At 51.4% G+C, this 283,260-nt stretch overlaps 6 protein-coding genes, 1 long non-coding RNA gene and 1 other non-coding gene across 21 annotated transcripts; 3 read left to right on the forward strand and 5 right to left on the reverse strand.

Moving 5' to 3' along the window:
• The first annotated feature begins 9,609 nt into the window (after positions 1–9,609).
• On the forward strand, positions 9,610–24,599 carry DBH (dopamine beta-hydroxylase). Its single transcript, XM_075772759.1, is given in 13 exon segments — positions 9,610–9,678; positions 9,681–10,043; positions 12,353–12,499; positions 13,922–14,179; positions 15,897–16,073; positions 16,506–16,608; positions 18,140–18,306; positions 19,044–19,187; positions 19,299–19,337; positions 20,325–20,384; positions 20,999–21,126; positions 21,755–21,914; positions 24,458–24,599. Coding segments are annotated over 13 exon segments (1,950 nt in total). The 3' UTR covers positions 24,593–24,599.
• On the reverse strand, positions 20,726–24,720 carry LOC142604659 (uncharacterized). Its single transcript, XR_012838511.1, has 3 exons — positions 24,594–24,720; positions 24,106–24,292; positions 20,726–21,820 (listed from the first exon to the last, which is right to left on the reverse strand). It is a non-coding gene; the product is annotated as an uncharacterized LOC142604659 (long non-coding RNA).
• Positions 24,721–27,162: 2,442 nt separating this feature from the next.
• Positions 27,163–52,077, reverse strand: SARDH (sarcosine dehydrogenase). 2 transcript variants are annotated; one of them, XM_075772753.1, is made up of 22 exons: positions 51,424–52,077; positions 51,230–51,353; positions 50,133–50,454; positions 49,350–49,528; positions 48,619–48,798; positions 47,955–48,078; positions 47,650–47,750; positions 46,318–46,422; positions 45,731–45,860; positions 43,347–43,433; positions 43,129–43,219; positions 40,973–41,114; positions 39,263–39,346; positions 38,360–38,473; positions 37,691–37,829; positions 37,144–37,257; positions 35,530–35,677; positions 35,091–35,184; positions 30,679–30,841; positions 30,184–30,352; positions 29,583–29,718; positions 27,163–27,719 (listed from the first exon to the last, which is right to left on the reverse strand). In XM_075772753.1, exons 3-22 carry the CDS (start codon positions 50,446–50,448, stop codon positions 27,594–27,596), a joined length of 2,742 nt encoding a protein of 913 aa, XP_075628868.1. In that variant the 5' UTR covers positions 50,449–50,454; positions 51,230–51,353; positions 51,424–52,077; the 3' UTR covers positions 27,163–27,593. The 2 variants fall into 2 exon arrangements, with proteins under 2 accessions (XP_075628868.1, XP_075628867.1); XM_075772752.1 differs by having other exon boundaries at positions 51,230–52,077.
• A 2,749-nt stretch (positions 52,078–54,826) lies between these two features.
• VAV2 (vav guanine nucleotide exchange factor 2) lies at positions 54,827–201,871 on the reverse strand. 4 transcript variants are annotated; one of them, XM_075772758.1, is made up of 28 exons: positions 201,137–201,865; positions 169,746–169,862; positions 106,604–106,662; positions 92,779–92,847; positions 83,781–83,883; positions 81,308–81,406; positions 79,751–79,819; positions 79,026–79,126; positions 75,659–75,758; positions 74,229–74,324; positions 73,656–73,724; positions 70,909–70,995; positions 69,070–69,155; positions 68,700–68,832; positions 67,435–67,544; positions 66,740–66,841; positions 66,534–66,622; positions 65,756–65,772; positions 65,378–65,399; positions 64,032–64,159; positions 63,720–63,794; positions 63,065–63,117; positions 62,239–62,355; positions 62,045–62,132; positions 61,827–61,950; positions 60,740–60,826; positions 58,392–58,546; positions 54,827–57,720 (listed from the first exon to the last, which is right to left on the reverse strand). In XM_075772758.1, the coding sequence occupies exons 1-28, from the start codon at positions 201,338–201,340 to the stop codon at positions 57,673–57,675; spliced, it is 2,607 nt and encodes an 868-aa protein (XP_075628873.1). In that variant the 5' UTR covers positions 201,341–201,865; the 3' UTR covers positions 54,827–57,672. The 4 variants fall into 4 exon arrangements, with proteins under 4 accessions (XP_075628873.1, XP_075628872.1, XP_075628870.1 ...); XM_075772757.1 differs by lacking the exon at positions 60,740–60,826 and having other exon boundaries at positions 201,137–201,861; XM_075772754.1 differs by lacking the exons at positions 54,827–57,720; positions 58,392–58,546 and having other exon boundaries at positions 60,284–60,826; positions 201,137–201,868.
• Positions 201,872–207,236: 5,365 nt separating this feature from the next.
• Positions 207,237–210,904, forward strand: BRD3OS (BRD3 opposite strand). 2 transcript variants are annotated; one of them, XM_075772745.1, is made up of 2 exons: positions 207,237–207,262; positions 207,746–210,904. In XM_075772745.1, exon 2 carries the CDS (start codon positions 208,191–208,193, stop codon positions 208,458–208,460), a length of 270 nt encoding a protein of 89 aa, XP_075628860.1. In that variant the 5' UTR covers positions 207,237–207,262; positions 207,746–208,190; the 3' UTR covers positions 208,461–210,904. The 2 variants fall into 2 exon arrangements, with proteins under 2 accessions (XP_075628860.1, XP_075628861.1); XM_075772746.1 differs by having other exon boundaries at positions 207,766–210,904.
• A 1,355-nt stretch (positions 210,905–212,259) lies between these two features.
• BRD3 (bromodomain containing 3) lies at positions 212,260–262,980 on the reverse strand. 9 transcript variants are annotated; one of them, XR_012838508.1, is made up of 13 exons: positions 253,948–254,079; positions 236,168–236,484; positions 233,933–234,070; positions 232,804–232,951; positions 231,891–232,105; positions 229,842–230,213; positions 223,651–223,779; positions 223,044–223,235; positions 221,212–221,447; positions 220,392–220,684; positions 218,395–218,523; positions 217,474–217,640; positions 212,260–213,883 (listed from the first exon to the last, which is right to left on the reverse strand). XR_012838508.1 is itself a non-coding variant. In XM_075772740.1 (13 exons), exons 3-13 carry the CDS (start codon positions 236,366–236,368, stop codon positions 217,525–217,527), a joined length of 2,169 nt encoding a protein of 722 aa, XP_075628855.1. In that variant the 5' UTR covers positions 236,369–236,484; positions 260,505–260,657; positions 262,867–262,951; the 3' UTR covers positions 212,260–217,524. The 9 variants fall into 9 exon arrangements, 5 of the variants coding, with proteins under 5 accessions (XP_075628855.1, XP_075628853.1, XP_075628857.1 ...); XR_012838507.1 differs by having other exon boundaries at positions 212,260–213,568; positions 213,793–217,640; XM_075772740.1 differs by lacking the exon at positions 253,948–254,079 and adding exons at positions 260,505–260,657; positions 262,867–262,951 and having other exon boundaries at positions 212,260–217,640.
• Positions 262,707–277,161, forward strand: WDR5 (WD repeat domain 5). The gene is made up of 14 exons (XM_075772744.1): positions 262,707–262,857; positions 264,546–264,735; positions 265,590–265,698; positions 267,027–267,100; positions 268,035–268,124; positions 268,800–268,889; positions 270,102–270,185; positions 271,288–271,343; positions 271,503–271,549; positions 272,339–272,414; positions 273,768–273,801; positions 274,273–274,347; positions 274,962–275,049; positions 276,042–277,161. The coding sequence occupies exons 2-14, from the start codon at positions 264,655–264,657 to the stop codon at positions 276,140–276,142; spliced, it is 1,005 nt and encodes a 334-aa protein (XP_075628859.1). The 5' UTR covers positions 262,707–262,857; positions 264,546–264,654; the 3' UTR covers positions 276,143–277,161.
• A 1,403-nt stretch (positions 277,162–278,564) lies between these two features.
• On the reverse strand, positions 278,565–278,692 carry LOC142604681 (U6atac minor spliceosomal RNA). The gene has a single exon (XR_012838530.1). It is a non-coding gene; the product is annotated as a U6atac minor spliceosomal RNA (small nuclear RNA).
• Positions 278,693–283,260: the final 4,568 nt, after the last annotated feature.

A 283,260-nucleotide genomic window follows, 5' to 3' on the forward strand; every position in this document is an offset into this window, starting at 1 on the left:
CCAAAAATTCTTGGTTTCCTCCCACTTGACTCAGGACTTGGGATCAAACTGCCCAGGAATATTGTACGAGCTTCCCTTCGCTCAGCGGTGCCATCTCAAGATTGAAGCCTCCTTCAGCAACCGCAGTTTGGTGGACACAGCACACGCCAAGTGCGCGGCATCTCCGGGGTGGAACAGAACACGCGCACATCTGAAATAGGGCTGATTTGTAGCAGAGGGCACTTAATATCGCTGAAGGATCACGCTGCTTCTGCCAGCGCCTTGCTCCAGCAGGGAAACACGGCGTTAGAGCTCTGATAAACCACCCCGCGTGTTTCGCAGGCACACGCCACACGCCTGTCGCAGACCCTGGGAGAGGGTTTACGTGCAGTGGCCAGGTACAGTGACAACACGACCTTGTCATCACCCACCAAATGCTGTCTTTTGTCCATTCTTACGGGCAGGGCCCTTTCCTTTGCTGCTCACTGGCATTTGTTTTTGCCTTAAGCTCGCCAGCAGTACGCAGGACGCTGTGTGTGAGGAGGCTTACCTCCTCGTAGTGACCGCTGCTGCCTGGCCCGGATGGAAGCGCCCGGCCCTTCGCTCTGCCTCTTCCTCGCGGTTACGGAGGTGCCTTCTCTCGGACAGTGTCCAAGCTGATCCCAAATGTCCACGACGGCAGCCTCAGAGGTCTCCACTGCAAAATCCTCCTCTCACTGGGATGTGAGCACGTGCTGACAGCACCTCAGCCGCCTGCGTTCCATTTAAATGCAAACGTCTTGGTTAGGTGAGAACAGCAGCCTGATCCCCAGGCGTGTGCTCTTCCATAGCAGCCTTTCTCCCTGCTGCTCTAATCACCCACGATGTAGGAACCGTCTGGCTTATGAACACAGCCCTAACAACTGTCCGTACCTGGGACCTGGGCTGGTGTCCCTCTTGCACCTACTGCTACCTGCTGTGTGGCTCACCGCACCGGTTCAGCCAGGTCCGGACTCGAAGATGCCGTGGGGCCAGCCCTGCCACGTGGGACTCTGAGAGGTTTCTGTCCCTGAAGGCGACAGCTTCAGAGCACTGAGGAATGCATCTGCTTAAAAGAGTTAACAAAGCAACGACAGAGAGAAACTGCTTCTTAAAGAAGTGTTTTTACCCCAAACGGATGAGTTACCCAGTGCCCCAAGCCAGCTGTGTTAAACGTCCCCAGCCCACAACCAACGCTGTACGACACGGCTTGTGGGGTAACGTCAGTCTCAGCCAGAGCAACGTGGGTCGGGGGGCTCTGAGGGAGCGTGCGGTTAAAAGCCGCTCTGCGGCAGGGCTCGCCTGGCACATCGTGTCGCACCGCACCCGTCAGCTCATGCCTCTGCGCCCGATGTGATGTGCCAGACTTGCTGGAACGTCATCCTGCGCAGCCGCTGCTTCGGATGGAAGTGCCAACCAAAGGCAGGGTTAGGGAGGCGGGGGGTGAGTTTAAGGATGCTCGCCACGGATTCGCTCCCTCGTGCCCCTTTCCACAGAGCAGCCCTCACCCCAGAGGCATGAATATCAGGGGGGCTGCTGGCTTCAAGGGCCAGGTGAGGAGCTGGGGAATAATCCTTCCATGGGCGTCTGGGCCATGGTGGGAATAGTGCAGAGACTTCTGTCACAGCCTTGGAAAGCCAAAGAGACCATATCTCCTGGAAACACCCTCCCTTCAAGCTTATTCAAGGTTGTCAAGAGGTTCGTGGGGCAAGCACTCCCTGTACAGAAACTATGTTGAGTTTTCTGAAGGAAATCATATTTATTCACTATTTCTACCCTTTATTAGACCTTCTGCTAACTTGTCTGTTACAAACCTCAAGCGTGCAGGGCCTGCAGCCTTTGTCATTTCATGCGCCAACCATTTTGCTAAGCTGATAAAGCTCCATCTTCAGACTCCTCAGGCTCTTCTGGCCCCATGTCTTCGCCTGGATCGGCTCCTCTTGATGTTGATCCTGGCTTGCTGTGTAATCTTCAGGAAGCAGCTTAGCACCAGAAAGCAATGGCTAGAGGAAAAGCAACAAGAAAGGCAGGCATCAAAGAGGAGAGCCGCACGCAGAAGGGCTCAGCACCAACCCACCCCCCCGAAAACTCACATGGCAGACAGCCCTTCCCCTGGCCACATGCCCACAACAGGTTCCAGCTCCTTTTGCTGTTTTTTCCTACCAAATCAAAGAACTCTTCCCCACCACTCTGGAGATGCAAGAGGTCACTTCACGAAAATTAAGAAGGGTCCTGCAAAATCAGGGATGACAGGTAATGCAGGAGGGCAATGCAGGGTGCTGTACAGCTGAAGAGCAAAACCTGGATTTGGTGTGGTTTTAAATGATAAAGCAGATATTTCCTTACTGAGTTTGGTATTCTCCACCAGAAGTCAGAAAACGAAGCATGGAAAGATGCCTGCTTGGACTCACAGCAGGAGCGATAGGAGAGAAATCAAGTGGATGAATGATTGTCCCACGGCATCTGGAAGGCCACGAGGGATCTGAAGCAGCCATGGGCTGGGGACATCACCCACAGGTGGGCATGGAGGATGAGAAGAGACTGGAAGCTGGGGGTAGCACCTGCTGGGAAGAGAAAAGCCATCCCCATGATAGGACGGGAGGGAGCTTGGTGTGCCTCTTGCAGAAGAAGGCTAGAGCAGGGTTTATCCTGCTTGGAGCATCTTTTGCAGGGACACGTGAATCTGTGTTACAATGCGTGGAGATGGTTATTGCAAAGCCACTTTATTTATGGTGTTTTTATTGGCAGGGGAGTGGGAGTGCAATACAATTTTAGCCACTCTGATGTCTCCATCTCCCTTACATCCCACCTCCATTTCTAGAGCAGGTTTTTTTCTTTAAATTACATGATTCCTCAAACCGTACAAGGGACTTTCTGTACCTGAGATGGTACAAGATTAGCTGGATGGTCCTGCTGAGCAGGGTCAGGTGTGGGCAGTTCTGGGAGAGCTGGTGACTGTACATCTCCACCACCATCACCAGTCCTGGTCCCCACGAGCTGCAGGATCTCCTTGCATATGGCAGAAATCGGGTAGGGCCAAGGTCTGCGTGAAGCTCAGCTAGGACGAACTCGAGCATGAAGAACAATGCACTTCACACCACGATCTGCAGGGAGCCCAGCTCTCGGGCATGAGCAGGGTCAGTAAGCAGCCTAGCTCTGCGATCATTTTAGAAAGATTCTGTTGAAGATTGGAGGGAGTCTCCAGAGCTACCGAGTCCGAGACCACCGCTCGGTTATGCTCCACTTCTCAAAGCTAACACAAATCTCTCCCACCTTCCACTGGCACTATCCACCGGATCACACAACCCTTTATAAACAAACCCAGAGAATGCTTTTGTCTCTTCCTGTCCTTTTCAGATATTTTGGGTATTTGTGGCAATCTCTCCTGTTTATATAACAAAGCCACAGCCCAGTGTTTGTGGCACCATATCCATGGTAACCCTAATATAGCATGCACAGACGACTAGATTTCATTAGGTGGCTCAGCTGCAGCAGCACCGGGGAGGGAATTTCTCTGGGATGCTGAGCTGCGCGAGCAGCCTGGTGGGAAGGGGCCCGGCTGCCCACCCGGCCTCAAGCGCCTGGCAAGGCAGCACCTCCCAAAGAGCAAGCGATGCTCTCCTTTTGCTAACTTTGATCTTTCCCCTGCTCTCCCCTCACCAGCTCACCATTGCACAGTGCTGGGCACAGCCCATCCACGCTGGCGAAGAGCTGCAGGTGCGTGGCTGGACCGAGAGAAGAGGCAAAAGAGATGGGAGCCGCTCAGGCTCCTCCGTGCACGCCAGTCCTCGCTGGAGCAGGAGCAGTGGGACCGAGCTGTAAAGGGCAGCTGAGGTCCAATTCTGTGTCCAATTTGGGGAGACTCCTGTGGTGGCAGTGGGGAGGTCCGACTGCACAGTTGGGGCTGGGTCCCCTTCGGATGCGGTCCTCGTGGGGAACGAGGCAGGGGCCGTTACTTGGTGTAAGAGAGAGAAAATTTTGTCCTGGTGAAGGCAAAAAAGAGAAACAGGTTGGGAGAAAGCGAGAAGGTGGAACGAGCAGAGAATTAGCAAGGGTGATGTTACAGCATTTGTTGCTCACGTGCTGTAAGGCACGAACTCTCGCACAAGGAGGAGGGAATGGCTCTTCCCACCCACCGCTGCGGGTCACGGTCTCCTCCGAGTGTCCTGTCTCGATTGGCACCCAGCACGTCTGCGGGTTCAATAGCAACCGCTGCAGTCACATGCAGAGATTGCCATGCAGTTCCGTGCAAAACAATGCAGCTCAGAGATAGCCACCCCGAATCATTCGCACTGTGGCCCAGCAAGGCCCAGGTGATACAGAAACATTAAATACTCACTTGTGCCTCTGTTGGGCAAATGCAAATTCAGATTTGCAGCCCCATCACCCTCACAGTGCATGAAAAACCAACGAGCAGCCTGCAGATCCCTTCTGGGAATGTTATGGGAACAGGACTGAGCAAAGTGATCTTTTTGCAAGGATGAAAAGCAATTCTCCCACCTCCGGGATGTATATCAAACAGTTCCTGTGAGCCACAGGGCTGGTCCAGACTCTACAGCTCTGGTGTGAATGGTGAGAGGTGGATCTCGCCAGGGAAATTGCACGCAGCATCGATCAGGGTGGGGGTTCCTGGGACCCTGCACAATTGCCCGTCCACGTGAGCATCTCCCGTATGTGCCAGCCCTCTCTTCCCCCTTCTTGTACCGCATCGGGTCCAGCCTGAGTCAGACACTGCCTAACCTCATCAGCGCAGAGGCAAATTCGATCTTGGTGCTGGCTGGCCGCGGACAGGGGCTGCGAACGGCAGAGCCCCCGGGGCATAGAGAGCTGCACTGGCCGCACAGGAGCAGACAGCGAGCTTCCCTTCCCTCCCTGCCCTCGCCCAAATTGAATTTCCATTTATGTCAGCGAGGCAATGGATTATAGCTCGGAGGGGTGCTGTCTGCTTCAGTCCCTAATTTGGTGCATCAATTGTGTTTAAACCTACTTACCTGCAAGTCAGTCTTTGTGCCAGGCAGGCAGCCCTTGCCTCCTGCCGATGGAGGCAGCTGCTTCGAGGAGCTGACCGCCACAAATGTCAGGTACTGCTGCTTCCAGGGCTCTGGAACCACAGCTGATCTGCCTTTAGGACTGGCTTTGCAGCCGGGGTCGTCAGTGGCGATGAAAGGCCACGGTAATTTTAGCACGTCACCGGGAGGGTTTGGACGTGCGGCTCTGCAGAGGACGGGGCCAGCAACACCCAGCGAGGGATTAACGCTGCTGCCAGGGTTCGTACGGCATCCAGCACAGCCAAGCGGGGACCTGGGGGACATGTCTGAGCACTGCCCATTAAAAATAGCCCTTCTCCAGGGCTCACAGCACACTCCAGGTATTCCCTGTGCATTACTGCACCCTTGGCTCTTTTCTGCCGGGGGGGCTGGCAGGCTCTGCCTGGAGCGGGGCAGGGTGCTGTGCGGGGACACCGGAGTCTCGTCTCCGGCACAAGATGCTCCTGTGCTAGCACCAGCGCCATCGTGCCAGCATTAGCTCCGGCAAGAGTTCGCAGGTGGGCAGAAAGCTGCTGCCACTGCTGTGCCTTCGAGGAAAGGGGCTGACCCACGGCTCCCGTCCCACAGCCCTCCCGGTGCTCCTCCCGGCAGCCGGCCCACGGGAAGATGCTCTGGGTCAGCCCCGAGCGGTCAGAGCTTTGGAGTCAGGAAACTGGCATTTCTACATCTCACTGAAGTCTTAAAATAAACACCCGGAGCAATGAGTGAAAAGCTGGATCCTCACTCCTCGCCTGGATTTATGAGCAACGAGTGGGGAGAAACTGAAGCGGGGAGAGAGAGATGTACATAATTTTTTTCCCTTTAAATAAATTCTCACTGCTTATCTGCAAAGTTCAGCTGTTTTCAAGCTGACCTGCCTGTGTTACGCTGTTCCACCACAAATTCCTTCTGTACAGGAAAGCTCAGGAGCTCCACTTGCACACGTCAGCAGCCTGGGGTTTCATCTCTAATAGATAGCGGCAGAACTCGTTAGCTAAGGACCCCCTCCCGCCCCCCCAGTGAGGATCATTTGCCTTCCTGCCATGCTGGCAGCTCAGCTTCTTTCCCCTTACAATGAGGAAACAAAGCCAAGAGAGAAGCGGGTGAATCTTGGAGGAGGTTAGAAATGGGGCAAGGCAAAAATCTGTTCTCGGGGGCTTTTGTAACGCATCCAGACGTCTACCCAAGCAGCCTGGGCTGGAGGACGAGGGACATCCATCTGACGCTTTCAGACAAGGCTCTGGGTGCACAGTGCATGCAGGACCAAGCCCAGGAGCCTCAGGCAAAGAGGGGGATGCTGCCTCCTCCTTCTGGAAGATGAGCGGAGCTGCGGATCTGTTGAGCCGTGGAGGTGCAGACCCAGCCCGGAGCACCATAAGGGTTTGGTTCACACCTCCAGCGAGTGTGGGCCCAAGAGCTGCCAGGGTGGGAGCCTTCCCAGGCGGCTCTAATGACCTCCTGCACGTTAAGCAATCTGGACACGTGCTTCTAAAGCTGACACCAGCAGCAGTGGAGGGGCTGGTGTGGGGCCGGGCTGTGCACTGGGGTCACTGCTCCCACAGGACGTGGGATGGGGCCGAGGGATGCGCTCGTCTGGGAGAGCTCAGGTCTCCGGCTTTGGCTCTGCTTTGGTCTTTTGCCTGACAATGCTGAATGAGAGACCAAAACCTCTAACCAGCAGGTCACTCGACAAGGAGAGATGCTCCGGATCAATTGCCGCGTTCCTGGGTAATGGTTGTGTCTTAGGACAGTAAAACCTCCTTGAATTTAAGGTAGAGATGCACACATTGATGATTCATTAAAACACCCAGGCACTGAGCTGAATCTATTTCCTCGCATTACACAGGGCTGAGAAACGTGGATCTGCCCCCGTGACATTGCTGCAAGGACCACGAGTGAAACCCAAGACCCAGAGGGGACCGGAGGGGGCTCTGCTCAGAAGGCATCTGAGAGCATCGCTCGTCACGTGAGGCAGCATCAATAAAACAGGACCACAAACTCCGAGACTAAAGCAAGGCAGCGTGTGTATATCAAAGAGCTTGAGGCGGTTCATTATAATTCCAATTAACGTAGAAAAGTTAATAACCAAAAGAGAATAAATCAGACTTTAAACAACTGAGAAGGGAGGAGGGGGAGAGACAAAAGGTATCTTTAAACTGGAACCAAAGTCCCAGCTGCTACAAAAGCAAAGAAATAACAAATATTTAACATCTCCAAAGGTCCAGGCAGGCAGGACCTTTGATGGGAGCCAAAGCAGAGTGGGAGAGGAGCGAGGCTTTGCGTGGGGATCCTTATCTTTGCCTAGATGCTGTCCTGGGTTTGGACGGGCCAGAAATAAATCACACAAAGGTGAGGGAGAGGAGTGTTTAATTTCTGGCTGTTCGGGGGAAATCAGCATTTTCTCTGGCACTTAGCTTTGCAGGGAAAATATTTCCAACACTGTCAATATTACTTAATGTCTGTGAGCTCAGACAAGGCCCTGCTCATGATCAGGGCTCCGTTGTGCTGATTGCATCATTAGAAAGCAGAAGAGCAAATCTCAAAGCTGGCAGCATCTCCCATTTGACTTCCTGTTCCTGAGATACTCAATCTTATGGGATAATTATCTAAATAATCAGCGCAGGGCAGATATTCTCTCCTTGTCCCATCCCAGAGTAATCCCATCTGAAAGGAGAAGCACATCCCAGGTGCTACACTCTGTCCTGCACCAAAGAGAAACTCCCAGGAGGAAAACGCAAGCAGACAGGGACATTCACCCGCATTTGGGTCACCCCGTTGTCAGCGGCCGCAGGACGGAAGACCCAGGGCAGCACTGCTGGACCCTTTTTTCTCTCGGGTGCTCTCAGGGGTGAAATGTGTGCAATGCCAGCACTGCAGAGCCCCCAGGACCGCCGGGGTGAGGGGGCCATTCCCTGGCGCTGCTGGGTGGGGGGGAAGAGCAGCCTGGAGCTGCTGGGGCAGGAGGCTGAGAAGGGCTGAGTTCAGTTCCTGTGCCACTTAACAAAAAATGTAATTTTTTGTAGTAACGAGAGTCTGTAACTTACAGACGTGTAGTAACGAGAGTCCCTGAGGTGCCCTCCACAGGCCGTGCATCCCCCATGGGGTATTTTGGAAGAGGATAGGAGAAGTTTGTGCTCCCTGGCAGTAGGACACTTCCTCGCTGCATTCCCCATCAGCTGCCTCCTCCAGCTGACGCAGCTGAGTCCGTTCAGGCTCCCCGTGTCCTCCGAGGCACTCCGATGAACGATACGGCACGCTGCTGGTAACGTGCCGTTCATTCTAATTTTCCTCCCTGATTACTCTGAGCATTAACAAGCCGGGGTGACTCTGCTCTGGTTTGCACCCTTTCTGTCCCCGCCTGCTGGGAGCCCGTGGGGCTGTTTCCAGTGCTGGGGTGTGCAGGAAAGACCCCGTGAGATGCCAGGACCCCAGCTCAGCGCTGCCAGGCTGGCTCTACCCTGCTAAAATAAACTCTTGCAGCATTTTCCTGGAGGTGTGATCACGATTACATATAAAACTATTATTAACAGGTTAAAAAATGGATGGAAACTGAGATGGGAGGAGAACAGCCATCTCCCACACTGTCTCCAGCTGAGCTATCAGGCTGGCTTGCTGGAGCAGAAAGCACCATTGCCACCACCCAAAACACAGAAAGGACATGTCCCCTCCTGGGACCATCCCTCTGGACCTGCTCTGACACCCACAAGAGCTCCAGCAAACGACCCCACAGTCGGCTTGGAGAGGTTCATTTTGAACCCAGCAGCGGCTAAAGGACTGTGGGGCTCTGGGTCGCTCGACTCAGCTCAGCTTTCGGCAGCATCTCATGCAAACGTGCCCCCAGGGAGGCCAGCCTCCAAAAATAAACAAACATGGAAAGGTTTCCCCGGGATTTGTGCCATTGGCAGGGGCGCTGGCAGGGAACGTGCAGCCGGATGGGTCCCGCGGTGCAGCCCGGACCTTGGCACAGCCTGAGCATCACACCGCCACAGGGTCAGGGGAGCCGAGACGTGCCCCCAGTGCACTTTGGGCCAGCTTATCTGCAAGCTGCCAACGGTGTGGTTATTCAGAGGAGCAAAAAAAAAATGGGGGTGCACACAGTGATACCCTGACCTGCACCCAGCAGAGCGTAGGCAAGGAGTGGGACCAGGACTCTGCATCCGTCTGGCAGCTGACCCTGGGCTTTGATCCCCCCCAGTCTGGCCACGCTTTGGGTGAGAAGTGGTGATAAGTGATAAGCAATGCCAGGCTGAGGGACATGGGGATCTGTGACCGGGATTGCTCCTGGGGCTATCCCGGAGCTTTCGCCCCGCAGAGCGCAGGCAGGGCTGGCTGCAGAGCTGGGCGAGAGGCACCGCAAGGAGGGCAGTGTGTCCAGGCAGGGCTCAGCAAGAGCAGCTTGCGAGTAAACAGCCCTTGCCAGCCACTAAGGAAGATTTAAGAGCGAGTAACATCAGCCCAGTCAAATTCAATTGCTATTGATAATGTCCATATGCAATTAGAGCCAATTAAGGGGAGGCAGCAAATGGCAAGTATTTGGCTAGGAGGTGGGGGGGTCAATACAACAATCCAATTTCCCAACAACCAAATGCAATTAAAGAGTATCACTTACCCGGCTTGCCCAGGAGGGCCAGCGCATAAATGGGCAAAGCCAGGCGCGCGGGTGCCGTCCTCCCCAGCATGCAGACCTCCGGGAGCCAGCCCTGCCCCTGCCCCAGCTTCAAGCTGCGGGAAGTGGCATCCATGTACTTCACCATGATCGCGGTGTTCCTGGTCATCTTGGTGGTGGCCCTGCAGGGCTCGGTGCCCCGTGGGAGTGATTTGCCCTACAAGGTGCCCCTCGATCCCCAGGGGCTGCTCGAGCTCTCCTGGAATGTCAGCTATCCCGAGCAAGCCGTGCATTTCCAGCTCCTCATCAGGGACCTGCAATTCGGGCTCCTCTTCGGGATGTCGGACAGGGGCGAGTTTGAGAACGCAGACCTGGCCGTGCTCTGGAGCGATGGGCACAATTCCTATTTTGGGGTGAGTCGCTTGTGTGTTCGCATGGCTGCTTTCGGGGTTGCCTCCCCATGGGTGAATCTGGCTCGCGGTTTGAAAGAGTGGGGCTGGTCCGGGGCACGGTGCACGCAGGACTGCTCCCGCTGCTCAGGTGGAAGTGGCCCGAAAGAGCTTGGGGGTTTCTATCCCAGAGGGAGCCACAGATCAGGTCTACACTATGGGTTTGGCATAGGATCCTAAACCCAAAGAGAAAAGAATAAATACAGCGGCACATCAGCAAGGCTGAGTGGAACCAGAACCTGGATGTCTCTGCTGCGCTTAGCTGTAAAAAGCTCCAACAGGTTGTTGTGTGGACCAGCTCACGCTCACACACGCACGTGCGGGATGCATCGACACCCTGGTTCACTTGTGCGCTGCTGTCAGTCACGTTAAAAATTAGCCACGGCTCCTGTTAATGACTTTGAGACAGTGAAAAAGTTATCAGCCAGGAAGGCTGCTCCTGGCAGCACCAGTAACCCGGCTGCGAGTCGCCTTTGATGCTATGGCAGAGATCAGCAGCACACGGGGAAACACAACCTGACGGCTGCCTGCCAGGGCGCAGTGTTATCAGAAATTAAACATGCAAATGTATTTGGGTGGTATGTAACGCCCGGTGGTAGCAGATGTGGGGGGACGTAATTTCTAATTTTGCTGTTTGATATTGCTGCTGCAAATCATTGTCCTGTCCGACACAGTCTGTCTGTCCGGGTTCTCCTTCGGTTTGTCTTTCGGCCGGGGCTGCAGTTACAGTGACTACCCCGTGCTCTCCAGAGCCACCCACCCCCAGCCCACCACCTCGGGCATATTGCAGTTGCGCTTGGCTGCAGAAAGCAATTCACATTTTTTCCCCATGTGATGCTTTCCAGTAAGTTAAATTTTACCTCTCTTCTTACTTCAAATTAACCATAAAATACATTCTTTCACAATCAGCCGCGATGTGATCTGCAGCATAATGAAAGGATGAAAAGGAGGGCTTATTGTCTGTACTGTTTTCCTGCTAATTACCAGCCATTCAGGCTGTGTGGTGGCCCGAATGCTACAGTATTTCACAGCATCATGTTAAAAAACCGTAAAGGATCATTTCTAATCTGCCTTCATGAGCTCAGTGAAAGGCAAACAGCGCTGAATTAAACGCGAGGCAGCATTTGGGCTTTCTCTTTCCATTGGCGCTGAACAGCATCCTGCAAGGAGATTTCTATAAATCTCTCCAGTCCTGGTTTTCTCTCTCCCAGCAGCCTTTCTTCTGGATAAGTATGTCAGCTGTTAAAATGATCCAAATTTGCTTAACCCCCCATGTACTACGAGATTAATTCGCACACCATACTCCTATGAAAACAAATGTCATGCTAGCTTCATGCAGCTGATTTTACTCTCCCCCTCTAAGGACAATATGTTCTCGAAATATCACTCTATAGTTCTGGCTGAAATGATGCCAAGATGTTTTATATGTTATTCTTCTGTTTTTTCCCCCAAGATAAGAGAACCAATGCCACTTGTGTAGGTACACCGAGGTACTTCGTAGGTGCCTTTTCTCAGTAAACAAAAGATATCAACAGGAGTTGCAAAAGATCAAGACAGCAACACTGTTCGAATCCAAATTATTGCAGGATTTTATACTCCAAACTTTCAAATCCTTAAGCAGAGGAGTAACCTATTGCTTTGCTTCTCGGTGTGCCTTTGACACCATCGTCAACAGCGAGCAGTTTTTGGGAGGCCTTGCTGGGCTGCCAAAACAATCTGGCCACAAAAAATGAAGGATTTTGAAGAGGGGTGGTGATTTCTAGAGCTGACGTTACAGCCCAGCAAGGGTCTGATCTTCAGTTGCGAGCAGCTGGTTTGTGGTGAGGGTCTTGGAGAGCACATCAACCCCTGAGAATGTCCCCCAGCCAAATACACCCCAAACACAGCACAGACCGATGCAACACCTTCATGTGTCCCTGCGGACTTTCCTCCCCCCTCCTCCTTTCCCCTAGTCGCATCTCAACTTCTAAAGGTCTTTCTGCAGATCTTTAATGCTGGGTCACGTATTTCACAGGTCTGCCTGTGCCGAGCACCAAGGGTCTTGTGGCAGGGGTGATGCCAGCACAGTTCTGCCCGTGGGCTACTGGAGGGCGGCATGGGGCAACCAAAACACATGGTCCCTCCACCTCTGGGATGTGGAGGGTGAACAACCGGAGGAGGAACAGAAGGAGGGCTTCACGACTGGTACCAGTGGAGGTCACTGCCGTGGGCTCCTCGAGCTGAGCTGGTCCAGCGGAGCCTCCTGGCTTAGGGGGATGCTCTTCCTCCCGCAGGATGCCTGGAGTGATGCCAAGGGGCGGCTCCACATGGACTCGCAGCAGGACTACCAGCTCCTCGGGGCTCGGAAGGCTCCTGAGGGGCTCTACCTCCTCTTCAGAAGAGCCTTCAGCACCTGTGACCCCAAGGACTACCTTATAGAGGTACGGCATTGCCCTCACCCCCCTATAGCACCCCCCAGCCCCATCCCAGCCCTGGGGCACCAAGCTCGGCTCCAAACCTCAACCTGCATGGTCATACCTCACCGGTGTATTGTTTTGGGAACAGCATCAGGTGTTTGTGCTGTCTAGGGCAGAAAGGAAGCGTGCTACAGATGTCAGCCCTGGGACACGAGTAATGTTTGGCACGATCTATTTACAACCCCTTATAAACCTCTATAAAGTGTAGATTTTAGCTCGTTTGCATCATCCGCTCCTGTTAAGCATGTGTTAGGTCTATATAAATACCCTCCTGCATCACTCCAGTTTGCAGTCTGGAGCCAACTGTTTGGAGTGTTACAAAGAGGTGTTGGTGGTGTTCAACGGGAGGCAAAGAGGAAGGTTTTGGAAGAAGACGGAGCAAAGGGATGGCAAATACACCACTGCGGTGTGCACATGCGTGGTTCAGTGAAGCCTCTCTGGGTCTGCATTCACCACTCCCCCATGAGATGGGATTTGGGGGAAACCTTCCCAGTGGGGATGTCAAAGAGCTTCGGGGTGTCAGCCATGGACCCAGAGTGCGGGCAGGAATCGGCGTTAGGCTCATTTCAGATGAAAGCCTTTGGTAGGCAGGATATTTTAAAGCCAACGTGGGCACAGACCGTCCTTGAGTTTTTGTTGCTGGTTTCCAAAAGCTTGTCTTGTGGTGAGAAATGTCTACTGTCTGCCAAAACAGAGAGCCCTGGAGGAAAAAATTCTGTGTGTGAACTGGGAAAAGACTTGCAGGTCTTATTCTCTGATCCTTTAAGAAAAAAAATGTCTCTTTTTCCTTTCTTCCTTATCTCCTGTCCAGAGCTCACTGGGTTCAGCAGCACCTTCCTTGCTTGCAGTAGACTGTCAGCAGAGCTTCCCCCAACAGAAGATGCGAGATAGGGAGGATTTCAGGGAAAAGTTTTGTTTCTGCTGTTCCTCCCCAGGCCATTGGCCATGGCCATTGCCAGGACCAGGGTTCAGGGTGGGATGAGTCCTGAACTGACATGGCAGTCCCAGCCTGGAGGTCAGGAGGGATGAGGGGCTCTGAAGAAGCAGAGAGGAGACATTACCCTTATGGGTAGGGGAGAGGTGTGGGGGCAATAGTATTGACTACTTAAGTTTAAAATTGATGGCATCTCGGGAAAACTTTTCAGACTCTCCCAAATGGTAAGGCACCCTCTGTAATCACGTCAGCCAAAGAAATGCCCTGAAATCTACAGTCTTACCAGGACAGCCCAGCAAAGTGAGCTACTGGTGAAGTCAGGGTGGTTTCCAATCCGGGGATGAGTTAAAAGCCCCATTCCTGGATTCATCCCACCAATACTGGTGCTAATAGTCCATGCAGTTCATGTTCCCGCATGAAAAACTGCCTGATATACTTTGCTCTCGCTTCAGGATGGCACCGTGCACCTTATCTATGGGATCCTGGAGAAACCGGTCCGTTCCCTCCAAGCCATCAACATCTCTGCCATCCACAGGGGACTGCAGAGAGTGCAGCTGCTAAAGCCCAACATCACCGTCCCTGAACTGCCCAGCGACATGAAGACCATGGAGATAATGGCCCCTGACATTGTCATTCCCAGCCAGGAGACAACCTACTGGTGTTACATGGCAGAGCTCCCAGACGGCTTCCCCAAACATCACATTATCATGGTAAGAGGCAGGAGAAGAGGGTTGCTTTCCCTGGTGCAGATCAGCTATCACATTCAGTCTGCAAAGTCCACCTCTTCCCTGCCCTGTCACAGGGAGGCTTTCAGACCCATACGTCTTTTACCCAGCACGGTACCAAAACATCTCCCACAGCCATACCACCGGACAGTAGCATCCTCACATCTCCTAGAGAACCCAAAATCAGAGGCTTCTCAGCAGGAGGTGGCAGGTTGGTGACTTTCCACCTGGCACAACGAGCAAGTACCAGGGCAGGCTCAGAGCAGCTCCCTTGCAGAGCTGACCCCCTGCAGAAGGCAGAGCTGTAGCCATCAAGGACAGACCTGTGGCAGGATTATGACACACAACGAACCACGAGGAATATATAAACATGGGAAACAAAGGAACAGGGCTGGCGAGAACAGGGCAGAGCGAGCCAGGATGTGAACTGGCTTCTAAAAAATTAGGCATATTCCAAAAAAGAAAAAAAGGGTGGGGGGGTGTGTTACAGACATAAATGCAACTTGTGTGCATTGCCTAGACGTGTTGCACATGCTTGGGTCACCTCCTTTCAAAGGAGAGGCAGAAACCTGCAGGCACAGGTTAGTGCCGGGGAACGGCAGGCGTCAGGCCATCTGACCGGCCGTCACGAGCTGCTGGCAGAGCATCGCCCAGGCGGCGCGGAGGTGGCTCGGCAGATGACCTGGCACACCCAGAGTCAAAACCACACGACGGGGAGAGGGAAAACCTGACACACGAGCCGAAGTGAGTGCTTAGTGATTTATAGGGGAGAGACGATGCTGCAAAGGAAAACTCAGAAGGAGGATTTTCTCTTCAACAGATGGTGTGAAGTGAATCATCTGTGTGTAAGTAAAAAGCGCGTAAATCCTGATGCCTTCCCGCTGCTGCGGATCATTTCTACAGCTGGCACTTTTAGCCAGAGCTGTTCCTCAGGCTTGTTTGAAGTCAGTCTTTCTACCCCAAAACACCCTCCTCATGCCCTAAACAGCTGTTGGATAGAATTGAAATTCAATGTCTGCAGGCAGAGCCACCGCAACACGGCCAGGACTCCCTATAGCGAAAAGCAACGTCCCCAGGGTCACCTCAGCCCTGCAAACCTGACAAAGGACTCGGTCGTCACAAAGCAGACCAAGATCTTCTGCTGGTCAGGTGCATCTGTTGCTGGAGAAGGGGTGAGATGTTTCTCTAGTAGTGATAGGACAAGGGGTAATGGCTTTAAACTGAAAGAGGGTAGATTTAGACTGGATATAAGGAAGAAATTCTTCACTATGAGGGTAGTGAGGCACTAGAACAGGTTGCCCAGAGAAGCTGTGGCTGCCCCTGGCTCCCTGGCAGTGTTCAAGGCCAGGTTGGATGGGGCTTTGGGCAACCTGGGCTAGTGGAGGGTGTCCCTGCCCATGGCAGGGGGGGCTGAAACTAGGTGATCCTTAAGGTCCCTTCCAGCTCAAACCATTCTATGATTCTATGGCCTCCGGTGGACTCTGGGTTGGTCCCAAAGCCAACCAAGAGCTCTTGGACCTTGGTGCCTCATGCCCATAACAACCTCTCCTCCCCATCAGGCAGCAGAATCTGCCTCCCCTTCAGTAAAAGCAGACATACCTGCCTTGGGCTCCTTGTGCAGCCTGCACAGACAGCAGCCCCCGGGGATGGGCTCTCAGCAAACGTTCTCAATGTGTCCTCCTTCTTGGACGCTGCTTTGCAGTACGAGCCAGTGATCACGGCAGGCAATGAGGCCCTGGTCCACCACATGGAAGTCTTCCAGTGCGCTGCTGAATTCGACAGCTTCCCCTATTACAATGGGCCCTGCGACTCCAAGATGAAGCCAAACCGGCTCAACTACTGCAGGCACGTGCTTGCAGCATGGGCCATGGGAGCGCAGGTGGGTGCAAGATGGGACCCGCTGCCCTGGGTGAAAGCTTTGGTCCTGGGTGCTTTCCTGCTGCCTCTCAACCCTTCCTGATCCCATTTTGGGATTGTCCCATGCGGGCTGCCCCAACCCCAGTCTCTGCTGGGATTTGTGTCCAGCCCTGTCTGAGCTCCCCTGTGTCTGAGTTTCCACCTCACCCCCCAGCCCACCTCCTCAGTGCCATAAATCGGTGTGATGCCCCTTATGCCATTGCATGTGCATGCCGGCATGTGAAAAGTCTTTTGAAGCAAGACCGGTTCACCAAACACAACCAAGAGCACAAATCATGTCCCTCAACCCACAGTGGGGGTTAGGATTATGCCCAGACATTTCCCTTAGGCTTTTCAGCCTTGTCCCCAGGAAAGCCACCCCACCACTCCACTAACACCCTCCCTCTGCTTCCAGGCTTTTTACTACCCCGAAGAAGCGGGTCTTGCCTTCGGTGGCCCGGGCTCCTCCAGATATTTGCGCCTTGAGATTCATTACCACAATCCCCTGGTGTTCGAAGGTGAGTGGGTGTGTGGCGATGCCCAGTGCCTCCCCAGCGAGGCAGTGGCAGGAGAGACAGGTAAACACCAGGTACTGCCACCCTGCCAGGGAGGGCTTCCTACAGAACAAAATTTGGCCAAAATCATACCCCTATTTGCAACTTTCTGGAGACCTCATGGTCCAGATCTGCATGAGCAGGAGGAATATATTAAACCCCCACCATGCTGCTGCCTTTCTGGTCTCAGCGAAGTCATCCTCACCGGAGGCTGGACCCCATCCTCATGCATGCCCAGCAGCGAGGAGAGAGTCTTGGGGAAGGGGAACCAGGCTGAGCCCGCAGCCCCCCAGGCAGAAAACTGCCCCTACCCATCACTCCAGCAGGGCAATGGTCCAAGGCAACACCCGTGTTTAGCTGGGCTGTCACAGGGTGTACCCCAACTTCTGTGCAAGGAGGTGGTGGCGGGTATGAGCCCAGAGCCAAGAGCAACAGCGGTGCCGAAGTCACCAGAGAGACAGCACCAGCCTGGCTGGGGATGGGGGAACTTAGATGATGTTTTGCTGGTATTCCTGCTTCAATAACATTGTCAGGAGACACATTTTTTTTTAAAAAGGATTCCAAACAACCCAGTTTCTTCATTTACATAAAAACAAGTAGCTTCTTGACTACCCAAGTATATTTTTAGGAGACCAGAGCATATGTACTGTAGATCAATCATAGCACATTCGGCAACTCGAGAAGAAACACGTCTATAAATATGGAGCTCATGTCTTTCATAATTTATCTGCTTTTGCGTGTTAACCAATAGTGTCTCCCCCATTATTCTTATCCCTGGATGGGCTCCAGCCCAGAGACAGAGGGTTCAAAGCCAGCCTGAACCCCTCCTGACCTACTGAACGTGCCCTTTCCCTTTTTTCACAGAGCTGGGTGGCAAACGAGAGCCAGAGCTTGGCTTCGCGTCTCAGCAGAGCTCGCTGCTGCCTCTGCCTGCCCTGCGGTCAGCATCTGCCAGGGGCACACCATGGGCACAGGGTCTTCTCCAGCTCCCACCAGCTCCCTGGGGGAGGTTAAATGGGGTACTCTCAAATGCAAGAGAGACCAGAAGCTTTCCAAATGCAAAGAGTACTTGCTCCACAGGCATTTCTCCTCCTGCCAGGCCCCCAATAAGAGCATGTCCTTAGTTATTTGGATGTACCAGTTAAAGACGCAATGAGCCATATTTCTGAGAGAGTTCTCCAAAGCACCCCGTGATCTGTCCTCCTGCTTTGGGCTCTCCAAAGGCACTACTTACCTCTCTCAGGAGCAATTCAGCCTCAGGCTAGTGACCTCTCCAGGGGACCAGGCATGTCTTTGGGGCCGCTCAGTAAAGACTTGCATGAAAATATCTAGGATTTTAAAACAATGAGAACACATGAAGAAAGCTGCAAGCGAGAGGCCAGAGCACCTCTCCACACACCCACTGCAGCACAGCCTCATTTTTCACGCCTGACCTTGTCCCAGCAGCCGTCACTTCTCCCACGATGATTTGCAGCCTTGTCCTCTTGCCCACCAGGTCGCCGCGACTCCTCAGGGATCCGCCTCTACTACACGGCCACCCTGCGACCCTACGACGCCGGCATCATGGAGCTGGGCTTGGTCTACACGCCGGTGATGGCCATTCCCCCGGGCGAGGACGCTTTCATCCTCACGGGGTATTGCACTGACAAATGCACCCAGCTGGTGAGTGCCCTTCCTCTCTGACCTGGCTTCACCTCGGAGAAGAGAGATTGTAAATGGCTTTTCCCAGGTGCCAGGCACCAGTGATGCGGCACTGAGCTCCAGGCTCCCAATTCCCAGTTTTAAACTCCCTGAACCCCTTACCATGAGGTTGTGCTGGAAAGAAAATATCTGCTGTGTACAACAAACAGTGAGCAGCTGGTTGGGATGTGCTGAATCCCCCTCGAAGCAGCTCTCCTGGGGAGCCATCTGCTCCAGCTCCCCGGGGTACCATTCCCATAAAACTTCCTGCTGAGCTGGCTGTGCCTCAGCGGTGCTTTCCCCCACGGAGATGGGAAGATTAGTCTCTGCTTCCAAGGAGCTCACCAAGAGCTCTATCAAGTATGGTTTCAAAATGCCCACCTTGGTCTCAGGGAAGTTTTAGTGAATGTTTTTGTAGGGCCTACCCAAAAGGAACCGTTTGTGCCACCACTGATGAATGCAAGGACCAAGCAGCGTCCGGCTCAGCTGCTCCTGCTGACTTAGGGCACAGCAGCGCGTAAATTGGACTTGGCAGCAGACCGAGCGTCTGTCCCTCTGCAGGGAGCTCACTTCTGTGCTGCCCCAAGGGCACAGCAACCCCCAAACCCCCCGTGCGGGAGCCAGCGCAGGGACGGCCGGTCGCAAGCACACAGCCAGGGGATGCACGGGAGGGAGCGGGACGGGGTCGGGCACGGGGGCTTGAGCCGTCCTTCCCCCAGGCTCTGCCCGCTGCTGGCATCCGCATCTTCGCCTCCCAGCTCCACACTCACCTGGCAGGAAGAAAAGTGGTGACAGTGCTGTCCCGGGACGGGAGGGAGCAGCAGGTCGTGAATGCCGACGGTCACTACAGCCCTCACTTCCAGGTATGGGGTCTGCAGGGGCAGCGGGGGGTCCCGGCTGGACATCGCCCGGGGGCTACCCTGGGCACAGCACCACGGCGTTGCTCTGATGCGGCCCCTCTCCTTCCCTCCCAGGAGATCCGCATGCTGAAGGAGGTGGTTGCAGTTTTTCCAGTGAGTGGCTCCAAAAACCGTGGCGGCTTCCAAACCACACGAGACCTTCCCCCAACCCCACAGCCCTGAGACCCCTGACTCCTTTACACCACCTCATCCCCTCCACCACCCGCAGCGGTGTCCCGTGGGACTCACCGGCAGCCCCTGCCCACGCACGGGCGCTGCTGCCATCCGAGACCTCCGGGGGGGCTGCAGGACGACACGCTCCCGGTGGTCCCCAGGTCATATCTGCCACCCCCGCGCAGATGCCTTGGGGACGCCAGGGCTCGTCTAACATGGCACGAAACCAGCGTGTGGGCAACCAAACCGTGCCAGGAGCTAAATTAAGCACCTAGTTTAGCTGGGCTTCCTCTAGCAGAGGGAGGCTCCCAGGGGGGTGAGGGCAAACAGTGCATGTGCTGGAGGTGCTCCCTCCCTCCTCGCTGGATGGAAGGGGAGGAATAGATTCGGCAGCAAATGTGGGAGCGGGTGGTAAAACGGGCTGTACGGCTGGGGAAGGACCCGGCTGCAAAGCGGGGGGCACCTACGGGACCCGCCGTGCCCCAGGAGGCTGCTCAGAAGCCTCAGCACCTATTGAAACCGTCGGCAGGGCTGTGCGCCGGGGTGTCCCCACGGCACGGGCGGTGGAGGGGGAGGCAGTTGTGCCATCAAGTTGGGTACAGGTTTGGCAATTCAAAATGTTGCCTAAGTGCATTTTTTTTTTTTTAGGTGCCTCAGCCCTGCAGAAATTCTTTAAAAGTGGGGAAAGCAGGGAACGCCATCCCTGGGATACGGCCCCAGGGAATCTCCCCAGGGGATGCAAGTTTAGCAAGCGCTCCTGTGGCACTGCAGCCGGCGCTGGTGGGGAACAGGCTGCCTGCGGGCTGGGAGCGCTGCAGGGAGCAGAGATCCGCTACCTTACAAACTCCCTGATCCCCAAACGTGCTGCTCAGAGAGGGGAAACCCCGCACTCTCACACTTACACGTGTCTGTGTTCAAACCCTCCAGGGCGACGAACTCATCACGACCTGCACGTACAACACGGAGGACCGGAGCCGAGCCACCGTGGTGAGTGTGGGGACGAGCTCACCTGCCCACGTGGGGCTGGCGTGTGTTCGCACCCCAGGGCTGGGGGCACCCACAAAGCGGGCATCTGCATGAACCCCGGCTGAATCGCAGCCAGAAACCAGGGGGAGGGTGGTAGAGAAGCGAACCCACAAGGCTCTGCTGCCTTCAGCAGGGATGTTAGGGTGCTAATTGAGAAGTAGCATGTGTCACTAATTCCCATCACAAACTGTTCCACCAGGGATTAATTGTAATTAAAGAGAAGTGGCATTTTTTTGACAGTGCATGTTATTTTCTTACATAGGCAGCAAAAAAAGAGCCTGTCAGAGGTACCATCAACAGGGACAAAGCTAAATATAGTAGAAGGATTATAGGAAATCTGCATTTTAATGTAAACCACACGATCTAGCCTGAAAGTCTGTCCTTGCACATAGGGCGGGTGGGCAGCAGAGCAGAGTGCAGCCAAGCCCATGCATCTGAAGGGGTGCAATGTGCGTGTGCACGGGTGCACGTACCGGTGCGAGCTTTGTGCCTTTGCGGCCTCTCTGCCCTCCCCGCTGCCCGTGCAGCCCCGGTAGGGCAGAACCGGACCCAGCAGGGTTGTGTCTGTGCCGTAGGGCGGGTTTGGCATCCTGGAGGAGATGTGCGTGAACTACGTGCACTACTACCCCCAGACGCAGCTAGAGCTGTGCAAAAGCTCTGTGGATCCGGGCTACCTGCATCGATACTTCAACCTCGTGAACAGGTACAGAGCCCTGCACGGCGATGTTGAGGGGAGAGGGATGATTGCAGAGCCCTTTGCTAGTAGCACTGGGAAAAAAGTTTAAAAAGTGGGATTCAAGGCCCTGCTGTGCAGTAGGTGTGCGGGGACACTCAGGAGTGCGGGTTTCAGGAGCTGTGTTGGTTCCGGCTGCGTGCTGGAGCAGAGTCCTGCCCTCCCCTGTCCCCAGAGCTGGCAGCCAAACCCAGGGCTTTAAGGATGGCTGAGCAGTGAGAACCATCGGGAAGGGAGAGCATTCCTGGGGAGGGACTTCCCAGCAAGAGTCACCGCGTGGCCAAGTGCTTATGTGCAAAATATTTCTCATAACCCACGGCAGATGCCAAGCGTCCCTGCCAGAGAAGCAGGCTGCAGTTAATTCACCCATGATGAGAGGGGCGAGATGCTGACCTTGCACAGGGCATCCTGCTCACGGGCACTCCGGCTGGCCCCAAATCTTCCTCCGCAGGTGCCGGCTGCGCTAGGCTCTCCCTGCTCCCAGCACTAACCTCGGAGCCGTTCCAGGCTGAGCTTTAGGTGGATGGGAATTAGGCACATCCAGCGCTGAAAGGGGACAGCACCGCTGCATTTCAGTGTGGCATTTCTCCTGTCCCAGGTTCAATGATGAGGAGGTCTGCACGTGCCCGCAGGTCTCTGTCCCGCAGCAGTTTTTCTCCATCCCCTGGAACACATTCAACAGAGACGTGCTGAAATCCCTCTATGACTTTGCTCCGATCTCAATGCACTGCAACAAATCCTCAGCTATCCGGTTCCCGGTAGGTACAGCTTCACAACCAAAGCTTCACAGCAAAACACCCGGCCGTAGGAAAAAAAGCAGCTCGGCAGAGCTGTGCCGCAGGGTGACCCTGATGGGACAGCTCCGGTCTCCAGTGCTCAGGACACGGCTGCACCCCACGGGCTCAGGGCAGGGAGCTGGAGCTGCCTGGGGAACCCTGGTGCCAGCAGGACACTGAGCCCAGCCCAGCCCTGGCGTTTAAAACAATACGGCATGAGCCCGCTGTGGATGTGCTTGGCCAGTTTCAATTAGGAGGTGCATTTGCATAAAGCAATTTTGAGGCTGCTTTCATTGAGTGTTAAAGCAGGGCTAGCTCCAGAACTGAGGAGAAACATGAGGTGGTTTTTAGGATTTTGTCAAATCACATCAGGTCCCAGCAGAGCGAGCTCATTACGCGCAGCATCTGTGCAGCCTCCAAACGCGGCGATCCAGCAAAACGTGAAGGATAAAAAGGGCCCTGAGATCTCTAAAATAAAACCAGGCCCAGCAACAATGGTCATGACAATGATGGTGATGAAGAATTAAACCCACTAATGGTCCCTATCACCATCAGCTCCTGACCCCATTTATCGGTGTAATAAACTTACATGACATACGAGTTCTGGATGCAGTGCTATCCACCGCAGCACCGGAGGGTGCTGAGCTGATTGCAGGGAAGGCCATCAGCTCTCTGTCCCCGTAAAACCCCCGTAGCAAAGTCTGCTCTGCTGGGGACAGAAACCTTCCCAGTTCCCTGGAACTGGACACCCAGCACCTCTCGGCTATGGGACAGAAATGGTGCAGAAGTTTTGTGCAACAGCAGAATTATGAATTAAGCCTCTTAATTATGGCCCAGGCAACTCGCTTGATTTCGGAGAGGTCTGGGGAGCGGTTGAGAAGGGACTCGAGTAGAGCAGATCCGACACCAGCACAAAGTGGGTCACAAGATCGCAGTGAGGGCGAAGGAGCCGAGGTGCTCCTCCTGCTCTGCTGATGTTTTCAGAGCGAGCCTGATGTTAGGACATCTCATTTATTCCACACTGTTTCTGCCAAGAGAAAAGCACCGGCTTCTAATTAAGCTCGTGTTTTTGCAGTTCAGCGATCCCAAACTTGACGAGCTTTCTGGAAGGACTGAGTGCTGTTAATTATTGAGCAAAATCTCAAGGTAACACTTGTGAGCGACTGCGGGGATGTTGGTGTCCCCAAGTCCCCTGCACCTGCAAGAGTTCGCAGTAAACTCTCTATACTCTCTACGTTCAGATTTCCACTCAAAAGCACTGAAAACAACAACAATCGAGACACGCCAAATACCTCTGATCTACCCCAAAAGCAGGGTGCTGGCGAGGCGGCAGCACAGGGCTGGGGCCGTGTCGGCAGGGCAGGCTGCCGCAGCAGGTGGGCTCAGGGCTGAGCCCTGGAGCAGGCGCACCCGAAACGTGCTTAACTGCTCTCTTGAGCCGTAAGGTTACAGGAAAACAGTTGTTTCTCCAGCTGGTGCTTCCCGGCAATGCGGTCCCCTCTCCGGTCGCTCCCCGTGTGCTTTGGGAGGGTCCCTCCATCCCGCTCCATCCCCCTCCACATTTCCCCGGGGTTTTCCTGGTGCCGGTGCAGGCTCTGGCCCATTTCACTTGACATACTACAAGGAATTTCATTTGAAAACATAAATTCAACTTTCTTCTTCTTGCTGATGACTCACACCTCTACCTCTCCTCTCCAGACCTCCCTCCTCCGGCTCACGCTGCGGCTCAGCCTCTCACTGACGTTTCCGCATGAGCGTGCAGCCGGCAGCCAAACCGTAACATCACCGAAGCAGAGCTCAGCCCAGACCGAGCCCCCCCTTTGCCCCCGCAGCCCCTGTCTGCGCCTCACCCGGCCACTCACCCGGACCGACACATCACATCTGAGATAGACCCTGCCTGGCGGGCTCGGCCCTCGGCACTGCCTGAACCCGGCAGACTGCTCCTTGCAAGGAGCATCCTTGAGACAAGGTGCCCCCATGCACGCACGGAGCTGGGGGTTTTGTCCTGGCCGTGGTCACCTTGAGCCCCGACGGCAGTGACAGCCCGTCGCTGGCTCTGCCCTGCAGCTCCTCACCCAGGCTGCTCCATCCCTCCCCTTTTGCAGCAGCTGCACGTGAACATCCATGCTGGCACGCTGCAAATGTCGCTTCCAACCAACCTGCCTGCCAATACCTGGTAGAGATTGTTTTTCAGGGCTGGGCTGAGAGCAGGGTGGGTCGGTGGGACTCCATGGTTTGAGCTGCCGCCGTCTGATTTGGTGGGTAACACTTTTTGGGGTGGAAACTCCCTAATTGTGGTGGGTTTGTGCAACGCGGTGCACCGCAGACATCTGCGCTGCTAAGGGGAGGCGTAGGTGCTTCTGCAATACAAATAATTAGTAATGTCTCGTAAGAAAACATCCTGGTTCAGGTTAAAAACACTTCAAATATTAAAGATCATTTCATTTTTACAAGCAGGGGAAGACATGGAGTCTCCAAGTACCCGAAATGCTGACTTGGTCTCATGGTGCCGAACTCTCTTGCAGGGCGAGTGGGAGAAGCAGCCGCTTCCCACCATCACTGAGAGGCTGCGGGAGCCCGTCCCTCGCTGCCCGCCCGCCCCGGGGCCTCGGCCTGCCGCCCCCGTCCCCCTCAACCTGGGCGAGCTCAGGAGGGACTGACCCGATGCCTGCTCCTTCCATCACGCCGGGAAGAGCCTCCAGGCAGGAGCATCCACAGGGAACCTTGTCCCATCGCTCTCCCGGCATCCCTGCCCGCACTGCGATGCCGGCCGGTGCCCTGGCCCCTGTCTCTGGAGGGGGTTAGAGCTCACGAGCTAGAGTTCAGAAAGTACTCTGGAGATGGAAAGCGCTATATTTAGTGCGTTATTAGTAATCCTGGCTCTGAGTAATGCTGCTTTCCGCCCCCAGAATAATAATGTGGAGGTTTGCTATTGTGCCGAACCCAGTGCGGCCCCAGGGAGGGGGGAGAAGCCTGCTTTCCTGCAGGGAAACTGAGGCACAGAGCAAAGACCTGTGTGGGAGCAGCATACAAGCCTCTCCAGTGCCCCACAGTCCCGTCTAGCTCAGCTCCATGGGCACTCTCCCACACCGGCACCCGTGGCAGGGATGGAGGGAGGGATGCCACGATGCCCACCCCGTACTCGCCTCCCCGCTGCAGGGACTGAGCTCCCTGCTGCGCTCCTCCTCCCACTCCCCCGTGCTGGGGATTATTCGTCTTGACGCCACCAGATGCCAATGGCCGGGAACAAATGATACCTCTGCGATGGGTTTAGAAAGGGGGAGGGATGGGAGGGGGGAGACGGAGGGGGAAAGACAAACCTTTTGGCAGGAAAAATGTCTCCATTAAATATCTAAATGTTAAAAAAAAAAAGAAAAAAAAAGAAAAAAATTGCTTTTTGCTGTTGAGCTCCAAAGGGAAAATATTCGGGAGGAGCAGAGGAAAGGCCGGCGGTGCGGCAGGAGAGCCCGTCCATCCCAGCCGGGCGCCTGCCCCTCGCTGCCTTGGGGTGGGTGGGATCCGGGCAGGGCAGCAGCCGAAACGTGCCCCCCCGGCCACCTTGGCTTAAGAAAAAGAATCTCAAGTCAGAGCACCGTGGATCAGAAAGGCCTTTTTGAAGCAAAACATTATCTTTGCAGGCACACAGTGGATCCCTGGCTCGGCGGGGAGGCAGCGTGCTCGGTCCCTCGTTTATCCCCAGGACACACGGACAGGACCGCGGCCACCCCCTCCTCTGTCCTCCACCTGGGCAGAATCAGGGAGTGCAATCAGCTCTTATTCAGAGAAAAATTCACCCCAATCTTGGTTTCGAATGTTTCCAGTAAAACCAAAGCATTTGAGAGTTCATGCTTTTGCCCGTGGCGCTTGTTGCATGAGGCTAAGGAATTGAAATCAGCTCTAAAAAGGGTATAAACCAAAGAAACCTAGTCAAGGGTAATAAAGTGAAAAGCATGCAGCGTGATTATTTCTTCAGGCAGGTGAAAGCTTCAGCAGAGATCAGGCCCTTGCTGTGCCGGGGGAGATGGAGCCCAGCAAGGAAACCGGAGCAAGAGACCAACACAGGGACAGGCTGGGAGCAGCCACCCCTTCCCCTTAGCCGTGGGGGGTTCACGGGCTGCGTGCATACGATGAAAAACCTTCCCTGACACCTCCGAGACCGGCTCGGCGGCTGCGGGGCTGGCAGCACCAGCTCAGCCCCTGCGTGCATCCCCCTCTCCCGTGGGAGCTCAAAGGAGCCACCTCCAAGGTGACCTGCAGGGAGATGCCAGCAGAGCAGACGGGACCACGGAGGGCCAAGGGCAGCCCTGGTGTCGGTGCCCCGGTCAGTGGGCTTACGCCACAGCACTGAGCTGGTCCTGTCCGTACCGGGAGCAGCGCAGAGGACACGCAAACACAAACAAGTACTGGCAAAGCAGCCGTGGGCCAAAACACATTCATCAAACTCTTTTCCTTCTCCTATGAACCCAGACACCCCCCCCACACCCCCAGGACCCAGATTCCAGCGGCACTTGCCTTCCGGAGTTTCTTTCACTCCCTGGGGCACGGCACCAGAATCTCTCCCCAGTTCAGCATCGAGGGGCTGCACGGCCCCACCGTGTTTTCCTCATTTCAAACCCAGGGGCTGGCGCAGGCTGGCAGCCCTCCCTGGGCACCAACGCGCTCCCGGTGCCACGGCCAAAACCTGGGACGGGCCTTTACTCTCGCGAGGTCAAGGACAAGGTTATCGGTCAGGTCTGGGGAGGATCGACGCTCCTCACCTTCCGCACAGCCGTCACACAAGCCACGACAGCACTCGAGCACCATGGACAAACCGAAGCAGGCACTGAACACCCCAGGGCTGATTTTTTAAAGGGTCTTAGGTGCTCATTTCCACTGAAGACAACAGAAGTCGGTGTTTAAACTCCCTTCGGACTTTGGAGCCACAATAAGCGTTTTGCCAAAGCAGGACCTGAAGCTCTGGCTGTCACCAGAGTGAGATGGGATGGAGGGATGAACCTGTGCTGGCAGAGATGGGAAGAACACGCCTGGAAAGCCCCTGGGTAGAGCCAACAATTTCACAGCGCAGAAGAACCCTGCAGCGGGCAGAACATCCATGGTGTGAGCCTGGGCAATGGCCCTGGTCCCCTGCCCCTTCCCTCCATGGCCTCCACAAGCGCTCCCACCCCAGCACCCCAGGGCACAGCCAGGACGAGGTGACACCCACCGGAACAGGGACGCGAGAGACGGCAGGTTTGGAGGTTACAGCTGTATTAACAGCAGAGTTAGTTTAAAAAATTCATTTCCAGGCAGCGTGAAACTACATTTTGGGGGAGAGAGTTTCCAGCAAAGTCAAAAATTGAAACCATTTCATTTGCAGTCGAGCAAAACACTGTTTTCAGGCCAATTAACCCGTGGAAAAGAATTATTGCTGTACTGGTACTGCTGCGCTTAGAAAACACAGGAACAAAATCTTTAGACTCTTTGGAATCTCTTCCCCTCTAATTTGACCCAAATTTGCTCGATGAGTTCACTGCAGACATTTGCCCAGCTCTCCCAGCAGACCTGGGAGCCAGCTGGGGCACTCGGGGGCTGGGAACTCAGGCGGCAGTTCCCAATGGCATCTTCCCTCTCCCCGTCCCGGTGTCCGCAGGACCCGCTGGCCGGCCCCGTGCTGCCACACTCTCAGTAAAAGCCCTTCACTCGCTTGTTGTCCGGGTCGAACGGGGACTTGGTGTGTGCTCGGGCAGGGTAGGTCACTCCCATCCGCTCCAGCTGGTAGCTGCCGCTCTTCACGAAATCCAGCGAGACCTGCAAGGCAGAGCCACGGCAAAACCCCCGTTAGATGCTGCAAGGCACCGGTGGGGCATCGGCTCCCTGCCAGCATCCCAGCTCCATCACTGGGCAAGCTCCCACGCCAGCCCGCAGACGTGCTTTCCTCAGAAAACCTGGCTCTGCCGTCCCAGGAGGATGCACGGAGAAGAGGAAAATGGATTTTTAAAAGCACTCAGCTAAAAGAAAAATAAAATAAAATGAAGTGTTTAATTTTTTTTGGAGGATGAGTGGTCAGTGCCAGGCAGTGCCAGCAACTGAGACACCCTGGTGCAGGGAAGGGCTGGGGGGGGTCCCGATGCCAGTGTGTTTTTATCACCTGGAAATTGTCAGCAAATCAGCAACAAACAGAATTTTTGTTTCTCTCCTCTCTGCCTCACCCCCGTACCTCTTCTGCTCCTCTGACTCTCTAGCCCTGATGCTGCAGAGACATCCCCATCCTGGATCTCCCTTCCCAGAGCCGGGGAGCGTCACACCCGGTCGCCGAGGGGCCAGATCCATGGAAGGAAACACGGCAAAGCCCTGAGCAGCCGTGCTGGGCACCCCATGCCAGGGAGCTGCAAAGAGGGGGGCTCTGTGTGCCCTCCCAGGGCTTGGGGCTGGCGGGGGGTCTGGGTCCAGCACCAAGCCCCTGACGGGGATGGTAAGGGGCAGGCTCCGGGTGCAGGTCCCCCAGGCCACCCCCTCTCCCTGCACAGCAAAGCTTCCCCCTCCTTCTGCAATCACTGCCCCAACCGAGTGGGAGTTACCCCGTGGCGTGGGGAGACGCGGGCTGCACGTTAGCGTCCGCTGAACGGGCGTTGCTTCCCGGTGGCAGCCAGCCGGAGCGGCCACGCAAAGGACTTGGCAAGGGCTGGGGACCCCATGGCGCGACCACCCGTATGCGGTGCCTCTCCCCAGGGCTGCCATCGCAGCCCCTGCGAAGCCCAGCAGGCAGGTGCCTGCTGCCAGCCCCGCTGGGTGCTGCCGCCGCAGAGCTCTCCCGGGAGCGGGGGTGCGAGCGGGGAGCGCGGCAGGATGGATGCACCGTGGGGATGCACTCAGCGCCGCTCTGCCGCATCGGTGCCTCGCTGGAGGCAGGAGGGGACCGGCCCCCCCCACCCCATCCTGCTGCCTCTGTCACGCTGCCTGGGGCGGGCGGGGGCGGCCGGGAGAGCAAGATGTAAGGGGGGGGGGGGGAAGGGAAGTCTAGGGGGGAACATTCCCCGTGGGGAAAAAAGGAGGTCCCTGGGGGCTGAGGGGGCAACTGGAACACAAAACCACTTGACCTGGGAGCCTTGCACTGATGCAGGATTAAAAATCAAGGCAAGCACGAGGATGAAAGCACGAGCAGATGCACTGCTCTTGGCTGGCAACAGGGAGGGTCCCTGGGGGTGTCATCCACAGCCTCTGTCCCCACTCGGGTTCCCTGGCCTCTGCCTACAGCACGCTGCCTAATGAGGGCATCTGATTTACTATCCAGGAGTCTCCAGGGTTAATTAAGAGCCTGCTGTGCTCCTATTGGCTATTGCTCCCTATAACATAAGTTAATTCACTGTTGCAATTAAATACTCGGTTGCGATTAACATCCAAGGCAGCGCCTGAGCCAAAGAGCATTTGTGAGACCACGCAGAGCGACAGCCGGTGGGACCGACCTCGGCGCCGAGCCGTGGCATCCCTCACCCTCCGGCCTCCCGCGGGGGAACCAGGAGGGGGGCTGCCCCATCTCGCTCCCCAGACGACAGCAGGTTTGCACCAGGTTTGTGCATATGGCTTCAAAACCAAACAAGTGCTACGCTCCCCCCCGGCAAGCCCCCGCTGCGGGGAAGGAGGTGCAGCCATCGGCAGGGGGTCTGTACTCACCGGGCCCCCTGCGGGGTCACGGATGTAGCCGTAGGCGATGGTTTTGTCGATGGCAAATCCGAAGTCTGCCCGACGGATGTGGCCGACCACCTTGCCGTCCCGCCAGACCGCCTCCAGGCCAAACATCGGCACCTTCCTGCGAGGCGAAGGCAGAGCTGCTGTCAGCAAAGCCCCATGCCGGGACCCCACGAGGGAGAGGGGCTTGGGGAGACCGGACCCCAGCTCTGCCCCGGGCCAGCCCACGTGCCAGGGCTCCTGCTGCCCACAGGTTCATTAACCTCCCCACGCCGATCCCAGGCGCTGGCAAAGCCCCCCCAGCTCAATTTGCAAAACCTCCCGCTGTTCCGGGTGAAACAAGATAAACCCACTCCTTGTCACACCATTTCCAGCTCCCATTAAACATCCAGCAGGGAATTTGCAGTGGGATTTAAATTAGAGATGGAATTAGAGCATGGAAAACAGATGAGCTGGCTTGCAACTGAGCTCCATGTGCGTGCCTGGGCGCAGGGGTGGGTGGGGATGGCTGAAGGTGCTCGTCCCGGAGTGGCCACTGGCATTGGGTGCTGCCTGGCGTTGAGCAGAGCCCAGCAGTGGTACTCACTCCTCGGTGGTGAAGCAGACGAGGCGGCGGAAGATGCCCTTGGCTTTCTGAACCTCCACAGCCTCCCGGCCCAGGAAGGGGATGCCGGACTTGAGCTTGCAGGTGAAGGCTAAGCCTGCTTCTAGCGGGGTATCGTCAGGGCGCAGGTCTGCGTGCCAGTGCCTGTACCCTGCAGAGAGCAAGCATGGGTCACCCGGCCTCTCCCTGCCAGGGCAGCAAGCCCAGGGTGAGCAGCATCAGGGGACCACGATGTCACCCCTGCCTCTTGGACACCCCTGATGCCCTCTATTCACTTGACCCTGGACAAAGCACCCTCGAGAGGAGCCCGTACTGGGGAAGTCTCGGCAAGGAGTGCTGGGGCAGGTAGCACCTCTGGCAGGAGCTGCCAGACCTCCAGCCACACTAACCCACCCACAAAGCTGGGAAAAACTACTTTGCCCTGGTCCCCCGGACGGAGGCAAAGCAACGAGCGCTGCTGTAAGGAAAGCAAGAAACCTTTCTCGATGCTGAGGCTGTCGATGGCTCTGTAGCCAGCGTTGGTAATGCCGTGCCGGGCACCCGCCTGCATCACCGCCTGGTAAACCTTCACGCAATCCGCCTTGGGCACGTGCAGCTCCCAGCCCATCTCACCGACGAACGACAACCTCATGGCACGGACCTGCAAAATGCAAGAGGCCAAACACCCCTGGGGACGGAGCTGTGCCGTGCGGGAGAGGCCACGGAGCCGCCCGTCACCACGGTGGGGGGAAAGTCGGCTCAGCTGGGAACGTTGTGCGAATGCCCTGCTTTGGTGGAAGGCATTTCTTTGTGCAAAGTGCACAAAGTCAGAGTCGGACTGAATTTCTCATCTCTGGACAGCCTAAGCTTGGCACCTGAAACCCAGCTATTGTCAGGAGGGATGGAGGGGGCTGCGTTCAGCATCCTCCAGCCACCCATCCCAGGGCTGTCGCACCAGCTGGGCTGGGGTTAGACGTGATGCTCCGGCTCCAGCCGGGCTTTTGTCTCCCTCTGCTGATCCATCAACGCCAGAAGAAAGCCCACAGGCACCCCCAGCCCTGCGTCTCCCCAAATCAGCCCGTCAGATGGGGAAGCTGGTTCCCAGCAGGGCTGTCCTGCTTTGGGGCACTTCGCGGCTGCTGTCCCCTGGGGATGTCCCCCACTCAGGATGGTGCTCCCACGGCAGAGGCACCCAAAGTCTCTACAATGTCGGGCAGGGACTGAGCCCCGCGTCCCAACCCGTGCCCCGCTCACCCCAGGGGGATGCTCAGGTTTCCCCAGCGGAGGTTGTGCCCCAAAGCTTTACTCTCTGGTGCCAAATCAGCTCAACACTGAATGCACGAAGCCCCAAAGAGGACTGAGCAGATCAGCACAGGGGACTCGGTGCTTCTCAGGGGAAGCCTGGTCCCTGGAGATCTCCTTCCCTGCCTGCCCTCCTGGGGGCACAGACCTCCCAGCCATACTGGGATGCCCTGCCCGTGTCCCTCCTGCTTCTTGCCCGGGCAGGCTTGCCTGCATCCTCCCGGTGTCCCCACTGAGCCAGTCTGCATTCCCAAAGCTTTCCAGGCTGGTTGCAGCCACCCCGGCTTGGGCACCTTCCCTGGAGATACCCCTTGAGTCTGAGCTGCATTTCTTTCTGCTTCATCCCTTCGGATTTCTCCGCTTCCTCCCCCACAAACCCCCTCTGTTTCATCCCTTCGGATGCACATCAATTGCAAATGCACACCTCACCTTGGGAGGGAGATTTTTCACTCCACACAAAGGTGTCACCTAATTAGGGAACAGCCTGAGATCAAGCCGCCGCAGCCAGCTACCATCCTCATCGCGGCAGGAGATGCTCTGGGGCTTGACAGGCAACTTCCCGGCTCATTAGCCCTGCCTGAGACCCAGCAGTCAGCGCCACAGCTAAAGTGCACTCTACTTTCAGGAGCAAGTTACTCCTGGGAGAAACTTCCCGATAAACCACCACTGCTCCGGGGGAGCGAACATCCCATCAAGAGCGGTGAGGCAGAGCAGTGCACCATAGAAAACAAGTACCCTCAGGAAAAACGGGGTGCCAGTCATCAGCTTTGCACAGGCAGGGGTTGGGGGTTGCACCCACATGTGCGTACCCCAGGCAGGGGTGGGCACCCCACCACGGAAGCCAAGGGGGATGTCAGGGGCTGGGCTCAGCTGCTCCAGCCAGCTTTCTGCTAAATTCCCCTAGGATCAGGTTTTTCTGTTAGATTTCAGCTGGAGCTATGAAATAGCATCAATTCCTGGGTCTTTCAACAGCAATTCAAAAGCATTTTAAGTATGCTAGAAAATGAAAGCCTGAACTTTACCCTGCATCCAGCAGTGAAATTCAAAGGGAGACCTTTCTCTGCTGTTCAATACAATGAGAGATGCTATATATAAACTCACAAACCAATCGGTAATTTCCAGAGTCATTAACTCTGCTGGAACTCTCCTTTCACTCCAGCTGATTTTGTTCAACTACTGAGTTAATGCACGAAAATCTCAGCGATAACTTTTTAAAGATGTTGGGTTCAGTTTAATCCCCCTGGAAGACGATAATATCAGTGAAGGCTTCAGCCTGCTGTCCTGAGAAACCCTCCTACTCTAATTTCGGCGTGGGATGGAGCCCCCCCATCTCATCGTGCAGCGAGGACCTGAAGGAGATCTCCCGAAAGGTGACCCCAGCAGCAGGCAGGGAGTGCCCCCCCCCCAGCCCTGAGCCCTCGCACACCCAAGATTTTTCCTACAGTCAGGGCATTTACATCCAAAAGTAGCCACAAAATTTCTACCACCTATTTCTTCCTCGCAGGACCAGATTACTTTTTATAAACTTGAAGCGAAATGTAAATAAACTAGTCCTGCTCTTGAAGATGGGAACATTTACACACCTTTCCCAGGGGATAAGTAGATTATTACGAGACGTTATCAGCTTGCCACAGGCGTGACAGGGGAGGACGTGGGGAGGGTTATAACTCACCGGTGGAGATGAAAATACACCGTGTTGGACAGCCTGCAACAGTGGATTGGCCCTCGGGTCCCCCGTGCCACTGTGCCCCCCCAAGGGACACTGGACACACTGTGCGTTTTCGGCACCCGGAGCACAGGGCACACTGATATTGATGGTTTGGAGGATTAATCCAAGTTGGGCAAAATCTGTGGCTTACTTAAACTGCCCTAACCCTTGGCTAGGCTCTTGCTCACGAATCAAGTAGTCTTAATTTGATTTAGCAGCAATCCCTTCAGCAGCCAGCTGCATTCGAATTAAAGCCACTTTAATTCCAAATGAAAAGTGTCCACGTGCGGCTTAACCCAATTTCACTAATATCCAGTCTGCCTCCAACTCCCTGTTTTCCTGCTGCCTTTTATAAGATTTCCCGCTGCACCTTCACCCCCTCCCATCTCCCATCAGACACCGGCCCCAGAGCCAGAGCAAACGCTGGCTCCTCCGGGCAGGAGAGCGATGTCCTGGGACCGCTGCCTGCCCAGATTTCCCATGGAAAGCATGGGGGGTACAGCCTCTACCCCCTCTCCCAAAGGGCTGGGTTTGAAATGGAAGGAATATTTCATATGGGGTAAACATCAATAAGAAACTGAGGCAGAGCTTCTTGGGTAAACCTTGCAAATGATTTTCCCCAATACCGAAATTTGCCAGCAGCAGGTTTTCCCAGAACGTTTCTCTTTTGGCAAAACGACACTTTGTGGTCACCAACTCTTCACTTTAGGGTGTTTCAAGCAGGTTAAACCAGCAGCTTCACACATGACAAAACCCCCAAAAAAACTGCCACCACCCCCTTTCCCCAGGGATAACTTCAGACCACGTTGATCTCCGCTGGACAAAGCCGGGGAGAGGTTTAAGGAGCTTTTCTCACTGCCCTGCACCAGGCGAGCCGGAGGTGTCCAACCCAGCAGGCAGCGCTGAGAAACCTCACAGCAAACCCCAGGGACTGATCTGCCTCTTTGCAACGCAGCAAAGGACACCAAACTGCTTTAGGCTGAGCCTTCCTCCCTCGACACCTCCGAGCGATGCCACGCAATGTGTTAAACCCATCGCTGCGGGTCCCGGCAGAGGCTCCGGGCTGCTGGGCATGGCACATCTCCCGTGGCTTGCTGAGCACTGTCGCACTCAGGACAGCATGCACGTGCCTGCCCTGTGCTCTGCAGGCAAAACGACCTCACCTCCATCTGCAAAACAGCCAGCACCCCCCCACCCATGGCTCCGCACCAGGCACCCAAGCCGGGCAGCGGTGCTGGTTTCCACCATCACCCCAAAGGGCTTCTCGTCCCCTTGCTCTGACACCAAGGGGTTTAGCCCGAGGCGTCAGTGCGGAGCATTACCATTTCTGCGCTTTTCTTGCATAACCGCTGACGTGAGTCCTGAAGTCTGGGCAAATGCCGGATGATCTGCACTTGTACAGAAAGCTTAAGGTTGTCAGACTTCTCCTGTGATCAAATACACCGACTCCGCAGGCTGCCTAGCCCTTACTGCCGGTACTTGACACGCTTTACACTAAATAGTCTCTATTTTTTTTATGAGTAGGGGGAAAAGGAGGGGATCTAGAGTGTCAAATGAATCTCTTTATCACCAGTGTTCACCCCTAATCTATGGAAGGTGTCTCTTGTTCCTCCAACATTGCTGCAAAGCCACAAGTGACCATGTCCTTTGCCCAAGCTCAGTCCAGGCTACAACACTGTCGGGCAGGCTGGGAGAGCAGCCTGCAAGCAAACGGGGAGAAAAATATCCCAGTTTTTGGCCTTTTTCTACAAAATACCCCAACAAAACCTCCCAGCTGCCCACTGCAGCAGTGGGGAGGCAGACGGGATCCCTAGCAGAGGATGCTCGGGTGCGCAGGCTGGCGCACGGTCGCCCCAGTGAACAGACATCCCCGGGGAGCTGGAGGGCCACCCCATCCTACCGTGCATCCTGCAGCCGTGGCAAGTTTGTGCGTGGAGAAGGGGAAAGCTTCGTTGCTGAGGTCGGTGTCGAGCACTTCTTGGAGGACGACGCGGCTGTGGGGAAACAGCAAAGCGGCCGTGGTGAAAGGACGTAGCTTGCCAGCCTGCTCAGGCTACGGCTAAAACTTGCTTTCTCGTCTTGTTGGCAAGACAGACGTCTCCTTCTGAATGGGAGCTGATGTGAGTGATACGCCATGCTGTGAGAGCCTCGAAAGAAATGTCAATTCCCCAGCAAATGGAGCACTGCTCCAGCCAGACCATTGCCTGGTGCCGTGGGACTCACACCAGGACCTGGCATCCCTCCATCCCTCCCTCCCTCCCTGTATCCCTCCATCCATCTGCCCATGGGCCAGGCATCGGGGTGCAAGGAGGGGGCCGTGACGCTCTCCCTGCACTCACCTCAGGGGTCCCTGGATGCTCATCATGCCCAGCTCCTCCGAGCAGTCGAGGAGTTTGCACTGGAGCTTCATGTCCTGCAGCACGGTGGTGATGTGCGACCAGTTGTGCTGAGCCACGGCCCCGCCGATAGCCAGGTAGTAGCCGTCCCCTGGAAGACACCCCCCGGCAGCCTTTCAGGCTCGAGAGCGTTTGGCTGAGGGTGATGCCCAGCTCAGCTCAGGGCTGGTTTTGTTCTCCAGAGACTGAGCTGCAGCCCTGAGCCTCTTCAGCTTGCACAGCCCAGGGGGGACCACCAAAAAAGGGGAGGGTTAAATAGTGCTGGGGCAAGGGAGGGCTTTGGGGCTCTGCTAACATCCACGCTGCCTTTTACTTGGCTCATTAAAACCTGAAAGAAGAAAAGGTAAAAAAAGCTGGCTGAGCCCTGGAGGTGCCTGTGTGTGCGTGAGCATCATGGAAAGAGGAAAAACTCTTTGTGCCTTGAGACCAACAGCAAAAGCATCTGCTCTTTCGTCCCAGTACACAGCAGATGCCAAAGTGCGGAGGGAGCCGGGAACTACAGGTGGGAGGAGGGAAGGCTGCAGTGACCGGGCTGTGACCAGTGCAGGGGCTGCACCGTACACGAGGAGTTTCATCTTGTCAGTAATTCTGGGTGGGAAAATCCCCAAGGATGTGGTTTGGGAGCTGATTAATACATAATCAATCTTCCTTCTGTCTTTCCTGCCTCTACAAAATTGCTCTCTGATAGTCTGTCATAATGATAATAAGTGCAGCCACCTACCGTAATTGGAAAAATAGACTTCGCTGCGATTAAACTCCTCCATCACCCGACAAACCCTGCAGCTCTGCCATCCGCTTCCCGTCACCCTTCTGCCCCCGGCGAGCACCCCAGACGAGAGGGCTGCAGGATTCGCCCGTGGGGAGGGAAGAGCTCACCGGCACCCGACCGCGCCGGGGCAAAGACAAGATCTCCCCTGCAATACCCACCGCCCCGCTGCAGGGCTGGTCCCTTCCGAGCAGCCACTCCGAGGGTGACACTGCGTGGGGACGGGGCATCCCAGCACAAACCTCCCTTGGGCGCTGGGCAGCGCTGCCCGAGACCAGCTCAGTGCCCTCCTGTGCTGCTGCTGCTGCTGCTGCCTAATGCCATTTCTGCCCTCTGGGCTGACTGCTCTGCTTCCATTCAATTCCTCTTTACTGCAGCTGATAAGGACTTGGGGAAAGGTCAGAGCCGCCAGCCGGGGCTGGACAAACCCAATAAGGTGGATGAGCAGTGCAGGCCCCTGGGGACAAGGGGGATAATCGAGTTACAGGGACCGAGGGGTGGAGGTGGAAAAAGCCAGGTGGCTGCCATTAGGTAAATGCAATCACCCCCGCGCCTGCAGCCCCAAGCGTGGCAGGGATGGAGAAGATGCTGGCAGAACTCCGGGTGAAACTGCTGCCACGGCTGCTCGGGACTGGAAAAGTCTTTGCGTGCATCGATGCAGCTGAAAAAGGCAGCGGGAGAGGGTGGGAGCCGAACTGCGGGAGGGTAAACCCAGCCAGCGATCCGCCCCAGCCCCACGGCAGCTGCAGAAACGCGCCCGCCTCCAGCATCGCCGTGCTCAGGGCTTTTACCTTCGAAGGTGGGGGCCAGGGGGGAGGCCGGGTCCCCGGGGCTGATCCGGCTGACAGTCAGGTCGCTCTCCACGCCGCCCCGCTTGTTCAACATGCAGGTGTACACGGTCGAGCCTGGGGGAAGGAGACGGGCACCGCTGCCCATCAGCCAGCCCCAGCATACAGCCCCAGCCCCGGCAGAGAGAGGACGGTACCAGGAAAATTAGCCCTCATCCCTACCTCAGCTGCCACTGCCTGGGTATGCCCTGAGGGGATGTCCCAGCACCAGGAGGAAGACAGGAGCTGGGCTTTCCCCCCGAGATCCCTGTGAGGAGCTGAAGCTGCACCTTGGAAATGCCATAAGCTGCCTCCCAGCCCCAGAGAAGGGGGCGGCTTCTCCCCGGGCAAACCGTGGCTGCCCAGGGCTGTGCTTGATTTACCCCGGTACTCATCACATCTCCAGCTGTGAGGCACAGCTGGAGCCAGAGGGTTTTGGTGCAGGATGGGCTTTCCCAGGGCAGCGCTCAGCAGAGGCAGCGCAGCCGAAATCAGGGGGCTGAGCCGGTACCTGGTGCTTTGCTCACGTCGGCAGTAAACAGCCAGTTCGCTGCTTTGGTTGCTTCAGGACCAACCAGGTAGAATTTCCCAAAATAAGACATGTCGAAGAGCGCCAGGGCATTTCTGCACGTTAAGCATTCATTCTTGATCTACAATTAAAGGAAACACACCTCTGAATTTGAGCCATATTCTCACTCCACAAAGAGATACACACGTTAAAACCATTTCTGTAATGGGAAACAATACCAGGACACTTGCCTGGTGCCTTTAAAGGCTGTAAGGCTTCAAAACACTCCTGAAAAACCAGTTATTAAACAGAGCGAGTCTGACAGACCTTCCTGTCCCCAATCCTATTCTTTATGTCACAACACAGTGACAATTATCAATAATAACAGTTAGATTTTATGAAATTGGGTATTTCCCCCAAGCTGGCCTCAACTCTCATTTGGGAAAGCAGCAGTAAAATCCCTGTGGCCTCTCTGCCGAGGTTTTCGAGCATGGGCTATGCATTTCTCTTAATCTTTTTGGAACGTTTTCCCCAGTTTTGGGCAAAGCTCGCTGCTTCCCCTCCCTCTGAGCCTCACCAACTCCACCCAAAGCAGCGGTGTGTCAGGGGCTCTGCTGCTTCCAACCCCCCCGGCTCCAGATGTGCCCAGCGGTTTTAGCCCCCCCCACTCACGATATCATGGTGGGGGGGGAAGTCAAAGGTGTACTCGTCCCCCAGCAGCCGGTTGTAGGTGTAATCCCTGTGGCGCTCCTGGCCGTACGCGCCGTAGTAGTCGTAATCCAGGACCTGGCCGGGGGGGAAGCGGGAGGATGGGGGCAGTGAGGAAGACGGCATGAGGCTGAAGCCGAGGGGCTTCTCCCAGTCATGTTCACCCCATGCCGGGAGAGGAGCGAGTCTGTGCAGGACCTGGTTGTGGTGATGGGTCCCCACCCCGGCATCCCTGCCCACAGTGATGGGTCCCCACCCCGGCATCCCTGCCCGCAGTGATGGGTCCCCACCCCGGCATCCCTGCCCATGGTGATGGGTCCCCACCCCGGCATCCCTGCCCGCAGTGATGGGTCCCCACCCCGGCATCCCTGTCCATGGTGATGGGTCCCCACCCCGGCATCCCTGCCCGCAGTGATGGGTCCCCACCCCGGCATCCCTGCCCGCAGTGATGGGTCCCCACCCCGGCATCCCTGTCCATGGTGATGGGTCCCCACCCCGGCATCCCTGCCCGCAGTGATGGGTCCCCACCCCGGCATCCCTGCCCGCAGTGATGGGTCCCCACCCCGGCATCCCTGCCCGCTGCTCTCTTCCATACACAGAAGTGAGATCAGTGCCTGTTGTTTGGGAGCATTGCAGGCAGATGCTGCCTGTTGCAGAGGGACAGGCAGACACAACACACACACGGATCTCACTCTTACTGCTGTTATAGCGAATTAAAGCCCAACAGCTTTTATGGACCCATTTTGGGGACATGCAACTGCTTGCAGCCTATCGCACCCCCTGCACTCGCAGGATGCATCCTACACGCGCCAGGCGTGGCCGGTACCCTGCGGGCTGACCAGCCCCCAAAACGCGTGCTGTGCTTACAGGGGCTGCTCCCCCGGGGCTGAACCAGCCGGGCCTCTCCCAGCCATGCCGCTCCTGGAAAACACAGCCCTGTCGCAGCAGCTCCTATGCAAACAAAGCCAGAAAAATAGGAACAAATTGTTAAAAAAAAGCCTTTTCACTGCTTTTTGAGCAGTGCCCTGGCTGCCCTTCCTGAGCACGAGTTCAAGACCCGACTTGTGACCCCTTGGCTTTGGCTATCAGCAGCCAAAATCAGCTCTGTGGTTTGTCTTTTCAAACAGTGGCAAACCCCAGCTGCCTGCAAACTCGCTGATATTTCTGCCCCCCAAGAAAGGTATTTGCCTCGATGGCAGCCGACTGGCAGGAGTCCGGCACCCAGCTGTGCACCCCACCAAAACTTGCACTACGGTGCAGGAATTACTGACCGAGAGATGCTAAATCCAGAGAGCAAGATTCCCCCATGATGTTTACAAGAGTAATTATATAATAACATTTAAGATTTATATGGCAACCTTCTCATTCCTCCTCTGTGCTCTCAGGAAAAATCTCTCTGCACGCAATTAATTAGGGATCCATTAAGATATTTTTGTTTGGTGCCTCTGTTCGGAAAAGAATAGATTTTGTTGAACGTTTCAGAAATGATTCAGTGCCTATTTATAAAACACAGCACATGTTCTGGAGCTGCATGTATAAATACCAGGCTGTCAGTCAAATGGGCATCGCTTATTAGACATGCTATTAAAAAATAAATTGCATCCTCGGTGACAGAAAACAACTGAGCTGTCAACCAAACACCGGGGGCCGGCGGGGAGGGATGTCTGTTTTACTGCTTGAGCCTCTGCTCTCCATCAGAAGAGGAAGGGTGTGATAGGGATTAGAGACAAGCAGAAATGGGCGTGAGAAATGCGGCTGCTCCTTGCTGGGGCTGGGGCTGGCAGTGATGGGGTGGGATGAGGCACCGGCCCCGGGTGACCTCGAGCATCTCGGAAGAGCTGGGTGACTTTGGGGGCTCTGAGCTGCTGCAATGCTGCTGGTGCAGCAAACCGCTGGAAACTGGGGTTTTTTTCTCAAGTGCTGCATCTTGAAAGTGTTCGCCTATGGAGATTTGTGCAAGGAAGCAGCTGGTGAAGGCAGGAGCAGGGAGGAGCCCTGGCTGGTGGCCCCAAGGAGCAAAGCCAGCAGGGACTTAGGGGGTGCTGGCAAAAATCACCTCCATGGAGGCACAGCTGCTCCCCACTCTTCCTGCAGCCCTCCCCGTGACCTGGGCTTGCTCCACATTGCGAGACACCATTCTGGGGAGGAAAAGCTGCTGCCGAGCTGTGAGCGAGGCACGGCAGGACATCACCGTGGGCGTCCTGCACCCCACAGCCGAGCTGGGCTGGCAGTGAATGAAATAAGCCTCCGAGCCCCTCTCGCCACTTTTCCCTTGCCCAGCGACCATCACCAGGCTCTTAAGCCATATCTGCTAAGTTAAAGCTTAGGGGAATGCTTGCCATCTCTAGCATTAAACTGTCCCTGGCCCCAGCACCCTCACAGCACGCACCCGGCAAGCTTTGGGATTCAGCAGGGATCTTCCCAGGATGGATGGATGGGAGCACGGACACAGCACGCTGCTTTGGAGAGCGATACAGCCGCAGCTGCTCCTTGCCACCTCTCTTTTGCTGCAAGGATGCTTCGAGGGTCTCCCATCGCTCCTCGCACGACAGCCCGGGTCGGGGTGCGCGTCCTCACCTCGTGCAGGGGGTCCTTCCTCACGTTGCGCCCCGCCAGCGGCTCGTCGTGGGGGAAGACAACGGAGTAGTTCTTGGCGTAGGACTCGTGGCTCCGCTCCCGGATCCAGCGGTTGTTGTCGGTGAGGGAGTGGTGAAACCTCCTGGAAGGCAGGGAGAGGGCAGCGTCCGGATGAGCCCACCGGTTCATGGGATGCTTCCTCCCCCCGGCATGGCCCTCTTGGCCAGATCCAGATGTGGATGCAGCTGCTGTGGTGTAAAATTGCTACTCCTGCACCCGTTTCGTGGGTAGGAGAGCAAAGGAACCAAGCGGGGCTTGGTGCTGGCCATGCCGCAGCGCTGCCCACCACAGCCCCGCTAAGCTCCCCAGCCCTGCTCCAGGCACAGAGCGACTGGGAGCAGAATGTAGCCCTGCTGGGAGGGAAAAAAGTAAAAAAAGAGGAGAATTGAGGTTAATTCTGCTCCGCTTCAGCATGGAGCTGGCCTCTGAGCACGCCTCATGCACAGCCCAGGTTTAAACGCAGCCCTGATGAGGGAAGGAGCCCTGGACATTCCTTACATTTTTCATCCAATTCTCCCTAGGCTGAAATATAAATAAAACCTGAAGCATTTTAAATTTGTTTGACATATTTTCACCTTTCAAACAGAAAAGCTCCTTGAAGGAATGTGCCAGCTCAGCACGCGCTCAGGTCGTTATTACCAGAGACCTATAACTCACGGAGAGCAGCCCCAGGCGCCGGTGGCACCTTTCCCGTCCTCCGCCTTCGCAGGCAGGGGAGCGCGGCTCTCCGAATTACCACCGGCTCCTCTCCAGCCCAAAGCCCCCAGGTCTGGAAAAAGGAAGGCAGGCAGCAGGCAAGACAAAATGTCATTTACAGCATCTTTTAAAACAATACTTTCAGCTTCCCTCCCTGCTGCCTGGGTGCTGAGGAGAGGCAGGGCACCGGGGCTGAGCCCTGCAGCGGTGCAAGCAGTGCTCCCCAAAAGCAGTTGTGGGCTCGCTGTGAGGGCAGCTGCCTCTTCTGCCAGCGCGGAACAGGCAGCAGGTGACACACGGCGTGTCACCAGCACCCACCGCTGCCCCGCCAGCCCCAGCCCCTGCACCGACATGCTGAATTTTTGACAGCGGCAAGAGGAGCAACAGCTGCCAGATGAAATATTTACAAGTGAGTGTTTTGAGAGGATAAATATTTAAATGTGTGGAGAAGGGAGTTATTTAAAGAGGAGCTTAGTAACTGCCATCAAAAGAGAAAAAAAACGGGTCTGATGTCAGCTTGATGACGGGGCAGATGGGATACGGGGATGCTCAGGTAATGCAAGGGCTGGAAATGTCTGAGCAGGGCCGGGTTCCCACGGCGCAGGTCAGCCCACGACGGCTGCGGCCGTGCCAACCTGCCCGTCCGACGGTGCGGCAGTGCCAACCTGCCCGTCCGACGGTGCGGCAGTGCCAACCTGCCCGGGGATTTCTCCTTCCCGGGCTCGGCCCATTGCTGGCTGCGGGAGGCATCTCCCGCTGAGCTCTGCAGGCACCAGCACCGTCCTCTCTCCTCCCAGCCCGAGTCGATGGGGTGTTTACCAGCTTTGCCACTAAAGCAATATGATTTTAAAAGCTTTGTCCCTGACAAGGTGGTTGCTGTCGCTAGAAGCCCTATAAGAAAGCCCAAACTCAATCAAATATAATCAAACAAGTCAAAAGCAATTACAGAGCCAACATCTGCACAGTCAAAACTCCTGGCCCATGTCGTGCTGCAGATCGGGGGGAGGAAGCTAATCCTTCTGTTGAAATCGTCACCCTCGATTATTAACTTAGAGGATTAAGCACAGCACTAATTGAACAACAACAAAACCCAAACGTAATTACCCTGTCCTTTCCCATCACCGCAATCTCCTCATGTCTGATGGAAGCTGTTTGCGCAGAAGCGGAATGAGGCAAATGAGATAAACCTCATGTGTAAATTCATTAAAGCCATTGAGCGTAATTGATTCCAGCTCCTCGGAGGGACACAGGCTGTGGCACGGACACTGCCCAGACACCCACCCCCGATGCCAGCATCCAGCCCTGCCGTGAAACCCGTGCCCAAGGACCACCCAGGGATGAGGGGTATCAGCCAAGGACCCCCCAGCCCACAGGGACCTGGGGCAGCTGGGCTGACTTGCCTGATGTCATAGCCGTACATGTCCTTCTCCGGCCGCCCGTGGATGATCCAGTGGGCCAGCTCCCTCCCGCAGCCGCCTCCCAGCATCATCCCTGGGGGAAGAGGCGAGGATCCGGATGAGGCCAGGAGGCCAAGTGCGGCTGTGGGTGCTGGGCTCTGCCCAGGGTACGACGACCGCATTGGGACGCGTGAGGTGGGATCCCTTCAGGTGTCTCTTACCGGCGCTGTTGAAGCCACAGCCAAGGAAGAAGCCTCGGACCTCTGGAGCTTCCCCCATGAGTGGCTTGTGGTCAGCCGTGAACGACTCTGCAAGACAGAGAGGGGGATGTGCCAGCGAGGCCAGGACAGGCGTTTTGGGGACACATCACACACTTTAGGAGCGGGGTTCCTACAGCTTCCCATGCTGGCCTTTGTCTGCTCCTGCTCCCAGAGAGGTCGATGGGGCCAGAACTGGACCAACATTGAGCACTTCCCAGCATCTCAGCTCGGGCATCCCCCACCCGCACCTCTCCAACAACGCCCAGGCAGCAGAGGCCAAAGGGAAGGCTGCCCTGGTACTGGGATGCTCAACATCACGCAGGTGTCTTGTGCAGGCTCCTGAAGCAAATATACGTACATATATAGACATATATTTGTTTCAGACGCTTGCATGAGTATACATGCATGCACACACACACACACACACATACGCCCATCGCACTGTCGGTGGCAGAGGCAGGCGCTGGGGGCACGAGGCAGCTCCTCTGCAGCCCTGAGCGTTGGACAGTCTGTCCCTGCACCGACGAGACCCCGGCCTCGGGGTAACTGTGCCCTCCGCACCCCGGGGAGCTCGGCAGCACTCGCTGCACGCCAGCACTGCGAGGGGAGGAACCTCAGCGTTAGGGTTTGGACCGAACATTTGTGAAGCGGAATGACTCCCCAAGCAGAAGGTGCCCGAGGCACTGCCGTGGCTGCAGCAGCCTCTTTCTTCCTCTCAATCCCCCAGTCAAGGGGGTTGCACCGACCTCTTTGTTGCCTCTTCAACATCTGGGCCGTAATTCATTATGATGATTATATTTCACCTTCATTGATTTCTGCTGGGAAATTTCATGAATTTAAGCTACTTCATTCAGCTGAGGGATTGCTGCTGCTGTCGCCCAAGGCTCCTGCGCTAATGATGTCTCGTGCTGCCAGCTGCTGCTCCCCATAGGGTCCCTGTGCAAATCCCCGCTACGGAGGACAGAGCAAAACACCCTGACAGAGGTGTGCGATCCTCCTCCCTGTTTCATGGTGGTTCATCCACCCGTGTGAAAGGAGAGAGGGAAGACAGATTTCAGTCCGGTCCTTCCCCTGCCCAACAATGCCCAGCTTGTTTCCCGTGATCTCTGTGCTCAGGAGACGGCAAGAGCAGAGCCAGAATAATATTTCCACCTTCATCAAAGCAGTTTCTTCACATGCCAACATCCCCATACGGATACACCAGGCTACAAATTGGCTGAGTTAACGGAACACCACCCAGAGCACCGCCCCTTCACCAGCGGTGCACGCCAGCCCTGCTGCCTTTGCACTGGGACGGATGCTGAGTGCTCATACGGGACCTTGGCTTGCTCGGCGGCAGGGCTGGATCAGCAGTCTGAGCAGAAACAGCTTAAACCACCCCGATTCAGTCCGCTTTGGTCCCCTGCTGTTCTGGTCCCTGAAGCTGTTCTGGTGCTGAAATATTTACCGCGCAGCAGAAGGGACAAGTGTTTGCTATTTGCTTCAGCCCAGCGTGACTCAGCTGTCGCAAGCAAACCAGCTGCTGGTTTAAATCAAAAAGCAGAAAAGGAGGAGCGCTGACCCTTCGGAAATGACATTACTGTGCTACAGATACTAGGCATTTATCTACAAGAAGTCAGCTCCCCACCGGAGGCCACCAGCTCTGCTTACACCACAGTTTAACCCAGGGCCAAAGCCTCCACCTTGTACATGGCACGTTTTATCTGCTGCGGGGCAGGAGACGTGCCCCACATTCCCCTTGTACAGCAGCACTGCTCCCTCCCCGAGGGCGTCGAGGGTTTCCTTTCAAGTGCTTCAGCAAAAAAGGGAATATTTAATATTTTTCTTTTATAGCATGTGGTGGATTTCAAGGCCAAATGAAGTGTGCAGGGCTGGGGTTCGATGGCTGGCATCACCGCCAGCTGCCACCGCAGCGATGCTATGGCCTTTAGCTCCACACCAGACAGCCTGTGATGTAAATCTGGTTAAATCTAATGCCATCAGCCCAGAAGCAAGTAGTAAAAATAATAATATAACACTTGGTAAAACAATGGCCACTGCTTGAAAAAAACAATCTGCCCGTTAATTCCCTATTCCAGTGGCCACAACATCGGCTGTAAATCTGTGCTAGCCAGCCCCCCGTTTGGACCAAGGCAACAAGCTCCCCGGATATTCCTCCACCTAGGCTAAGCCTGGGATGCCACCCCTCGGAAGACGAGACCATTGCAGCCAGACAGACCACAGGCGCTCGCTTTCTCTGCATTCAGAGAATTTTTCTTCTCCCCAGGTTATGAAGTTTCCCCTTGCCCCCCAGCAAGATCCTTGGAGGAACGCAGCCGCCATGGTGCCACCGCTGCCAACATTACCTGGCCCGCAGACGGTGGATTTAATGCCTGTTTTCTCCAGCACCGGTACTCTGTTGATGGCACCTTCGATGTGTTGCATGAAAACATCCCAGTCCAGATCAAAGAGGCCAAAAGCAAACTTTTCCGATACCTGAAGGAGGGACACAAAGCAGAGTGCAGCTGAGGGTGTGAGAACTTCTCAGCTCTGGCAGCCTTGGAGACTGTGGAAAATCGAGGCTGCTTTGCAGACTCTGGTTTCTTTGGATTTTCACGAACAGCCCGGCCACACCAAAGGTCTGGGGCAGAGCCCAAGTTAAGACACCTGCACCTGGATAAAGGGAAGAAGCAGCAGGGCAGGGACTGCACGGTGGCCTCTCAATGCCCCCCAGCCCTGTCATCTCGTTCCTGTTGCCTCTGCACCTCTATATACCTACGCCACAGCCAGACCCAAAGGGCGGATGCTGTCCTGTGCTTTCCCCACCGGCTGCACGGAGGTTGGTACCCGCAGGAGCCAGGGGCTGAGGTGCCCACGCCTGCGCCCACCCCTGCAAGGTGGGTTCCCTGGAAACCTGCCTCGTTCCCCTGGAAAACCTCCCGGCACCGCTCACCTCCTCCCAGAAGATGGGGTTTGACTCATATCCACCCACGGAAAGGGCATCGCCTTGGAGACGGAGATACACCGAGGCGTCATGATCGCGAACGTTTGGCATGTTCTGAAAAACGGGGAGGAGGAGCGGAGGGGTGAGAGGGGGCTGAGAGCCGCAGGGAGACCCCAACACTGCCCTGGCTGCACCCCGGCGAGGCTGAGCGGGATGAGCTGGGGGTCTGGGGTGACCTGCCAAGGATGGGAGCAGTGGTGGCTCTGTGGATGTTCCCACAGCCCCGAAATCTGGGTGCCCGTGTTGCCCCAAGAGGATGGCACCCAGGTCAGCTCCAGCAAACCCGGCCAAACCAGGGGCAAAGCCGCATAGACAGGCAGCGATGCTGCGGGCAGCACACCCGCTCACCATGCCTGAGCCCAGGCACTCAAGCTGGAAGCCGAGTCTTGCACAAATCCTGCCTGATCAGCAGCTGACGAACCCCAGCGCTGCGGGCAGGAGCCATGCCGGGGGTGCATCTGCACAAGCACCAGGGCAGCAGCACCTCGGCTCTCCGGCTGCTCCTCTGCGGCACAGGCAGCACCGGGGATGCTCGGGGGAGCGGGAGCAGCCCCTGCGGTTGATCCCAGCATGGAATCATTCCTCTGCCACCCACCTCCGCAGGAGGATGCAACAGCACAACACGCGGGCAGCAGTGCGCAAAGAATGAGGGACTCGTTCTCGTGAATAATGGACAGAGAAACATTTAAATAGCATGGAAGGATCGGTGTAGGGTGTACTGCGATTCATGTTGACAAATGGAATTAAGTGGATTGAACAGGAGGCACCGGGGTCTGCAAACTGCAGCCTCTTTGAACAGTCTCTTTCTCACCGTGTTTGTACAGCACAGCAGAGTTATAAATGTAATCGTTGACACCAGCGCTTTTTAAAATGAGGCACCTCGGACTGAAAAGTCAGAGGCTTGTTCAGAAAGTGTTTGGCATCTTCACGAATGCTGCTATCAGACACCAAACACGTCAGAGACCTTACAGTAACTATACTGAGATGGGAAAAAAAAAAGACAATTATCCTGCTGTTCATAACATTGTTAAATATTAAATACGAGTCTATTAAAGGTAGCCTGATAGTCCTGCTAGGAGGAGAAGGTGCTGGGTGTGCACGTCCCCGGGTGCCTGCAGAGCCTGGCTCACGCCAAAGGCAGGAATGGGAGGGGATGGGGGGTCCCACGAGTCCAGGGTGCCAGGGGGGTCTGTCCCACCACACCCCGCCACGTGCAGGGGGGCAGGAACCCACGCTGCCCTCCAGAGCGGAGGAGCCAATCTGCAGCCGCGCGGGACTGACCTGAATGCCCTCGATGCGCTCAGTCACCACATAGGCGTGATGCATCCCCACCAGCGGCACGTGCACACCGGCCAGCCGGCCCAGCGCTCGCGCCCACACACCTGCGGAGAGAGCAGCCCCGCGCTGAGCACCTCCCCGACCTCCACACCCCGCCGGAGAGCTGCGGCAGTCTGGGGGTGACAGCCAGGTGGGGGGGCCAAGGACTGATGCAGACCCTCCCCAGCTCACGGGATGCAAAGCCACCCCCCGCCCTGCGGCCGCAGCCCCGGTCCCTCACCTTCCTTGCCGTGCTTTGCGCCCCGTACCTGCGCAGTTCACCACGCAGGGAGTCTGGATGGTCCCGTGGGCTGTCTCTACTGCATACACCCTCTTCACCCCAAAATCATCAGCTCTGACCTGGATGCCGGTGACGGGGCAGTTCTCGATGATCTGGTGGCAGAGGAAGGGCAGCAGTAATGGCAGGGTTGCAGGGCAGTGGGACAACCCGGCTCGCCTGCCATCTAGCCCCCAAATCTGGGAAAGGTGAATCTAAGCAGTGGTCTGGCACTGGCCGTCTCCCTTTCCCAACACCTATTACTGTTACCACTGGTAGTAACGTGCTTCTCCTTAACTACAGGCTCAAACCGCTGCTCTGTGTGCCAACAGCTGCAGAGGATGTTTATTTTTTACATGCGCAGGAGTGAAGCAACGCACCAAGGACAGGCTCATAGTCCCTGCCTCAAGGAATGAATCTGCCTTGTCTTGCTCCCAAAGGCCTTTTTTTTCATCCTGTATTTTCCCCGGATCTCGTGGTTCCTGCCAGCTTTGTTGCTGTCAAAGTCGAACAGGACAACATCTTTCTTGGGCAAAGACCTGTTGCTGCAGGAGCAGCTCTGCTCCAGTGGGAAAGGAGGAGCTGGGGAAGGCAGAGGATGGTACCTCCTCCCAGGGTAAACAGGTATTAATTAGTAATTACTAATTAGGAACTACCGTAGCGCCTCTGGCAGTTGCTGCTCTGGCAAGAGTCGAGCAGGTACCAGCTGGATCCATGGTGCCGTCCTTCGGGACGTACAGCGTGCCGTACAGGTCCTCGATGTTCATCAGCGGGTACAGGTCCTTGGTCTGCGATGGGGTGAGGACGTAGGACTCCACGCCGTACACCTTCCCCAGCTGCCAACCGCACAAGAAAACCGGGAGCTCAAGCAGGCAACAAAAGCTTTGCTCATTCCTTGCTGCTGGAGGAGGAGAAGACCCCAGGACCTGTTTATCTCCCAGTTGAGGCAACTGCTGCCCCGAGGCAAGCCCTAAATCCAGCATGGGGTGGGATGGTCTGCACAGATTTCAGGGAATATCATCCCATATTCCCATGCAAGCTGCCTGTGCAATTGGAAAAATGATGCTACCACTCCTGTACAACTGGAAAAATGATGCTACCACTGTCTGAAAGGGCAAGAATCCACGGCCGGATTTAATTTTGCCTACTTTGCCAGCATTCTGCCTGATTTCAGCAGCCTTACAGAAGCTAGGAGGCTGCCCTGGAAGCATAACGCAGGCCACTCGCCGTTCTCCGGGTGGGAAGGCAGGGAAGGCCGCGCTGTTCGGAGACCCCGGTGCTCCGCAGCCGTGGGACCCCAGCCCCGCTCCCGTGGGCAGGAGCTAAACACCACCTCCTGCAGCCCACCCGTCCGGCGGGGGACACACACCGAGGGGCTTCTCCCTACCGACATGAGCCTCTTGTACTCATCGAGGCGCTGCTTGTTGGAGGCGATGAAGAGCCCTCCGTTCTCCACCCAGCCGGCGTGCAGCCCCGTCTCCGCCGGCAGCTCCCGGCTGACCACGTCCCGCGTGTGCGCCAGCAGCTCCACTTCCACGTCGCTGGGACGCAGCTGCCACAGCAGACCTGGGAAACGCACACACAGAGCCCACGGGTGGGACAGGCGGCTCCGCCACCCCCCCCCCCCCACCAGTGCAGGATACAGAGGGGACCCCGCGGTCCCACGCGTGGCGTGTGTCATCCTGCCGGGGATCTTGCTCCATCTCGTGGTGACGTGGGAGCGCTACAGAAATCGTCGGTTTCTGTTTGCCTTGGGCATTAAATGAATGGGGAAAAAAGGGGCTCTGGAGCAGACTACCCCAAAAGAGACAAACTCAGAAAAAGTGTGTTGAATGAACCTCTTCTTGCTCCCCCCTTCCTGCCAAAGAAAATTGGCTTAAAGAAGAAAAAAAAGAGGTTTGGAAATAACCTGTTTTTTTTCTCCTGTGGTCACACAAAACTTTTTAAAAAAAGAAAATTTGGGGGATGTTTTCTTAACAAAAGGTTATGCCAAAAAGAAAAACAGAAACCCTGAAATTCTCCACATTTAAAGCCAAAGCTCTCTGGCATGCCCGGAGCCAGCCTGCGCAACGGATCCTCTCCATGCACATCGGCACATCCCAGACCGTGGGCATCTCCGCGCCCGCCGCCCGCACCCCAGGCAGCACCCGCGCCGTGCCCGCCGCCTCACCGGCCGTGTGCCAGGTGGTGCCCGAGGTCAGGCGGTCCCTCTCCAGCAGCACGACGCTGGTGACACCCTGCTTGGCCAGGTGGTAGGTGGTCTGGCAGCCCAGGCTGCCCCCCCCGACCACCACCACCTCGGCCGAGGGTGGCAGGGGCCGGCTGGGCTCCGCAGTCCCGGAGCCTTCCTCCTTCAGCGTCTTCTGGTATGGGACGCTCTTCTTCGTCGTGGGGCCCGTCGCGCTGCTGAAGGGCCGGGGGCTTCTCCAGGGGGCTGGCAGGCAGCGGGGGGCGGCCGCCCGCAAGGCGCAGGTCACGTAGGACATCTCCACCTGCAAATCCCAAAAACACCTTGCTGGCACGGGTAGGGGACCCTCGGCCAGCCCGACTGCTCGCCACCGTGTCGGTGGTAGCAGCATCTCTGGGTGCTGTGCAAGGGGCTGAGCAGCTCGCGGCGGCTGGAAGGAGCCCTGGGGCACGTCCCTGAGCGAGCTGCTGGGATCCCCTTCCAGCAGGGAAACAGGATCCCGGCCGCACGTGTGTGTGGCTCCCAAACACCCTTCGGAGGGGCCCCGCTTAAAAAAAGAGCTTGGAAATGCACAGGGCACGGCAATGCCTGTGCTCGCTCACGCCTGCAGAAACCATTTTCTTTTTTTCTGTTGTGTTCAGGAGCTGCTTGGCCACAGTGAAGGCACATGGTTTGCCCCTTATCAAAAGAGGGTGGTGCAATGGCTGCTGGTGGGGGACGGGGACAGATCCTGCCTGCAGACACCCCAGCCCCTGCACACAAGTCTCCTGGCCGGGGAAGTGTCTCGGGGTTTGCTCCGGGCGCGTGGTTTTGGGTGTGCAAACAGGGGTGCAGCGGGGGCTCGCAGCCGGCACCAGCCCCCTCCCACGCGAGCCACGGGCTGTGGCTGGGGGCTGCCCGGAGCTCACCCCACTGAGACCCCCCCGCTCGCTGCCACGCGGCCTCCAAAACACCCGCTGTCCCCCCGCAGCCCAGCAAAGCTGCAAACTCCCGCTCGGCAAATCCCGTGACGCCCGCAGGAGTTTCTCGGACAGCCCACGCCAGGTTCCCACCGCCGCGACTTGCCAGGCTCCACTCACCGGCCAGGCTCACTCGGGGCTGGCTTTCCCTACCGCGATGGCCGTGGGGCCCCTGCCTTCCTCCGATGCTCTCCTCCTCCTCCTCCTCCTCCTCTTCCGTGCACGGCCGTCCCTTCGGCCCCCGCTGCAAAAAAACATTAACCAGCGCCGGAGGCTAGCGGAGCCAGCCCAGGCAGCCGGGGACGAGCTCTTACCCCTTCTCTTAGCTCGGCTGCTTCTCAACAAAGAAAAAAAAAAGTCAGGCAGAGTGGAGAAACTCGAAACAGGGAGGAAAATGCTGCTTTTCTCCCCAGCTCGGTTCCCGGCAGAGAACAAACAGCCCAGCTGGGGCCAGTGGGGGCTCGCAGCCTCCGGAGCGCTCGGCGCTGGCTGGAGCCGTCAGCTGGATGCCAGAAAGCAAACACGGCGAGGAAAGGCACCATCTGACCCTCCTGCCAGCGTTCCCAGGAATTACATTTTTTAAGAGCAGAATTAAAATAAAATTACACGTTTCCTAAGGCAGACCCAAGAGCTCAAAGCAAAGGTGGGAACACCAAAAAAATTTAATTTAGAGGGGGTAGGAAAATAAACGTTTGATTTAGATCTCCCAACCCAAAGGTTTATTGTTTCTCCTGCCCAGGACTCGTCCCTGAAATTAAGGCCTGTTTGGGCAGGATACGCAGGTGACGCCAAGTTCTTTGAAGGTGGCTCTGAAGGGCTGGATTCGGATATCTTGGAGGAGCAGGGGTCAGGGCTGAGCCGGGGTTTGGCTGGCGGGGTCGGGGTCCGAGCAGCATCGTCGTCCCTGCAGCGTCCCCCGGGCAGCATCGCCCGCCCATGGCCCCACGGAGCCCCGAGCAGCCCAGGGACAGTGTTTGGGGGGGGTTGGCATTCACCAGCACCATGTCCCTGGGAAGTGCCCGCCCCCCCCGCTGCTCCGGCACGCTGAACACACCGTGGTGCCCAGTCTGCATCCAAATTCCCCCAGTTTGGGCAGGGGTTGAATAGAAGCGGAGGAGTTTGCTTGTTCCCGCATTAGTCCTGTCTCAGGAGCATTTCCCTCCTTCTCCCAAAGATAAAATCAGTTTCTATGTTTTAAAGAGAGAGCTCCAATTCCTCCAGACTTGTCCATGGATTAATTGCTCAAAACAACCGCAAACAAGTCTAAACTCCTGTTTGCAGTGGGGTGTTTCTGTTTGACAGGCCCAAACCATTTCATCAGCACGTACCCATTATAAACGCGACCTTGGGTTAGACCAGACCTAAACCCATGCAAGCCCAAGTACGCGTTCAGCACCCCGAGCCGTTCACCGTGCTCAGGACGGACAGCAGAGAAAGTGGCTGCGACTTCAGTCCCTCCGAGCGCAGGGCTCCGATGCAGCTCAGAGCAGGAACGAGGGTGGTTATTTTTATCGATGGTCAGTCCATCGCAGGGGGAGCCTAAGCCAGTACAATCTTTTCCCTGTAATTCTTAAATTAATTATAAAATAAAGGAGCACAGCGGTTTGGATGCGCCAGCTGGAGTTTTCTAGGTCACAGAAAACATTATGGCGAATGCAGGAATGAACTAGCCAGGCGTGCTGCCAATCTGGAGCTGAGCATGGCGTGCACCAGGCCGCAAGCATGTGCCATCGCCGGAGCCCGCGCGGGCACGCGTGCAAAGCTGGCTTTGCCCTCCTCTGCACCGCAGTCTGAATTTGGTCTTGAGAAAGCACAACCGGTGCCTGATCCCAAACCAAAAGCAGGCTCGATCCTGCACAGTCCGGCTGGGCAGAGCTCTTCTGAGCTCTGCTCTTGGCAACCCCCTGCCTCAGTTTCCCCCTCCCAATTGCACAGCGCTTTGGACCCTTGTTTTGTGGTCCACCGAGCTGGGCGGCGTGAGCGCTTGCACCCAGCTGACACACCTGCCCGTGGCACGGACCAGCCGAGGTGGCAGAGGGAGGTGGCCACACGCTGGCCGGCCACAGGCCACCGGGGCCGTGGGGCGTGCCCAAGGCCCAGCCACAGGGACACCGCGGGGCGGCTGTCAGACTCTGCGGCACAGAGCGGGAACCGCTGTTTGCAGAGGGCAGCCAGCAATCGCAACCACCCCCGGCACCGTGTTTGCTCAGAGCAGAGGCAGCGCCCTGGTGAGCCCAGCTAACGTGGGAGATTGTGTCAGCAGCTGCTATTGCCGGGGGGAAAGAAAGAATAAATAAATAAAACCTGTGTCTGGTGCATCCCCCCTTCCTGGGGCAGGCTGGGGTCTGCACAGGGCTGGAGCCAGCTGCGTTGGCCACGGCTGAAGATTTATTCTCCTGTTAATGCCCCTGGGAAGGCTGCTCCTGGTCTGGTTACAGCGCCTGGCCGTGCCTGCGCACGGTCAATAAATGCCCCATTTATCCCCGAGGCGTCAGCCCGCGTCAGTGCGTAGCCCAGGGGAGGTTCAGACGCGGAGCTGAGCACAGCCGGCTGTCGAGGCACCCGCCTGGCCGAGGCTACAACGCTGCCAGCTCCAGCCACCCTCCGAGGGTTAGATGTCACCAGATGCCACCGAGCAGCCAGCCCCAGGGGCGGCAGGGATATCTGCAGAGGCAGGACCCTGCACAGAAGAAGATTTTTGCATTTACCTGGTCTTGCAGCCATCGGCCGGTTCCAGGCTCCAGCGCGGCATTAGCCCAGCCGCACCACGGGCACCCGACGGCGACGCCTGACCCGCTCGGGGCTGAGCCGATGCTCATCGCGGGCAGGAGAGCACCCGGGTACCAAACCCCGGTATTGCATACACGGTGCCTGGCAGAGAGCTTCCCCTGGGCTGAACCACCATGACAGGGAAAGGGTTTATTCCAGGCAGGGGCTGTCACCTCGGCCAAGGCTAAATACCTGGCTGAGCAGCACCTTTCCAAATCGCCATCCAAACGCTAGTGCCCAGCTCACGTCCTGCTTCTCCAGGTAAAAGGTCTCTGCTCATTGCTACGGCCCCTTTCAGCTGACCCTGTGAAAGCTCAAGTGAGAAGGAGAAAGCACTGGGGACTCCAAGAACAGGAAATAATTAATGTTATTATTAATTAAATGACGTGGCAGCTCACAGTGGCATCTCATGTCCCCGCTCTGGGGTGAAACCTCCAGCAATACCTCGGGTATTTTATAAGCAATTTCTTCTACTGCTCTGGAAGACGCTGCTGCATGCAGGGCCGAGCGGGATTCGGGAATATGATACCTGGGAGTGACTAAAAGCCATGGAAAATCACGCTCCTTCTCTCACCCCACAGCAGCTCAGCTCCAGCAGGGAGAGCAGCCCCAGGAAAGCCACCCGGCAGGATCGCGGCACAACTGCACGAGAGCAGCTGCTCCAGAAACAAGAAGGATCGCGAGCGGCGAGCTTCAGCAACGCCTCACTGCAGAGAGCCACGGCTGGCACTGCAGGAAGGACTTACCTGGGGCTCAGCAGGGGTACGAACACTTAGGGTTCACGGCAGCGATCAGAAAGGATCTGTCCCCAAGAGCGCCCGTCTCCCCTGGACTGGCCGGGCCACCCCGCCGGCCCCAGCACAGCCCAGGGGGCTTCAGCGACCAGAAGCCTGACGCAAGGCTGAGCCTGAGCTGCAGGAAAAACCATGGCTGGAAAAAAAACCCCTATCAGCAAAATTACACTTTATTTTTTTGTTGTGGAATTTACTTTGATGTATTGTAACTTAAAAAGGTCTGGAAAAACCACATGCAAAAGGGTTTCTAAGTAGCAGCTAAAGTTTCTATTCCAGCATTACAAGCTATTGCAAATGATTTCCAAATCCCCAGCTATAAACTATTCCATAAACAAACAGTTTTATCTTTAAACCCCCTCCGCCCTACCCCAGTTAGTGCAGTGCAAAGGAAAAACCCAAGGAATTTACATATTATTTTCCAACGTATCCCATTGCAATTTTGAATGATCTGCGATGAACTAAAATATATATACAATTTTCTCGCCATCGTAAAAAAACATTTCCCTTTCTTATTCACAGATATATATTGTGGCAAATGGCTGAATAATTACAAACAAACCAATCTTTTTTAACAAGTTTCTTACAACAGTAAACACAAGAGGGAGAGCTCTCCGGAGGGAAGGGCGATTTGGCAGGGCTGGAGGGGAGCGCGGGCAGCGGCGGAGGTCGGGGATCCCTTTGGGGCGTAAGGGAGAGACGGTGCCGTGGTCCCCGGGCCAGGGACGTGCTCTTCCAGCGGGGATGCCCTCGCCGCCTGACGGCATCGGCGATGTTAAACAGGAGGGTCGCGTAAGGCTTTAGGATCTGGGGCATAACACGAGCCTTCGTGAGGTTGTCTCGGGGTGGGGGGGTGTGTGTGCACCTCGTTCACCTTACACACGCCCTGAGCTCCAGCGCAGCCGCAGGAATGGGAGCGCGGCCCTTTGCTTTGCACAGGAGGAGCGGGGCATTGCCAGCTCCCCGCTGGCTGCACCCGCAAGCCTCCCCTTCAAAGGGGACCCCTCGAGCGTACCCCGAGCCGAGCAGCGAGGGGCCGGCCAGGAGAGGTTAGCACCAAACAGTACCTTGGGAAAGCCCGGAGCCCCCCCTGCGTCCCCGGCACCTCACAGAGCAAGAGCCCCCGTGGGCACCCACCCCGCTCCCCCCGCGGCACCAAGAGCGGGGGCACTCACGGGGCTCCAGGAGCAACAGGCAGCAAAGGGGGGTGGCCCTGGGCTTGTCACTGAGCAATAACGTGGAATTTCCAAGTTAATATCTGTTCCTCGAGAGCCCCAAACTCTCCCATTTAACACCCCAGGCAGGGCACCGTGCTCCATTTGCAGCGAGGCTTCAGGCGCAGCCACGTACCCCCGTGCCAGGGACCGAGGGCACCACAGCACCGCTCACCCACCCAACCCTGGCGTCTGCCAGACCCGCGCCAGCGCGATGCCGAGCCCACGCCGGGAACATGGTGCCCCGCGGCAGGACCCCCGCAAGTCCCAGGGGAACAACGTCAGGGCGCAGAAGCACCAGCTCGGAATGCCACTGATTCAGAGAGGCTGGAGAGCATCTCCTGGGGCTCAGCAATCGGAGAGAGGAAAGTTCTTCCCTGTCACACACCCGCACACGATTTGTTCGTATTTGCACTCTGCAAGGAACCTCTGGAGCTGGAGAGCAAAGCCGGCGCTTGGCAGAAGACGTTGGCCTGGATTTCCACCCGGCAGCTCTGCCCACCAACCAGAGGGGCTGCGCTTCGGAAAGAACAGACTCAGACGGACGGTGCTCAGGACAAAGCGGCAACGCCAAGACAGACGGACCTTTACTTGACAGCAGCAGCAGTAACAGCCAGTGGGAGGAAGAGTGGGGACAACGCTCACAGCCCCCAAAAGTGCACACAGCTGGGGAAAGGGAGATGCTTCCACAACTTAGTGAGAGAACTCAGGAGTTGATACCGTAGCCCTTACTCAGGTGGGTTTGCCCCTCCGAGCTCAGTGAGGTGGGACGTGTCATCGCTGCCTGGCTTGGGGAGCGAGGGCAGGACAGACCCACGGACACGCGCTCCCGGCCATTCCTCTGCAGGTACCTGGTGCCGTAGCGGCCTCCAAAACCCTTGCACGGCACAGTGCATCTCCAGCCCTGCACTGCACCGAGACCTCCTGCTCACCAGTGGGCCCAGGCGGCCCCCCGGGCTGCCCCCTCCGCCTGCAGCAAGGCTGGGGCGACCAACGGTGGTTGTACAGCAAACAGGCTTGGGATGCCAAAGCGGCCCTTTTCCCCTCCTGTCTGACCTGGAGGTCCACTTCCAGCCTACGTCTGATGGTCAAAACGCGCTCCTGGTTGCACAGCTGGCATCCTTCAGAGATGAGCAACAGCCCTCCTCCTCCTCCTGGGCCGGGTGTCCCCGCTCTGCCCCCTCGTCCCAGCCGCAGCGTGGTGCTGCTGGGTTCTGCCGCACAGCTGCCAGGGAGATTGCGGAAATCCTGACCCAGGGAGCCCACCCGAGCGGTGTGGCAGGGGTCCGCATCGGCTCCTCGGGGCTGAGTCGCTCCCTCTCCTTAGAAACCCCCAAATTCCCACCTTGGCACACCCGGGCACCAGCCCAGGCGCGAACCTTCAGCCTCACCCTCCCACCGCCATCACCACGGTGGCTTTTAAAACACCTTTAGGACAAGAGGTTTGGAGGACCCCCCTCCTCTGGTGGGCACCGCCCAGAGTCTCTCAGCTCTGTCCATGCAGGGGAGCGCGGCTTTCCCGGGACTCTTCCGCAGCTGCTACACGAACGTTATCTGACAGACCATCAATCTTCTATACACGTAACAGGAGCGAGGCCGGCGGCGGCCCCGACGCACGCGCGCACACACACACTGTACAGAGGAACGGATTGCTAAAGAGTCTGCGAGAGCAGTCCTGGGAGGCGTCCGGCCGCGTCTCACGGGGAGCCGCGGGCGTCGGGACAAGTGTGCACGGTCTGCAGCGGCTCGCTCTGGGCGCTCGATGACTTTCCGTCAGACGTCCTCGCAGTCATTGCACCCCCTCCTCTTCCACGTACGTCGAGGGAAACCAGCCGACCTGTCGGGGAAGCGAAGCGGTGAGCTGGACACCGGGGAGCAGAAGGGACCTCCCGTCCCCTCACTGGGACTGTTCCCCTGCCACCACGCGCTGCTCCCGGTGAGCCTTTCGTACGGCGCTGGGTTCACCCGCACCCCGATCCGCGGTGCTGACAGGGAGGCGGTGCCGCTGTGACCCCGATTTAGGACGGAGCTAGCAGCTATACACTGCCTTGGCCACACGGGTGGTCCCCGATACATAAAGGATCAGGGCACGAAGAACCTGTCCCCAGTGCTAGAAACTCTGTGGGACAGCGGGTGAAGCCATCAGCCCGCTGCTTTTTTCCCCGAGATGCCGAGCCTTTCTCCTGCAGAACCACTCCTGCATCACTCCCCCACGTGCGGGTTTGAGGAAGGGCAGATCCGAACAGCGCCCGCCTGCACCCCCACCGCACGCTCCCATCTGCCCGCACGCACGGGGCACCGCGTGTCACCGTCACGCACTGGCACCACAGCGGTGGCTCTCGTGAGACGACAGCCCAGCCACGAGCCGGAGCAGAGCAAGAGGGAGCGGGACGTGTCCCCCCGCCCTTTGCTGTCCTGACAGCGGGCTGTGCTCCGGCTGGGCAGGTCGAGAGCGGGGAGGACCGTGCGCTGCAGAAACGGGACGGGACGTTACCCAGCTGCACTTACTCTTCCGTTGGTTTCCCCCTTCCACCATCCCTGGTCCCCGCCAATCCTGCTGTAGATCTTCACCACATCGCCCTCTCGCAGCGAGAGCTCCCGCATGTCCCGCGCCGCGAAGTTGTATCGCGCCACCGCCGTCCCTATGACCCGTGGGGTGAATACTGCGAGGGGACAAAGCAGAGGGAGTCAGGAGCTGCCCCGCTGCGTGGGACCGGCCGAAGCCTGGGGAAAGCTTGGTGAGGTTCAACCTGGGTTCTCCACCGCGGCGCTGGCTCCCATTGCAACGCCACGACCTGGAGCAGCTCTGATGGTGGGGCTGGCCTCGTCCGAACCGCTCAGCCCCACACGGACTGGGGCGGGTGGGGTTAAACTGGATTTCTGCTGGGCTTTCAACAGCTCTGTGGGCTTGGGAAGCCCTTCTCTGCTGACCAGGAGGGTCCAGGAGGGGCTGGGACCCCTCGGTTAGGATCGCTGGGGTGAGGGGCACTTTGGTGAGCAGGGAAGGAGGTGGCAAAAGATGTCATAGGAACACATGATCATTAACAACGAAATCATGGAAAAATCCTGTTCCACCATTAACGTCAGGTCTAGCTGCCACACAGCTCCCAGCACCCGATGGGCCCATCTTGTGAAAAGGAGATTTGGCAAACAGCTGGTATTCAGAAAACTGAGTTACTGGGACTGGATTCTCCTAGAGATGCTGAGCAAAACCCGTACGTTTTGCCATGAGGAGGAACAAGCTGCAAACCCGCTGTCCTCCCTGCTCCTGTCCCCGCCAGGGAGCAGCCAGGGGCCTTGCGAGCTTGGACCCGTAACAGACCGAAAGGTGTAAAAGCACCCTGGAAACCCGAACGCTGACCAACAGCTTGCAATAAGCAGCGTGGCCCCCAGGCCATCCCGGGACCCGACCTCCGCCAGCACCGGCACGGCCCCAGCACCGTGGATCTCCATCGCTTCAGGCAGGGGATGCTCGGGGGAGGCGTGAGGGGAGCGGCGGAGCACTTTGCACAGAGGAGTAGCGGTGAGGAGGGAGGAAAGGCAGGGGCAGCGCTCGGCTTCCCTGCTCCGGTGTCTGGGCAGGGGGGAAAGAGGGCTGGAGAGCAATGGTGGGAGGGATGGGATGGGCAAAGGAAGAAAAAAAATGCACCTTCTCGGAAGTTTGCAGAAAAAAAAAAAAAGAAGAAAATTAAAAAAAAAGAGGAAAATAAAAACCCACCACCCTGAAGGGACGTCGTGTTTCGGTGAAGCTGCCCTTTTTGTCCCAGAAGTTTTGAGGATTAATTTGAATTTCAAAAGTTTGCAAACCAAGGTTGAACTAAGTTTAAGGAAAAGCTTTGCCCAGGTTTTCAGCTCTCGGGATGGAAGGAGATGAGGATGGCGATGGAGACGGTCCAGACACACAACGTGCAATCACTGAAGGGCTCGTCCGTCCTCACCAGGCAGCCGGGCTGCGGAACGGAGCGAGAATCACGGCAGCTTTGAACTCTGTCATCAGGAGCTTGCTCAGAGCCCACTGCTGCACAAATTAATTTCTGCAATACTTTGTATGCAGTTAAAAGATCCCAAATGCCCAGAGTTATGTTCTAAACCCCTGGAAAGTTAAGTGTTCTTCCCAAATGTGGCAGCAAGGAAAGCACATGTGGCTCTGCTGATGATTTTTCCCTGTGCCGCCTAAAGAAAATACTGAAAGGTAAAAACTGAAACAGGAAGAAATGAACTGGCACGATTTTGCTCTGATCCCCGCCAAACAGGGAGCGAGACACCAGTCTGTAACGCGTTTGATCAATGGGGTTCAAAGGGCAGAGCACCACCGCACTGTCTGCAGGGAGTCTGAGCCACAGAACACATCTGCCAGCGCAGGTTCCCCCTGCCGCCCCAGCAACAGGGTCCTGAGCAGCCTCAGATACCAAGAGCTCAAAAACTGCCGGACATTGAGATGTTCTCCTTGAACAGCAAGGAGAACTGGTCTGGAAGATGGGGTGATGCCAATGCTCGTTCGGTGAAACACACGGGATAAGCGGGTCGAGCTTGAAGCACATCATGAGATCCCAATGCGCTAGATTCACTTTTTTTTGGTAATTTTAGCCCCCTTTCTCAAATAGCAACAACTCCGTCTTCTCCCTGCCTTGATTTTGGGGAGAGGGGGGAGTGCGTTCTGCTTCCAGCCAAGCCCTGGTTAATTAACTTATTTCCAGGCTGCGCCCCAGAGCAGCACTGGGGACCCCCTGAACTGCCTGCGGGTGATGGAGGGACAGCGGGGACCCCGCAGGTCCCGCTGGTGATGGCTTTCAAGCTGGGGATGCTGCAGCCGGGGAGAGGCGGCAGGTCTCTCCGGCGGGGAGAGGCACTGGTACCTGACCAGAAGGGACTGGAGGAGCTCTGAGAAGAAAAGTTGAGGCCCTGAGGACTGAGAAAAGAAAAGTTGTAGGAAGCGCAGGAGGCTGCAAAGAGGTTAGAGAGAAACAGAAAGAGGCAGAACACGCATTAAAAAGGAAATTAAAAAAAAAAATTATTATCATGCACAATGCTTTAAAAGCCGACGGAGAAATACAGGGCAAAGCATGCAGAAGGTCTTGCGCAGGGGCTCGGAGCTGGGACAGCCGGTGGCAGGTCCGGCCACAGCCCCACAGCCAGTGTGGGGGCTACAAAGTCATCCTAGGGTTGTATTTTAGTGAAAAAGGTATTTAATCAACTTGTAAAAACTATCTTCCTTTGGTAATCTTTTTTAAATATACCACGGAAAAAGTTTTTTAGAAAATGCATTTTTCCCCACAAAGTAGTTATTTCTGCACTCAGGCTTTTAGACAAAATGGAGCATTTTGCACTAATGCACATTTTTCTTTCCATTCGTTTTGATTTATTTTTATTTTAGGCACGGACCTACCATTTCTCCCATCACCTCCATTAAAGGAGTCCCACTGGGATCCAAACCGTCACAAGTGACACTGGGACCGGATCCATTAAAACGCAGGCACAAAAGCTCACGTGGGCAGGGAAGACACGATCTGTCCCGCCAACAGAGCATCACACCTCCACGCGCTGCCCGCAGGCGGACGGGCTGCCCCGTGGCCGCGGCTCCTCTCCCGGCAGGACCAGGGGCTGGCAAAGCACCGCCGGGCACAGCGCGCGCAGCCGCAGGAGGGAAACCAGCCTCCCCCAGCAAAAGCTCTCCCCGGGCAGGCTGCAGCCGCTCCGTGAGCTCGGGGAGCAGCGCCAGGCAGCCCCAGCTCGGCCGGAGCCCCCCCCGCCACCTCCTGTGAGACCCGTCCTGAAAATGGCACCGGGCGAGCAGGAGACTGAGCTGCAAAGGAGGGGGCTGTGGCCCTGCAGCAAAGCTCTAAACCCCTTTGTCCAGACGGTGCTCCCACGCCTTGCTGAAAGGGTGCGACTTTCCATCAGGGCTTTAACGGCGCCTGCTCGCACGGCTGAGCTGGGTTTTACCTGGAGAGCGGGTGAAGGTCCTGGAGGTAGAGCGCTCCCGAGATTTATAGGGGTATTTCAGCGTTGTGTCCAGCTGCTTGAAGCTCTCCTTCAGCGAGTGGCTCTGGTAGTATTCGACCAGCTCCTGGGAAGGATGGAGAGGCACCCGGCTGTCCCCGCTGTCCTCCGCGTGACTCGCAGGGACGGTGCGCACACGCAAAGGGGCTACAGAAACCTACCAGCAAGCTTTCAAACTTCTTGGCTTCCGTGATGTGAATCCAGTTGTCCTTCTCCACCACCTTGATGTGCTTCACCTCCTCGTTGAACCTGCAAACGGTAGCAAAGGCACTCAAGAAACGTAGCCGCGTCCTCCAGTCCCATCTCGCCCTCCGTGTGTGAGTAGTACTAAGTTACTAAATGAAGTTTTACTCACTTAATGCTGATGGCAAAGCGCTCAGCCTCGGCTGGCCGCTCCCGGATCAGGTAGGTGCCGCTGACGTGTGACTTGAGCAGGTTGTCCGTCTGCTGCCGCTCCATGTTCCCTGCGAACCTGAGCCCAGAGGTTAATTCGTTAAATTAACTAACTGAAAATGAATGCATATCTTTACAATAGGCATGTTTCAGACAAAAAGATACATCTTTTTTTAAAGGCATGAAGGTTGGGCAAGGAGAGGAACATCATCCAAAGCTTCCTGAGCAGAAAGTGCCCAGAGATACACAAGCAGCTGTTCAGCCACTGAACAGAGGGGACGAAGGATGCAGAGTGCAATCTCTTCCCTTTGAAGTCTCTTATGTTTCCAGGGCACCCAGAAAATCCCACTAATTGGGACTTAGTCCCCAGGAGAACGAGGTTGCAGTGAGAGCCGGGGAGTGGGGATAATCTGGACTCATGAATTTGAAAACCTGGCTGGAGCTGAAGGAGCAGGAGGCAAGCCAAGCGCAACCCCTCCCGCCAAGGCAGGAATTGCTTCCTTCCTCCCAAAATGGTTTTCTGGGAACCGAAACCCCACGAAACGGGAAGAGAAACCAGCATCTCTCCTTCAGCCTCTGACCCTCCCCACGGGTGAAGAAACCCCCTCTGAGGCTGCGAGGGCTGCGCCAGGTTTCAACACCCAAATGCCGCTGCAGCGGCTGCCCTGCACTCATACTTGGTAATTAGAGTGGATTCCTGACAAGACAACAATTAAAAGGCACAGCCAATCTATCTATCTTTACGGCCGTGTCCAGCACAGCGCCCAGCGGCAGGCAGGGCCACTCACCACGGGTACGCCGTGTAGTCGATCTCCCGCGAGGGCGGCCGGCTGTTGGGAGGCTGCAGAGAGAAGATCGGTTGTTACTGCGGAGCCAGCGTCTCACCGTGCTCCGCATCACGTGCGAGATGCTCCTCTCCACGGGAGGGTTTTCTGTCTGCCAAGCTGTTTCTGAATTATCGGCGGAGGGCAGTGTCGTAGCTGAGCGCTTCTCTCTCAGCCCCCCAGCTGTGACCGGCTTGCTGCAGTTTTTCATCTACCTGAGCGTTTTTTTGATTGGGCAGCGGCTGACAGCGTTACAAAACAGAGAAAAAACCCCACAGGTGCAGTTTTCCTGTACTGTGATTATCTCAAGCGCTCTGCTCCCGAGTCAGCCCCGCAGAGGACGAAAGGGGTCTGGACCCGGTCACGCCAACCCCAACCTTGCGAACGGGGCTGAGACCAACCCCACCAGACATTTATAACCATGGGATGACGGATCCACTTCCTCGCTTATCTGGCCGCAGTAAAAGGTCTCGTTCAAGGTGCAGGGACTTACTGGAAGGACCAAGGTCTCAAGCAGAAGGCTGAGAAAAGCAACAGGCACTGCCGGAGCAGCACCTCCCGTGACAGCCCCCCGCGCTCACCCCCACGCTCCTGGCTCCATCTCCCCTTTGGCACTTACCCTCGCGTCAACGGGGCAGGGCTTTACCGATGAGCTGGGAAAATAACCCGACTTCTTCGTCTGCAGCAACCGTCCCTGCAAAGCCAAGCCGGGCATCAGCCTGGGACGTGCACGGGGGAGCAGCGTTTTGGCCGTGCAGGGACAGGGACAATCCACGCTGCGGCTCCCGGGCTCCAAACCGCCTCACAGACCCCCCCAGCTCTGGAGCCCCGCACATCCCTGAGCTCCGGGAAAGCCCACAAATAAAAGGAACGATGCAGAAGTCACCGGTTTAAAACTTCCCAGGAACTTCCCGAGGGGAATCGCTCTCACCTCCCACCACGGCGAGTCGGGGTCCCCCCTCAGCAGCTCGATCACATCCCCCATTTGAAATGTCAGCACCGGCTTCCCAGGGGGGGCTGGGTTTCCGTGGTAATTCTGAACCGCCACCATTTTAGGGCCTGGAACAGATGCAGAACAGTGTCAGCACCTTGTCCCAGTTAAGAAAAAGCAAAACAAACCTAACGGCACCAGCAGGCAGGATTTGGGGGCAGAAAGCATGAAAGCAGAACAGAACAGTGCCCACAGAGAACGGTCTTGGCTTGTGCCGTTACACGGATGGTTGAGTTCACTGAGCAAAAATAAACCCACAAAGGACCGAGCCGAGCCAAAACTCCGACTCCCAGCCCTGCGACTTGAAGCTCGCCGTTGCAGACCGGCGATGCCCAGCCAGCACCAAACCCCACCGGGGTCAGCGGTGACACCCGCGATTGCAAAAGGGACCAGCGAACAAGCGGCTCCCCCTGCATTTCAGCCGGACCTGGGACCCAAACACCCCCGAAGCTCGCAGCCAAAGTCCAGTTATCTCGCAAATAACTGCACATTAAATAAACCTCCCCAGCTGCACTAAAATCGCAGTGTTTATCTTCGAAATGCTTCCCCACCTCTGCCTCTCCCTGCCCAGCGAGAGCATTCTGTGCTTTCTTTTTTTAACCACCAATTTGATTCAGGTTTCTTTTTGCCAGGCTTGGCTTTCCTTTTAACTGGAAAAGCACAAAAACAAATTGTTCCTTCTCCTTTGAGCCAGAGCACGGGCAGGGCAGGCCCAGCACTCTGTCTACACTAGTTTTAAGCAAAGGAAAATTAAGAAGTACCGTGGTAACCGTCGTGACTGACGGCCCCATCGGAAGGCAGCGCCTGGAGCCGCACATCCCTGCAGCACACCGGCCACGCACCAGCAGGAAGATGCTGCCCATCACCAACAAACCTCCCTGCCAGGACGCGTTTGGTCTGCTGTGAAGGACGCCGCGGCCCAAGGAAATTTGCCAGGCTCTCCTCGGTTACCGGTGTGACGCGCAGAAGCTTTTACCCACGTGGCAGAGCAGGCCGGGGGGCACGAACCGCACCGAAAGAAACACCGCGGTGCTGGTGGCTGCGGCGGGCGAGGGCTGAGCCCAGGGACGAGCCGGGTCCTGCCGCGGGGGAGCAGGGACAGGAGAGACCCCAGCGCCCCATCGCCTGCCGTGAGGGCGGCACAGGACACTTCTGCCGCTCCCAGTGCCCCTTTCTGGTTTTGGGGGGAGCTTCTCCCTCCCACGTGCTCAGTGTTAGGGACCCCTGCAGCCACAACCAAGACGCCCTCTCCACTTGCCCTCCTGCGATACAGTAAAGGCCCTTACCAGGTCCGGCACTCAGCGAATCCTGCAAAAAGAGAGGAAAAAGTCTCCGTGAGGTCACGGTGGGCTCGGCTCCCTCCACGAGTGCCTGCCTGAAGCCACCGGGACAAGAAAACCCCTCCCGAAACCTCCCCGGCACCAGCACCCGGCGCTCGCCCCAGGTGGGTGCTGGCACCTCCTGAGGACCGTGGTGCCACCCAGACCGGGCCAGTTGTAGGCTGGAGAGAGGCCATCAGTCTCCAGTCCTGCCCCCCCGGTTACTGGGAACCCCCCGAGGCCGGTGCTCGCTCCTCCCACGAGCTGCCCGCACCCCGACCGGGCAAGGTGCCGGCTCTGCCCAAGGCAGAGGGGGATGCGGAAAAGGACCATGGAACAACGTACCTGGTCTGCTGAAGAGCCTGCAGGAGAAATGTTGAAATAAGTGGTTAATTTAACAGGCAACAAACCCCATTTTCTGCTTCTCTTCATGACACAAGCATCAATAAACTGGCATCAGGGCTGGAACTTGATGGAGAAGCACAAAGCGGAGGCTGGGGCCACGCGAGTCACGGCTCTGCACCGGGTGGGAACACCCGGGGAGGGACTGGAGCCGGACAGGGACATTTTCGCACTTGCACAAAGTTCTGCGATTCTGTTTCTTCCTCCCTTCCCTCCCCAAAGCCACCCCGTGACAGTCCCCTGCACCGAGCAGCGCCAGGGCTCTGCTGACCCGGAGAGGAGTCACAGTGCTGCCCAGTGTAAAGCCAGCACACCGATTTCTGCAGCGCTGTGGGGCATTCGGGATCCGGAGACGAGGTCTCTCCTTCTCCTCAGAAACGTGATCTCTGGCACGGACCCTCCCGCTCTGACCAACATCTTCTGAGGAGGAACTCATCGCCTCCCTTAAACGCCCGGGCAGCACGAGGGCTGGGCGCATCCCACCTAGTGCACGGAGCTGCTGCGATCCTCCGACACACACGGGATTTCAGGGGGTTTGCTCGGTTGGTTTGGTTTTTAAACCATCGGCCATTGTGAATTAGAGCCCCGGGAGGTGCGTGGGAGCACACTCAGATTTTTTAACGTATTAACAAACATTAGTGCTTTATAGAGCAAATCTTTCAGGCCATTCACACGCACTCACCTCCTTGGCACAAGCTGCTAATGGTGTGAAATAACTCACCGATCTTGCAGGGAGGAATGATCTCCAAGCACTCCTTATGAGCACCCGCTCCACATTTGGGGCAAAGATAGCCCTGGTAGAAGGTTCCTCTGTACGACAACAACAACAACAACAAAAGTCAGAAAGTCCTAATTCAGCCTCAGCTTTGAGATTTTTCTTTCTGTGTTTTAAAGCAGATGCAGAAAAGCTGGAAGGGTGTTGCTCACCTCAGGAACATCCTGCAGGCTTTGCAGTTGGTTGTCTTTTCAAACGTGTACATCTGAAAGTTATGGTGATTTGCATTGGCTTTCTCTGGCTTGATGTTGGACCTAAGGGAAAGGACCGGGGGATTATCGACCCGTCCCTACGAGCCACGCTGTGCTCGTGCCCGGTCCCGGCAGCTGCTGTTTGCATTGCAAAGTTTGGAAACCACATGGACAGATAAGAAATCAAGTGTGAAAGCAGAGACGGGGCTTGACCGTGCAGAGAAGATTTTGCCCATCAACCCTCCCCTGGGACAACAGTCACGGATTTGGCCCTTGCCCGTGTCAATCACCAGCCCAGACTGGCCGGCGCGGGGCCAAGCCCTGCTCTGCTCAGGACCAGCTCCCTGCAGCATCGGCCCTTCTCCTGCAACACCCTCCTCCAGCCCCAGCTCGGTGCTTCACGCGCGGCCTGACGCCACAGCCAGGTGTCATTTCGGGGGTGCACCACGCGTGCTTTGCTGCAGACGCTCCGGGTAGGCGATTTCATGCTGGACCCGAGCTCCCTTTGCACAGGGACCCATCCGGCAAGCCCACGAGAGCCTCCCCATCGCAGGCTTTGCTATCAGAGCTGGTCTCCAGCGACACGCTGGTCCGAGACACCGTCCCCCTGCGCTTGGTGACTACACGCCGGGGCCGGAACGGCCACTGGTGCTCACATTGCCATTTCAAACTGCTCCATCCACTTCCTCTTCATTTCCTCCGTCTTGCAGAAGAACTGGAAGCCCTGCTTCCCCTGAAGGTGAATTAGGTAGAAGCCGTATGACCACTGCAAGAGAAAACGAGAGCGCTGACCGGACTGCTGTGCTCCCAACGCCCGAGCAGCAAAACGCGCTGCATTTTTATCCCGGCATCTTAATTACCGCTCTCAGTGCCGGCCCCCGGCCCTGCTTCCCAGGGGCCGCCGACCCTTCGCAAAGGTAACAGCAGGGAAGGAGGAGGAAGAGCTCCGTGTTTCTATAGCACATCACAGCTAATGATGCCTGAATCAGCTTGGCACCGTGCACTAGGGCCAAATAGGATTTTATGGTGGCAGATGAGAGAACCCAGATTTTTCTGCTCCAGTGGATCCTCCCCAGCCATTATGTGTCTCCCTGACAGCGACTGAGAGCCCAGGAGGAACATCTGACCTGCCCACTGCACATATGCTCTGCCTGTCTCATTACGACACTGCGCATAAAAACACGAGAGAAAATTGTGTACTTTGCTTACCATTTTTCCATGAGACTAGAAAGCATAGGAGAGCAAAGTGGAAATATATGTCATTAAAACACAAGGCTAGCAGCATTTCTTCAGCAACCAAGTGGTAACATTGGCTATTCTTCCCCAAATGTCACTTAGCCCATCTGTGCAATACCTCTTCCCACAGCACGTAAGTGGATTAAGCTAATGGGTCCCTGCTTAACCGACAGCCAGGAGGAGTTTTTCCTTCATGACTGCAGACTAAGCCCCAAACCACCGGCCAAACGATGTTCCGTCAGCGGCAACCACCTCCGAGCGCCGATGTCGGCAAGTTGGTTGGCCACACTCACGCTGCCTTTCCAGGCTCCTCCACCCTGCGACTCGTGGGAGCGAGAGCATCCGGACGGACCTTCCCTCCCTGCCCTCCCGACGGTTGCTCCTTGCCCGTCCCTCGCTGCCGGCGGGCCAGAAAGCAGGGAGCAGCTTCCTCTCTCCTAACTCCAACCATCCCAGCTTCCTCAGGGCTGGTTTGTAAGGACGGAGGTCAGGGATCGAGCCCAGCCCCACAGTAATAAACGTTTCCCAACTCTTTGTAAGGCTGCTCTGAAAGCTGAGCATTTATTTTCCTGCTTTTTGCAAGCTCTGTTTCTATTTTTAAAGGCTAATGGGAACGTGCTGCCGAAGGACTGGCCCAAACGGCTCCAAAATTTTCTCCAGCAGAGCTAACCCCCGGTCCACCTACCTTCTTAATATCCTTGTTATTCATAGGGTCGTCGGTCATCTTGTGAAAGAGCAGCTCAATAATTTCTTTCAGCTCATAATTGTATCCTTTCCTCTTGCAGACAATCACCACTTTATCAAATAAAAATAAATACCTGCCGAAAGGAAACAAATGTGCAACCCAGTCAAACATCTCGTTAAGGTCCGCACTCAAGGGGACAGTATTTGGAAAGCTCTGCAGAGCTTTCCAGCCAGCACGATGTTCTAACTGTGTGACGGCGATTTCTGTCAGTGCAACTCCAGGCAATCACTGGATAAACGAGCACGAGGGGAATCGCCAAACGAAGGCACGTTTGGTTTGGGAAAACTTCTCAGCGCCGTTGCTCACTCACCTGTCCTGCTTGGTGTGGTTGACTATGGAGCGGACCTTCAGCTCGCCATCGATCTTCGGCCTCCCGAACTCCTCCAGCTTCACTTGCTGCAGAAAGCAAAGCAGGGCTGAGATCCGCAGCCAGGGCTGGGACGATGCTTCGAAGACTGAAACCCAAACCTGCCCGGATCGCACGGGGCGCTGGGCGCATCCCCCCGAGCCCTGCCTCGAGCTGCACAAGCTCCTGGGAAGAGCATCGCCCTCGCCAAGGGGAGCCCACGCACGAGCATGGCCCCGGCATCAGGAACGGGGCCAGAGGAGATCCCTGGAGCTCCAGCACTGGCATCCCAGGGCAAGGCTCAGGAGTCACAGCATTTTTGCAAGGTTTGGGATGCAGAAAGAAAATCCCCCACAAAACAAGCTGTTTTCCAGGGGTTTCTACAAAAGCAGAACCAAGGCTCTTGTAGTTTTGATTCCCGTCCTGAACAAAGACTGGAGATTTTGGGGAGGCTGGAACCCAACCCAAGGGTTTGGCCAGTTCGTCTTGCAGCTCAAAAGCCCTTGTGCAAACGTCACTCGGTGCAGCACGGCCGCCGAGCCACAGGAACCGGTCCCCTTGCACAGTTCATAGCGGGAAAAAAAATATTGTGAATCATCAACGCTGGCCAGGAAAATAAATAGTCCATAATTACTTCACTGCTGTGCCATGTGGGCTCTGTATACATAACACCAATCACTCCACAACATCCCGCCCGGTGCAACGAAAGGAAACACCGAGCAGAATGTGCGTGGGATTGATCTGCAGACAGCAGTGACTGCTTTGCTAACACCTCATCTCCCGCATGTCAAACTTGCTCTCTGGCTGCTGCAAGGAGAAGTGGCTGCTTAATGCCCCCATTTACATTCCGGTTTTTACGGAGCATGATGTCTGATTGTTCGCACAAATCTGGATTATCACAACTGCTTCAATCAAACCCTGTGAACCGCAACAGCCCACATCCCACTGGAGAATTTTTGTGTTTCTTTTGAAAATTAAGGATTTTGTCTCAGTCTGTTAAATAGCCATCAATTAAAAGTTCATTGTTTTCAAACGAAGTCAAGGCTTAAAACCCCCACCAAAGCCAGCACCCCTCCGGGTGCAGCCCCCCGCATCCCCCTCCCTCAGCCCTTTTGCAGCATCTCAGGTGTCAGCCCCCAAAGTGCATTACCCCAGCGCACAGCGGGACAGCAGAGCAGCTGTGCCTGCGCTGACCAGCCCTCCCCTCCCACCCCCCAGCAAATGTGGGAAAAAGCTCGTTAGCTTGAAGCTCTGCCACTGAATATTAAATTAATGGGCTTGTTTGGCACTAAAGGGAGCGATGGGTTGCACAGGGTCAGCTGATGCACAGTAATGGGACCAAGTGTTTGATACCCCTGGAGTTTGGGGGATGAGGTTCTCCCGAAAGTATCTGGTTGTGATTTTGGGATTAGGTGCACATTACACGTGCCCTTCTCCTCCAAGGGGCCTTGGTACGCTTTCAGTTCAACTCTGTCCTCCTAACGGCAAAAAATAAAACCCACTTTAAATAGCAGACAGATAGCTGATTTGGGGAATTCTTGGGTCTCCCCTACACTAACAATATGAGAAGCTGGAGAAACATTTTCAGTGTGACACCACCAAGAGAAGTCACCCTCCATCACAGCCAAATCTGTTTTGTAATGTAGCAACCACTTCTGGACCACCAGCAAAAACAGTCAGTGATCGAACACGCAGGGATCTTTCTTGGGTAGCGCATCACATTCAGTAGTATTTGCACAGAAAAAGCAAATATATTAATAATAATCAAATTAAAGCAGGGAGTGAGAGGATTTCCCAACTTACCAGATTTTCTATAGAGCTCTGAAATTCGCTTATTTTCTTTAACGTCTCTTTGTCCCTCTTTACTTCATTTATGTACATGGCCAAGTCCTCAAAAGAGAAGTGAACATTCATTTTTATTTTCCAGATGAAACTAGTACCTTACCAAAGCAGAAACCACACGCCGCCCTCGGCCCTCAGGAGTCAGAGCAGGGCTGGGGCAGCAGCCGGGCTGAGCACCGGCGTTCTCTGCTTGCGCTGCTGAACCGCGCAGGACCTGCAATTTTTCCCATGTCCCAGAAGAGGGCAATGCACGAATCCAGAGCCGCACAGCAAAACCGGCCCATGGCTTTTGCCTGAGCCAGGCATCTCCCGCCCCGGCAGCATTCTTCCCTCCCAGCTTTCATCACCGTAATTCCCTTCATCCCCCCGGATACAAAAGCTGTGAGCCAGTCTTGGTGTCAAAACACCCACGTCTGTGAAAGGACTGCTTTGGACACCCGGCTGCGCGTTGGCTGTGAACAGCATTTGACCTGGCTCTGCCCCTGGTGCTTCCAGCCGACCTCCCTGGGTGCTCCGGATCGCACCCGAGCTGGGATGCTCATGCTCTGTCCTTCCCCGGGACGCCCCGCGAGAGCATGCCCATCTCCAGCACCTCCGGGCATCCAACATCTCCCACCACACCAAGGCTACGTTGTAAAATAGAGAAACACTCGATGGAGCTTGTTCTGCCCTGGAAACTTCCTTGCTTACGTAAGTTTTGACCCACGAAAGAGAAAGAACCCTATCCCTTCCACTGAAACAACTTCTTACACCCTGTGGAGTGTATTTTCTGTGCCTGTTGGCTTCTTATCTGCTCCCTGCCTCCCTGTCCTCAACAATAGCTCTTGTCAACTTGGATTAAATCTGAACATGGGATTTTTTTAAGACATCCCCTCTGGGTCAGACCTTCCTCAGCTCCCCAACGTAAGAAGGGTTAATCACAGATGATAATCACAAATCTACGTGACAATACTTGTAACATCACAAAATACCCCAGTGGGCCGATGGCAGGCATGGTTATGAAGAATGACAAAACCAAAAGCCTTATGAAGTCGCACCCTCCATCAGGCTTGAGCGTTGAGCTCAGCTCCCTGCTGCTGAACAGGCCTACGCGAAGGGGGGGATGGACCGTGACTTGAAACAGCAACAGCAACGTGCAGACCTGGGCTCTGGGATTTAACCGGGAACCTGCCTTGCTCCCACCATCACCCGGGGGCTCGGTTCTCCACTCCGGTGGAGGGTCGGTACCTGCACCAAATACCCCCACATGCAATTTTTTGGTGCAGATCCTGACCCCGTCTTGCGCAAACAACTACCTGTGCAAAATGAAAGGGAGATGAATCCCCTTGGGAGACGTAGCCCTGGCTGTAGGTATTTACCCCCCCCCGCACGGCGCTCACCCCAGACGGCTGCAACGTCTGCCGCCTACCAGCACGGCAGACAGAAAGACTGGATTCGCAATGAAAAACATTACTTGTAAGTTAAGCCTTGGTTTACAGATCAATTCAAACCAAACCGCAGAGCTTCCGACGCCCCAGCCGAGCCCAGCGTGGTCTGAACCGCACCTGCGCTCTCCTGGCGACGGGGAGAAAGAGAAACCTCACTGACGGCTACCGGCTGCGTCCTGCCAAAAATGCTGAGTCTGCAGCGTAGCCGGAACGTATATACGTTTATTTATTAGCAGTGGTATCGGTGGGTGCTGTATTATGAGGCCATAAGCAGGGTTTACAACTGTCACTGGTTTAGTGTTCGTTCGAGGCCACGGGCGTGTGGCGTTGTGCGCAGGAGCGGGCTGCGAATGCAACGTCCTTCAAACAACCTGAACTTTACAGCGACCTACATAGCGGCTCCAGGTTCCCGGGCTTGTAGGGATAACGGCTGAGAAGGTCACCCAACTTACGTAAGCGCTAGGAAACGCGGCGTCGTTACGAAGGCTGCGGCTCGGGGGTAGAAAACATAGCGACCCGCGAGCACAGGAGCGAGCCCAGGGATGAACCCTGCAGCGCTCTCCAGAGAGAAAACCTGGAGTTAACGACCATCCTCAAGTCAGATTCTGCTGACGATGGTCCCACAGTGTGAGTGTGCGGGGGGGGGGGGGGGATGTATCCAAGTCAGAAAACATTTGGATGATTTTATTTTTTTTATTTTTGTTCCTGATGGCTTTCCTGAGATCTTGGGGGTTTCAGCTGAAAGCTCAAAAAAAACTTTAAACAAAGCAAAATTTTGACACCAGGAGTCTTCATTTGTGGAAAGAGTACTTTCCCCTTAATAAAAATAAAGAATTGGATAAAAGGATTCCCAACCAGCGCCTGGATAACAGCGTGCAGGCAACGCTCCGCACGGGCTCCCATGTCTGCAATACTCCCCGACTTGCTGATACAGCTGGAGTTCCTCCAGATCCCTCCTAGCAAAAATAAGAGCCGAATCTGGCACAGCCTCCTTACAACTTTTCACTAATTACTATTGTGTGTAACTTGTCACCAAACACCAGCCTCCCCAGCTGCTTAAGGAAGAAGATAACAGCGATGACTACAGATCTGCTGCGAAGCAATCGCATCAAATGGCAATCAATACACACACGCATGTCCAAAAGGAGGAGGTGCCGCCTTCCTTCGGGTTGTTGGACGGTTTTTCCACCTAAGCTTTTGCTGTACAGAAGCGGAGGGGTCCCACGCTCTGCTGCACCCCGAGCCCAGCGCAGCCCCACCGCCGCTCTCGCCCTCCGGTACCTGCATCGCCTCCAGAGCCTCCTTCAGCTGCTGCTTCTCTGGTCGGTCCGATGAATGGCTGAGGAGCTCCTGAAAAAAAAAAAATGAATAAATAAATAAAAGAGTTTGGGTGTGCTGGGAAAGCTGCCCACACCCTGCCTGCACCGGGCAGGCTACGACCCGTGGGCAACGGCTGCCTGCTGCCAGGGTGGTGGCAGCGATGCCGGGGCAGGCGACTGCGGCGGCAGCCGTAGGACGAGGAACACGCCAAGCGGCTGGTGCTCGAGAGATCTGTTACACGGAGTTGACGGGAGGAATTTCACACATAATCAGATTATGTGCAAGCTTATTTTATATTCATTAAGTGCCTCTCGTGGCTAACAAGTGCAGAATTACCCTAGGTCACCATACTTTAAAAGACGGCACAAATATTATGTCGTGTTAAGTAGCTCTAGTAATTATTTCATTTGAAAGGGGGGAAAAAAAAAACCCCTCGCTCTGCATTTGGCAATGATTCACTCTCCACTGTAAAAGCTGAAAGATGCTACAGTGAGGATGGCAGCTGGAGAGAAGTGCCAATGCTGAAACACTTACTTTTAACAGGAGATGATATTTCAAAACTCTTTGCATTGGAACCACCAGCAGATCTTGCAATTTAAATTTCCCATCCTGAACCTTTAGTGTGCATTCCTATTAAAGAAATCAATAAATCAGCAGTGAAGCAGCTGAGGGAAAACAACAGCTTCCCCACAGAAAAAGCCTCCAATGTCCCCCGGCTGTTATGTTTTGCTTCTGTAAAATCAGCTTAGATGAGAAATGGCTCGTAGTCCCTGCGTGCGCCCAGCCGGAGCCGGGGCCCCCGCCACAGAGGTTACTGAGGAATAAAACACGGGGGCTGGACCCTAAATACAGCCATTCTCATGCAACCGAGCTCCTCCAGCTTAACGAGATACTGCTCATTAGGAGAGGACACGAATGCTCTCAGACCTCGGGAAACGTCAAATGAAACGCATTAGCTTAACTCACCTCCTCGACGGTTTGAACTAATGCCTTTTATTTGCGAGGGGCGGGAAGCGAGCACGCAGACGGTCACTGTGGCTTCGCTGATAAGCATTAAGGCATTAAGATGGGCTCACGTGATGGCAGCAAGTTTTGCGACTGTTACCTTGGCCCAGACCCGTTTAGGTACGTGACTCCGCCGTGCTGGCTGAGACCCCCTGCGTGCCCCCCCAGGAAGACGAGCGGAGGGAGAGAAAGGAAAAGCACGGGAGCAACTGGGTGTTACAGCAACCGGCCCTTCAGCAGAGGACGCGATTCAGATCACGATCAAGGGAACGTGTTTTAAAAAATTATTTAATGCAGTTTTATCCCTGAATTGGGTTGCTAGTTTTGCAGGAAAATCAAAAAGCGTTTGCAGAAAACGAGGCAACACGTACAGACAGCCCAGCAAATTCAGATTAGCATCAAGACCAAAGCAGGAATTAAAGCTGGGTAAAAGCAGCAGCTCAAACGATGCATCCCTTCTGGGGCTCCTTTGATTTACTTAATATCTGGATTAGCCCCTGTTTGCACAAAGCCTTTCCGCTAGGGAAGGACGGGGGAGTAATCCGGGCGCTCGCCTGGGGACTTGGGTTCGCCCCGCACTGTCCCTGATGCTGCGCGTGACCTTGGAGAGCCGCTCGGCTCCTGGCTCGAGGATGCTCAGTGCCTTTGGGTCTCCCCGCATGACTCGAAGAGGAATTTGTCCACAGCCAGGCCCACTCAAACAAAGTCACCCAGCTTGTTTTAACCCGGATAAACTCAGGGGAGGAAGGACAGAGAGCATGTTTACGGGGGGCGGAGATGAAGGGGCAAGCAGGGGATCAGGACAAGATAACCCCCAGCTTTGCCCCCTCTCCGGGCAGTACCGGCTCCTCTTGCTAACCAAACCACTTCCAACACGCCCTCAGCTCCAGGAAATCCTTCCAAAACCCACGACACGGGGAGCGGGCAGCCCTCGGCCCCAGCGTCCCCTGCCCGCTCACCTCCACCTTCTGCCTGACGTCCTCCCTGTTGGCGAGGAGGTGGTTGAGCGTGTTCTGGGCGTACTCCATGTGGCTGCAGTACTTGCCGTAAATCAGCAGCCTGCAGAGGGGGAAATCACAAATTTAATCGGAAACACTTGCTGGCAGTTATAACCTGTTATAAAAGATATATATACTTATATACAGTGAAAGGACAAGGCAAACAGCTATTCCCCCATATAACTGCTTAGCAAAGTATTAACACTCTTTTACTGCACGGCTTTTTAACTCTTTTGAAGTTTCCAGAGCTGGAGCCCACGGGGGCGATTCAGCTCACGAGGAGCAGAAGGGGCTGAGTGGCCAGAGGAACCTGTTTTCGGAGGTCGGATGGCTCATCCCTCCGCTCCCGAGCGCGACAGATTTAACCACCGCTCCCCAAGAGCCGTGCTTTCGGAGCGCCGCGACAACAAGGGGAACCCAGCTCCACACTGAAAGACCTTTCCTAGAGCAGGTTACAAAGCGGCTCTGTAAGAGGTACCCGCAGCCCAGCTACAACAGCCCGAACACGAAAAGAAAGAGCGAAGAGCTGGGACTCCAGCCCTGCCCAAGCTGCCGGTCACCGCCGGCGCTCGCCTCTCCCGACTCCAGCGAGGGTCTGCGGATTAACTAAAACACGAGGAGGGGGCAAGTGCTGAACCCCTGCAATCCAACCCGGTGGCTTTGCCTCGTGACTACGCCATCGCCGTGATCCCCTGGATGTCCCAAAAGGCGCTGTGCGGCCCCGATGGCCACGCGCTGGTTTTCTGGCAGTGCCACGTTAGCCACAGGGCTCGCAAAGGCAGAGCAGGGATGCCTTTCGAGACCAAACGACAACAAAAACCCGCTTCCTGAGAGCATTTCTGAATGCAGCTCGCCCAAGCCCATGCGTTCATCTCCTAAAAAGTCTTTGTTTCCTCAGTCACAGCAGCTCACGGCCCAAAAAACAATTGCCATCACCGCAGCTGATGCGTGCCCCTCTCTCTGCAAGTTTCTGGGTATCTCACCAACTAAGGAAGAAGACAAAAACCTCTTTGATTCTTGAGAAGTGCCCAGAATGGACGTGGGTGATAATAATTTGCACGCCATCAGAGAATGAGAGGCTTCAAATCCCCTTGAACCCCAAGGACACAACCTCACTGTACCTTGCAGGATGGATCACGGGGACCTAGAGATCAAGAGAAGGGGTAATTTGGGGAATGAAGGTTGTCACAGCCTTTGGAAACACAGTGGAGCTCTGTATAAATACCCTGGGCTATAAATTTAAACATCTGACACAAACAGAGCAGTTTTGCTGTGGATTCCCCCTTTTCCTCCACCTCACTCATTAATCCTGCACGACAGGCTGGGGTTTTCCCCCCCTTCCTTGCCGTTAGCTGTATTGCTGCTGATAAGACACATATTCCATCACATGCTGCAACTCATCCGTTATTTTGGGGCTGCGTCTCTTGATGGAGACGATCTGGGAGCACCTGACCCGGTGTCGCTCCGTAGACGTGGGACTCTGAGACCCCGGCGGGGAGCTGAATAGAGAGATTTATGGGAGCCGCAGTCCCCGGCAAAGCGGCAGCCAACACAGATTATTCTTCTGCCTTTTCCCCTTGACAACTTCTGAACACGCACAATAATATCTACCTTGCCAGCACCTGGAGAGTTTCAAAGAGGCTTCAGGAGCATAAATTCAAACTCCAGCTTTCACAGCAAGAGATTTACAAACTATTTCCTTCAAAAGAAAAAAAAAACCAACAAACCCTGCAAAGCGGAGGAGCAATACATCATTTTGCTGGAACACCTCTGAGGATGCGTAGGGAAGTGAGAGCTATTTGTCACGGACACAGTCGATGGAGGAAGGTCTTACATACAGGGACCCAACGGGGACTCTGGAGGACAACGTTCTCTTCTTGGTGGGGCAACACTGTCTCCCTGGGTGAGCTCACTTTCTCCTCCTGCACTCCCATTTCCTGGCCGTAAAAACGTGGTATCACCATCTTTCCTGACGTACGAAAGGACTCTGCCTGTTGGATCCAGTCGCTCCAAACTCTTCATTTCTGACAGCCCAGTTTTGGGGTCTTCTCCAAGCCAAAATTCCCCAGGAGCAGCAGTTTCCCACGGCGCTGAGCTCCCCAAGACCCCCTGGGGCTGAACGCAGCTTCGGAGCTGCCGTTGCCACCTCGCAGCCGTGGGTCTGGCTCCTTCGCTCTTTCTCGGGAAGGCTTTTAGGTCCTTCCAACAGCTGCCTGCAAACTCCCTTAGGCACTGGGGCAGTGTGTCCACCCACCTGCATGGAACCCAGCAGCTACAAGCTGAGCTCCCACCAGCAAATGAACAGAAGCAAACATTTATTTAAAGGCTGCCAGCCACAACCAAGCCTCATGCCTCTGCACAGCCACGCGGATCTCCCGGGGGAGCAATGCCACCTCCACGACTCCTCCCGTGTCCCCTCCCTGCTCCCCGCGTGCACAGCTCTGCCCCAAGCGCAGGCAGCGGCGGATCCAGGAGGGATTGCTTCCCGGGGACGGCACCGGCACGCACGGAGCCGAGCAAGGAATTAGGAGATCAAAATCACCTAAGTGCGTTTTATGAGTATTTCTGAATTATTTGCATTCTTCTTTGGAAACTTTTTTTTTCAATTTAATCCAGAAAACATTCCCTTTCTAAAGAGAGGCGCCATGAATGATGGAATATCTGACCTTACGGTGTATTATTAATGCAGATGGTATTTCTGGAGTTATTGACTTCTGAATGGCATTTCTGTGTCTAGACACTGGTTTAATCACAGTGAAATAACACCCTGGCACAATTCCACAATGAATCAGGCCTTTGATTACTATTAAGGATATTAAAGGCTTTTATTAACCTTATCTTTGCGTTCCGGGGTACTCCTGCTTGCAGCTGCCAAAACACAGAATCTATTATGTTTGCGAAAGCAACTTTTGCATTTATTCATCATGCAATAGGTGCGGGACAAGGGCAGTGCCAAATACGTGGTATTTTTTTCGAGTGAGCAATCGCTCAGATCTCACCCGAGCGAACCGTCCCCTGCCAAGGAGTCCTCCTACCACAGCACAGGCCCTCGAAGCCCCGCTGCTGCTCGCGGGAGAAGACTACGCTAAACCCTCGAAGGCGAGCGAGGTTTCGCTCCGTTCTGGCTCACCGTAATCGCAGCGTTTATCCCCTCCGACACCTCCCTGCAAGCGCACGGTGCGTTCCCTGCGGAACGGCCGGTCCCAGGCGGGAGGCAGTCAGCCCAGCAAAGTGCCGGCGCAGAGCCGGGCTTGCAGGAACAAGCGTCCACGAGAGCCGCGCCGCGTTAGCCAGGTCGCTCAGAGAGAGACGACTGCGTTTCCTTTACCTCTCTTTGAATTCCAGAAACACTTTTGCCAGGCTGCTTCCTCCAGACATCATAGAGACGTCGATGGCTCTCAGGAAATTGAAGTGCACTTTAATTAGGTCCTAAAACGAAGAAATAATCAATACTTTACACACATCCAAAGCGAGTGGGCAAACAGAGCCTAAAGAAATGCACATTCACTACTTAATCAGGCAGTCATTTTCTCTTTTTTTTTTTTTTAAACTCTTTTTAGCTATTTTTAAAATAAGTCATTCTAGCAAGAGGCAGCCCTAAATGGCCAGGAGTACAAGGGTGTAATTCTGTTAGGAGGTTATACAGTGACAAACGCACCAGGATTTCCATGTCTATTAAAGTCCCTTTTGCAGGTCTGGAGGGAGCGGAGGAGATGGGCAGGCTCCGACCCAGACCCTGTGCAAGCCAGCGTAGAATAAATCCCTTCATCGCAGCGTGCCTGAACCACCTCTAAAATACAGAGCCCCAGTCCCGGAACATCCTCCATATAAAATTATTTTCTCACCCAGAGTTCATATAATCCCCCACTCTAAAATTGAGCGCTAACGAATATCTCCTAAACCCGTCCGAGCTCTGCAGCACACGAAGGATTGAACCTCTACAGGTGAATGCACAAATCTAACGTGAAATCCGAAAGCCTTCTCTTCAGCAGGAAGGCGGCTGAGTCGCCGTGAAAAGAACAAAGATTTAAGCCGCAATGTCTGCGCCGTTACCTCCAAATTGATAAAAATAGCTTCCATGTCTTGGGGAGTCAGTACCAGCCGCAGGGGGTTCATATAGTTCTGCAAGGGGTAAATGGAAAAGGGGTTAAATACCGGAGAGGAGCGAACGAGGGGGGGTTTGGGCAAGGGAGGTGTTTCTCCCTGCTTCACCAGTTCACTGGCCTGCGCAGGGAGAAGCCGGGTTTTAATGAATCGAAGCACTTGCAAAGGCAGATGAACGACAACACGTTTGTCAAGACTAGGCTGCACCCAAGCAGGAGCCAGGAACCCCCACGGGTGCACCTTCCCCGGAGCTCCCCGGGGCCCCGTGGCACCTCCAGGCGTGGGACGGTGCGGGACCCCCCCGCCGTGGGTGGGCGCAGATCCCTCTCCTGCTAAATCGGCAGGGAGAGGCGTTCAAATGCACACGGTTTCTTCACCTTGGCTGCAGTCGGGAAGAGCTCCGAAGCATTTTTTCAGCTCTTTGATTGTCTCACTAGAATTTTGCCCTTGAAAAAGCGCCGCTGATGTGATTACATTGGAAATGCCTTTCTGAACAAATACATATTAATAGAAATGTCTACATGACTTGTAACTACAACCCCCCCGATGCAGCGCACCAAAGACGGGACCCTCTGCCCGTAACACGCCGTCAGAACCCGCTACGCCTTCGCAAGCCTTTTTAATGGGTATCAAAGCGATAATTTAATTCTTCCTTTAGGCTGAACCAGGAGGGCTGTGGCTGTTTCCAAGGAACAAGGGCTGTGTCCTTCAACCACGTGTACGTTAGGACGTTCCCGTGGAAAACAGGAAACGTTATCCCGTTGTGCCAGTTTCGCTCACAGTTTCTTTGAGGGAACTTTCAGCAGACAGAGGCAAATAATTGCAAAAGGGGAGGAAACAAAAGCACTAGGGTGATTAGAAATGGCAGCTTGATTTTCACTATTGTCCTTCATTCCCGCTGCTTTCCTCGGAGCAGAAACCACCTCCAGGCTCCAGTCGCATCCACGACTCCGCTGTCTTGCTGAGGTGTTCATTTTCATTTTTATTATAAACAAAGGCGCGACGATAATTTATCAAAACCAATTAAAACCCATGAATTCAAGCAGCAAAATTTTACTTTTAATCCAATTAGTTTCAATGACAAGTCAGCACAGCTTCAGCACTTTTGAAAAACACCCAGAATAAAGAAATTATCCCGTAGCAATCAAAGTGATAAGATATCTGCAAACACGGCTCTTCTTGGCAAGACCGGCCTGGCTGAGCGAGGAGCGGGAGTCTCTTACCCTGGGGTAGGGGGGACACAGCAGGATGGTTTTCAGCCTATTGCCAATATGCAGCGATCAGAAAAAATACGCTGTTTGGCTCCCGCGGTTACAGGCTGCACATTTGTGCTTGTCAGTATGGGTTTTCTGGATCCCCCTTCTCTCTAATTTTACATGTGAATGCATCGATCCTGCCTCATCACATCTGCCAGCTCTCGCAGGGAGAACCAATACAGCGAGATTAATGCGAGATCAAGGGATGATGTGGAAGGCGATGGTATAGAAAAGATGGCTCAGTTCTTACCTTTTCTATATCTTCAAGTGTTTTGTAGTATTTGGCCTCAGTTTCTTGGATTTCTAGCAAACAGCAATTTCTTTTGTCATCTTCTGTCATTCCCATTTTCTAGAAAAAGGAAAAAAGAACGCATGGCCGTATACTCTTAACAGGGGTTCAGCAACCTGCTCACGTGGAGCGGAGCTCCAGTTCAGCCTTCAGTGACGGCAAACTCAGAACAAGCGCAAGTATTACCGGTTTGTGTTAAAGGAAACTACTTTTATCCAAAAAAATTAGGAAGGAACCCTGGCTGTCCTATGCAATACGCTTCAACGTGGCAAGCATTATATTTTTTGCATTCGTTATAGCTACATTACCAAAGACTATCAGCTACAGAACAAATAAGAGTTAAATGTTGGTTTTCCCCATTTATTTTTTTTTTTGCTTAAGATGAAATTCGCAGCGGAGCCTAAGTGGGTCATAAATAATATCTTAGACTTACACAAATCCCCTGCTAGGGTTGCCAATTCTCATGATTTTAGGTCAAATCTGATAATACATGTGTTTCTTAAAGCCCCAACTCCTCGAGTCACTTCTCTTGCTTTTGCATCCGTAAAGCGGAGCAGAAAACACGTCTCGGGAGGTGCTGCACTGGTCAGTGCAGTCTCTGAACTGGGGAGGTGATTGGGGTTTTAATGATCATGCACGGACACCCTCTCTACACCCTCTTTAACTCACAGCTCAGACCTATCAGCTGGATGGAAACCAATATTTTAATCAATGCATCTTACCTGCATATATCTAATCTGAAGCATGCAGAAATACAAGAAACCAATTAGCATTACACACTTGCTATTGCAACAAATCTTTAAGAAAAGCCATTATTTAGACAGCTATGTGCACGCTTACATTAAAAACAGACTGTTTTGCTCAGGGGAGGGGAGGGAAGGGAGCCAGAGCCATTGCCTCCATCGCTGCTCAGCGGTGTCTGAGAAAACGTAAAACTTTGTGGAGGGGACAGTGAAAAATTACCAATTCCGTTGACTCTAATCCTGCACTACCCAGCTGCGGGGCACCCACATAGTGGGAACTTTCCCCCATTTTTGCCTTTTATGCAAGAAATTCCTACCAAAACCTTCCCAGCGGCCAGTTCTTGGGCCAACTGGCTTCTGCAACCGATGGCAACGTGGTAAAAACACCGGTGGCCAACAAGCTGTGCTGACGTCAGCATTGCCACCGGTGTCCGCAAACAGCTCCGAGCACTTTGGCACGATCAGCGGGAATATTTAGTGCCCAGGGGGGTTTTGGTGTGCAGGGAGCTCCTCGGGCTGCAGACAAGGCGTGAAGGGATGAAGCGCCTCAACCACCATCGTCGTGGTCTTGGTACCACTTGCAGCCAGGTTTGGGACGGGTGAGAAATCACCACGTGGGCATCGCTGCCGCACAGCTCGGCTGGTTCGCCAGGCTCCGCGGGGTGAAGCCCTGCCTCCCCAGCCTCCCAGCACCTCGGCTGGCACAGCCATGTGCCCCACTCCAGGGATTTAATTAATCAGCGAACTCGTCCATTGATCCTGCTTTATTATGGGGAGGTATGTACCGTCGTCAGCACCGTCTGCAGCCAGGAGAGAGTAATCAGAGTCTGCACAAAGCCCGGGGGCGGCAGATATCAGACGGTGGGAGAAAATTTGGGAGGTCATGCTCTGATGGAAAGGTGTCTTCCAGTTCTGCATCAGCAGAAGCCAGGGCAGCTTTGCCTCCTTGGCGCTGGGGACACAGGTAGCGAGGGTGGCTCCGTGCACCTTCCTGGCTCACCCATGGCATCATACTTGCACCAGGGCCCTTGGAGTTAACCCAGGTCCCTCCAGGAGGCCCGTGCGCGCTGCACGCCCGGGTTTCCCCATCACTGAAAGGCTTTTAGAGATGATGAATGGGGTTGGCTGCTTGTCCCTAGAGCCGCTCAGGTCCCTGCTGCCCCAGAAAACTCCACTGTAAACATCTACCTGCTCTGAGACACCCAGGCAGGAGCGGCAACAGGCACAAACGAGCGCTGGCTCCTCCACGCACAGATCTGTCAGCCCGCACCCCGATCTAAAAATACGGGTGGCAGACACGGCACATCTGGCTGATGGAGCAGGCAGAGCCGCCGCGCTCCCCCCGCCCCAGGAAGGGCTGAAGTGACACACGCTGCCTTGGCTCAGCAGCAATTACTATTTTTAGTTTATCTTTTAGGGCTTATTAGCTCTTCCTTTCCCCTCCTCCTCCCCAAACTCCTTCAGATGACAGGATGGGCTGGGAAACTCCTCGGAGAACCCCCTCCAGGCAAGCGCCATCCCAGCTTGGCTTATTTTTACCTCTCACGAGGCAGCTCAGTTTCCAGGAAGGATGCGAAGCGATTCGCTTCCCCGCAGCATCACCTGTCATTGGCGGACACTTATTTATTTATTTGAATCCCCTCCCTTCCCTCCCATCAAGGTGTAGCTTTAAAATGCACATGAATTGTTACCATGGGCTGTTGAACCTCCACTCTGATGATATCTTCATAGATATCATCGCCTTCATCTTCACAGGGGACGCAGTCATAAATATCCTCCCCCAGATCATGTTCGCTGAAACGAGAAGGAGAGCGATTTAGCGATAATGAAGAGGGCACGTTCGCTGTCACTCGATCAGGCAAACGAACTGCTCGCACCAAGGAGGGAGGATCATCACGATAATAAGAAAACTCTCCTGGCCCACAGCACGGACATCCTCGGTCCACGTTCCCTGTTTGCATTAGGAGTCTCTGTTTTTCCCGGATCCGTACCCGCTGCACATCCTCCCGCTCGCTGGAGGCTGGAAAAGGCGAAACACCGCTCGACACGAGCGGGGACGGCAGCCAAGAAGCCGCCCCGAGCCCCGTGCCAGGCGCGCGGGCGATGCCCAGCCTGCCGGGCTGCCAGCTCTGCCCCTGCCGAGCTTTTGCTCGGCGCTAATCGGCCCGGCCGAGACGGACCCGACGGCCAAGCGCCCCAGCGAGACCATCTGAGCCGCCGTGTCCGGCCAGGTCCAGCTCCACCTGCCCCCGAAGATGCCCACAGCATCCTCGTCATCTCCTGCCTCTCCTCTTTAGGACAAGGAGCAGCTCTTGTGTCGGTGACTTTAACTGTATTACGCTGGGAGAATAAATTTTAATGGGTTGGATTTTGGTATGTTTAAGGCACTGCGCTCACTCTTGGTCTGCACCGCGTCCAGGTTTAAGAGCTCTGGGTCCAGTTTCTCTGGGGGACGCATCGACCCCCACGAAGCACAATCCCTGCCCTGATGCGCAACTGGGTGATTTTTAATCTCACGTTTCCCAGAGGAGGGGGAGACTCTCCCGATCACCATAAGGCCATCTCGCCAGACGCTCAGCTCGGTGATGCTCGGCCCCAATACTACTACTTACATCGGAGATATATTAAGCAGCAAAAAAAAAATCACATTTTCAGAACCGGCCACATCACTTCGGAGGTGCCCCCCTGCAAGCACGGGCCTCAAAGGCATCGCCAAGACATAGTGCTCAACTTGTATTTAAAGGTGATGGTGTTAGGTACTTAATTGTCATCTGAGCCTTTAGAACCTCTCCCAGGGGTTCCTAAGTCTTAGAACACTTTTGAAAATTCAGCCCATAATAAATACCAATTAACAATAATAATTTCAGCGCTTAGATCTACAGGTGCTGATTGCTAACGGCTCCCACTGAAGTCAACCCCATGGGATCAGGACAGTGTGAAACACTGGAATATCAAACAGCGTTCGCATATTTTATAAGCTGTCTCTTTCAACGCGGGTATTAATTACATACAAATATATCTGGGTGTAAAACCGTGCTCAAACCGTAACACTTGACATCTCTATATTATACAGCATGGAGCAGCAGAGTACATCTGTTTGCAAAACGGGGCTCTAATTCTTTTCTAAATGCAGTTCTTTCTATTTTAAAAACCAGATTTATTTAATAAAAGTTTGGGAATTTTAAATATATACACTGGCATGATGTATCCGTCCCATTCTTCCAGAGTGATGCATTGCAGCTGCTGTAATAATGCCCACTAATAGCTGGTGATCCATCTTCTCCTTCCCGAGCGTCGCCGTCACCATTATTATCTGTACCAATATTTATATTCTCAGCTCCGCTCCTTATCCAGAGCGAGTAACTCCCGGTTCCTGATTAATCTTCCCTTCCCGCCCGCACCTCTCGGATTGCGGGCTGTCTCTCCATACATCATTTCCCTGGCGTGAGGGTCGTTAGGAAACGTATGGTTGGGTTAACGCCGCAAGCAGGAGCCCGGCTGGGTACGACATGCCCACGGCGAGTGCCGCGGTGCTGCTGCTGCTGGAGCAGAGCCCGCTGCGTGAGATGGCTGCTCATCACCAGCAACAAGAGCGGCTCAGCAGCTGCTCTGGGCTACGTGCAGAAGGAGAAGATGGCATCTTGAGGTGTCCCCGGGAAGCCCTGCATCCTGAGCATCATCTGGACCTGCTCTCCTGCACACGAGCACAACCAGGTGCCACGGCCAAGCCTCAGACCCCAGCACTGCCTGTCCCCAGCCGGGACAAGCCCTCCTTTTGTCCCCCACCAAGGAGCCACGAGCTCTGGAGCGGGGCCGGGCACACACAAGGACATCGCTGTGCGAAACCCAGGCGGCAGCGCGGGATGCTAGAGGGGCTTTGCCAGATCACAGGCTGCCAGAACCAAGCCTGGAGAAGGAAGGGTGCCCCACGGAGCTGGCCCAGCACCTCTGGGTCTCCAGAAAAGTAGCAGGAATGTCTTCCAAGGGCAAACACAGCAAATTTGTCCATAGAGGTGCCAAAAGCCATCTGACACGAACACTGGACCATCACGGCCGGCCACATCCTGACAGCACCTCACCACCCTCACTGATCTAACCAAGGGGCTGAGCCCCCGCTGCTCCACTCGTTCCTGCTCATCCACACCAGTACAAGCCCTTCCCATCTCCCATTTCTGATCTGAGGCAAAAAATAGGAACAACTCCCCTGTCCTGGGGCCATCCAGAAAGACACCTCCACTTCAGAGAGTGGGGGAGAGGCACTAGAGATGCTCGAACCTGACAGTCATGGTGATATTAAAACGACGGTACCTTTGTCCAACGGACCCTATTTGTTAAAACACATTCCTAGTACATCTCTGAGACCATCAGAGGCTGCCGGTTTTATGGCGAGCAGTAAAACGTGCCGATTAGCCTCCCCCGGAGCAGCCCGCGAGCGGCCGAGCTTTGCCGGTGTGAGTACAGCTGTTGACATCGCCGCTTTGCACATATTGATTTTCATCAGCCTCCGCATTTTATCTGTCAGAGTAGAAAATATGCACCCTCCCCGTCGTTAAAGAAAGAGAACAGGTACCAGGACATTTTTAGCCAGCGGCAGCCTAAGAACACACTAAATTTTAAATGCCAGAAAGGGAGGGAAAGCGGGGCAGGTATTTTCCGTGTTTAGCACAGTCCCCTGCTGTGGGAGGCAATAAATTCAGCATCCCAAGCGTGTCACGCGTAGACTGAACAACCTGAGCAAGGAAGGCCAGATCCTCACCTTATTCTTCACAAAGAAAAGCACTTTACTCCTTCCATAAAAGCAGCAGAGTCTGAGAGTTACCCGTGGGCATCGGAGCCGACGATCTACCGCCTGGATTAGGAGATTCACTGACAGCTCTGGGTTTAGGAAAGGGATTTTATCCGCCCTTCAGAGTTAACGCTGGCATTTGCGATTACTGTTATTAGGGTGGACGTAACCAGCTGTGGGCTGGCAGCACGTTGCCTAGCCAGGAAAGCTCATTCAAAGCAAAAAGAATAAAGCTCTTCATATTTAAGGCAATTTCAGGGAAAAACAGTGCTTTTGGCTGAGCTCTTCTTCCTCCCTGGCGATGCCTGCTCTGTGCAAATGCCCTCCCGAGCAGGCAGCAGCCACGCCAAGGAGCAGCTCCCTTACCAGAGGGACCGATGCCAGGCTGCTGCCTTGGAGCGAGGGACAAACAGGGACATGGAAGGAGCAAGCAGGGTCCCTCAGGGAGCCCTGGCACCTCCAGCGTGCAGCAGTTACCTAAGCGCAGCCAAATTTTAAACGAGTCTCCCCAGATAGGATGCCCAAGTTGAGCTAGTTTTAGGAAGAACCTCACTGCTTCGAGGGAAGGCACTGGTCTCATGGTTCCCACCGCTGGGAACCAGCACTCCAAAGCTCAGCACCGGGCCAAAACAGAGAGCAAACTCTGCATTTGGGCTTTGGGAGACGAGGAGCTCCAGCCTGGGCTGCCTGCACAGGGGATGGGCACAGGCAGCCCGCGATTCCCCGATAAACAGTCTGCAGCAGGTCCACCAGGCTAAAGGAATGCTGCACATCACGTTTGCAATGACACCGTGGACGAGGAGGGTAAGGGGGGAAGCTCTGAGGGACTCGAGGGCCACTGAAGGACCTCTTCATCCATAAGAGCTGCCCCAGGGCTCTGGGAAGTCGATGAGTTTGTACCAGCCTCAAGAATTCAAGAGGAACCCCTCAGGGCAAACCCACCATGCCAAAATCCCGTCCAAACCACGGTGCTACTGTCGCTCTGCTGATGAAAGAGCCAGAACCACCAAGAAGAGCAAAAAAAGAGAGGGCGACTCGAGAGAAGGAGCTAAAATAAGACAACCGAAAGCTGACCCCAATTTTCCAGCCCTGTGGCCAAGGTTAAGAGCCAGAAGACCTCAGAGCCACCACGGGTCCAGGCTGGAAGAGCATTTGCAGGGTCCCCGAGACAGCTGCCCAGCAGCTGCGAGGCTCCAGTTCGCCCCAGTAATCCTCCACTTTCTCATTCTTACTCTGCACTTAGAGCTATAAATAGATGGTTCATCTGACCAACCCCTCATTCCCTGTCTCCGTCAGACGAGGACAAGCAGAGTCCTGTATTTGCAGCACATCTGGCAGGGTTAAGTTTTAGGGTGAAGGAGTGCAAGATGGGCAGTTGTTGGACTCGAGATCCTGCAGGGTTTTAATTAGCCAGATTGTACTTGGAGGGAGCCACGCGTCTGGAAATAGCAAGAGAGGCCTTTTGCCATCTATTCTACTCAGGTTTTACGTTGCCCATTCAGAGTGGAACATTATAATCCCAAGAATGAGCCTCGCACAGTTATAACAACTAACACGATCCTAGAGATGGCACAAGCAGGACATATAAAAATCTTTACTGGTGACAAAAAAGAAAAAACACATTTACAAGTGCCTTGTACCACGGAGCCATTTATTTAACTGGCTGGCGTGCGTGGTTTTTCCAACACAGCAAAAATAATGAGAAAAGTGGCAGCTAACTTATCATCTCACCTTGGCTCCTCTATTCATTACTTTTTTTAATGCACTTGAGAAATTCTGCTGACCACATCACTATTTCGGAAGATACGAGGAGGCAATGCTGGTGACAGCAGGGAAAGAAGTGGGAGAAACTTCAGCGAGAAGTTCTTGGCAGGAGACAGGCTGTTGGCAGAGTCCATGCCCAAATGAGTTGCGTTGCTTGAGAAAGCGAGGCCAGGCGGGAGATGTTCTGCAACTCCCCTTCTCTAGGACAACGGGCTTGGGAAATGCACCAGCATCCCCAATATTGTCGTTGGGGACAAATCCTCAGTGAGCCGTGGCTCGAAACCAGGCTGGGGAACGGTGACTTGTGGGACGAAGCCCCACCAGGAACATGTGCCGGCTCCAGCACAGGGTTTGGTGGGGAGCTGCTTTGCTTAAAACACTTTCTTTGTCCGTTTTGCAACACTACAGCTTCTTCCCTCAAAGCAATTCACTTTTAAAGAGAAAAGGAGGTAAAAGTCACACAAATTAAATGTTTCACGTCAAACCACCCACAGCACTTCTGCCTGACTCTGAATCCTTCAAATAGCTACCAAACAACCCAAAACCCGCCCCAGGTGTAATCCACCCGGGGCTGCCAGGCTTCGTGCCAGCACACAGGGACAGTGCCACGACGTGGAGAAGGTTCATGATAAAGGCGGCTGTGGTGCTGTAAAGAGGTCCAGGATTAATCACTCTCATAAAGTTAATGAGACAAAGTAACTGGAGAGAGCTTAACTGGCAGCAGAAAAAGATCAGGTTAAATGTTAAGTATAACTCCAGAAGCACCAGAATGGTTTGAGGCAGCTGAAACAGCCACCAAGAGAGATGGAAAAGCGGTTGGCGGGGAAGATGCTCGGCAGTAAGGTGGATAACGGCCGGCTGCCCTCAGTGCCCAGCAGCCGTAGCCGCGGCGGAGGCGGCAGCTCGCAGCCCTGCAGACCCACGGGAGCTCCATCAGGACGAGGGCCGCTTTGATTTTGGGGGCAGGCTCCAGCGAACGCGCCCTCGTGTTGCCGTTGCAAAGCCCTGCTCATTTCCTGGGCAAACTCCCCAAAATCGGCTGCTGCTCGAGGGTCTGGCGTTAGGGTACGCAGAAATAAATCAGCCTGGAGAGGACAAACGTCCCTTTTCCGCTCCTCCCGGTATCGACCAGGCACGGCTTGCACACTGGCCAGCCCCCGCCATCTGCCCGGCTCTCTGCAGGCTGCCATCTGGCCGACGGCAAAGCAACCGAGGGGCCAACGGGCTGAGGACAGGGAATTTGAGAACTTTCTAGCTCCCCTGATACCCTTTTAGTTTCCCCTCCCCTTTCCATCACCAATTGTTCTTTTGGTTTTTTGAATTTTGCTGTGTTTTGGTTGGTTTTTTGTTTTTGTTTTTTTTTTAATAAATAGCTGTTTCCAGGCAATTATCTGCCTTGATCTGCTGGATGGTTGACCCAGCGCTGGGGAGCTGCATGCAGCCCGGCATAACGTCTGCGATACCCCAAAGGTGAAAGCACAATGCGTTCATCAAGGCATGAACATCCTTTATACACACCAGCACCCCGCGGCCACACCGCGCTTGCACGCTGACAGCTTGTTTCTGCAGCGCGTGGAAATGGCCCCCGTGGCGCTGCTATTGATCCGCTCCCAGCCCCGGCGCTGGCTTTTGTCACCGGCTGCCACGGCTCCTCCGCGCCGGGACGGACCTCGCTGCTCGCCGGGATGAAGGTCCTCGCTCTTTATAGCATCGTGGGGACAACGGGGACAAAGCCTGGTTCCTTCTGCTTCCCAAATCTGCACCTCCATCACAAATGTGTTTATATTTCAAACGCTTTGCAGAATAAGAATTCACCCAAAATCTCAAATGGGGGACACCAAACCGCTCCGTTTAAGTACTTAAGGTTGAAATGAAGCATTTTGACATTCTCCAAAAAAAACACTTGTACCAGTCTGCAAAACATCTTCCTTTCACCAGTTCAGTATTTGTCCTGAGCTTTTTATCCTTTGGGAATATCTCCCTTTGGGAAACCCCTCTCTCCTGGGGGGTGACTCGGCGGTGTCGAGCCCATCAGGGTTGTTCTTTCTCACCCGCACCCTGGCCCTGCAACAGCGCGTTTCACAGTGGTTTTATGGTCACGGCTGTGCGTCCCTCCAAAATGATCCAAAGAGCAAAAATAACTTCTCAGGTGCAACATCCGTGCAGCTAACGCGGAAAAAACCCCCAGAGATGGAGGGGTCTCTCTTGCAAAAGCGAGGATTGCCGTGCCTGGTTGCGACGGTCGGTGGTGGTTCCTTCCACGCGTTGGGTCACTTCACCGCTTGCTGTGAAAATCACTTCCTCGCCTCTGATAAAGCATCTCGGATGCACTCGGATCTTCCCAAGGCTGCTGGATCATCAGCAATATTAAATGCAAAGATGCTGGATGGAGTGAATCATTCCCAGCTCGTGAATGCTGCCCTTGTTCAGCTGTTTGGAGATCGGCAGCGGCTAAGAAAGAGCTTTCTCATGCGGCCCCGGGGTCTGCCAGCGCCCAGCATCGGTGCCCAGTATGCACCATTGTGACCGGCAAATTTCCAGTGAAAGTTTCCTTGTGAGGCACGGAGAGACGCTCCTTGTCACAGGCAGACAGGGGGACTATTGCTGCTGTGTCTCCAGGCAGCAGGAGCGGCAACACTCGTGCTAAGGGGCTCTCCGGGGCGTTGCTGGGGTTTTTACAGTTACCGGTGAATTACGTCTCCGCTTTGTAGGTTGTGTTTCCGTGCACAACCTGGCTGCACCGGGAGCACAGGTCTGGATGAAGGAATTTATGGAATATCCCCATGCTGATTTACACGTGCCTTTCCCCCGTGATCCCAACTAACGAAGAGCGTTTTGCAAAGAATGGCAAAGAAAGGAAAGTTAAAAGTTGGAGGCAATCCGGGACAGAACAGGGTGATGGATAAGAAACAAACCTCTAAGTTGTCTGAGCACAGGACTTGGGCATCTCAGCCCCTCGCACAGAGGGACCAACTCGCAGCCAGGAGCAAAGGTCCAGGGAACAGTTTGGGCAGCTTCCACCGCCCCAGACCCCGGGTTCTAGGAGAGCGCTGCCATCCCCACCAGCGCTTGTGTGCGAGTTCACACACAAACCTTTCTCCAATTAAAAGGCTGCCTGTGTGTGAGAATCAGGAATTTTGAAACCCAATATTAAAGGGATTTTGAGAACTTTAGGAGAGGGGGGAAAAAATGTTATTCTTGAAAGGAACCCTTTATATGTTAAAATTTTATTAAACTGTAGCTGCTGGGAGCTAACCGCGAGCAGGGGATTCCAGGGTACTCCGTTCCCTCGTCTAGTAATTTATGATTTACTTTTGTAATAACTGAAGCCATAAGGAACTCATTGGATTAAGGAGTCTTATTATTTATGTTGTGGAACAATAATATTTAACTGTAGAAAGCCACATATCCACCCATACAGACTTTCCCTCCATATGAAACAGACTGCACTTCATAAGCAGAACCCCGGCCCTGCTGAAGCCGACGGGAACGCTGCCATCGAATTCCGACAGAGCCCGCGTTATACAACCGTATACGCTGTAGTTCAAGGTTGCTCTTAAAATCCCATTATATCACCACTACGGGCAGCAAAACACAGACACCAGAGACCCAGATAAATATAGAAACAGAAACCCCGGCGGCATCACCCCACATCCCACCGCGCCCCCGACTGCCCTGGGGCTGGCTGGCGTGCCCCAAAATCACTCCGGGGGATGCAGACCCAGGTGCCAGCACCCATGCAGCCCCAAAAACGCCACGGGCAGGGCACTGTGCCCAGTGCTGATTTAGGCAATGGGTACCCCAGTCCCAGCGAGCGGCTCTGCTTCCTCAGAGGAGGAATTACATCCCGGGGGTTTGCAGCTAACGACAGGATTTAGCAGGTGGAGGGGCTCCCCATGGCCCTGGCCCCCCTCGTCCCCCTCGTGAACTCAACCCTATTAAAAGTCCTGTCTGCCAGGGCTCTACATGGGAAAAGACAGACAATTCCAAGAGCAGGAAAACCTCCTTGGCGAGACGATCAAAGCAGCTATCCCAGCTCTCCGATACCCGCTGTCAAACTTCATCCGACTTTGCTGGAACTACACTGCAACTTTTCCCTTCTCATGTCCCCTTCCCCGTAAGATGGCGAGGCCACTTACTCCGCCAGCTCCTCCAAGCTCCGATACACGTCGTCATCGTTTTCCGTGGTTTCCTCCGACGGGAAAGGCCTGGGGAAGGAGCGGAATGACAGCGTTATTGGCGTACCTCACCCCTCGCAGCAGATCCCCTGCAGCCCCAGCTGAACTCAGCCCAGCCCCGAGCATCCCATTGAGCAGAGGGTGTTTTGGAACAAAATATTCATTGCAAATACATTTTTTCCTATTGAGGCACTAGCTCCCAGGAGGACATCATCTCCGCTGCTTCCCGCGGGCAGAACTGGCACGGCAGGACAAGAAACCAGGTGGCGAGGCTGGTTCACCGCAGGGCACCATCTGAGCACTGAAGTGCGGAGCTGCATCGTCTAACAGCATCTCAGAGACCCCGTGGCTGAGCCGTCCTTCCCCGCTGTGCTGGTGCTGCACAAACAACTCGGTAGAAACCTAATTCAAGTCCAGCACTGGACTTGTGGAGACAGAGAAACACCCTGTCCTCCATCCCTGACGGAGTCTTTCTACCTGCGAGCTCCTGCCCTGCACGACTGGGGCACGCCGAGCTGCTCCACACCGGCATCTCCCACCGCTGCAAGCAGCTGATCCCAACAGAACGAATGAGTCCTTACGAAACCTGGGTTTCCTCATCTGAACAACTTTGTGAGGGCTGAAAAAAGTTAAAACCCTGGGGACGAGGGAAAGGACACCAAAAGGGCAAAAGGAAGGAGGGAGAAAGCAGATTAAAAGAGAAAGGGAGGGAGTGGGGGGGAAAGCAAGAATTCCTTGGCTCGTTCTGAAGTAATAACCAAATAATGTATGAAGGAGATGAAAAATACTGCTTTAATTAAACCCAACGTATTATTGCTGGCACGGGGCCACAGTGGGCTATGGCTCTGCTGGGGTGGGATGCACCTTGCGACTACGGCTGCGTCGGGCTGGGGCTCCCCGCGGTCACAGCAAGCCTTGCTCCAGGCAGCGCGCAGGGACCACGGGCCGCACAGGGCAGCTCGGTCCGTCCCCTGCGGGCATCGCAGCGAAGGCAGCCGGGGGTCCCCAGGCTAAGAGCCGCATAGGATGGGACGCTGATGCTGTGCGTGAGCAAAACTGGACACACGTGAACTTTTAACTGCCCCCAAGTGTAATTTCCTCCTCTCCCCTCCCACCGTCCCTGTTTCACGATAGATTGCCTCTCCTGAAAGATTTAATACGTGGCCTGGCTAGCCCCCGAATTTGCTATTTTTGGATCCTGTCTCTAGCATTAATTTGCCTTCCCTCCTCTGCTTTACTTCACCCCTCCTTTGGTGAGCACCTTCAGACCAAGTGTTTTGAAACAATGCTCACATCCGCAGCGAGTTCAATTAAACCCACGACCAGGTGGTGAGCCCGCGAGGAAAAAGAGCAGCGGTGACCCCAGTCACAGAGCAGGACGATTTCATGCTCCACCAGCTATCAGGGCTGTCGTGCCTCTGCTCGAGCTGCAAACCCACAGGAACCAAGGGGCACCCAAGGGTGGCATCTCCGGCCATGCCCACGTGCAAAGCGGCAATGCGGGAGGGAAGCGCGGACGGGGCTGAGCCTGCTCTCACAGTCTCACTGCAAGGCAGGTGCCATGGGGCGATCGTCCCAACACCCCAACATCTGGCACAAACAGCTGCCCACGTGTACGCGAGACGCGGGGGGAAGCCCGTTTTGGAGAGAAGCTTCAAAGCCTAAAGGTGCGGCGAGAGAGCAGGAGGCACCCAGGGTCTTTACGGAACGTGTGTCTGCGCGCATCTCCTCTCCCCCGCTGTCCCCTGGGGATTAGTGACGAATACAGAAGCCATGTGAAGCGCAGAGAAAAAAGCCACCAGCTCCTCCTGCACGTGGCTGAGCCGACCATGGGAACAGGTCTCGGACTTCAGCCCCGACGGGCGAGGGGGTACGGCAGCCGCTGCCGCAGGGCTACACCATCCCACGCAGCTCCGGCAAGAAAGGAGAAATCGGACTTCCACTTGTTAAACAACACTTGTTAAAATAATAATAATTAAAAAATATATTAAAATAATTTTTAAAAAATATCCACCACAAGGCACCACCTCCTTTCTTTTACATGCATCTTCTACTCTTAATCTCTGACTATTTCCTTCTCCAGTGCTCCCCATGCCAGAAAGACAGAAGTAAAAGAGCCATAAAGAATATTAAAATCACAAGCACACATTTCCAACCATACATCTGGGCTTGAGGTGTAATCAGTGCCTGTGATCCCCCCTGCCCCATGTAAGACAAGGAGACAGCAAAAAGAGAAAAAAAAAAAAACCTTCTAACGAGAGTTTTATGGAGACGGCAGCTCCGTCGGCCCTCCCAGCTTCACCTTGACCGTCGGTAAAGCACCAGAGTGAAAGTCAGGGCAGGGGAGGAATTAATAACCTGTATCTCTGCAGCAGCAGCTAATGGCTAAATAAGGATGCGCAGAATGCAATTAGAAGGAAAGTCACACCGGGGAGAGGGTTACGAAATGGCCTATCTAAAATCTGGAGCTGAAAGATAGCTTGTTGGAGAAAGCCTCGGGTTTGCCCTCCCTCCCCAGCTGCCCGTGCCACAAGCGGCTCCGGAGAGGTCCCCATGTCCCCACATCACTGCCGTGGGAGCAGAGCTGCCATCTCCCCGTGTCCCCACGTCACTGCCGTGGGAGCAGAGCTGCCATCATCTCCCCGTGTCCCCATCTCCCCATGTCCCCACATCACTGCCGCGGGAGCAGAGCTGCCATCATCTCCCCGTGTCTCCACATCACTGCCGCGGGAGCAGAGCTGCCATCATCTCCCCGTGTCCCCATCTCCCCATGTCCCCACGTCACTGCCGTGGGAGCAGAGCTGCCATCATCTCCCCGTGTCCCCATCTCCCCATGTCCCCATGTCACTGCCGTGGGAGCAGAGCTGCCATCTCCCCATGTCCCCATCATCTCCCCATGTCCCCACATCACTGCCGCGGGAGCAGAGCTGCCATCTCCCCACAGCTCCTCTCCCCTTCTCCAAAACAGGGTGCCAGCCCCCAGACTGCAGCACAAGTCACCCAGGGCTGGGACCATGCCATGGGCTTTGGGCAGCTCTCGCCCAGACAGTCCTTGCTATTTCCCAAAAGCCCTATGTGCAACAACATAATTTAATTTAGCCCTACTAATTGGCCACTTTTGGCTTAAGTTCCCTTATATATCTATTTACATTATTTTTCTTCGCTGAACACAGGAAAAATAAATCCTCCGGCAACAAGCCGATGAGGATGAACCTCCGGCAACCAGCTATAGAAAAACATATTAAACACTTCTCTACCTAGACTGGCAGTGCTGGCTCAACTGCCCACCCCAGCCCTGTCCCATCAATTATTCCCCGTGTTGCTGGTTTTGCCGCTTCCCATCAGATCACCTTTGTGGCTCCCCGCCGCGGGCCGGGCTCGTCTCGAGGCAACGTTTTCCGCTTGAGCTGGCTGCAGAAAGAGATTTGATGTGGTGGGGAGAGGCCGGGGGAGGACAGCCCTGCTCTCACTGCTGCCCCACCAGATCCACGTCAAGGCAACTCTAAGAAAAGCCAACTGGGTGAACTTTTAACCCAGTGTTTCTCACCGGGGTTTCCCTTATGCACATCCAGGTTCAGAATTTAGACCGCTTCATGCAGATTATCAGCTTGGCCCCAGCCAGGCGGAGAGAAGCCTCTCCATCTGGTTGGGTGATGGTGCTGCACGTTCTCCAGCCATGAGCTCCCCAAGAGCAACCACGTTGTTTGGGACCAGTTTGTATGTCATTAATTTCTTAAGAAAGAGCAGAAACATTGGAAGTCAAAGCATCTAAAAGCTACTGATTCCCTGGGAAATTCATACATGGTATTAAATGCTCTAGCTGGGAATGACTAACAGTAATGAGTAAATTAATATGAGTCCACAGAAACCCAACAGGTTTGCGAAGATCCCAGTTCATTTAAATTCATTTGAAAATGTCGTCTTATTTAATATCGTTAGTCAAGCACCAGACTTTGTCTTTCACTCTGCCGTCATGAAAAACCACCTGCTGAGCCGTTTACCCTCCCAGCCCACGCTGGGGCTGCAGCAAGCCCGATCCCACTCAGGTGAAGAGCAAAAGCCCCAGCAACATCGAACACCGCTGGAACGGGCTCCTAGAGACAATAAACCTCCCCGAGTAGACTTCTTCACACACAAACCCCACAGCATCGTTTCCGGAGAGCAAAGAAGAGAACGAAAGTAGGACCGATCTGATGTGCTTGTTTTAGAGCCTAAAAGAGAAGGAAAGACCAAGTAATTTGTTACGGAGTTTAGAGTGAACTTCTCCTCTTGAGGACAAGGCTTACAGCAGACGATCACCCTCGACAGGCGACACAAAGCACCCCCTCGATCTTACACACCGTTTAGGCTGGGTTGGGGAGCTTGCACACGCACAGCCCTGCAAACGCAAGGCGCTCTCGCGAGGAGAGGCAGGAGCAACCCACAGCCAGGGTACATCACGCAAGGGGACGATCAACCAATATCTCGTGAGGCACCTAATGCCAACCCCCTCCCCTGCTCCCAGCGGTCACTCGGGGTGCTCCATGATCCATCCCACGCCGTATCCTCCCCAGCCGCCCCCGCGCGCTCCCCTGCAGTAATTCTCTCTGCGGGGAGAAGGTGCAGCTCGATGCACTGCCTGGCTGCTCCCTCCTCTGAATTATTTAATGGGAAGAGCCAGGTAGGCTGCAATTCTAACAGCAATAAGCAGGAAGACTGATTTATTTATGAACATATTTCAGCATCTCGGTGCCTTGTCCTAGCAACTGCAGCCAGCTGATCACCTCTGCAGTACCCTCACAGAGAATCCAGAAGGTCAGGGATGGGTGAGTTTTACTCGGATAATTTTGTACAGTAGCACCTTAGCCTCAAATCCAGGTGTGACAGAGCAGGGAGGATCCGACACGATTTATTTTCTATTTTCCCTACCTGTCTCCATCCTGATTTCCCAGGACCAAACGCCAGCCCTGGGAACAGAAAGCCCGGTGAGAAGCAGGCATGGTGGAAACCTCCCACTCGCTGCCCTCCGTCCCGAGGAGCTGTTCCCATCCAAGGCCGCTCTCGGTGGAGACTGTGTTGGGCAAGGACATTTTCATGACTTGTGCAAACACCCACAGGAGATTAAAGGAGGCGGCTCATCCCTTACCGGGAGCAGGACTCCAGCCTCCCAATGCCAGCACGCCAATCTCCCCTCATTTTCCGAGGTCCAGCGATCACACGTGAGTGTTTGAAAAAGCAGGTGGAGTACGTGACACCCCTGAAACGTGAGCTGCTCCCATCTGCTGCCCCTTCTGCGAGGGATTTCTTCATAAACGGAAAGGACCAGAGCCTCAGGCTGGTGCAAAGGAGCTTCCACAGCTCTGCTGGGATGGACGGGGCTGCGCCGAGCCTCCCTGGCTCAGGATCTGGCAGGAAAATGTTTCCACAGCATGGTATCTACGGACCGTAATTACACCTTGGAGTAACTCACAAAATCCACGGCTGGGCGTACAGATGCTCCGACAGCCCTGCTTTGACGAAAGCATCGTGGCAATACAAACAAAATCCACGAGAGTCTGCGATTTCACCGGGATTTTGGACTTCAGGCTGTGCTTTCCATGCGAGTTCGGGTGGGGGGTTAGCAGCCGGCTTCAGCTCCCGTGCTCCCAGACGAGTCCGTCCGTCCCGCTGCTGAGGTTTAATGCTGCTTCAATCCCAAACGTATTTCTCCAGGGGAAGCGCTCAGACCTCGGTTGTTCATAGCATGTCATTCGATAGCTCCAACCTTCCCCTCTTTGTTTAACTCCTCTTTTTCTGCAGAACGTCAAGCCACTCCCCGAGCATGGGATCACCCCGTCCCCATCAGTTCTGGCACCCCGGAGCTGTGACGAGTCCGCTGGGCATGCCGTCGTTCACGTGCCTTCATGAGCACAGCACTCCCGGAGCCATCAGAGCAAACCGTGTGGTCTTCCAAGACGTGCACACGCAATGGAAAACGCATTCCTCATCAGCTTCAGTGGGATTAGGCAGATTAAAGCAGCGTTTCATTTACTGCTGTACCAAGAGGTGGCTGTGAGCTGACCAGGGACGAGCACAGAGGTGACCTGGAGCTGCTTCTCCAGCCCCGCTCTCGACCCGGGCAGCACCTTCCCATCTGTGAAATGGGAACAGCGTCACAGAATGATTTTGGTAAAGTGCTGTGAGATGGATGAAAACCACGCTACGAATGCCCAAGAGCCATTTTTATAAAGCAGAATGGAATCAAGTCTCTCCCTGCAGAACAAGACACATCAGAGCATACCAAAAGCTGCTGAATTTAATTAAAATCATACTATTGTGTTACATTACTCATCTCTGGAAAGAAGCACCTCATGCTGTGCCAAATTTTAGACACGTCCTCTGAAAAATTATGATTTGCTTTTATTTGTGGTCTGGAACTTGCAAAAATTCTCACAAGATTAATTCTGATAGAAATTCAGTGGGGAAAGAGCAAACTACATCATCAGATAACACAAAGATGATGATCTTGCAAGAGAGAGCTTACAGCATTTAGCACAGTGCACTGCACAGTGCCCAAGGGTTAGCTGCATGCCCTGCTTTATCGTTAGCTCAAATCTGAATCAAGTATTTCTGGAGACTATGAGACAAGAAAATAACAGCTCATATAATTTTATGTTTCAACACATTATCGCACTTCTAAAAAATTCTCATGTACCAATGCTTCGCTGAAGAAAGCGGTATGATTTTCTCCTCACTTCAGCTCCATGTTGATCACAACAGATGGATAAAATCAAAAGGGGAATCCAGAAACCTCTTTCTCAAAAAGAAAGGAAAAAAAGAATAACTCTGGGGTAACAGCACAGCCAATTACTAGGAAACGATTTGGCCCAGGTCTCTGACTCAGAAGCAAACTGGATTTGAAAATGCCGTGCCTGAAAATCAATGGCAGGCATAGCGAGCAGGGACATCAGCAGCCCTCCTTCCCGGTGGGACCGAAACGGCGGCAGCGCCCTGCCGAGCCCAGCACCGGGCAGGGGGTTGGGTTTGCTCCCACCATGGAGGGAGAGAGCCGGAGCCCTCGCCCCGGCCAGCGACACCAACCCAAACCGGGGGCACGCTCAGATAACCCGGGGACCATAAACCCAAATCACAGCCAGGACGTGCAGACCCGGGACGCACCCCACGGTGTTTCACAACGTCCCCACAAGGCTCCGCAACCGCCCAACGCTGGAAAACACCGTGAAAACAAAAACCTTGAAACTTCCCCGGTTTTAACTTGCAGCAAAGCAGCAGAAGGAAATCTTTTAGTCGTCCGAGCAGCAGCTCCTCCGCCATACCTGAGCGGCTGTAGTCCTGTGAAACACACGCCAATAAAAACAAGTGTCTCCCTAAATATATATATATATTTCTGCCTGCTTCCAGACCAGCCCCAGCGCTGCGGGCTGTTTGCACGACAGCGCCGCCAGCACGTCCCAGCCAAGCGGGGTTCTACCGGGCAACGTAAAGCAGAGCTCAGCAGACCTCCTGGGCTGAGCCTGGGCGAGGTGGCGCGAGGGTGGCCAGCGATACGAGAGGGAGCCCCGAGAGAAGCACAACGCGGGTGAAGTCGACGAGCAATGACAAGGCAGGTGCACCCCAAAAGCCAGCAAGCCCCACATGTGAATACGAAGCAGAGCTGAGGACGTCAGGACCGTATCTTCGTTATGCAAAGCCGCTGGTGGGGAGGGGGCGAGAGAAACTGCCTTTGCTTTTATTAGCAGATGCTTACGGGGTGACCTCAGCATCTCCCAAGCCTACAAAGCAGCCGCACAGGAAAACATGTCAATGATATTTTTCAGACTCTCTTAGGAGCAAGTCTGTGAGGATACACACTTGCCAAAATAAATGTGTTAAAAACGTTTTTAGCTGGAAAGGAACTGCTTTTAGCCACGGATCCTGCTTACTGACAAAGGAGGAAGCTTTACAGTCACTCCTAAAGAAGGTTTGTCCGTGTCACAGCAAACCATCTCCACGTGCCCCCCCCACCACTTGCGAGGTCTGTGGGTGAACCTCTGCGGATTCGTGCTGGTCAGTCCCAGGACCAGTCCCAGTCCCAGACTCCCTGGAGCACAGGAGAGCGCTGCACGACAACCGTACGCGATTCCAGACACGGATTCCTTCCACAGCTTTCTCCATCCATTTTACAGCAGCACTGAAAGTGTGTACAATGGATACACAACGGCAGTAAAAAAAATAACGGGCAGAGTGCAATTACAGAGAGCGCATTGGCCATGAATAAAACAGTCCTTGTAAAACCAACCAGACAGGAGAAGCGGTCCCATAACTACCTCCTCACCAGAAGACACCTGAGGACTTAATCATTAGCAACTTTAATTGGTTGCCATTTTCACACATGGCTGGATCCGCCTCCTGTGTTGAGCTACATCCCAGGGGGAGGGAGGACCAGAGACCAACTCCGATCAGCACGAAGCCTCCCTCCATCATGCCGGAGAATCTTTGCAAATCCTATGAAAGATTTCCCCTTATCTCCCTTCTCTCCTCCAGAACGGCAAGGGGAATGTCTCCGGGATCGGCTACACTAGGGCTTGTGCCATCCCATCACTCGCAAGAAGTGGGTTTTGCTGGCAGGATGACAAAATCTTCTCCACAAAGTCACCCCACTGCAAACCTCAGGGTACCTCCACAGCGTAGTGGGGCTCAGTCAGGTAGGGAAATGGATTAAAGTCATGAAACCTGGACAAAACCCCAGGTTTAATTCTGAACTGGTAGATGAAGCGCAGAGGAGTTTCCAGACCAAACGCAGCAGACCAGTGAATGACGTGCACTGGGAGCAGACACGCACGTCTTGCGGGGCAGCAGCTCGAGGTTGGCCGTGCAGGTCCAGCTCCGTCTGCCCCCTCTGCCCCGTCTCCTGCAGGCAGGCAGGGCACTGCCGCGCTGAGGAATGCTGCTCGCTCAGCACGGTAATATTACAGCCCCATGAACGGACGGGGATGCTTGTGACTCTCCCTTCCCATCCCTCCTCCCTTTCACCCCCACACACATCCTGATATTATTGGCAAGCCGTTAAGTACAGAAACTCCAGGGATGATAACGCTCCAAACCTCATTTTGAGCACGTCGGTCTGTTTTAATACTTTACCTGGGCAAAACTGAGCAATGCTGAACCTCGTCAGCAAGGCACGGGGTCTGCGGGCAAAGCGGGGTGGTAGGAACGTCTCGGGGTTAAATCCTCGCTGATGGGAGGATGCTGGTCCAGGCCATTTAGTTGCCTTGAGCGTGGCTGGAGGTGGTTCCAACCTGGCTTAATCCCAGCGCCGAGCTTCTCTCCTCCCATCTCACTATCCGCATTGCAGAGATGGGCAGAATGGCGACGCGATGGCCTCGGCGGTGGTCTGCGCTCAACCCAGCCCTGACACCCACTGGCACTGGCTCTGCAGGGGGGGAGGGCACCCAGGGGCTCCGACCAGCATCAGGGCCGGCACCAGCCCATCCCCTGCAGAGCCAGGAGGGTTTTTACAGCAAACCCCAGCTCCTAATGCACGGGACTTTCAGGGGACACCCAAGCATCCCCCTCACCAAGAGCAAACCTGCCCTGGAGCCAGAAGAGCAGTTCCCAGCCAAGGGCTCGCCCTCCCCTGCCAGCAAATCTGCTCTGTCACCTCAGGGCATGCGACGCGCAGAGGTTCAGCACCAAGAGAATCCGCATTTTGGCCTCTCTTTATTTACTTGTTTAAATGCAAGGTGAACCTCAGCCCAGGGTGATGGACTGGCCTCGCTGTGTTTGCCTGGAGGTAAAACTAATGTCACTTATTCTTCCAACGAGCTCTGGCCGGCCACTGACCTGAGGGGGTCCCGCCTCGGCCCCCAGGATGGGGAAAACCAGGACCGTTCCCTTCTCCTTCCCTCCACCCCCGGCCAAAGCATCGCCACCGCTCCCGCAGGAGAAAACCAACCTCCTCCTGACAAACGGGATTCACCCCTCACCCCCATTTGCAAATGTTTTAAAATCTATTAACTGCAGTGCCTTCTGAAGCAAGTCACTGAGAGCTTCAGTTCATATATAAAGGATTTACTCAGATTAAGGGCCTCAGTAAAAGGCCTTTGAACACGCTAACTCCTTCCCGTTTTCAGATGGTTTCACTGTGCGCACATTAAAAATGCATGCGGGCAGCATGAGACAATATTCCTTAACCTCCTGCTTCGCTTGCAAAACTCTGCTTCCAGGAAAAACACATATCTCGGGGAGATGAAAAAACATGTGCCCCCTCCGCTCACAGCTCACATTCAGCCCGTGGAACTCGCTCACGCGAGGTGGACGACGACGACTGCGGAGCCCAGAGGACACCAGGATCTGCCACGGATCCCAGGGAATAACCCGGGCTGCAGCAGGAAAGCCTTAAGCAAAAAAAAAAAAAAAAAAAAAGGCAAAAAAAAAAAGGCAAAAAAAAAGGCAAAAAAAAAAAAAAAAAAAAGCTGGCTTATTGGGACCTGCACCAAGAAGTCCTGTTGTCCTCCAGAGAGCTAAGAGTTTGCTCGAGAAAACTTGCAAAGGGAACGACAGCTTGTGCTCCAGAGCAGAGGAGAACCTTCGCACGCTATCCCCGCACGACCACGCGGCTTCTGTCCGCTGCAGGACCCTCGCGCCTGAGTCGGGAGCGTTCAGTGCAGCCGGCACGAGGAAGGGGGTGATGGGGCCAATGGGCCCCCAGTCAGGTCTGCAGCGGAAACTCCCGGCGTCCTGGCTGTAAAATAAAGGCTCCTTGTTCAGAGACGGCCACGGGTGGGCAAGGACACAGCGGTAACTTCTCACCGTGACTGCGGCCAGTCCCCCAGACAGATGGAGGAGAGGATAAGAAACTATAACAATTAAAAAAAATCTCCTCTCCTTAGCTGATGGGCAATGCTACACAAGGAGGATCTTTTCTTTGTCCTCAAATACAGGCCTGTGAAACGCCACGCAGATGAAAACGCCAGGAAAAGGGTATTATCGCACCGGCGCAGAGCCTGCGCTCCCACATGAGATCACGAGGCAGCGCTGCCCGAGGCTGCCTGTGCCCACGCGAGCGGGCAGGTCTGGTCTCCAGCAAGGCAGGTGAACAAAGGCATTTCTCACCTCCCCGCTTCTGAGAGGGGAAAATCAGACGTAGGAAACTCAGGGATTTGCCCAGAGCCGTGTACGGCACCCGGGGCAGAGCCAAGATCCAAACATAGTTTCGTGCACCCGCTTTCCCTTCAGCACACCTCCTTATCCGCAAAAGCATCTTCCCTCTGAACCTCTGAAATTAAAGGGAGAAAATCTGCCTTTTTCTAGGAGGCACCAAGAAGCCTCTTATCATCGCGGGGCTTGTTGTGCATGGGGCACCACCCCAAAACCAACCCGGTGCAGTGGTGGTGGCCCTTGCAACTACACGCCGCCTTAATTAGCGGGGAAACATCGTCTGTGCTGTTTGCGCAAACAGCCTCGTGCAAGAAAGAAACCTATTTTGGCAATCATCAGAGACCGCCGCCGGCTAGGAGGTAAGTCAGCGACGCGCCGTGCTGGAGGGTGACGCTGCTTTCTGCAGGACTTCTGCAACCTGCAACCGGGACTGGAGCAGAGCAGGAGGAGAACGACGCAGCACGGGCTGTAGGTTCAGCTGCAATAGGTTAAGCCCAGCCTTAGCAGTGTGCTGCAAACAAAGCACTGCATTCAAGATCATTCTTTGCCGTGTTTTGTTGCTTGTAGCTTGCTCCTTGGAAGAAACACTCTGTCATCTCAACATAGCTATCCTGATAGCTATCTGATTTACTCTGTGAAACAGGGTTTCTCTGGCAAGGTTCATGTATCCAGAAATTATTATACAGAAAGACTTTTTTTTTTTTCTTTCACTGAATAGCATACAAGATTGATTTTTATTTTTCTACCCTACATGCCATGAAACTTATTTAAGGACAAGTAATAGGCTTGGGGATTTATTTCATTCTTAATTTGTGTGATCCTGTAATCTTAGACCCCAAAATAGGGGTTGGAGCAGAGCCACATTCATGCTATGGGGCTAAAGACCGTACAATCCATATATCATCCTAACTGCACTGTATTTACCATGTATTTAAGCACCGTGCCCAAGCCAATAAGACTTTTCCCATTTATTGCAATGGCAGCATCTTTACCGGGGGAGGGGAGGATAGGGACCACAATCATCGGTGGGGACCCAGGGAGCCGAGGGGCAGCGGTGGCCGATGTGGCCAGTCCCTTCAGGGAGCCAGAGCTGCTGCTGGTTCCCACAGATTAAATTAATTCATCTGAGATTAGTTTCTGTCATTGATGGTGTAGCAAGAAATCATCTAATTAAAAGGAAAAAGCCATGCAGCAACGGACAAAACGAGGGCTCTCTGCCTGCAGGGGACAGCGATGATGGGGAGGGACACCCCGGGGGGGTATTTTCCCGCTAATTTTTTGCAGAGCTGGCAATGGGGAGGAGGAACAGGGTTAATACGCAGGAAAACAGACTTAGAAGCAAAGACCCACTAAGCTCTGTGCTATTCTTGTGTAATTACGGTGCCAAAGGCTTCCAAGATAAGGGATTTCAGCAGGAACCGTAAATACTGGTTGTCGAATGAATGAGAAAATGCTGCATATCCACCAGCAGAGCCAAGCCTCCCTGCTCCTGGCTCCCAGCTATCGCCCAACCCGCCCATCCCTGGCAGCAGGAGACCTCAACTGAACCACCAGCGATTCAGCCAAAGCCTTCCCCGAGGACAGCCAGCTCACGCACCCCCTGAACCGACACCAGGACCTCCCTGCCGAGGGACGGGCTTTGCCAGGGGTGGCACATCGCGACCTCCCCCCGCGATGCCGCCGGACTTAAATCCAGCCCTTGCGAAAGCACCGGAGCTTGTGCACGTGGGTGCCCCCGCTGCTGCCTGCCTCCCAACGCCTTGGCTGCTCTTTTCCCTTAAAATAATAAGCACCGCAGGCTTCTCCAGCTATCCTATATATATATATGTATATTGAAAATAAGTTCAAACGGTGGAAATCATGGCGTGGGGTGGTGGACACAGGCAGCAGGGCTGGAAGTAAAGCGGGGTCCCCTCCAGCCCGCGTCCCCACGCCCTGGCTGTGGCCGAGGCTGGCCCCTGGGTGCAGCCGCACACCAACACCGTGCTACACCCTGACCTGAGGAGCAGCAAGACACGTTCTGCGGAGAAAAGCAAATGTCTTCTGCAGCTGGGGAAAAAAACACAGCCCAAACAATCGCCCCCCAAAGAGAGGAAAGGTACTTTAGGCTGAGAACTCCTCCCAGTTAGATCTGCGGTCCTAATGAGAAGATGTTGCCAGATTAATAATAAAAATGCACACTAACAAGAAAACCAATTGCAAACCAATTTTGCAGGGAATTGAACAAAGACCAAGATAACAGCTCTGCTTAACGGGGTTGTTTTTAGTTCCTTCTCCATTGCCCCTTCCAGGAGCAGAGGAGGAGCCGTGCCGGCAGCAGGGCAGCCCACCCTGGGTGCCAGGGCCAGGTTACTAATTAACCTCGGGGCACCCCAGCAAAACCTCCAGCAAAGAGACTAAACCCCACCCTGCTCCCTCCCCAGCTGGCACACTGCACACAACTCACTACATTTTCACTTGTTTTATTTTCAAACTATTCCTGAGCAGCCGGTGAGGTGCTTTTACAAGCACCCTGCCTACATCCCAAAGGCACCCTTCACATCTGTTTAACTCGAATATATCCCAACCATACTAACACTTCTAAAGAGTCTGAGGTGATTAAATACCAGGAATACGGACAGGGAAAGAGAGAAACATTATTTAAAGCATCGTATTGAAAGGATCTTACCTAATTCCTTTGGTTTGAGCAATACTGTGGAAGGAGAGTCTGGATACTGCAGAGATCACCTGGAAACAAGAGGAAAAGATGCTGGTGTGCTTACTGACGACAGAGGAAGGTTTGGTGGGAACTTGAGGACCCTCAGCCCCGTACTTGGACCCAGACACCCACTGACATGGAAGTGCTCCAGTCCCCCCGTCAGTGTCACATCACCAGCCGGGCTTGGAGGACACTATCAGCGCAAACACTGCTTTTGGGTTTACCACAGAGCATAAAAGACATTTAACCCTCAGCTATAAAGATACCCATTCAACAGCCTCATCCGAGGACACTCCATCCCGCCGCTCATACGATACATCCAGACCTGCTCCAACAGATTTTATAAACACTGGGAAGCATTGGAAAAACCCCCTCTTACTTGTATTTTATTACAAAAGGTTTATAACCCCTTTCGTCTCTACTCACACAGAATGACCTTATTGAGGCAAACTTGCCAAGACTGAATGGTTTTCACTTCTTGCATTTCAATAAAGATGCATCATCAATTTGTCAGAGGTGAGTGCAGACCGTCGCCCTTTTCTAACAGAAAACAGCCAGAAGTGATTCAGCAACGAAGTATTTTCATCAGCATCGCAATCAGGAACAGTAAAGCCACCAGCTTTTTCTGAAAACTCCCAGTTTTGATCTAAGTTTTAATTGCTATGCAGAATTTTCAATTAAGACAAACAAAGAATGGTTTTAGTCCCTTATAGATATAAAACATGTTTTACTCTTGCTCATATTCATCATTTCAAAGCTAGACTGAAAAAACAAACCTATTATTTTTGGACTGGTTTCCTGTCCACTGGGATGAATAGAGATGCCTGCATGCAGGACACAGATAAAGGGCTTCTTGAGCCGTCCCTGCTGTCCAGGGCCCCCAGCGCCCCGCTCTCCTCCAGGCACACAGCCCCCAACACCGCGGGGGGCTGCTGCTGCCCGGAGCTGCCCTGTGCCCAAACCCAGCCGTGAGGCACCCGTGAGCGCTGCTTCCTTTAGGGCCGGCGTGCCCCCCCGCTGAGGGATGCTCCCCTGGCTCGCTAAGCCACTTCGGCTCCGTCGCCCGGGGGAGCACGTGCCCTAAGTGAGTGCCTGGCTTCTCTCCTGGGACTGCGCTGGTACTCGAAGCCTCTCCCCCTCCCGTGGCGTTATCCCAGAACGTCAGAGCTGCATCGAGGATCCCGACGCAAATCCTTCCCCCTGCCAGAGGCACGCGAGCACCGAGCTCGTTTCAGGGGGGTGCACGCACGCAGCTCCCCAGGACCACCCTGCAGCCTGAGCTCCTCCTGCTGCGGCAGATCCCAGGAATCCTGCTCCAAACTCTGTCTTCTCCACGCTTTTGTGACCTTCATCCCTCTAATCGCTCCAGGACTGTTTGCTTTTACCCTTGCCGCGAATTCCAGCCCAGCCGTTGGCCGCCGGTGCCCCACGCGTGGACCCGAAGCCACAGTGGCAACGAAGGAGCTGCCAGAGTTTGGCATTTAGCGGTTGGCTTTCACACGGAGAACAGAGATGCTGAATTATTCAGCAAGGCCAATGAGACTCTGTGAACGTCCGAACTCGGCCAAGTTTCTCCCTGGTACAGAATGTCGGTAACGGGAGTTCAATGCAGAAAGGAGCTCCAGAGCCAGAGGGACTTTCCCTCGCACCTCGGACACCTTTATTGCCCCGCACAATGCTTCTAGCAAAAGAGAGCCTTGCCAAAGCATCTTTCCACGGCTTTTTTTTAAGCTGTTGCCCTGACGGTTCCCTGTACGCAGAGGACATGGATAAGGAATTTTGGTTTTAATTACAGAAAGCATTGCTTTTGCTGCTGCTGTCACGAGCGTATTCTGGCCTATCTCTTACTCTCGAGAGCCCATCTGGATAGCTACCAGACCACCACCCCCGGCAAGCCTGGTTTTACAGGGATGCCCTGGAGCCACTAATTATGGACCATAATTACTGTGCAACTAGAGCAGAAACTGTGAACTTTCTCAAGCAGAAATTTAGCGCCTCGAATGGAAAAGCAGTAAAGTTCCTCATTTTACCATAATCTAACAAAAAACCAGCATGGGGAAAGGTTGGTTGCTTCTGGAAAAGGTGCTTCAGCCACGTGCTCTCCTGCCAGCGAGCTGCAAGCAAGGTGAGATTCCCACCTCCATTTCAGGGAGGTGTTCACAGCAAGCCTGGCTCTCACCGTGCCTCTCCCACCCCTCCCTCCGGCCGGTCTCTCCTTTCCTCTGGCTTTGAGGAGCGTCAAGCAAAGGCATGGCTTTTGGCAATGTCACGCTTCGAAGAGCCGACCTGCTCCGGAGAAAGCGAACGGGGCTGAGCCCCCTTGGAAGGAGAAGGCAGCCCTGCCCGCGACTCCAGGCGAACCGTGTCGCTCCCAGAGCGTTTCAATCTGCGTCTTTAACTAAGGGTGGCTTTGCCTTGAGAAATGACACGACCAGCAGCAGGAGAAAGCAGGTTAAAACATAGCCGGGTGTCAAAGTAATCAGGTCTTACTCCTAAAATTGTCCACAACTTGAAAGATCGCTCTGGGCATGTTATTAAATCTCTCCGTGCCGCAGTCTCTCGCCTGTAAAATTCTCCCCAGTTTGGGAGAGGAGATGGCACTGAGTTCGTTAGTCTCCACGAAAGGCCCTGGGGCTCACCAAGGCAGAGCTGCGGCACCGAGCATCGCTGCTGGCGAGCGGTACCTGCAAACGTCGAGTCCAAACGGGGTGGGAGGCTGGAGAGGCAGCTGGCAGCCCCCGGCCCCGCTCCACCGGGCTTAAAATAGTCCAAGGGAAGTCCTAGAGTGATTGAATGAGTCTCTTCTGCAGTCTATTATTAGACTTCTAAAGTACAAAAATCAGTTTATGAATCAGACAGTTATACAGCAGAGTTTGACTTCCAGGGAAATTTTAAGAGAAAAGCGCACTGTTCTCTACGCCAACAATTTTTGCTTTGTTCTTTTATGAAAAGCCCCGAGCGCTGAACATCCTGGCACATCAAAGCCCGGGACCTGGTTCCAGCCAGCACGCACAGACACGCTTACCTCCGCTTAGGCTCCCAAATCGACGCTCAGGTACGTAAGCAAAGCGACCCACTTTGAGGGATCAGCTACAAAGAACCTCCCCAAAGCTTGGCATCTCCAAAACCGAGACTGAACAGTACCTGTCCCAATCTCAGGGAGTATTTTGCCAGCAACAGCTCCCACTAAGGCAGTCGCCGAGAGCAAGAAAAGCCAAGTGCAACCCCAGCTCCTCTTACAGCTCCCGCGCTCCAGCCTGCCAGCCCCGACGGGCAAGTGCTTAAGCATGCGTTTAAGGATAAGTAATCCTCTCAATTTCAACAGGATTAAACAACATTCTTAAAAGCAAGTCAATCCTTAAGTGTTTGCTAAACTGTGTCTCATTTTCCCTGTAAAGCAGCTTCACATTTGCAGAGAAACCCAGTAATATTTCCTGCCGCTCCCGGCTATCGTTTCCTGCTGTCAGGCACCCACGCAGCAGTTGGCACAAGGGGTCCCTCATCTCATCCGAGGCTTTTCGTTGCTTCTGCAATGCAAGGACATATTAATACAGCTAATAGAGATATGACGCTCAGTGGAATTATACTTCACTGGTTATTTACACCTCCCCTTTCTTTTATGGCAGCCTGGAAATGCAAATGCTCCGCTTCCCGAGGCAGATGGTATAACCAAAAAAGATTTCTTGCCGTGGGGCAAGTTCCCTTCAGATTTACGTTAATTACTTCATCAGCTCAGACCTTTGGGTTTCCCTCTCAAAACTAACCCACTGCTCAAAACTGGGAATCCAGAAGAACCGAGGCTGCTGCCTCCTGGAAGTGCTCCTGGAGCAAACTGGGAGCTACGAGCAACATCTTCCACCCGTGCCGGTCCCCCAACGGCACTCGGAAAGGCGACAACGACCGAACGGCATGAGTGCCGTGCCACCGCCCCAGCTGGGGCAGCGCTGGGGGCTCTCCTGGCCCCGTCCCCAGGCAGCGATGTCCCGGAGGAAAGCACCCTGCTCAGCACCGGCTGATGAGAGGGTTCGCAAAGTCATTTAAAGATGCTGCTTGGGAAAACTATACTTTCATCTGTGCGTTTGTGTTCCGGGAGAAGGAGGGCTATGGGCTTAAATGACAGCGGCTTATGTGGATTATTATTATTATTACTTCTTCACCCATTTTTCAATGCCATTTCCTCCAAGAAAACTGCATTCAGCATGCAAACATTACCACAAAAGCTATATATAACATCCTGCTGACAGTAAGATGCCAGAAGCAGAGCTCTAAAGGTACGCAGTGCAGGTGACGTACAGACAGACCTTCTCTGCAGTCGACCTGCAAAGGGTTATCGGGACATTCTGGTACTTTCACCAGGCAAGGTGAGGGATGCCCTTCGCGTTCCTGATGTTTCAGTTCACCTTGTATTTTTAGACATGAGCTAAATTAAACCACCCGGCACGCCGCACGGGATGAAATCGTTGCTGCGAACCAACAGAACCGGGAACAGAGCACGAGGGCTGTGCACGTGATTTCAGGGGCTGAGCATCAGGGATCGCATGGACACCCTGATTTAAAAAAGCACCAAGTTCTGCACTTCATAGGAAAAAGAAAGAAAAGAAGGGGAAAAAAAAGAAATCGAGTTTCAGACTGGGCTCCTCACATTCATTGGTCACTTTGTAAGTAACCTGGCTGCGTAAAGAAATAGGATTTTTGAAAAAAGAAAAAAACAAAACAAACAACAAAATCCCCACACCACCACCAGAAGAAATCCACCACTTTTCTTCCTCCTTCCTAATAACAGTTTCTTTTAGGAATTTGCAGATTAAAAAAATAAAGCAAAACAAAAAATAAATGATTATGCTTACTGCTCTTCTATTTCCTCCCACATTGTTTATCGCTGATGGTATCTGCATGCATCTAGAAAATGCTCAAATAAACACTCTCCTTATTTGAAAAAACCCCCCAAACTGAGCCAGCTAGCCTGGAGAACCCTCTGCACACGCGGAACTACCCAGGTCTCTGTGCCCCGCCAGCGCGCCGTGCCCGCAGAGCCCGAGCGAGCTGCAGGGGTCACAGCCAGGCTGCAGCCCCCGCCGAGCCCCGGCAAAGTCACACCGTCCCAGAACGAACCAATATTTGCTTCTAAGCAAATCAGGAGCTCTGCACAGCGGCGATAAGTCCGGGTAGAGACCTTGATGTTGCCACCTCTGCACGTGCCCTTCTGGGGGGGACGTGGTTTCAGAAACGGCACGGAGTAATTGTCTGGTTTGCCCCTAAACTCAGGAAGAGCAAAAGAAATCCTCGGGCCAAACATCCCCAGCCCCTGTATGGGGAGAAACCGCACCCCAAATTCAGGCACAAGCTGGTTAAATTAGTTCTGAGTTGGATAACGGCATCCAATAGTAAAAACACTGATGTGAAGAGTCCGGGGACAAGGCTGCTAAAATAAAAGCAGCCATGAGAACAAGCAGGCTCTGACCCAGTTGCCTCCAGTTCGTGGTGCTGGAGAACTCTGTATTTTCTCCCGCCGGTGCCCGTGGCAGCGGGCGGTGAGGTGGCCGGTCAGCTCGTGTTTGCTCTTCTCCTGCCGAGGAGCATCGCTGCCCACCTGGGGCATTTCCCAGTGCTCTCACCCAGCTGCACCCCCCCCGGGGCTGTGCACGACCAGGATCCATCCGGTATTTGCAAACCAAAGTGGCACCAGCAGTTTCGGGCCTTCCATCACCTCCGTTTGCATACGCCTCTCCCATGATTTGCGCCCCGGCAAGGCCAGCCCTGGAAAGTGAGCGTGGCCAAGCCCTGCGTGTGAAAGCCAACACAAAACACAACCTGCTCCCTCTGGATCTACTATCTGCGCCCCGTGCGTGCTACTGCCTAGTGCATAAACCAGCAAGACCTTATAGCACACGCGCGGTGAGCGCAGCAAACATTAACCCCTTCCAGCCCTCTCCCCAGACACCGTGCAGCCGGAGCTGCTGCCGCTTGAGCGTCCCACAGGTGGAATTCCTTAAATCAACAGTTCCTGAGACAACCCGGTACCCGAAGGCAGCATCTCCTGGCTACGGCAGGAGAGCGGCAGCCCCTGGCCAGGCAGGAGGAGTTCAGATGCTGTGATTTATTTCCTCGGGGTGCCAAGGGCAGGCAGAGCCCCGTTGCAGTACCAAACCGGTTTGGTTTTCCTACAGCCAGGACTTGCGCCTCTCAGCTGGACGTCATTCGCCCAGCTGGCTGCTGAAGGTGGGGGCTATTAAGTAATAACCCGTTTGCACAACTGGATCGTGCTTTTCCAGGTCGGACGTGCCTGCCTGAACGGTTCCCCCGCTGCTCCTCTCTGCCCAGGGATGCCACAGCTTCGCCTCCCATTCCCACTCACGCCAGGCGGAAAGGCAATGTGCCGGGGAAGCGTGGTGTTTGCTGGCACGCAGCGTTTGGAGAGGCACCAGCTGAGCGGATTTCAGCTGATACATATTTGATAAGGATTTCAAATCAAAGCCAGAGAAGTTCTCCCGTGGCGGTGTGTCCATGGCAGGTTTCTTTCCCCATGTTTCGCTGTAAGGACCACGCAACAGATGGGGAACTCCATGATGGACATACGGTAACGACTCTTCTCTCCTCCAACAAACACCCATTCCAGGGATCCTTGACTGCCCTCCCTTTTGATTTATTGAATTATCGGCAACTCGTGACATTGCTATGGAGCTGCAGATGAGCTTTAGAGCACCCGTCAAATCACAGGAGATGGAAGAACCAGAAATGTAAAACAAAACCCATTTGCCAGAGCAGACGGGGAACAGCAGAATTGCTCGGCTTCCAGCATCCCTCTGGGTTTGTTGCTCCCTTGGCCTCAAATATTTGTGTACAGCATGAAGTGCTGTTCTCAGGGAAGCAGTAAATATTATCCTGAGCCCCAAACAGTGGTTTGGTGGAGAACTGGCCAGGGATGCTAGGACCAGGGCTGGACTGCTGGGCTGGACTTCCAATCTGCAAACTGGATGCCGGAAAACCAGGTACGAGCTGGAATTTGCTTCTGAAGTTCGGCAAGGAAAGCTGGATGTACGCACTCCTTCCTTTTTCTAAAGGCATCCTTGGTCATGGAAGTAGCAAAGGGTTAAAATGATCTCAAGTGAGCATCTGACGCAGATTGTCCCCGAGACCTCTTAACCACAGTTCAGAGCGCCCGTGTCAGGCTGCGTTATGGTTACTGCTGCGTTACAGGGATGAGCGATTAAACCTCTCAAGATAACGAGGTTAAGCCCTCTAACGAGGGCCCATGGTCAGAGATGCACTTTCCAGGCAAAAGCATCTTTACCAAATCCAAAAACTCCTCTGAGAAAGCATGAGGAACACGCACCGAAGTTTTGCATTATTTCCTTACAAAGCAGCTGGGGAAGGAGTGACTGCCCAGCACGGCTGCCGTCACAGGAGCGCTTACCCAAGAAAAGCTGGAGTACGAACAGCATTTTTTACAGACCTGACTAAAAAGGTCTAAAATACCTTCCCAGCCAGCCCAGCAGTCCACGCAGCGATGGGCACCGGAAGAGTTTCCCACGCCCGTGGCTCTGCTCCCCGGGGCCGAGCCCGGCCGGCGGGACGGGCAGAGGTGAGCCTCGCCATGCTGGGGATGCAGCCCGGAGCATCCGCGTCCTGGACCAGCAATCCTTTGCAGTTGCAATCTGTGGCTGCCACGTCCTCAGGGGACCCTTGCAAATCCATATTTGATAAGCACTGGATTACACTTCTATATAATAAAGGTGTAAGTGAGCTCAATGCCTTTAATGCCCTCACCATCTCCAAGGCGTCAAGAGGGAGAAAGTGGCACCACGGCTGGGGGAGCACCCGTACCACCCCCAAGTGCCACCCCACTAGTGCTGGGAAGCATCACCTGCCGTAACTGCAAACGCAACGAAAGCCCAAGGCTCCCCGGGGAGCAGGAGTCAGGTAAAAATTGGCCTGCTGCAGAGCGGTCATCCCCAAACAGGAGGGAGGAAATCCCCAAGGGAGCAGAGAGGGAGCGGAGGGGAGAAGCAGGTTTTTCTCCTGGCTCCTGTGGTCCCGCTGGCACGGCCAGCAGCTCTCCAGGGAGCCAGGTCCATCTACAGATCAGTCCTGGACGATAAACCCCATTAGAAAAAAGGAGAGGAACAGGATCCTGGGAAGAGAAAGGAGAGGGAGTTTCTAGACCCGACCCTCAGCCACTGTAAAAATCGCCCCCGGTCCCGTCAGCTGCTCTGATTTCCAGCCCGGACACTGTACGGCAGCTCTGATAACTCGGGATGTTCCCGGGCTCCAGGCAGCTCCTCCCCGTCCAGAGCACCGCTGCCTCGTGGAGCCCGTTAGCTGTAAGGTGCTGCTGCAAGCACTGCTGCCGCGACACCGCATATGCTCGGCCGGTCTTTTTAAAACAGGGTTATTAAACCCAGCAACATTTAGCATTAAACCCGTGATTTGGCCACATTACGTGTTGGGGATACAAATATTAAGTCACTGGCAAAGCCTCTGCTGATTTCCAGTAGGAACAGAACTTGTATCATTTTAACACATTCATTTTGAGCGCTTTGGGGCCAGCATAATGTCTGCTATTGTGTAGCCTTACAACAGCGAGCAGTCACTGCAAAACCAGCAACATCCCCTGACAAGGAGGAGGAAAGAGCAACTCAGATGGATTTACAGCTACTGGTAAGAAAAGCCCTGCACTGTATCACACCACTGTGAGCTTCCCAGATGTGTCCCCCCACACACACCCCATGTTTAAGATGCCAATTTGTCTTTTCCTATTACAGAGCAGCTGAGTATCGGAGGAAACATTGTCACACATCTCTCAGGGGACCCTAAGCCCTGATGTCGGTGCTCCTCCATCCCCTTTGCGACACAGATGTCCCCATCCCACAGTAAACAGAGCCAGGACCAAGGCGGAGCAGGTTCCTCGCCTCCCCGGGACACGGGGCGATGCAAAGGCAAGAGAGGGCAGAAGCAAAGCAACCCGACACACAGAAACACCGAGAGCTGCAAACAAGCCCGACCGCATTCTTGCTGTGCCACCCACGACTCCCGAGCACAGAAATTAATGCCCTGAAACTACAGCGCTGTCTTTATGCTGCCAAGTTCCTTTAATACAACAGCAATAAATACTTATTCTGCTACTTAATGGCCTCTCTCCTCCGACACGGATGCTGAGCTGCCGTCTCGTTCGGTTACTTTTACTATCACTATCTGATAGGAATGACTGAAGTGAGGAGCTGGCTTTAATGGGACTTTAAAAGCCCTGGAGGAGGGAGCCCAAGCAGCTTCTCAAGTGAGCCAACACCAAAGCCAACAGGCACGAACCGAGAAAGCGCCTGCTGCTGCGTCTCCAGCTGAGTATGGGGGTAGAGATTTCCTTTGATGACCCTGAACCACTCAAAGCAGCAAGCTCGGCCCTTAGGAAGAGCTCATCAGCACCCATGGGTGCTCAGGGCACAGGGCGAGGGGACAGCGAGGGCTACGCTCAGCACAGCCGCTGGTTTGGGGCACACAATAGCAGGGTCGGTGACACAGACACCCTGGGCTTGGAGAAAGCACCGACACAAAGCCAAGGACACGGCCCGGAGGAAGCTCTGGGTGAAATGAAGCAACTGGTTTCCTGTAAACGGCGGGGATGATTCACGGGCACGGGGATGATTCACGGGGCACGGCGGGGATTCACGGGGCACGGCGGGGATTCACGGGGCACGGCGGGGCTGTGCCTGCTGCAAACGCACCCAGCTGCCGCAGGGAAAGCCATCCTCTGCTCTGGCTCAGGGCGAGGACAAGCCTACCCGGTACGAGGGCTTGGAGAGACACTGGCTCTGCAAGAACCTTCTCTGCCAGGCAGGAGAAAACAGAAGACACGCTGAAATGGCACCTTTATGTGCCCAGCACTGGGACTCAGCAAGAGAGACCCGGTGCTTCTGCAAAGGTCCTGGCTAAGGACGGGTCCATGAGCTTGCCCATGGCAGCAGACTACAGGAGGGTCCTCAGGACCTCTGGGAACTGCCGTGCACAACTAGTCCTCCAACAACTGGCACTGCTACTAAACAGGAAAGAAAAAAATAATAATCGAGTGCTCGGCAGGAGGTGCAGGGGTGAGTGGCCACGCACAGCTCCTCCTCCTGCATCTCCACTGCTTTCCCTGGCTCAGCTTGGCCCCATCAGTTTGCACAGAACTTGCAAGTAACGGGAAATAAGACAACTGTTAAACACTAGCGTAAGAAAGGAATGAAAACGAAAAGCCTTGCTATCCAAAAACTATTTATGGGAAAAGCTTGTTAGCACCTCTGAGCGCTGATTTGGAAATGAGTCGTTAGCCTGCGCCACAACTGCGGGGTTTAAGGTAACCCCAGCCAATCTCCCATTTCTGCGTGATGTGGAACAGCATTAATTAAATATGAAGCTAAACTATTTCAGCACCGGTGTGCGGCAACACACGAAACTGAAACCAAGGATCAGAGGGAGGTGTGATTCAACACTCGCTGGATGCTCCGTCTCTCCGTGGCAGTCCACGTACGCAAGGCAGAAGGTACGTTGTGTGGTGGTCAGAGATGGCAATCAAACACTCCTGCGGGACGGAGCACAGGAGACCCAGCCCAGACTGATTTCAACAGCGGAACTGTCCTGCCTCAGGTTTCAGAGGGGGGAGGAGAAGGATGCAATGCTTGCACGTGTTGATCTTGAGATTTCAGTTTATTCACATACTCACACATCGCACAGGGCCTTCTGAAGAGCTGTCCTTGTACTTCTGTCCCCCTGGCAGTACCTCCCCGTGTCCTCCTGGGGCTCCACCACTGCCTGAGGGTGCTGTGTCACCTCCCCAGCTTTGCCCAGCACCGTGACCCCTCATTTCTGATGCAATCCCAGTGCGTCCCAGCACGCAGTGGCTTTGCTGACCAGTGAAGCGCAAGGCAGTCTAATTTAGCCTTTGCTTAGAGCAATAATGGAATATATTTGGGCAAAGGGAGCCAGCGGGAAGAAGAAACCAAGAGCTTAATTTTTTTTTATTGCAGCTGGGATTTCAGCATCTTCCTGATGGATGCCCAGAGACAAGGAGGATTCCCAGAAACGCCTGAGCACGGGCAGTCCGAGCTGGGGGCTGGCTGCCTTCCCTCCAGACCAAGGATATTACAAAATTGCCTCTTTAGAAAAAAATGCAGCTTATAACTGGCGAGGGTTCATTTGCATAGCTCTGTAAGAGTTACAAAAGCTGGCTATAGGAGTGTGTCCTTTGGGAAACAAAGGTAACGGAGCCAGGAAACTCTGCTTTCCTGGAAATTAGAGGGGGGAAAAAACCACAAACAAACCAGCTAAAGCAGGAGTTTGGTTCAGGTTCCCGGAGCAGACGCTCAGGTAAGAGCACAGCCACCGAGCGAACCTCCCCGGCCGACTGCGACGGCTCCATCGGCACGGGCACAGCACCCACGGGCACAGCACCCACGGGCACAGCACCCACGGGCACAGCACCGGAGCTCCTTGCTCCCACGCTGGGTCCAGCCGAGCTAGCTCCTTCCCTCTGCCCCCAATTAACACGGCAGTGGATCCCTAATGAACCCGGCCAGATGCAGAGAGCCGAGCAGCAGAGGATGGAGCCGAGAGCGGCGTGGCGGGCAGGCGGGTGCTGGGCACCGCCGTACCTCTGCCCTTCCCCAGCAAAGACACGTGGGAGCTCTGCCAGCAGCTTACCCCGAAAGCACCCACAGGGAATCACTCCACCTTTAAAAAGACAAACGAAGAGTTGCTGGCCAGGTATGAGGAGGCACACAAGGCCAGGACAGCCCTTTTCTACCTAAACCAGCACCCCGAACGGCAGAGAGCAGGTTTGGGCCCCCGTGCCTCCTGGCTGCACAGCCCTCCCCGGGCTCGGACGAGCCACACGCGTCTGCGCTACCGGGGTGGTTGTCACAGAGGCAAACACCTCCCTCGGACTTCTGTCAGCAAGCACGCGTGCAACGTTACTGATGCTCCCGACACACGCATCTTCCCACCGATGTGTCTCAGGCTCCGCAGACACAAGCGGTGTGGGCTGACCTTGCACACCGGGTGATGCTCCTGTAGCATTCCTGTAACGCTGCGGCCACGCAATTATCACTGAGCAACAACAAGGTGCCCAAAGGAAACGCAGCAGCTCTGCCCAGTTTTGGGACACGGAAAGAAAACACGGCCATAGCATCCTGTTTGAAGCCCCCCAAAGTAGTGGGGAGAAATGCACTTAAATTACACTTTAAAAAAAAAAAAAAAAAAGTGCCTAAAAACAGGACCAGGGAACTCAACCAAGTCCCAAGTCAAGTCTCAAGTGCAAGTTCAAGCAGTCATTATTCGAGAAGTAGTTTCCCACAGTTTACTCACTCCTCCCTTCTAAAATCTTCCTGTTTTTTCCAGAAAAACAATCTTTGCATAAGCCTAGCCACTCAGAGGCCACAAAACACTCTTCTGCTCTGGAAAACAGACATCCAGCATCCAGTTTTAGCAGCAGATTCCTTGCAAAGTGCTGTCAACCTGCGGTACGCAGCAAGGAATCTGCTGCTACACGGATGCCTTTCCTCCCTGCCACCCGCTTTGGGGAGAACAATCAGGGATGAAAATTTTGAAGCAATTAGCTCAAGCGTGGGAAGACGTGAAACACGTAGGAGGATGCGGGCGCTAACGGCTCCGACCTCAGCTTGTGCAAACTGGTAGAGTCTCTGCTGAAAGCCACCACGCTGTGTGCCTTGGCCCTGTGTGCTTAAAGAGGAGCGAGAACAGAGGAGGATGGGGGGGAAACCTGAAACATTAATTAGCTTAAAACACTGGTAAATAGATTTACACAGGCGGTCTGCAACGCCCTGACCGTAGCGGCTAATTAGGGCACGCAGGGTTGCAGGCAGAGTTCAGCCTGCATCGCCTCGTGCTGTCACGTGGGATCGAGCCCACACAAAGACGCATTGTGCCAAGGTATCGGAGCACGGGGCAGAAACCACCAGCAGAATCATTTCCATGGAAGGGAAGGAGAAATGCAGCATTCATCGTGCCTTTGTGTTTTCAGGTGGTCCAAACCCTGGTCCTGCTGCTCTGGATCTCTACAGGCTTTGGAGGTCCTGCAGAAGCATCTCTGTGTTGTCCCCAGGGCTTGGAGCCCACCTTGTGCTAAGCAGGGTGGTTATAATTATCGCATCTGTGCTATGTATGGATATAATTATCAGCAAAATTCAGGGGAATGGGTCCCACAGCTGACTCCTGACTCCAGAGCACTGATGCAAGTATCGGAAATGCCATGATTGCCAAGCCATCACACTACAAATAGCAGCTCCAGGCAGAGAGGTGGTTGTCTTACACCATGGGGAACGCCAGAACAGGTTGAACTTTGGTGAAAAACTTGCTCCTCCTGCTCAACAGTTGAATTCGCACAGTTTTAGATAAGCTTCCTCCCCAACTTGCAGGGTACCTGCTCCACAAACTCATCCCCTCCTCCTGCTTAAAGGCTCGGGGACTCTTTCTGACCACAACTCATGATGCCCAAAGTTTTTCAACCAAGCAAAATCCCTCATCTTGTGAGTCAGAAAGAACCACCCAAGCCTTCCCGGGGGGTAAAGCCCCCGTCAGAGGCAGCAGTTCCTACAGAGCCTATTTGCACCCAAGCTGCGAGCACTGCTCAGCACAGGCAGAGCACGGAAAACTAGCTGCATGCGTCAATTCACGGTGGCAGAAGATGAGACGGGCACGTGGCTCTGCTCACAGCAACTGGGACGTCTTCACGAGGTGTCCCTGGACCCGAAGTTTTGCTTTGGACCGGGCTCTAAATTCAAAAGCTGCAAGCCAGCAAACACACCGTCACCTCGGCCCTTTCAGCAGCTCTGCCTCGAGGTACCCGAGGGATTTCCAGCCTGGGGGACTGCAAAGGCTCCCGCAGCCCCGGGGAGGGACGGTGGCTTTGCACAGCACACTGCAAGGAGAGGTTCTCCCGCAAAAGCATCCCCCCTCCCCCAGCATTGATTGGATTTGTCGAAACAGATGGAAAAACCAGCTAGTCAGATGCAAAACACGGATAGCCAAACCTGCTTCCGAGAAACCGGCTTAAGTCTGTATTAAGTTTAATCCCTTTTGATCAAGGTCTTGGATGTAAGCAGAAAATATTACAGATTTTCACATACCTTTAAGTTCCCATTTCTGCTCTGCTCTGAAATGGAGTTGGACGGTCAGGGAAAAACATATGGAGCACAAAAAAGAGGTTTTTTGAGAGGAACATTTTGCACGTGCAGGAGCAATTGGAAGCATCCACATGAAACCAATCCACTCGCACAAGGGTAATTTACCTACTGAAGAGGGGGCTTGAAATTCTCCTTGGGTTATTTCCTTCATCTTCATTCCAGCTGCTAAAGAAAAATGCAGCAACATAAAAAAAAAAAATCCTGAAGTGCTAAAAAGCCAGTTCTTTGCACTTTGCAGAGCCCTCTGACTTCTGGCGTGGCCATGAAGTGTAAATACCGTCCAGCCCCAGAGCAGCGGCACAGACGGGAGATGCCCATGCCAGGAGCTGGATACGTGGGAGCAGTTCCAAAGCCCACCTACGGACCCTGGACAGGTTTGTCCCCCTGCCACATCAAGGGAGTTTGGCTCGGAGGGTCAGACCGCAGCCTCGCCGTCCCACCAAATAAAAATACAGGATCCTGCTTCAAGCTCGAGGCACCTGCAGGTTAACGCTTCAGAGACTGCCGTGGTCCAAACCCCAACGGCAGCGGAAGCTTTTCCATTGATTTCCCCGGCTTTGAGCCCCGGATGCATCTTGCACCCACACCGTAATCGCAACCTGGGGGGCTGCGCTCGGGCAGGGTCCCTGTGCTACCTGCAAAGCATCCATCTCTGCCCCAGGGAGCTTCGTGGGAGCAAAGCCCCTCACGCAGCCCTTCTGCAGCAGCACGAGCAGCTCTGTAACCAGCACAAGCTGGTTGAGACTCGCTACGGTTTACAAATCGGCAGCAAAGTTGTTTAAGTTCAAAGAAACTCCCATAATACTAAAGTACACAAAAGAGGTAGGAAGTAAGAAGAGGGGTTTTTTCAAGCACATTGTAAAAGGCAGCTTTCTGAATTTGGTTGGGAATTGTTGCTTTGATTTGTTCAGAGCTGGAACTGTACCTTTGCAGGGATGGGGGACCTTTCCCACCAAAGCTGCTTTCTCTGCAGCTACACAAAATCGGGGCTTGCAGCGAGAATCCCACGCGGGTCACCAGACCTGTGGGCTGCCCCACGCTGTGCACAGAGGCACGCATCCACCCGGACGAAACTTCTGCACTTTCATGGCTTTAAGTTTAAAAAAAAAAAAAAAAAATAGGGAAAATCCTCCCCAGAAGAAAAGGAAGCTGCGGAAGAGCTTGATGTACTGGAAACAAAACAGCCGAGGACCTCCTGAGCCAGGAAACACTCATCCTGCCGGGTCCAGCCCTGGGTGCTGGTGCAGGAGAGGGCTGGGGCTCCCCGCTGCCTGCACCCCTGCCTGAGCACCTCGAAACACGGCGTAACGTCAAGCAGAAACACTCAGCAGAAAGGGAGAACGGTAGGAAGCAAAGCACAGGAAAGCAAGCATAAACTTTATTTCATTAGCCCTAATCTTCTCCTGGACTCCAGAGAGGAGGCAAGCACCTTGTAAACTTTGGGGTTTTATTACTACTACAAGCTGGCTTGCCAAGCAAAATTCCCCAAAGCCACCCAGGTGTCAGCCACCTCCTCGCCCAGGGTTGGCACTAACGTGCTTGTTAAACATCTCCAATTCTCCAGCCTCTGGCGACACTTGGACTCACAACCGAAGCCCATCACCTTACCAGGGGCTGCTCCGTGACCCTGAAAACTGCTCTGCAAGCTGAGATACCGCTCGGTGCTATCGAGCTCCTGGCTTCACCTTAGACCATGTGTAAATACAAGGCCCTGGTTTCATATGTAACTAATAACCTTTGAAAAGATCACCTCGAGCGCGCTGTAGCAGTTCAAGTGTGGGGCACGAGGAAGCAACCTTCTCCCTTGCTAGGCTCGTGAAACATTAATTCGGGTTATGACTTGTTTTAAAGCGAGAACACCCACCCCTTCCTCCTGAAAGCATTGCCTTCATAAGAGGCTCACAAATCTCCTAAATCCGGGTTTAGGCACATAAGCAAACAGGGAATTGTTTACCCAGCGCCTATGTCGCTCTGTGAATCTCTGCAAGCATCCAGCAAGTCTGGAAAATGAGACACGAACTTCAGCCCGCCGATATTACAAAGTTGGCTGCTATTATCTCCCCTCCCAAAGTTCCTCTAAGGAAAGGGAGGAGTGATGCAGGATGCTGCTCATGTAGGAGAACGTGCCCATTGCTCCCTCCTCCCGTGCACAGGGCACGGAAAACTCCACATCAGAAACAACTGCCTAGTTTTTCCAGGCTATTGAGAATCAATCAGAAGCACCACGAGCACAGGCGGTTCCAACACAGAGCTGTCTGGTTCCATGCTGAAGCCATCACAAGGAATTTACTGCTCTTGAAATAGAAAAAGAAAGAAAGAAAAAAATCCAAAGCTGAAGGACAGTCTGCTCCGGTTGAACTCTTAGATGCCCCCCACGAGGTGACAAGGAGAAATCTCTCGCACGCGTGTGCCTGCCTGTTTCTACCCACTGACTCCCCCCTTCTTGCACCCCTGAGCCGGGGGACGTGCCAACAGCACACTGCTGGCCTGACCCCTCAGCCAGCGCCAGCCGGGCGGACATCTCAGTCACTTCTCGTATGTCTCAGAAGCGTCACCTCTGGCTTTCCCTGCAGACATGGAAAACAACTGTATTAAATTCCCGACTCCTAGAAGAACGGGCAGCCACCAGTAACTAAACCGAGTTGTTCAGAAGAGCAAAGGCTGGGAGGACGCGAGGCGGCTGCTCCGTGCACCACGTCCCCGCTGCCCCGCGACACGTGGTGAGAACATAAGTAGCTCACCAAAAAACCTGACTTGGCTGATGCTTCTAGCACCAGCAGCAAGGCGAGCTGAAATGCACCATTCTCCTCTACCGTCTCAACATAAAACTTGATTTATTTTTTTCCTTAAATCATTTTGCATTCATGACGCTGAAACCAAACCAGGATGACTCCAAGCAGTTCACAGCAGCAAGGAGAAATTCCTAGCTCCTGATGCGAGGTCAGCGATGACACCTTCTTCTATGGGTTTGTGTCATTCGGGGGGAAAAATTACGAATGTTTAAATTCTTATTCTGTAAGCCTGAGAGCTACAAGCAGGGGCCAGGGTTGAGTATCGGAGCGAGGGATGTGCTCCTAATTTTGGTGGGTTTCCCTTCCTCATTGCACAATTCCTGCCCAACTTCCCAGAAACTGCAAGAACCATTTCAAAAGAAAGAGGCTAACTTGGGAAAGGACAGCTCTACCAGGCTTACAAATACCACCGAGAGCTTCCCTCTCTGAATTATTAGATGGTTTATACAAATGAAGACTCTGAAGACTGTGCAATGCAGTAGGGAAGCCAAGACAGCCGTGTGCAGTAAGGATGCTACTCCTCCTCTTCCCTGCCCTCCCCAGACTGAGATAAAAGGATTCTTTTTTATTTTTGTATATATTCTGCTTCACTCCTGAAAAGTTGCTGGTGAAACACCTTCAGAAATAAATGTTATTTTAGAAATAAAAAAGGTGTTTCCATCAATAAAATTCTGACTGCAGAAATAGCCCTCGGCTCCCCTCTGATTTGTTACTCAAAGGATGGTTCTCAAAATAGCAAATACCGACTTCCCCCAAACCATGATTAACTAGAAGTGTCAGCAGAGCTTTTCAAACATGACTTGCTGTTCAGAGCACCCTCCCGCTCCCCGGGCAGAGCGGTTCCCGCGCTGGGCTCTCCAGAAAAGCCCGGTGCATCCCTGGAGAGGATGGCACCGCACACGCCGACCGTGCCAGCGCAGAAAGACCTCTGACACAACCCAAGGTCTCCATGGCCTAATGCCGTCACGTCAATTAACCTATTTACAGCCACAGAAAGGCAGGAGCCTGGCGCTGATGGAGAAGGAATCCACAAGGCAGCTCTTCCCAGAGACTCTGACAGTCAGAAACTACCTCCCTTCCTCGCACACTGTAACGGCGGATAAATACACCCATAAAGCGCTTTGATTCGACCGTGTACGTTAAATTTGCTCTGACGCTGCAGACAGCGCATTTACTGCTGCGCGACTGAGACACGCACCACTCACAGCATACTGCGTTCTGCCGTAGAAAAGATCTGCGCTCCAAGAGATCCAAAACACTGGCTCCCTTGGCGGGGCGTGCACACTCACAGCTCACGGATTACAGGGCGGAAGGGAAGCTGGACGGATTTCCATGGTCACTACTGTACAGAGGGCGAGACAAGATGATCTAAGGGTCCCTTCAGACCTAACAAATCCCTACAGCTGTAAAAAAATTTTAAAAAAATCATAGATTAGATCTTGGCTGCCTCCAAGAAAAAAAGGGAAGAAAGAGTCAGGCGTGATGTTTTCAGTCAATGATTTAAGGAATGTAAATAGCCTTGTCAAAGATGCTCAGGCAGATTCCCCAGTTGGATCCTCCACCACGAGCTTAGCTTCGCTCTTAGGACCTGCAGCGTATCAGAATGGCTTAAAATAGCAGGAAAAGCGAACTGGGGAGCCCTGGTCCTGCCGGCATCTCGCAGGGAGCACTGGCATCCCAAGGGAACGGGATCCCGATGGCCCCGGCGCAGCCCCCGCTCGGCGTGCGGTGCCGGGAGAGTTACGCCAGCTCCTCGGATGACACACTGCGACGCCGAAAGTGTCACCAGCTGTTTATCTACTGCTAAAATGTGAGTGTTTAAAAATTAATAGGAACAGATTGAGCAAGCGTGGAACACACAGAAACCAGAAGCTTCGAGGAATTTCAACATGCAACGCTAAAAGTGCATGGGCTGTAAAGAGTGAGCTCCAGCCCCGTTACAGCAAAGAAAAGCCAAAAATACGCACTCGTAATCGCACGTTCATCCAGAGAGGGGGAAAAACGCAGCTCCAACCACCCCATGCTCTTTCTTCCAGCCATTTGATCAGACATTAGAGACAAAGAGCAGGCGGATGGCACCGTGGTCAGCCTTGGGTAGCAGGGGGAGAGGGGGAAAAAAAGAAATAAAAGGGCTCTATCTCTGTGTTAATACAGGCTCACTTCAACACGGAGCCCAGCCAGCAGTAAGGGCTCAGGTTCTGAACGCACCTCGTTGACAAAGGCCATCAATTCTGCAGCAAGATGGATGCGCGCCCTTGGCGATGCCCTGCGCGAGAGGGAGCGGAGGGGCCCCGCAGCCACGTCGTGCGCTCACTAACGGGCTAAGACGGGGGGGGGAGCAAAAAAAAAAAAAAAAAAAAAAAGAAAGGAATTACTGGCCCCAAAAGGGCAGGTCTGCAGAGCTCTGGACAGCGTTATAAATAAAAGCCAACACCTAAAACTGCTTCCCAAAGGCCACTCATGCAAATCTGACGATGAGATCAGAGCAACCATTACAGAAATAACTGCTGTCACGTTCGGCGTGAGCAGGACAGTAACGGAGGTTCACAGAAAACTTCTCCCTGGAGCTCCTGTCCAGGATATTTTGCAATAAAACAGGTGAAGCTGGTTTCTGTCCCGTGAAGCTCCTGGAGATACCCGACAAGTATTTATATTCATAGTAAGGGAAGGGAACAGAAAACTAATTTGGCTCTTTCGACATTTTCTTACTGGCAGTAAGACCAGCGAGAGTACGTTTAACTTGGAGGGTGAATTCTTAGAGACTTCACTGCAGCTAACGAGCACAGCGACCGAGGTTACCATTGCACACGGCATTTTACGTAGCAGGATACCCAAAAAAGCCCAGGCCAGGGTGAGACCCTGCTCAGGTGCCTCGTGCAGAAGCCAGGCGCTATGAAAATCCACGCTGCAAACAGCCGTACGTGCGTAACGGCAGCAACTGCTGAAATCCTCAGAGGAAAAGCTCAGCCTGGCATAAATCTCAAAATTCAGGAGTGGGACAGCAAAAAGAAGACATTGCTTTCCGCTGTGATACTGATAAGCATTTTGGTTTTGTCCAATAAAAAAAAAAAGAGAAGAAAGGCAATGTTTCTTTTGAATCCACAAACTTTCAAAGTGTTTTCCACTTCTGGACAAAAAGGTCCAAAAGCATCCCTGGAAAATGAGTTTTAGTGACTTTTCCTCCATCTGCTATAAAGGATATTTTTTGTTCAAACCATCTTTTTTCCGCAACATATTTTGGCCAGATGTAGATGATGTGTCTGGACTGCAGAAAAGAGCATTTGATAGCACTACCAAAAGATAACCAGCTCAGAGCAACCCTTGCAAAAGGAAACCCTTCCTTTAATGTCAGGTCCTCTGCACTGAGCTGCAGCGGTATCATTCCATCAGCCTGCGGAGCAAACCGGTCCACAGGGATGGATCTGAAAGGTTTGAATAATTCCACATCAAAATGAACTGTACTTGGATGAGACTTCCACCAAAGCATCGAGACAGTACAAGACAGGCTGCGAGAGGAAAGAGGGAAAATATATTCTTGTCAAAATGACATTCCCCTTAGGAGTACAATCTCCACAAAAGCGTTTACCCGCGTGCATTGCGTTGGATTTCAGATTCTGCACTTCTGAAACACATTATGCTGGGTACTTGAATAATTATGTTTGACTTATTTAACAATTTAATGTTCGCACGCTTGGCTTTACAGCTGGAGGAATAAAACCACGTTTGAGTGACTAAAAGGAAAAAAGACGGTTAGACAATATATGTATATTTATGCAAGCATTCCTCATTCTGAAATTACATTTGCAAAGAAAACGTTAAACTGAGCAAACGCTCCCTCGCTGGCTGTAAATGAGATTTTAAGTGGTACGACCGGCCAGCGAACAGCCCCAAGTGCGGATGTAGAAAAGCGAGGGCAGCAGCTGGAGGCAGGCAGGACGAGCAGCTGCCTGCGCTTGAGCTGCTCCAGCGCCGAACCGCTGTGCTCCCACCGCGGCAGGACCACGGTGCAGGTTGGCCGAGCAGGAGCCCATCCATCCCGCCCCACCTCCAGACGCACCTCGAAGGAAAAACCACCCCATGGGGTGACACGTATCAACCTATAAACTGAACGGGGACCCTGAGGGCCAAACAAGAATTGAGTTTCTTCTCCCATCAGCAGGGCTGGTGCCTCTTGAATGTCGTGGAGAAGCCCCACGCATGGCGGCTTGCGGCCATCAGTCAACCAGAGCTGTCTTCCAGCTGGTGCATGCAATGAAACGCAGCTCTTCTGAGCAAGGTGTGCCAGGAACGCAGGAGCCGTAAACGGGGCTCTCCGTCATTTAACTGACACAGAATCGGGGCTCCCTTCTTTACACCACTCATCAGACCCCAAGAGGGGCAGTCGGTTTAACACCCACCCCGAGGATGCTCCCGGCAATGCCCGGGCTGCTCCTCCCTGCCTGTCCAGAAACCCACCCCGACACGGCCCCGCGCCAGCTCCGCTGCAATATTTATCACGGGATCTTCGTTACGCTGCCCGGTACCCGACACCAAGCGGGACGATGAATAGGTATGTCCATGGAGAAGGGGGCAGAGAAAAGGGAACAAATAGGCTCAATTGGAAAAAAAAAAAAAGATCTCCAAAACGTCGAACCAGCGCAGCACGGGTAAATTTGCCACCTGAGCCCCGTACCCCATAACTTGCTAGGATCTCCCATGCGCGTTTTCCTCCCTCCCCACCGCACGCCCAGAAACTAGAGCCCTTCCCCGTGCCCCCAGAGCCCGCGTTGCTCCAAGGCTGGCTGCGCCGGCAGCTCTGCTGGGAAACACAAGCCACGGGAGGAGGGAGCGGACAGGCTGATGGGTTACGAGGGGAAGAGAAGCAGAAAATCGTGATCGCTGCACCACCCCGGGAAAACCCAGTGACATGCCCCTGCCAGCTATCGCAGCGGGGAATACCGAGGCAACGCTCTGCTGACAAAGGCCCTCCTAACGTATCTTTCATAAAGTGCTTTATTCTGCTGCAGACACGAGCGCTATCAGTAATAAACGTTCGCAAGCACACTAGCAGATGGTGGCGCTGATATCTGTAAAGCCACGGATAAAAGCTGACGGGCCGTATACCAGAACGACTCAGCATTTATTAAGACTTCTATTAATCGTCTGTCCAAGCTATTTATACTGGCACGCCTCCATTAAAAAGCATGTTCCCAATTCACCCTCTTCACGTCTAAAGACACGTTGTGAGCAGCTATGAGCCAGGGTTATCCCAGTTTACCCCAGTGAAGCCCCAGCACAGGCAGCGTCTCATCCTGCCCTGGCACCAGCACGTGCTGCGCGTTGCACAGCCCCTGCCCGTACAAAACACGGCATCTCTTCATCTCTTCATCCCCGCCCCGGACAGGGGTCACAGCACGCCAGCCCCAAGCAGCAAAATACTTCCATGGTACGTGAGCAAGGGACGGGACACGTCTACAGCAATTAGACCCACAGCCCTGCAGAGGATTCAATGACTCCTGAGCGCGGCCATTGACGCCTTCACCCCCTCAGGGCCCCGCAGCTGCTTTCCCGCTGATCCCCGGGACATCCTGATGGGAAATTCCTGCCGGGACCTCAAACCACCCAGCACGGGTGACAGCGATGGCACCTGCCAGCCTCCCCCCCGCCTCCGGTGACTCTGGCAGAGCTACCGGGACAAACCTCCCCGTCCCCGAGCCGACAACGTCACGATACCAATGATCTAAATTAATTAAACATCCATCTGGCAGCGGGAATATCCCATCCCCCTCCTGTTTCCTTACCTCCTCCCAGAGCGGGGTGTTGGAAGCGATGCTGGCAGGAGAGTGCCGCAGCTATCGGGTATTTCCAGGAAAAGTTTGGAAAACCACCTTGGGGGTGAGGAACAACAGACATCTTGGCACCCACGGGTGCCCACAGCCACCAGACGCTCTCGGTGTGCTGTGCGACTCAATGCAACATGGGAAGAGAGCCACAGCAAAGGGGAACACAGGAGGGAAGCGAGACACAGATAAACGAACCAACTCCGTTACGCGTGTCGAGTTGGCTCCAGCTTAACCAGCGGAGTCACACTGGTTTCCAGCAGCGGGACCCAGCCCGTGTCAGGGGAAGCAGCAAATCCAGCATTGTTTTTGTGCGTGGCTGCACGGTCGCATCCATCCATGCCGACACTGCTGGCTACGGAGAGGGCTGTGCTCGGACCGACCCTCTCTCGCTATTCACAGCCTTCCCAGCAGATTTTGCGCAGCTGCTGCCAAACGCTCCCAGATGGGCTCCAGGGTCGGGCAGGTCCCAGCTCTCCTCGGGACGCTCCTTGGACCACCCCTGTGAGAAGAGCTGTCGGGTGCCCTTGGCCCCTTCCCCGCCTGGACCCGCTCGCAGGACCACCTGCGGCACGCTGGTTTGCCCCAGCCTGTACAAGGACCCTTCCTAAGAAGCCACAGAACCTCTTCTGCACGAGAAATGAAGCTGCCTAAACACGAACCCACCGGCTCTCGCGTCACCCCGCACCATGGCAAGGGGTCTTGGCTGGTGTCACCCGGAGCAGCATGGACTCTGCCGGGTTTCATCCTGAACACAAATGCACCTCCCAAAGCTTGTAAGATAATTTTAAATGAAATATCAGAAGAGGAAGCTCGGCCAAGCCTGTCCATGAATCTCACAAAGCGAGCAGACATCTTACCACGTCTTTCCAAGAGCATCTCCCAAACAATCCCAGAGAGCCCAGTGCTGTTCACCAGCCAGCTCCAGCTCCAAACCGGCTGTCACCCGGGATCCAGGAGACCCACGTAAATGCACATCTCTCCACACCTCCTCCTCTGGCTGCTGTCTCTAACACTACATCTGTGTTTTGCCTTTGTTTGCACTGCTGAGTGCCCAGGGACACATCTGTCCCAGAGCGGTGGTGCGAGCTTCTCCTGCACGGTGCAATTAGGCTGTAACAGATGCTGCACTCCAGCACAAAGTTAAAATAAATAAAATTACAAATAAATAAATAAGGAAGTGAAACCTGTGGTGTTACAAGCCTGTTCATCGCCAGAATTCAACTTCAGAGCATTTCGCTACCTGGACAGAGTCAAGTCACCTGTGATTTTGCATTCACGCTACAAACACGGAGCACTCTGCCGTTCCCCTTCCCCTCTGCAAGCCCAACGTAAAGCTGCGTGACGGTAAGACAGCAGAGCGGAAAAGATAAGCTTTGATGGGGAAAAACTATGCAGAAAAAGGACCGGAACTATATTAAACTATATTAAAGTACATTAAACTATATTAAAAAGCCGGCATGGAAACAAGTTCAAACAGCTCCCTGTAAAGCAGCTCAGCTCTCTGGGGCTTCATTTAACAGACATCCTTTTATTAGAAAGTCACTGAAGATGACTGCTTAGCAGTTCCAATAAAGAATAGGTGGATGGGGAGGGAGGAATTTTTTTTCCATTAAGATTACAGAAGAGCCTGAGGCAGAAAGCAGGGAAAACCTCCAGATCCAGGATGTGGTTTCTGCCCCGTTCATTAACCCACCCGGTGAGCACCAAGATCTGGTCACGGGCTGGAGGGTTCTTTCACTCGGGGGATCACTGGAGTCCAGGGTGGGCACACCAATCACGCGGGTGGTTTTAGGTGAAATGAGGAATAGGCACACAGATGATGTAAATGAAAAAGCCAAATGCCAAACAACAAAAAAAAACAAACAAACAAAAAAAAGGATGAAAAGTGAGACTCCACAGGCAGCACGGCTTTTTCTCTGCTCCACGTGCACCCCTAACAGAGTCGGCTGCCACATCGGATGAAGGGCATGGCGCCTTGTATTGCAGAAACCCCAAAACATGCAAGAGCCTGGAAGAAGCTTCCAACTACGTCATTTTGCAGAAAAAAAATCTTTCCCATCTTTTTACAACCTCCCCTCCCAGCGGAGGGCAGGAATTGCCCCCGTCCCACCAAGCAGCAAGGAAGAGGCACCTTCCCTGCGAGAGCCGGTGGCTCCCGTGCTCGCAGCACGGGGCAGCTGATGCTCTCCAGCACCAAAGAGCTGCCAGGAACGATTCTTCCCAGGGCCACAGTCCTTCCCGCTAAACCTTGGGTCTGCTCCAAATTTATCACTGCGGCACATTATTAATCCTCATTACCATTAAGATCTCGGTGCGCAAGCACAGATCAAGGTGCCTTAAGTTGATAAGATGCTTATTTACCCATCAAGCTTGCTCCCCTTTTCCACAGCAGATCACTGATCTCTCAAACACGGCACGGGCAGAGGAGGAGCTGGCTTAAGACTGTTCCAACCATCATACAAATCCCAGGACAGTAAAGAAGGGAGAAGACAAATGCCTACAGAGAACATAATCTAAAGGATTGCAGAAATAACCTAATGGGCTTTGAAAGACCATAACCATCGCCAGCACCATGGGATGTCCGGCCACTGAATGAGCTGTTAACCTCCACCCTTGTTTTTCATTAAAACGTCAAATGCCAATGCGACGTGGTCTTTGATATCAGAGAAAGACCACCGGAGAGGCCATCTGTTTTCAGCCATCTGCGGGGTTCTACCACGGCCCTGTCTCCAGGGCAGACCCTTAGACGGCTTGCATTATCTAATCCCAAACATGGCAAAAATAGGCTGGAGATTTTAATAATGATGATCACATCGCTCATCTTTTTCTACTTTGAATATGGAGAACAGAAGCTGTGGCATGTGAAAAACTGCACTGTTAAAAATAACATTAAAAGTGCATCTATTTTGGCCCTAAGGCCCACAAAGAAAGATGTTTCATTATCCAAGTTTACGAACATAATTATCCTTTAATAATTTTTTCAATACAAAAGGGAAGTCTTTTTGGCTTGCTCTGCTTTTCTAAAGCTGCACGTGAATGGGAACCCCGAGCCGAGCACCACTTGAGCCCGTTCATCTCCTCCAGGACCCAACCCAGGGCTCGCGGCAGCATCACGGACGGTCCCCTGGCATGACCTCCCCCAGCCCTCAGCCCCTCCGTGTCCCACACGCATTTATAAACGGAGCATCAGGATTCCCTCTGTGCAGATGTGTCGCGGTTTGACCCTGCCAGCAGCTAAAACAACCACAGGGCCCTTTGCTCACTCCTCCCCTCCGTGGGATGGGGGAGAGAATCGGGGGGAAAAAAGGTAAAATTTGGGGGCTGAGATAAAGACCGTTTAATATGACAGAAAAGGAAGAGAATAATAATAACAATGATGACAGAACATACAAAACAAGTGATGCACAGCACGATTGCCCACCACCTGCAGACCACCGATGCCGAGCTAGCTCCCAGCCCCCAGCCAGCCTCCCCCGGTTACGTACGGAGCGTGACGCCGTATGGGATGGAACGGCCCTTCGGCCAGTTGTGGCCAGCGGGCCTGGCCGTGTCCCCCCCAGCTCCTTGTGCACCCCAGGCTCCTCGCCGGAGGGGCAGCGTGAGAAGCTGAAAAGTCCTTGACGTGGTGTAAACATTGACTAGCAACAACCAAAATATCAGTGTGTCATCAACATTATTCTCATCCTAAATCCAAAACACAGTACTCCACTCGCTGCTAGGAACAAAATTAACTCTATCCCAGCTGAAACCAGGGCAAGATGACCTGGACAAGCCCAAAGCATCTCCTCTTGCCCTCCAGGCAGAGGTGAGATCCTCGTTTCAGCAAAAAAATAAACTGATTATCAGCTTTTAGGAGACTGGGCAAGTTCAGCATCACACGGGCAAGTTCAGCATCACACGGGCAAGCCGTGCCCCACTAATTTAGCTTCTCCAGGCATCAGGGTGAGCCTGCCGCCAGCCCCCCCCGACCTCGGGGTGGGTTTTATTGCCGCTCTCGCTCAGGCCGGTGTGCAGCCGGAGCCAGGCGGTGCCGAATCCAAGCAGCTCGCTTGGCACTAAAATCGGGTTTCCATAGAAACAGGTAGATAGCGCACAGCGGCTAAATCTTATTTACTCAGTTAAAGAAATGGGCTTTCCAGGCTGTAATTTAGACCTAGGGGTAAGTGCAACATTACTGGGAATACAAAGATTTCACGATGGCAAAGAACGCGACTTTTAAATAAGCACTGTCTGCTTTTTTCTTTAATATCGATTATTATAAGACTAATATAAATTGACACCCACCCCCTTTAAGAAGTCCCACAGCCCACTGGCTTTCCTAATAGATACTTACATTTAATTTTTTTATTAAATGCTAGTGGTTTTTGGAAGATTAATTTCTTTCCCCTTCCTCTGCTCCCCAGATCAGAAATAATCCCACTAACAAATGAGGAAATCAGCAGCTTTAGTAACCGGTTAGTTAATCATTGTAACTTGGGCATAACCATCATCGAAAGGAAGTACCTTGACCTCAAGCCCAACGAGATACACCCCAACTGTAAGCTCTCCCTTTTTTTTCAGCAGACATGTTTAGACCAGACCAGAATTGGTGGAACATGCACAAATCCTGCACTTCTCCTGGTAGAAGTAGAGCTACCGAACACCCAAGTGGCTTCGCTGCAGCGAAATGCTGCGCTGCTGCTTTGCAAAACATTGTATTTTGGGTGCATCCCTTGCCCTCTACTAAGAGGAACAGTTACTTGTGTACCCCCAAACACATATGCGCACAAAATCCATTAATGCTTTGAACGCTAAGATTCATAGGTTGGAGATATCCTTAAAATTATTCTGCCTTGCCCTGCACAATTGCGGAGTTAGAATATGTATTATTTCGGATGAATAATACATGACGGTACTGTAAATCTAGTCCCAGCTGAGAACGTGCTCTCCAGCAAGGAGCGGGGAAGGTTTCTGGGACTGCGCTGTGCTGCTGGAGGTAGCGTTTATCTCTTTGCTAATGAAGGGAGTTGCTGCTCCAGCATGGAAAAGGGGCTGCAAAACTCTAATTAATTAATGGTATTCAAAACCCACGCACATCACTCTTCGTGACAGCCCAAATCTCTTCCCACCAGAGACCCTGGGGCTAACTCCAGCCCTTGCTACTGGGAACTGGGGTCAATTTAAAATAAATGAAGCACTTGCAAACATTTCCTTACTGGGGGGAACGGGGGGCGAAGCGCATCGCTTAAGAAAAGGTCACTGAATAAAGATGACCTGCAAAACCTGGGGAAGGATTATGTTTAATCCTATTTAACGGGGCTCAGCCATTCTCCTGCAAAGGGCACGGATTTTGCCGAGTCCAGAGGACAGCGGGGGCTGCCCCCAGTCCAGCCCCATCCCCAGGCCAACGGGGACCGTCCCCAGGACGTGCCACCCGGGGCGGCCACGTTTCCCGTGCCACATCAGCCACCTCACCGGCACAGCCAAGCCACGAAACCAGACCGGCGTTTCTCCGTGCCGGACCGGCTCCCCCAGAAAGCGTCGCAGCTCTGGACAGACATTTCAAATAGTTGGAAGTGAATTTTCAAGCCAGACTGACATCATCTGATGTTTGCTCATTAGCTGAGTCTGGGATGACATTGCTCATGGCTCTGCCAGGGTAATAAAGGAACCAGCCAGCAAACAAAGCAAAAATCAATATGGATGAGTGTAATATTTTTCATAACGTCTTTATTGTGTGCAGCCTTCCTCACGCAGCTATTATTAGACACACTTTCCCTTCCTTTCGCAGGGAACGAAGAAATGGGAAACGTTCTCATCGACAACTGCCACACCAGAAAATCCTACACCGATTTCATCATCCCTGAAGAGTTTCTAAATTCAACCCAAATAACAGACTAAATCAAATATCCATCCTAACTGGTGGACTCTGCTTCCCAGACGCATCCTGAAGACCCAGGTCCCCCGGCTGATGCTGGCAGGGGCTGGGCAGCTGGGGACATCCACGTGGCACCGGGTCCCCCCAAGCTGCAGAGCAGGAAACGGGCTGAGCCCCTGGCTGCTCACGGTACGAGAAAAGGAAGAAAAACTACACTGGACAGGAAACTTTGCTAGCAAACGCAGCAGAGTCACATCCTTTCCAAAGGCACCCTCTCCATGGAAGCAGTGACCCCAAACGACCGATGCCAAAGGGACGTGGGGTTTTGCCGGGTGTGAAGGCTCGAGGCCAGAAGCAAAAGCGTGCTGCGCGATAGGAACCGCGCTATAAACTGGGCAAACAGAGAGGACCGGTGACTTGCAATAAGGATCCTTCTGCCCCAAAAGAGCTGACACGCAGGGAGGAGCAGGACTGGCTTGGGGAAACACTTCCAGACTTCCACGCTGCCAGTGCCGACCAGAGGCTGATGCATTGGGCACCACATCCCTGCAGCCTGGCGTTCCACGTCGAGGGGTGCAACATGGGGAGCTGGAGCCCTGGTTTTGGGGACCTGTACACCCTGGGGTCTGCTGTGCACCAGCCTTCTCCGCAGATTTGTATTTCTTTGAGTGCAGAGGTCTGCTCTGCCCTGGCCGGTCCTGGCCTGGCATTACCAGTGGGGCCATTCCAGTCTGCATGTATTTATTGCAAAGTGGGTGCTGCAGGATGAGCACGGAAACGTCGCGATTCCCAGGCAGGAGCACTGGACGGCGGTGCCGCCACGGCAGCAGCCATCTCCCCATCCCTGCCGCTGACTCCTGCCACGCTGAGCAGGATCAACGTCTCCCGATATCGATTAGATACAGCGAAAATTACCTTAATTACTCACACTGAGCCAATACCCCACCAAGGTTAGAACCAGCTGCGCTTTCAGGCTTGGTGCGTGGAAAAGCTCTTGGACATGAAAGTGGAATCGCTGACAGCAAGAGCTTTGATGCAAAGCAACAGGAGCTATCTGCTGGACTCCAAAAGTCACTGCCACCCTCTTTTGTCCCCCGTGCCACCTCCTGACAACCCCACTCCAACTGCTTCGACTGTTTTCTGGCGCGTTGCATTAAATAAGAGCAATGCTTTCACAAGGTCCTTCAATCTACGAGCCTAAACCCACCGTCAAAAGGAATCCGGATGCTCGATGGCCCCTGGCCAGATGCAGACGGGGCTGTTATATTTTTGAGATGATCTTGCCCTTTTGCTGCCAGGACAGCGCTGGGCTGAGCTCGCCAGCAAAGCGAACCGGAGGCTGCAAAGTCCCAGCCCTGCCGGCAGCCGGGGCTGAGCCAGCACCAGAGACCTCCCCAGGAGCACACCTTGCTGCTGCCGTTCGGTTTGACTTCGTCCCGATAACGGGGCAGCTGATGGGCTCTCCAAAGGCAGCCGTGCGGGGGAATCATCGCTTTCTCTGTGCAGCCCATTGGGTTTTGGAACCTGCACCAGGGCTGTTGAATTTAATAAGGGACAAAAGGAAAAGAAATGATTCCTCCGTGGCTTCGCTCTTGGTGAGTAAGCAGAAACCATTGATTAAAAATGAGAAATGAGAAGAGGAAATGCCTCTCTGCTTCATAAACAGCTCGGGACACAATGGTTTATACTGTACATAAATTTAAACAGAGGAATAAATAGCTGCTTCTTGGATACCGGCCTAAGCAAAACGACGGCAGGATGGAAGCAGCACTGCAGGAACTAAACACGGACGATAAGATCTAAATGAGAAAGACAGACGGGAGGATTTTACCTATCCCAGAGTTAGTCAGGCTCAGCGGGAGGTACCCAGCCAGGCTACCGGAGCAGCTGCCTTTGCCGACCCCTCTGCTTGGGCTCCGGCCGCGCAGCCGGGCATCTGTAAGACGCTGGCAGCCTGCAAGATGAGGCGCAAAAAACAAACGGCGTGCACTGACTAGAGCGTTGCAATGGGCAATCTGCAAAAAAGCCACCAGAACAATCGATCAGGGCTGCTATGCCAGCAGAGTGGGGTCTTCCAGCCCTGCTTGCAGACGCCTGCGGCACACGCCAACAGAAGTTAGGGGCAACGGGTGTGCTCCTCCATCAGAGCGAACCCACCTTTGTAACGATCCCTCAAGCTTGGTACGCTAAGTAAAAAGCGACCTGCCTCCAGCCCAGAGAGCACGAGCTGCTCTGCTTTCCTGACAGAAAGAAATCCAAACGCTTTGGGAGCGTTCTGCGCAGCAAGAGGTCCTACGCAGACCTGCGCACCGTCAGCGCTGCTCTTCCTAGCGATTCTTAGCACCAAACATTTTACAGCCATCAATTAATCCCCGCGAAGCCCCTGCAAACTGTCAATGCCATTTTTCAAATGAAAAACCTGAGGTCCAAGGATGCCTGAGCAATTTGGCCAAGAGGAAAACAGGAGGATCATGCCTGGGCTGCGTTTCGCACGTGCCACGCTGGAAGCCCCAAGGTGGGGAGGAAGCCAAGCCATTTGTGGAGCGGCCAAGAAAAACCGAGCTGTATTTATATGCACGAGCATTGAACAGCAGGTATAAAAGCAGAGAGCTATGATCCAATGCAGCCCTGTGCAAAGGGGAGATGGGGGTTATATATAGCTGTATTTTTAAGTAATATTTACTACATTCAGCGCTCGTGGGATGGCGTGAAGCACCGTAGGCTTTGCAGCGAGTGGTCCCGCTGCTGTGCTAAATCGGAGCTCTGCACACCCGTGCCAGGCAAAGGGGAAACAAAAGCTCAAGCCCTCGTCCAGATTTCCACTGGGAAAAAACACGAGTGTGTTAATTCATTGCACCATCAGGTCCAGGGGGGAAGCAAGTCGCAGAGGTTGAAGAGCTTTTGGCGATCCGACCTTTGCCGCCACGCCAGCCACTGGAGCCGAGCACCACGGCCGGGATCCCGGCAGTATTATTGTTGGAGAAGGCAGAATAAATCTCCAAGGGCATCGCTGGAGAAAAAACAGTGTTAACTCTTTGGGGGAAAAAAAAAAATAAAAAATATTGAAAATAAACTTGAGGATCCAGAGCATAACTCGCTCCCTCCCTCCCCTGCGCCCACCCCTCCCTCCCCTCGCTTTCCCCAGCAAAATGTGCACAAACACATCCTGTGGCCAGCGCTTTTCATCTGCTGCCAGGGAGATAAAGCGAATTCCTGCCGGCTCGGGGTGGGAGCAGCGCCCGGTGCGAGGCAGCGCCAGCCCGGCCAGGAGCAAGGCGGGTTGGAAAACACGGCGATGGCCACGCACCCCGCTCAGTGCTGCGGGGGGACGAGGGGTCCTGCCACTGTCCCCCAGCCGCACCGGGCTGCACAGGGGGATGGCTTGGAGATTTGGGCACAATCTCAAACCATCGCTGCTTTAACAGGCCATGGGAAAAAGCCACGCGCACCTGAACCCCGCCTGGCACACTCGTATGAACAACAGGAGGAAAATACAGTGGCAAGCCAGGTCTACAGGCAGGGGACAAAGCAGGGACAGGCAAGGACAGCACACGGTGCTGGGACTGAGCTGCAGTCACAGGCTCTTCGGTGTAAATGCTGCAACTTTCAGCACGGATCCACACACAAGCCCCCGTGCAAGAGCTGCCCAGGGATGCTGGGGGAGAGGAGAGGTAGGACCGTGGGGACAGAAGAGCCCAGGCAAGGTGTGCTGCAGGGTCTGGTACGCACGGGGACTGAGGCAGCTGCCGGGACGTACCAACAGAAAATACAAAACTCAGTGTGGACTGAAGGCGTGGGGCCAGGTTTGGGGAAGGGTCCAGCAGCGCTCAGCTCCAGAGCTGCAGACTCTGGTCCTGCACCAGCATCAACCCCCAACGGCTCCTCCAAGGGGACCACCACCCCACGCACCTCCCTGCAAGCCCGGCACAGCCTGGCTGCTCATCTCCAGCACGAGAAACAGCAGCATAAACGGATGGGATTTTGTCTGGAAGCAGCGTGTGATGGAGGCAGATACCGCGCCTCGGGGGAGCAAAGGAGGCGTCACGAGAGGACAAAGCGGACGCACAGGAAAGACCAAAGGGATGGGGAAAAAGCTGGAGACTGGGGCGTTTAAGCCTAAAAGGGCCTCTTCAGGATTTACCCCAAAGTAGCTAATCTGCACTAAGAGCAGTAAAACAAAGGGTGATGTCACCAAGTCCATCTGCTTCAAATTTGCTCTAAGCTTGCATCTCCCTAATTAAAAAGAAAGAAAAACAACCCCACCACCATTTGCTAAAGGAACTCAAAGTGAAGCAAACACCTCTACACGTAGAAAAAAAAATGCCTTTTTTCCTAACCAGCTAAAAATATTGGCACTAATAACCCCTCACAGACTTCCTGGTAGGTTATAAATACCGGCGAGCGGGGGGTGCGGCAGGACAGCAGAAGTAGGGGCGCTGGTGGAAACCTGCTGTTGTCGGAGATAACTGGCCCCCCCGGGACGCCGCACCAGCATCACCGTGCAGGACAGCAAACGGGCTGCACTAGTGGTCGGGGCCGATGCTCTCCACTGCTGTGGCCTTTTTTTTAACCACTGTGCAAATGGAAAAACCAATGAAGTCGAAATCACTTTGTCACCTTCTATGCGGTATTGTGCTGAGTTAAAAATACTTTTTTCCAGTGAACTCAAAGCAGAAATGAGACTGGCCCGCATTAAGGCCATTAGCTATCGCAGCACCGCAGGCTACAGCCATTAGCCCATCCAGTCCGAGCTCGGGGGGCCACGGGGTCCCCCCAGGAACACCGATGGAAGGGAATCACCCCGGCAGCGGGGCAGATTTGCTGAGGTTTTACTGTACGACGATCCCAGCCTTCACCAGCCGGGTTCGAGCCTGGCTCTGCTGGCCCGCAGGTAGGAACAAAGCTAACGGAACGATCCGGCTCCGGCCATGGAGAAGGTGCGGAAGGCAGCATGAAGGAGCCCAGAACGGAGAGGAAACCCCAGTTCTCGTGAGCCCCAACCCGCAGCAGCTCTGCGTGCCGAGCTGCCTGCAACGCAGCCGACGTGCCCGTGCCTCGCTGCGGGAGCGCTCGCTCTTCACCGCATCTGAAAGGTTTCCCGTGGGCTCCCCACAGCATCGTGGAATCTTTAATGAGGGCTCAAATGACCAACTTGAAAGCCCAGGGAAGGCTACGAGCACCCAGGTACGCTCGGGCTGCCAGATTCACCGGTGATCTGGCCCGAGGGTACAACTTCTGCCCATTGCAAGTAAAGCTGAAAAATTTCCCAAGCACGATGAGCACTGCTTCAAGGTAACAACCAGCTCGAACCCAAAGTTTCAACACAAATAGAAGAAATGCTGAAAAAGTCCCATGGGCTGCACTGGGTCCCTCCTGTGGTGCGGGGGGGTCGGTCAGAGAGGAGCAGGTTCCCTGGGGAGTCAGCGTTTGTCCCTCACACCGAGCACGGCTGCAAGATGCGAGCCAGGGCTGAGCACTCCCTCCATCACTGCCCCAGCAAAGCTCATTTGGCTTTTTACGTAAACGAGGTTTGATCTCCCTTCGCTCTTTCAGGGCCCTGCAGGTAAGGACCAAACCTGGAGCCACCGCTGAGGACCACGGCGGCACGTGTCAGCTGCGGCAGGGCTCGTCCCCAGCAGAGCCCGGGAGGCACTGGAAGCCCTGCGTACTCCTGGAGCTCGCGCAGGGACCCAGGCCAGGTCCTGCAAACAAATATTCATCACAAGTCTGACTGCAGGGGGAAAAAAAAAAGCACTCATTTCTGCCTCAGTCCAAGGTTTTTATCACGTGACGGTTCCCAAAGGCTCTTTTTCTGAGAGTTTCTTACTTTAAAACCAAGAACTTGCCTCCAAGTTTGCCTGGACAGACGGATGTCCACGTGTGTCCACGCTGTGAAAGGCAGCGGATATAAATGCGAAGCTGGTGCAGCTGGACACCTCAAAATCAGGAGAGATGCACAAGCCTGGAAAGGATGCTGCACTGGCAGCCCAGCACCTGGATCCTTCCCCAAATTATGGCCCTGGCTCCCCAAGAAAACCTGAGCTCTCTATTGCTCATTAAAGAGAAAGGAAAATTGTTTTTTCTCCTCTTTGCAAGGTGTTCTGGCATGTATAGATTCATTACAGCAAACCAGCACAGCGTGAACGCCAGGGATTTCTGCTGTAACTCCATAAACACAGGGCTAATGTATCTCGTCTTGAATGGGGTTTTCTCAGCCAAGCAGAAAACAACACTTAATCTAGAAGACGAAGGAGACTGAGGACGTGGGAGACGTCCCCAGAAAAGAATTCTGGGGTCCACAGAAAGCTCAGGGCTGATGCAACAGGTCCTTTGTATGGGTCCGTATTAGCTCCTTTAACGTTTCAATTAAGGCACAAAAATGGAAAAAAAAGCCAAGAGCCAGAGCAGTGTGCGACAAATCACTGGTGTGCACAAGGGGAGCTGTCACGGCACCTCAGCTGGGGGAGACAGACGGCGGAGCAGCAGAAGTTAAAGACAGGAACGGCAATTCAACACGACAAGATGTAAAAACAATATTGCAGTCGGCGGAGCTTGAACTGAGTTTATCCCAGTAGCAATCTGGCGCGGCGTGCAGGTAAGGGCTCCTGCGCATCCACAGAAAACACTTCCATTCGCGTACGCTTCCATAAACTGAACCCCAACATCTGGGCAGGGGAGCGCGGTGCTGCCGCATCCCCAGCCCGAAGGGCAACACTGCGCTCCCCGGAGCGCTCCTGCTTCTTCCCCCAGCCCCGCTCGCAGCCACGGCACGGCTGACCTTCTGCTGAACAGCCAAGGGGTTGCCAACATCGCACAACTTGGCTATGCAGCACGGCAGGGGGTGACGAAGGGACAGTTTTTCTTATAATTGCCAGCGTTTCTGTACACTCTGTTAACCGCCTCTCCATTTACGAGCAATGGCACCCAGCAAGCAGATGGCGAGGACCTACCACGATGCTTGCCCACAGAGGTTTCTGCATCCGACTCCACGGCACGTTAAATCAAACCATTTGAAACACCAGCTGAAAGGTGGATTTCCTCACTTCCAATCCTCCCTCCAGCACTTTTGCACATCGGCCGTCCCAGAGAGCAGCCGGGAGCGCTCGCGTGCATTAGCTGCTCACACCGTGCGAATGCTCCCAGTGCTGAGGTTGCAAGTCCGAACAACCCAAAATTTCTAAAACCATCAGTGGTTTCACAGCCTGAGGCAAGTCCTTGTAGACGTCTGCTAGCTCAGAAGCGCTGAGGCATCAATATTCCCCCAAAAAAACCTCAGTGTGGGACTTGTTTCCTTAAATCACAAGCCATTTCAGACCCTTATCTTCCTAAAAGCTCGGACCCATTTAATTATTTAATTGATATACTAAGAATACAGTTGTATTTTAGCAGCTGGTTCTTCTCCACAGCTGAAGGCCCCTTCCCCGAACGCATCCCACACAAACCGCCTGGCATCGGCATTCGCCAGCCCCGCATCCGTACGTGGGAGCGCAGCACCGTAATACAGCTGCATCAGCAACGCCGCGATACGGGGCTGCTGCTTGGCTACTTTAATTTCCCAGACTCGCACAGCTCCTTCGGAACTGATTTATAAGTACAGTATAAAACCTCATTGGAATCAAAACTAATTTATAGACTCGAGAGGGGAAAAAAATTGACATTTTCTAGATCACACACCGTCGCTGTAAATCAATTTCCATTTTGCGCCCCCGGTGCAAGCTGCTTCCAGCCTTGGTAAATAAATGCCAAGGGTAATGAGTTTTGAAACAACCAGCCTGAAAGTAACAAAGAAAATGACAGTCACTGAAAAATCCTTATACTGCCAGGAAACTTCAACTGCAGATTAAAATGATTACCAAAACCCAAGTGACGAGGCAGAGGAGACCAAGAATTGGAGCAAGGAGCTGATTTTCTGTCTCTGTTTATCTTATCTTCCTCCTGCAAACAAAGCGATGGAGGACGCACGGTCCTCTCCTCGTTAACGACGGCTCCACGGGAGGTAATCACTTGTTGGAGGAGGATGAGCTGCCCAGCGACTTTCTAATGCGGGTGATGAACCTCCAAGTGCTGTCGGGCTCTTGGAAAGCAGGACGGGCTGAGCGCCAGCCCCGCGCTCGGAAGGGACCGTATGCGGGAAGAAAAGGCAGCGGCAAAGAGCCCCGCGAACCCGTACCGCAGCCGTCACGCGCAAGCCCATCACGGGGTCGATTTTATCAAATTGCAAACTGTAATTTCCTGAAGGATAACCGATTCCTCCGGGTTTGTTTCTGCCCTGAAAGGCTTGTATTAGTGCGGTTGTGTGAGTCCGAGCTCGAAGATCCCCCTCATCAAGGGTGCGACACCCTGCCTCGAGATTTGGGATGTGCGGGTGGCAAACGCCATTTCGCAACCGACCTGTAGCTACCCATCCAGCTGGAGAAAAAAGAAACTTGGTGGCACCGCAGCGGGACGTTAAATGCACATCACTGGCCTCCTTACACACAAGCAGCACTGGAAATATCGCAAAGGATGCCCTTTTGCAGTACCTGAACCCGAAAAAGCTCTGGGAGTGGATGGACCACAGACAAGTCGTTTTGTTGTGCTGCCTCCTCCGTACTAACGGGAGCACAATCATCCCAGAAATACCATTTGCAAAGCTCCCTTCCCCGACAGCCCTGGCTCGCTGCGCAGTACCACCACCAGCACGGAGCTGCCTTTCCACGGGGCCCCTGCCCACCGCTTGGCTTCGGGAGCCTTTCCGCTTCAGCAGGAATGTGCGAAGCTGTCGGCAGGAGATGCACGAGAAGAACAGCGACATTTCAGTAAACACCCGAGAAACAGGTCAAACCAGAGCTGATACTGTCTGCCAGCTCACATTAAATGAGAAGGAAGGGTGAGAAATGCTTTCATAGGAAACAAAAACCTCCAAGAGACTCGACACCAAGCCCGCGGCGCCCTGGCCGGCATCGCCCGGTGTGAGCACTGGCTGCCGCATCCCTCCCGCAGCACCAGTGCCGGCAAACGGCTCCTCGGACCGAGTCACCTCCGACACGGGACAAGGAGATGTGTGTGACCGAGTTTTTGTACTGAGAAACAGAGGCGGCCTTTGAAAAACCTGAAAATCATCCAGGACCACCACGCACCCACCAAGCGTGACCTGTGTTTTATCAGCTCTGCAGCAAACCTGGCTGTCAGCGGGGGAGATGCTCTCCGTGCCATCTGCTCCTCTAACTGGGAAGGCTCCGCTCCGTGGGGAGAGCCGAGCGTCTTCGCTCATCGAACCTGAGGGAGTTCACGTGTTCCTCAGAGCATCTCCTGGCGCCGGGGAGCATCAATGGCGCAGAGCAGGAGCAGCCCCCGCCTCTCGCGTCGCGGGCAGCGTGCTCCCATCACGGAGACCGACTGCTCGTACCAAGCCTTGGGGTACTCGGGGGTGAAAGGCAAGGGATGGAGAGTCAGCCGTTTTTATCACTACAAAGGAGTAAAAGCCAACGGTAAAGGCTGGCACCGACCGCGATCGCTCAGGAACCGCCAGACATTTTAACGCTCAAAGAAAACGGTGAAATAATATTTGAATAAACTAACAAGGCAGCGCAATTACCAATGAAAGCGGCGCCCGGGTGAGACTTCACACGTGCTGCCTCAACCCGCAGCTTCAGAGACACGCGGCGCGGGGATCAAACATCTCCCGCTGCAGACGACGCATCTCCGGTGGCTGAGGACGCAGCCGCTTCCAGAGGCACCACGCATCGCACTCGGCATTTGGGTTTAATTTTTTTTTACGTTTGCGAAAGAGCTGGCAACTGCAGCCTGGTCGGGGTGAGCAGCCAGCACCTCCCCTGGCCCTGCCGCCGAGCATCCAAACACCCCCCGATACAGACTGTTCCTCTGAGCAGTGAAATCACTTGATGTATGAAAGTAATTTGAGTTTATGTAACAGAAACGCAAATTCAGCCCTGAGGCCATTCTCCTGTACGTGGCCTGGGAGCTTCCCGGCGCACACACACTTCAGAGGTGAGTTACTCGGAAAATAAGAGCGAAGTTAATTACCAGTCCCAGCGCACTAAAGCTTTTGTTACGGTTCAGAAGGAAAAGAAACAAAAAAGACTGACATAGAAACCCCCCCCCGAATGACTCATATTTGTCTTCTATTAAGAAAAGCCTGGGTAAGACAGATCTTCTGCATTCAGAGAAAGGAAAGGAACTGCCAGGTCCCATTCGTCCTTGTCTCGACACGCCGCACACATGGCGCTGGGGAGGACGGGTGCCGGGGCAGCATCCCAAGGGACTCCCCGTACTGCCTGCCTGGGGATGGGTGCCCTGGAATTTATAAAATACCAACATGTAAAGGATTAGGATAATTCCTGGGAATGAGACAGGCTTCTTAAAAAAGGGATGCAGCGAAGGTGGTGGGTTATCACTAGCGCTGGTCCCTGCCTGCTAGTCCAGAGACGCAGCACATCCAGGAGCCAGCCCAGGCTGCTCCACGCTCTGAAAATTACTTTTTTAGCAACAGAAGAAGGGTAAAACACACAGAGCTGATGTAAAACCCTGGAGAGTCAAGACTCCCAGCAGAGCGGCCATCGGGCAGAAAAAGCAAATGGAGCAGAGAAAGAACATCATCCCAGGATGCAGAGCAACATCGGCACGCTGTGTTTTCCCAGAGGGTGAACGGCATCCCTGGCCGTGCGACCCATGAGCTCCATCATCTCCTACCGCAGGCGATGGGGATGGGGCACTCTGTGCTCCCCCCCCGCTGTGCCGCTCCTGGAAACGCAGTGCCACCGCCAGCGGCTGCAGCATCCATGGTCGGAGCAGCGGAAATGAAGTTGGGCCATGGAAAAAGAAAAAAGTTTGCAACTCAAAGCTTAACAAGGGTGATTCACACTTCCCTGCCACAAAGAGACGTTCCTGTTTGCCAAGTATTTCACCTTGGCTTGGCAAAGGACCATCGGCCAAAGGCACCTAAGTCACATAAGCTCAGTCCACCTTGAAAGCTCTGGCACGGAGTAAGAGCAATATTTGGGTGTCCTGCTCAAAGAGGGGCCGAGAGAGAAATGGAAACTCCATATGGCTGCTTTATATATCTAACAGCTTTATATATTTAGCTGGCTGCGAAGGGAAACGTGCGGCTGTTGAGAACAATGATACCAGTTCCTGACACCGCGCCGTGTCCCAGGAGGGAGCTGTTTACAGGAAAAAGCCTTTGCCCAGCGAGCCCGGCCAGCCTGCGAGGAAGCGAGCAGACGGCCAACGGCCCACGGCGGGCACCGACACGCACCCCCGCCACGCGGCAGCTGGAAAACCACATCCCCGGATCTGGCGAGACCGTGGGAGCCCAGCCCAATTCAGCAAAGGCTTTAAAGCAGCGAGCCGCGACGACTTTGCAGGGCTGGCTCTTGGCACGAGCAGAGAGGACCTTTGCTGCAGCGCCGGGGCCAGACGGGGTTGGGAATTGGGGACCCTGCATCGCTCCGGAGCTGCTGGAGGAGCACCGGGGTGTCAGCAGCTCCAGCAGCGCCGCTGACGTGAGATGACCCGAACTGCCGGAGCTTAACCAGGCCTGCAGCTCGAGCAGGAGAACAAGTTCCCCTGGCAGGAGGAAAGGCAGCGGCACGCCAGCATTCCTACAAATCCCAAACACGCGCACACGAAGTGTCCGGTGCCCGGCTCCCGTCACCCAGGTCACGCTCAGCACCGTGCACACAGCCACGCGCCAACTGACGGGCATACGGACGGACTTTTGGACTTCTGGCAGTACATTTGCTCACGTCCAAAGCTCATCTGCAGAGCGGCACGGGGAGGGGAAACCGCCTTGTGAAGGGGAAAGGAAGTGGAAAGGGAAAGGAAAACGTCTTTCACTCTCATGAACAAAAAAAAGCCACAAACAATTCAGAACACACCACAACATCCAGCCTACAGACAGGGTTACGGCGAACCTTGCTCGAGAGCCTGCTGTGAAGCGACAAAACCCGCTTCATCCGGGTGCTGCCAACTCCCCGGCGCACGCAGGGTTATTGTGGTTTCCTCCTGGGATAACACTGCAGCCTCTTCACTCCTTCCCGAGCCCACCATGGGCCGGAAAACAAGCCCCAAGGTCCACCCAAGCCAGCGCTGTGAGCGGCGAGCCGTGCAGCATCCTCGCATCGCCAGCGGAGCAGCGAGGGCAGGGGAGCAAAGCGCTCCAAGGAACGGCCCTACGGGCAGCTCACGACCCGGAACGCTCCCACCAGGCACATCACCCGTGTGCTCTGGAAATAGAGCCGTGGCCAGGACCCGCAAGGAATTCGTGAACGGAGAGCTTGTGTTTGGGGAATACACTTTATGCCACGCTTCAGCTCCAGGCTCTGCAAGCATCCAAGCAGCACGGAGCAACCTGCAAGCGGTGAGATACAACGCTCACTGCTCGTACTGCCCCTGCAGCCAGGCCTCCGACGTTTGGCAAAGAGATCGATACGTCCGTCCCTGCAGCCCAGCCTCACCCCGGTTTTATGGGTGCAGCGCTGTGGCGGGGGGCAGCTCTGGGAGCAGCGGTGGGAAATCGCAGAGTGCTCCAGACTTTGCATCCCTCCTCTCTGCGGCCGCCGTTAACGAAGCCGGGTCGCTTAACATGCAGGAACCTTATCGCACTTAATTTAGCAGAGCACAATATACCTAAACACACACTGGCAATTTATAGTATGTACATAACATGCTAGCACAAGCACGAGGAATTTGATGTAACACGCCCACGTGTGTACAGAGGAGAGGAGAAAGGACACTTCTCCCTGCAGCGCTAGTTGGTAGTCTGATGTATCACCCAGGTTCAGCTACGGAACAGGACACATGCTAAGTTGCATTACTACTTTCTTTCAAGTCTAAATACTGATAAAACATTAAAAAAAATTAATTTTTTTAAACATTTTTTTATTATTAAACTATAGCCCCCCAACGCTTGTTTGAATGAAGGAGAAACCGGGTCTACGCAAAGTCTGGCAGAAGTGAAAAGGAGACATTTTCCTTGTGATTGACAAGATAAAGCCTCCAAATGATTGACAGGACAAAAGACTTTTGTTTTCAGTTGATAGGCAATGCAGTAATTTTCTTTAAATGGCACCTTTTCTCCCCAAGTCTTTCAGGAAAAAGCACAAACTGCCAAACCCCCGTACCAAGCTGTATCGATCCCCTGCCCGGGTGAGAAGGCTGAAGGGCGATTACCACCACGTTTTCTACTGTCCGGAGCGTGAAGAAGCCAAGTAAATGAATTAAATGAATGAGAATTAAATGCTTGAGAGCCAACCCTGCTCCCATAACAGACACAACCACTGTGCAAACGGGCGGCAACAGCGTCGCACGGCACCACGGAACATCACGCAACCTCACGCTCTGGGTAATTCTGTTCTATTCTGATGAGTGCCCTCCTGAAAGCAAATCCTATTGCATCCCGGCCTGCTTTCCTCTTTTCCCAAGCTCCCACCCTCACTAGCTTCCCTTCCCCAGCAAAAATAAAGTCAACGCCCATGCCGTGTACTATGGTGACAAATTTAAGTTCGGTTAGATGTGCTATGCTGACAGACGTCTTGCAAGGAATCGGGTTTAGCCCTTCCAGAGGAGCCGGGATGCTCCAGGAGACAGGCAGATGAGCTCCGTGAATCCCCGCGGACATCACGGCACAACTCCACCCAGTCATCTCGGCCACCGGCATCGCTCCGTCAGCATCTCTGGAGGTGACCCAGGCACGGGCTTGTGCTCAGCCCCAGAAACACCTGCCTGCCCACCCGGGTTACTTCCAGCACCGGGGGGTGTTATATCCGGCGCATTCCCAACGCACACCCGGCACACCAATCCTGCAAATGCGTGCGTGGAGACGGCCATATGGAGGAAAGAAATTCGTCCCCCGTGGCGTAACTCTTCCCTTCATCAGTGATCTTTGCTCGCCCAGGGCGATGGCACGCTGTGAAATCAAAGGGCTGTTAAAAAGCGAGTGTCACCCCGTTTACGTGACCTTCCCGGCAGATGCCTGGCTGTCAGCGCCGTCCGAATAATTCATTTGGGGGGGATGCGACGGCTGCACAGCGGGAGGGGAGGAGAGGGCGGCCTGAGAGGGGTTTGCCGTTGCTGCTCCTCTCTGTGCAGTTCCCCGTGCTGGGTGCGTCAGGTCTCAGAAAGAAGTAACCATGGATTAAATGCCAGCACTGTTACAACAGCGAGACAGATGCTTTGCTCTGTTGCGAGTGCATGAGGTCCAAACGCGAGCCATGCAAGGGACCGACCCTAGTGCAGCTAATCCACACATCCACTGTTCGTGCCAGTATTTGGGAATAACACAAAGTCATTCACCAGCGAAGCAAAGTGCAAATAGAAGCAACTTGGAGCATCTGCCCTGTGTCTCTGCGAAAGCCTCCCCGAGTTCAGCTGGAGGGACAAAGATGATGGCGGAGACAGGACAGACCCATTGGACTCTCGGAAGCCAAACCTGACCATCACAACAAATATATAGGTGCAGAAAATATATATGTGCAGGTCTGTCACAAAAATCACTGTATCCCACAGAGCCCATTTTACTGAGTCACCATCCAGACTGACCCCGACAAGAAGCAGAAAACATCTTGATTTTCCAGCAGCTAAAACCCAGCAAGCCAGAGGTAGGAACTGCACGATCAGCTTTCTGTGATACAATCACAGCTGCATCCCAGATACAGTCTGCTTTTGAAAAATAATAGTAATAATCCATACATGAAAAGAACAGAAACATTATGCTTTGCCTATGAATAATGACTTAGGACACAGGGAAAAAAACCCAACCAACACGCACGTTAAATGACACGGTTGTGAGACCATCTCGCATCTGTTATCTGTCTTTGTCGCTTCTCATTTCCCTGGCTTTCCCGAGACGTTCATACATATTTAAAAAGGCCAATAGCTCCATTACTCCTCACTTCTTATAATATCGGAAGATTAGAGTCCATAAGGGAGAGAAAGGAAAAGAAAGCACCACGGGGAAAAAACCATCACCATAGTACTACAACACTATTTACCCCTAATCCTGCGCGTAAAGTGGTTTGTACTCGGGCGGGGGGGCTGCCAGGGCGGGCGGCAGATCTGGGTGTAGAAATGACGGCAGCTCGGAGCAGGCACAAGGCTCAGACTTTGGCGCAGTGTGGCCAGCACAAACCTGCTCTCAACGTCCTCCTTGTTCTCCCAGCAGAATCAGGATGGAAAACTATTAATTATGAACCAAAGCCGGTGTGCTCCCTTCACGGCAACGGAGGAAAGATATCCCAGCCCGCTCTGCCAGTACAGATACAACCAGAACGGTGGGCAGCACCAGTGACTTTGCAAGCATGTTGGGTTTTTGGGTGGGTTTAGCTTCTTTTCTTTTTTGCTTTCTTTGAGAAGTGTGTCTGTTGTCCCCCCCCCCCCCTTTTTTTTTTTTTTTTTTGAAAGAGTAATGGAAAAAAAATATTAAAACTTCAGTTTGTGGCTGAGAAAAGAGCAGGCACTGAGTACCTTCCCCTGTGAAGTCAGAGCTGTAACGGCTTCGTGATCACGCTTACCCTCCGGGAGGGCTTGACTACACTCTCAAATCCTGAAACCAGTGCAAAGAAACCCAAGGCCAGCAGAAAGCTCACGCTCAGACTTTGATCCAACAGTAAGCATTTTATCACCGTTTCAAAGACGGCTAAGGCGCCCAAAGGCGGCTCCGGGGGGAGCTGAAGCAGCCTGGGCACAGCTTTGCACCTTGGCTGGCGCTCCTGCCTGCTGCTGGGGAGCGGGATGGGGCTGAAGGTATCCTCGGTACTGAGCCGAGGCACCGGCGCTCCTCCGAAAAAGCAACAGGCAGCCGGCCGTGGGGCTGGAGGGACCGTGCCAGGGAGCAAACACGGCCCCACGGAAACACCATCCGGAGCAGCCCGGCAGCGCCACAGACACGCTGCCGGCATCAGCCCATCACCACTGACAAAGAGAACTCACGGTATTATTTCCTCCCTGCCCACACTGTCACGATCCGGTTCTGTGAAAACCTGGTGTTTCTCTATGTTTTCACCATTAAAAATTGGAGGGGGGTGTGTGTCTGTGAAATTACTGAAATGCCTCACAGGTTACTATTCAAAACAAAATACCCAGCAACCACCCCAGCCAGGGTGAGCACTGCTTTCCTGACGTACGGAAGCCCAAATCCTGCCGACGACCCGCGCCTAACGAGAAGTCTGGAAGGGAAGAGGGAGCAGACGGCACGTGCAGCTCTGAGCCCGCAGCCAGCACAGCCCCAGCGCTTCCCCGGGTCCAGCGTCCCCCCCAAACCACCCCGCTCTTGGCCCAGCTTCCAGCTCCTCACCCTTCCCCAGCCGTCAGCCCAGCAGTCCGTACCCTCGATCACCAGCTCTTTTGCCTCATATTTCTGTGCAGGAACCACAAAGCTTCAAAGCACAGTAACTAAAATATTAGAGCAATAAATATTTGTATATTTATATAAATCTTCACGTAAATATTTTGGTCACAACCTGCATTGATTTTTTTTTTCCCCTCCCTTCTTGCTTCACTTTGACAATACTGATGTGACAATATTTTCACGCATTACAGGAATATTTTCTCCTCCCAGAAGGAAATGGACGGAGAAAGTCGGCCCCAGCTGTGAGCGTGCCGACAGCCACACCACGAGTACAGACTTCTTCCAAAGGCTGAAGAAGGACAAATTTCATGTGACTTCATCATAATTTTAATCTTAATCTTATTTTATTTCCTTGGTTTTGGGACAGATGCAGTGAGACTTGCTGGAAGGTAAAGACGCTCTCCACGAGGTCACTCGTGGGCACGCGCGTGTGCAGCAGTGCACAATTGGGATCCATCTGAACCTTTCTACAACGCCATTACCATAAAGCTCTACTCTTGACCGGGGCTGATGATTACTGTAAACCACAGCTCCCCCCCCAGCCCCTCGAAGCACACTTGCTAGCGCCCAAAGGAACACTTGCAGGTGACAAGTACCCAAGTCATCAACCCCCCGTTCGCACTGGAAATCTTGAGTATAAACCTTGCTGTTGGGGCTTCCGCAAGATGGTGCGAGTTGTACAAAAGGGCACGGTTTGAGGACACCCCCAAGCTTGTGACACTGAAAATCGTGGGAATAAATGGTACTACCCACCCGCTCGTGGCCACTGTCCTGCGGGACAGAGGGAGCTCCTCTGCGGAGCTTCGTCCTTCACGCAGATGCAAGATGACAAAAGCCGTACATCGTCGTGGCAAAGGCAGCGCTGCAGAGGAGCTCTCAGCGGATCCGCCTTCAGACCAAGCAGCAGGAATGAAAGCAAAGCAGGACCACTGCTAGGGCGAGGCGAGCCCGGCTGCAGCATGTCTAGCACACAGGGAGGCACACAAATCTAATTTACCAGGGTCAACTCTTTTTTGATCAGGGACAAGCCAGCTGGAGCAGGAGGGGACCAAAACACTGATTCTACATTAATTTTAAAGCTGTTCAGAAAGTTACTGCCCCGCACTCTTCTGCGCCCACACGCGGCACGTGCGGCTCTTTGCTCACTGCTACGCTTCAGCAGCTCTTCCGTCTGTAGCGGCTGGGGTCCTAACACTGCTCACCGGGATTTAATTTGCTCTTGCTAATATTTTATCCGTGGTATTAGGTCATGTTTCCCTTTCCACTTGAAAGGCATCGCCAGCTTATTGGCAGCAGTGAAATTAATAGAGAAATCATTAGAAAGCATAAGGCTAGGGCCGTGCAAATCACACACCACAGAAGATTATTTCCAAACAATAAAATTAATTGGTGTCATCAGCCACTAGCAGAAACACAGAGACAGTTCGCATTAAAAAACATAGAGGATTATTGACAGCCCGTGCCTCCTCATACATAAAACATTTGATGGCATAATTTTATTTTATTATTTTCTATGCGTGAAGGCTTTCCCCCTGCATGGAGTTGCGGAGGAGACTTGAACCAGACAGCAAGACGCGTCTGGGACGGCGATACCACGGCGATACCACAGCAATACCCACATCTCGCGCACACAAGGTAGCTACAAATCATCCAAAGACCTGGTGGATTTGGGCACGTGGCTCGAGGCAGTATTAACCGCGCTGATTTTCAGAGGGGACACGCTCAAGACCTTTTGCAAGTCGAGCTCTACAGAGATGGGCTGTCTGGACCCAAATTTACTGGTTTCTTTTGGACACCTGGGACACAAGGACTTGCCTGTTGCAGGCACTTCCACGGAGCAAATCCCACAGCAAACTCCTCATCCCCTGCAAAACCCGCGTGCAGCTCCCAGACCCCGAAGCAAACACCCTCCTGATCCTCCATGGTTCAGGTCTGGGTTCACAAGCATCTTCCCGGGCTCTCGCAGCACACGGGGGTCTGGCCCCTTGGTGACCCACGCAAGCCAGAGCAGCGGATTTTGGCCCTGGCTGTGGTATTTTCCCCCGATATTCAAAAACGGCTGCAAACCAGCAAAGCCCATACACTTGAGAGAGGCAGGTGAGCTCATCATCTGAGCAAAGCAGAGTAAATACTAAAGTGCTACCATCACCTTGGTGGCAAAAAAAAAAAAAAAAAAAAAAGAAAACTATTAATTCCAAGTCTCAAGAAGGCATGTATGAATTTGTTTTGTTTCGGAAGAAAAAGAATAAATAGTAGCCTCAAGTCAGGATAATATTTATTCACATGCTTCACTTTGAAGTTCAGCCCCTGTCAACCTCACGTGGTGTGTGCACACGCTAAATCTCCTTGAGAAGAGATCTCTCCGAAACCACAGCCCTGAGCAAGGAAAGGAAGAAAGGAAACTGTTCAAACCCAGGTATTAATGAAGCAAAATAAACCTCGGCACCAGGGGCATTATCGCTGTTCCTCCAAAATACAAAGGAGAATTTAAATGGTTTTATTATTGCACTTCCCCCAGATGGTGCAGACCTGTAGAGCGATTCTCTTAGGTTTGGGGAACTGAGTTTCATGGCAGGAAAAGCAAAACAAGAAGAGCCCAGTTAATCCCCGAGATAAATCCCCATTCACTTGGTTCCTGCCATAAAGAGGGATTTCTCTACACTGCCATTTCTTCCTGACATCATCTGGATGCATTTCCACACTTGCGTGAATACCTGGAGAGCTTTAGGCAGGGAAACAGGCAGGAGCAGAGACACATCGACAGGCAGAAACACGCTGGGGCTGGTGGGGATGCATCCGCACGCACAGCAAAGCCTTGAAAAGCACCATTACGTCCAACATCCCCGCGGGCAAACTCCTGCCCAGCCCCACGTAGCAGGAGGTACCTTACTGAGACGTAAGCTTGTCTCCAAGACATTTGTCTTCTTAAGTAACTCCGGTGATTTCCTTCTTCACCCGTGTGCCTCAAGCAGAAACCACCAGCCCTGGGCTGGGCGATGCTTTCTGCACCCAGTCTCAGCACCTGAACCCCAAATTTCAGGTCAGGCTCCAAATTGCACGGGGTGAAAAAAACCTTTATGCACTTTGCAAACATTTCGGTGGAGGTTTGCTCAGCGCATGCCAAGGAGCAGAAAAGCAAACAGCCCTGCCTTCTCCAAACAGAAGCATCACAAGGGTCACGCTGCAGAGAGCCGTCATTCAGCTCCTTCCTTTCCCCCCCCCCAAAGCAGGGAATATTTTTTTTCCAAAATACTAAGTGCACCACAGATAATCATTGGTATCAAAAATCCTTTTCCACTTCACCTGCTGTATTGCCCAGAACCAAACACACGGGAAAGGAAAGTTGCCCTCTACAGATCTTGCATCTCTTATCTCTCTCTGTGAATCCTCTAACTGGCTTTACTAAACACGTGGGTAAACCAGGATGCTGAATTACACCCTGATACCCTTAATGAACACTACTGGGTAATGTCTCTTATCTGACCTTTCTTTTAGTTAGGTCACTCATATTTATAGTCACGCTTCATTTTTCCTTAAGTGGGCCCTTGTTATGGCATTTACTCATTTATGTTTCAGAAGAGAATAGGTAAAAATGGATTTAATGGAGCTAGAAATAGAATGGAGCAAAACCACAAAAATCTAAAGACCTGCTTGTCCTTCAGACAGCTAACACGAACAGGAACTTGCTGTGACTAATTTTAATCGATCGCTACCTCTTTACAAGCTTTTCTGTGACAAGACAGGGCTGGAGAAGCATCTGGGAAGAGCAAAGTGCCTTAAGCTACATGGTTTTTGGCTGTCTGACGCTCTTGTAACACACGATGCAAACAGAAGCGCCTGCTGCAGCTCGTGGTGTGACTTCACAGAACCCAACAGCTCCGGGGACCGGCACGGCAAAGCTCTGCTTTCAAAAAGCTTTCTCCAGCAACACCACCTGCCAGCCCAAGTGGCTGCATCCCTCTTCACCGCTTCCAGGGCGTTCGGCGCTGCCCTTTCCCGGCATTTTGAAGGTCCCCGCCACTGGGAAAACAAGAAACCCAAAGCTGAGTATCCCCGGTCGCAGACCGGGATGGTGTGTCCATCCTGTACATGTCCATCCATCCCTGGTGTGTCCCCAGCCAGTTTCTCCTTAGCACAGTCCAGGGCAGGTTTTCTTAACCGTCCCTTGCCTTTCCAATTCTCCCCCTATCCAGATTAAATCTGATTAGCTGCCAAAACAGCTGACAAGGTGGTGGAGGTTCAGGCTCTATTGCTCCTCTGAAGGATAACTGCTCTTCTGTGAGCCACTGACCAAGAAGAGGAACGTGAGGAGAAGCCGGGGTGTGCCGAGCTCTCCTGCAAGGGACAATTAAACCCTTTTACGTGGCAGAAAATGGCTGTGGAGACGGAAGAGGTGCCTGCAGCCCTGGTGAGCCCCAAGGCATCCGCAGAGGACAGCTGAGCAGCGCAGACGGAGGCTGGGGCACCCCTCTGCCCGGTGCCCTGCCAAGGAGCGCGAGGACCGGGCTGCCATCGCACCACGACTCCGTCCCTCCAGCCCAGCCTGGCCACCGGTCCCAGTCCCACGCAGGGGCCGACAGCCACGCCAACGGTGATGCATTCTGGTTGCCCGCTGGTTCAGTTCCTCCGACAAAGCCAACTGGGATCCAGCCAAATGCCTCTGCAGCCCGTAGTCTGTCCTGCGGGGAGAATTCCTGGGAGGTTTGGAGACTTCATGGTAGCCAAAACCACCAGTGCTTCGGGCGAGCCCAGTCCCCAGGTCCTTTGCTGCAGGGAGCACAACCCACACGCAGCGCCGGGGACAACCCCCTCTCCAACCCATCCCTGCTCCCCTCTCCAGGACCCGCTGCTCCAGCTCCCATGCTGCAAACGGAGGGGCGAGGAAAACCCTGCCAGAAGCAACCTGTAATTTCACAGCACGAGTCTGCTGCGTGGACCTACGGCAAGGGCTCTGGAATCAGGAGACGGTCCAAAGCTGCCCAGTCTCTAACGTTATGAAGAAAACCTCCTCTTTAGCATTTTTCTTAAAGCCTCAGTCCCAGGAACCTTGCAATTACTTGCTAACTGAGCTTTCAGTTGTATTTTTCAAGTTTTTAGCCCCTCATAACTGCAGAAAAAGCATGAAGCATTACTCAAATGCTCCCGACTCACTTTAAAAAAAAAAAAAACCCTCTAGAAACACCCCTGTAGTGTTGCTGTTTTTCAAAGAAACGTCCCACTTTGAGAGCACACAAGCCGTACACCCTGCACTCTCTGCAACACCAACAGATGACTGCACGGGCAGAGCCTGCTGCAAGCCCGTGCACCCAGCCAGGGAGCAGAAGGTCCAGGCAGAGCCAGCAAGCCCCTTCCTCAAGGGACAGTTCTTGGGAGAAAGCAAAGGACGTGACCACATACAGGCAAAAAAGCACCACAAACACCCTGTTTCAAGCGGGGTTCAGAGCTCGACCTCCCCGAAACCCTCAGCCCCACAAGCCTCCTGCAAGCCCTTCCCTGAGCCACCAGCTGAGCTTTGCTCTCAGAGCCTTGCACCCGCAGCCATCCCTGGCTGTCCCAGTTTACCCAGTGACTTCAATGCCTGGACGGCTGCACCAAGGCAGGGATGTCTGCACGGCCAAAAGGCCACCCCAAAAAATTACATCTGGCAGCTCGTCAGGAGAAAGCACACACCAGCGGGACCTCGCCAGACAAGCGTTAACCCTTCGTCCTCACCCACATCCCTCATCTTCCCTTCTTCACCTCCCGTTGGCGTTTATGAGCTCCAACCAACGCGATAACTAGCGTGTCCCAGTGTGCCCGGGAAGGGAGGAGGAGAACTTCTGATCCGAGGACGGGCTGAACACGGCTGGTGCTAATGGCGAGACTGCAGCGAGGGGAAGTTTCGTCAATGCACAAATGGAATTTGCCAAGAGGCATTTTAAGAGTCGATTCTTCACACTCCAGTAATTAGAACAATATTATGAAAAAAGGCGAGGGGGCGGGCGGGAGGCAGCACACACACTGGGACTTGGCTGAGGGAGGAAACGGGCTGAGCAAGCAAGCAGAGTCAAGTGAGGCCTCAAAGCAAGAGTCCTTCGCATGGTTCCCTGCAGGCTGGATTTAAACCAAAAGTTTATCCACTTCCCAACTGAAGATTTTTCTATCCGTGCATGTTTTTAAGTAAAATTTGGAATTTAGATCCAATATGGGCTAATGACCCTGACCCAACTTCCTTCTTCACCTCAAAAATACCACCAAGGTCAATGAGGTTTTTCCTTTCCAGGCCAATACATTCAATTCAAGGTCCTGCTACAGACTCTCCTAGCGAGTAATAAATCTTTGTGCACGATTTAAGACATCATAAAAGTCTTATCCCATTAGCACTCGGTCCCAAAAATCAGATCCCTGCAGAGGAGCTGTCATCTAGGTCTACAAAAATCAGAACACCCCAAACTGTTGCATTAGCTGAAAATGCTTAAAATGAGCTTCCCATCCAGCACCTCCCATAAGGGGATCAAACATCCCAGTTGAAAAGCGAAACAAAACCAGACCTACACGCTGGTGGATCCACCTCTAGATCTCCAGCAGCCTCTCCGCGGAACTGGTGGACTCTATTTGCTGCTGCTCTCCAGCATCCCACGTTGGTGTGCCCACACGCAGAGCCCTCGCAGCCAGCTTCGCCGTGTTACGTCCAGAGGCCAGAAAATTCATTTTTGAAGAAAAATTAATTTGCTGTGCAAATCTAGCTTCTGTAAAGACAGCCTGGGAGCAGAACTGATGTGTGGGGTTCAAGATATGCTGATGCCGTACAATGGTTATTCATATCTGCTGAAAGTGGGACTCAGCCCGTTCAATTCACATCTGCAATGAACTGTGATCTCAGCTCCGCTTCTGGAGCACAGAGGTCCTTTTGATAAATCTCTACGTACAGGGACTAAAGCACTATTTCCGCATGAAAGAAATAGATTCAATTTTTTTCAATAATCTTTACAGTCCACTGGCTTGGAAGACTGAATTTCTCTTTCCCATCGGAGAGCTGCTGCACCTCATCAGACCCAGGTACGTCGCCGGGACAGCGGTCAGCAATGCTCTCCAAGCACTTCTTTTAAATCAGCCTTCCAGCACCACCTCGGTTGCTTTGTCTTTTGCATGTGCCCAGAGGAGAGCAGGGTGCCACAGGAACACCCCCGGTATCACACCCAGCGCTTGCACACAAAATCCTCCCAGGACGCCCAGCTCTGATAATTAGTGCATGCTCGTAGCACTGACACAGAAAGGTTTGTGTATGGAGGAAAGTCTTTGTAGAGTTTTCTCAAGTAAAAAAATGAGCACAGCTTTTGTCAAACCTCCACTTCTGCATCAGTCCTCCCCAGATATATGTATACGTTAAGTTAGATGCCCAAACCCAAGAGAGAGATAGAAGAGTATGTCTGCACGAGAGCTGTTACTCTCTAAGTGCCATCCATGGCATCTTCAAGGACTGTGCAATGCAAATACCTGCACAACCGCCTCCCTACCCGTATCGGTAATTAACTGTCTTCAACGAGATGACTCTTAAAGCATGTGGGATAGCAGCAGGCCAGGGCACAGGACTGCTGGGTCTGTCACTGCTCCATTGCCACCGTTCTGCGGGGCCGGGACACACCTGCACCCACTCTTCAGACCACACAGAACCCGTACATTGTACAAGGCGTCCTCACTGCTCCATCACATTCGGGTTTTCAGCCTGTGGCAGGGCAACTGGGCATCGCACAGCTTTGAGGTCCTTCATGCAGATAGATGCTCCAGAGCTGCCCGAAGTCGGGGTGCCCTTGGAGGTGGTAAATGGGAGAGGTGAAGAGCTGAAATAAGCTCCCACGTGGCAGGAGTTGCAGAGAAGGTGCTTTTCATCAGTAGCTGGCATCAACATTAAGGCAAAAAGACGAAGCCTTGCCCTAGGATGGGAAACACCATCATCCCAAGCCGCAGAACATGCAAGCTGCTGGCTCCGATTTCCACGTTACTTCCAACCCATCTGCACATCGCTCCTTCCCCTGAAGTATTAACCACCTTTTTCAAAACTTAAGTAACAGGCTGTGAAATCCCCACCATCTGTTAGCCAGGGAGAAATCTCCACCACAGCTAAATCAGCCTCTCCCACACAAGCCTTACTCATTAGCAAGAACGACTGCAAACATTTACCAAGTCCACACTGGCTCAGAAATTCCTAAAATTACAACCAAGAGGCCTGGGATAGGAAACCTTGACAAATGGCACTAAGTGCAGCGTGCCCACATCATTAGCTTTACCCAGGGTGCGTTAAGGCTGCTTTCTTGCTACCATGATTATGCTTTAATACATAATTAGTAAGAAGAGAACAATGTCGAAGAGGAGAACGTCTCACTTACATGCGCACCACTACGACAGAGGGTACATGAACTAACTAGCTGTGCCATCGCCATCTGAGGCTCATTAACTGGAGCAGCAAGGCACCGGGGGCAAGCGAGCACTGCTGTCCCACCGCAGGGACGGCCAAGGGCTGCACAGCCACGTTTGCCACAGTCGCCCCATCTCCTCTCCTGCACCAGGTCTGGAGCCAGGCAAGGAAAGGTCTGCAAGAGCTGGAAAATACAAAGGCATCTTTCCCCAAGAGAAACGCTCAGGCTTTTCCAAATGGAAATGGATCCTTAAGATAATTACACCCTTACAGATGGTTTTCAGATGTCTTGGTCATCCTGACCTCACCTGTGATGCTTAGAGAGAAGCTCTTGTAAAACCTATTCAAAGCAAATTGTTCCCTCCCAGCAGCGCAGCTGCAGCCCAGCCCTCTGGTCTGTGTCACCGCCGGCTCCCCCCGCTGCGGACGGATGGACAGACGGACAGACCTAACGCCCTGCAGCTCCGGGATACTTCTCACCGAGTTCTCCAGCCCTTTCTCTCTCTCGTGTGCGTGTGTGCACAGCAACACCCAGCCCGCAGCGGGCAGGTGGGAGCAATCTCAAAGTTTCAGGGAGCTTTTGAAAGAATATTTCATTTCTGAAGGACAAGGAAAAGAAAACCACCCTATCTGGAAGCCCTCCAAGAACAAACAGGCAGCCCATTCTGACAGCCAGTGCAACAAAATAGTCTGAGATGTTTCCCCCCCTCCTTTAACTTTCCCCCATGAAGAAGTGTGGGAGGGAGACGAGAAGCCCCCCACGGCGCCTGGGCGAGGGCAGCCCCGGTTTCTGAAGCCGTCCCCGCGGGGGGACAGGACCCGCCGGTCACAGCCCCAGCGACCTGAAGTCTCTCCAAACACAGGAGACTCACGGGAGACCGAGACCGGGCGAGAGGTGGGGGGTGCAAACAGCAAACCTCCCCGAAACCGTGCTCTGCTGAGACACTGAGGTTTCAACGCTATTTTTTGTTTGTGCACTGCTTATTTGCTGTAAAACATTAACATTTCTCCCCCGATACGTGACCATCCAAATGCAAAGTACAGACCGAGCAGGGGCACGGCGGGGCCCCACGCTCACCGACCACAGCCCGTCTCCCTCCCAGCACCCCGGTCCTGGCCCCTCTCCCGGGACGCGCTGGAGGAGGGGTACGGGACCCCCAGGCTCCTCTTGGCATCGGGGTGTTTGTGTCCACGTGCGATATTTCAATGTGCAAACTTGTACCAACTCCCCTCTGCCCCGAGAGGAATCAATTTCCTACAGAAGGTTTTTTCCACCCCTGTTTTTCTTTCCGGTGAAGATGCTGTGCAGAATGACCCTGCGTACTGGGGTTTGCGCAGCTCAGCCGTGCCGGTATTTTCAGGCCGACAGCTCCACTTTTTGCCCATTCTGCTAAACCGCGGTTACACCCACACATTAATCTGGTTACAAATAATAATTAACATTTCTTGAAACAAAGTGTTTGGCCTTGGGACAGTATCATCATCAGACACTGCAGTTCCAAGAGGCTGAGAAATCTGCAGAAGATTTTAATGAAGAAATAGAAGAGCTCATTATAAAATAAAAAAATGCCTTTTATTCCAAGACTCCCTTAAGTGATATTAGCTGGGATGTGTTTCCTTCTTTTCCCAAAGCACACGCACACTGAACAGTTAAGCTCAAGCGATGGCAGATGCACTAATTGAGCACCACGACATACAAAGACTGGCTTTTCCTGTTGACATCTTTCAGTCACGATGATGCTCACTGTTATCATTGTCTCAAACGCCTGATGACATAATAAAGGAAAAACATCTCGAGGGGTTCAAACGAAACCAGGCATTTTTCAAACAGTAGCCAAAAACCGTGGAGTCACCCAAAACAGCCTGGCTTCTTCCTCCTCCTCTCTTTGGAGACACGCACTTGTGAATGTTTTACCACTCACAGGTTTTTCAAGGGAAAAAAAAAAAATAAATCCTTCTCTCCCCAACCTTGTCTAAAATCACCACCACAAGGAGAGCTCAGACAAATCAAGAAGGTAAAGGAAAATCAATTTCCTACACATTAAGAATATACATTTATCCATGTCCTGATCAATACCCGGATTCCTTGCATGTTAAAACAATTCAATCACTATTTAAGGCCCAGCAGCAGAATTCTCCCATCCAGACTATGGGAGTTACGAAAGATCCTGCCTATACTTGTTTGATCTGAAACATAATACCCCTGAATGTGACCCCTTGGAAAAATACTGGGGAAAGCAGCCAAGAGAAAAAAGAAAACAAAAACACAAAGCTTCCCAGAATGAACATTTCTGGCTCTTTCAGTTCCACTGAGGAGCTGCGCATCTATAAACAGACCAGATTTGTAAGCAGGGGAGAGAGGAAGGGGAAAAAGCGGAGAGAATTTGCCACGGCGCAGCTGAAAGCCTCTGCTGCGGTGACACCAAAGGGCCACCGGCACCGGTGCCCGGCTCCTGCTCGCGCTCAGCCCAGGAGCCAGCGGCCGGAGCATCGCGTTTTCACCCGCTCTGTTTGGCCGCTGGACTCCCGAGCACACGGATGGTGCAAGCCTCACAATCCCACGTGCGTGTGCCAAAGACCTTACAGCACCTCTCCTCCACGCTCCCAGAAAGCGGCTTTGCAAAGCTGCTCTAACTCCCGTGCGGCGTTTACTCGTGCTGGTCCTCACCTGCTCCGCGATGCACAAAGCCCTCGGCGCGGAGCCGAGCTTCTCCCCAGGGAAGGCTCAAGGGGTGCCCGGCCAACCCAAAGCCGAACGTCGCTCTGGGCCAAGGAACGGCAGGAACGGGTCTGATGCTGCAAAGCATTTCTTGGCAGAGAACCCAGCCCTGATAATGAGAGACCTCGGGCTAACGAGGTGTCTGCTTTCCGCCACACAACATCTCACCAGCCCTGATCCCGAGCAGAAGACGACACCTGTGAGCACAGACTCTGCTCCCGCGGCACCGGCGGGAGCCCAGCGTGCCCCTCTCGTTTCGGCCAGTGGGACCGGAGGTGACACCAGGGCCACAGCTTGGTGGTTCAGCCGCCAGCGGCCCTGCCTGCGCTGGCAAAGCCCAGCTGTATCAGAGAGGGGCTTGCTTCGGGGCGCAGCGAAAGACTAACTGCATTTTATCAGCAACTTGTTGCCCACGCCTGATTTAAGGCTGTGGTGCTGTTACTGGCCTCCCCCAAGAACGCAAAATAACGCCAGCGTGGTCCTGCCAACATTAACTGCGACAGGCAGGCAGGAAGAGTCACAGTCCACCAGATACGTCAGGGCAACGCTCATAGCAGAACTGGGAGAAATTCCCAGGATTCGGTGCCTAAAGACGTACATTACTAGAGGTGTGGCAGCACCCACCACATCTCTCACGGCAAACACCGCCTGGTAACCGTCCTGCATGCAGCATGGCGCTACGCGGCAGAAAACGCTGTCTGGTACACGCTTGACTAGCCGCAGAACTGCGCGATGCGTTTGCCCTGTGTTTTAGGGAAGTTCGGCGTCAGGGTTTCCTGTACATACTTTTAGCGTTCCGGCTGAAAACATCTGCTGGACACACTGCACCTGCTCACGCAGCCCCCCACGAACCGCAGCCGACGTCCTCGCGGTGCCCGGGAGCAGGAGGATGGGAGGAAGGTCCCTTCATCACCCCACGTCCGACAGCGTCACCTGGGGCTAACCCGTGGTGGGCAACACAGAGCGCAGGACGTACGGAGCGTGAGACAACCAGCCCCCAAAGCCAAATGAAGCCTCAAGATGGCAAAGGGGGGGCGGAAATAAACCCAACCCACGCTGTCCCAGTCTGCTTTGGCCATTTGTAGTGTTCACCTCAACATCCAGGCCTCCAGTACAATTCCAGCAAGGCCATTTAAAACATGGGTGGCCAAACACCGGCTGACCCAACGCCAGCTAGGCGACGTGCCAGCCAGCACGGCCGGGACCAAACGTCACCCGCGGCTCCTGCGAGCAACAGGGGAGTTAATCATCAGCCGGCAGGCACTGAGGTCCCTGCACAGGCATGCCACGAGCTGCAGCGGCAGGGCTGCCTTCCCCACGCTCGGGCTTCTCCCTCGAGCAAGGACCTGCAGCGCCCGCGGGCACCTGGCAAAACCCCGCGGGCAGCGTTGAAGTTGCACGTGAATTTTCAGCTCGTTGGCAAAGCGCTTTGGTCGCTCCTGGAAAGCACAGCGGCGGTCCGTAAAGCACAAAATTGCTCTGGAGGAGCTGTGCTGCTCTGCACGGGCACGCGGAGGGCAGCGCAAGGGACGGCGTGGGCTCGGGGTGCACCCACGGCTGCTTTTGCGGTGGGGACGTCACGGCAAGCACCGGGCAGGCAAGGGGTTAAGCGAGTTCCTGGTTTCTTGTATGCGATGACACACACAACTCTCCTTGCAGGCCAGTTACTCTACTGCTCTCTTGGGAATTTAAAAAAAAAAAAAAACAAAAACACACGCCCTTCTTTTAGAGAATTCTTCTCACTTCCCACCCCACCCGCTGCACACGCACTGTGCGAGTTGCACAGCAATTAGAAAGGTTTTCATCTGCCATAGGATCCCTTTCCTGACACACATCCAAGCACCACGCCAGCTGCCATCTGAGTAACTGGCACAGAGGAGCACAACAAGGGAAGGTCTGTCCCGCTGCCCCGTCCTCCGGGGCATTTCCAAACAACCCGGAGACGAGGCGCAGCCGCCGGCACTGCACGCCCAGGGGTGGGATGGGATGGGACGGGACGCTGTGCTCGGCTGCCTGTAGCACTGCCAAACGCTCCTCTCCCAGCCGCTATCGCTTCACGCACTTGGCGGTGCAGACAGAAAAACACACCGCTTTTAATCTGTTCTTGGCTACAAGAGGTCAAAAAAAACCCAAAAAGGCAAGAATAGAAAGAGAGCTGCTCCCAGCGCCAGCGGGTGGGACGGCCGGCATTGGGCTGGCTTTGTTACAGCACCAAAATGCAGCCATTTACCTGAAAGCCTTGCGATTTTCAACTACCTATATTATTTCATATAAATCTCCCCCTTATTCATATAAATTCCCCCCTCTCACATGCCCAAACTATGTTAGAAAGGCACCCTTTAAAATACTGCTGCAGGCACATTGACTTGTACGTGAAGTTAGAGATGATGGAGGGAGGGGAATTCTCAGCAGAGAAACAGAGAATCACAAGCCACCAACTCTCAGTTATTAATCCCGTAAATAATTCTGACAACGCTCCCCACCTTCCTCTCTGAAACCAAGCAGAAAATTCAGTTTTCTGACTCTCTGGCAAGAGGGGGGGGGTGCGTGTTAGAGGGACGGGGAGACGATGGCAGGCGAGCCCCTTCGCAGCTCTCCCAGCACCCCGGTCTCGATGGCCGGCAAGGTGGGACCTCTCGTTTTGTAGATTCTCCAACCACAGGGTGCTTGCTGGTGATGAAGCTGGGCACAAACCTGCAACAGCATCTGGTGAGGACACCCGGATCCCCTCAGGGCTTTCCAAGAGTGCTCCACGCTGGCTCATCGGCACGGTGAAGGGGACGCCTTTACACCAAAAATTATTCTGAAGATGCAAATGCTTTATAGAGGGCACCCATCACCTGAACTCTGACGGTACCAGCACATCCTCCCTTTGCAGCTCCCCGTCCTCCCCCACCGGCAAGGCGGCTCTTGCTGGAGCTGCTGGAGCATGCCGCGCTCAGGGCTACCCTCCCCAGCAGTTCAGACATGCGAGACAAGCCATGTACAAGTCCTCCATCAGCCACCCGCGAGGCATGTGTGCCGGTGAACCTTGGTGGACTCAATTAATCAAGAGGGAGGATTGATCCAGACCCCCCCTCCTCCGAGCCCAGCTCGAGCTGCGAGGTCGGTGCAGTTCTCACCACCCTCTGGACCAGAACCGCCAGAGTGAAAAACACTACTTGAATCTCAGTATCAATATCTCCTCATTTTTCAGCTGACCTGTGAGCCGCTTCCCTTTTTCATTTTTAGAACAGCATCATTTGGTATCCGTGGGTCAGGGTAGGAAAGACCCCTATCTTGCAAAAAGGCTTTTTCAAACAGTGCAGGAACTTCAAAAGAAAGTCAAGACAATTAAATACATGTCAGGAGAGCAGAGAGGAGTGGGAGGCTAATAAATGGCATGCCTCACAGGTTTATGAATATTTGAACTATATTTCTCAAAAAAAAAAAATAGTACATTACTGCAAGTCATTGAAAATGAGTAACTCCCTTTAATGAACCTTGCTACCATCATGCTGACTAATAGTGATAAAGAGTTTAATCCATATTTATGTACATTTTATCTCATTACAGTTGGTGCCAATAAATTAGCAAGTCCAATAAGAGTTACATTTTATACCATCACCGCTATTAAATGTGCAGAAAGTACTGTGCAACAGTACACCGTATACAAACCCTAGCTTTTTATTTTATTTTTTTAGGAGCCAGGCCGTCCCAGCAAAGACTGCACGGCACCCCTGCAGAGGACCCCAGTGCTCACTCCTGCAAGATCAGCCCCTAATTAGGGACGAGGCAATATTAACAGGGGTTTTCTTCCTCGGAGCGCTGCACACTGCGCTGCTTCTGCATCCTGCCGCGGAGACCCAGCCACGGGGAAACGCTTCTGCAAAATGCACTAGTGATTACAGCTAGCTTTTGAGCCATTTTAAAGGGGTAAGATTAAAAAAAAGAAAAAAAAAAATTAAGAGCCAACTTGTAGAAAATAACGTAACATATTCTTTTAAGGTGCCTTAAAGGGGCACAGCCAGAAATACAGGCGGTCGGCATCTCCGGTCACTTTTGGAAACCTCTGTCACGAAACACAGCGCGTCCCTCGTCACAGCGGGATTGCTTAACAACTGGACATTGGGGAAAAAAACTGGCTGCGAGCAATTTAAACTGGCCTTTCGACTCCCTTGGGTAACTGGGAAACTCTGCAACCGCGATTACAAGAAACATGACGCATCTATTTGGCAAACGCCCGCGCTTGCCCATTACCCGGCATCCCACGAAGGCAGAGACGGAGCTTTTCAGCTCCCCAGGGATTTCAGCCGGAGAAGCCCACATGGTTCACGATCCCATTTCACCAGCTGTTATCCCGGTGACAGTAAGGAAGCAGGAACTTCCCAAGCTTAAGACTTAAGGAATTAGCAAAACCAGGGATAAAAGCCCCCGTTCCCGGACTCGAGCAGCCCCTGACCAGGCTTGCTCCTTCGGAGGAGGCTCCATCAATCCCTCGGCAGCTCCTCCTTGCTGAAGCCCTGGCTCAGGAGCCAAAGGGAGCCATGGAAAACTCTCTCAGAATAACGGCTGCTCAAGGCAAGGGATGCAATTTTTCTTCCTCTCCAAAAGCACTAGTGTTTTTCTTACACTAAGAAACCCCGAAGGACCCCGCAGATTCCAAAGGACAAGTCCTTTACGTGTAAGTCGGCACCACATAAACGCAAGCCCCTGCCTTTCTACTCAGTAATTACACCGCAGCAAACCCAAATGCTATTAGTAACTGCCTGCTCGCTGGCCCTCTGGTTTAGAGGAGAGAAATAACTAAAGTGGCATCCAGAAAGGAAACACCCAACGCCACTCCACCAAGGTTTCTATGTAATTAAATACATAGACTCTCGCTGTGCTCACTTCAGAAACGCCTCCTACACGGCCTAAGTGTCTTGTGACCAAAAAACGCTATTGATCTAAGTAATGAATAGCTCCAGGAAAAATTTTTTGTGTGTGAAGTCTGTGTTTGGGCAGTGGGAACGTGGATTAGAGACTCCTTTTACGCTCGCTGTGACTCAAAACGGAAAGGCGCTTTGGTCAACAGCGGATTTTTCCCCGTTTATTTGCTTTGCCACTGTTGAATGTAGATCTGAGGATAATGTGGGAATGAAAGGTGGCAAAGACAATGGGGTTGTTTTGACAGGCTTCCAGAGGGATTTAGGGTGGTGCAGACCTAACAGCTGATACCCCCACCAAACTGATAAAAAACTGCATTGGGAAAAAGATCAGCAAGGTTTTTGTGTAAAGAATCTATGCCTCCCAAATTGTTGTTTCAAAATGATGATGCGCATGAAAATAAGCAAGATCCAGGCAATTTCCCAGAAGCTCGTGAAAAGTTTCTTATTCAAAGTCTCCTAAAAAACTGAATTGTCATGGGGTAAGAGGGACTGGCAAATCATCTCCCCTTCCCAAGTCGCAAACTTGACCGTTCCCCCAAAAAGTGAACAGGAGGAGGAGGGAAGAGCTGCTCCCTAACCAGACCAAGGAGGATCCCGACTGCATTGAGCTGACGTGCTCCAGCAGTGTTTAAACGCCAGGCTCTGTTAACAGGCATCACGGGCAATTTGAAACAGCACAAAGCAAGAGACAATGTGACGATAAAGCAGCATTTTAATTAGCAGTGGTTCTTTCCCCAGCCCAAAAGGTTCCTTCTGTGCATTCATATTCCCAGAACAACAAAAGCCTTCTTGTATTTCATAAATCAAAAAACTCATAAAACAAGCCCCTGCAATTGTGCATTCCAGATAATGGTCCAGAAATAAATTAGGCAATAAATATCAAATAATATATCCCCATCAGCAGTAAAAATATACTCTTTGGATAATCAGAAGATGCCTTCCAGCGGCTTATGCCTAGTACCTCGAAATAGGTAAAACAATAGAGTGCTTTAATAAATCTTTTAACACCTTTTCCGCTGAAGAATATAGCGATTGTCCTGTGTAACAGCCTCCCTGAGCCCAGTATCCATCAGAGTAACAGCACAGCCCGATGCTGTTCATGTCAAAGCGAGGGTATCAGAACAACAGCCACTTGTCAAAACCACGTAGGATTTTCCTCCCTCGCAGCTGGGTCTCGTCCAGCATTCGCTGCCACCCATCAATTACAGCAAAACACAAAAACACGCTCCCTCCTCTCCCGTCATAGGCAACACATGGCACAAACAGAGCCAGCACCTAGGAACCGATGGGAGGAAAAAACCCCAAAAACCTCCAAACAGTTTTCAGAAGCACTTAGGGGACTAATTTCACCCTGGCGTGAAATTTCCTGACTGCCTGAAATTCACTGGCCACATCACAAAACCGATGGCCGTTTCGGTAAAGCTGTTTTGCTCACAGCCACGCACAGAGGCGGCAGCTGCGGGGGGAAGGACCGCGCGAGGTCTGCGCCCGCACCGGGACAGAACCAGAAGCACTTGCGGACGAAGGGTCCTGGCCACAGAGTTGGGGTAACCCTGGCTCCAGGTTTGCGCTGACGTGTAACGCTGCTACGGGGAAGCGTGCTGCGGGGCTCCCAGGGTTCAATCCCTCCGGCTGGTTTACGCGGAGCGGGGATGATGCTTAACGCTGGTTTGAGCCTGCCGTGCTCGTGGGGAGCTCGTGGGCACCCAGCGAGGCAGCTGGAAAAGGACCCAGAGCCCTGACCCCGGCACCTCAGCCTCTTCCGACAGCCCTTATGAACACATAGATACAATACTGTGATTTCCCCCCAAAAAGAGACATTTTCCATGTACTTTAGAGACTGATCTCAGAGGCTTTGTAATTTAAAGCAGAAAGCTTGAAGGCTTGATCTCCCTTCGCTCAGGACACAGCAGAGCCAACCCCAGATATGCAGGCTAACGGGGGGGCAGGTGCCCAGCGCACGGGTGAAGGGTGCAGAAGCTGCTAAGGAAACCAGAAAACCTTTGTGTTTTCATCCAAAACCAGCAGCACAAGACTGGAGAACCGCCCGGCGCCAGCAGTGCCAGAACCATCACTTCTCATGAGTAACTCTTACCTTTCCAAAATCCCGTACATCAAAGAGGTCAAAGGGATCAAACAGATCGCTGTTTCTTAACCCAAATTTGTCGTGACACACTTTTAGGAAGGTTCGGATGTTCTTCAAACAGAGAAACTGGGGGAAACAAAAAAAGGGAGGGAAAGAGTGAGCAAAACAGGCACAAATTTTAACTGAGATTTACTGAGTTAAATTCACGTGCGAAACGAGTTCACAGGGACTCAGAAACTCGCCCTGAAAAGCCACGCATGAGTTTATTTGTTGTTCCTGAAGATGTCAGCCTCCCGGTGCCCTGCGAGGACTCCTGTGTTCTCAGCTGCACACCAGAAACAAACGCCTTTTTGAAAAACAAGTTTCACATAAGGTAACGTTGCAGAAGGGCTGGAAAACTCAAGCCAGGACGTTTCCCTTTCAAGGTCAAAGCCAAATATAAATTACAGCTGATGTTCTACAGAAGCCTAGTGTTGAACTTTTAACCGTTTCCAGCACGATCCCGTTAGGTTCCCCAGAGAAAGGACACACGATAGAGCAATTATTGTACATATTGCTGTACATCTCAGACAATTAGCACAGAGAAAATTAGGGTATTTTTGCTTCGGGGTCCGAAATAACTGACAAGTTATTCAAGTACCATTTGCTCCCTTACCCTCGCACCTCCCAGCTCCCGCAGGCACCACGACCACCAACAGACCCACGAAACAGCAGCCAGCCGCGTCCAGCCCGTTCCCAGCAGGCAGCTCCCAGACCTGAGGCTCAGCCACGGAAGCTGCCCCTGACCCAGCTCAGACCCCGTCCCCAAAAGCAGGGCAATCCCTGGGACCGTTTCCACAAAGCTTTGCTCATCTTTAATCTCAGCCCATGTGAAGAGGCAGAAATCTCGCCCCTCTAGGGACCACCCTCGGTTATTCAGATAGCTCAACTGGCAGAGCAACGTTATGTTTCTCTTTCAAGAAAATCCTGACTTTGACTACAGCAGTAATTGGTCGTTTGTTTGCGAGCACTGGGGATTTTGAAGTCTGGGGACTCCAGACGGTCTCGCTCCAATGGTGACGCCTGGCAGCACAGGGGCTGAGATGAGAAGAATAAAAAAAAAAAAAAAAAAAAAACCCAAAAAAAAACCTGCTTCATTTTTGCAGCTGCATCACCTACGTCTTTCATCAGGATGGACTGACTCTGCTGAGCAAGCCAATTCGTTTCACTTCTTCCTGCAACCTCATGTTATTCCACAAAATACCTTCAATTTATTGCTGTATTTTTAAACAGCTCTTCTTTTTTTTCAGCAAGTTCCTCACAAATACACGACTGACACATTTGTTACAGAAATCAACCCATTAAAGGGGTGAATCATCCCCACGTGATGAACAGGTGCGGGATGCAAGCTGCCTTTGGGTGGGTTTGCACGGAGCCGGTCAGTGTGGTTTTGTCACGCGACGCTCTCTCTGCTCCCCAGGTAGCCGTCAAATCAACACCACGCAAAAACACGTCTTGAAAACTTCTCCGAGAGTTCAAAGCAAAATATGGCTTAAATTTCTTTTCATTAAAGAATCAGAGCAGAGTCTTTGGGGCCAACGTATCTCCATAGACATGGCCGCGATGCAGCTCGTCGGTATCATCGCACTTGGGATTGTTTGTGAGGGTTGTGGCGATGGATTAGCAAGACTTCCTCATTAACAACAGGCTGATTCACCTACACACAAAAAAGAAATAACCTTTTACCCTTCTCCCCCATTCCAGCCCCCTCCACGCGGAGCTGCCGAGTGACAGGGGAGCTTCCCCAGCACAGGACATGCCCATCCCATCGGCAGAGCCTTCTCATTAGACAAGCAAGTGCTGGAGGCAGAAACTGAAAACAATTCTGTTTTTCTAGGGCATTCCTCTAGCTGACATAAACACTGCAGTAAATATGATCCGTCTAGACTGAGAGGTTTTTTTGGAATTGCTTTACAACCTCTCTTGCCGATACAGGTTGTTTCATAACTTTATCTTCTGGGTCTCTGCAAGAATTTACACCCTGGGCAAACCGGTTGCTGGCAGCAGGGGCGTGTTTTCTGTTGCACTGCAGTCTCGTTGACTTCAAATTTCTAGCACATGTTTATTTTAAATCCGTTTAAGCCTCCCGTTTTGAAAGTTAATGACACAGGTTATAGCCATAATTACACCCAGCGAGAGGCAAGCTTCCTCCACAGAACTGCCCTGCCTTTCTGCGGCGTTTGCTCCCCACCTCCCGCTCGTCCCAAGGCTGGGGCGGCGACAAAGGGTGACGTGCTCAGGAAAAATGGACTTTCACAGCGCCGATGTTCAGCCAAGCGAAAGACACCCGACGGGTGTGAAAACCCGAACCCTCCGCACGATGCCTTTGTGGTTCAAATTCCTGAAAAGCTCAAACTTCACACGACCTCGTTTCTGAAGGATCGCAGAGAGATCACACATCCGAGCAGAGGAATGCCTCGTCCTGACAGCGTTTCTAACAGGGAGCAAGCCCTGGCTCCACCACGGCTTTACGGCGGGCTGAGCTACCCCCATCTCAGCTTGGCCCCGGTGAGAAAGGACAGGACCAACCGCGCCGTCCAACGTCAGCTGCATCCAACTGTCTGTGCTCATCCAAGTCAAATCTGGAAGCCATTTCACCACCAGCTGCTAAATGAACACAAGGCACCCGCAGCAGTGCCGCTGCCCTTCCCGCAGCTCCAGGTGATGGCTGCAAGAAGCCACCAGGCACTGCCACCACGCAGCCGGCAGTCGCCGAGTGCAGGCAGATGACAAGCATCAAGGAAGAATCCAATAATTTATTTAAATGAGTTGCTGAAAAAGCTTGATGTAAAACACAATAAACCAATGCAGCGGCACCACAGTCCTACTCCACCAGCGAGGAGCTGGCAGCAGAGCAAGACCACCACGTTGCTCACAAGTAAAGCCACGGCTTGGGATGACAACCGTAGGCAGGTTTTAGCCCCACTCCTCGTGCACAAGAAGTCAGGGTGGGTACAACGTGCGTGTGGGTGTTAGCGGCACGGTTTACTCCTGCGCTATTTCTCTCTCGCCAATCTGCAAAGTACCTTCTCGTGCTTTTGCTCACAGGCATTTCGAGGCTGGTTTGCTGTTGATGGAAGATCACGAATTGTTGGCTTGATAGTGTTACTCAATGGCCACACATTAAAATTAGCTACAATTGAATACGAGCTGTGCCGAGGCCATTTTATTTACCAGTCAATCACGCCTTTGGACAAGTAAACACTCCACAGGAGAAAGAGAGAGAGAAAAATCAATGTTCTCCATGTGACTCATTCACCACCTGCCAGGCCCAAAATCGATGGTGTCATTTATATGCTTCGAGCGACACCAGCACCAAAGCAAGGTCCTGTGATCTCCTTTGGTGTGAGGGTCAGCGGGAGCCCAAGCACCGCACATCCCGCATCCTGCCAGCACCCTCCTCCACACCCAAAACATCCTTGGTACCCACCAGCCATCGCTTCTGGGGATAGACACCACCAGCAACCAGGATGCAGTTCTGGAAAAACACCCCAGAGACCACGGCACCTCCCGCCATACCACTGGCCGGGCTCCGAAAGCAGCCACGGCACAAATCCTCGGCGTGGGGAGAGCTCCCCGGGCACCGCAAAGCCCATCCGAGGTGCTTTGGAGACGGAAGCTCTCAAGTGAGGAGGCAACAGGGGCAGGGATGGGACTGTATCACGGGAGCAAGAAAGTCATCTGGTGAAACAAAATGCCTTGAAGCCTGCCAACAGACGAGCAAAGTCTGCGGTCAGCTCTGACCTGATCCTCTGAGGGTTGCAAGGAGCCAGCACTACAGAGAGGCAGCGGCAACAGCCCAGCTCCTGCCGTCAGCACGGCAGAGGGGCCCCACCACCTGCGCTCGCTGAGTTTCGGAACAGCATCACTTATTTTTAAACGCTGTGCAACGCCGTAAGGCCAACAGGCTGCTCTCAGCCGCTGCCCATCCTGCCCAGCCTGGCAGAAACCCGCTTTGCAAAGCTGGGTGGCTGCAATTTCGGCAGCTCCACCTGCGCCCTGGCCGAGGCAGGACCACAGCACCCTGGTGCATCCAGGGTGGCGAGCAGCACCCAGCACCTGGGACACGCTGGAAACTCCTCAGAAGCTTCTGGGATGTTCCTTTTTTTAAAAAGGGTTTTCATGATATTATTTGTTCTATTGGATTCAGTAAGCGTGGAGACTCCTCGGATCACAGAGAGGGTGCTGCTCCGAGTTTGCAATGCAACGCGGACATTTGTCTTGCAAACTTACAAGTACCTTGGAGAAGCTTTCCGTGGGGATTGAGAAAGGGACAATTTGGTACTCGGGATAACCCCACTGTGCACAGGGACACTGGGAGCTTAGTGGGGACGTGCCCAGCCACCCCGAAGCTCTGCTCCTGCACCCCCAGAGAGCCCCTGGGCAGGTCGGATGTTTCTGCAGTTGGAAACTGCAGCTCCCGGGGCGGGTGGGGAGCCCGTGGGAGGGTGCACAGCAGCTCAGCACCTCACTCCTCCTCACGCCCCCGTTTTCGCTACCACCACCCCTCCCTGCGGTCCCCGTATGACTGGGCGCCTGCGGCACCTGCGCTGACTAGACAGCAGCCATTTCCGATGCAAACTCATCAGAAAAGATCCAGCTACTGGAGCACGTTGGGGTTAGGATGGATCCCATCCCCCAGCCTCGGCAGAGATGATCGCAGGCTGGGAAGCCGCGTGCGTCCCTGCCTCCCAGCAGAGCCGCTGTGCTAAAGGGAGATGGCACAGGCGCAGACAAAAAGCCGGTGACTGCAGCAGGGTTTGCTCAACAACCAAACTGCCCAAGCTGGGATCTGGAGAACGTCCCTGGTCTCCGCATTTGGGATGGCGCAGGAGAGGGAGGTGTAAGGAGGTGTCTCCAAGAGACATTTAATACTGTGATAAAATGTAGGGAAAGGAAGGAAAGGGGGCACCCGGTTTGTCTGGCAGGGCAGGATCATGCAACAGCTCACAGCTTTTCGGAAAGGGCCCTTTGGAGAGGCAGCGGCTGCCGGGGTTTGTGCTCTGGGGAGGAGCGGGGCCGCACACAATAGCACCGGGCAGGCAGCCACGTGCTGAACCGCGGCCAAAGCCGTGGGCTTGAAATGGGTCCTGCAGCATGCAAGGAATGCTGCAGCTTCGCATTTGAGATAACCCATTGACGAATGACGAAAGTAACTTTCTTTAGCGTTTCCTGACCGTGATGTCAGATTTCCTCTTATCTCGCTGCCGGCACGGCTTGAAAGCACCAGGCAAAAAAGTAAGTCCCCGACAGGGAGCTGTGAGCATCTGCTTATCACAGGCTTTGCAAACGGAGGAGGGAGGGTCTCTCATTGAGAAAACACACCATTTGCAATGATCAATGGGGAAATGAGTATCCTGTGGCACAAACCTCTCAAGAAAGCCGAAGGATGCCTCTCCGAATCACGCCCGGTTCCTCTGCGCTACTCTGACACTGCAAAGAGGCATCGGAACTCCCTCTGCTTGCTCCAAAGTCAAGAGCGGAGAGAAAGTCCAAGAGCATCCAAGTACCCAGCAGGAACCGCAGGGCTGCAGCCAACAAAACTCAGCGTTTAAAACCACGCAGATCACAACCTTTATCTCATGTCTCCAAATGGCTCTGCCCGATCTAGCTCACCTCCACAGCGAGGTGTTACCGGGAGAGTTTCGGGAGCAGCAGAAAGAGTCAAAAGCCCAAGTGGAGCTTGTATCACCCTCCGCCAGCAGCACCAAGTCTTCCGTGGCTTTGTTCCTTCTCATGCTTTGCTCTGGTGGAAGAGACCTGCCGCACAAATGACATAAAACATCTCTGCAGAAAATTTCCCTTCCCATTCACATTTGGATTCAAGTCACAGCTCATCAATTACTTTAGATGGACAGATTAAATTTCGGGTTGTTGGACAGCAGATTTATCTATTGAGAAGTGAAGAATGAAATTATTTCTCAAACAATTTAGTGCTATTATTTCCCCCCATTTCAAAGACATTCCTATCGCCGAGCGCTCACAGGCTGGGCAAATTCCACTTAGCAAGACTGATTAATGAGCCCGAAACGCTGATGAGCGCTGACCTCCCCGCAGCTTCTCCTTCTCCTCACATCCACCCACAAGCAAGGATCAGCCCTAGGAGAGCACCTGAGGGACAGCAACCGTTTCTTTTCGCAAACACCCATAGCTCATCACCGGGAGGACTGAGGGAACGCAAACCTGCGGCAAGCAAAGGTCCTTCCCAGCGAGGAGCGGCAGCCCGAGCTCAGAGGCGCAGGGGGTCCGCAGCCCCAGCTCGCCAGGAGCTTCCACCTCGCCCAGCCGAAGCACGACACGGTGCTGGGAGGCTGTTCTGCAGCAAGCCGGGCACCGCTGCACGCCGGGACAGGCTGCTGAGCCCCGCTCTGGTTCCTGCTCGTCCTCACACCTCTGCTCATCATTGCTCTCACACGGGTCAAGCAGATAAAGAGCTCCCAGCTACCTGAACAGGAACTTCCCATCACGAGGCGTGGGCTCGCAAAGGGAAGTAGTGTCTCAGATAACAGTATTAAGCTCCTGAACTGGAAGCTGGAATATATATAAAATTGTAAAAATGATTAAAAAACCCCAGGGGGAGGTCCAGGAATAACCTATTAAAATACACTGAAGTCAGGAGCGGCAGAGGAACGGCTTTCAGCAGCGTGCAAGTCAGAGTTGGCACAAACATTAACCAGAGCCCCCGGACTTCACACGAAACACGAACTACTGAAACAGGGCAAGGACCGGAGGCAAACACCTCCGAGGTGGCAGATGTTAAGAGGACGCGGGAAGAGTGAGAAACAGAGCGTAAGGTCAAATGATTAAATGCAAATTAGTTGGAGATGCAGAAGAAATGCTCAGTGACATACTGAAGATGTATGGCACACAACTGGATCTGTGCTTTTTCTGCTCGCGGGGGGAGCCTGGCATCGTCCCCCCCAGGGCTGCTGTCGCACAGCCAAGCCCAGCACTACAGGAGCTCGTCCTATCTTATCCTAGGAAAGCTCTGCTGACCCCGAACTCCCCCCCAAGGGCTGCCAGGCTCGTTTACTCCATTACACACGTTCCTTCAGAGAAAGGAATAGAAAAGAAAAAAAAAAAAATCCAGAAGTGTGGATAAAGACCCCATCAGGCAGCTGATGAGTCCAAGATGATAACGCGGGACTGGAAGAAGGACAAGGACCAAGTAACATCCCCCAGTTTGGAGGGGGGGAAAGAAATCACAGGAAAGCCCAGATCCTTGCGCCCTTGAAGGCAAACTCCCGACAGCAGCTACGACCTCCCTGAAGCTTAAAAACATGAGCTGAGCCCTCCCCGGCGGCAGGGCAGGAGAGGTTCGTTAAAGCCCGTGCAACGAGCCTGCAGACCCCACGTTGCGTGGCGGGTGGTTCCACCGGGAGCCCTTGGCTCGGCAGAGCACGGCCGCTCGGCGTCTGTCCGTCCGTCCCACTGTCGGAGGGTCACCCAGCGGCACGCAGGGGCTTTAAATGAGCGGAAGGAAGCTGCAACTTCCCAAAGAAAACGGCGGAGCTGCAGCCGATGACAGTACTTCCCTTCTTTGTGGAGCCCTCCAAGGTCTGCAGACATAGGGCTCTGCTGAGAAAGCAGGAATCGTTAAGGTAAGGGCTTTAAGTGCAATGCCTGGGAGTGTTTTATCAAAGATTGTTACAAGGCTCTGAAATTCTCTGCTCACATACCTAAGGTCTGGACAGCCCAGAGCTTTTGCCCAACCCCCCAAAATCCAGCAGGTCCAACAGGTTCAGCATCGGTCCAAACCCCAACCACAGGTCTGAGGTTTGTGTAACCAAAAGCCTTGCCACTGAAGTTTTAGAAAACTCTCATCAAACTCCCTGCATTGCATCAAGCTCCTGACTGTACTTCAGAGATTTATCTTTTAGGATGTCTCTAAGAAAGAGATCTGCAGGGCCATTCCCAGGCATAACAAGAGCTTCTTGCAAAATCAGGAGGGCACAACTGTCTCTCTGAAGGCCCTGGTCTTTACCAACTCCTCCTCTAAGAGAGGGAATTTCAGGTTTCCCTGACAGAGGGCAACACCACTTTGAGCCGTGTGCCTTCTTGCTGTTACAAAATGAATGCGTGAAAAGCAACACCCCCTTTTCCTTTGCTACCCACCCCAACAGTGATGCATTTCGGGAGCTGGATGGAGAATATAGATTCCTAGACTACACAAAGGAAGGACAAGTGGGTAGTGGGACATCGACACATCCCTGATGACCCTGGACAACCCTGAGCAGAAAGACGCCTTGTGTTATCCCCAAACAGCATCTGCTGATGTGAAATTCCCTCCTCGGATGCTGTCCTGCTCCAACGATCTTCCCGGACAGCAGCAGCATGCCCCATCCTTGGCAGCGTGGTGGCGGTGCCCGGGAGAGACCTGCGTTACATCCCTGCATCCCTTGGATAAGGGCAAACTCCAGTGGCCCGGCAGAGCCGGACCACGCGCCTGCTCTTCCAGACACCATCTCCATAACCATATGCATCAAGATTTTAAAAAAAAAAAAAAAGCCACACACAAAGGAAGAGCAGCAGTATCACCACCACACTTTAGAGGAGAAACCCAGCTGGACCTTTTGAGGCTCATCAGCATGACAGGCAAACACAAAGGGGGTTTTTTCCCCTGACTTTTCCACACAATCCAGGGTTAGAGCCTCTGACTCCTGCATCCCCGATCCGGGCTGTCTCTGCGGTATACTTACCACCAGACTGCCAAATCCAGGCTTGGCTTTGGTGAGCAACAAGATCTGAGAGAACATAAAGCTTGGGAGCTGGAGAGCTTGGAAGGATTGCTCAATCTGCCCACATTTGGCACCCTGAATGGAGAGTCCCCTTCCACGTTCATTAAATCCAGCCTCTCTCCTCTCACTGGAAGAGATGCAGCGCTGTCAGGGGAACTTGGTTAAGGACAGGAGGGAGAAAGAGAGATCTCTTGGCTTTTACTATTGATGTGAAGTCCTAAACTCATATTTGCCTCACCAGGGCCCACATTTCATCACTCATAAAACATGACCATAGGTAAAAGATGGGATATGTAAAAAGAAATTATGATTAAAGCTGGTCAAGAAATGGGATACCTTCCCACGCGCTGAGTTTTCAGCAAAGAAAATGCAAAACATTTTGGCCAACCCAAAGCTTTGAGACAGAACTTGACCTGAACCACGACAATCAAATTATAAACACAAAATTCAGCTGCTGTTAAAGAAAATGAGTAATAGCGTAACCGTATATAGAATTACACTGTAATGATACGCTCCCAGAGAACTTTCCAAGCAGTCATTGTTCTCCTGCTCTTCAGGCTGGCACAGGGAATCGGACCGTGATGAACTTTTGACAGGACAGCGATAAGAACAGCTACGGTACGTCTCTGAGATGAGTAAATAGCAGCCAAGTCAGGAAATCAAGCCCTGTCACGTCAAGTATTTGGGCCAGACCCGAGAGAGGAAGCTCTGGGCAGTAACCTGCAAGCCTGGGCGAGTTCAAGACATTCACAGAACTTATTTCTGTCTCTTTAAAACCCAGCTGCCCTGTATAAATGCTGAGGAGAAAAGCTCTGAGGCTTCGGAGGCAGAACTGAACCGTGGGGTGGGGTCCGAGGTAGGTGCCTGCAATAGCTGACTCCAGTACCATTTATGCAAAACTGTCAAAACAGACTAACATTAAATAATAAAGCATGCACGTTGAATTAAAGACCTTTATATCAATTTTCTGAGCTTTCCATACGAGCCCAGTTTTAAATACCCATTGCTATCTCCAGACCATCCCTGAGCCGACCATGCCACAGGCTGTCACCATCAGGCAGAGGCACATCCTCGTGTCGGGGCACGCACCGGTCTCAACGCAGACACCCTACGCTTTTCCTTTTTAAGACATCCCAAGAAATCTTATTTCCAAAGTCCTGCCATCAGATCAATGGCATGTAATCTGCCAACATCCGAAAGACTATTCTGGCAAGAGCTCATGCGGATGCCATCCTGTTATTCACGCATCACGGGTATATGCAATTTTTCTCCGTGTAGTCATGATTTTGGGCGATCCGCTTCCAATTAGGCTCATTTCACTTTCAGAAAGCCTTGGAAATTACAACCAAATGTGTTATTTTCCTCACTGCAAGATGTGCCAGGTTACCTGCCAGGAAGCAGAAGTGCTGAACAAACGAACCTCCCGATGCATTCATCCCACCGAGCTGAAACAGCGCAGCATGCAGAGGGAAAGCGCGACTGAAAAGCAAAAGCTCAGCCATGAAAACTATTTATAACGCTGCATTTGTTGCAGCTTTTACCTTTTATATTGGTGATGGAGGAAATAATGGCCTGGAACAATTGCAAACTTCTGTCGTTTTGAGATTTGCAGTGTCTTGCGCTCCAGACAAGATCTGGAGATGATAGCTCAGCTTCCAAACCAGTACTGAAGAACCCAAAGCTGCAGCTGGTGCTGGCAGAAGCGTTACGCACCCCAGAAGCTGGAGACAGCCTGCTCACAGTGACAGCTGCTGACACGCACCCTGACATCCTTACACCCGGGCTGCGTTACACCTCCCTGGAGTGCTGCCCGCGCTGCTATCTACCTGCAAAGCCTGGCTAAGAATCAGGCTGCCGGCTCTCCGGCTGACAACGAGTTCGGTGCAAAACAGTTCCCAAATGTCACGCTGGGGACCGAGGTGGCATTATTAGCAGCAGACGACAAACACTCAGAAAACTCTGCTTAATGGCATCAGGTAATGATGCTGAAAGATGTCCCCCAGCTTCTTCCTAAAGAAGTAATTAAAACCAGAGCACTACTCTTCACATTACGGATAACTGATGCAGACCTGCACATGAAATCAAGCCGCATTTTCCAAGATTAAGCCCACAATCTGCCTTTAATAGGTCTCTCGATGTTCCTCTGCCTTGTGGCAGCACACTGGGGCTCTGCACCAAAATCAGCTCCTTGCCGCAGAGACGGGGCCATCTCGGAGCAGCTCAGCGCCTTCTTCCTCCCCAAAAGCAACGGGAACAGGGCTGTGGAGGGTGCTGGCCATCCCACGCACCGCTCCTCCACGCACAACCTCCCAGCAAGGGGATATGGGAAGAGCAGTTGGAAAGAGGTAAGACAGACGGACCTGCACCAGAAATCCTCTTCTGCAAGAGAAATTTCAAAGGAAAACTCTCACGTATTACAGGACCAACAAGCCAGACCTTGCTTGCAAGCCAGAAGGAGCAACCTACTGCAGAGCAGCTCTTTGGAGCCTCCTGAGCCATCGGGAGGAGACCGGCATCCCATCTACTGTTACGGCAGCAGCAGGAGTTGAACCCGGTGCTGCCAGAGCCGAGAGAAGGGGCCTGGGTGCCTCTGGCAGCCATTGAATGGAGGCTGTGTCCCTGGGGACGGAGAACGCACGGGCAGCCCCGGGACTCGCTCGGGGCTTCTTCCTCTCCTCCGTTTTAAATAATAAATGTTTCATTGCGTTTCAGTGTTGGGAAGAACCAAGGATGTGAACAGTGCGAGCTGGAGAACAGGAAGGGCTTTTGGTTTTACCCACAGTTTAATCGAGGCTCACCAAGTTTTCTAGCTCCAAATCTCTTCTGCAGAAAATGAAGCTGAAGCAGAGGGACAAGAGCAGGAGTAGGCAGCACCACCGCCTGCAAGGTGACAGCCTACCAAGAACGATTCTAACGCGCGTGCAACGCACAGAAAACTGCGCTGGGTAAACACGTTATTAAAAAAAAACCTTAATGGAAGGAAAAATAAAAGGTTTTATAGCTTAACTGCTTTAGTGCTTGTGTGTCAGATCCAGGGACCAAGGCTAGACAGACACGCACCAGCCCCTGGAGCTGAGCACCTGTGCCTGCAGGACGGCCCAACCAGGCCCAGGGCTCCGCGCGCACGTTCCCTGTAAAGATTAATTTCCCTAACGCTCACAAGACGAGAGGCAGGACGTCCCCAGACAAGGAGTGGGAACTTTTGGTAGCGTTGGCACACGTCAGGCTGATTCCAGCCTGAGTGACCTGCGTTATACAAAGCCTCTGTCATCGCCAAAACGAGACGAGATCGAAGACGACACCTCCGGCTTCGCGTACACTGCAACTGCCTGCACGCTTTTGATTAAGATATTCATTAGCAGTATAGCCTACCATGTATTAAGCCCATCTTTAAGAACAAGCAGGGAGACCCAGAGAAGCGCAGGTTCTGGAGCGTGCCCCTCTTGGGATCCCTGTCCCAAGGACAAGATGGTAAATCAGGGAACAGTCAACACGGATTTAGCAACAGCAAGCCTTGCTTGTCCAACCTGATTGCTTTCTAGCAATGAAGAAAGAAGGGGGCAGACAGACGGGGCTGGAGCCGTGGACATGACACACCACCTCCCTTCCGCACCCAGGGACCGCGCTGGCTGGCAGAGCCCTTGCTGTCCCCTGTCTATCGGCCATGCCCAGGAGAAAATAGCTAAAAAATCACCTATTAAAACATAAAGGGGAAGTGGGGGTGGAGAGACACTAGCTGGGATGAAACCCCCCGCATTACAACTTTTTTTTTTTTCACCCTCCCCAGTAACAGAAAATGTCAAACAAAGTTTCAAATGATAAAACCACAACTGGGTGCTCAGAACTTCCCAGGCATCAGGAGAAGACCCCATGAGTCTTCAACAGACTTCAGAGCAAGCCCCAGCATCCTTCTTGGTGTTGTCATAACGGCTCTGGATCCGTTTCTGTGAAAGGGGAAAGGAAAACCCATCCACGCACACAGACGTTAACACACATTTCTCTTACTCCCCAAAGCGCTCATACTGCCTTTTGTGATTTGCATTCAGGGTATCGGTTCCTCTCTCTTTCAACACTGCAAGGAAATTAATTAACTGAATAGTAACTGTAAGTATCACAAAGCTTGGGAGGCTGAGACGGGAAATCTGAAGGTTAACCATCATATTTAATGTATGCACGAGATAAAAATCAGAATGAACTTCAATCGGGGAAGGATGAGGAGGCCATTGGCATTACTGTGATGTTGGTTGGCTTGTTTTTTCCAAGATTAAAGCCTATATTTTATCTTTATGATTTCAATTAAGCATTTTCCTCCTTTCTGGAGAGAGAGGGGTGTCATTCCTTACTACAGAATATGAAGCATCATTCCAAATGATTCAAGCACTGTGATGAAAGCCAGGTGAAAAGCAGAAGAAAATCCATCACTCCTCAGGCCTGGCTTTGTAACTAAAGGACAGCCCAGCTCTGGAAAGGATGCTCTGCTCCGAGCCACAGCAAGTGCAGACCTGTCCTGACCAGCTCCACGTTTAGGTCTATCCATCGTGCCTCGCCATGCACGTACCACACAGCGACCATCCTCCAGCAGCAACGCCGGTACCCGAGTACACGCAAAGCTGGCCTGTGAGGCTAGAGCGGGGTTTAGAAAGCTTCCCAAAATCTGCATGTTTTGACTGAACAGCTTCCAGCTTTGCCTTAGTATTCTTTCAGGCCAGTCCTCCTCTCCGAGCCAGACTAACAGTGGCTAACATGCACTAGCAGGGATATATCTTCGTCTACTGAAAATACGGAAGAACGCCATTTTGTTGGGTTTAGGTTGTTGATTTTTTTCTGAATGATGGTCTGTGAAATTATTTAGTAGAAAGTTTAGTGTGTACACACTATCACAAACACTCCTGCGATTCTGCAGTTATCCCCGATTTACACTTGCTTAAAGAAGAAAGCCAAACTGGAATTTCTCACTGTGAGCCGAGGAGAACGGCCAGTTATCTCTGGGAGCTGACTCTTCCTCTCTCCATCCCTGCGCTGACTTGGGTCTAGTCAAACGCGGGTATTTTCCTAGGACAAGCATTTCCCCTGCAAACAGAATTTAACGAGGTATTTACCAGCCAGACGTGAACAGTTTCACCAGACAGTGTATATTAGCAAAGCTCACTCTCCTAATTGGAATACCTAAAATAAGCTCCGTATAACAGCGTAATTGCATTTGCAGAGCGGGGAGTGTTAGGGAAGGTTGCGTTGCTTTTGCTGTGCTGGTCTAATTAATTTGGTAGAACTTGAGCACAGAGATAAGGCCCCAGGGACGTGTTGGGCTGGACCATTAATGCTGTATTTCAGCAGGAGGGCTTGGGGGGGAACGGGAAGCAGCATCCGATCCCTTCCGCGGCTCAGCTGTTCAGGTCCCTCTCCTTCCAAAGCCGCCCACTCCGCTCCGGTGGGCTGGAGGTTATCTGGACACCAAAGGACAATACTCCGAGCTCCTAATGGGAGAGGATCAATACATCTAAATATGCAGTGGCCCTAAAAAGCTCGCTGACCCATAAATTAAAGTTACTTTATTGACATGGTTAAGACAGTGTCAACATGCAGTTAAACACAGACTCTCCATTTCCCCTTTTTTGGCAGCAACTCCATCCTATTTTCCTAAGTGCCACCCAATTTAATTTTTACTACTTCAGCTGCATGTATAAGTGAAGAAAAGTGATCTTTCTCTTGCTTTAAATTAATCCTTCTCTTAGCAACTGCCTCCAACAACACATACACAGTGTAAAACACATGGAGAATTTTTAAACACAGGCTTAAGGTGCAAGAAGGAGCACACAGATTTTAGTCAAGATTAATGTATGCTCAGTTCTGCACAGCCCAAAGAAGAAGTTATTAAAAACATTTGTTTAGAAGCCAGCACGACACTTTTAAAAAGTCATACAGCAAACATTAAGACAGGTCTGGCTGCTGTGAAAATAGCTATGGCACATATTAGGCTGAGCTATTAGGAATGAATTGCTCCTATGCATACTGCAATCGAGATAATACAAAGAAAAAAAAATAATAAATGAGGGCTATGTAGTATTTTACAGGGCCATAAACACCAGGGGAAATAAAACATCTTTCTCTAAGGTGTAGCTTCCAATGCAAAAAGCTCTTATTCAAACCAGCGCTGCCTCAAGCTCCGCAGAGGAAAGGCTTTCCAGCTGCCAAGTGCCTCTTAAGGAGGGGAGCATAAATAACAACTCACGTAAAGTCATCATGACCCATCACTTCTGGTTTCATTCAAGAAGCAGACTGTGACTTTTTCTGGACCACACTCCACCATGAACAGCGTTCCCTCGCCAGAACCCAAGGAGTGACCAACATCTGTCTGACAGACATCTGGCGAGGGGCTCACATCCCGGAGAGGATAAGAACGCCGAGGCGTTGCACAGCCTCCCCGCTATCGGATGAGTAACGGAGCCTTCCAGGGAACAAAGCCTCTCCACCTTCAGTTTTGTAACTTGACTCAAACACATAAGACCACCACCCCAAGTCAGCCCATGGTGGCTCTCGCCAGACATTCACGTGTTCAGATCCCAAACCACTAAGTCAGTCAAACAATTTATGTGCTACCACCTACGGAGTACTGACCAAGATCCTACATAGAGCTGAACCCCTTTGCGTGCCTGGCCTTATGCACGCTTCTTATGCATTATTCCCCAGCCAGGCAGAAGGGATCAAAGAGATTTAATGGAGGTTCTCCTCCTCCTCTGCTCCCAAATACAAACTCCTTCACTCCTAAGAAGCTCTCTTAATACTACCTTGAATAAAGCAAGGAACAACAGATAAAAATAATGCAAATCCACCCACGATCAGAAGAAAAATTGCAGCTCCGGTTTTGGTTTCCAGCCATCTCAACTCTTCCTTGGTATCGAACTTCTGGTCTAACTCAGACGCTCAACTTTTGAACTTTTGTCTCTGCTCCTCACCACAAGGAACAAGCTCTCAGCTGCTTCGTACCCAGCCACAGAGTCTGGTCAACCACATATCAGTATCCGTATCTGTAGAGAACTTCATAGTTACACAACTGCCAGGATCGCGTTCTCCTTCCCCATCACCCACAGCACGCGTGATGCGGATACAGCAACGTGAGAGCTGAGAGCAGCACCGCTCGCTTTTGCCATGGACAACACAAGGTCCCAGGAAAACGGCACCTTCTTTGATTACCACCCCCAGAAACAGAGCAGGACAGACAATCACACAGCATCTGTAAATTACTGGGCTTACCTCGCACCACTGCGTTCTTTAATGAGACCGTTTCTTCCATGAGAAACTCTAAGGTTCCACTCCAGGTCAGTGTGCGCCACAGACCAAACCATCCCCAAACCTGCTCAGAAACCCTTTGGAGGGCTGAGGAAACCAGCTCAGCTCTCTTCTAGCAGGCAGAACCTCAAAATTATCCCAAATCATCTGGGTGATAACGCTCAGGATTAGAGCCCCTGTTTGCAAAGGGCCTGGTACCAACGGCCATCCATGAGTTAAAATAATGCAAATAACAACATCGAAGTGTCTGGGGAGGGGGGGTTCAGCACTCATGTCCACTGCTAAGGGAGATTCCTACAGACCCAGGGTCTGGAAGCAGCTTACAGCACACGCAGTCCCACAGCAGGAACCAAGTGCTGTCTTCTTTTTTTAAAAGTTGCCTTAAACACAAAGAATTGTATTACTGACATCTCATTTTCGCATGTGAGATTTCTTTCTTTTTATTGTGTAAGCCACCCACAAAAGTTTTTTCCCAAAGAACAGCAGGAATAATGATGCCAAAACACCCAGGGAGAGAGTTCGGAGCCGCAGCAGCGACACAAACCCCAGGCTGCACATCGGCTCCAGCTCCGTCAGTCCTCATTACCCTGCGACGTCCCAGACCGCGGCCGCGAGGATGTCCAAGAGCCAAGGAGAACGGGGTGGGAAGCTCAGAAACTGAAATATATCTCCAGCCTAACGGACACTGAAAATGTTAAACCCCAAAGAAAGGAATGAGCCAGAAAGTGTTTCACCACTCTCACCCCTGTGCGATACGGGGCGGGACAGCCAACCATCGCCAAAAGGCATTTTTTCCAATTTTTCTTTTTTTTTTTTCTCGAGTAAAACACTAAGTGGGCGGAGGGAGGAGAAATTCTGCATTTATTCTTCAGCACTCAAATACATGACAAAGCCTGGCTGCTAACGTGACAAAGACAAACCCAAGCAGTTATTAAGTCACCTGAGCACAGAGACAAGTTAAATAGCCCTTTTTGTCTCCGGTTTCCTCCTGTGCTCCATCAAAGGGAGCTCCTCCTGCTCCGGCACTACTGGAATCAGACTAATAACAGCCCTGCCTGGGAGAATAACGGGTTTCTATGGAGCGATAACACTACCTGATGCTCGTCTTTATTATATGGGATCTTCACACCATGACACTGTTTGTTACTAGGAGAGCAGTCTCTCCAAAAACCCTCCAAATCATAGGGGATAAAACCCCCCAAAAAACCACAGAAAGGGGATTTGAGCAGTTCCTCCTTCCATGTCTTCCCGAGAGTGATGCTCAGCAAAACATGGCTTTTCTTCTCATCGCCAGGACAACAACATGCAAAACCTGGCAGCTGCGGTGGAGAAGTCCTTCCCTCTGCTCCAGCTCAGGAGGTTTAATACCCATGTAAATACACGGCCTCATCTTTGGCAAATTCCTCTCTGCCCCCATGGAATTACGAGGCTGCTTTACAGCTCTCAAAGTTTTACTCTCGCTCCTTTTATTTACACCCAGTTAAACCAGATGTTTAACACTGATAATTTTTTCCATGCATGTAAAAGATAATACTGTTCACTTAGTCAGCTTTGTTGGTGGAACCCAAGGCTGAATGTGGGTTGATTTGGGGGTTTTTTTATTATTATTTTACAAGGAGGGGAATATGGAATATTACCTACTTATTCATCAGTAATCATCCTGCTTTATAAATTTTAAAACTTAGACATTTCAAATTTGCTTTCAAGTCTATGAAGCTTCAGAGAGCACTTCAATCGTGTGTTTATGCATTTCGCCAAAGTAATGAAAGCAACAGCTTCCACACCTGTTTGCCTGTCTTCCCAGAAGGAAAAATTAAATTCTCAAATCACAGGACTCCAGGAGCTGGGTCTTCTGGAAAAAAACCACCAGGGAAGAAGAGTCATAGAAATACTTAACAACACTGCCGATACCTGCACAGGAGAGACAGCAAGTGAGCGGGATCCCGATCCTCAGGACCGACGAGGGAAGGAGGAACGAGCGCAGGCGAGCGTGCCCCAGCAGTGCCGACAGACCTGCACCCCCTGATGACCCCAGCGAGAGCCAAGTTACAACAAAAAGCCCTTTATTAACGACCCCCAGGCACTCGGCAGGACGGGCTGAGGTGTCGCAGTGGGTTTGGGTACCAGGTACCCGCTGGTCTCCCCAGGAACCCCCCTCCCTGCTTCGCCCTGAGCATCCGCATCTCTTTGTCTCCGCATCTGCTCCAGCCGCGACAGAGCTGCTGCTTCACGCAATACCCCCCTGCGTCTCAAGCAGCTGCAAACAGCACAGAAGCAGGGGCAGAAAGGGAAGCAGGGCTACCGCGCGTCTGCTCGGTCACCAGCCAGGTGAGCTCCTCTCCTGCTCTGGCGGGTCCCAGACTCGCATCACTCCTCGCCCTGGTTTCACCATGCACGTTGAGCTGGTCCTCACCAACAAGCTCAGCGCACAGAGAGGAGAGCGCCGAACCACAGCCCCGCACAGAGGTGGCAGCCTAAAAAAAAAATTAGGATCAAGCCACCCCAGATGATGAGAGCCCACTGTGAGACCCTTGTCTCTGCATCCTGTGCATGGAGCATCCCCCACCCAGGAAAGCAGAGCTATTTCCAGCAGATATTAAATATTCACCCCCACACAGTAAGCCCAGCTCCACCCAGGCAATAGGACCCATCTGGTGGATTTAACCATGCCAGAGAAATGTAAAGACTTCAAAAAGAACCCAAAGCAGGCAGAAGTACTCTTGGCTTTGGGTGAGGGCTGAAACGCTAAAACAAAGGATGCTCCAGTCCTAAACGTACATCAGAGTCCCATATCACAGCATCGTCCTTTCCCATTGCAAAAGAACAGATTTTGCTCACACTGCCAAAAATCACCAGGAACTATGAAAATGCAATGAGGCTTCATCTTCCATCAATAAATTCATTTTTTTTTCCTATAGAGACTTTCACCCACCCTGGCAGCTGTATGCTAATTCCCCCTCAGCACTGCTTTATTATCACTTGGAACAGATGTTACAGTCGCTCCAAAACCTGGAGGTTACAAAAACTATTAACCTAATCTGGGCGCCAGGCTGAGGGTTTGTTGCAGAGCGTTTAGCAGCGAGGGGAACGGCTCAGCCCCATCCTTCTGCCGCGGCGGCCGGCGGTCCTCGGCAGCAGCACGGTCAGCAAGGCGGGCCAGGCTTTGCTCTCCCTGCAGGTAGAGACAGCCGCTTCTCCATCGCGGCACCCCAAACGATCAATAGCAATGACAGAATCGAAAACTAATTGATAAAAATCCCCTCAAATGTTGTAAGATGGAGAGATAAAGGGAGACAATGTGATTTACAGGCTTGTTCCAAAAACTCAGAGAAATTAGCTACAAGATCCCCATGGGTGTTAAAAACTTTGGCACAAATGCGGATGCAATAACTTTATTTTTTTGAGAGGGTGCCCGTCTTTGTTGGGATGTGTGTGCAAACAAAGTCGTTTCAACCACAGATAAACCCAACTGCGAAAGGTTCAGCATTCCCCATGGAGTTGATTTCTCCAGTGCAGCCCAGCGTGGCTCCTGAAGTAATTAATGCCAGAATCTATTTATGACCTTTGAATAAATTGTTCTTTTCTGAAGGGAAAGCTGTTAAACACGTTAGCAAATATAATTAAGAGGGAAGGGAGGGAGGGGGGTTTGACAAAAATCTGGAATTAAATCTCTCTCTAATTAGAAATGCTTCTTGCGACAACCTGGCTAGAAAAACCCACTCCCGAGCAGATACTGTAGTTTCATTAAAGCTTCCTCATTATCCTTCCTGAGATAACCGAGCTGTCAATACAAGGGAAATTTCCTTCTAACCTTTGTCACCCCTAAGAAAAAAGCGTTTAAGTGTCCCTCCACGTGGGTAAAGCTTGGCGACGTGCACCCGAACACGCAGAAGCTGTAAAGCCTTCCAGCAAGGGATGAGCAAAACACTTCTGTACGGTCCCGCTCGCCTTTCCCAGCCAGGGCGGCTTTATCCCGGCTGCATCTCTCCTCCTTCACCGGCCTCCCAGCCACAGCCACCGACCACGTTGCAAGGAACAGGTTTTGCTGCCCATAACTCAGGACATTTGACCAAGTTTGCCGTATCTCAGACTGAGTTCCCGTCAGAGACACTGATTGCATCATGCAGAAAGTCGCCAGGCAAAGCAGGTGGGAAGCGGCAGCAGTTAAAGCCGGGAACTCCCTTGAAAACGTCCTCGCTCCATCAGCGTGAGCATCCCTACTCCTGGCCACTGGAGAAGCCAAAACTCAACTGAGGTATGAGAAGGGTTAAAGCCAGTAACAGATCTGCAACGCTATCCAGCACCCAGCCCTCATCACTGCTAACGTGAAAACGCAGAGGGCAGGATGATTCACAGCTGGCAAGCCCCGAGATTTCTTAAGTTAGTTTAGAAGGCCCATCAAAAACTCTAGTTTTATGTAAAAATATTTGTGCTCAAGTAATACATTCTCCCGCATCTCCAGTTGGTTTCACAAACAGAAGCTGACCTACGCAGTGAGATGCTGGGTGACGCAGGGGCAGGTGGTGCAGGGACACCTCCCTGGGAATATCAGCTCCCGGCACAGACCAGTCCGGCACGGACAGCGCAAGTCGGCAAACCTCCGAGCAGCACTCACATTTCACGTCCTGCAACTTCATGCAGCAAAACGCTCCCTTTCGGAGGGAGCGCGGAGCTGGGCAGGCAGACCGCACACCCTGCCTGCCTCCCGGGCTGCTCGCTGCCGTCCTGGCTGACGCTGCGCTCCTGACCCCTTGGCAATGTGAAGTTCTTCGGTCTATTTTGTTGCTTGAAAACTGACAATTTTGCTAAAAGACACTGGTGTCCATCTGCAAGATTGCACATCTCCCCAGGAACAGACACCCCAGCCGGGCCTGCAAGCATCACCCAAGAGCTGGAAGGTGCCGCCTGCACCACAATAACGCTTAGTCCCCCAAAACCCAGAGCTCGGCGACCACCGTGGCCATCCTGCTCGAGACCTCGTGGGCTCTGCCCAACACCGCTTAGTTGGGTGCCAGTTACAGAGCCACGTTTCACTGCGCAGAGCGAGCACCTGCTTACAGAAGCGGCACTGAAGGAAAGCCCTGCGTCCGGTTCGCCCGCCCAAAGGGCAGAGGGCTGAGCCCGGAGCCGCGCTGTGCTGAGCAGCAATTCCCAGGAAACAGCCCAAAACCCTGCAGCAGCCTTACAAGAGACGTTAATCTATGAGAGGCAGGAGGGGGGGAAGCATAAAACTCTTCAAAGTAACATACTGAGCTTTCTATAAAAGTTTTTGTTTTATTTTCTGTTTAAAGTCACAATTATCCCACAGCTAACATGAGACTTGTCTTTTTTTCTGTCTCCTCCCCTCTCAAAGGCTTACCAGCGACTTTCTGGGAAGACTGCTCACATGAGAAAGTGCTTCCCACAAACGAAGGGTCTCGATACACGCACGAGCTTGCTCCCAACGCTGTGCATATTTCCTGTCCTGGGGATATGCCGCTCAGCCTGGGATTTCCAGTGTTTAACATACTCCAGCTCTTGTAAAAAAATAATTTTTATGTATCTATCTCCCATTACATATATATAACTATCTCTTTCTTGTCGCTTCTGCCAGAGACAAGCCCAGCCCCCACGAACAGGGCTCTGCTTCAGGGAAAACCTGTATCCTTGCATGAACTCCGATGCTCCCAGCCCAGCTGTGAACGCTCCGAGTACCTGATAAACCCAAAGGAGCCGAACAGCCCATCCTAGAAAGCAAACCCAGTTCCCGTAGCACATCTCACTCCAGAGCAGCCCGAGGGACGCGCGCTCAGCAAGGGCACGCCGATGGGTCCTGTACAAGACACTGTCTGGGGCTTTCCCGCAGGGACGGGGCAGCTCGTCCCATCTGCAGGTCTCGTGCTGCGCCAGCTCGGTCGCCGAGCGCAGGGAACGAACGCCGAGCTCCTGGCTGCTTGTGGCTTGGGCGAACATTTGTTTTCCACGCGGTGAATACTTCCGTCATGCACATGAGTTCAGCGGATTTCACAGATAATTCTGTGTTTGCAGCAGTAAACACAAATCACTTCTCCCGCTCCTCCCCTTTTTGATCTACAAGCCTCCTCTGTTCCCTCCTCAGCCCTTTTCAAATACCAGATGTTCTATTTAGCTGTAAACCACTATAAAACACAACAAAAGATATGAATGCTATAAAAGGGCCAATTTACTCCCCCCTCCATCAGCATTGAAGCATACGCTCAAAGAGAAAGAATAAATTTCCTCTACGGGAACCTTTTAACCTTCCCCCTCTCCCCGTTTATCGAACCCCGCTCATTCGCGGGCAGAGCTAAGGCCCCGACGCAGGCAAGCGCAGGCAGCTGCCCCACGCCACGGTCCCCGACGGAGCCGGGGTACGACGCGAAGCTCGCTGCCAAAGAGAGGACCGCACGCCCCGGGGAGGCGCGGATCCCTCCCGACCTCGCCGCTCTCCTCACATCCAAAGGCGGCATCTCCCCTCGCCCAACCAGGCTCGCCACCCGGCCGGCTCTCGAGAGCATGGAGCAGGGGAGAGCACGGAGCCGACACCGCTCCCGACAAGGGCGTGCAGGGCACCGCACGAGAGGGGAGATGCTCCTCAGGTCCAGCAAGCCTGGCAAATTCCATCCCCAGAAGTCAAGCAGCATGGCAGCAAAGAAAAGCTGATTGACAACTGGGTCTCCCCCACGGGCAACGCTACAGAGCGTACTGCCAGGGGAGTTCGCTGGATCACACCACCGAGGAGCCCAGCGAGCAGAGCGAGTCAGGATATGACTCAGGCTGGTGGCTTTCCAAGGAGGCGAAGGAGGACCTTCCAGCTGAATCCTTGCTGTCCAGACAGGGCAGGCCCACGGGTTACGAAACGAGAATAGATTTCACATTATCTCTTGCCACCCAAGCAACCGCGCGCTGGGCGGTAAAGAGACAAAGGGCAGGCGGCATCCTTTGTCCTTTGTCCTGTGACGGGAAAGGCTTGCAGCCTCCCCATCAGGGTGAAACAACTGTGCGGGGGACTTCAGAAGAAAAGGACTCTTAGAGATCTTTCAAAACAAGTTCTGCAGGGCTTGTTGGGCTGGGAAATTTGACAGCCAATATACTACTACTCAGTGACTTCTCCTCAGCGTTAACTGATTTTTTTTTTTTTAAGGAAGCATTGAGCCTACACACAGATTAGCAACCTGACCCATCCGCACCTGTATTTTTTCCAAATCTTTCTATGCTGGAGTCCTTTGGCTTTTGCTAGAGCAAGAACACCCTCTGACACAAGAGGAAAGGACTCAGATGGTCCAATTCCTTTTTAGAGATTTTAACCCTGTGAAAACCTTTCCAGTTAGGGCATCTTAGCTAAACTTTACCATTAACATGGACTGGACCCTACAGGGCTGCACTAGTCCAGAATGGGATCCCAGTCAAATATTCCCAGCAGCAGCAGCACTGTATCACACCCATGCACTGCGAATAAGCAGATCACAGTCACGGTGATAGCTCAGGTGCGATAAACCCAAGGTGTAAGAGACCCGGACAGCGGGTGTTCAAGCAGCAGTTTTGCTGTGCACGCAGCTATGCGCTTTGCTTGCTGGTTTGGCCGAACTTCACCCGCACTGAACTGCGGGCAGGAGAGCCCCGGCCCTGCCCGCCCCTCTGCTGCAGGCACGGGAGGCTCCGAGCCATCACCGAGGGCGGAGGGCAAGGAGGGGTTGCGTTCGAGTTGTATCATCGGATGAAGCACGGCCCTGAGCTGCAACCAAAGAAAACATAAGGGGAGAGGAAAAAAAGTCATTTTTATTAGAAACAGACCTTTCTCTTGAAGGGGAAATACAACACTGGGAAAAGTAATTTCATTAACGCTGAATTTGAAGTTGTCAAATGTAGACTGTAATTAATAGTTGCCCTGAAAATGAAGGCCCTTCCCCCTCCCGACGAAAGGAGCATCGGAGGGCACACGGCTTAGAATAAGGCAGCAGGACACAGCGCAGAGGTGGCAGGTGAACCCGGAGGCTGCTGTAGTCACCCCGAGGACATGCCCAAATTAGAGCCCTCAGGCTCATACCGACAGCAGAGCTGGGGGTGACGCAGGGCAGGCTGGCAGCAGGGACCAGACCAGGCTTCGCCCGGGGCCAGCACTCACTGCAGCGGCACCGGTGAGCCCCGCGGGTCCCGGGATGCTGCACGGACAGCTGGGCAGACAGATGGACCCGGCATTAACACGAGAGCGGGTCACCCCGATGGGGCACCCAGCAAGCCTTTGGGTGGGATCAGAGATGCGGGAAGCTGTGCTGGCTGCTGGGAGAGCAACCACGGGGACCGTTTTGAGGTTGCTGAGAGCCCAAGGGATCCAACTGATGTGAAGGGTAGTGAGAGGAAACCAGGGGGGGCAGGAAGCTGCTCTGCAGCTCAAAGAAGGAGGATCCATGCTTTTAAAAAAAAAAAAAAAAAAAATAATCGAAGCAGAGACAGTCTTCACTTCGCAGACGTGTTATCAAGCTCACTGTACCTACCTGCCTCCACCATCCCTCCACGTTAATCCTCTCCACCCCAACACACACCCCTTACGTGTGCAGTTAGCCCTCCACCCCCCCATTTGCACCGCACCCTACATCGATGGGATCCTGGGGCTCCCACCCCAGCTCTGCCCAGAGCACCCCGGCAGCCCCAGCCCGCGCTGCTGGGACGCGTGGGATCAGCGATTTGAGATACTACTGAACGCAGGCTCGGGGGAAATCAAATGGAGAAGGAGTGCAGGGAGAAAGCTCAAATACTGGGAAAAAAAGTTTGTCTCTTTAAAAAGGGACAAAGCAGCGGATCAAAAATGTGCCCTCAAGTCAGTCTGAAGCAATACTTCTGTCAGTGCCAAAAATCAAGTCCCTTCTGGTTCCAGATGAGCTGAAGAAAGCAAAGGGTCCGCAGCACCGGCCAGGGGCTCCCACACCCACGACACAGGGTGCTGGGTCAGCAGGGCACGGGCGATGCTCAACCCTTCGATATAACCACAGCCACAGCACACGCCTTGCTTGATCTAGCCTAAATTTGCGCAGCCCTAATTCCTCACCCAACTGCCTCGCTCAGACACAGCCACACGAGTTCAGCATCGCAAGCGCCATTGCCAGAAAATCGTCTGCTTCTCCCCGGAGGGACCAAGCAACAAGGTACCCCGTTTTCTTGGCGGTACACCCAGCACGAAGGATTGCCACCAAGAAGGATGGACAAGCCAAGCATTTTTTACAGCTCATCAACATGCTGTTGAAATAGAAGGCAGTTTCCAAGCCTGGTCCCAACTTGAAAAGCAACCAAATTGACTGGGTTTTTTTGGCTTTGTGTTTTTAAAGGCATCTATTCATTCAAGAGCCCGTTCCTGCTAGGTATTTAATGCAGGTATTTAACTCTCATCAGTCATTCTGGGGAGGGGAAAAAAAAAAAAGTTTTCACTACTTTTCGTGCTTCTTGGCATAACCAGCAGGATCCAGCTAACACTTTCCGTGTTCTTCTGCCCCAACACAACACATACGAGCCTTCAGCTGCAGGTTCAGTTCTCTCTTACAGTCTCACCAAAGAGCAAAAAAGAGGGTACTACCTCCAGCTAACGCAAGGTTTTCAGGTGCTATTTGACAGGCAGGAGGCACGAAGGGGGGCTGGGAAGAAAGACTGCAACCCGTTCCTATTTGGAAGGAGCTCACGAGTTGGGCCGTCCGAGACAGAGCACCTTTTTTCCCTTTGTACAGCTCAGCACATCCGAACGGGAAGTCACCGAGACACAGTAAACAGTGATATGTAACGAGGCCATTTTTTATAGCCATTTTTGGAACAGAACTCAATTTCAAGCAGCAGAGAGTAAATAAAAAGCCAGAGGACCTGAGCAGGGTAAATCCGAGAGTAGCTATGCAGACCTTGCTCAAACAACCCAGTCAGCTCCGATAACACTGAATTATATTTAACTACTATCATGACATACGGAAGTAATTACAAGCATTGTAGCTATAAAGCCTTCAAGCGGCACGTTAAAAGTCCCAAAGCCTTGTGAATAATTACTGGTACCAAATACTCCAACGTGCCTTCATCTCTCATATACCTGGGGGAAGCAGTCGCTACCAGCCACCTGCTCCCAGCTGGCATGGCAAACGAGCACCTACATCATCAATATATACGAGTTTGATACCAAATTGGTGCCATCCTTCAGAAAAAACACCAGCCATGAAGCCGTCTGACAGTTCAGTCGGGTGTAGGGCATTACGCCCATCCATCGAGGGAAGGCAGTTGTCTGCGTGGTTCCTTAATAAGAGCAAAACAGAGCTGTGGGCAGCCAAGTCATCACGCCAATTACGTTGCCTGTGTCTCATCAGTCTCAAGAGCCCTAATAAAACCTCCAGGCACTGCAGACCGAGATGGATTATCTCTAGAGAGATGTCAATATGCTTCAGAATAAGAATCCTTAATGAGCTGACCATTACTGCTAAGGTAAAGCCTGTACACACACAAATGCACAGATTAAATACACGGCTGCTTCATTTCAAGTATCCAAGAGATTATGAAGCAGGAAAAAAAGCTGTTTAGCAGCGTCCAGGCCAACCTTAAAGGAAGCGTGAATGCAACATGATATATCAACGGGAGTCTTCACATGAAAACAAATTGCATGATCAAGGCCTAGAAGCGCACAACCGCTTTGCTGTAGGTACCAATTCCCATCTGTCCGCACACACAGAGGAACGTCAGAGTTTTGGCAGGTAACACTGCAACGGCGTGCTCAGCCAGCCAGGACAGGGGCAAGGGGAAGAGGGGCCACGAGTCTGGGGACTGCTGCTTCTTTTCTTAGTTGTTCTCCCTTGAAGGGACCCACATTTCCTTCAGCTGCAGAGATTTAGGAGCAGAAACGCTCCTGGAGCGGGGCTGGAGGGCAGAGCACACGCCGAGACCCCTCGGACACACTAGTGATGGTGTCAGGCCCTAACACACCTTGCACACCGGCTCGCCTTCCCTCACTGCTTCTCAAGCACCCGCGACACAAACACTTTGCCAAGAGGCGCGCATTCCCATATAGCCTCCACGGCATCGCTGCCAGCACCCAGGGGGTGAACCAGGTCTGCTAGACGCCAGGGGAATTAAACCAGGGTGCTGGGATGCCACCAGAGAAAGGGCAGTGACCCGGCACCCTGCAAGCAGCTCCCAAGTCTTCCATCTTCAGGGATAATCCCTGATCAATCCCCAACCTGCAAAGGTGTCCGGCACAGCTGACCTGGCCCCCCGTGAGGTTTCTGCCCGAGGACCTGCCTGCACAAAGCACAGCGCCCGAGCGGGGAGCAGCCTGCGGCAGGGCTCGCCCGAGCTTCCCTACCACCATCGGTACGCATCCAAGTCCCCGTCAGGGAGGATTAATTTTATCTAAGGCAAATGCGAAAAAAAAAATAATTTAAAAAAACACAAACAAAACACACACCACCAAATATCAACCTCACCCAAACGTGCAATTTTTTTATTGCACAAATTTTTTACGCCTCGCCATGCTGAAACAGAAGTGAAGCGTCATTTAATTTTGTATAACAAAATTACAAATTCAAACCTAATTAATTATCAATGAAAATCCAAAGCTCGGAGATCTCCTATCTTACTTGCAAAGGGAGCTTGGGATGCAAGAACAGCTGTACCACGCAGTGCCAGAAGACTGGAAGTCAGTGCCAGCTACAGGGGAACGGGGAGTGAAGCGGGGTTCTGGAGACGGCTCTGCACAGGGACGGGGAGAAACGCTGTACCGAGCGCTGCGCACAGGGGCTGCAAGCCTGAGGGGTGCTACATCTGCTCACATTTGCAAATAAAGACGTCCTTTACATCACACTCTCTCAGTCAGCTGGCAAACCAGCTTGAATTACACCCCCTAAAATCCAATCACAGTAATAGACATAATGATCAATAAGTACCCAGGGCAAGTACACGCATCCCACTTCCCAGCTCCCCAGAAACGGCCTCTACAGCAAAAGCAATTAGCAGAACTGAAGGTTTACTCTGGGCTCATCAAAACTGGCCTCACGTCCACGAACTCTCAGAAGACAGCTGGGCTTTCAGACTTTTTTCCCTGCTTGTTTTGTTAGTCTCTGTGGAGGTTCAACAACTTTGGGTCATCCCGCCCTGCCAGGCGGCACCAAGCGCTGGACTCGGGTCTCTGGAATCGAGCATGAGAATAAAGCAAACTTGAGATCGCAACTTAATGAGGTGATTTTACTCATTTATTCAAACGTCAAGTAGTAAACTTCTGCTGTGTGGCCAGCCCGGCCCTTTCACCAGCCTGGTTTCCCCGCTGAACAAGCACGGGAAGGTTTTAGGAGGAGGGGGACCCCGGTTCACCTCTCCGTAGCAGGGAGCAGAAGCCCCTCACTGTGCTGCGAACAGAACCCGATGCTCTAATGTCACCACATAGCACACTTCCGAGGGATCCAGGTAAAAACAAATCAGCATTCAGGGGGATTTAAAAAAAAAACAAAAACCCATCAACAACCAAAAACTACAAAACAAACACACACCAGTGCCTGGATCTTAAAGCATTTCTTTGCAGAGAGTTGTGATTTCCCCTCTGGCCTTCGAAACAATGCTCATCTCAGGCAAAAATCTGTTTCTCATTACACACCTGCACAACCCCATTTAATTCACCGAGAAAGGTGGATGACAGAATATTACTGGGTGTTTCAAGTCTAGCACAAGTGTCTTGCCCCTGGCATTCTGACTGAATAATAAAAAAAAAAAATCTCTGTAGTAAGGCAGACGGTTGGTTAGCCAGCCCAGCCAGTCAGGCAAAATGTGCATTTATCATCAAAAACAACCTCTGAAGTTTCTAGGCACTGTCTTGCACATCCCTACCCCCATGTCCGAGCACATCACCGCACTGTGACAAAGATGGGTTCCTACACTCTTCTTCTGAAATTTGGCCCAGAGAGACTAAACCGCTCCCCGATAGCTGCAGCGACGTTTGTCCCCAGCCTGCCTGGGCTCAGACCCCCATCCTCCTCCTCCCCAGGCTGCCAGCGCCGCGGATGCACTGAAGGTAAATAAAGAGCAGCAAGATACCTCCTGTCTTTAGCCACCCCGAGGGAGAAGCCAGATTCCCAAACCCAGGAACTGCCAGAGAAACACCAAATACATCAGAGCAAGTATAAAGACTCGAGTCTAGATTAATCCGGGTCCCACCCTGACCGAGGACAAGCACCAGCTGAGCCTCGCCACAGCATCCACCGCCACGCCAGGCGATGGCTCTGCTCGTCCCCGTGGGCTCAGCTTTGGCAACCAGGTTCTCGCAGAGGTGGCCACCAAAGCCATCCCATCCAGCCCGTTCCCTTCAGACTCCTAAAGGCAGGAAAGCAGCCGGGCGTGGGAGGCAGAAGGCAATCCCATGAAGGCCAGCTGGGCTGTCAACTCACAAACTCACACCTCCAAGAGGCAACACCTGCCTGGGCAAGGGTAGCAAGAGCTTCCTTCCCAAACTGCATCTTCCCTGGATCGCAGCTACCATTTTTAAACCCATTCTTAATTCCCCACAGGCCAAATAAACCAAAATTAGGTTTGTAGGGCTATAATATTCCTTTAAAAGACAAAAATGCCTAGTATGCCATTCTCAGCATGTTCTAGGAAAGCACTAGTCCCTGCACATCTACGGCTCCAGTGCGACAGTTTATATTTGGAAACGTCAGTTTGTACGGAAGACAGTTTGATCTGCCTAGGGCCTGGAGAGCTAAGAGGAAATCTCGCAGCACTGTTCCACCCCGAAGAGGCATCAGTACGTGTTGTTATTTACTCTGCGCCAACGCGACAGCTGACCCAGGCTGGTTTTCGCCCTACGGTTGGGGCTTCCCGCCCCAGCGCTCTGCAGGATCAAGGTGACTCTGCAAGCGAGCAGCGACATCCTCGCGTTCACGTGCACGCGGCAAAACGCGCTTCACTCCCCCAAAGCGCGGCTCCAAGTTTTGGGCCTGAACGCCTTGCAGGGGAGCTGACGGCCGCCGGCTGTCCTCGACCACAGCAGCTCCCCCAGCACACAGGGTTACGTCTTGCTGGGCGAGGAGCCCGAACAGATGAAAAACACCGTTGCCCTGGAAGAAAACTCAGGTGGAAGAAGGGAAAGGCACTTGCTGGGTAAGCAGCGTGCTTGCACAGCACATATCCAGAACTCACGTTAACGTTATACATTATTTATCTTTGAATGCTTCATTATCTATCTTTGGATGCTTCAATAAAGTTAAAGAGAGTCTCGCTTGCCCTTACTACCAGGAAATTTCCCTTCCCTTTTACCAATGAAACCTGCTGCTGTTCAAAAAAAAAAGGGCAACAGTTTTCTGTCCACTTGTCAAGGCAGGGGCTGCCGGGTAGGGAGGACAAAGTACCCCCTTCATTTGTTTCTAATTGATTTCACTTCCCGATTCCCATGCAAATATTGCGCAGATCGGCTTGCAAAAACATAAGCAGAGCATTTAAACCCAAAACAACCAGAGCTGACTGTGGGTTTGGGTTTGTTGGGTTTTTTCCATTTGTTTAAGCTTGCTTCCATCAAAACAACCAGAAATTGCAAACACTTCCATGGAGGGAGCCCTAAAACTTTAAAGGTCCCAGACCTGGAAGCAGCAAGGAGTGCGCTGCAGGCGGGGGGGGGGGGGGGGGCGGGCCGGCCGGAGCACAGCTGGGGCCCCTGAGCCCAGGCCTGAATTATCAACCCGCTGCCCCCCCAATTATTACCCGCTGCCCCCCCAGTTATCAACCCGCTGCCCCCCGAGCCCCGTCCCGGGCGGGGGGGGGACGGGCACCGCACGGCCGCGCTCCTTGCCCACCCGAGCTCGGGACGGGCTTGCAGAGCACCAGAGTCTGAGGGGGTTTATTTATTTATTTGCTTATTTTGCAGTTAATCTTCCCGGGCAAAGTTTCGTGCCCAAGGCCAGCACCCCCCCGCACCGCCGGCTCCTCCGGCACATCGCAGCCGAGCTCGGGGCTCGTTAAAAACCCCGAAGCAATCCCACCTCCTCCTCCCAGCCGCCTTATTTGCTTTTGTTTCGCGAGGGCTGTAAACAGAAGGGGGGATGGCTCCCTCTTTCCCGGGGTGTTTTCTCGCCGCCCCGGAGCCCTTTCCCGTGCGGCCGCGGGTCCCACCGGCGCTGCCCCCCCGCCACCGCGGCGCGAGCGGAGAGACCCCGGGAGCTCCACGCGGGGGGGTGGGCTGAAGGGCAGTGGGGGGGGGCTGCAGCAGACGTCCTCCCACGCACCCCCCCAAACCCGCTCGCTTTCACGCACCCCACGAAGTTTGGCGAGAGCAAGCCCCGCATCCAGGGAAGGAGGTGCTCGCGGGGGTCCCCCCTCCGCCCCCCCATCCCCTCCTACCTGGGACATCTGCGGCCTGAAGTTGATGTCCTTGAGGTCGATGGAGCCGGGGGAGAGGTTGTGGAGCAGCTGGCAGAGCAGCACCCCGTCCCGCAGCGCCTGCGCCAGGTCGAAGACCACCGCCGAGGGCCAGACCACCCGGTGGTTGGGGGGCAAAACTTTGCAGTCGATGAGCCAGCGGCCGCACTGCCGCCACTCCTCCATGGCCGCGGTCCGACGGGGCCGCCGCCCCGCTCACACACCCGGCCTTCCTCCCCCTCCTCCCCCTCCTCCTCGCCGCGGCTCAGGGGCAGCGGGCGGCTGCCCGGGGGGCTGCTCTGCACCGCCGCGCCGCGCTACCGCCCCGCTCCATCGCCGCCCGCCGCCCGGGGAAGCATCGCTCCGCGCCGGGGCTCTGCGGAGGAGGAGGAGGAAGGAGGAGGAGGAGGAGGAGGAAGGGGGGCGGCGCGGAGTTTTCCGGCGGAGGGCTGCCCCTGCCCCCGCTGCGGCCCCACCGCCTCGGCCGGGGCTAGGCGCGCCGCATCCTCCGGGGAACAAAGCGGGGGGGTGCGGGGGGTGCAGGAGCGGGGCGCACGGCTGGGGCCGCCCCCGCGCAACTTCGTCCCCCTGCCCCGAGGAAACTTGCCGCCGAGGGGCCCCACCTGCGCTGCCGCGGAGCTGGCGCTGGGGATGCCGCGGGTGTGAGCTTGCTGCCCCCGGCCCGGGCAGGCGGGAGGAGCTCCCGGTCCGCCCCCGCCGCCCCTTTGTCTGCGGGAGCCCGGGCTCGGCACGGCCCCGGGCCGCGGCTGGGAGCAGGGGGCGGGGTGCGCTCTACGCCGCCTTGGCTCTTCTCCCAATTCATTTATTTTTTTTTCCTCCCCCCCCCCCTCCCCTTTTTGTATCCCCACGCTCCCTCCTGCCGCTTCGCTCCCAGCTCCGGGGAAGCCGCTCCGAGCCGCGGTGCAGCCGGGGTGCCCCCCCCCCCGTCCCCGTCCCCGGGCCCCCCCTGCTCCCACCGCCCCCCCGCACACGCACGGCCCCGCTCGCCGGGGGCAGAGGCAGGACCCGGCCCGGGGCTCCCCGCCCTCACACACAACACCCCGCTTTGTCTGACCGTGCGCTCCCACTCTTCAGCTCATGTTTGGGTTGCAACTAGTGCAGGGGAGATGTTTAACCCAAACAAGCTATCGTATTCCTTGACTTTCAAACATGAAGACAACTCCTATAATTAATTACCAGTATATTTATTAAAGACCTCAACTCTCAGCCATTAACTCCTTGGCAGCAAACTCTTGAAAAATCTCTAATTTTCACTGGTGGCTTCCATCCAAATCAGCACAGTTCAGAACAGCCTCTTTTCAAATCTGTTCTGAGTTTTCTTCCGAGATCCTCTCCCCAGAGTTCGTCGATTAATTTCCAGCCTGGCTTTCCAGATAGCCAAAACCGGAAGCCGAGACTGGGACGAAGGGAAGCTATTAACCTGGATGTCAAACAAATGCAACGCTAATCTCTTCCAAATGTAGCCAAGCGGAGATAAAGAAGAAAGAGCGACTGTACTGGCATGATCCTTCATTTTCAATGTAGGAAGGAGGATTCCTCCAAAGAACGAAAAACAATTGTTTAATATTCCAAGGAAAGCTTGGTAGGGGCTTTTTTCCTTTAAGAAGGCGCTCCTTTTAGCCTGATGTGGTGGCACTCGGTCTGTTGCGGCTCTGGCTGCGCTCGATGCCCGTCGCCCCTCTGGCAGGGCAGGTAAGCGTCGTATGATCCAAGAGGGAGCAGCGCCCATATGCCCCGGTCCCACGATCAGAGCTAACACCCTGCCCTGGGTGTATTCAGGACCACGCCGATTTCGGCCTGCCGTTCCCCATACCCTGCGGAGGTGATTTCTCAGAATAATTTTCTCATTCTTTTAGTTCTTCATGAAGCTTTTCTTTCTGGTCTCCCGCTAGGTCTCCGACAGCACCCACTGGGCAGGAATCACAAGGCTACTGAAAGGAGTGGAGTCCCGCCAGGGATAATTTTGGTTGACTCTGTATTAGTCTGCCTTGTGAGGTCAGGTCTGTAGGTAGAGGACAACAGAGGAGTTTATTATATGTGTATAATTAAAGCTGCTAGCTACAGCCTGGCTTTTTTACTGCGTAATAAAAAGTGTACTTGGCCCCTGGACACTTAGGAACAATCACCGCAGCTGCAAAGCCAGCATCTGTGTGGGAGGTGTTGAAGCAAGTAGGCTTCTCACCTACCTCTGCAACAATCAAAAGGGCTGCTGGCAGAGGTGCTTTTGATAGCAGAAAAAAACAAAAGAAAAAAAACCCAAAAAAACCCAAAAACCAAAACCCCAAAAACCCAAACCTGTCAGGAAAGGCTCCGTGAAGAGCGTGTATCCAGTGCAGAGTCTTGTGGGCTGCGAGTTGCAGATTACACAGTGTCCTCAAACAGGACGAGGTACACGAGGAGGACCCAGACCCTGCTCGCAGGATGCACCTGAAGCCAAAAGGGAGATTGCATAGATTGAAGAGGTTGAATTTTGTGCTAGAGCTGGTGCTCCCCTCTCCTGCCCCTTGACACTGCTGGGAATGACAGCCAGGGCAGGACAGGACAGGACAGGACAGCCAGGACAGGCCAGGACAGCCAGGACAGCCAGGGCTGAGGCTGCTGACCCCCAGGCAGATGCTGACACTACCCTCTGCTGGGGACCGAGCGTGGAGCATCTCCTCTCCGCTAACGGCCTTGGCTGTCCGTGCTTTTATTACTTTCTTGCATGAGAGGAGCCCGAGAGGTGAGTGAACGCACCAGAAAGATAACAGAAGGAACGTTAGGCTTTGTCCTGCCAGAACGTCCCAGTAACTACACGCAAGGAGACTGGCAGGCGGCTCTTGCCAGAGGGCGGCTCTTGCCACTGCCGCCTGGGTCCCAGCGCAGGGGGGTGTCAGGGGGTACAGGGCTGGTGAAGCAGCGGCTCTTTGGCACCGTAACGGAGCTCTTGGGAGCATCACAGTCCAGCATGGGATAGGCAAAAGGAAGGAAGGAAGGAAGGAAGGAAGGAAGGAAGGAAGGAAGGAAGGAAGGAAGGAAGGAAGGAAGGAAGGAAGGAAGGAAGGAAGGAAGGAAGGAAGGAAGGAAGGAAGGAAGGAAGGAAGGAAGGAAGGAAGGAAGGAAGGAAGGAACTTAAATGCACAAACCTGCAAGGAGATCCTACCTTACAAATCAACAAAAACGTATCTGGGAAATGGCCACAAAGTATATTTTCTGCAATGTTTGGTATTGCTCCTGGAGAAGAGCTGACTCCCCAGTCAGTACATGCAGAGCAGCAGTCACCATGCTGCCTATTTGGAGCAGCCATCTGAAAATATCCCTTAAATACAAGGGCCATATGGGCAAGAAATCCCCATTTCCAAGCCAGCCAGTGTCTATGGATTGCCATTGCCACCTTCTGGATTAGACCAAGTGTGCACCAGCCTGTCCCAAACCCGCTGCTGGCTGCCAGCAGCCCAGTGGGCATCTGTCTCCAGCTGGAGCCGGGGTCCCCAGAGCAGGAGCCGTCACGGCTGCTGTCACAGCAGAGCTCGGGCCCCACCAGCAGCTGTCAGCAGTTACCCGTGCAGCCTACGTGCCATTTACATCACGCCCTTAGATTTTGTGATCTCCTTTCACCAACTATTTTAGGAAACCTGTGCAAGTCACGACTTGGCCAACACACTGCTGAGCTGCAGCTCTTGCTCGATCATCAGTGAGGGACAGATCACACAACTATTGAAGTGCTGCCGTATTAAACTGCTAACGTTCAATAATTCTGTCTAGCTCATCTACTGTTGTAAACATCTGATCTACCTGCCCAGACAACTTGTACCCTGGCACAGTCACTGCAATTATCCTCCCGCTAACGGCCCTGCACTCCTGCCAGGAGAGCTCATGTCTTCTCCCCTACCCCCAGGCACGCTGCCTCCCAGAGCAGGCGATGTAGGTTACTGCCTGCCGTGTGAAGGGAGAGCTGGAAAACTAACCTGGCACAGCTCGATGCTGGCAGGAGGGTGAACTGGATTCTCGTACTGGTGCAATGGGGGCAGTCAGCCACAAATATTCTTTGTTTAGCCAGGAAAACGCTAACACTGGTGGGTAGCATCTGAGAGCGCAGCTCCACTGGAAAAGGGCTCACAACCCACTACCAAGCAGGCAGAGCCGGCACTTCCCTGGGTATTTCTCCGCGGAAGAATCTCATTCATGGGGCCCGTGATGCCCGAGCTGTGTTGAACACAAGTGACACCCTCTTCCCAACACCACCATCGCACTGCTGGGACAGCCTCACTATCCAGCCTTCCTCCACCGGGCTGCACCCCCAACAGCTTTCCCATCAAAATCCAATAGACCCAAAGCGTTTCACAGTCCTACGGAGCTGAGTACGGGGAAGATCGCCCAGCCCAGCCCCGTGCTGCAGCCACGCTTTACAGCAGAGGTAAGGCCCGAGGGGAAAGTAAAGCAAACACAGAGATTTCCTTGGAGGAAGGAGGAGAGGAACTAACCATCGGCCGGGTGGCACCAGGGTTTCACCTCATCTGTTCCACTGCTGCTGCTTCCAAGGTTTGTCTGGGAAGGGTCCTGTTGGCAGACACCTCGGTGACTCATGGCGAAGGGTCAAGCGGACAGTCAGAGACAGTTATTGCCTTTCCAATGTCTGCAGTTCCCAGTCCTTCTTCTGGCCTTATCTTGGCAACGTAACCACCCCACTTACCAGCTTCTGTTACGCTCTGAGTTTGATGATAACAGAACGGGTAATTTTGCAGAGAAGACCAAGACACCTCATCCATGCCAAAAAACTACATCTGGTTCCACTAAACAATTTTCATTTTGCTCTGCAGCTTCCACAAGGTGGGGCCTGGGCTGGCTCCTCCGTGCTAGTGGGAGGCGGATTAAGCAGCAAAGTCAGGACATTTCTGACAGCGAACATTTTAATAGTGTATTCATTCTTCTGTTTTCTTTTTCCTTCTTCCCTCTTCTTTGTGTTAGGTCTAAATCTTCTGGGAACAGGGAATTGCAGCGTGCCTTCTATCTGACGGAAGTAACCCACCGCATCTTGTTTGTGTCCATGAAGGCCAAGCGGAACGGCAGCAGCGCCGGGAGTAGCGCTGCAACAGATAAGTGTATCGGGTTCTTAACAGGAGATTAGATGGCGCTGCATTCACAGGAGATAAGAAGATTGAGAGCTTAAATTTAGCGTCATCAGAAAAAGAATAAGCCCCACAGCTCTCTTCAAAACGTATTTCTTACTGTGCTTGCCAGGGGACAGTCGGGCTGAGCAAACGTGCCGGAGCAGACAGTGATGGTGAGTGGAGACAGGGGAGGTGCTGCTGTCACGCTCCTTTTCCACGCCGTCCACCCTACAGATGTACCCTACTGTCACAGCCCTACCTGCCGTCAGCCCGCGGGCAGGCAGTCACCGGGGAGCTGAGAAACCCGGGGGGGGTACGCAGGGTGTCACCCACCCTCCCGGCACAAACGGCTCCTACACCAGTCACCCACCAGAAAGGAAGGTGGGCGGCACCACGCTCTGCCTTGGCTGCAGATCCCAGGGCTGGGACCCACGCTGGCGCCTTCAGCAGCGAGGAGAGCCCCGCTCCCACGGCACCGCCGGACGGGGGGGGGCAACGGCGGGCTCCCCAGCTCAGCCCCCGTGCTCCAGGTACGACGCCACGGGCTCAGCGCACCCAGGCCCGGGTGTCCCTTTAAAACGCTCCGTGCACCCAGAGGGTGCTGACACCCGTGGGACCCACATACCCGGCGTGGGGAGCCCCACTGCGCTGCCCCGCACCCCCGCACCCCGCTCGGGTTGCCCCACTGCGCTGCCCCGGACCCCCGCACCCCGCTCGGGTTGCCCCACTGCGCTGCCCCGCACCCCCGCACCCCGCTCGGGTTGCCCCACTGCGCTGCCCCGCACCCCCGCACCCCGCTCGGGTTGCCCCACTGCGCTGCCCCGCACCCCCGCACCCCGCTCGGGTTGCCCCACTGCGCTGCCCCGGCTGCCGCCCGCCCCGGCCCGCGGCCCCCCCGGCTCTGGCGCTGGCTCCTCCCGCCGTGATGCGCTCGGGAGGCGCCTCCGCGGCTGCTCCGCCGAGCGGCGCCGGGGCCGGGCCGGGCAGCGCAGGCACGGTGGGGCCGGGGGCACGGGCGGGGGGGTGCAGGGAGCCCTCGGGGGGGGTGGGGGGGCGTAGGGGTGGGGGGTGCCCCGCGGGGTGCGCGCAGGGGCAGGAGGGTGCAGGAAAAGGAAACCCCCGGGAGGCCGTGGGAGGGTGCGCGGTGCCAGTGGAAGGGGTCGGGGGGCTCTGGGGGGCGGGCGGGAGGTGGGGGGCACGGTGCCGGGAAAGGAGCCCTCGCAGGGCAGGGACCCCCGCTGCCAGGCCTTGGGGTGACCCTCGCCATGGCCCCCAGGTTGAAGCCCTGAAGCGGTGCCGTCAGGAGGCGACGGGCAGCCCAGCTCGGGTACCGTAACCAGGGCTGGAGGCGGCATCTGCTGCATCCCTGAGTACGTGACTTGCTGAGCTCCCGTCCACCAGTCTGGTGTCGGCAGTGGAGACTTCACAGGCCTGGGCGCTGGTGACCTTCTAGGTCTGACCTCTTAGGTCTGTCCTACAGCTTTGGAATCTGTTCTTCAGGGGTCTCGTCCAGAGCCGCTCAGCCCATCCTGCCCGCCTGCGGAGCAAGGCCATTGCTGTGGAGCCACCGCTCGTGCCTGTTGAGGTACTTCATGGACTCTCAACAACAAGCATCTCGTGTGCATGTGGTCCCTTCACAAGATGAAACACGTAGTGGCATCACCACCGGATAAGCTCTTGGAAGTCCCGGCTCGTTATTTAAGCAAGGCCAGGCTGCCTGTTGCGATTTTTGGGTGCGTGTATCCCCGCTCCCTCTCCTGAGTGGTGCTTACACCAACCAACAGCTCGTGGGTCCGGAGAGCCGTGCCCCTGGGGATGTTCTCCCTTGAGCTCAGAGCAGCAGCAGTCGACCTGGACCGACCCAGCGGGGTTTATTTTGGAGCTGCCAGGAAGGAGCCCTCATCTTTGGCGCTGTCCTTGAGCAGATGACTGACAAAGTAATGAACGGGAGGGTGCCCCTGCCTGAAAAAGCCTTGTCTGAGGGCTACGCTCGGCTGCGGTACAGGGACACCTCGCTGCTCATCTGGCAGCAGCAGCAGCAGAAACTGGAGTCAGCCCCCCCCAACACTTACCTGAGCCGGAGTCGGAGCATGTGGTACTCGCAGTACGGCAACGAAGCCATCCTGGTGCGGGACAAAAACAAGCTGGATGTCTCCAGGGACACAGGGCAATCCAAATTTTGTGCTATTATGTAATTTTGGTGGTTTTGCATTAGAAATCCACACATGGAGACAAACCGGACTTACATCAAGCTTGGGGAGATGGGTTTGCACCATCCTCATGACAGACAGGCAGCTAAAGCCAAGGATAGGCCAGAAAGGCTGTCTGAAGTTTGTTTGGTTTTTTCTGTTGGTAGCATCAGATTTTGCATGTCATTGAGTGTGTATAATGAAAACAGTCTTGCTCGGGAACTCACGAGCCTGTGTTTGCTGCCCAGCATCTCGGCAGGGTCCGTGCTGGGCCATGTGTTGCTTGTAAGTGGCTTGTGTACCGTGAGAAACACCCGCTGCCGTTTGGGAGCCCTCCCCAGGAAGCACTTTCACTTGCTAGTCCTTACGCATTGCCACAGCTCTGCAAACACCGGTGGGAGAGAGGCAAGTGCAGATCCGTCTCCATCGAGGCTAAGATTTTAGGACGGTGATCTGCAAATTACCTGGCCGCTACTTGCTCTGCTTGCCCTGTCTCCCTTTAATGACTGCCCTGGAAGTGGCCTCTTACAATCAGGTAATGAAGTGATTTATTGTTGGGGCAGGGGGAGGAGGCAAAGAATGTATTGAGAATTTCGTCTGGCCAAAACACCTGGCAGAAGGTGCGCTGCAGTTGCGAAGCAAAGGGCTCTCTCCAAGGCCACAGTTTGGTTTTGTGGAAATAACAGGACTTCTGGAGTCAGCGGAGCTGATTCCCTTCAGGCAGGTAGATCCCCAGCTACTGTAAATACACACATCTCCTGCTAAGGGACGTAAGGGAACGCCTACGCAGTACGTACCTGCCCCCAGAGATCAGTGGCAGAAGGAAACAGTCTACTCAAGTTTGCTTTGCATTTAAGTTTGAATGCATGCAGTAGCTTGGAAGGGTTTCTCTTCTAATTTGGGTTGGAGAGTAGATTTAGTGCATGTATTTTAGAAGTTGTGTCCAGGAGCGTTTGCTTCAACTAAGTGAAGGATTTGAGGAGGGAAAAATACTACAATTGCACTTCTTGGGAGTAGAGACTGCTTACAGGTCATTTCCGTTAGAGCTGAATCCTGAACTTGCTCAAGGCAAGATCAAGCTGAGAAACTCAGTCCAGCAAGCACCTAAATCTTTCTGAAAAACAAAGCAGTACCACTTCCAGAGGTGCTAATGATGCACCCAGGGTTCATCACTGAAGTATAATATTGGGCTTAAGTCATGGACTCCCTTTATGCCCTGCTTAGGACGTCCTCCTGCAGCCCTGTGTGCCTAATCCAGCAGCGCTTAGGCATAGGCTTAACTTCAGGCAAGTCAGTATTTGATGTTGACTTCAGTATAGATTATTTACCTGCCTAAAAGTAGGCACAGTCATTACTTACATTTATCTAAAACCTCTTTTGTGTTTTTCAAGCACTTTATTTTTACTACAGTGAAGAAGAATCTCTTCCACCTCTCCCATGTGGGTTGAATGCTCCAACACACATGATCAAGCTTGCTGAGCGGAACAGACCTGTTTTAACGCGAGATTGTAGAGGTTTGGCGCGCTCAGCCCTGATCTGTAGCACGCGTATGCACTGCAAACCATTGGCAGCTAATTTTTTTTAAAGTACTATTTATGCACGTGTTGATGTTTGGTACCTTCTGTGTGTACCCATAAAACTAAACCTGCTGACAGACCTCAGTGCTTTGCAGACCTGGGCATCACTCTGCACACTCACGTAACCCTCTTGATCTTGCCAGGACTAACTCTGGGTGGGAAATATTTTGGTGAATAAATGTTTTTCAGCTGGGGAGGGGTGGGGGGGGGAAAGCATTCAGCAAGATTCACACAACCAGCCAGACTCGGCAAGCTGCGGGCAGCGGTGCCGAAGGCAGAGCGTTGCCTGGGGTGCGCGACCCACCCAGGGCGATCGATTCATAGAGAGGGGCCCTGGGCACCGCGGGTCGGAGGGCCCTGCAGAGGCAGGAGAGGTGGGTTCAGGGCCCTTCTGGCAGCCCAGGGGAGCGTGCAAACTCTGGGAGTTTAAGGAACAGCACGTCCCAAAACCCAGCTGTTCATTTGCTTTACTTTTCTTATAGAAAAAAGCATAGATTTTTTTTTCCAGTAAGAATATTGGTTATTGTGGGTACAATCAGTCTCTTTTTGTTTATGTAGCTGGTAAACCAAAATTCAGTTATTTGAAGAGTGTTAATTGGACTATATGTTAATAAGAAAAATAAGCATGTGCATAAATTCTTCCAGGACTGAAGCTGAACGTGACAGTACAGGAAGAGTGTGACTTGTTCTTCCATCTCTCTGTGAACGTGACGGTATTATTTTCCATAGCGGTGTCCTGATTAGTCACAGCAGGTTTGTGGAGTGGCTGCTATGAGCGCGCAGTTCCCTAAGCCAGTTGTGTAGTGTTGATGCACTTGTTTAAAATGCTGCTGTAGCCTGTTTGATAAAGTGCATTAAAGTGATTTGAATGCATCGTCGTGAGCAGCTGCTTTTCTTCTGCAAGTTAATGACTTTGGCACATGCGAGGATTACAGCTATTATCTCTCCCAGTCCCCACCCAGGCAGAAGAGGGAAAGCTCAGCAGACAGGCAGCTCCTCCCAGTTGGGAATTACCTTGGTTACTGGTGGGGCTGGAGGAGGCTCCTCCAGGTTCCCAAGCCCAACAGCCCTTGTGCATGCGGGGATGAGGAGAACCTCTGGACATCACACATGCAATAACCTCTGTCGATAGAGAACCTCAACTGTGTCCTGCCAGTCCTCAACCTCCGCCAAGTCTTAAGCAGCAGCATTGCTTGATGCGCTTAGAAATAACTCACTAGAGTAAATGCTAAAGAAAACATCCTCCTGTGGGGCAACTGCCTCGCGGGAGATTTTTAGAGGATAGGTTGAACAAACATTTCCTTGGGGGGTATCACTGATACAACGGCTATGCAAAACAGGTTTGCTGAAACCTTAGAGATGATAGGCTTTAAACCCAGTGAGCAGGAACAGGGTTAGACAAAAATTAACCCTGGAGAAGCCTGGCTGGTCTAACCTTTACCTTATAAATAAGCCATCAGGCACACATCTGAGAAACCTAACAGCAAAACCAACCTGAACCCTCTCCAGCAACCAAAATAGATTTTGGCCACCATACAGGAATGTCAAGGCCCTGCTGTGACTGTGACCAGCCGCTCTGGGCCCCCCCTTTCCCAACCGTGTCTGCCACAGCCCGGTTGCCCTGGGCACCTGCGGGTGCAGCGCTGGCTGGTGGGGCAGGTGCCGGTGAGAAGGTCCCTCTGGTTCCTTCAGGTCTTGGTGGCTTGAAAGTAGTCAGCACTAAACCTGGGTGACATTTCCATCTCCTCTTTTTCAGCTGAACTTACCTCAATCAAATGCAATTCTTGTGTAATCTAAGCCCCCTTCAGAGGATAGGCTTCTAGGAACAAAGTCCTTCCTTGGCTGCCCTGGTGCATTAAAGCAGCTCGAGCGTTTCCCTCACCAACAGAAAGTGTATTTAGAGCCTGTCTACACCAGGTTCTGAACTGATTCAGAGTCCCCAGGCCAGCACATCAGACCTGTCCCCTGCTCTGAAGGCAGTTTGTCCCATCAGTGTGGCACTCCATCCACACTAACAGCTGAACTTGCAAAATTAATTCCAAATTATTTCAAGACTCATGGCACTAGGAGTCTTAATGTATTTATGTTTGCCTTTTGGCAATGCTACTCAAGTGACTTCTTAATCAAAGCCCTACAGGTTTTCAACTGGAGCAAGTGCAAGACCTGAGAAAGGAGATGAGGGAAGCGAAAGGGAGAGGGGAAATACAGGATCAAACTGCACACACAAACCAATTTTTCTTTTTATTATGAAAACAAAACAAATGCCCCAGGACCAGGGTCCATGATTACCAGTAACATCAAAGATTACTTTCTAACTTTTTTTTTTTTTAATTCTGTTGTGTTTGAGGCCAGCAATTTGCAATAAACAAGCTAAACTACTTACATTGACTCATTTCTTTTCAGTAACTGACATTTACAGGAATATACTAGAAATGGCACTAAAAAGTTTTAAGAAAAAGAGTTACGGTAAATTTGCATGCACATCATACAGAAAAGTAACATTTTTTTAAATATTAAAAAAATCAAAACCAAAAATACAACAACAAATCTTTCTGGATTGGTTATGCCAGTATCAGGGGTAAGTTCTAAGTGGCCTGTGTCAAATCCTAGCTGGTGGCTTATTTATTTTTAAAAATGACATTTAAAAAGATATGCAAATACCATTTCTTTAAAAAAATGCATCTCATTGTTTTACAAGCAAGATAATGCTGCTATAGTGTAATCAATCCTTGCCCTAAATTTGTCTTCAGCAATGCAGAGCCTGCCCACAGTTAGCCCTAGTGGTAACTGCTCATTTTGAGAATACGTCTTCTGAAAATCTTTTGAAAATCCAGTACTAAAAGGTTGTGTTTTTTCTTTGTCATGCCCCGATCCCTTCCCCTTAGCTCCAACCCCAACTTTAAAAAACATCATTCCTTTCAAAACAAGGAAAAAATTAAAAACTGGTCTAAGAGTCCCCAAAACAGAGAAAGAACTAGATTAGGTAACTGCAGTCTGCTTCTACCACATAGAGAACATGGAAAGAGACCTCACTGGGTAACTAATTTGTATATATACACGCACACAAGTGCTCATGTGTGTATGTGTGTGGGCGCGTGCATTTATTATACACACACTCACAAAGTTACATAGTCCCAAAATTACAGTTCTACAGTTACAAACCCTGTCGGTAGGAAAGTTTAAAATCGCAACAATACAAAACTGAAATGATTTTGTATAGACAACATTTGGTTAGCAGAAAACTGTTGTACGCAACAGATTCCTTTAGTAGATGGATCAGGGCCTGAGCCCATGGGATGCGGATCTCCCTCTGGTCCCACCGAGCCTAGGTCCGATGGTATGCCAAGAGACACGCTGACCTTACAATCAGATAAAGTTTCACAAGGTTTTTAAAGGTGCAGTAATGCTGGTTGATTGATAATAGGTCCGGTCAGACATTGTTTTGTCAAAACAGGAATTCGTCAGAAAAAACAGTTTCAATAAAACTATGTGTGTATGTATACATAAGAAATCATACTGATTTCAGTGAAGTTTCCCCTGGAAAACAAAGTTAAACTTTGTTCGTTCAAGAAAAATTCTACCATAAAAATGTCAATCTTTTTTTATTCTTAAGTTTAAAAATGTTATTTCAAATGTTATATATTTGATCATTTTAAAGTTATTTCATGACATCCATACTGACATGTCATGCAATACAAACTCAGTTAAATAAATGCTCTATTGTTTCTGTTTCCAACTCATTAAGGGCTGCTGCTACTTACTATGGACTGAAAACATCTCTTCTTTCCTGGAGACACTCTGATCTGGAGATACAAGAGGCACCACTACTGATATGTCGGGAGATAATGAGCACTACAAACAATATGAAAATGAGAAAGTGTAAGAACAACATTTTGAAATAGAGTCATCAATTTTTCCTGAAATGAAGGCCATGCCAAAATGGATTTCTCCTGTGAACTGCCATTCACAAGGAACACCTTACTTTCCATGAAAACAGTGTTTCCCACTAAATGGTAGCCCAAGTCACAGCTGGGTATTACCAAAGATATGCAGGTGGTTCTTCTTATTCCTTGGTGGGTTTGGTTGCTTGTTCTCCTTGCAAATCCCCAAGCTAGGGCAGGTTTGCCATCTAAAATAAGGATCCTCCTCCAGTGCTGCAGACAGTCCCAGGCCAGGCCCCTTTCCATCACTTCATGCTTAGTCCCCAACCCTTTGGCTCTAACCTTTCCACCGATTTTTCTGGGACAGACCTATCCATCCTAGAGGAACGTCTGTACCCTGATTGTGGTCAGCAGGGCTGTCCCCAGCGTCGTAGGATGGTGGCATGCTGCAGAACCAGGTCCCTGGGCTTTGCATGGCGGTGATGCTGGCAAAAGCAAGCTGCTATTACCTCCAACACCAGCTGCGGTTTGTTCTCCACGGAGGTGACCACCATGTTACATCAACAGCACAGCTCAGGTTAATGCACGAGGGAAAAGGTTTCAAGCAGGGAAAACTGGGAGCTTGTTTATCCAAGTTGTCATGGTATTGAATTGGTTGCAATTATTTTAATTAAAATACTAGTTGGTTTTGATAATGGAAGTCTGAGACAATAGGAGAAACACAGATGAAACCCAACCCCATTAAAAAACCCCCTAAGCTCTTAGTTAGGTGCATATTATATTTCCCTCATAGTAAATTCTGAAAATATATTACTAAGCATCTGTCTATGTGAAGATTTTTTTAAGGGCAGATTTTTTAAAAAAAGGGACTAAAAATAAGTCCATTGTTAATGGAAAAGAAAAATCATTAATTTCAGTAAGAATCACCCTAGTTCATCCACTTTATTATGGGAAACTATCTGCAAAGACTTGAGAGCCTCCTGCCAACAGGCCAAGCATCCTGGCGATTGCAAAATGAGCCAAGGATGCCCAGCAGCTTATAGGAGGAACTCAGTGCCTCACAGCAACACTCTCTCAGCCCTTAGCGCAAAAAAAAAAAAAAGGAGGAAGGGGATTTTTTTCTTGTACAGCAAACTGTAAAGAGTGTGTTATTGTCACTACACAGATAAGACGTGGACAGAGGCACGTCAGCTATTTGAGATGCACATTGGAACGCTCTGAAATGTTGCTTTGAAAGATAGATTTTTACAGACAGATGCAAGAATGAAATTCTTGATAATTCCATCTCCTAAGTGTCTAAGTGTTTCAGCGTCTAAAACCTCAGTTGATGGGCAGTGACTGGCAGCTGACTGTGGCTGCAGTTAGAAGTGCAAACCATAGAGTGAGTGCTAACAGGCTGGCCCTGCGCTTACCCAGCTTTCCAGCAAAGTGACCCCCCCAACACCACACATCCCAGCACAGCGTCTCCCGTCCCAGCTCTTGGAGGCTGAGCGTGCAATGAAAATTGTGTGCTAGGGCTGAGGAGTCCTCCAGGGCCACTCACCTAGGTGAAAAATAAAAGCTGGTGTAACCTGCACCATGGGCCTCTGGCAAACCACTAATACAGACCACAGCAGGGTGAATTTTAGGGCTACCCCACAGTAGAGAGGCAGCCTTAGGGGCTGGTGCTGGGAGAGGGAAAGGCATAACTTTCTGTTAAACTATATTTTTTCTTTACAATAAAAAGTTAAGAATTTACAATAAATTTCTGCCCCTCAGATTACAAATTTTATATAATTATAGAACTGGTGTTGTCCTAAAATTGGATTATTAAAAAACCACCACTGTTCTACAAAAAAAAACAAAAAGGAGAAAAAAGACCTCTGGAAATATTACAGAGAAAATAATAATGTGCTGAATCAAGAAATTGTATCTACCTGTATGTCTCAAAAATCTGTACAAAACAGGAAAAAAGGGGGCTGGGGTGAAGAGATAAGAGAAAACAAAACCCAAAATGAACACACCAAACATGACAGAGCACCAGACACATGGTAGACTGGACTGTAGCACCTGTAGGTATAAAGTTCATTGGATTTAAGTAAAGTCTCAGATTTTTATTTGCTTTTTTGTTGTGTTCTTTTGTGGGTTTTTGTTTTGTTCTTCTTTTAAAATCTGGTTCAAACCACATTAAAAGTCTGCATTTCTGCTGGTCTGCATAATGCAGCTTTGCTTTTGTTATTTTTTTAATAAGTTTTAAGTGACCAATGGTGTTTAATAAATAAAGTACTTATATATACATGAAATCAGGGACAGTGAAAACAGAGTGTATTGCAGCAGTGCAGGTCAAAACATTAGGCTGGACTCAAAAAATTGCAAGTCTTCAAAAATTGTCTCTTTTTTTCCTCCCTCCCCTCTTTTTTCTTTGTATTGAGGTAAGCATTTCAGTGTTTGGAAACCTGCACCCTGCACAACACAGAAGTAGCATTCCCCTTCTAGGAGCTTACTACTGAAATGATAGAGAAGAAAAAAAAAAAACGCCAAACACACCCACCCACACACACCATCTCTCTCCAATTCCCCTGCCAGCTCAGCCTCAGCTGGAACTCAAGTGCTCCTTTATTTTAAGCCCAGACTGAGGTGCTTGTCATGGAGAAAGTACTTACACATGTGCCTAATAACAAGCACATGACTTGCCTTGGTCACTCTGCAGGGATCACTCTGAGGTCCAGCTGAGAACTTTCAGCCAAAAACTGATTTCAGTTAAATGAAAACTTTCATGGAGAGTATCCATTTCCTGGAAATTATCTATTTGATGTTAAAAACAACATTCCCAAGAAACCTGAGTGTCCCTTGCTCCCTTCTTCCCAACGTATCCCCAAGAAAAATGAAAATTTTGAGTGGAAAAACAAGAAATGCAACCACTTATATTGCTCATGTGCTTAAAGTTAAATTCATGCTTAAATACCTTCCCGAACAGGTGCCTATGCCTCTACCAAGATTAAAAAAAAAAGCATGTTAGCAATCCACAGTACACGAGAATTTGTTTTTATGTAAAAAGATGATAGCATCTGACATTTTCATCACACTGTAGACTTCGAGATTAAGAATACTAGTGCTAATAACAAATACACCAACTAGTTCAAAAGCTAACATCTTTCAGATACAGTACCATTTTACAGAGATTTCTTTAAAAAAGATTTTTTTACCTTGTGTGAACCAGGCAAGATTATTAAAAGAGAACATTCTGGGGAGAGAAAAGGGGCAGGAGGGAAATGTACTACAAACCTTGCAGAACTTTCTATTTATCTCCAGCTAAGAGTTCAAAGTTCTTCCATTTTCAACCAATCTTCTTCAGTTAAAATGTATTTTAGAGACTTTATGCAAAGGGAACTATTTGTCATAAAGTCTAGTCACACACACGCGCAAAGATCTTTGACCTATTAAAAGAGTGCCCCCAAAAAATGGAAGATACCTTTTATAACACTGAATTAAAAAATAAAATAAAAAAGTCAGAGAGGAAAAAAAACCTGACCATCGTGGAACAAGAACAGTATATTATGGAGAGAAAGGAACACTGCAGACCATCGGTGAGGGTGATGTCCATTTTGTGTTTTTTGAGTAAGTGTCCGTAACTCATTCCGAATCGCTGCTGTCTGAGCTGGAGCCGCTGGAGCTGCTGCTCCCGGACTCGGAGGAGCTGCTACTGCTGAGACGGGAAGGGCCTCCGAAGGGAGCTGAGCCAGATTTCTCTGCAGGGAAGAAGGCAGCGGTGAGGTTACTTGCAAGGAACTGAACTAGAGCAGGTTTGCCCACAGCCTTCATCCTCCATGGCTTGGTTCACAACTTCATTTTACCTGGGCAGCTTATTTACCCGCAGCCTTTGCTTGCTGCAACAAGGCTTGTCCTGTCAGTGGATGTCAAGGTTTCTCAGGCTGCAGGTGACCACAAAAATTTGGGATCCGCACAGGAAAGTGGAGCACCTGGGGAGCTGTGTCCACAGCCTTGCATCCCTCAGTGCAACCTCTGAACCCAAGAAAATCCTGCTTGACTTGTGCGAAGCTGGAAGAAGCTTAGTTCGCACTGTAAGAAACTTTTGTACCATTTTTCACGCTACTGCACTACGTGGGAGCTTGGACTTTTTTAATCCCACAATAGAGAAAAACTATCCATTAGATGCTCTGCACTACTGGTCTGTATGCCCAGTCCTGCACAGGCCAACACCAAGCAGCTGATCCTCCTCCCTCTGAAGGAGAAATTGCCTCCAAGACACCTCACATTTACAACCTAGGAGAGCTTCCACCTGGGCAGGGACCAAAGCAGCCCCCCACAGGAGCTCAGTGCCCAGCAGTGACTCGCTGTGCCCCTATACTAGTGACCAACTAGAGTAACTGTCACAGAGATAAACCCAAGGCTACAAGACAGCAGCAGTTTTGCTTGCCTCAGTGAGGAAATCACACACACAACATTTTGGGCATGTTAGCACAGTAAAACCAAAGCCATTACCTTTCTTTGCAGGTTTCTTGTTGTTGTTTAGCTGCCCGCTGACATCCTGTAACCGTTTTTCTAGTTCTTTCTTCTTTTCCTGAGCTAACTCTTCTTTTGACTTTGCTGCTTGCTTTTTCCCACTTGCAGCTGTGGAGGAGGAACGCACAATTTCTGAAACTGCATGGTTGCAGGTGAAAAAGAGTGGACATCACTATTTTACAGGGCATGTAAATCTGTGCAACCACTCTGCAGTGACACTGCTAAGATCACGTGACCACACAGCACCTACACATCCCAGATATAGGACAACACATGAAGTTGTCTAGATCATCCAATCACCATCATCCTGTAACATGCACTTTTTAAGAGAGATCTTCTGGAAAGTATTTTAGAAGATAAAAATATCCATGTAATAATCTTGTAGTTACAGGTTACTTACCAGCCAGTTATATGGTCAATAGTTACACATTTGTAATTACAGAATTGTTACATGGGTTTTCTGCCCTGTAAAATAAAGTGTCCCATTAAAGGTTGTCAGAAGTAAGCATCTGCCATTATAAGTTAAGATACCTCATGCAAGAATATACCGTGTTTTATGTCATTTTAAATATAAAACAAAAAGGACAACTTAAAAACCAAATGAGGCAAAGGCTGGCCAACAAGAACGTAGTTGCATCAGTTCTGATGGAAATGGTGAGAAGTACCAGCAATACTCATACTTGTGAGCAGAAGAAATAGAGTAAAAAGGAGTAATTGAACACAGGTGTTGGCCAGTATCAGAAGCACAAGACGGGGGCCAGACATTTTGCCTGATCCAGCAAGGAAATACCTACATTTCTGTGTGCTGTTTTAAAGTAATGATTTAAAAACCCAAAGAAATCTGGAAAGCACAGTCCTAAGAGGGTGCGCCCCTGGAAATTAAGCATTGCAATTGAGAGCAGACAGCAAGAGTGCGGCTGGGGTCAGGCGTGCCAGCCTGCCAGCCCAGGGTGTACCACTCTCAGAGGAGCAGACAGACAGACATCAGAGGTTATCTTTGTTACTCTACATTTTGGTTCCAAACAAAAGGATGCTTCTTGTTCCTAACCACTCTGGAAAACCATTTCCTGAGCTATTACAACAGTGAAGGACTCACAAAAAAAAATCAAAGCAGTGTATTAAAAATTAAAAAGAAGGGTCAGAGTCTGAGTTTTGCTTAGGCCTACCTGAAAATCCTGTGGTGAGGAAATGGAGGTTACTCTGCAAGAGCTGCAAGTAGCTATTGTGTTATACTCTTAACAGGACAGCTCCCTCTTAACCAACAAGCAGATGGACAGAGCCAGGACCACTGCAGGGAAGCGATCCTATTGCTATTCAGCTGGAGCTAAACTCCAAAGGGGCCACAACAATTCACTCTCTGTGGATGAGGCACAGAGAAAAGTCTGTCCCATACTGTACCGTACACTCGGCAGCGCATTAACATTAATCCTCTGAGCTGATAGAGGCTGAGGGTAACATGGTGATCACGCCATCCAAGAGCAGCAGTTCTGGGGTGAATGTACAACTCAGACACTTACACCCAGAATCCACAGATTGCCCAGGTGACTTTTGTGCAAGTAATTTATTCCCTTGGTGTTCTGGATCCCAACCATGCTTTTTGTTTCCTTCCTAATTAAATGCTAAACTATTCAGGATAAGAAACTGATCCTTCCAGATGTGTGCACATAACACCTAACACAATGAGGCTGAAACCTTTATAGTGCCTTCTAGATTCTAGATAAGTAATAAAGGTATCACACTGGTCTTGTAGAGGAACACAATAGTCCTCCAGGTCTCCACAGCATGGCATCATGGGAAGAAAGAACAGAAAAAAATAGGAAGTTTCTGTACATTTTCTTGGGAGAAAAGAATCTCTAAAAAATCCCTGTCATCACATACTCAACCAGCTGGATAAGAGAATCCTAACACACATGCCCTGACTCCAAAGCTGAGCCCAAGAGCCGGTGGGGGAACGCATGCCCCAGGAGATAACTTACAAAACGGTTTCCTTTGTTTTTTCTGTAAACAAGATTTCACGTATCTCTCCAGTTCTCGTAAAGTTGTGGGCTTCAATGTTTCAAAATCTATTTCTATCTCGTCAGGATTGGAGTCTCTGAGAGAAGGTTCCCGCGACTGGATGATGTGCACCACCCTGCCCAGCTTCTCCCCAGGCAGACGGTTGATGTCCAAGCTGAGTTGTCGTTTCTCATCATACGTCATGGGTAGACCTTCCTCCTCCTCGTCTGAATCGTAGGTTGCAGATGCCTGTTTGCCTCCTTTCTTGGGCTGCCTGGAGGGGGTGGCAAGTATGGAAACATTAATGGGTATATTGAAGCAATGAACTCTCTTTTTCTACCCCCCTTGTAACAAATACCCCAATGCTCTTGGCTTTGAACTTCCAGCCAGATGGCTTGAACAGCACCACAACTTCCGAAAAAGTTCAGAAATCTGAGATCAGCTGTTCTACTCCTATTATATTTTAGCCCTGTGACGCATGACCACAAGCCCATGTAGCAGCAGGAGGGCAGCAATGAAATGGCACGTTCTTGCTGGCTGCTTAAAAGGCAAAAAGCAAAGCCTTATCTGAGAGTGATCAGGCAGGGACTTTAAGAGAGCTGGACAGTGGAAATATGATGGTTCCACTGCCAGCTCTAACTTAAAGAATCCCAGAAGTTGTCTGGGAATGGAGACACTATTCAACCACGAATTAACTGCTCTGACAACTGAGCTTCACCAGGAATTCAGCGGGGACAGGAGAACTGGACTGGAAGCTCTTGTCATTCCTCTTAAGGCAGCTTCCAGAAGGCAGGCTCTTACCTGTTAGAGGTGGTTGTGCTGTTTGCTTTCTTAGCTGGGGCTTTCTTCTGTTGGGTTTGTTTTGGTGGTTGAGCCACCTTGGGTTTCTTCTCCTCCTCAGCTTTTACTTTGTGCTTTTCTTTTTCCTTCTCTTTATCTTTCTTTTTCTTCTCTTTTTCCTTCTTCTCTTTTTTTTTCTTTGGTTTGTTCACTGGTGCTTGTGACAATGCAGCTAGCTGCTCATGGACAGCCTTTAGCTGGGAGAGAACAGTGAAAAAATTAATCAGACTTCAAGGCAAGATAACTGATGCCTCCACATACCCTTCCTCTACATCCCAATGTGTAAGTATTGTTGAGGGATATCAGATGTTTAACATAAATAAGTAGGTTTTAATTAGAATAAATTACTTAGGAATATAATAGAGTGTGATTTGTGCTGTTTGCTTAGCTTTACTTAGCACGAGTAGCTGAAGCCTTTAGGCTGTGATAGAGGGATTTTTCTCAGTAATTTTCCTAGTTGTTTTCCCAACAGCTAGTACAGTGCTGTGTTTAGTCTTTTAGTATGGGAAAGTATTTTGATATCACACTAATGTTTTGGTAGTGTTTTTCCAAGTCTGGGACTCTTCAGTTCTCCGTGTTCCACCAGCAAGGGCAGGTGCACAAGGAGTGTAAACCAGAAGATAAGGAGGCTCCAACCTTCGGGGAAAACTGCAAAAACCGCAAGTCAACAAGATAAGAGCCTGCCTGAACACAGAAGAATCCGATTAGATGTTAGAAGACCCCAGACCAAAAATCACCATTGGACTAAAGGACATATGGACAGCACGTGAAGGGCACGTGCGGGGCAGGTGTATGGGACCCAAGGGTGTAATTGCTCTAGGATCTCTTTGTTCTGGGTCCCTCTCTTTAGAGGCATCCAGCCTGGGCTGATCCTGCTGCTGCACCTTTCAATTAAATTAATTATTTTATAAAATCCAATGCCTGAGACTCTGCTGTGGGAAACCTAGGGTCGAACCTGAAGAAAGAGGAAGTACGCCCAAGAATAACTGTGTGCATGTGCGACATCATGAATGGTGTGTGAATGCTCGGGCAGCAGCTTCTTCTTTAACAAGTATATCCCAAAGTCAGCGATCAAGCAGTCCAGTGATTGAACTCAGGAGACTTTGCTTGATTTGAAATTCTTTTTAAAAAATGCAGTGCAAGTATGCAGAAGCTGACTCAAATGAAAACATAATTCTTGTTTTATAGGGGCAAATAAAAATTAAACTTAATAGCTCCGTCTAGATCGCTGACAACTTGGCCTCTGGAATCCTGCGTTTACTTCTTGGCTCTCCTACTAGCCTGATTTGAGACACCAGATAAGCTATTACGGTAGCACATGTAAGCACTGTAGCATCTGGCATTGTGTATCTGCACAATAAGAAAGGCCATGGCTTAATCGTTTGCAACCACAACAGTCAAAACAGCTCACTTCTACAGATGGGGTACAAGGGGGCAATATCCCACAGGAAGCTTGTGACAGATTTCGTTATGCCTGAGCTCTCAGACAAAATGAGCGTCTCTGTTCTTTCCAGATCCCTGTGAAGAAGTATTGTCCACACCTTCATTCATACTCAAGGATCCCAGAAGGAAGCACAGAACATCAGCACCGAGAATGGCTATTTCAAACAAAATTAACATTACATCAAACATGCACTTATTTCACAGCTGAGCATTTTTCCCCTTTAGCTGGCAGAAATGGAGATTGCTTTCCTGCATCCCAGCCTCGATGGGATTTTTAAGAACAAAATTAAACCCTTCTTCCTGCTATGCCCTTTCTACTGCACAGACACATAGCTTGGCTGTTGCCATACCTGCTCCTGGAGCTCCGCCAGCCGAGTCGCTCGCTCTTCCTCTGAGTCTGAGCTATCCGAGTCAGAAGAGCTCTCCTCGCTGCTGTGACTGCTCTCTGTGCTTTTGCTCACCACTGGTGCTGTTGGTGGAGGAGGAGGTGGGGCCTCTGCAGGCTCATCGGGCATCTTTGCAAACCTCATCTCAAAGACATCCTACAAAAAGGGGGAAAAACTAGTGACAAAAGGAGTCTGAGCCACCAAGACCACATTTTGGCCTTTTAAACACACTAGACACCCCACCACGGGTCAGGGTCTTACTGCACTACACAAGGTGCTGTACAAATAAATAATAATGTACAGATGAGCATACATATTCTGTAAGCCCAAGAAAATTCTCCCATTACTTTATACAGCAATGATTGTAACATTTTAGGAGCGGAACATGGCATTGGGGCACGCCACGTGAAGAGCTCAACAGTTGTGCAGCCTAGAACATGGCTCTTTCTAAGGGCTGAAGGAATCATCGACTCTCCCTTGCCAGTGCCAAGAGCAGATTCACGCTTGGACCTCTGACACCTTGTAGCTGAACTAAACATACTCTAGAAGACACATTTGCCAACACCTTTACCTGGAGCTTCCTGGCCATCGCTACCACTTCATGGTCTGGAGGATTGTACTTGTAACAATTAGAGAACATTAACCGAATATCTGCTGCAAAACCTTGTGCATCTTGGTATTCCCGACTGTCCATTTTTTTCTGCAAACAAACAAGCCAAAGGGAAAGGGGAGAAAAAGCCATAAGCAAAAGGCATTTGTATCAACTGCATGGAGGACACGTGCATCTTGGAGACAGCTCAGAACAGCCTCAAAAATCACATTTGTCTAAGAGACCAGTAGTTTGATCTGGCTTATTGGTTCCTAAATAACATTCAGAGTTTCTGCTTTTTAAAAAAAAGCAAGCAAACACAAACAAGACAACCAAAGAAGTTGATATTGCTCCATAACAGTTTAACCACTTTTAAGATTCTAAATCTGGGTTGTTTTTTCCTTTTTCCAAGTAGTACTACATAAACCTGTCAGGGTCCAAGTTCTATTAGAACGTAGAGCCAATTAGAAAAAGGGTTTTCTGGATCAGAAACTAATGTAAACAAGGATCACGGACAGGAAGGGCGAGAGTCAACAAACAATCAAGTTACCATTATAGGAGTACCTTAAGCGTGTATTTCTACACGCTATTTGGGTATATTTGCTCTGTAAATCTGAAAGGACAGAAAAAAATCATGACCATGTAACTCTGACTTCCTGCTAACACACACAGCTTGAATTTTGCTTGGCAATTCCTACAGCAAGATAGGTGTTTACAGTTAAACTACACCTACACCTGATTTAAAAGTCCAACTGATACAGAATGGATATAGAATTCACCCTTGATGAACCTATTCATAATATTATTTCCTTGTGTAGTGAGAATAAGTATCAGGAGCTAAATATTTGCACCTTGTTCCTTTCTCTTATTTTTCGGCTCTCACTTTTGTCCATTTCTCTTGCTGTTTGGGACTGAATGACTTGGCTTTACGTAACAGTTTATAGCATTCCTAGAACTTAATTGATTTTATGCATATATTACTACTATGTGTAAAACCTTAGCTCCAATTACTCCTACTGAAAGGAAAAAGAAGCTAACACTAGATTTCATTTGCATTTAAAAGACCTGGGCTTAAAGAAATTCTCTATTTGCCAAGTGCTTGCAGGCCTCCCTTTTGTATGTCTTGTGCACCTGTATCCCCCAGCAAAGGGAAGGGGCTGACTGGCAGACGGGCTGCAAACGTGATCAGGAAAGACACGTCCCCCGCCCGAGCAGGAAGCAGGGGTGCTTTGGGGCTGGAATCCACACTAGAGGACTTAACACAAGCAAAATTCCCATTTGTTCAATGGAAGCTACTGATATTTCACAGCTACACGGTAGACCTTGTAAGACCTACAAGACCTTGTGAGACCTGCAATGACTCCTAAAACTGTTTTTGTTCTGAATAGAGCAGAATTTCACCTCCAGGGATGCAGCTCTGGAGGGACCTGCATAAGGGTGGTGACATTCCTGCAGCCTTACTCCCCACTGTGCTGCAGCCAGACATCTGTCAAACTTTTGTCAGGAGACCTCATTCTCTTGGTGATTAAACCAGGAGAAAGCCTCTGAGCCTCAGCACAGAGAATGAAAGGGAAATAGGTTTGTGCTTCTCCTGTCTGAAGGAGAACTGGCCTTGTTTGAAAAGCATCTCAGGCCAATTCCAAAGCAAAACGTATGTTCAAACGAAAGGGCCCATTTATTTTAAAATACATCTTACTGCATGAAAGGCCTTTTTGATGCACTTATATTTGTTTGGCACACTCAATGGCTGATTACTGCCTATGAAATACGTTCCAGTGTCTGAGGCTTCGCTTTCATCCAAACCCAACAGTTTTCTACCCAACAGTTTTAATCTGTAGATTTTTGTTTTGTTATAAAGAATAATTAACCTAACAAAAGAAAAAAAAACTTTAAATTGGTGGGCTGGAATATCTTCGGTTACAAATTCACTTTGAGATATCCAGCTGCTTAAAAAACGTTATTACATTTACAATCAGGAGTCATAGACAAGCAGAGGACTGGCAGAGGTGCTGGGAGGCCAACTAGTCCATTCTCTGCCCCACGCAGTATCTACCACAGCAATCTCATTTTCCCTCAGCAATCAATTCAATTAATATTCTTTAATGTTCAAAAATTTCTTTCCTAATGTCTCATTTGTCTCTTGCTCTAAGGTAAGCCTTGTCCTGCCCACCGAGGATGCAGAGAAAACTTTTTGTTCCCTCCCTTCTTGCAGCAATCTTTTACAAGTTTTAAGATCTAACATGTCCCCCTTCCATCTTCTCCTCTCCAAGATTAAACTGGACATCAATCTGTCCTGAAAACAGATGCCTTGGGCATGGCATCAGGGCAGGTGCTGACAAGGGACAGGGCCACACAGGTCCAGTGACTTTAGCAGAGAAAATGCCATCGCTACCAGCTAATGAGGGCTCAGCCTGATTTCTGGGGGCCTAATTGCACTTTACACAAACTGCCTCAACAAGAGCAGCTGCTTTGTGAAGCTGTGTTTGTATTCTAAAATAGGTGCAACTAAAGAAATCTGTAAAGATTCCCCCAAAAAATGTCTCCTCACTTTGAAAACCCTGAACCAAGCTGCTCTGAAACCAAAGCAATTCACTGCAAGAAAATTAACCAGTGGGTATAGTTAGATCCCTGGAGGTAGTGCTTTATTCCAAAAGCAAACACCTTGTGTAAACCCTCTTGCATAGCAAGGACCGTTACTTGTTCACCACTGAGTAAACCAAAGGCAGAGACATCCACATCGCTGCTGCTGTGACCCGCTGGACAGAGTGAGAGAAGGGGTGCTCCAGGTTCCCCCCAGCTCCATCACGGGCACAGCACCCTGCCTCTCCTCAACAAAGCTCCCCAGCATTAGAGAAGGGAACATGAACGTACTGCAAGCGGGTCCTGTCTGCCTGTAGACAGGGCAGCAGCACAGTGCTACTACAGCTTCATAGCAAGCGTTTCACCTACTATGGGGAATTAGGGCTGCTGCCTCTTCATTTTTAAAGCGTAACCCCTGCCTCTCTCATCATGCTTTCATCCTTTCCTCTCTCTACTCCAAGCAGTTCTGCTCTTTCCCCCTCTGTGATATCAAAGAATTGAGGTGGAGATGAGCTCACTGATCCTGTCCCTTTGGCTCTTCCCACTCCCAGCCCTAGCTCCAGCACGGCACTCCAGCACATCCCTCCACTCCTGGCTGCAACAAGCTCAGCTACAGCCCCTCCACCTCTCACCTGCCACCTGCACAGTCACAACAGCCAACCTGCCTCCTCTACCATGCACACAGAGAAAACCATCTCCAAATCCTTCTGAAGCACACCTCTGCTGGGTGCACAGCCTGAAAAATAAATGCTCCTGAGCATGAAGGATATTCTCTGAAGACAATCAAATCTCATATAACCGGAGAACCAAAAAGTGACAAGCAACCAGGTATCTGGGAATCTATTACAGCTGCAGCAATGCTTATGTTTTACTTTCTCACACAATTCCTCCAAGATTAGTTTGAAGGCCATTAGTTGTGCTGCTTTACCACAGCCATTGCCACTTGTGCAGAATTAAATCTAAAACCTTTCAGAGCCACAGAGAAAGCCCCTGACACTGGACAATTACACTGCCTGCAAATGGCAGGTTTCTGTTCCATGCTGTTAACGTATTATAGGCTGCATCTCAGAAGTCACACTATGATCTACAGGCCAAGAGCAATGATAATAAAACACTCCATAAAAAAACAATACCAGACAGCTCTTCAAACAAGTTTATTAAGAACAATACTACCATGTGGAGAGACAAATCCAGAGTCTTTACATACAAAAGACTCCACTGGGTCTGCCATTAACCTGTCTCCAGTTTTCTGCCCTACACTAGCAAGGTACAGAGGAAGAATATCACCTGCACTTGCAGAAAAAGGGCAGAGGTGTACACTTGTAAAAAAAAAAAAAGTTAGGACTATAAAGAGATTTAAGTGTGAAGAAGTCACCAATAAAAGAAATCACAGCTTTGCACCTAGATTTTGCAGAATAGAGCCCAGAATCTCTTGGAATAAGCAGCCGCCTAACCACACAGGGAAATATCAGCCTTGAGAGAGTTGGGATTTCACACTCTCAATCTCTAATCTTACTGCATTCACCCAGGGCTTGATCTACCAGGCTGCAGGTATCTCTGGACACCTACAGCATCCCTAAGAAGTCAAAGGAATGCAACTGAGCTGAGAATAGGTCTGAAAGGACTAGGTTTCACTCGCACTAAAGTCAGTACAGTAACTGAATGAGTTTGTCTAACGACTTGTGTTCACAAGACTAGTAGAGAAAAGGCTATCAATAGCACTTCATCACTCTAATGTTGCAACAAAAAGAACAGTTGCACTGAGCAAGAGATGCTTCTTCCCATCTCAGTCATTTCTGCAAACCAGACATACTTTGAAATTCCTTTAAAGCTACTGGCCAGTTTACAGATTCTTATAACAGATTTTGATGTGTAGCCTATGATAAGCATGGGCAAATGTAACTGTATGAAGAGTAAACAGAACATCATATATGAAGATTCCTTATGCAACCTAAGCACTGCACCTCTGATCTGACTTCAAAACCCCCATCTGCAACCTGTTCCTGCTCCCAGGTCACTCACTGGCATCAGAGGAGCAAGGTCAGACCAACACAAGAGAAAATGCTGGGATCTCCCTCTATCAGCAGCACCTTAAAGTCAGGTAGCCAGCTTTGCAGACTACCATGTTTGACCTAGCCATTTCTCCTGCTTTTACCAGTGTGTTTCAGGCTCCTCCTTGCCTGCAGCTCAACTCACCCTTCATCTTGCCCTCTTCTCCTGCCAGGAAACTGCTGCAGGCCTTTAACACAGCTCAGCTTAATGGCAAGTCAAAAATACTGCGCGTTTCACTGGCTTTTGTAAACAAAGCAAGGGTATTGCAAACTCAGGAGGAGAATGGTCTCCAAGCCTAGGTCCACCAGAGCTTGCTTACAATGCTTTTGCCAGCTCAGAGACAGGCTTTTCTGTACAAACCCAATCAATAATAATAATAATAATTAGTACTTAGATAATGCCTTCCAGATATCTGTCCTCACAACAGCCCTGTGAGGTAGGTTAAGTATTATCTCCATTTTATGACTGGGAAAACTATGGCACAGAGCTGTGGGGAAACTTGCCCAGGACCATAGCATCAGAACAGCAATTAAAACTCAAGACACTGGTAACTCCTGGTCTAATCCCCAATGCACAGACCATGACCACTATTCTCTCACCACTAAATAATGCAACTAAAATACTCGTAAAAATATTGCAGCTGTAGTAAGAACCCTCGTGGCATCATGGCTGAATGGCATGGCACATCAGGGCATGACACACTGATTCCAGGAACTACGTAGGATTTGCCAAGGAACACGAAAGGAATCACAAACACAGTGGCCCTTTTGTCACCTGGGCATTCAGACAATCCCATGCGTTGGCTCGGCTGGCAGCAAAACACTTCTGGCATGCTAGTGAAAGCCAGCAGAAATAGCTTCACTTCCTGCACGTGGAAGAAAGTCTTGCCTCCACCAACACCGATTCCAATGGCTGGCTCACAAGCAGAAGACAGGAACTAGAAAAACACGGCTTTGGTCCATGGATATTTAGGAGGGATTCAGAAAATCTCCCAGTCTACTGGGAAAAACACCTTGAACATTGGACCATACTAAGCTAAGCTCTTAAAGAGCCAAGCACGAACCACACAAGCATCACGTTATTTCCTCCCCTCCCTGAGCACCAGGTGATCATCACGTTCCAGTTGGAATTGCTCAGCGTAAGCCTATCTGGACCACACATCATGCCAACAAGTAGGCAGGCAGCAGTTTCTGGAAATGGGATACTATCAATCGAATCCTATGAAATACAGCACCTCTTCTTCTCAGAGTGCAACACAATCCCAAGGACACAAGTTTAAATAGCAGGACTATCCACAAAGAGGAGAGGATGCCATCGTACAGTCTGCTTTGCAGGGCAGGAAAAAAGATGTCCCAGGTTACTTGGGGGGGGGGGGGGGGGGGGAAGGAGAGGGAAGAAAACAAAATATAAGAATATCCAGATGATATCCAAATAGGTTCAGTTTTCCACCCTTGTCCCTTCCCCCTCCCCCAGAAGGAGCCAGTCCTCTGCAACCAGAGGGCTGTGACACACTGCAAAAGAGGTGATAAATGTGGACGTACTTTAACAGTACTGAGATCCATGGGGTGTTTGATAATATCATGATAGTCATGTAATTCCAAGGCCTCTGCATCAACAGGCTTGTAAAAGGGCCATGCATAGGCTGCATGCTTCTTCGAGAGCATCTCCTTAAGAATGCTGTCACAGTACTTGAGGTGCTCAGAGAGTTTGCCCTTCTTCCCTGCATGCTGAGGGACCTCTCCGTCTTCAAGGTCTTTCTTTGGTGGTTTGATGGGCCGCCCGCCGCTCTCCCGTCGAGCGATGATTTTGGCCTGCTTGGGGTCCGAGAGGGGTGTGGGCGACTCGCTTCGGCTGGCAGTGATCGCAGAGGTGGTGGGGGTTGTCGTGTCTGCTTTCCGCTTCACTCCCTTTTTCTGAAACAGCAGATGGACAGACTTTATGAGTACGTGCCCAGCTCTCATGCTACACTAGCAGAAATCTAGCACAGTTCATCCTTGTTTTTGAGATCTGCCTGTCCTCTGACAGAAAATACAATTACTTCACTGGGATAAATGGGACTTGTGACAAGAGGCTTCAACACACAATTCAGTGACTACAACATGATGTATTACTACATGTCACCTGAGCCACAGTAACCAGCCATTTGCACATCTCCAACCCAACCCCAAACATGATGCAAAATGTGTTAGCTCTATGTATTTCACGGAGATTTAAACTAAGGACTCTTACCTCATGTTTGCCAAGGGAAAGGAGTGCGCCCAGTCGATTACTGCAGCTCAGCTGATGCATCGTGACTTAGTAAGTCAGTAACTTAACCACATGTCTGAGTCCCCAGTGGCAGGATCAGGCTATAAGTTCTGAACCAAAGCATATTAATCACCAAAGACCCATGAGCCCTCACTCCTTTGTATTTAGGTGCGCTAAGATAGACTGCTTATTATGGACAAGAGCAAGAATTTAAGGTTTTATTTGCTTAAGGCAAAATCATATCTCACATAAATTCAAGCTGTGACTGTCCAGTCAGCTCTCTCATGCTTCTATGAAAGATTTATTTCTCTGGAGAGAGAGAAAGGGGAAAAAGTTCCTCAGGGAAATCTAAGGGAAATCTTAAGTAAATCCCAAGTAGGATTAATTTTGCAGTGTGTATTTGGCAAACTCAATTCTGGGTTCATCCTTGAGTTTTAAAATTAAATTGATTCTCAGAAGCAAGTTATTTGGACAGAAACTGAAGTATGAGACAGGCTTCTGAGGAGGACAGCTGAGCTGCAAGCAGATCCGACTTACAATTTCTCTAGTAATTCCCAAGCTATAGGGTTAAATAAGCAAAACAATTCTGTGGCTCTGCTGGCCCATGCAGCTTCACATCAGAGAACACCGATACTGTTGCAGTTAATTTCCCAGTTTAGGAAAAAAACCAGCTTTTTCTGAGCTATGCTTTCATCATTTTTAAAGCAATATACAGCTTGCCAGGAAAATTCCAATTATTTAGAGCAACGTTTTCATTTACCCATAAATTAACATAGTAACTAGCAAAACACCAATGGCAACTCCCAGAAGATTACTCAGTAAGGAAGACAGAACTAATGCACCCAAAACCTGCAGGCAACATCAGTCTCCTCCAACTGGAGTGACAGGCTTGTCTTGAACTGGTTTATGGCAGAGAAGAACATTCCTAGTGTTGGAGTCTGCAAACCTTAAAGGAATAGTCCCAGAGAAATCAGGGGGTAAGTTACAGAGGGAAGAGATGCTTTGGGCATAACAGGGGAAACCTCCAAGAGTCTTCTGGTTCAACGAGCATCAGCACTGGCTAAGGCAATGGTCAGATGAGGGCTTGTCACTGAGTTGGAGCAATTACAGTTGACATCACCTCAGCTGGGGTGTGGTAAAACTGGCAAAACTTTTCTCAACCCTCTCAAACTCAACAGCAAGCACTTGTGTGAGCACACCCCAAAGGGACAACGATGGCCAGAGAGGCAATGAGTCAAATGCAAAGAGAAGGAATGTACATAACCAGCAGTGAGGAGATGAAAATAAAGCACTGCTTAGCAATATTGCCTTCTGAAGAGGAAGGGGACAAGTTCTCCATTTACCTTGACTACTGGTGGCGTGGGAGGCACCACGGGCATTATCGGAGCAGCAGGCGGAGGGGGAGCAGCGGCGGGAGGGGCAGTGACAGGCGGGACATTAGCAGTGATGGTTGGCACAGGGGTGGCAGCAATGACGGGCGTCTGAGACACGGCTGGAGGGACGTTCTGGAACGGGGCCGGCGGGGAGACGGAAGACACGGCCACTGCTTGCTGCGCTCCTTTCAAACGACAAAGTGAAAATGCACTGCAATGTACTGATGGTTACAAGTGCTGACAAGACATTGAGAACAAAGTGACACTGGTGCAGCTGGACTGTGCGATCATGGGCTTGGCAAAAGGCTTCCAGTCCAGGGCCACAAGAAGAGCACAAAGGACACAGTGTGATTTGCTTGGTGCTGTTACCCAGGGGTTAACAAAAAATGACGAATCACTGACCTAAGTTCTCGTACCACGAGCTTTAGGCCAGTCACATGCAAGCAAAATACTTCAAGCTTTACACATGGAATGTGTTCTTCCGGGACAGTCTTCACCCCTCGTGTGCTCTCAGAGCTACTCTGTGCTCAGCAAAAGAGCAGGAGCTCGAGGAGAGGGAATGGAAGGACATGGCTCTTTTGGACAGCTGCTGTTCTGCCCAGAACTCAATCTGGGAGTGCTTTTACTATGCCTGACAAATGGTAACAACGACTCCCCTGTTGCCAGCTAAACACCCAAGAGTCCAAAGCACTTCAGATTTGCCGTAAGTTCTACAACAAAAGAAACCTAGCTGGGAGTAGAGCCTAAGTCTCCTGATAGCCAGGCCAATGTCCCTTATGCTAGACCTGCACTGTTAAAGAACTGCCTACTAGTGTGAAATTAAGGTGGACAAATCCTCGGCAACAGGCTTGTAACATTTAGTGTCACTGGATCGAGTTAATACCTGCACTCTGCGTGCCCGCTGATGGCTTGCGACCTTTGCCTTTAGGAACTGGGGGTAATAATTCGACTTCCTCCTGAGGCATCTGAGCAACCTTCTGCAGAAATATCTTCTCCAGGGCTTGGGCCATGAGGACGATGTCATCTGTGGGCTGCAGAAAGAAGAAGACAAGCCTATGCTGTATCATCCACATAATAGAAGCAGAGGTTCAAGAACAGGCTTTGAAATCCCCAGTGATACTGCCCTTCAAATAAATGATGGTATCCGAGCTCCAACAATAAACAGACTAGATCTTCTCCCTCCTTGCATGCCACACTCCTGCTCTTCTATTCTGGTCTAGCATGCAATAATTACAGCCTCTAAGTACGCTGCATCTAGAGAGTTATTAGGATTTCCAGTAGCAGCCTGATAACCAGTATCCTGTGCATCAGTGTAGAACCAGCAAACTGGAACAGAGGAGCTGTCCTCCCCTGCTTGCCAGCAGGTTCAAGAGAAGACTGTAAACACATACTCTGTGGCTCAAACTAATTAATTTGTTTATTTCAGCTTGTTCTCCAGTATGGGTCAATGATGACAAACCACTGTATAAAACATAATACAAAGAACAGAGGCCTTTAACAACCTAACAAACCAGCAAACAAGCCAAACCTAAAACAATAATAAACAATCTAAAGGTGTGCAAGTATGGACGAGACATAGGCAGAGAAGTGTTATACTTCCTGAATTGCTCTCTGCTGCTAAGAGATACTATTCACTGCTAGACAGCCAGCGTAACACATAGCACTAATACCCCACAGAACACCTGCAAAGCACTGCATAAACTTTTGCTCACCTTAAAGAATTCCTAACTGGAAATAAAGAGTAAAAACTTGCTACATAACCCCAAAACAGAAATCTACCTATAATGAAGAGGCACCTTTGCCATTTTAACTAGTCTGGGGAAAGAAAGACACAGCACAAAGACAGCTTTGTGCATTTCAAGTAATGTGGTTGCAATTAGTGGCATTTCAAATCCTTGCAAGGAGGGCCCGGAGCACAGCGGAGCTGGCCCTGTTTAAAACCTGCACTGTAAAGTTGTAGGTGGGCCTCTTCTAGGCAGTGCCCCAGCTAAAGGCTTGTCTGGGCTCTTTACCTTGTTATAAATGTAACAATTTGTAAACATGGTGTTGAAATCCTGCATACATTCACTGGCACTCCAGTAATAATTATGTTCCAGGCGCTTCTTGATGGTCCCCATGTCCATGGGATTTTTTATTATTTTGTGATAATCCTGTTGGAGAAACAGGAAAGCCATTACATCTCCTGATGTGCGGAAAGAGTGTTGCTCACACGTCCCTCTAGTTCCAGCTTTCTCTTCATTCCCCCTCCCAAAAAACACATCCCCAAATTTTTGTGCAAGTTATCATCTTTGCTTTTATTTTCTAATTTTTAGTCTATTGTTATTATGAACTTGACTACAAAGCACCAGAACTCCTTCCACAAGCACCAACCTTCTACAACTCCCCCCAATACATGCTCGAACATGCACGCAAATGGCTACTTGGATATTACCAGCTTTCTATAAGGACAGTTGGACTGGGAAGGCAGCAAGTGTAGTATGTAGACGAAAACATGCTTTCCAAGCAGCTCTCCCTGGAAGCTGTTTGCAGCCTTGATACCCCTCACGAGGCTGTTGGTGCCATTTTGGATTGTGCAGCAGAGTGGAAGGGTGCCACACTTGACCGTCAGACTAAGGCTGCATCGATGTGCTTCGTGCTCACACGGGACCAGCGGCTGGGCGGCAGGGTCAGCACTAGCTTTGGCAGGGTGTTAGTTTAACAGTGGACTGGCTGCAATTTGGGAAACAGCATTTGCCATCCTTTTTAAAGGGCTGCCTCCGGCACCTACAGAAGTTTATCACTGCCAGCACTGGCTAAGACAGTGCTAAAAGTTTCAGTCTCTCTTTTAAGGGCATCGGCCCTTGAAAGGCTTACACACGTTAACCCAGTTTCTCTCTGGGCTGGGCTGAAGCCTCTATAGAGGCTGTGATTAGCCTGGAGATGCTCTAGGCATGCAAAGTTATACACTGTAATTTTCTTGCTCTGGAAAAGAACAGCAAGCCCTCTCGCTGCAGGTGCACACGTACAGCCACTGCCCACTCTGAGCCCAACTCCCAAGCACCACCGGAGACACCAGTATTTCCAGGCAAGACACACTAGGGCAGAAAAGGCAATCCTGCTGGCTACTGGGCTTGTGCAGATTTAGGCCACACATGGAAAAACAACTATTCTTCCAACTGATAACTCCTTTAAATTTTCTGGTAACCTGCCGTAAAACCACCTCACAGTTCCTCACTGAGAAACTAAATCCACAAAAAGAAGACACGACTAAACACAGACCTAGAGAAACATTATACAGGCATTAAGTGTTTTACTCTGTTGGCTAGCCTTTTAAATAATACCCGTCAACAACATCGCAGAGTTCAAAGGACTCCTAATCCAGTCCATAAAACTGCGTTATAACCTGCGGTAACTGGAGTTCTCCTGACCTTACATCCCAGAACCATGCTCCCTCAAATCCTACATGCAACCCTCTCGCTCAAAGCAGCCAGAGTTAATATGCAACGGGCTGCCTGGCTGAGCAGACAGCAGGGCAGTGTCTGTATTTAAGTGAAGCAGGTGGGTAGGCGTGTGCCTCCACTCCTGAGTTTTTACACCTAGAAAGCCCCTTTGAAGAGGTGAAGAGTGTGTGGCTCCGTTCCCTAGAAGAAATCAGCTTAGTAAACTTTGGTTATTTATGAATACCCAGGCTAAATCTTGCACTATCCGGTCTGAGAGTATATATCATCAGGCACAGGAGGCAGATGGGTAAATGCAACTGTGCTGTTATTTCTGATTCCAGTACAGCATTTGAAAATATCTAGCTCCGAAGTATCCTTGGTAATTTAGCTTCTCCTGCCTTCCTCAACGCTGAAGTCAGTAGCAAATCCAGGAAATCCTATCACAAACAAAAGTTCCACTGAGCCCAACGCCAAATGCTCAGAAAAGTGTGGGCTTCAAGACTCTCTCAAATTGGACAGAGGCGGGACAAGGGGTGAAGACACATAAAAGTAACCAGAGGTAAACCACAAAGCACTACGCTTCAGCTGCTCTAAGAAAGCTTGCTTGTGTGTTCTTCTCTTCCCTCACTGAGAAGTACTTTTCTCCTTCAGAGATCTGCACCTCTCCAGCTCTGAAAAACAACATCTTCTAATTCAGTAAGTCTAAGAGCATTCAAGGAAATCCCCAAAAGCAACCTAACCATTCTGATCCAGTGATCAGAAAACTGATCTCACTAACACAAAGCTTTCCAAGAACAGAATACTGAGCAGAAGATGATAGATACGTACTGGCAAATTCAATTTAATTGCATCAACAGGTTGGTAGAAAGGCCAAGCAAACTGATGCTTCCACAAGGTCTTTACCACAACATTTTGCATATATTGCAATTGGTTGGTCTTCCGGCCAGGCTTATTAGGATTAGTGACCTCCGGAGGTGGTGGATTCACAGGGCCCTGAGGAGCCTGGATTGCTGATGTGACTGTCGACATTTTCCTGCTCTTGCTCTCACTCTCTGTCACAGCAGCAACAACTGGGAGATTTTCTTTCTTCCTTTATGCTCCCTGAATGGGACTGACATCCCATTTCCAGGGTCCAACCATACAACCTAGATCAAATGAGAGGAAGAAGATAATGTGTAAATACAGATACTTACTTGAAGTAGGCATGTTCAATCAACAGCAGAAGTGTCTTAACTCAGGCTCTTTACCCCATCTGCTTCATTCCCTGTAACACACTTTACCTTGATGATGGGCATAGTTCAAGACCCAAGAGACAGTGGAACAGCAATTACCAAATTCAAAGCCTGCAGAGAGCCAGTAAGCTTCACAGGACTAGTTCTTGCTCTGTCTGGCTCAGAGAGCATCTTCGTGCACAAAGAAAACACATGGGGTAGCATAAGAATACTGTTAGGGAATGCAGTTGGGATGTAATACTGAGATTCCCACGAATGTGCTGATCCAAGCTAGTAAATCCATAGCTTGCAGCTCCATGTAAACTTAACTGCATTGTCTCTAGACCCATGCTGGCTGGCATTGAGTCAGCTTACAAGCCTCTACCCTGGTGCAATGGTCAGTCTAAAAATCCAATAATCAAGAGCTGACTACAGCTGTCTGAGGACCTCGATCCAGAGAAATGAAAGAGAGGGCAGAGGTGCTGTGAACAGTTGTGAATGAAAGGTGTCACCAGAAACATCCTAACTTGAAATGATCTGCACTGTGAATCTCATAAATGTCTTGCTATGTCCCTTACTATATGTACCTGGCTGGGCCCTCAGTTTCATATGAAAGTCTCAAGATACAGGCTCAGTACAAATAATAATTTATATTATACTTATATCCCATGACCTGGCTGAGAGACCCCATGCTTTCTCTTAAAGGCACTAAGATATACAGAAGAATACACAAACTGCATTACTGTATTTTTTCCCCAACAAACTCCAGGGGAAAAAAAAAATGGTATAGTATCACTGCATCTTGTGTACCATATGGTAAACAGCTTTGCTATGTCATCTTCCATAAACATTTGATATTTCAATTCACATCAGGACTGCAGCTACTCTTCTCATGGCAAACAGACCACAATCACTTTCGAGAGGCAAATTATTTCAAATACATTCAGAAAGCCACACAAATACTCTCACTGACATATGCTTCTTGGTTGCACAGAGAAACATGAGCAGAGACAGAAGCTGCATTAATACAGGGAGAAGAAGAGAGCAGTAAGACATCCTATGAAAAAAACCTCAAACCTCTTCCTTCTTACATCCCTCATCATCTCTACTGACTATCTGGACTAAAACGTCAATTTACCCTTTGAGCTGCTGATTAAACGATGGCAAAAAGTAAACACATACCTAATTTAGGGGAATTTTACAAAAGTAGACATAAACAGATCTGGAACACAAAGGGATATTTAAATATCAGTCTTCTCAGGCTTGCTCAGGTAGCAGAGGCATTTGCATTCTGGAGGCCAGCTGCTGCCCCAGCAGCTCCAGAACTAGGAGAATGCTCTGGCACCCTGGTGACGTTGTGGCACAGGGAACCACACCGTAAAGCAGCCGGTGCTCTGGGTGCCACAGCCATCAGGGACACTCGAGTGTTCTGGGTGCCGCGGCCGCTGGGTGCACCTTGCTGTGGACCAGCTTGGCTTGGCCCACAGGTGTCCCTGGCTCCAGAAACCAGATCCAGTTGTTTAGGGTTTTTTTTTTAGAGTTAATTGTATAGTTAATATTTTATAGTGCTTCTATGGAAAATGAAATTGTTAAAAACCTAAACCAAATCCACGTGTGACTACGCACGCAGGGAACAGACAAGACCAGTTATGACTCTGCCACCATCCATTCACAAGACCTGTTACATTCCAAGGATGTAGAAAAAGCAGAGATGACAGTAGGACTTTCCTGTGCAATGTATATGGCACAAGTATAGATCCAGAATCAGGCCTCTGGTCCCTATTCTTCGGTAACTCAAGAGCCCAGCTTAGTAGTTCAAAAAGGACTAGTCTCTGTTCCTCAGCTCCCTCATCTGATCATGCAGGTCATGCTGCTGTTGGCCAGCAGGGTGATCACCAAGCAGCTGACAGCAATGCTGGCATCTTCTGGGCAAGGAATTTCAAAACTAGGATGTTCCTTGTGATTTTTGTAAGACGCTGGGGAAGCATTTTCTCCTGATGTCCCATCAACTTAAAGCAGTAGCAGAAATACTGCAAAATGCAATCTTCAGATCAAGGAGGGGGGAAACAGACAAAGAATTAAAAAGAAGAAAAAAGATAATTGGGAAGTTTCACTCAGTCTCCTTCTGGGCAGCTCTCTGCATGGATTTCAGACCCCAAGGCCTTTGAGCAACACCCATCATCTGAGTGTATGCAACATTGACTGCAGGCCCCTAGTGACCACCAGTGAAGCATTTTGTTTGCTGTCTTCTTGATTAACAAACTGAATCCAATGCAAGGATTGATGGAAAATAAGACACCCACAGAGAGCAATTCCTGCTGCTATAGAGCATTTCAGTCACAAGTTTGAAATGATGCAGTGTAACTTAAGTCTTCCCTTTAAATAACGTAAAGTTAAATACAACTACTCCCTTTTCATTTGAATTTCCTGATGTCCTCCTACCTCTCAGACTCCATTTGATATGAATTTTTTTAAAATTAATTTTTATTAAATCCCAAAACTAATGCAAAAACCACAGATCTAGTCATGCCTCTCCCAAATTCCCTCTCTGACCTGAGCCAAGGGGTTTGGTATCTCCACACCACAGCTTCTCATCTGTGCCATGGAGATAGCGGTAGTTTCTTTCTGTCTCCAGCTGCTCCACCCAGCCAGCCTGCAAACTCTCTGGGACATGCACTACCACTTCATGTGCACATTTTGATCATCAAGCTTAAACAAGGCTTGCACAGTTCACATGAGAGGCATGTAACAGTCATCAGTGACACAACTCAGAAAGGATTTTAATTAAGAACATTACCAAAAGTAGGAGGGGCAGATTCATGACAGCCAACTCGGCTAGTCTTCTGACAGCTGATCCTCTAACTTGCATGCTCCAACTCATTGGTTATTACAACCAAAAGTGGCTACAAACCCCAAATCTCTTAGCAGCGCTGTCATTTAAATGCTGGATCATGCAGCTGAAAGACAGGAATAGCTACGTGGGCTCAGCAGCACTGGAAGTTATCTGTTCCTGGCATAAATACAGCTTTAATGTGCATGTGCCTCACTGCACCATTCTAACCCTAGGTCCATCCCACCCAAGGAAAAACTGCTTTGGTATCAGATTATGCCTTAATTTTTAAAGCTAAAAATTTGTTTCTACATACATTTCTTTACATCTAAAGTTTCAAAATAATATTCTTTTTTAAGAATGTAAAAAGCAGAACTATGAGGAGTCTGGAGGCTGAGGGTGCAAATGCTTTGGAAATGTCCAGAAGTGTATGACACTGAATTCAGAGAGGCCACAGCCCTGCCTGAGAAAACTACTAGTTGTCAGACTTCATTTATCAAATGAGGAGAGTGAGAGGTAGGACCATCTCACATCCCAACTTACCATACAAAATCATCCAACACAACAGTTGAGTAGACTCACACACAAAAAACAAGCCAGCTTACACAAATTGTCCCATAACTACAAGAATCAAAATACACAGCTCTAGTCAAGCACTTCAGTACCTACTGAAATTGCAGCAGTATTATTTAAACTATTAGGGAGCCCAGTGGTGAAACAGGACATCACTGTACAAGGTACCGTACAAGCCTGGAACAAAGACTGCCAAAACCAGCCTTGGCACAGACATCATGTGCATCTTCCAGTGAAGGTCTCAGGTTGGACGACTTTTAGCACCCTGGAGTAATAAGTTCTTAAATTTAAATTTTTAAATTACTACTTATCCTGTTCCTCAGACCTGCAATGTCCTAGTAACAGAAGCTGTTCTTGATTTTTCTGGCTGCACATGTACACCTTTGATATTACAAATTTAAATACACCCTTTTGCTGTCATACACGGAAAGTGCACACTGCTTCCCACATCATGTATTTCTCCTCCTTCTTACTCATCCCAGTCTGAGACGATAACTAAAACCAAAACCCAAACTCTCAAATAAGTCTTGCTTCTCCGGAGTTTATCTGTCCTGCGCTAAGTTGCAACCTCAGTGTGGCATCCAACAAAGCAACAGGGTTTGACTCATCCCTCAGCCAAACCAGTCATAAAAAAAAAAAAAACAAACCCCAAACAAAACACACCAACTAGGTTGGAAGGATTTTTTTTTTTTTTTTTTAGCTTTTCTTTCATTGAGTTGCTTGCATGGGTCAGTCAGTGGAGAGACAGTTGGCAGAGAGAAAACATGTTAATAATTCCCTGTACTAGTAGGATAACGTTTTACTCAGCTGATGGAGACCACAGACTGTCTGCAGTGGTGAGACTATTTTAAAAGAGGCTATAAAGCCCCATGAAATGTGCACTGTGCCAGTAAGCCTGCTGCTTCAGCTAACGGTTCTGCCACTTCCTTTGGCAGTGCCGAACATTTAACGGATGGCTCACTCCCTTGCTGCTGTTCGTGCAGTACAGGATGGTATTTGTTTCGATTGCAAAATTAGAAGGTAGCAAGCTCTACGTTAGTACGTGAGCCCAACAACTCTTTTTGCCTTGGTATAGTATTTCTGTATGGTTACTTGGACACTGATCAAAAACTGGCGCAATTCCAGCCCAGCCAGAAACAGCAATATAAATTTTCCCATCAGGGAAAATTATCAAGTTTAAGAGATGTTCCTTGACCTCATCTTTATCTCCACATTATTATTTACATTCCAGTAGCACACAGAGGCTGTGCACACCAAGGTCCCTCAGTACTTAGCACTCCGCAGACAGACAGTAAGACCCTGTTCCTACTTGGAAGAGCTGGTGCTCACAACTCAGGCTTCACACCGTGGTGAAGTGACCTGCCAGGGGCCACCCAGCAAGCCTGCGGCAGAGCCGAGAGCAGAGCCCTGAACCCTGGCCAGTGCCTGGCCCAGAGCTCGTTAGCCAGCCCGTCAGAGAAACTGCACCTCCTAAGCAGCACTGCACTCTCAAACACGACAGGCAGCGACTGAGCGTTTCTGAAGGCAGGACAGAGCCAGCAGCCAGAACCACACTGAACAGGTGTCCTCACACTGCTGCTCCAAGCATGACTCCCCCGCATAAGCTCCTTGCAGCCACCAAAGCAGACGCTCGGTCCCTTTTTCCCCCAACAGCAGCAACAGCTAGAAGCTTGTGCCACCATATGCTGCTCCCCGTCTCAGAGAAGCAGCAGGCCCATGATCATCTTGCCCAGACTTTCTTGCAACTGCAGGAAAGGTTTAGCACACTATTACTAGCCCTCAACACAACCTTAAAGTCAGATAAGATTATGAATTGAGGGTAGTAGTATCCACATTCCATTTTACAGTGGGCTACACTACCACTCCTCCAGGGTCCTCAGAAGGAAACAAAGCTGGTGGATGTCCTCCTTTTCCTCCTACTCTGCGTTCCTTTCCCTCCACAGCCCCATATAGGAATTGAACTTCAGGCAGCTTTCACTACCTACTAACTCCATGTCAGAGGGATGTTCTCTTCAAACTCAAGGATCTGTGATTTGAGAGCAAGACTCGAGGACAGACAAGTTGCTTTACCAGCCAACACTGCCTTGGCAGACACACACGCTATACACAATATGCCACCCCCTCAAGACCTGGGGATGAAGCATTTGCACTTGGCTTCACTGCAGGAAATGGGAATTTGGCTTGTGAGTGCCCCCATGGCACACTGCAGCTTTGCACTCTGAAAGTCCATTCAGCTGTCCTCGTTGTCTCCCAAATCATTAATTCCACACATCAGAGATTTGCTTCTCATGCATATTATTTTGAGCACAGCCCCAATAACATCCTGTGACTGGGATATGCAACTGTGTCCTTAACTTACCTCTGCATGAAGGAAGGAAAAAGATCACAGAAGATTAAGTCAGTTCCTTGGCTTTTGACTTGGTTAGTTTAATGCTCATCAGATTATGCAGATAGATTTCCCACCCTTGGTCTCTCCTTGGCTATTATAAGAGCAGGTGTTTCCTCAGTAAGGAGCCTGTGGGTTCCTAACCAGTAGATAAGAATCATCCAGAAGTAACTGATAATTTCAAGGGCCTTCAGTCCTGATACATACTCAGTGCTCCCTGCAAATCAGACTGCTTTAAGATGTCTCACATCATGCTTTCAAACTCAGAGGTACCCAAAAGTCACTTTATCTTGACTATAAAAGCACTGGGGGCTTTTCTAAGCACTATTCTACGCACCTCAAATAAAATTATGGTCTTTCGGATGATTACAGGCCAGAGTATTTCTCTCCACTGAGTTGCTAATGCCACAGGAAGCTCCTTCCGATCAAGTCCGAGCAAGACTTTAGATGCAGGTCACATACCTCCTGCAACACACAAATCATACGGGGCTCAACTGCTTTCTAAAGGCTGCAGCTTCAAGTGCAGGAAGTGATGTTTCACACTGTAACAAGTTCATTTTCATAGTTTTCCATTTGCTTTTGAGAACAGTTTAAATAACTGGCCTCAGTAATGGATTAGGTGTGGTTGATCTTGTTTTGGATTGCGGAGAACAGAATGACCTCTGGACATTTCTTTTCCTACTTTTTGTGGTCCTCTGAAAACATGGAGGTAAATTCTAACTCAGACATATGTTGGTTTTGTGCAAGCTCTTGAGTTACACACAGTTTTGTTAACAAGGCTACAGTAGGAAAGAAAAGTGAGTGGTTAAAGAGCTTATTCTGTGTGGATTCCTGACTGGAGAAGTTCAGCCAGCTTTAAGATCTGACTCTGCAGTAAGGATTGAACTGAGATTTCTGAAATAAAGTGAGCTGCACTTGCAAAAAAACTTCCAAGAAGTACTTCAGCAAATTAACTGGGTGACCTATAATGAAAACATTAACAAATGTTTTAGTTGTAGCTGTGGAAATAAGCATTTATGAACAAGTTTCACAGTGGGTAAACCAGCTGGTGGCTTGCACATCAACACTCTGGGAAGACACAGTCAAATCAACAGGATAGGAACGGGTAGGTGCTTCACAAGAAAATGTTAGTGGTTGTGCCTCTCACAACAAGATACACCAATTATACCTTTGTAGCAATGGAAAAAAGTGTTGGGCTGTTTCAGCCTTCATTTTCATAACAGGCATTTGGCACTGAAAGGAAAGCGTTTGGGATAATCACATGCCTGGGCAGAGTCTGCTCGTGCCATTTCTTCCTAGAGGGGAAAGGTGGAGATGCAATGAAATTACCTTGCATGACCCACAGGGTTGAACCCATATCACCTCATAATTGGGGGAAGAGCCAGAGAGAAGCCAGATAGCAGTCAGTCAGTCACGGCTTACAGAGAAAGGAGAGAAGGTGAATCTGCTTCTGAGCGTATGTTATCTCTTATCTAGTGCACTGTGATACATTGCATGCTTATTTGGCAATTTCTAGCACTTGTAGGGGTTACTGCAGTCCCTCAAAAACCCATGTGCAGCAGAAGCCCTGCAGCCTTGGCCATTAGGCAAAAAGGAAGTGCTGGGACGGTGCTGGCACATCGCCACATACCATACAAACTCCCAACATGTCAGGAGCAGGATTGGGGGAGTGGGGGACCTAAGGGAGGCAGCAACATGGCTGAAGGCACATTGGAAGTATGGTATAAACCACAACACAGACAGCATCTCAGTCCTCCTCTGTGATTCAGTAACCACTTCAAGCCCCATCCTGCAAAGTGCTAAGCAACTTTCCCCTTTCCATAAGTTGCACAGTTTCTGTGGCTCAGCACCTCTCCACAGAGGGTTTTGCAGACTTATTACCTACAAGATACAACTAATTGGTCAATCAAGATAAATGTCTTTCTAATGAAGGTTTAGGCAAACACACACAAGCTCTCCACACTTTTTGGCCTCTCTAACTGGGTCAACCTCTTCTCTAGCTGTCTATTAGGGAGAGATAAAATGAGAAAGGAGGTCAAGTGCTAGATAGTTGGGGCTGGAGAGTCTATTCAGACTGATCAGACTTGTGGATGCTCCCACTGTTGCAGTTACAGTATCTATGATAGCTGTTCTAGTCAATGCCACCCAGCCCTGAAGATACATCCTCTCACTGCAGGATTGCTACAGAACGTGATCCTAGCTAGAGAAGTCCCATACCACAAGCATAAGGTGTGGAAGAGCATGGAGATCTTGTTTGCTTTCGTTGCATTTCCTAAAACACCATAAAAAGAAATTGCAGCCTAGTCAAGAAGAGGAGTCTCCATGTCTACATGAAAGTTAGCCAAGGAGGGGAAAAAAGTTTGGTGATCTTCAATTCAATTCAAACCTTGCTGATGGGCATAGCAAAACACTCTACAGACTCGGTCACCACTTCCTCAGACTGGCCAATTCCACAAGCTCAGAAATGGCACAAATGCTGTCTGCTGGATGCCCTCTATTGTTATTCCACCTCTCGGTGTTTCTGGTATTATCATCACTTTAAACTTCACAGATGGACAAAATCTACTGCTCCACCTCTACTCACCCTTGCTTACGCATTCAAATCCATACTTCAAGACCAATCAGAACTACAAATCCATTTGCTCACTTGGGTTTGAACCGCAGTCACCCTTTATTAGCGTCCTTCATGTCAGCATTCCCAACTGCTCTGTAAGTGGGAGACCGAAACTGTGTGACAGGCTGATGCTGCTTCACTGTGAACTTGCTTGTAACAGATCTCAGTGGCAGGGGATCTTTGGATTCCACCATCAGGCAATACTGCCACAGCACACAAGCAGCAAAGGAGTAAAGTCTCACTTGCTAAGAGCTGCTAAGGAAAAAACGTACATCTAAAAGTCCAAAAGCAACAGGTCCATCCCAGACATGCCAAGCAGGCTGAAGCTGTTAATCATTTCAGTACTGGAGGATGAACAGTCTTAACTTGATACTCATTGGCTTCAGCAGAAGTCATCCTAGGGTTCCTTTTACTTACTTTTCTTCAGGAAGCAAAAATGGTGGAAAGAAACAGATAAAAATACTACTGAGCCGATAAACTGGAAGAGGAAACAGGCAGGTAACCTACACCCTCTGGGAAAAAGCAAAACAGAGAAAGTCAGGAAGAGAAAGGGGAACAAATAGAGTGAGGAGATACAAAGTTAAAACCTCTCATTTCATGCAGTTCAAAAATGGGATTGACCAGAGGCTGCTGTTAAATGCTGCATCCACTCTACTTTTCTGAACTACAGATTAGAGCGGGGGTGAGAAAACCTGCTGTGGTTCATCCAGGCTTGGTCATTGTTATTACTGCCATGCAGGAGTACACAGAAAGGGCCACCACACACCAGATGCTGTATGAGGACAATACAGATTGTAGGAGACTGCAGCCTCTGCTCCTGACCAGACATTGCAAGTGGGATGGCAAGATGGAATAAAAGCTGGAGCCTGACTGATTGCTAGGGCAATGAATTGACAGGTCAAACACCTCAACTTAACTGTGTTTCATCAGCATGTGCCCAGACACCAACTGCACTATGACCAGGAGGCTCCACTGCCCTGACCAGGACCAAGCACAGCACCGCATGCAGAGCACCTCTGCCCTAAGGAGTGAGCAGTCTAGACAGACGAGGAAAGAGGCACAAATTGGCAAGGCATGATGGTCTTAAAAAGAAAAACTAAACCCAAAAAAATCACAGTGCAGGTTAGTACCACAACCCACCTACTTGAAGGCTCTGCCTCCTAATTCCCCTCAGTTCATCTATTACTTTACAGCCTAACTTCTCCAAAGCATGACTTATCCAACACATGATACTACTGCCAATTCATCCTGTGACTCCAGAAATCAGTTTTGTAAATTTCAGGTCAGCAAACCATATTTCAGTTAAATTATCTAAAAAAACCCAAACCATACTCTGGCACTGACCCAAATTTCAGATGATACATGCACAATAAAAGCATTTAGGTACACCCATTAAAGCATAACACGGCAGCACCCGCACAGGCTTCAGAACTCCTAATGGGATGATTATATGTCTACGCCCTCGCAGGGTTCTCTTTTTCTGCTTTTTAAAGGATGTGCTCTGCACAGTTAAACATTTGTGTTCTGAAGAAGATGGTCTGCCCTTCCCCTTTTTAATCAACATATGGTGCTCTGTGTACTTTTACAGTATAAGAAAAAAAAACCTTAAACTCAGCTTGATTCAGCTTATAGTGAATAAATTACACATAGTCTTTCCACAACAGGTTTTGTCATGATTCTTTTTCTGCACTTTGATTTCCAAAAAGAGGTATTATTGGACACAAAGCATTTTGAAGAAAAGGTGAAAAACAAAATCAAAAACCCATGAGCTTGAATACTTCCCTGCTGGGCAGAGCATCTCCAAGCTTCTGCTATACCTGCAAAGAATTACAAAAAAGACAGCTACAAAACAGGATGCTGACGCCTCAGCTCAGTTCTCGACACTCCATGCTGTTGGCTTGTCGGTTCCCCACTTGTGAAATGGGGACATGAATATTTCCCCTACCATCTACAATTAGAGTAATCAGTCTTTTCCCATGCATTTATACATCAATTCCTTCTCAGTGTTATGTTTATATCAAATTTTAAGAAAAAAACCAAACACACACACAGAGGAACCTTTATTTACAAGGTGTTCAAATACCATAACTTAGGCTTCTGGAAACACTTAACTGTTCTTTACTAAGTACAACGCTAATTGTCATTTGAAGAAACTGCAAAGCTAAAAGTGCCATCTGCTTTATCCCTTTCCCCATACTGCAGCACTCTTTAAACACATTTCTAAAAGATAAACCACAACACCCGAGAGGTCCTTCATGACACCTGTTAGGGAGGAGGGTTTAAATACAGCCAAATTCCACTTCCAACTGAATTTAAGAGGCTACATGTAACAGGAAGATTACCTCCTCTTAATGAAACTAAGTACAAAAAGGTATTCTGAGCAAAGTATAAAATACAGAGCCCTTGCAAATAGCATTCAATTCCTATGTATTACCTATTTAAAGTATTGTTTTCTGCTCTGTGCACCTAATAACCTAAGCTTCAATTGCTTCTTACATCACCAGTACTGCATGGCCATATATCGGCATTATTAATATTATTTACAAGTGCTACAGATGTTATCCTTACGGGCAGCTCCATGCAAACATCATCAGAGAAGACACACTTTAATAAACAGACACAGATCCACATGTTAACTTGTTAGAAGCATTTCACAGTACATAGTAGAACCAAAGTGATTCATTAGAGAAAATACCTTCCCCCATCAACAGACGTCCCCCCTTGCGCACTTTCACGCTCCAACACTTTCTCCTACTGAATTTTAAAATTTATTTTTATATATTAAAGGGATTGAAGTTACTATTATGAAAAAGAACAGATCTGTTTCAGGACAAAAAGCATTACAGGCATAGTAAGAACAGATGTGCTGCCACTGGTATAAATCATACTCTGGGTTTACAGCTACAGCACTGCAACTTTCCCAAGCAAAGTCTACCTAAATCAATATATGACAATCAAGTCAGTTTAAAGGGATGAACAATGAAATGAAAGTGATTGAATTACCATGACAAATATCTACTTGTTAGCTGAGCCACCATAATGTTATATTTGGTAACAGGGCAGAGTAAGTACACCCACCCACCAAGTTAATTATTGCAGTTTAGCTGACAGAGGAGTAGTAACTTGTTCCACTGCAGTAGTCTTCCCATTTACGACCACCACTCAGCCCCTACACATGTTCCCTTAAACAGGTTGCGCCGACTTAGCTTTATCTGTTTCCAAACCAATTTAAGTGCCCTGTCTTTGAACAAGCATGTTCCAGAATAACTCAATGTGTTAACTTAAAGCAAACATAGCCAAACACGTGCAAAAGGCTGTATGTAGTCTATTATTTCAGATGAAAAGTGCCTCGCTGATTTTGCTAAGGTTGAGTAGATCCATAAATCTGTTCAGTTATGCAAGGAAGTTGCAGGTCAGCTAAGGTGTGAATAAACTGTGATAGCTAAGCTGCTGTTGCTCCCTGAGAAGGCATCAGCGCAGTTTCCACTGCCTGAGTTTATGTATCTGATTTAAATTTGCAACCAGTCTGTGAGAAAGGGAAAAAATTGGATCTTAGAGTCTATTACCCCTCCCTATGCAGGGAGCAGAGGCTGCTAATTTGGGGAAGAGGGGAAGGTGCTCCCTACTGCCTAACACACCCAAGGGAGGAAGGTGGTCTCCCTCTGCACACCCAGAGGAACACTGCTCTCTCCACGGACTGCTCGGGGCTGACAGACGGACTCCTAACAGGAAGAGCTAAGTGTCCCCCCCCACAGCTCCTTCTGAGAGCACCCACGGCTTAGCTTCCTGCACAGTGAGAACAGACAAGCCCTAAGCCTCTCTTAAAGCTCCTGCATACGGATGAAGTTCAAGACAAAGGAAGTACAACCACGACAGTGTGGACACAAGTATCCTAATTTATTCTCATCTGGCTTATTCTGGTCCAGGCAAGGAACACGCTTTCAGCACATCAGCTGATGCATAACACACCGAGACAAGCACTTAACTGCAGCAAAAATTTGAGGGAGCATACCCTCTTTCACATAGCATCTTGAAGAGCTGCACTATAACGCTATTTCACAGACCCTAAACAGAACTGTAGCACCAACAGAAAAGCTGCAAAAAGGCAATGCTTTCCAATAAGAAATAGCATTTTCCACTATACCCACATGCAATTCTTGCACGTACAGTACAAAACACACATGTGCTCAGCGTATCAGTTTCACTATAACCCGTGGTACAGCACAGTTCCTAAACCAGCCTTGGTAAGCAAAAAGGCTGCTACATCCTATGTCCCTCCCCAGAAAAATAGCACAGTACTGCAAACTCCACGCTTGCTTATAGCCAAACCTATTGATCAGTGCAGTTTTAGAAAACAGATTTCTCTCGGCATGGCCGTATTGGTGGGTTGCAAGAGAGATCCCCAACCAGGCACTCTCCATAATGTTACACAAGGATAAGCTGAGCAGTTGAAAAGACAAAGTTACACAAGGAAAGACGTGCCTTTCCTTCAATACAGATTGGGTTTGGTTACAACAGGCGAGCCAGTCACATGAAGTGCATCTCTGCTTGCATATTTATATCAGTGCATGAAGTCCTCTGCAAGGATATCAGTGTGGCTGTATCAGTAAAGTGCTCCAAGCGTACGCTTCCAGAGTGGAACAACAGCTCTCAAGGCCAGGAAGGAAAACTGCAATTCTTTTCTGTCTCTGCCTCTCTCTTTTTAAAGGCAAGAGAGGAGCAATCAGGATCATTACCAAAGCAGACCTGTGTCAATCAGAACTGAGTCTAAGTCTCAAAGTTTGAAGCTAAATGGAATCAGCTCAGGGAATTTTGTTCCAGATTGGTCCCCCATGCACAGAAATGTCATCTCAGATTGTCTTTACTACAACTGTTGCATTGCTGGTGGAGAGGAAAACGTCCTCGGTCCCAGCAAAGGAGTGAGACAAATCCCCTCTGCCCAGGTTATCCATGTTGCTGAAATACTTCCATACATGATGGTGTCTTCTTATCAGACTCGGGCTGGAAAGAGGCCAAGGCCTGGAAAGGCGTGAAAGGAATCCAAAACAGACGCAAGTGTTTCTTCAGTCGGTATCTTATCAGTAAGAATGGGAGAAGGACTAGTAGAAAAAGCAGCACATTACAGTGAATTTCCACACTACTGTCCAGAAGAATTTAAATCCTTCCAACATTGGCTTTAGCAACAAGTTAGAGTTAGCATGCCCCAAAGAAAGTTGTTCACCTCCAACAAGCACCAACGATTGACAAAAGCCCACTAATGTCGCAGTAAGATACCATGGAACAAAAACCTCGAGATACACACACACATCCTTCCAAAAGGTCCTGACAGCTCACTGAGCAGCACAGCAAACAATGGGTCCTTCCTAATTCCCAGAACTCTACTGCTTACAATGGTGTTCAGGGCTATTACTAGAGAATAATGTGGCAATTAAAAAAAAAAAAAAAAAAAAAAAAACCAAACAAAAACCCAAACTAGCAACAAAACCCCCCAAAATCAAGAAAACAAAACGAACACACACAAAACAAAACATACAGTTCACGGTAATGATTGGGAAACTCACTGCGGATTAATGAATTTTGCAAATTAGCAAAGAAGGAGCAACCAGGATTAAAGAGAAACAATCAACAACACTGAGATGCAAACCACTCTTTGTCCATTTACTTAGTAAAGTGTAGTTCTGTCTGCGCTGAAAGCACCTGATAGCTTACCAAAGCAGACAGAGACTAATATATTTTGTAAAAGTAATTAAGCCTTTGAAACATGAGATCTCACTACATCACTCCGCTGCTGCCGAGGAGAGGGATTTGACTCCTGAGCTGTTTGTGCTGTCAACGAGAGCGATCAGGCTCCCAGATTCCTCCAGGGAGGAGCGAGATTCTAGGAGTGCAGCAGGGCTTGGCTGGAAACCAACAACCCACTGCACAAATGCCCCCCCCCCCCCGAGTTAGGAGGTAAATATTAAACAGCATCTTTCAGAATTTGTCAAATTAAAAGATGTGCCTTTAAAAACTGCAGGAAGCGCCAGCCTTCACCAGGACAAACTGCTTTATCTGTGTGCATTGCCTTCAGCTCACTGAGGCTCATCAGGGGAGGAGACCCTCAGGTCAGGCAGGCTGGATCCTCAGCCTGCAGACAGGGTTTGTAGATACCAAGAACCTCCGTCAGACTCCCCACTGTTTTAGGAGATGACTGAAGGATAAAATTTTAAAAACACAGTTCTTAACTCAGGAAAGAAGTATTTTGCAAGATTAAGAACTGTGTGATTTCAGTCACTGTACCCAGTGCAGTTACAACAGCGCAAAGAAACAACTAGCTACGAAGCCTACTGAAATACTTGCATTTGCAGACACAAACGAACGAAACCAGCCTTCTTTAGAGACAGACAGTGAAAGAGCACTGCTGCCTAACATGCCTACTGAGCTGGAACATCAGACTTCAATATGCTTTTCTTCTACATATTTTTAAATGATGAGAACTGAAGTTTTTGAAAGGACCTCAGTGCCTAAATGACAGAAGTTTTATTTCTAGAAGCAATGGAGCCTAGTTTTTATTTGAAGTTAATGAAATGAACACTCCAAAGTCAGTTTTGAGAACAAACCTCAGACACTTTACATTGTACATGCATTCTTTCTTAATTTAAACTCTGCATGCATAGGTCACTAAAGCCAAAAAGCCTTTCATTGGAATAGGTACTGTCTCAGCACTGAGCACTATATAGGCAGTGAGTACAGAAGACAATATTGCAATCAAGCTTATGCTGAACATTGAATAAGACTGTTACCCTCTGCCCAACCCTTTTATTAAGCATTGTCTCAAAGCACTAAATACATGCATGAGTGAATATTTTTAACCAGTATGGACTAAAGAGAAAGAAATACACAATCTTAGCACTTACTCTTTCCAAAAAGGAAGGCTTTGAGGTCAGGAGTTACTCTGTTTCAGCAGGAGCCTCCCAGTGTATTATTAAAAACTCCCTAAACTTCTGTGCTAACAAAATAAGACACACAGCAGCCTGCTAGTGCTGCGATCTGCAGACTAGGAGGCAGAGCTTTGCATGTACAGTACACTCAAGCAGTTGGGTAGCTGTAAGCAATACAGATTGGGGGTTTTTTACTTGTAAAGCAGCCAGACTGCTTTGGGGGATTTCTTGTTTGTTTTGATTGATGCGTATTTACTCTGCACTTCTCACCCGTATACCACAGCACATATGGTAGTCACCAAGTTCTCTAATACCTTAACTTATCCCGGTGTGAATTAAAGACAAGAGTTTCAGTTTTAAACCTAAATTTCCAGTTTAATTTAGAGACACCCCCTCAGCACACTCACATATACTTAATGCATTAAAAATACTAACAAGCATATTAAAAAACCACTTCTCTATTCCCAGCAAACAACAGCAGGTGTGCTTCGCTCGCTGTGTTATCCCCTAACCGACTATTTACTAATGTCAGGGAACTTAAGATGTTAAAAAAATAAATACATAAACATTTGAAGTACTAGTGAAGCCATCATATTTGCTTATGAATAAAGTTTATTTTAGTACCTTTTGATTCCTGAAGACATCAACAGAAAGGTATATCCACACCACAGAATTGCCACAGAACATTTAGCACGAACCTTACGGAACGCACGCCCCACGTTGTCAAAGCAATTTCGCAGGAAACATGTTCCCTATTAACACCCTCTGCGACTGAACCATGTAGCTTAAAGACGCGCACAGATCTGAGACCTAAACACTACAGCTTTGTTTGAAAGTGAAACCAAGCAGGCTAGAAATAATGCTCTATCCCCAGCGCCCAGGGAGGTGCAAAAAGCAAACAAGTAGTATAAACGGAGGAAAAGTACGGCCGAGTTTTGAAGCTTTACATTTTATTATCAGTAGCATTATTTATAGTGTGACACTTCTATATATAAATCTGTAATCCGCGTTTTTTACACCTATAAAGCATATCAAGTTTAGGCAACGAACCCTTACTTTCCATTTATTTGCGAAAGTTCGGCAAACAGGTATTTACCCGAGCAAGAAGCTGTATATACACATATGAACACAAATATACGCATGCGGACGCGGACAACACACAAAACGCGCACTTTCAGCACATCATATACAGCCTGCTCAGACCTTTTTCCAGTTCCCAAGCCAGCGACCCAGGCGGCGGCGGGGGCAGAGGGAAATGGCCGGGAGCAGCCCGGCGCTCGCCCAGGGTGCGGGGCCGCCGCCGAGCCCCGCTCCGCGCCCCGAGCGCGGCCGCTCGCTGTCGCCGGAGCCGCGCACCGCCGGGAGCGGGGGCTTGCTGCTGCCTAACCCCTCTCCGCTCCCCCCCCCCGCTTTTCCCCCCCCCCTTTTTTTTTTTGTGCTTCCCCCTTCTTTTTTCTTTTTTTTTCCCCTTGTTTTTAAGGGCGCCTGCAGCCCTCCTTTTCCTCGCCCCTAATTTTCCCTTTCAAAAGATGGCGGGCAGACAGAGCGAGCGAGGGAAAGCGAGCGAGAGAGGGGGAAGAAAACGAAAAAAAAAAAAAAAAAGGAAAGAATGAAAGCCCCTCCTGCGTGGGGGCGCGGGGCTCCGCGGGGCCGGGGCTGCGCCCGTCCGGGGCGTCTTCGGGCGCTCGACGAGAAGGGGAGGGGGAAGCAGAAGATGGAGAAGAAGCGGCAGAAGAAGAAGAAGAAAAGGGTGGGCAGGAGCGGCGGGGCCGGGAGGAAATCAATGGCCAGGCTGCAGCCAGCCCCGCCGCGCTTTGTTGCATTGTCGCGGCGCACAAAGGCTGCGGGGCCGCGGGGAGCGGCGCGGGGCTCTCGCAAGAAGAAGGAGCAGAAGAAGAGAAGAAGGGGGGAAAAAAAAAAAGAAAAAAGAAAAAATCAGCACTGGCCTTTCCCAAGTGGGTTTTGCCTTCCTCCCCCTTCTTCCCCGACCCCCCTCCCTCCAGAAACCATGGCCCAGTGCTAGAAATGCACACCCAAGCATCTAACAAATAAAGGGAAAGATTAAATAGATTACTTTGCCCCGGCAGCTCCAGCAACGTTTGCCTTATAGTCCCTCCAGTTGCTCTTCTTTTTATCCTCGGCAAGGCAGTATAATAGATGCGCTAAAGCGCCCAAGAGCTCATGCGCCGGGGCGCAAGGCCATGTGGGGACGGTAGTCCCGGGCCGGGCCGGGGGAGAGGCGGCCGCCGGCCTCCGGACTACAAGTCCCAGAAGGCGGCAGGTTCCCCCCCCCCCCCGTCCCCCGCTCCCTCCCCGGACCGGCGGGCAGGGGAGAGAAACAGCAGGGGTGATGCCCCGGTCAGGGGCGGCGGGGGCGGGTAAGCACGCTCCCCCCGGCGGGGAAAACGCCTCGCGTGGTTTCGGGAGGGGGGACCGCGATAAAAACCCGCGGGGAGGTGGCGGCTGGCCGGTCCCCCCCGGGCAGACACTGCCGGGGAAAATCCCGGCTTCCCCCCTCCGCCCGCCGTCGCGCCTCTCGGGCTCTGAAGGTACAAGAAGAGCCCGTAAAAGTGCAACTGGAAAGGTGCGGGTCCCCTTTGGCTTCGCGGCTGAAACCCACGCAGGGTCACGCGTGCTGCGGGAGACCGAGTTTTAAATCAGAACTGCAGGAGCTGGCTTGCTCTTTTTCCCCTTTTTTTTAAATCGTGGTTTGCATTGGGTAATGCGCTCTCACATTTATTACGCAACAACTAATACGAGCAGCAATAAAAATAGAACGCCGCCAATGCGAGCTGTAGTAGTAAGTGGCAAAAAGAAAATCCATCAAGAAAACCCACAACCTGATGTCGTTTGCACTGGTTAGTGCATTTCATAATCTTGTCAACTGCTGAAAACAACAAGAAAAAACAATCTAATGTATACAATAAAAACAATATGAATTTTACAAACACACCCACCATAAAAGCAAACATCACTACTGTTATAAACAGAAACACTTTCAAACACAACAGACCAACACAGCCTATATCCTGAAGCAAATCTACAAATCCAAACAGAAATTAAAAGATACTGTTATAACCCCAAATATGATTCAATCACTGTAGCAAAAAAAGAAAGGGAAAAAAATAGAACTGTTGGAAAACAAATGAGTCCAGGGGAAACATTTGAACGCCAACATAAAATAAGAAGTTACAGGATTTCTCTGCAGACACATATGCCAGCAGAGGCTGCCACGCTGCCTATTACACAGACAGCCATGCGGTGATGCCAATTAATAAGTCAGTTTATTGTAACCATAAGGTGAAGGCAGTTTCATTGAAAGACCTTATTTCCAGAAGATTAACTTTTGAAAAACATGGCCAACAGGACTGAAATTTCTCAGGTGGTCTGATATAATCAGCAATATTGGGTTTTGTACAGGCAAGAGGACAGATGCTTAGGAAAATTCCACTTAGCCAGGCTAGTGGATGAAACTGAAGTTGTGCACATGCCTTAACTGAACCCAAGAAAAAGTGCTTTTTTGCACTCAAGGCTTGTGTGAGTTCAGGAAATAGAAACTCACTCATAGCCTTACCACTCCTGGATGTACATAATTTGTAAGACACCATTTGAAGTTGTATCTGTATCAACAGCCCAACCCCACACTTGTTCTGTGTGTGACCTGGGCTTCCCTTCTGCAAGTTTACCTTTTTTGACTTGACCACCAGGTACCCAAAAGCCACTACAGTGCCCTCTGCACCCAGACGGCATGGCCTCTGCAGGAACACAGAGCACACAAGCAGTAAGAAAAAGGTGCATTCTGGGTCTTCTTAACAGGAACAGCCACACTTCACAAGCTGGTGTTCACTAAACCTGCCCCACGTCTGGTCATCACATGTTCCGCGTCGCCAGACTGAGCGAGGAAATCCCTTTGAAACACCACCTGAACTCTGCCCAGAAGTGTCCTGGATACTGGATATCGGGGGTATAGGGAAGAATTAAATTTTGAGTGTGGGGCACTTTTATTCATCACCATTCTGCTGCATTCCCATTTTCAAGGCAATTTTAAAATTAGGAGTACATGCGTATCAAAGCATTTGAGAGCTGAAGAGTACCAGGTCAGTTCTTTTGAATGCACTGTCTTGCTCCAGTACATCTGATCCATGTGGATAAGCAGGGTATAAATTTATGAATGCCATAACATACAGAGACACCAAATCATGAGCATGACCAAAGAGCCCCTAAATGAAAACCACTGCTGCTCTAGGCATGGGGGCTGGGAAAAGTTGGCAGGCTGCAGTTTTCCAAGGGAGGGGGCGGGGAGTAATCAGCTGAGTATTCATTATGAACACTTGGGAAAATGTACGCCTGTCACTCTAAAGGCTCATTTTCAGCTGAACCATAATCTGGAAGTTCGATTTTTAAATGTATTTATATTTCAGTTTGAGACAAACTCCTGCAACAAAAAAGCGTGTTGGCTGAAACATAAGACTTGGCAGAGTTATAAGCAACTGAACAGGGGGTCCCATAATGCAAAGTGTTCAGCAACACGCAGAGAGCGCAACAGGAGGGCTGAGTGCCGACAGAAGGGCAGAGACAAGAGACGCTAGGAGGGTCCCTGCCAGAGAATGAAACCCTTCAAGCTGGCAGGGCAGAGACACCTCGCAGTGAGTACGTACAAGTTGAAAATCATAGTTTGATCCTCACTGCAAATCCACTTTCAAGATCAGCTTCGTGATAGAGGCTGCAACAAAACTGCAACCCAAAAGCAGTCTCCAACTACACCTTATACTTCTTTATCTCACCTAGGGTGGGTATAAGACAGTTTCATCCCAAATTGTTATGTTCATTATACATCAGGCTGAGCAGGCCAAACAATTCACACAGGAAACTCTCCCCAGAGATGTCACCGCTATCAGCTTTCAACCTGGAACATACTAGTCACTCACACACCTACCTGTAGGTCTGCAAACTTGCGCTTGAAGAACCCAGCTGCATCCTCCAAGGGAATAGGAAAGTAAATACATTCTAGGGATCCTTAAAGCCTTCTTTATGTAAGGCAGTGAGTTTAGATAATGGTTTGGCCAACCTGGCACAGGCTGACTCCATTTGAATAAGCCCCATAGGAGGTACAGTGAAATCAAATCAGAATGATTCAAGCACAAGGTACCTTGCCCAAAATAAAAGCATTTAAACTGAGGAAAAGAAAGTTGTAATCTTTAAATGAATTTCTGAACGGATTTTGTCATATTAGTTTCATACAAAGATATAACAGTCTGCCTGTTCTGGAATACCTTATCTCCAGCTTTTCATAAAATGCAAAACTACAACGGTAGCTTTTATTATTATTATTATTACTCCTACTTCTTCCTCCTCTTCCCCCCCCCCCAAGCTCAGAGGAACATCCTAGATTCACCCAAAGCCTTTTGATTAGCCTCTGTGGTCTCTTATGTTGCACCTCCAGTTACCCAATTAGCACCTTGTTAACTAACACCTGCAGTGTATTTATTCCTTGCAGTTGCACTACTTTCAACCTTTAATGCACAGTGGTGTGTACACCCTTCTAGGAAGCTTTGTGCATAGGCTTTGACAAGAAAAAAACTTATTGTGCAAAACCAGAGTGGTTTTCAAGGCTGCTAAACACCAACACTTTTTGCTTCTCTACTCTTGGTATCTAGGGTAGGGCTTGAGTCTTTTGAAAACAAGGGTGGACGGGAGCAGAAAAGGGAGATACTTGTCTCTGTGGGACCAATGCTTTTTGTCAGGACTGGCCACACTCGGCGCTTTGCATGACTGCACCCAACGGTATTTAATAGTAATAAGGGACTGCTGGGAACACTAACCTCAAGCACCAATTTTTCTGACCTTTGCTATAGGAACTAACTGTAAGCTTCTGATTCTTTACCTCACCATTCAGTGCCTGTTTCGCCAACAAAACCAGTTTCCTGCTGCAAGGGAGGAAGCCCTTTGTTAGTATTTGTACTTGGGAATTACCAAAGGATTACAAGTGGAGAATGCTGCTGAAGGGGTATGAATACCGCATCGGTAATGGATTCTCCCCTCCATCTCTGGGCACATCCGCAGGCACACTGTACATTTACATGCACATGAGAGACTGATGCAAACTCCACATGCCTCAAGGCAGGCAAATTTGGCCATTCTGACCATTTTGTCAACCATCGGCCACCATAGGCTCCAAGAGACCTCACATTATCAGCGGACTCACAGCAGAGCCTATTACCAGCAGCTGCTATCTCTAGAGTGGGTTTCATTATACATTACAAAAAGAGAATTTATTCACTAACAGTCATGTTTGGGATAAAGAAATAATAGTGCCCAAACAGAAGATTGCTTAAAAGCGTGTAGTAAATGTCTGGGATTATATCACTCCAGTCATCCCAGTGGCACAGAGAAGGGTGTTGAACACAAGGGGATAAATGCTCTTATTGCAACAGAGTCATCTTTACCAATGATTTTCTTCACTGTAGTGGCAGGATTTCCTCGATTGAGTAAGCGTTATTCAGTAAGTTAAGGATGACAGGACTAGGGCAGAGGTTTGAAACAATAATTGCAGTTTGTTCTTCTGCAGTACCTTTCATCTGTGGAATTCACAACAATGCAATAATCCTCCTAACAGCTTTTGTAGGTAAGGAAATATCATGAGCCCTGTTTTTCAGCTGAGGAAGCTGAGAGAGAATATGATGATGCAGAAAATCATGGGCAGAGCCAGACCTGGGACTCAACTCTTCTGACTCATACTTTGTAGTTCTGAGAGCCGGGACACACCAGTTGGTGAGGCCGTGCTGGCTCCTCAGTGCCTATAAGACCTTTGTCTCTTCAGTATTCACTCTTCATCTGGAAAAGGGGGAGCAGAGCCCCCAAACAGGGAACCCAGGAGCCAGGCTGTCTACAAGCCCCAAAAGGCACAGCACTTTGATGGGAAGGCAGGAAAGAATTGAGCTATCCAAGACCCAAAGGATCTTGTAAGTGTTCATCTGCAAATATACGTTTTGATTACAACCTAAATGCTGGTCTGGAGACAGGCAATATCCAATGGAGGGTCCAGAGTGGATTTAAATAATGGCCTTCCAGATTGACAGTTCTCAAGCCAGAGAAAGAGATGAATGGCTTCCGCTGCAATGGAGAGGAAGGGCACAGAGAGTCCACAAGATATTCTGTCTGACCTTGGTGTCTTTTGTCAGGATGCAGCAAGAAGCATTACTTGGAGGAGATGGAGGCTGGGATACAGTGGGCTAAGATTTATATATACGGAAAGAAGCAGAGCAAAGGCCTAAACTATTGTGGGAGAAAGGGACATGACCACAGAATTTGAGAAGTGAACAGAAACTGCCCAGCCAATGTGGCTACGTATCTTTGGCCACAGTAAATATGTTTCTTTGGAAATCAGGTGTATCTAAATGGTTTTGTTATACATTCAGTGTGATGTAGAGACCTAGCACCTGCTGTTAACACAGTGGTTTGCACAGGTAAGCAAGCTTGTGAATAGTGTGTGCTACTGAGTTGGCAGTTTAAACTAACAGATGCTAGAACATGCTAGATTTCAGCTGGCTAAAGCCCTAATGGATTCCTGTGTGTTTTCTTACTTTTCCTCCTGCCCTCTTACAATGACTGGAGAGAATGTAAAGAGATGCTCTAACCAAATACTAACACTTTCAAACATCTTGATTTCTAAATTACAATGAGTAATAGATATATTCAGATTTCACTAAAACTATCTCAGGGGTATGAGTTAATCATATTGAACTGTTGTTCATTGGAGTTACAACCATTTGCACCAGCCAAGAACGAAGCTCCTGATTCACAGAAGTGCTGAGAACCTGCTGCTCCAGTTGAAGTGGCTGGGAGAGGCAGGCTGTCATCACGTCTGGCAGTCAGAGCGTGTGTGATTCAGTCTGGGGCTCTCAAATCAGCTGCCTTTATGCATTAACTTGGCTGTGACTTGCATTGGGGGGAATCTGCTTTGAATGATACACTATAGCATATTGCTGGACTCCAATCCTGCATGAAGTCCTACTTTCTCTTCAAAAACATGGACTGTTTCTTAACAGTTTTTTACTAACATGGAGCTCTTTGCATGCAGTGTTCAGTGATCTAACTTTGAAAGAAGCTTTTCAACTTCCATAGGCCCCTTGTGCCCAGGCTAAGTGTTTGTACACATCCCTCCCAGGGCAGAATGAATCAAATCCTACCTGCTCTCCACCGGGGTACGATTTCCTAGTTTTATATGAACAAATGTTGGCAGCGATGCAGGCAAGATTCATACTGTAGTGGGGGAGGTAGAAATACCAGCCTGGAAAAAGTTCAGTGTTTGTTTTTAAATCCCAGAAGAAACATATGAATGCAATGTATCTGGGATTTAGAAAAAAACAGAGCCGCATATTAGCAACCACACAGAAACAGCAGTATGTCAGAGATCAGCTGCTCTTTAAAAGCCTAAAAGATGCAGCAGGTCTCTCATGAGTTCTTCCTCCCTCTGTTTCTTGAGGAGCGTGTAACACGTAGTAAGTCTGTTCCGCACTTCCTGTCTGCTGAGAGGCCCAAGCAAATAAAAGTCCTAACTGAGATTGCTAATTGTGCCAAAACATAAACATGGGCTTACACAGCTTGTAAGCTTAGTGCCTTATTACTCACCATTGCAAATGTAAGTATGAGCTTGTTTGTAGCAGTCAGGTCTAACATGCAGCAGATCCATCATGTCCTGAAGTTACCAGGAGCTTTTCCGCAAGCATTAATGTCCTTTGGATCAAATCTGCAGGACTGGATTAGTTCTGGTCTCGGTGGAACCTGTGACAAAATTGTATACATTAGTCATAGCAGGAGCCACGGCCTCAGCTCTGCTCCTGACACCCTTAAAGCCATCCAAAGGGATCCCAGCAGCACTGCAAGCAGTCACTTCCATATAATCTGAGCCACACACGGACTTTTCTTTCCCTTTTATCATTATACGAAGCTGCTCTCCCCCCCAAAAAATCTCAGACAGGTGTCTTTTCCAGTGTACTTGGCAGATCACCAAGTTGAGGCTATTTTGAACCAAATGAAATGATAGATTTTGTGAGGGAGAAGCCTGCCAAGCCCCACTCTTTTCCAGAGAGGGAATTTGGACAGATATCACATCCTGCTGATCCCAGCTGTGGCAGCATGGTGGGGGGAGCAAGAAAGACCCTCACAGATGACTCATAACCAACAAAAATTTCATCCAAAGACAACGGGCTGTCTGTGCAAATCCCCAGGTACTCACGTTGTGCAGTCCCAGAGAAATGCCCTTGCTCGCTGAGCTTTTTCTGCAAGTGCCATGCTGTCAAAAACCCAGTCTAGCATGTGACCACATACTTTGCCAAATGGAGTTTATCATACTTTAAATTTGTTTAAAAAAAAAATCCAGGACACTTAGAGGCTAAAGGGTTGTTCAGGATTACAATTACTTTGTAGTTGAGGCTACAGTTTTCAGGTTCCAGACAGGTATTATTCAGTATAGATAAGGATTTTTACACATAGATATGTATGTATTTTATACATATATATAAAAATATCAGGCAAAAACTTCCAAAGCAGACACTGAGAGGCAAAATATAAACTTTTATTTCCAGCATGAAAGAAACAAAAACAGCCTATCCCTATCACATGAAAGTTATATAAATACATAGTATTCTACTGCTGATTTGTGCTTTCTCATTTTATTTCAAATTTATTTTTTAAAAGAGTGAAAACTTCAAGCCAAAACCATCTGGAAGAATTGGTAACAGGAACTTAACTGGATTTGTTTTCTAATACTGTTCTGGGGACTGTGCAGCTCTTATAACTGTGTTTTACCTCCCCAAGTTTACACAGCAGGGTTAATTCTCCAGACTTCTGCTGTGGGTTTCCAGGCTGGAGGAGAAGGGCCCTGGCTTCACTGTACCACTGGGAGGTTTTTTGGTTTGTTTTTTTTTTTTCCCCTTTTTCAACTGCCACTAGAGTTTTTGGAGCCCAAAGATCTTCCTGTGTTAAAGGGCCAGTAAATGACACGTGTCTCAGTCTTTTCTTCCCTCTTAACCGAAAGCAGACTGTAATGTGTTCTGTGTGGTGTTGGGTTGCAGTTCAAAAAAAACCCACTGCTCTCCAGAAAGTGCTTAAACACATGCTTAAGTTGGCCGGTTGGCCTTAATGAATCAAAGTCAAACTTCTGAGTCAGGGCCCTTGTACACGGAGAACTGCCTTGGGCATACTTTCACCCAGGCAAGTATTACGGCATTAAATGGCTCGTACATCAGCCTCATGCGTTATATACATTACCGCCTTGTGATTTAGCTTGGTCTTTTCGTAGTGGTTTTTATCTGTGGTACTGGTGTACGCTTCCAACAGGGCCGGCTTGCGTGCAACAACCCAACAACATCTAACCCCCCCGCAGCCAGGTCCGATGGTTTCCGAACCACCTCAGCACACGGGAGCAGAGCCGTCCCCACGAGTTTAGGAGCCGCGTACCTGGCCGCCAGCGCCTGGCGTGATCCGTGCTACGGGGGAAGGTCACGCAGGGCTGGACGCGGCCCTGAGGGGACCCGCTCCACACCACATGCCAGGCAGGCAGGCTGCCCGGGACGCCAGCTCCCCCCGGAGCCACCGGGCTCAGGGGCGTCACCCGCGGCGGAGGCAAAGCACGACGGAGAGCTCAGAGCCCCCGCCCCGCCGCTCAGCCCGGCACAGCGCAAGCGGGGGAGGCGGGAGCGAGGCGGGAGCAAAGCCGGAGCGGAGGCGGTGCCTGCCCCTTTCCGGCACCGCCCGCGCGCGCAAGCGCTCCTTTTTGGCTCTCGGGCCGTACCGTAGCGCTCCCGGGAGAGAGCGGCATTGTGCAGCCTTTGGCCCGGACCGCGCAGGCGCCGTTCCCACATTCCCCCGCCTGGCGGCCCCGGAGCTGCCGCCGCCGCTGCGTTCCCCCCCCTCCCCTCCCGCGGCCGCACTCCTCCTCGCCGCGGAGGAGGCGGCCCTCCCTTCCCTCCCCCTTCCCCTGGTAAGTCACCGAGAGGCGCGGGGGCGGGCCGGTTCCCCTACCGTCTCCTCACCGCCGGGCTCCCGCACCGCCGTTTCCCGCGCGCGGCGCCGCCTTCCCTCAGGCAGCGCGCGGAGCCCGCTTCCCTCCCCCGCCCCCTCGCGGGGGGCGCGCGCCGAGCCCGGCCCTGCCTCGCGCCGCCACCCTCCCGCCCTCACCTCCCCGCGCGGGGACCCGCGGGCCGGCGCGCGCCGCGGGCGGTGCAGACGCGCGTGCATGCGGGTGGCTTCGCAGCCGTGAGGGGCTGCAGCGGTGGGGCCGGCCTCGTGCCCGCGCCGCCCCCCCCCCCCCCCCCCCCCCCCCGACGGTTCGGGCTCCCCGCGGGGAACTGCCCGCCCCGACCGCCCCCTTCCCGAGCGTGGCGAGGCCGGGCGGGGAAGGGGCGTTTGTAGCCGGCGGCCGTGGCGCCGGGGGCCGGTGGGTGTGTCGGTCCCGCCTGCCCGGCGGCGGGGGGCTGTGCCGGTGCTGGGCGTTTGCAGGGAACCCGCGTCGCCCCGGTGCGAACCCCTCGGGCGTGGGAGCCGGGTGCTGGCGGGGTGCTGGCGCTCGGGTTTGTGCGGGGAGGATGCCGCGGTGCAGGCGGAGCTGAGCGCTGGCAGCAGCACGCCTGCTCGCCGAAGTTCCCAGATTAGTTCCAGATGAAAGGAATCTGATCTGCGTTAGAAAACTTTAATTCCTCGTTGTTGCAACGCTGCAACGATATTATTTACCCACGCTGTGGAGAGGGGTTATTAAAGCAGACAGGCAACTGGTAGCGCTTTGCTCTGCGCCCTCCCTTCCCCTCCCGAGAAGGAGATGCTTAAAATGCCAGTAGCTGCTGGAAGAGCGAATGCTCTTCCTCCCAAACCTGCTGCCACCGGCAAGAAGAATAGTAGCAGCGGTGGGATATTGCGAGCGTACTTTAAAGACAAATCTTTACTGTGCGGGCCGGAGGTAATTCCGTTACTAAGCTGCAATGTAGCTGAGCTGCAGTGGAGGTTTGTTCCCTCTGCGGCGTCGGCCCTGATTACCGAGTACTGGCACAGCACTCGATCGGGTGTTGTTACAGAAGGCAAGTCTGGTGAGACACGTACAGCGCTGGCTTTCACTCGGGTGAAAGTCTCGGGCCGAGGGGGGTATGATTTGACGCTCAAACTGTCTAGGAGGGAAATAGGAGACTGAAATACTTGCATTCAGGATGAAAGGAATGCAGTAGGGGCTTAAGCTTTGGAAATGCCTGTTATTTGTGTTCCTCCTGATCTTGTATGCTGTACCTCAGTAAACCTGGGGGAAAAAAAAGGCCTTGGACTGTTCCTTCTACCTTTTGTACAAACAGTTGTATTTACTGTGTGCCAAGTACTTCTTAGAAGTATTTGGGAAATACGATGCGAACACACCTGCCCCACCTAAAAGCCATTCTGATTTGTTTCTGTTTGGAATGGAGCAGAGTGGAAAAAAGCTTTCCGCGAAGCGATAAAAGGCCATGGCTTGGGTTCTTGGTCTTGCACGTTAGTAGGTCTGAAGGCCTAAAATACTGCCGTGTTGCTGAACAGATAGAGAATATGGTTTTTCATACTGGTTTCTGGCAACCTGCAGTTAGGCTAATCTCATCCTTCTAGCCGCTTAGAATCTTTTTGACAGCTAATGAGAATATTTTGTTTTTCTTCCAGGTTTTCATTTCAGTGCGGTTCTCCTCTCTGTGGCAAGGGCTGCCTTTTGAAGCAGCACATTCATTCTCTCCTTCAAGCACCATAAGTCTCACTTGCCAGCTTCAGAACCATGGCAACAGAAGAAAAGAAGCCAGATGCAGAATCCACCAAAACACAATCTACTCCTTCCTCCTCAACCAATCAGAGCAAGGTGTGTGTGGGGCTCCGAACAATATCCCTGTAAATACGCAGGGCAGCTACCTGCATGTTCAACAGGCAAACCAGAATCAGAGAATGGAATTCTCCTATAGATTAAGATCTCCAATTCTCTGCTTCTGCTGTTGTCTCGAGGTGAAAACGTGCTGAGGATTTTCTGGGAAAAGCGGATGGAATACAGCCTCTTCTGTAGCGCTAGGGTGTTTCTGGTTTTGTGGAAGTTCTTGCTAATGAAAGACTTCCTGTCGCTTTGAGCATTAAAAAGGCAGGTTGGTTGTATCCTTGGGATGCCTAGAGGTAACCGGAGAATTGACCAATCTATGATCATAGTCGCAAAGCGGGGAAGCGGTCGTTATTCAGATTCTTTGAAGCCTGCAGATGCTCAAAGGAGATGTTATTGTCTAGCCATGAAGCCTTTGTAAAGGGTGAAAAAGGGAAAAAATGGGGGATGGATGAATTGGCTTGTGATTTAATTCATGATAAAGATGAAAACTGCAAACACTTAAAAACACTATACAGGTCAGTACCAAGAGCGTTACTTTGATCTACCAAGCGCTTTATGGATGGACTGGTGGATTACTCTCACCTGTTAGTGGCTTGGATGAAATTCATATCAAGGATGAGTTGGTGTTGTGCATGTCACTGTGAGGCACTGCTGGCCGCAGGCAGCAAGGGTGCTGGTTTTGTTTTGTTTTTTGAATTTGGAGAGGGGGGGAAATATTGTAAACGCTGGAATCTGTTATGGTGAATATCCTTGCAGTCCATGACTGTGTACTGACCCAGTCTCTTACAGGCTGAGATACTACATTGGGAATTTATTCAACTCATTCATATGTATTTTTCTTACAGCCTGCACCAGTAAAACCAAACTATGCTCTAAAGTTCACGTTAGCGGGACATACAAAGGCAGTCTCATCGGTAAAGTTTAGTCCTAACGGAGAGTGGCTAGCCAGCTCCTGTAAGTATTGCTTGCTTTTTATCTCCTCTAAAACATGCAAATGTGGGCCGTGGAGAACTGCCTGTCTTTAGTGTTGCCTCCATCAGATGGAGGAGGGATGTGGTGTCATGGTTTTTCTTAAAAGGAACAATACCGAAGCTGTCAGTCTTTGAGATAATCTGCTTTAAGCTTTTTAAGTTCTCTTACTTTGAACACTGGATCTTCTACGCGTTGCCAAGTTGGAGAGTCCTCCCTCACCTGTTCAGCTTTCTTTACTGAGCAAATGTGTAAAACCATGATTCTTTTTCCTGTGCAAAGGAAACCCTGGTGCTTTTCTGTATCGCTAAAGACATACCTTAACCTTTTAAATTAGACTTCGTGTACCGTATCTGCAGGCAAAAGCTTAGCTGTGGGAAATACTAGACTGGACTGTAGAATGTGATACGGAGAAGTGGCCGTGTGTTTCTGTCAGTGTACCTGTGGTGGTTAATACATCAGGGCCTTTGATTGCCCCAGTGAAATGTGCAGAAGATTGTTAGAAATAGTGTTTCATTACTTGCTGTCTTAAGTGGTAGATCAAGTCCTCTTCCTGTCAGCTTTGGTGTTTCTTAAAAATTTTTTTGTAGTCAACATTGCTTGACAGCTTTCCTTTGAAAATGGAAACGCTCGGTGATCCAGAGAGGCTCTATTTATAAGGAAAGGGAAATTGAAAAGAACGTTGTTGAATATGATAGCGAGGGCCACTCGAACATCTTCCAGACATGGGAATGACTGAGGTCTTCGGCTTAACTGCAAATAGCCGTAAGACCAGTGCAGTGTACCGTACATAAACCTTTTTTATGTTACAGTGCCCTCATGAAACTGTGTCGTCTCCCCCCACCCAGGTTTTCCAACTTCTACCTCTGGCAAATATCAATCTCTTTCTCTGGCATGTTTTGCAAGTTAACATGGATAATATGTTTGGGGTTTTGCAGTCATTAATTCAGTCCAGCTTGTGGTGTAATTTTGGTTCTTTTTGGGCAAAAGCATTTCAGCATTCCTCATGGAACAGTACTACTTTTACCACTGGCAATGTAAAACAAAAGTAGAAACCCAAGTTGTCATCAGAGAGACTAAAGCGACCGGAGACTGTGCATTCCAGGCGGTTTATGTAATCTCAGCTGCTGCAGCTTGGCATGTATGAAGCTGTTCTTTACCAATTACACATTACTTTATACATGTAGGTCTGCTTGGGGAGGGAGAACTACCCACTGTTTGCAGAGATGTAGTTAACATATTTCTTTCCGCATGGAAGGGACAGCTCTATCTGTTAGCGCTGTTAATCTCTTAACTGGCACATTCTTTTCCAGCTGCTGACAAACTCATTAAAATTTGGGGAGCATATGATGGCAAGTTTGAAAAAACAATATCTGGTCATAAACTGGTAAGTATGAGGAGATTACTGTACACTTGAATACAAATTTACTTGTAAACAATTTTGCTTTATTTTCCTCATCCAGAAATTTCCATTCTTGGTTAGTTTGACTTGTGTAGAAGGCTTGTTCTTCAGTCTTGTTTTGTACTTCTTTGTTTATACAGCCCTGCGCAACAGCCTGGGACAGCAATTGCTGAAGTGATACCAGGTCAGGCTGGGAATACGGAGGAGGTGCAGGCTGTACCTGCACGCACACTGCCTAGCCATTTTCCTGAGTCCCTCCGTTTCAGGAACACCAACCTCAGCCATGAGGCAGTGCATTCTTGGGTGAAAATCCCTGTAAACTGTAACACTGTCCTGTTCCATCTTTCCTTTGTATATGGAGCAGAATGGCTTGCCTTTTAAGGAGATTGAATTTTTCTTGTGGGTTTGCCTACATAAACACAACACTTACTCATTCTGCAAAGTTCTAAAGAAAACACAAACTCCAAACCCCTTTGGTTTTGTTTTCTGAAGTTTCTTACATGCTGAAGTTTCATAAGCAAAAATGAAGATTCACCGTAAGAAAAACCAGTAGAATCTTGTTCTTCTCCAGCCTTTAGGGACTCAGACCATAAAGAGCAAGCCATTTCTCATGAAGAGAAGCCACTTATTCAGATTAGTTTATATAGCATAGTGTTTATGAATTCCAAGAAAGGGTGTTGGTGGCCACAGTAGGAGCTATGTGAACAAGCCATTGATGTTTTTGGAGTATATGGCTCAGCTTAAAATGAACAAGTGTCAAAGGAGCTTTTAACCTAGTCAAATCAATGAATTCCTGACTCTCGATGCTGAATTTTCTTTCAAGGTTCTGCTGTGAATATAATACACAGTCTGTGTTTTCCATTTTCCTGTGCCAGTGAACATACAGAGCTGAGAAGAGAATTGTTTTCCTTTGTTTTAGGGTATCTCTGACGTTGCTTGGTCATCAGATTCCAACCTTCTTGTCTCTGCCTCCGATGATAAAACTCTCAAAATATGGGATGTAAGCTCGGTAAGGGCAGAAACTATTATTTACCTTCCTTCTCCCCAGCATTGGCATCTTAACTCATGTTCTGAGAGACAGCTTTGATGTGCTGTGATGAGAGAAAGAGTTTTAAGCGCTGTCTCCTCTTTGGGTGATACTCACTCTTTCCTGCTTATAATGAGCCGCTGGTTGAGTGGGCTGTGAGGATGAGTGAGTTACGCTGTCTGCTTTTGGAAAGAGGGGAGTACTTACGGGTACCATGAGGAGTCTGGTTATCTTCTGAGAGTGCTTAAGCCTTGTAATGGCAGTGCAACCGCAGGCTTTATTTCTAAAAGGAGCCGCTTGGATGAAACCCTTTTGTAACTTCTTATCAGAGCTTCACTTGGCTTTTCTTCTGTCCCCTTTCCTTTTCTGCGATGACAATGAGAAATGGATAATTTGGTTGAATTTTGATTAGGTGTGTTAAATGGCTTGGTTTTTCCTGAGTTGTCCAAAGGGTTTGCAACTTGGCTGCAGTCATTAAAAATGTGGGGTTTTTCTTTGCTGTAGTTTTGCTGTAGCTGATCCTTTGCCCATCTAAATCTGGGGTTAGAGATGGTTTCTTTGTGTGCTGCGCAGTGATTAACCTTAACGCAGCTTATCCGAATGCATTTATGGCTGTGAAGGATGCTGTGTGTTTAACTCTGCTAAATCTTATTTCAGGGTAAGTGCTTAAAGACGTTGAAAGGGCACAGTAACTACGTTTTCTGCTGCAACTTCAACCCTCAGTCAAACCTCATCGTTTCTGGATCAGTAAGTGATTATTTATTTTTTCTCCTTTGTGCAAAGCCAGTGCTGCACACCCCTGTGACCCGACACTAACGGGATGGACAGGTTCTTTTAGGGGGATCCGTGGCAGAATGATGATGGCACTAAATCGTAGTTGTAATTAAAGCTTTATTTTGTTAATAGGGTATTATGATTAATATAGCACAGAATTTATGATTAGTATGGCCCAGGGTTTCTACCAGCAGAATCAGCGTAGTACAATTTGTAGGTAGTGTAATACAGAATTTATAATACAACTTAACTTAGAATTTCTGATCATCTAGATCCTAGCTTAAAGTATGACTTCTGATCACCTGGGCACTCTGCAGATTTGGTCAGATCTTAATACATGGTTAGCTGTATCAATATAACAATCATAATCTAGACTCAAAAATCGTGGAAAAGGATACCAGTCAGTCCTTGGAGGAAGCAGACGATGGTGGGGGCATCCCTGTCTACTGGGGGGTTATGCTCTCACTGTCCAGCAGCAGTTCTGGTCCAGGTTCCCCGCTTAGGACTTAGAACTGCTCAATTTTGCAGACAGCGCTCTGTGTGCTGTTATGCTTCCCTGTTTTGGGACGGGGTGATCGCAACCACCGTGCTGGCCGGGTGCCTGGGACCTTCAAGGCTGTCGAGGAGGGGAGTAATCAGCCTGGTGCCCAGGAGTCTTGAGGCCGGTAGGGAGGGGAAGAAGCAATCTGTTTGGTTTGTCTGCTTGGTTCACAGGAGCTTCAGGGCCTGATAATGAGGGAAAGGGAACAAGTACATGACCTGTTCAGTCACAGAGAATGGCTGCTGGCCTTATAAAATGGCGTTAGTTATGCCAGCCACGTTACCGAGGGTCGGGAGCGAGGGGTACTGGTCACAACCCCTTACCATTTCAGTTCTCTGTCTTCCTCCACAAAGACAGCTTGTAGTCAGGTGAACTGTGTGGTGCCACCACTGTCCTTGCTTGGGGACACAGCCAAGCCCTTAACCCCCCCTCAACGTGCAGGTTTCCTGCCTGGAGAGGAAGAGTTCAGGGTGCTGTGGTCCCAGTCTGTTACTCTTGCCCTCCATAGTGCTGGTGTCCTGGGCTTTCTGATGCAGCTGCAGTGCAGCTGGAGGAAGGCAAGTGCATCTAGTCAAGCTGTAACACCGTGCATGCCTCGCATAGGTGCATCATTAAACCACCTTGTGCATTTCTTCAATCTTCAGTTTGACGAAAGCGTGAGGATATGGGATGTGAAAACAGGGAAGTGCCTCAAGACGTTGCCTGCTCATTCTGACCCAGTTTCAGCTGTAAGTGCCTCCCAATAAACGAACACACTAACATGCTTATTTTGTTTAGCAGAGCTCCTCTCCTACCTCTGTAGAGAAGTGGGTTTGAGCTCTAACTCTTATTATCAAGCTCTTACACAGTGTAGTGGATGGTCTGTGGCGGATTTGCCAGTGGTCATTGCTCGATGAAGAGTGTTTTCTGTACAATCAGTACAGATTTCATTCTTGGGTGTTACTGAGGGGAGCAGTGACTAGTGGTGTGCCAGCCATGCCTGAGTCTAGCAGTCTGCTGCTGGGGCACAGATTTGTGGTCACTTGAGGATCAGAGAACAGCCTGTACGTCTGTTGCTTTCGTGTTGTTCCAAACTGTTAGTGAAGTCCAGAGCAGGGTTGTTCCATAATATGCTCCGTTTCAAATATAATTCATTTAATAGGTAAAAGGAGCTTGGAATACAGCAGTATCCATTCAAACGAAGGAAAAGCAGAAGGTGTTCAGCTCTTAATATCCTTGAAATTAAGGAAACGGGGAAAAATTTGAGCCTCAGATGTGCTAAACCACTGCTGTCATAACATGATTGTTCTGCCATGTGTAAAAGATATTTCACGCTTGCAAATGAACGTTAGTAGCAATTATTCTTTAAAATCGCAGTATTTTGAGGTGTAGTTCAAGGGAACAAATTAACCTTAAAACATATATGTGGCTACATACGAGGTTAAATTCTATGCCCTTGAAGTTACAACGTACTATGCCCAGGTTTGATACTACTGTTATTTAAGCGGCTAATGCTGCCTGAACAGAGGATCTGTGTGTTCCTGTGTTCTTTTTAGCTTCTGAAGAAACGTGTATTCCAGTCCCTGCTGTTTAAACAAACAGCTGTAGTTAACATCCTTCCCTCTTTATAATTATGCCAGACAAACTGGGGGGGGGGGGGGGGGAGTCTTGGTTTTAATCATGTTACCCATCTAAACTCGTGCCTATTCTTTGTATGTCATGTTGACTTTCTGCTTCTATCCACATGAATTGCAGTGTCAGTAAGGGAAGATAAGCACTTTCAGTAGGGCTTAAAAATTTGATCTTTGTGAACATCAGCAAAGTTATTTTTCCCCTTCTATAATATTACAGGTGCATTTTAATCGTGATGGATCCCTGATAGTGTCAAGTAGTTATGATGGACTCTGGTAAGCGGTTATTTCTTGTCTGTGGCACTGTGCAAACAGTTTGCTTTTTTTTTTTTTAAAAAGGACTTTTTTAAAAAAGCTTGTATTTGTAATGTTAAAATGAGAACAAAGACTTCATAAACCTATAGTAATGATTCTTGTTTTTTTTTTTTTTAATAGTCGAATCTGGGATACAGCATCAGGCCAGTGCTTGAAAACACTGATCGGTAAGTAGGAATACTTGTTGTTTGTGCTCCGTTCTTTGCTGTTAAGTTGTGATGTAGATACTCTGCGTCATTGCTGAGAAGAGTGGCTTGCTTGAGCTCTGACTTGCTGTCTCCCTACCATTCTGTTAGTATGGTATTGCCCTCCTATCTCTTGCAATAGGAGGAACTTTAAGCTTTGAGCGTTAGGTAGTATAGATGGTCAAATGAGAGTTTTCCAAAGTTTTCTGCTGTTCAGCTTTGTAGTGCTTGCTGTGCAGCGGTTCAAAGCTGTAACAACAGAGTTGTTTGTGCTGTTGGATGTGATGAAAACAGGTAGTCTGTGACTGCAGAAACTGCCTGGTTTTACTGCAAGATGCATGAGGCATCTTGTGAACATGGCTAATAAAAGGAAACCACCTGTTTGGCATATGTTCCCTAGTCCTTCATATTCTTATAAAGCATTATATAGACAAGTTATATGCCACTGCAAATCAATGGCATGTATTCTAATATAATGATTTTTAAAAGGTAGAGATATGGTCTTGCTCTGGTACGTATTGATGCAAGGAAGGAAAGTCCAGTTACAAAGAGTTATTTAAAATGTCTGTGAGAAAAATGCTTAATATCCTTTTCTTAAATTACTGAAAACAATCACCTTTCTTACACTTCTTTTTCTTGAAGTACCAAAGGACGACAAAACTGAAAGCTTGTTTCAGTGAAACAATTAACAATTTATTGTCAAAAGAAATTCTCTGTCAATGAGATAATACAACTGTGCGCTGTTTAATATCACTTTTATTTTCACTGTAGATGATGATAACCCTCCTGTGTCTTTTGTGAAATTCTCCCCAAATGGCAAATACATACTAGCTGCAACTTTGGACAAGTAAGTATTTAAAAAACAAAAAAAACCCAAACCAAAACAAAAAAACAAAAACAAAACCCAAAAAACCAACACAACTTTGACGTGTTTATGAGTATCAGATAAAACTTTATTTTGCTGGTGTTTAGCTATCATAGTAATGGTACTACAAAAGTTCATATATGCGATCCAACCTAAAAAGCCTGCGAGGTGTTCTGCTTTGCTAAGGGCACAGGCAGGACTTGGTTCTTTTTAGCACTGCTTAGTGACTGCAACACCCCTTCGTTCCTTCTTCTACCTGTCAAAACCTCAGCGTTTCCTTGCATTAATTGTATGATTCTTATGTAAGATCGAGAGACAGAAAATCCAGCCTATAAAAGGCTGCAATATATAAATAATTTTGTGTGTAAGGCACTAAAGCAGTACAGGTGGGCTGATAGTGTTGAATATGATTCATCTGGAGAACTTCCATGCAGCAACTAAGAAGGGAGTAGCTGGTTTGTCGTCTCCATTCACAGACGGTAATGATGCTGTTGCTTTCGTGAGATGTTTCTCTCCTAGGTCGTGAGGTTGATGCTCTCCCTGTCTGAGCATCTTTGTACAAAAGATACCACAGACTGTTGCCTGCCTCTTTCAACGAGTCACTGAAAAGCAGGGAAACCCCAGGTTAGGCTCCCTGGGGAAGAGGAAGGGACTGTTTTGCAAGCTCTGGGGGTAGCCTGGGTATCAGTACGGACGGTCTGTGTCTGGACGTGGACGGGGCTGGCTTAGTCTGTGGAAGAGCCTAGTGTTTGCCTAAGACAAGTGGCTCGCTTCACGTCCAAATTGTATTTGGTAGCTGCTTATTCACTTGCTCTGCGCTGGCTTAAGTGCGAACGGGCTGAGGATGTCTTAATTTGGTCTACTTTCAGCAGGATTTGATTTTCAAACAGCTGGAGCAAAGGGCATAGTTTGTAGGGCCATCCCTGATTCTAGTGGGTTTCTCACCCTGAGAAAGATGATATCTAATGAAATCTGTTTGAATCTTCTGAATGCATTGGGAGGTGGGGGATGTCTGCCAGACCACCTCATCTTCTCACTGTAATTTGTCTGTTACCCTGCTCATTGTTTCCCTAGTTGTCAGGTCATTATTTATAAAGAAACTTGCAGGTGTGGGGAAATATTTACATACACCCTTTTTTATGGAGGAGAATATGAATGGCATGGCAGTAAAATTGATACTTTGGAGTTAACTAAAGCTACAGTCCAAAGCCAGGCTAAAGTGAGCCATGTAGACTTTAAGAACTCTGGTATGGAGAAACTTTTTTTGCTGCTAGAAAGTTGTCAGATGAAAAAAAACCCAAGAACTAAAATCTTTGTTTTTCTGTTGTTTTCTAGCACTCTTAAACTTTGGGACTACAGCAAAGGAAAGGTAAAACCAATCCTGTCTCACTGTGTAGACTTAACTAAGCTTATAGGAAAATCTGGATTTCATATGTGCTTTTTAAACTTGCTTAACATTTTATGAATACTGTAGGAAAAAAGTGTTAGTACCCCTTTATTGGAGAGGACTAAAGATGCCTTTGGGGGAAAAAAAAGTGATCGGGCTCCTGCATAGCCCTGAGACATTAAGTAAAGCTGTATTTCTGCATTTTTCTCTTTGAGAGCAATAAATTGCTGTTGCTGTCTTTCTCTGTAGTATTGTGACAAATTTAAAGCTTTTTTTGTTTTTTTCTTCAAAATTGTTTACTGTTTTAGGGCAGAGATGTCCTCTGCATCCTCTAGATAAGTCGTGTGGGAAACACAAGCAGATATGTTTAGTCTGTTCTGCCATGAGAGTTTGTCCTTGACTGAGGAAACTGTCTCCCAGCTGTACTTACATCTTGTGACTCTTTACTTTCAGTGCCTGAAGACGTACACAGGACACAAAAATGAGAAGTACTGCATATTTGCAAATTTCTCCGTAACTGGTGGAAAGGTTAGTGTTTATTTGAGATGCTTTTTTACCGATGTACGGTTTTTACTGCTTTTCCCTGTAGAAGAAACAGTTTGGGGATGGAAACTGCCTTTGGTGGGTGGTGGGTCACAGGTGCCATGGTGCGGTGGGAGAAGAAGGTGTCCTAGGAAAGTCCCTCTGAGCAGCTCTGGGGTCTGTGTCTCTAGGTGGGCACGCTGTTTGATTGCAGGCTCCACCACTGCAGCAGCAGCAAAGGACTTTCCCGCAGCAGGAGAGCGGGTGCTTGTGCATCGGTTGGCTGTAGCCGCACAGCAGCCGGTCACCAGGTGATAGATTGGCATGTTCTGGTTGGGATGACAGAACAAATCAGCAGAGATTAAGTTCTAACGCAGAACCACCTTAGCGCCTTTTGCTCCGTTAGTTTTCCTCCTCCGGCGTACGCGAGGTGGAACGAAGCTTTCTGCTGCGTATACGTGCTGAGTGGGGGCTGAGAGAATGAACCGCATCGCGCAGTCGTATAATATTGCAAGTTCCCTTTCGTAGGATGACAGTGAAATGTGTACTGAATAATAGCAGTTCGATGTAGATGAGGAGAAAGGTTAAAATAACTGTGTTGTTTTTCTCTGCCTCTCCAGTGGATCGTGTCCGGTTCAGAAGACAACCTGGTTTATATTTGGAACCTTCAGACGAAAGAGATTGTACAGAAATTACAAGGACACACAGGTATGGAAGAGGATTTTGGTTTTATTGATGGAATATCCCTCATGTCAGCTTGTAATGAGAGCTTAGCTTAGAGCATTTTCTCTCTGATGTTTAGTTTTGACTGTCAGACCCATAAATATTTGACTGGCTGAAGCTTAATTGAACCCTAGGAGTTCACTCCTTTTTATGAAGGCTTTTTTATAGGCAATTCAAGTGTTTATTCTTTCACTGTGAGAACTTTGACATCAGCTTACAAAACAGATTTCCTTGAGTTCAGAACTGGTCATGATATTTAAGCGACTTGTAACATTAGTGACTTTGAATTGCCTATTAACACCTTCCAAAGCTGCAGCTCTTGAAAGGACGAGGACTGACGCGGTCCTGCTGTTTGTAAACGTCTGTACGCATGCCTGCTCTTGAAGGCAGAGTTGAGCGTGTATTGAGACGTCACCTGGTGGGTACTTCAGTCTCAATCCCATCAGAGAGCACTTTCCTGTGCTAACTAGAAGGAATTGTGCTGAGAAATCCGAGCACGCTTATTCCTTTGTAGGATCGTTGATTTGGACTGTGAGTTGGGGCAGTAGCAGCAGGTTTTCATTTTTAGGCACGGCTCTGAAGATGAAGTGGTATCTCAGCATTGAATAGCATGTTGAAAATACCTTACATGGAAAGAAAAAACTGAGCTGGGTTTTTATTAGCTGTGTCTGACATAATATGCCAAGAGTTTTGCCTGTGAAGTAAGCAAGAACTAGAATCTAGAGAGTTCTTACATTCTGAAAGCACTTTCCAACTACTACTCTCAATTCTCTTTTGCTAGTATTTCCTCTCACAGAGAACCATTAGTTGGAAAATATTTATGAATAATGTGTTTGTAATTCTGCTACAAGGAAAGAGTAACTTGGCTATGCTCTTTTAAAATGCAGTAGCAATACACATTCACTTTCAGAAATGCCTGCTCTGAACCAGATTTCATTGCTGTAAATAATATTTTTATATCTTTTCCTTTTGCTTAGATGTTGTAATCTCAACAGCTTGTCACCCAACAGAAAACATCATTGCATCAGCAGCACTAGAAAACGACAAAACAATTAAACTGTGGAAGAGTGACTGTTAAACGTTCCAGTATCACTTCAGAGACTGTCAGGAAAAAATGTTTTTAAAAAAGTATTAAAAACCCACATGAGAATAATAAATCCAGTTTGGCAGGAAACCTGAAGAATATTTGATAAAGTGGTTTCTGTTAGTCTTGGCCCAAAGAAAACGTCTTAGCTCTTTGCTAGAACCGGGCAACGTGGTGGAAAAAAAAAAAAGATGCAGTGTCTCCTTTTCTTGCCTAATCTTTTGGCAAACAAATGGATCATTCTGACATCGCGTTAGAAGTGTCAGCCTTGTCCTGGACACCCCAAAGATACTGTACTTTATGGTGGCATTACTTCTGGGCACTGTTGCTGCTTAAGGAGGAGCTGCCAGTCTACTTTGTAACAGTAAGTTAAGTCACAAGCCTAGAGATGGTGTGGAGATTTTTTTTTTAAATGTCTAATTTTGTATTATTTTTTTTTTCCAGAATGTAGGTTCTAGTCTCTTGGGAAGTTTCTGTATTGTTTTAAATAGGAGTACTGCATCTTTAAGGGTGCTTCATTTTAAACACTCAGCTCAAACTTTGTGACCAAATAAAACCATGCAGTTCCAGATTTCCCTCTTCCTGCCCCTGACTTGACTCCTGTGGTGAAATCTCCTCTTACCTTCTGTATAGTTGCTTACCTCTTGTTATGTGTGTTTAATAGATGCTGTTCTAGAGGAAAGTTACAGTTCTTCTGTTAACCATTAAAATGAATCCTGCTTGTAGTTGTTCTCAGCATATTTTAATTTTTTTTTTTCTCTTCTGGTTATAAAGCAAGCTCACAGAACACTGTAAAGTTATTTCAGTGTAAAAAGAAAAAAAAAAAACCCAGACTTTTGTATCTTGAAAAATCCATCGTATGAAACTGTATTGATAATGGCATGACTCTGTATCTGTTTCAGCATTGGTATTTCTTTCCCTTTTTGTCATACCCATGTGGTATTTACACATCCAAAAAAAAAAAAAAAACCCCAAACCATATGCCATAATAAAAAGGTGGGATTTTACGTGTATGTTTGTGGTAAGAGTGTACTAATGTGAAGTGCCCGTGTCCAAAGAAGCGTCCCTTAAAAACACCTTTTGAAGGAAGTGTTTGTGTAGCAGCTCCTTTGAGGAGGGGAGGAGGAAGAAAGGAGGAGGAGCAGTGTGGTGCTTTACATCTGCTGTGGGGAAAGAAGAGAGGAGCATAACTCAAGTCAAAATTTGTTTAAAGAAAGTAAGAAGATTAAACTGGAGGTGTCCTCAGCAGAGGCAACATTAGTACAAACCCTCGCGGGGATCCTTAGCTAAGGGGAAAGGAATCCTGCTGCCCTCCGTGCAGGGGCAGGGCAGGCTGAGCGATGATCCGGGAGTTAGCGTCAAGGTACGAGTTTTATGATGCTCCAAAGGCTCTGCTCTTAGGGGATGTTTTGTTCCTGGTGAAGCACAAATCCATTTTTTTTTTTTATATCGACCTCGTGTGCTTGGTAATAACTGAAAATCAATTACAGTACAAACCTCTCTAGTGCCTGCCTAGAGACTGCCTTGGCGAAGAAGACAGCTGCAAGACATGAGGTATAGCTTTTCTTTTTAAAATGTAAAAATAGAGTTCATGTTGAGCTGGTGCTCGAATTGCTATTGATGATATCACTGTCTTTGAGGTTTTTCATTACCCCCAGGGAGGGACACTGTGTCTCTAGACTTACTGAGTGTCACTGCTGAAATAACCAATTTCTTCATCATTTTTTTTTTTTCCAGTCTTTTTCTCACAGGCCAATGGAACCTTTCAATGCAAGATGTGGCTGTGCTGCATTACCAGTGTGGAGAAGCTGGTATATTACTCCAGCAAAGCTTTTTCACGTAGATTCAGTAATGTTTTGTAGTGTAGTACTTCCCGTAGTAACCTGTGCTACTTTTGTGGCATAGTAACTGTGTGCGAGCGGCTTTGCCCAGCTCCGCTACGGCTTTCCCTGCCGTCTGAGCCACAGAGATGTGGCGAAGGGAGATGGTTTCCCAGCTATCAGAAGGAAATCTCTTGAACAGAGGTATTCTCTTCCCCCAAACAGAAGAGCCCCGCTGTAAAGGATCTACTCATCCAGCTGTCCTTTGTAAAGGTTGTGGTTAAGTCCATAGTATCCCACCTGGGAATGATGCCGGGGCACTGTGGGCATGAGCTCTACTTCGCTATGGTTATATCCAGGGTGGTGTGTCGGGGGTGGTTCGGGGGTCAGGACTAGCTCAGTGTGAGGGCTGGGCTGGCTCACCCTCCTGCAGAAGGAGAGACGTAGCTTTGCTTGTGTTAGGTACAGGCTTGAGCATGTCGCAACCTGCTGAGGGAAAGAGCTCTGCTGTGCTGGGTGCTTCTTCGGCTGGGGCAAAAGGAGAACCTGGGTGAAGAAAATGAACTGGAGGGAGCTGAGAAAAAAGAAACACAACAAAGAAAACATGGTTAGATGCCACGAAGTAGGTGGCAGTGCCTTAACCGTATGCGTGTTGTATAGGCCACGAGGGCCCCTTCCATCCTTATCAAGGGGAGTGCTAACCTTCTCTCCTTTCATACAACACGGAACCGCGCCTGCGTCCGCTGCTATTTAAACCTCTGTCATCTTACTTCTATGAAGACAGGGTGAGTAAAACTTCCTGTTTTCTTTCTGCTCTATTTGATATCTCCTTCTGCCATCCACAAGATTTTTTTACTCTAACTCCCCGTAGAAGTAAAAAGAACCTGAAAACCCCGTTAAAATAGCACTGACGCGCTCTTTTCTCCGCCTTGTTAATATATTCATTACTCTCAACCAATCAGAGCACAGCAGCCGGCTCCTCGTCGACCGCCCCCTGCCGTTGCCGTCCAAACCCCGCCCACTGCGCACCCCGCCCTGACGAACGGGCGCGCTGCCAATCAGCGGGCGCGTTTACCGGGGGCGGGCACTGCTGCTTCCGCCTCGCTAATGGCGGCAGGAGGGCCGTAGGACAGGGGTTCGAGTCCCGCGTCGGGCGGGGGTGGGCGCCGTGCGCTGAGCTCTGCCTGCCCTGGGGATGAGCTCTAAAGCAGGATTTGCAGGCGAACCCGTCTAATCTGCGCAGGGTTTAGCCGTCTTTCTGGCTCTCCTGAAGGTTTAAGTGGGAACACGAGTGTACCGGGGGATTTGCTAATCAAATTTCCCTCAGTCGGGGAGGAAGGCTGCTCGAACGCGTTCCCGGTGCCCCCGGGCCGATAAATCTCTCAGAGAGAGACGCACCAGAGCTAACGACAAGGTAAAAGAAACGTACGCTGGTTCCAGATGTGGAAGCAGTCAAAGAGGTTGGGTGTTTTGGGTTTTTTCCCTGTTCTAAAGGTCTTTGCCTTCTGCATCCCGAGGGACTAAACCCAAACCAAACGTCTGGCTAAACCAGCACCCAGCAGCACCTCAAACCGGCCCCGGGAGCTGGTTTGGGGCCAGGGTGATGTTCCCACTGGGGTTACCCACCCCAGCATCCTGCTGCTGCTCCCACCGGCGCTGGGTTTCGTGCACCGTGCTGTCCGTTGGCCACGCCGACTCTCCCGGCGCTTCCCGCTCGGTTCCCTGCGGGAAGGCCCAGCCGGTGCCGTGTGCCGCTCGCAAAGGAGCCGCTTGGCTGGATGCGGCCGCGGAGCCGGGTGCTGTGCCCAGAGGTGTGCGCGGCCCCGGGCCCACCGGCTGCGCAGAGCTGCTGCAATCGCTGCAGCAGAGCCCAGGCTGCCCCTGGCCGCCCCTTCCGGATGCCGATGAGTTTATTAAGGGATTAAAAGTTAGTTTCCCCTCCTTATTGAATGCTCTGATTTATGCATGCGTTTAAATCAATCCCATTTCCTGCATTTTATCCCTTCTCCCCGAGGCTTTCAGGCTTTGCTGTGTTAGACGTTTGTTATAATCACATTGTTTTGAGGCAAGCGAGACACCGTGGGTGGTTTAAGTGATTTGAATAAATGAGCTGCATTACTTAGGCACTTCTCCCAGGTGCTAATTGCCCCTCCTGAGCTGTAGACGCCTGTACTTGGACAAGTTTGTGCTGCCTCCCAGTGAAATGTTAACAAGCACGCTTGCGAACGAAGATGCTGTGTGGAGTTTAAGTCCAAGCCCCTGCCTGGCCGGGCGCTGTGCCTGGCAGAGGAGGTGCCCGTGGTCTGCCCAGGGCCGGGGATTCAGGTGCTGCTAGCAGGCGGTTGTTGGATGGGCTACATTAGCGGCTTATTTTGTCATTTTAATTTTTTAATCCCATGCATTCAGTCGCGCTCTCTTATTAGTAAGCATTAGCTCTATAAGTCCCATTAGCTCCACTGAGAGCTGGGGCTTTGCTTGTGGGGACAGCGGTGGAGGAGCCAACGCAGGTCTGGGGGCCTGATCCTGCAGCCGGTGACGTCCGTGATGGCCCCGGTGGCGGTGGGTCCGACCCTGGACCCGGAGGATCAGAGCCATCGTGGCTCGGTGCTTTCCTCCGCTGTGCCCCCAGCCCCTTCCCAATCCCTGAGCAGCCCCAGCCGGGGTCCCTCCCTCCAGAGCCGATGCAAGCCCGGGGTGGCCCCGTTTGGCCTCTCGCTGCTTTATTAACGCAACTATTTTCTTGTATGCAAATGCATACATTATATTCAAACCCACTTCTGTCTCCTTCAGGTTTTCCCTTTAACCCCACGGCTATCCCCAGGGCTGTACTTTGTTAGAGAATCTCACGCCTTGGATTTAAAATTAGTTGACTGCTTCTCTTTAATAAAATTATTCCTGCCCTCTTTAAATAGCACAATATGTCACAGAAAGCCGGTGGGTCTGTTCGTGAAGACGAGGCAGCTCAGAGAGGAAAAAGAGGAGGGGAAAAAAAAAAAAGTAAAACCACACATCTCCCCAAACCCCTTCTGCCTAATCCAACTGAATTAGAGGATTTCGAAGTGGATTTAAAACTAAATCTTGATTAGGGAGAATTTCTCTCCAAGAGCTGCTGCACGGTAGTATTAATGGGAAGTGATCGTGGACAGAGGAAATAGGACAGAAATAACTGAGGGTAGCACATACGCACTCACGTCTGTGCATGAACTGAAAGAATCGGAGAATTTCTCAAGAGGAAAAGGGAGAAATTAAGCATCGACATAACGAGACTGGGCGCCACGGGGCTGGCTGGAGAAGTGGGGAGCAGCCAGATCTCTGCTGCACCGACGGCATCTCCCTTTATTCTGGTGGAGGGTTTTGCAGGTGAAAATCAAGCGGCGTGCACAGCTGGGGGAAGGAGCCGGGAGGAGAGGACGTCTCTGCTCGCTCCACCAGACGCCGGTGTTCGTCCTCCGAGCCACGGGCAGGCTCTGGGAGCTGACCCCCATGCTCTCAGGACACATGCCTGGAGGTGCCCATGGGATCCTCTCGCTGATGACCGTGGTGTTCGTCCTCCCAGAGGGTAAGTGCTGCTGTTCCCGGGGTGCGGAGCGTGCCCGTGCTTCGGAGTTACGGTCGTTCACATCCTCCTCCAATCCTGGCTGTTAAGGTGTGATTTGTCCTCAGGATGAATTTGGGGCATTCCCGCCCCAAGCGATGTAGCTGCGTGTTGCCGTGTGTTGGTGGGGTTTGGAAGGAGCTAACGTTACCGGGTTTTGTACAAAACGAGGGCGCGTGGGCCAGGAGCAGGGATCCCCTGGGCTCCCCTTCCCCGGTGCTGCTGGGGCAGGGACTCCCCTCACTGTGCCCGGCTGTGCGAGGGTGCTCGCCCAGCTCCTGAAAATCCTGTGGGAGCAGGCGAGGCCGGGGTCGGGAAGGGCTCTGGGTCGGCATTCAGAGGCAGGGAAAGGTAACGGCAACAGTAAGCGCAGCGTGATTTCTGTTGCTGTCGTTAATCGACGCAGAGATCAGGTACTGCGTTTGCCTTAGACTCTGTGGGTGATGTAAATGAATATCCTTTGAAGGCTTTTTTTTTTTTAAAGAAACCTCAGAAATGCCTTAAATCCCATTCTGGTCTATGGCAAACAATTCTCGAACACAGTCGCTGACCCTGCAGGGAAGGACTGAGCTGCCACAGTGTGCAAAGCTCTGGGGACACACACCAATGCCGCTGTCCTGGGGTCGCAGGCACGTTGGCTCGCTGTTGCTCTGAACGAGGATTTCCCTTCTGTTTCTGAGTTGTTTTGCCTCCCTGATAGACCCTGCGATAAAAGCAGGACCGCATGCAGGGAGAAAATCAAACCACGCCGATGAAACCATCCCTCCCGTGTGAATGCCTCCAATACAGGCGCTGCTGAAACTGGAGGAATTTGGCAAAAGCTGTTTCAGAGAGCGGCCGAGCCCTGGCTTGGTGACGTCCGTGGCTAGATGGTTTCACCTACTCTTTACCAGCCCTGCTTCAAAGCTCCCTTGTTCCCACTATTTATCCCAGCTCAAATCTCCGACTAATCTCTGATTTCGCACTGACCTCTAGCGGGAGTTGCTTTTATATTTTTTGGGCCCACTGGGTAAACAAGTGGCAGACAGCTTCGGGCCCTGGCTCGGTGCTTAATTTGACTTGGCAAGGCAGAGAGCGCTGCAAAGCCGTCGTTAGAGAGCAGCTAGGAAGGAGTTGAAGTATTTCCCCCTGAAAAAAATCCAATTGTGTTTCATACGGTTCTTGTTTAGCGTCCGGACTCCAGTGTTATGGCTGCAACATCATCGTTGGCACCAAAAACGTGGACATGGGGTGCTCCAACCCAGAGGTGATCACCTGCTCCCACTCCCACCAGGGCTTCAAACACCGGTTCTGCATTAAGACAGAGAGCGGTGAGTCTGGGGCTGCAGTCGCAGGGGGTGCCCGATCGAGCCGGTGATGCTCACACCCCAAAGCAAACCTCGCAGCCTTCAAACGGGGCCTGGCCCTGGTGCGAGGTGGCAGGGCGTCACCCCCCACCCTGGACGCGACCCCCCTGGCCCTGATGTCCCGCGCTGTGCTTTCTTTGCAGTGGTCCTGGGCATCCTGCTGACCAGCGGCTGTGCCACCTCCCGTCACTGCCAGCAGCAGGAGCTGCCGGGGGTCCGCATCCACTGCTGCGACACAGACCTCTGCAACGGCTCCCCCAGAGCCCCCCGGCTGCCCCCCGGCCTCGCTGGCGGCTGCCTCCTGCTGCCCTGCGTCCTCGCTGCCCTGCTCCTCTCCTGAGCGCCCAGGGC

This window comes from Balearica regulorum, chromosome 20, assembly GCF_011004875.1.
Source record: "Balearica regulorum gibbericeps isolate bBalReg1 chromosome 20, bBalReg1.pri, whole genome shotgun sequence".
Classification (NCBI taxonomy): domain Eukaryota; kingdom Metazoa; phylum Chordata; class Aves; order Gruiformes; family Gruidae; genus Balearica; species Balearica regulorum.

Coding starts and splice junctions, on each gene's coding strand:
- SARDH (XM_075772753.1), bottom strand. CDS start 50,448: ATGTCCTACGTGACCTGCGCCTTGCGGGCGGCCGCCCCCCGCTGCCTG. Junction 48,799..49,349: donor AGTACAAGAGGCTCATGTCG/GTAGGGAGAAGC, acceptor TGCGGTTGGCAG/CTGGGGAAGGTGTACGGCGT. Junction 45,861..46,317: donor ACCCCATCTTCTGGGAGGAG/GTGAGCGGTGCC, acceptor TCCCTCCTTCAG/GTATCGGAAAAGTTTGCTTT.
- VAV2 (XM_075772754.1), bottom strand. CDS start 201,340: ATGGAGGAGTGGCGGCAGTGCGGCCGCTGGCTCATCGACTGCAAAGTT. Junction 67,545..68,699: donor ATAACAAGGATATTAAGAAG/GTAGGTGGACCG, acceptor TTTCTCTTGCAG/TGGTCATACGGCTTCTACCT. Junction 62,356..63,064: donor GACTACACGGCGTACCCGTG/GTGAGTGGCCCT, acceptor CTCTGGGCTCAG/GTTCGCAGGGAACATGGAGC.
- BRD3OS (XM_075772745.1), top strand. CDS start 208,191: ATGACTGACAAAGTAATGAACGGGAGGGTGCCCCTGCCTGAAAAAGCC.
- BRD3 (XM_075772740.1), bottom strand. CDS start 236,368: ATGTCGACAGTCACATCAGCAATCCAGGCTCCTCAGGGCCCTGTGAAT. Junction 232,106..232,803: donor AGCGGGCACGCAGAGTGCAG/GTATTAACTCGA, acceptor GTCGTTTGAAAG/GAGCGCAGCAAGCAGTGGCC. Junction 230,214..231,890: donor CCACGCCACCAGTAGTCAAG/GTAAATGGAGAA, acceptor CTGCTGTTTCAG/AAAAAGGGAGTGAAGCGGAA.
- WDR5 (XM_075772744.1), top strand. CDS start 264,655: ATGGCAACAGAAGAAAAGAAGCCAGATGCAGAATCCACCAAAACACAA. Junction 268,890..270,101: donor ACCTCATCGTTTCTGGATCA/GTAAGTGATTAT, acceptor TTCAATCTTCAG/TTTGACGAAAGCGTGAGGAT. Junction 271,550..272,338: donor GTGCTTGAAAACACTGATCG/GTAAGTAGGAAT, acceptor TTTTCACTGTAG/ATGATGATAACCCTCCTGTG.